This window comes from Rhinatrema bivittatum, chromosome 3 (assembly GCF_901001135.1).
Source record: "Rhinatrema bivittatum chromosome 3, aRhiBiv1.1, whole genome shotgun sequence".
Taxonomy (NCBI): domain Eukaryota; kingdom Metazoa; phylum Chordata; class Amphibia; order Gymnophiona; family Rhinatrematidae; genus Rhinatrema; species Rhinatrema bivittatum.
In genome coordinates, this window is record NC_042617.1 from 481070590 (window position 1) to 481358947 (window position 288358).

Below are 288358 nucleotides of genomic sequence, written 5' to 3' on the forward strand. Positions count from 1 at the left end.
TTTCATCTTTCTTTCCTCACCCACACACACACATCTGAGACTTGGCCTAGCATTATTAGGGCCATTTTCAAATAGCCTGCCTAGCAGTAAAGTCTGCATGTGCATTGTACATGCAGATTTACCAAGGATTTTCACAGTGAACTTACGCATGTACAGTTTGCTTTGAAAATACTTGGGTAACTGGCCAGGTACGTACGCACATTCACTTGCATAAAGTTACACCTCCTTTTCAGAGGGCATAACTTATGTATGCACACTTATGTGCATACATCTTAAAATCAAAAAGTATGCAGCTACGCCCTCTGGATCAGCTCTCCTCTGTGCACATAAAATTACTCAGGAAACCAGATTACACGTGTACTTTTCCCACGCACTGTACCTGGGCCATTTTTTTAGAATAGTCATTGACCTGCATAAAGCCGAGTTTTATGCAGGTCAATGGCTTTAAAAATAACCCCTCTAGTCATAAGGGGCTTGATCCATGCTGGGAGAAGAGAAGGTAAGAGAACCTACCCCCATGTCTTGCGATATGACAACGGTACAACAATTGCCTGCTTAGCTCTTGCTTGATGTAGTGAATGGGTTCTGAATTATGAGAGATGTTGTGTTTATAGGAGAGCCCGGTATATATATTTTCAGACATGCCACCTTGCCTTCTCCCTCAGGTTTTATTCTGAAAGACCGAATGCACATTTTTTTATTGACTGGAGCGGACCAAAACCTTCCATTTAAGTGTTCTGATGTCATCAATAAGAACACCAAGTTGCCTTAAACAGCCTTATCTTGCATTGCTCTTCTTATTGAATCTGTTATTTTAATTGGTCTTTAATGCTTTTCACCTTCTGATGAGAGCTGGGGAGGGGAGGGCTCAGAGCGCAGGGGAAACGGTGTGATACTTCTGTTGGGGTTGGTAGGGAGGGTGCTCTCTCTAGAGCTCTGATTTCTCTTTCCCTCTGACACCTATCCTTGGAAATGCATGACAACATCTTCACTGAACTGCAGTCATTTAGAGCGTCCAGATCAAAGCTTATCAAAGTGCGTACACCTCAGGCCCACTGTGAGAGAGAGAGAGCCATGAAGTCAGTACTGAAATCTGCAGCCTCCCTCATTTCACAGGCAGATTACAGCACTCCCTACACTAATAATAATCACCTCTGGGATGAAGCGCCTTCAGATGTAACACTGGAATAACAGGGCAAAAGAGTGCTGTGCAGACCCACGGGAGGGAAGGAGGTTCACAGTTGGCAAGGCAGTAATTTGCTACATCCAGCCCACACACTTCCCGTGAATGTTCTTTTAGGCTCTTTTCTTTTGTGTGTTTTTTTTTTTCCTCTCTTGATATATTTCAAAGTCTTTTCACAATGCGTGGGGAATTTGACATTTTTTTCTTAAAGAGGCAGTAGTGTTCAAATTATTCAGCATTTCAGTCTTCCTTTCTCCCCTGATCTGGGGGCTCCACACTGCTTCTCTGTCCTTGTTTGTGTGTGTGTGTGTGTGTGTGTGTGTGTGTGTGTGTGTGTGTGTTAACAGGATTTTACCTAGGACATAGGAGAGCAATGCAGACCCCCTTCCCAATGGCTTCTCCTGCACTGTGACCCCCTGACAGGGCAAATCTGGCACTGCATCAAAGGGTTCCAACCGAGGCAGACGTCAAAACAAATCTGGACCGTGTAAGCACGGCGCCGGCTGTTCCATGTTTCATGTATATTTACAAATTTCTTCGCCCCGGCACTTGTCGCTAAAAATAAAAAATACATGCAAGTACAAAAAAAATCACACTACTCGTCCTCTGATATCAGAGACGCTATTGCAAGGGCCGTTTTGGATATTTTTGCTGTACTCGCATTTCCTTCACATGTGTTTGGAGCCGTCTTGATTGAAAACCTTTCCTGATGCTGTAAAATTAGTTTTGGGCTTCTGTCCCTCCTGACATAGCCCAAGTGGCGAAACACGGTCCATGTTGGGGAACCGAAATCTACTGTATTTTTTAATAAAAGTTGGAAATGCATGACAACATCTTCACTGAACTTTAGACTTGATCATTTCTACAAGGATCCCAGAACCTTTAGCGCTATACTGTTGACACATGCGGGCCGATTCAGTAAAGTCCGCGGGAGAGCGGGTGTTCATCTGCTCAGCCGGCGCGCGCGATTCTGTATTTAAATTAGGTGGTGCGGTAGAAACAGGCAAAAGGAGGCGCTAGGGACACTAGCGCATCCATAGCGCCTCCTTTTAGCCCGGAGCGGTGGCTGTCAGCGGGTTTGACAGCCGACGCTCAATTTTGCCGGCGTCGGTTCTCGATCCCACTGACAGCCACGGGCTCGGAAACCGGATGCCGGCAAAATTGAGCGCCCGGTTTTTGGCCCGACAGCCGCCGGCCCATTTAAAAAAAATTTTTCTTTTTTTTTTTTACTTTTTTACTCTTCGAGACCTCCGACTTAATATCGCCATGATATTAAGTCAGAGGGTGCACAGAAAAGCAGTTTTTACTGCTTTTCTGTGCACTTTCCCAGTGCATGCAGAAACTAGTGCCTACCTTTGGGTAGGCGCTAATTTCTGAAAGTAAAATGTGCGGCTTGGCTGAACATTTTACTTTCTGTATCGCGCGGGCATACCTAATAGGGCCCTCAACATGCATTTGCATGTTGAGGGCGCTATTAGGTGCCGTGGGTTGGACGCGCGTTTTCCGGCCCTTACTGAATAAGGGGTAAGGGAAAACGCGCGTTCAAGGGCAGGTTGACAGTGCGCTCCGTTGGAGCGCACTGTACTGTATCGGCCTGATGGTTTGTCATCAGTGTGTAAGAACATAAGATACTGCCATGCTGGGTCAGACCAAGGGTCCATCAAACCGCTCATCTTCTCCACCTTATGATTTGCTTTTTACAATAGGCCTAATACCATTTGGGTTCCAAGTGTCTTTTTTGCAGGGATTTCTGTTTGGCAGCACAACACTGCATGTAAATATAATAAGTGATATTTTTTCCTCAGAATCTTAGATACATAGGTTTTGGAACGGGGGTGGAGGACCCACCAGAAGCCGCATTGGTGGCAGATGAGATGACATATTATGTTCTTTCCACCACCGCTGCAGTCCCCTCACTTACCATCTCCGTTCCTGAAGGATTGCAGTTTTGGAGTGCCTTGGGCTGTTTCCTCCTTCTCAGCTGCCAGCACCTGTATGACATCATCAGGCACCGCCTGCTGAGGAGGAAGAGGAGGAGGAAGCAGCCCACGGTAGCAAGGCTGCAATCCTTCAAAAACAGGTCTTGCTAGGGCATCGCAGAGCCTGTTCAGCAGCAGCAAAAGAGGACACTCAGGCTGCCACGGAGCCCATCCTGCGACGGCCACCGCAGCTGAAAATGAGTGCCTTCCTGCCTGCATGCATGACAGAGTGACTGCTTGCATGTGTGTATAAGTGCCTTCCTGCCTGCCTGCCTGCCTGTGTGTGTATGTATGTGTGTGCGTGCCTTCCTGCATGTGCATATGAGAGCGTGCCTGCCTGCATGTGTGTGTGCCAGTCAGTGTGTGTGTCTGTGCCTGCCTCCATGTGAGAAAGCACCAGTATGTGAGTGTGTGAGTGCCTTCCTGCCACCTTTCTTAATACAAGGAATACATATGGACTGTGCTTCTAGGATGGTATTTTTAAACAATATCCACGCCTTTGCACACTTTTTACCTTTGTAGCTGCACCTTTCAATTTTTTAACAATTTTTCTCATTTTATCAAAGTTTCCTGTTTGAAAGTTTAGTGCTACAGCTGTGGATTTACTTACTTCCCCCTTCTAGTCATTAATTCAAATTTGATCATATTATGATCACTATTGCCAGGCGGCCCCACCACTGTTACCTCTGTCACCAAATCCTGCACTCCACTGAGATTTAGATCTAAAATTGCTCCCTTTCTCGTTGGTTCCTAAACCAATTGCTCCATAAAACTGTCATTTATTCCATCCAGGAACTTTATCTCTCTAGCAAGCCCTGATAGTTCACTTACCAGTCAATATTAGGGTACTTGAAATCTCCCATTATTACTGCACTACCATTTTGGTTAGCTTCCCTAATTTCTCATAGAATTTCACTGTCCATCTCACCATCTTGGCCAGGTGGTCGGTAATGTACTACTATCACTATACTCTTCCCCAACACACAAGGGATTTCTACCCATAAAGATTCTATTGTACATTTAGTCTCATGCAGGATCTTTATCCTGTTGGACTCTATTGCATCCTGGACATAAAGCACCACCCCTCCACCAAGATGCTCCTCTCTGTCATTGTGATATAATTTGTACCCTGGTATAGCACTATCCCATTGGTTATCCTCTTTCAACCATGTCTCTGAGATGCCAATTAAGTCTATGTCATCATTCACTGCTATACATTCTAATTCTCCCATCTTACTTCTTAGACTTCTGGCATTAGCATACAAAGTATGTTTTTGTTTGTATTAACATTCTGCCTTTTAGTTGACAGGGATAAACTGGAATCTTTTAACTCAGGTGAGTTTTTAAATATAAGCATTTGGATTACTTTTCCTATTATTGGAACCTCACTGTCGGGATGCCCTAACTCTAATGCTTCATTAATATCCTTCAAAGATACCTCCCTCCAAACCATGTGCTGCTGAGGACTGTCAGCTTTCCCCTTTGATTTAGTTTAAAAGCTGCTCTATCTCCTTCTTAAAGGTTAGTGCCAGCAGCCTGGTTCCAGCCTGGTTAAGGTGGAATCCATCCCTTTGGAAAAGAGTCCCCGTCCCCCCCTTCCCCAAAAGGTTCCCCAGTTCCTAACAAAACTGAATCCCTCTTTCTTGCACCGTCTCATCCACGCATTGAGACTCCGGAGTTCTGCCTATCTCTGGGGACCTGAGCGTGGAACAGGGAGCATTTCAGAGAATGCTACCCTGGAGGTTCTGGATTTAAACTTTCTACCTAAGAGCCTAGCTTCCAGAACATCCCTCCCACATTTTCCTATGTCGTTGGTGCCCACATGTACCATGATAGCCATCTCCTCCCCAGCACTGTTTAAAATCCTATCTAGGTGACGCGTAAGGTCTTCCACCTTCGCACCAGGTAGGCATGTTACCAGGCGATCCTCATGCCCACCAGCCAGCCAGTTGTCTACATTTCTAATCATTGAATCACCAGTTATGATGGCTGACCTAACCCTTCCATCCTGGGAAGTAGCCCTGGGAGACATATCTTCAGTGCAAGAGGATAATGCACCAACTGAGCAGGTCCTTGCTACAGGATCATTTCCTGCTGTACCAGGTTGATGTTCTCTGATCATGAGAACTCCAAGGCAGCACCAGGAGTGCTAGACTGGAGTTGGGACTTGGCTTCGATGTCCCTGAAGGTCTCATCTACATACCTCTCTGTCTGCCTCAGCTCCTCCAGGTCTGCCACTCTAGCCTCCAGAGATCAGACTTATTCTCTGAGAGACAGGAGCTCTTTGCATTGGATGCCCACGTACAATTTCTCACTGGTGAGTAAAAAATCATATGTTACACTCAATGCAGAAGGCTGGGAGGCCTCCTTCTTGCTGCTGGACTGCTGCCTTCATCTTAAATTTGTTCACTTCCTAGTTAAGTTTTAGGATGCTATAGGAGTAGGACTGTGTATAATTAGGGTCCTTTAAATGTATTAGTGTATTCACTATATATCTGGTAGTGACCTACAAGGGAATGATTAAACGCTTGTTAAGCTGTGGGGAATTTCTGAATCTAAGTTAAAAGGCTGATTATTTTATTTAGTTAGTTAGTTAGTTAGTTAGTTTTAGTGTGAAAGTATCACCTGCTTATAAATTAAAGGATGAGCTAGGGAAGGTTTGGGAGGGTTGGGAATACAAACACACAAACTTCTGTTTTTTGCCTGCCTTTCTGACTACCTATTTAATACAAACACACAAACATCTGTTTTTTGCCTGCCTTTCTGACTACCTATTTAATGCAAAACACACAAAACTCCAGGTTTTTGCCTGCCTTTCTGACTACTTATTTAATATAAACACACAAACCTCTGTTTTTTGCCTGCCTTTCTGACTACCTATTTAATACAAACACACAAACTTCTGTTTTTTGCCTGCCTTTCTGACTACCTATTTAATGCAAAACACACAAAACTCCAGGTTTTTGCCTGCCTTTCTGACTACTTATTTAATACAAACACACAAACTTCTGTTTTTGCCTGCCTTTCTGACTACCTGTTTTAATACAAAACACACAAACTCCTGTTTTTTGCCATCCTCTGACTAGTTATTCAGTAAAGACACTCAAACACACTAAATAATATACCCCAATAGTTTTACTTCTTCCCAATACTTTTAAGTTTTAAGAATTTCCCCAAGCAGTACTTACTGATTCTTTTCAGCCATCAGCAAGGTGATCCTCTCCTCTCAGTATTCTCACTGGATTGTATGTGCGTGTCTGTGAGAGTCTGAGTATGTGATTTTGTGTGTGTGTCTGTGAGAGCCTGGGTGGGTATCTTTGAGAGCATGGGGGGGGGGGGTGCTTGTGTGTGTGTTTTTCTGTGAGAGTTTGAGTGGATGTTTTTGTGTGTATATGTCTATGAGAGCCTGGTGGGTGTGTGTGTGTATGTGTGTATAAGAGAAAGTGTTTGTTTGTGTGTGTGTCTGTAAGAATATTGGTGGGTGTTTGTATGTGTGAGAGAGAGTGAGCACAGGTGGGTATTTGTGTCTGTCTGTCCATGAGAGTATTGCTAACTGTTTGTGTGTATCTGTGAGAGTGTGTGTGTGTGTGTATGTGTGTGTGTGTGTGTGAGAGAGAGAGAGAGCATGGGTAGGTGTGTGTGAAAACATGGGTGAGTGGTTGTGTGTGTATGTCCGCAAGAGCATGGAGCTGTGTGTTTGTGCTTCTGTGAGAGCCTGTGTGTGTGAGAGAGAGAGAGAGCATGGGTAGGTGTGTGTGAAAACATGGGTGAGTGGTTGTGTGTGTATGTCCGCAAGAGCATGGAGCTGTGTGTTTGTGCTTCTGTGAGAGCCTGAGTCTGTCTGTCTGTGAGATCCTGCATGTGAATATGTGTATCTGTCTGTGATAGCCTGGGTGGGTATTTGTGTGTGTGTGTGCCTCTGTGATAGCCTGTGTTTGTGTGTGTGTGTGTCTGTGCAAGCCTGTGTTTGTGTGTGTGTGTCTGTGCAAGCCTGGTGTGTGTGTGTGTCTGTGAGAGCCTCGGTGGGTATTTGTGTGTGTGTACTTCTGGGATAGCCTGTGTTTGTGTGTGTGTGTCTGTGCAAGCCTGGTGTATATGTGCTGCCCCACCCCTTAAAGGAAAAATGATTCTCCTCTCCGGTGCCCCCTAGTAGGAACACTGGAGACTAATTTAAGGGGTGGAAAGAAGGGGGGGGGGGGGGGGGGGGACATGGGAACTAAAGGCTGCCCGGAAGAGGGGAGTCCCGATGGCCCCTGATGACATCTGACAGCGATTTAAAAGGCCGTGTGCCTTTGTCATCTCCCCTTTTTGTCCAGTGAAGCATTGTGGTCGGAGTGGACTCCTTGTTTTGATCCTGCGGCAATTCATCAATGCTGAAGTAGTTTTGGGAGCTGTTGGAGCAGTATTTTTTCAAGTGCTCAGCTCCTCGCGGCCATCGGAGGCTTCCAGTTCCAGCGGCTTTCCCTGGAAAAAAAGCAGTGGGAACCGAAAAACTAAGCGCAGCACCATGCAGGCAAGAGCAGGCCAAATCAACCTTACGTGGGCGATACTACACTATAGCACAGCTCCCGACCCGGCTCAGCTTCACAGCCAGATTCAGATTAAAGCACAGTAGCCTGAATACTCCCAAAAAAGCCTGGCACAATGGGAAAGCCTCCGTAATGGGAGCAGAGGCAGCAAACCCATGAGGAGTTAACCACGTGGTGCAAGCCTTTGCTCTGAACCAATTCAGCGGAGCACAAGCATGGCATCCAGGAATCAAACTCACTCCCTGCGGTCGGGCGCATTGTACACCATCACCGCTCGCGGGCAAGACGGGGCTGAATCGTCAGAGGTACAAGGAAAGAAAAAATGCAGACACAAGGCTGAATGACTTTCACCGTCAGCCATGCCAGAAAACAGACCCACCAAAGCCCGTGAATCAACCTAAAGCAGTTGAAGAGGGAAGGGAGGCCCACAGCATTAGGAGGCAGGAGGAAGCAGTGCATCCACAGCTACAGATGGTAATCCGGCTACCCAGGCAGTGAGTGGACAACCGACAATGCGGATATAGAACGGCAAGTTATAACCCGGGTGGTCCAGCGCAGTGGATGGGACCAAGGCAAGGGCAACAGGCATGCACCTATTACAGCATCACCCAGTGACCTACAGAGACACAGTGGGGTCTTGGTGATCTGGTGGGCATTCATCTTTTTCACCACAATGGGCCACAGCAGTGACCACCGACTTTACATCCTGTTTACCAGAGAACTTACCCTTATGTGTCTCATGTATGAGGGATATGGGCTGGACCCTCTCAATGGCACCAGGGAAGTATGGCGCAAGGTGCAGAGCCAGAAACCAGGAGGGGAGTAGGCAAATCAAACGGAGAGACAACCGGTCTTGCAGGATTGACCAACCGCAATTGTGACATTCATCACAATATCAGTGTTAGAATCCAGCCACCTTCCCAGACTCCTTGGCAGTGGATATTCAAAATGTGGCAGGGAGCCACCATTGGACGCTCTGATGTGTGTGATACTAGAACCTGGCAAAGAGACACTTAGGGCTTATGTGCGCATCGGTGCACATGAATCAGTGCACATTGGCGGGAGAGTCAGGTACCCACCCCAATGATGATGTCACACGCTCAAAATTACTTAGCTTGTCTGGACTTGGATTTGTTGCCTCAGCAAGGTCTCCTGGTTATTGCTTCTCCTAGTTCCAGTCATAAGAACTTGCCATACTGGGTCAGACCAAGGGTGTTAGGGAGCACTAGGAGAGCGGTCCCATTTGCGAGGAGATTGTGTGCCCTTGGACCTCGGCACAACCCCAGAGGACTCCAAGGCAGAACTGAGGCTGGTGAGACATGTCCGAGCCTGGGCTGAGATCAGGAAGTCAGGTCCCTGCCGACCTGCACAGCCTGAGTGAGGCCAACCACACAAGGTTGGTCTCTGAGTGGTCCTCCGACTACTCCAAGCCCTTTTGGACCTGCCACTGGGAAAGGCAAAGGCAGCAGGCCGGACAGGAGACAAGGGCGGACGAAGGCTCTGGAACATGAAGACTCAAGACAAGGAACTTGGAGATGTGAAGACACAGACGAGAAACTTGGGATGTGAAGACTCAGATGAGAAGCTTGAGCACGACGACTCAGACAAGAAGATTGAGCACGAAGATTCAGGATCAAGGTTCAGGAACAAAGTCTAGTACTGGGTTGAGGCTGCAACGCAGCGCACCCTACACGGCCCACCACAGGGCGGACCCACAGGACTGGTCGCGGCCACGCTTGAGTGCAAGGCAGACTCCAGACGAATACGTGGAAGTTGAAGCCGGAACATGACAAAGATTCAGTAGAAGCCTGTACCAAGGCGCACCCTATACAGCCGCCGATGGCTGGTCACAGACCACGCTGAAATGGCACAGGTTCAATCGGAGTCTTAGGCATGGACAGAGCGCCACAAGAACATCCGAGGGCAGAGATGAGATTCAGGATAGGGGACCAAGACGAGACTTGGCTTCAGGCATGAGACACGGGACCAAGGCGAGACTTGGCTTCAGGCAAGGATGACCCTCCAGAGGCTTGCGCTGTGAACAAGAAGACAGGCCCATGCCACGAGGTGACAAGACATGACATGGCACGCCAGAAGAGGTAGCAATGAGGAACCAAGGGTCCAGGAAGCAGAAGCGGAGACGAGGCATCAGGAAGGAATATCAGGGACATCATACAACATCAAGAAGACCACGGAACATCAGGAGAAGATAAGGGATATCCAGAAGAGACCAGGAACATAGAACAGCGATGAGGGATCCCACAAACAACAGGAAATGTCAGCAGGAGCGAAGACGAGAAGACCTTGAAAGGACTAACCCCTTGCGAAGGCAACAAAGGACTGGAAGCTGGGCCCTTATGAAGGGCTGAAGATCAGGAGACACCCTGGGAGGAGTCTAGGTGGGGCCCGGGACATATCCGGCCGCAGGCCCTTTAAATCTGTGAAGGAGGCACAGGCCGCGCCTTAGGAGACAGGAAGCAGAAAACCGTGCACGACCATGGCCAGCGGCGTCCTGCCACTGAGCAGTGCAGGAAGAAACTGGGCCTCCACTCAGGCCCCTATGATAGCGGCGGTGTCCAGGCCACTGAGAGTCATCTGGGGGTGGCCCCCACCACATAGGCAAGGCTGGGGACTGCGGCCTCTGGGCCACGAAGCAAAGCTGGCGTCAGCGGTGGCTCCGGCTGCATTAAGGCCCCGAAGTCCGCGGCTCCCTGCCGCTGTGAAGAGAGGAAACAACAGCGGCCTCCGGGCCATGAAGGTAAGCACCTGCTCGCGGCTAGACCCGCGAGCAGGAGCACAACAAAGGGTTCATCAAGCCCAGCATCCTGTTTCCAACAATGGCCAAACCATGCTACAAGAACCTGGCAAGTACCCAAACACTAAGAAGATCCCATGCTACTGATGCCAGTAGTAGCAGAGGCCATTCCCTAAGTCAACTTGATTAATAACAGTTAACGGACTTCTCCTCCAAGAACTTATCCAAACCTTTTTTAAACACAGCTACACTAACTGCACTAACCACAACCTCTGGCAACAAATTCCAGAGCTTAATTGTGCGATGAGTGAAAAAGAATTTTCTCCGCTTAGGCTTCTGTCTTGCTCAAGTCCTCCAACCTGGTTCCATCTTCACAGCCTTCAGCTTTGATTCAGTCTTCGCCTGTGGCTCCGCCATAGTCTTCAGCTCTGCTTCAGCCCTCAGCCTTGTCTTGAGCCATCAGCCTTGTCCTTGCCTGGCTTCAACTGTAAGCCTGGTCTTTATATAGACTTTTGGACTCATTCATAGACTGGCCCATGCCAATACTTATTCACTTGCCATTGGCGTGGTTCTCAGGACTCTACCTACAAGGCTGCATCATGGCAAAAGTGGCTCACACATATACAGTTCCTTACAAGTGGATAAGAGCCCAGAACCTCGACTGGTGAGTATGGCAGGGAAGCGAGAGGTTGAGGCCAAGCCTCAGAGGGAAAATTCAGGAGCGCAAGCTGAGATAAGAAAAAGAGAAAGAAGAGAAGAAAGAGGTTAGGCTCTAGCTCCCCTAGCTCTTCTGATACTTCAGACTCTGAGAGCACCTCTGATTCCAGACTGGTCAAACTATCCAGTGAAGCAGCACGAGGACCACAGGCATTATCCCTATTGTAATTATGGAAAAGTGTCCCACAAACCATGTGTAAAAAGATTAAAAAGTGCACGTACATTGATTTATTAAGATTATTGGAAGGAAGAAGGAAGAGAAACGATAGGAGGAAGGACAAGAAGTACAATCGGCTACCTGGAGCTAAAAAAAACTATACCCAGGAGCATCATTAACTGGACAAGAGCCTTCATGAGGATGATGAGCATCATTGGACAGGCCCCATGTTGAGTTATGCCAACACCATTTTGTAAGCCTATAAGGAGTATGAGGATTGGGTTTGATTTAACTACGATGAGCACTTTTGGAACAAAATGGAAGAAAACAGATTCATGTCCTGGGGCACTCAAGATGTAGGTCTCTGACTAAAGCAGATGACAAACAAGGCTAACGATGCTGGAGTGTGGGCTGAACCGTACATAAACACACTATTTCGCCAGCGAATCCCTGTCAACACCACATGTTGGAGATACAATAAGTCTTCCTGCAGTTTTCAGGAATGCAAGTTTCACCATGCCTGTTCCATGTGTTCCGATTCACATCCAGAGAACAAATGTGCCAGGAAGTTCAGTGCAGGGAGTATTGCAAAAACAAGATGAGTCAACCCTGTTCAGCAAGGCCGTGACAATGCCTGGGAGCAAGAAAAATCTTCAGCGGTTTCTGGAATAGGTTTATCATACCTTTCAGGGAGATATCAACAGCCTGGAAGCACGTAATGCACATTCAGCAGTGCGATACCAAGATATAGTAGAGCAGAAGATCGACAAGGAGCTTGAATTGGGCAGGAAGGCCAGTCCATCCTGGGAACCACTTTTTGATAAGATGATGTTGTCACCACTAACAGTGATGCCAAAAAAGGAGCCAGGAAAATTCAGTCTCATCCAGAACCTCTCTTACCTGAAGGGCACTTCTGTAAATGACTATATACCGGCCGAGGATTGCACAGTTCAATATGCTTCTTTCGATAGTGCCATCGCCCTGCTAAGAGAATGCAGTCAGAGCATCCTGATGGCAAAGACTGATATCAATTTGGCTTTCTGATTGCTGCTTATTCATCCAGACATCTTCCCATTGTTGTGTTTCAAGTTTTGGGGCCAGTACTATTTTGATAAATGTATGCTGATGGGCTATTCAGTATCGTGTTCTTGTTTCGAGTTATTCAGCTCAGAACAGAGAACTGGTATCGACAACATTATTCATGATCTAAACAATTTCTTATTCGCGGGGCTGGCAGAGTCAAAAACATGCACCAGATTATTACATGCATTTCACGAGTTGGCGAAGGAATTTGGAGTACCATTGGCACATGAGAAAACCAAAGGACCAGTTACTGTAATTTGTTTCTTGGGGAGTGAGCTTGTCTCAGTTAAGATGGGATCAAGACTGCTTGAGGACAAATTGCTTACACTGAAATCAATGTTCCAGATTGCATCAAGGGCCAAGAAACTAAAGTTGAAGGACATGCAGTCTCTCATAGGTAACTTGAACTTTGCATGTAGGGTTACACCTATGGGAAGAGTTTTTCTCTGGAGATTGGCAGTGTGTTGTGCTTCGACTCCTGAGGAAGGGAGGAGTTAGCAATCTGTATGATCTACTCCTCAAGAAGGGAGGAGTTAGCAATCTGTAATGAATCTGCTCCTGTAGAAGGAGGAGTAGCAATCTGATATGCTCAGCTCCTGTAGAGGGAGTAGTAAACAATCTGTTAGGGTTTAGACTGCGGAGTAGCAATCTGTCATGAATCTGTTGCTGAAGACTCCTGATGGAGAGGGAGTAGCAATCTGTTACCAGCAGAGTGCTTGGAGAGGACACTCAGCTGTAGAGGAATGTAGATTTAAAGTTCTTGTAAATCTCTTGTAAATCCTTGTAAATTTTTGTCTTCATACCCAGTTATCAATCTCCATAACTTGTAAATCTCTTGTAATTACTTGTAAATTAGAGATGTGAATCGTTTTCCATATCGTCTTAACGATAGAAATCGTGTGGCAGGGCAAGAAAATCGTGTTAGGCACGATTTTTTAGTTAAAAAATCGTTAAAAATCGTTTTTTCCGATTAGTGCGCACTAACTCGAGTTAGTGCGCACTAACTGGGAGTTAGTGCGCACTAACTGAAAATGATACAATTTGACACTTTTCAGGTCAGTTAAGGTCAGTTTAGGAATGAATATGTATTCCTATTGGCTGCCCTCTTATTTATTCATGTTACCAAGCTTCCCACTGACAGTATATGGGGGATGGGAAATGGAAACAGTTGGTAGCTTGACAAAACAAGTAATGTGATCAGTCAATGTGACTAGAACTTGTGCCCTAACCCTGATACCAGGGGTATTGTGATCTTCCTGCACACAGTGCCCTATCCCTATTAATACCAGGAGTGTTGTGATCTTCCTGCACACAGTGCCCTAACCCTGGCACCAGGGGTGTTGTGATCTTCCTGCACACAGTGCCCTATCCCTATTAATACCAGGAGTGTTGTGATCTTCCTGCACACAGTGCCCTATCCCTATTAATACCAGGAGTGTTGTGATCTTCCTGCACACAGTGCCCTATCCCTATTAATACCAGGAGTGTTGTGACCTTCCTGCACACAGTGCCCTAACCCTGGCACCAGGGGTGTTGTGATCTTCCTGCACACAGTGCCCTATCCCTATTAATACCAGGAGAGTTGTGATCTTCCTGCACACAGTGCCCTAACCCTGGCACCAGGGGTGTTGTGATCTTCCTGCGCACAGTGCCCTATCCCTATTAATACCAGGAGTGTTGTGATCTTCCTGCACACAGTGCCCTAACCCTGGCACCAGGGGTGTTGTGATCTTCCTGCACACAGTGCCCTATCCCTATTAATTCCAGGAGTGTTGTGATCTTCCTGCACACAGTGCCCTAACCCTGGCACCAGGGTTGTTGTGATCTTCCTGCACACAGTGCCCTATCCCTATTAATACCAGGAGTGTTGTGATCTTCCTGCACACAGTGCCCTAACCCTGGCACCAGGGGTGTTGTGATCTTCCTGCACACAGTGCCCTATCCCTATTAATACCAGGAGTGTTGTGATCTTCCTGCACACAGTGCCCTAACCCTGGCACCAGGGGTGTTGTGATCTTCCTGCACACAGTGCCCTATCCCTATTAATACCAGGAGTGTTGTGATCTTCCTGCACACAGTGCCCTAACCCTGACACCAGGGGTGTTGTGATCTTCCTGCACACAGTGCCCTATCCCTATTAATACCAGGAGTGTTGTGATCTTCCTGCACACAGTGCCCTATCCCTAATACCAGGGGTGTTGTGATCTTCCTGCACACAGTGCCCTATTCCTGATACCGGGGGTGTTGGGATCTTCTTGCACACATCCCGGTATCAGGGATAGGGCACTGCATGCAGGAAGATCACAACACTCCTGGTATCAGGAATAGGGCACTGTGTGCAGGAAGATCACAACACCCCTGGTATTAGGGATAGGGCACTGCGTGCAGGAAGATCACAACACTCCTGGTATTAATAGGGATAGGGCACTGCATGCAGGAAGATCACAACACCCCTGGTATCAGGGATAGGGCACTGTGTGCAGGAAGATCACAATACCCCGGAGGAGTGAGGGTCAGGCAGCTCCCCCCTGTCTGTGAAGCCAGCCTCTCACTAGTAATGCAGGGAGGGAGCTGTCTCAGACTTCACCATCCTCCCCCCCCCCCCTCACCCACACACCATTCACTAGCTGGGACATGGGGGAAGTCAGGAGTGAGGGTCAGACAGCTCCCCACTGTCTGTGAAGCCAGCCTCTCACTAGTAATGCAGGGAGGGAGCTGTCTCAGACTCCACCATCCTCCCCCCCCCCCCTCACCCACACACCATTCACTAGCTGGGACATGGGGGAAGTCAGGAGTGAGGGTCAGGCAGCTCCCCCCTGTCTGTGAAGCCAGCCTCTCACTAGTAATGCAGGGAGGGAGCTGTCTCAGTCTTCACCATCCTCCCCCCCCCCCCCTCACCCACACACCATTCACTAGCTGGGACATGGGGGAAGTCAGGAGTGAGGGTCAGGCAGCTCCCCCCTGTCTGTGAAGCCAGCCTCTCACTAGTAATGCAGGGAGGGAGCTGTCTCAGACTTCACCATCCTCCCCCCCCCCCCCTCACCCACACACCATTCACTAGCTGGGACATGGAGGAAGTCAGGAGTGAGGGTCAGGCAGCTCCCCCCTGTCTGTGAAGCCAGCCTCTCACTAGTAATGCAGGGAGGGAGCTGTCTCAGACTTCACCATCCTCCCCCCCACCCACACACCATTCACTAGCTGGGACATGGGGGAAGTCAGGAGTGAGGGTCAGGCAGCTCCCCCCTGTCTGTGAAGCCAGCCTCTCACTAGTAATGCAGGGAGGGAGCTGTCTCAGACTTCACCATCCCCCCCCCCCCTCACCCACACACCATTCACTAGCTGGGACATGGGGGAAGTCAGGAGTGAGGGTCAGGCAGCTCCCCCCTGTCTGTGAAGCCAGCCTCTCACTAGTAATGCAGGGAGGGAGCTGTCTCAGACTGGTATCAGGGATAGGGCACTGAGTGCAGGAAGATCACAACACCCCTGGTATCAGGAATAGGGCACAGGTTCTAGTCATATTGACTGATCACATTACTTTTTTTGTCAACTACCAACAGTTTTCATTTCCCATCCCCCCAACCATCACCTCAGTTGGAACCTTGGTAACATCAATAGATAAGAGGGCAGCCAGCCAATAGGAATACATATTCATTCCTAACTGACCTTTACTGACCTGGATAGTGTCAATAATTTGTATCATTTTCTGTTAGTGTTCCTGAGTTTCCATTTCCATTTCCCATCCCCCCAACCATCACCTCAGTGGGAACCTGGTTAACATCAATAGATAAGAGGGCAGCCAGCCAATAGGAACACATATTCATTCCTAACTGACCTTTACTGACCTGAAAAGTGTCAATTTGTATCATTTTCAGTTAGTGCGCACTAACACGATTTAACGATTTTTAACGATAAATCGTTAGAATTTCTATTGTATCGTGTTCTATAACGATTTAAGACGATATTAAAATTATCGGACGATAATTTTAATCGTTAAAAAACGATTCACATCCCTGTTGTAAATTCTTGCCTTCATACCTAGTTATCAATCTCTATTATTGTTTCCTGTTGATACGTTTTGATATGTGTTCTCTGTGAAGCTTCTTGCTATTTTTAGTTAAATGTAAACCGAGATGATGCTCCCAATGTATCTCGGTATATAAAAATGCTTAAATAAATAAATTAAATAAATAGATAGGTGGATCCTTGGACCAATGGCAGATGACTGTGCCCCCAGGAGGATATTCTGAGAGGGACCACTGGCTAGGCTTGAGTATGAAGACAGACACAGATAATTCTTTTATTAGACAGGTTAGTAGAAACACCAGAGGTGGCAGTAGTGAGCTGATATGCCCAGCAGGGCTGAAGTCCCTCAGGTACTGGGACAGCGATCCCAGGGTTACTGAGCTGTAGAGAAACTATAGATAGTGAGTAGACAGGGTATGCTGTGTTCATAGCCAGAACTAGATGACGAAATTCACATAAGGTCTTTAGGAAGCTCAGTAGCTGGAAAGGGTTAGGCCCTCGAGGAGCGAGTACCTGTTTCCAGGGAATGCGCCGAGAGTGCGATGGTAACTCACAAATATCTGTATCTGCAATAGCTTCCAGGCAGTAGAGAATCTTCAGAGTGTTCAGGAACATGGGCTATCGAGGAGCGAGTACCGGTTCCTATTGGCAATCTGAAATAAAGAAAAGAGAGCGAGGCCCCCGAGGAGCAGGTACCCCTGGTAAGTCCGAGGAGGCACAGTAGCTTGGGAGTAAAGCCAAAGCAATCCCCCTTTGCTAACTCGATTAGTTTAGCGAATACTGAGACCTTTTATATTGGAAGCGGATGATGTCATCTCAGGGAGACACCCCCGAGGTTCGCACCCTTGCTGGTACATCAATCGGAGTGCGCGTGCGCACCCTACGTCATCAGGAACATGGCGGATCTGTAGCTTCGAGCCGGTCCGGGGACGCCGGAGGGAGACGGCAAGAAGACGCCGCGGCTGCTAACCGTCCATCAGACCTGGAGGGAGTCGCCACAGAGGTAAAGATGGTGGAGTGAGGGCGTTGAGCAGCGACAGGCGCAACAGTACCCCCCTTCAAAGGGTGATCTCCTCTTCGGGTACCAGGCTTAGGTTTCAAAGGATGCGCGAGGTGAAACTGATGAAGCATCTCTTTGTCCAAGATTTTGGTCTGAGGCTCCCAAGTGATCAAATCGGGGCCGAAGCTTTCCCAAATCAGAAGGTATTCAAAAGTCTTGCCTCTGTTGGGAACATCCAAAATCTCTTTGATCTTGATTTTCCAAGTCGTCTTCTGCATTGATGACGGTAGGTTCTTGAGATTTGGAAGAATCTTTCAGAGTGTTATTGATGATATTGGCAGCAATGGGTAGAGCTGCTGTGGACGACACTGAGGAATTTAGTGGAAGTGGTGATGTTGAAGAATGTCCAAAATCCACTTCTAAAGATGACTCTCCAGTAGAAGATGCTGGATGAGAGATGGTAGTATTTAGCAGCAATAGCTAACTGCTATAGACGCCACTGAGACTTCAATGGAAGTGGCGATATTGGGGTACGTCCAACCCCACTTCCAAAGGTAACTCTTCAGTAAAGTAACTGGATGCGGTGTTGAATTCAGCAGCAATAGCTTAGCTGCTATGATGTCACTGAACCTTCAGTGGAAGTGGCAATGTTGGGGAAATTCCAAACCCAATTCTAAGGGTAACTTCTTCAGAAATGTAACTGGATGTTGAATTCAGCAGCAATAGCTTAGCTGCTATGGACGTCACAGAACTTCAACAGAAGTGGCAATGTTGGGGTACGTCCAAAACCCACTTCTGGATAACTCTTCCGTAGAATTGCTGGAAGAGAGATGGTGGCAGCACTAGCAAATCAAACAGGCTGGTAGCTAGAGATATCTTCTTCGGATCTAATTGTGCTGTAGTACTTCAGACACGACTTCCAAGTGAAACAATCGTAGCAGATATCTCTAAGTTATAGTCCGTGAAGACGGTAAAGATGTAGAGCATCAACTAGCCATGGCGAACATAGCAACCGCTATGAATATCAGCAGCCAGGAGTAAAATCTTCTGTGGACGTCATTAAGATCCTCAAGAGAAGTGGCGATGTAAAGGAATGTCCAAAGCCCACTTCAAGTTGTGATGCAATAATGGATCGTCTAATTTGATGAAAGGACTCCTCAGGTCTTCTACAAGTCATCTGAGAATAAGGTTGCCTCCTGCCCCTGAGTCCACCAGGGCAGGGGTTCGAACCGTGGCTAGTTCAGAGGTCACAGAGACTGAACGAGAGAGCGGAGGAGATAATGCAGTATGGCCCAAGAACAGTCCTCCCGCGGGACTTAGGCCCGTCCGTTTCCCAGACGAATGGGGCATGTAGAGACATCATGGCCAGGCTGACCACAGTACATGCATAGGCCGCGTTTCTTCCAAAATCTTCTCTCCTTTGAGGTCAAGTGACCATGACCAAGTTGCATCGGTTCATCTGTATCAAAAGCAGGAATTGCTGGACCCATCCGAGGTGCAGGGGTACTGGCCTGTTTCAACCCAGTTAACACCTTAGGCTAGAGTTCCTTCACCTTGTCTCGGAACTGACAATCAATCCGAGTAGCTAAGGCTATCAATTCTTCCAGCAAGTCAGGTGTCTGGCGAGCGGCCAGCTAGTCTTTCAAGCGGGTATCCAGGCCTCTGCAGAAGAGAGTCTTGAGACAACTGGAGTCCCAGCGAAGTTCAGCTGCAAGAATCTTGAATTCTATGGCAAATTCAGTCCACTAAAGCAAACCCGGCAACAGACATACGAGCAGGGTCATCAAAAACGGATATAAACAAGTCCAAAAATCCTTCTATGTCCTGCAAAATTAGGGTCCTTGCGTTCCTACAAGGTAGATGCCCAAGTCAAGGCTTTCCCATCCAAGTATGACAGGATGTAAATGGTCTTAGAGAGGCTTGTGGGAAACAATGAAGCTGTAAGGTGAAATGCAAACTGCACTGGTTCAAAAAACCCTGAGCCTTCTGGAGTTCTCTGGAGAAACGAATAGGAACAGCCAGTGGAACAGCAGTCTTTAAAGTTACCTCCTGTAACTGACCTTCTTGGGTAGAAGCTGTGCCTTGTATCTTCTGTGTGTGAAGCTGATGGAATGCTGCAGTATGTTTCTCCAAGGTTTCTTGCTGTTCTGAGATGCGTTGGGCCAGGCCCGGTATAGCCTGCAAGGTGGAGAGGTGTGCCGGGTCCATGGGGTTACTGACAACCCATACCTTAAGCTGGATTCCCAGGAGTATTACTTCTCCAATTTTAAAGCTGGATCCACTGGAGCTAGCAATCTTGTTGTGCTTCGACTCCTGAGGAAGGGAGGAGTTAGCAATCTTGTTGTGCTTCATCTCCTGAGGGAGGAGGAGTTAGCAATCTGTTAGGTTTTGGCTCCTGTGGAGGGAGGAGTTAGCAAACTGTATGATCTACTCCTCAAGAAGGGAGGAGTTAGCAATCTGTAATGAATCTGCTCCTGTAGAAGGAGGAGTAGCAATCTGATATGCTCAGCTCCTGTAGAGGGAGTAGTAAACAATCTGTTAGGGTTTAGACTGCGGAGTAGCAATCTGTCATGAATCTGTTGCTAAAGACTCCTGATGGAGAGGGAGTAGCAATCTGTTACCAGCGGTGTGCTTGGAGAGGACACTCAGCTGTAGAGGAATGTAGATAGGTGGATCCTTGGACCGATGGTAGATGACTGTGCCCCCAGGAGGATATCCTGAGAGGGACCACCGGCTAGGCTTGAGTACGGAGACAGACACAGATAATTCTTTTATTAGACAAGTTAGTAAAACAACCAGAGGTGGCAGTAGTGAGCTGATATGCCTGGCAGGGCTGAAGTCCCTCAGGTACTGGAAAGAGATCCCAGGGTTGCTGAGCTGTAGAGAAACTATAGATAGCGAGTACACAGGGTATGCTGTGTTCATAGCCAGAACTAGATGACGAAACTCACATAAAGTCTTCAGGAAGCTCAATAGCTGGAAAGGGTTAGGCCCTCAAGGAGCGAGTACCTGGTTCCAGGGAAAGCTCCGAGAGCGCGATGGTAACTCACAAATGTCTGTATCTGCAATAGCTTCCAGGCAGAAGAGAATCTTCAGAGTGTTCAGGAACATGGGCCCTCGAGGAGTGAGTACCGGTTCCTATTGGCAATCTGAAATAAAGAAAAGAGAGTGAGGTCCCTGAGGAGCGGGTATCCCTGGTAAGTCCGAGGAGGCAGAGTAGCTTGGGAGTAAAGCCGAAGCAATCCCCCTTTGCTAACTCGATTCGTTTAGCGAATACTGAGACCTTTTATATTGGAAGCGGATGACGTCATCTCAGGGAGACGCCCCCGAGGTTCGCACCCTTTCTGGTACATCAATCGGAGTGCGCGCGTGCGCCCTACGTCATCAGGAACATGGCGGATCCGTAGCGTTGAGCCGGTCTGGGGACGCCGAAGAGAGACAGCAAGAAGACGCCGCAGCTGCTAACCGTCCATCAGACCCGGAGGGAGTCGCCACAGAGGTAAAGAGGGCGGAGTGAGGGTGTCGAGCAGTGACGGACGCAACACAGTGGCAATGGCAGATACAAACAGACCACATTACTTCATCAGGTAACGAGGTCCATCAAGAACAATCTGGCCATTTGGACATCATTCATTGAAGAATTCAATGGCATTGCCATGTGGCAGGAGCCTCCAATCTCTTGCAGGGATTTGGATATATACTCTGATGTCTCGGGGGAAGGTGATTTGGGCTGTATTGTCAGGGCTCCTTGTCTGCTGCACCCCAGCTGATCACATGGATTGAAGCGGCTTAACCCGCAAAATCACATTTTTGGAACTATTTCCCATAATGGTCACTCTGGTGATATAAGAAGACAGGTTATGAAACAAGCAGTTAATCTTCTGGTGCGATAATCGTGTCATTGTGGACGTAATTAATAGACAGTCTGTCAGGTATGCCGGATAGTTAGATCTATTCAGACAAATTGCATTGTCAGGCTTAAGATGTAATGCTACAATACGGACTTGCTTCGTGCTAGGTATTAACAATAAAACATAGAAATGATGGCAGAAAAGGGGGACAATAAGTAAATCTGCAGCTCTAACACTAAACTTTCAAAAGGGAAACTTTAATAAAATGAGGAAAATAGTTAGAAAAAAACTGAAAGGTGCAGCTGCAAAGGTTAAAAGTGTTCAACAGGCATGGACATTGTTTAAAAATACAATCCTAGAGGCGCAGTCCATATGTATTCCACACATTAAGAAAGGTGGAAGGAAGGCAAAACGATTACCGTCATGGTTAAAAGGTGAGGTGAAGGAGGCTATTTTAGCCAAAAAAAACATCCTTCAAAAATTGGAAGAAGGATCCATCTGAAGAAAATAGGATAAAACATAAGCATTGCCAAGTTAAGTGTAAAACATTGATAAGACAGGCGAAGAGAGAATTTAAAATGAAGTTGGCCATAGAGGCAAAAATTCATAATAAAAACTTTTTTAAATATATCTGAAGCAAGAAACCTCTGAGGGAGTCGGTTGGACCATTAGATGACCGAGGGAATAAAGGGGCTCTTAGGAAAGATAAGGCCATTGCAGAAAGACTAAATTAATTCTTTGCTTCCGTGTATACTAATGAGGATGTTGGGGAGATACCAGTTCCTGAGATGGTTTTCAGGGGTGATGAGTCAGATGAACTGAACGAAATCACAGTGAACCTGGAAGATGTAGTAGGCCAGATTGACAAACTAAAGAGTGGCAAATCACCTGGACCGATGGTATGCATCCTAGAGTACTCAAGGAACTAAAAAAAGAAATTTCTGATCTATTAGTTAAAATTTGTAACCTATCATTAAAATCATCCATTGTACCTGAAGACTGGAGGGTGGCCAATGTAACCCCAATATTTAAAAAAAGGCACTAGGGGCGATCCAGGTAACTATAGACCAGTGAGCCTGACTTCAGTGCCGGGAAAAATAGTGGAAACTATTCTCAAGATCAAAATCGAAGAGTATATAGAAAGACATGATTTAATGGAAAACAGTCAACACGGATTTACCCAAGGGAAGTCTTGCCTAACAAATCTGCTTCATTTTTTTTGAAGGGGTTAATAAACAAGTGGATAAAGGTGAACCGGTAGATGTAGTGTATTTGGATTTTCAGAAGGCGTTTGACAAAGTCCCTCATAAGAGGCTTCTACGAAAACTAAAAAGTCATGGGATAGCAGCCGATTTCCTTTCGTGGATAACAAACTGGTTAAAAGACAGGAATCAGAGAGTAGGATTAAATGGTCAATTTTCTCAGTGGAAAAGGGTAAACAGTGGAGTTCCTCAGGGATCTGTACTTGGACCAGTGCTTTTCAATATATATATAAATGATCTGGAAAGGAATATGACGAGTGAGATTATCAAATTTGCGGATGATACAAAATTATTCAGAGTAGTTAAATCACAAGCGGATTGTGATACATTACAGGAGGACCTTGCAAGACTGAAAGATTGGGCATCCAAATGGCAGATGAAATTTAATATGGACAAAGTGCAAGGTGTTGCATATAGGGAAAAATAACCCATGCTGTAGTTACACGATGTTCCATATTAGGAACTACCACCCAGGAAAAAGGTCTAGGCATCATAGTGGATAATACTTTAAAATCGTCAGCTCAGTGTGCTGCAGCAATCAAAAAAGCAAACAGAATGTTAGGAATTATTAGGAAGGGAATGATTAATAAAACGGAAAATGTCATAATGCCTCTATATCGCTCCATGGTGAGACCGCACCTTGAATACTGTGTACAATTCTGGTCGCCGCATGTCAAAAAAGATATAGTGCGATGGAGAAGGTATAGAAAAGGGCAACCAAAATGATAAAGGGAATGGAACAGCTCCCCTATGAGGAAAGGCTGAAGAGGTTAGGGCTATTCAGCTTGGAGAAGAGATATGATAGAGGTCTTTAAGATCATGAGAGGTCTTGAACGAGTAGATGTGACTCGGTTATTTACACTTTTGAATAATAGAAGGACTAGGGGGCATTCCATGAAGTTAGTAAGTAGCACATTTAAGACTAATCGGAGAAAATTATTTTTCTCTCAACGCACAATAAAGCTCTGGAATTTGTTGCCAGAGGATGTGGTTACTGCAGTTAGTGTAGCTGAGTTCAAAAAATGTTTGGATAAGTTCTTGGAGAAGTCCATTAACTGCTATTAATCAAGTTTACTTAGGGAATAGCCACTGCTATTAATTGGATCAGTAGCATGGGATCTTCTTATTGTTTGGGTAATTGCCAGGTTCTTGTGGCCTGGTTTGGCCTCTGTTGGAAACAGGATGCTGGGCTTGATGGACCCTTGGTCTGACCCAGCATGGCAATTTCTTATGTTCTTATGATACATCACGCTGCGCTGCGCTGGCAGGAACACCGGCAGGCAAACAGGCACTACTGCGAGGCAGGGCCGGAACAAAGGCGGGGACGGGTCCTAATGCGAAGGGGCGGGATGGACTCTCTTCCTGGGTAACATCAAGCTAGGTTGAGAGAAAATTGCACAAATCTCATCTTTGAGTGAGTATCCTCACTACGAAGGTCATCAAATCTTCACAAGAGAGCACTGTTCTGTTCGTATGTCTCACTTCAAATGTCAAAGTGGCCCCTAATCCCTACACTAATACCTAAACCTCACCTCGACTGACTAGGTGAGCCTCCCATAGAGATAGAAATACCTATCTAGTGTGAGAGCATTACGGCCTGGTGTGTTCTCTCTCTCTCTCTCTCTCTCTCTCTCACCCTCCCCCTCTCTCTCCCCTTTAGAATAGGTGTGGCCACCAGTGCAGTGTAAGCAGGGCTCCACATGGAGAGAATCAGAAGTGAAAGACTGTAGCAGTCAATTCTTATGTAACATTACATTTAGCTAGTATGCCTGATCTTCTTGATTGATCTCCTTTTTTAGTTGTGTCCTTTGGGGGAAGGAGGTTGTGGATCATGGGACATTCCGTCCTGCATTGGGCAATGCGGAGGGTGAGAGATTGCCCATATCGGCCTCACTTAAGCCTGGCTCCTTATGGGGTTCACATTTTTTGGTTTGGCATGCGATGGGGTCAACTGTTACCTTTGTTGTATCGATGAAAAGAAGCGGTTGCAGCTTCGGAAGCTTTAATAATGTTGCACTTGCCAGCCATGGATTCCAGCGGCTGGCTTCCCTTACCCAACGCTGCTCTGCAGCGGGATTGGACCCGAGTTCCTTGGCAATGGCGAGAAGCCGCTGTTGATGTGCAGTGCTGCCTTCAGCCACAGTCTGCAACCCCGATTCGAGCCCCATCGACACTGCTGGCCCTTCTCCGTGGCTCGGACACCGCCAAGCTGCTCCAGCGAAGGACCTCCCTCTAGGCACGCACGCCTTCCTCTGCCTCTTAAAGATCCTATGGCGGAAAAGGCTGCCGGCTCTCTCAGATGACATCATCCCTGGGAGAGTATATAAGGCTGGATCCTGCTTCCAGCCTTTGCCTTGGCAACAGGTCTCCTCTCTTCCTGCGATCTGCGTGTTGCTCCTGAGTTCCTGAGTTCCTTCTTCATTCCTGCTCTTTTCATTGCTTCTGCTTGTCTTTGGCTTTGACTTCAGACTGAACTTCACGAGCTATGCTGCCTGCCACAACCCTTGCTGGATACCGACTACGAGCTACACTGCCTGCCTGTCTTCTGGACTTCCATCTTCGCAGAGGCCCCACATAAGTCCAGCCGGCCCTGGCACCTGAGGGCTCAACCTGAGGGGAACATGGGCTGGTAATGGTGAAGCTTGTCTTCTGCCTCGCCTACCGAAAGTGGGGACCTGTGGGGCTCCTCTCCACAGGTGGCGTCAACTCCCCCTCAGTCCAAGGGTCCACCAACAGAACAAATAATCCACCTTGGGAGTAATGACTTGGGGGACATTAACTGCAGGCAACTGGTACAAGTGATAAGGAAAGATCTTGCGGAATTGGCTGCCATATTCAGTAGTACTCGTATGCTAAGGTCAGATATTATCATGCGCAAAAAATGGAGTGACTTGAAACTTTGGAAGTGGAGCTGCAAGAAAGTGAACTGTCAGATCGGGAGATGGATCCACAAGCTGGGGAGAAGACAAATTTTGCATGATTGGGCTAACAACTTGTGCAAGGGGTTTTACAGGCAGGATCAAATTCACCTATCCGACATAGGGTATGACCTGTTCAACAGTGCAGTACAGGAGGCCTTGGAAGGTGCATTACATATCCCAGAGGCAATTTAAGGATAGATAGTTAGGGGTGTGGAGTAGGCACAAGGCAAGTATAACACTGCCTCATGCCTGATGCGGGGTACCTGAGCCAGTGTGCATTTTATCGTGAATTTGTGGTTGTTACACTGATCTTCATAGTCAGTGGTAGACAAAATAACGGTTGTAAGGCCTCAATTCAGGTTGGGCCTTCACGGCCGGTAGTGCAACAATAAGATTTAAGCCAGTTTGGATTTTTGTATGTAAATTCCGAAAAAGAAGTGAGTGTTATTAACAATGGAATGCCTCCTTATCCACCCTTACATGCACACTTTTGCTCTCTTCTCTCACCGCCCTCCCACCCTATCCTCTTGTTCTTGCCTCTAACTACCTCCCTCTATGCACACTCTCTTGCTTTCTCTTCTCTCTGTTCTCCCCCCCATGCACACACTCTCTTGCTCCCTCCTTAGTATCCACATAGGCTGGATTGGGAGATGGGGAGGCAGCTATTCTCTTTTTGGATCCGTGAGCCATCTGCATCACAATTGGGGCCTAGTGGTGTTATGGCGCCCCTTGTGGTGTGATGGCCAGGGCAGGCACCCCTTTTACAACCCTCCCCCCAGTCCCAGCTCCAGCCTGAGCAGTTCTTCGCAGGACCCTCCAAATAGTCATGGAGTTAAACCTGAGTGTATATCAGAGGTAGTGCTAAGGGTTTACAGGTGAGGTAAGTGGTGCTTCTGTCTATTCAAAATTCAGCTGCCGAGGTAAATAGTAGGGATGTACATTTGGGAGAAATGCAGGGGCTACAGCCTATGCCCAAGTGTGACACTGGGATCTCAGCCTCAGCCCAAGCCCAATGCTGGGGCTTAGGCCAAGAACCAAGCAAAGGCCCAGTCCCTAAAAATTTTGCCGGGGCTGGGAAACTTCCTGGTCCCCATTTACCTTAATCATCAGGAATTCGATGTTGTGGCCCAAGTGCAGGCCTAGGCTAAGGCCCCGATGCCAGAGTCCGGTCTGGAGGCCAGGTCCTGATGGTAAGCCTCAACCCTGACCCAGGCCCAATGCCAGGACCTGGCCCAGAGACCAGCTCCCCATCACCTGGGCCTCAGCGTAGGGCCAAGGCTTGGGGTCTGGTCCAGAGGCTGGGCCCTCAGCATGGACCCAGGCCCAACACCAGGACCTCAGCCTCAGCCCATACCCAGAGGCCAGAGCCAAGGCCTCCTTTGCGCCGCCCTCTTCTTTTTTTCTGTCTTCTTTAAAATGATGGCCTCCACTGGAGACACGCTGGAGTTAATTAACTTTGGCACTTCCATCTTCTGCAGAGGGCACCATTTTAGTGTACTGTGGTTCATTTAAACTGCCGTACAAGAACATAGCGCCATCTGCTGAAGAAGGAGAGGCCGGAGTTAATTAACTCCAGCGTGTCCCCAGTGAAGTCTTTCACTATAAAGAAGAAAGAAGAGAACGACTTGTATGGGGCCTTGGTTCCAGCCTCTGGGCCGAGGCTCGAGCATTGGAACCTGGCCTCTGGACCAGACCTCTGCATTGGGCCTGGACCCGGACTTTGGCCTAGACTGCTGCCCAGTCATCCGGATCCGGCCTCTGGACCAGACTGGTGTCAGTACTAGGTCTGGGCAGAGGCCCCAGTATTGGAACCCAGACTCTGGGCCGGGCCCTGGCTTTGGGCCTGGGCCCAGGCAGACGCCCCAGTTTCGGAACCTCAGGCCGGGCCTTGGCTTTGGGCCTGGGACCAGGCTGAGGCCCCAGTGTCGGAACTTGGCCTCTGGATCAGGCTCTGGCTTTCATCCTAGACCCTGGTGTTGGACTAGGTCTTAAAGCCTGGCCTTTGCGCCTTTGCGTACAGCCTTGACCGAGGTCGCAGCGACCTACTGTGGGCTAGGCTTACGCAAGGCCGAAGCTTCAGCCTGGGCCTTGGCTAGTCAGCTTTTTCTCTCATTGGGGGAAGTGGGGGCCAGAGAGGATCCTGGCCCCAGCATTTTTCTGGGTGAAAGGGATGGGTGGTGGGGATGGGCGGCCTTGGGAGGCCCCGTTTCTTTATTTTAATGAGTTTTTAGGATATTTTTTAAATGTTTATTTTGTTTTGTAAACTAACAAAAATGAAGTAAACATTAAAAGAAACCAAATTTGTGAAATATATCACCCCAATAATGAAATAAAAAAACGAAACAAATGTTTTACCCCTGTGCACCCCTAGTAAATAGGGAACAGTTATTTGCCCTTTCCAATAGTACTAGGACTAGGGGACACTCCATGAAGTTAATGGTAGCACTTTTATGTTTAAACGTTTTTATTAATTTTTCCAACAACAAGTAATACAACACTGAGGTGAGTGGTACTCTGAACCCCCTCAGAAATAAATGCCAACACTATACAACCCCAAAGATACCCCTTCCACTCTTCCCTCCCCCCCACCCTTTTTATTATTATTAGTGAAGTTCACAAGTGAGTATCAATTCACTTAGTCAATAAAGTACTTCCTTGCACTGGCCATAACATAAGATGAACAGGTCAATCATTGATGATAAGGCTGCGTACTCGGTGAGGGAGAGACTGTAAGTAGGGTTGCCACACCTTAAGAAATAGCCGCCGATGTTTTAGGGATGTCCTGGACGCCATACATTCAGGGCCGGCGGAACCACTAGGCGAGCTAGGCCTGTGCCTAGGGTGCCGAGACTTAGGGGGCGCCGCGGCAGGCAGCAGAATTTTGAAAGGGCAAAAAGTGCCCTTTCAAAATTCTGCCAGCCTTCGACTCGCCTAGATGGCGACCAAGTGTTGAGATTTAGGGGGCGCCGCGGCAGGCAGCCAGCTCCCGACTCGCCCTGCCACCCCGCCAGTGTCACCCTCCCGACACCCCCCTAGTGGTCCAGCGGAGGTCCCGGGAGCGATCTGCCGCTCCCGGAGCTTCCGCTGCCACTAAGCAAAATGGCGCCGGTGACCTTTAGCCCCTACCATGTGACAGGGGCTGAAGGCCACCGGCGCCATTTTGCTTAGTGGCAGATCGCTCCCGGGCCCTCCGCTGGACCACCAGGGGGGGCGTCGGGAGGGTGGCACTGGGGGGGAGGCAGGGAGAGTCGGGGGCTGGCTGCCTGCCACGGTGCCCCTTAAGTCTTGGCGGCTGGTCTCCGGCTGCACCGATCTTCCTTTCTTCGGCCACGTGATCAGCTAGACCGGCTGCACCGATCTTCTTTGTGTGTGTGTGTGTGGGTGTGTGTGTGAAAGGAATGGTGCTTCTGTGTGTGTGTGTATGTGATGTGATGTATATGTAAGAAAGGAATGGAGCTTCTGTGTGTGTGTGTGTTTGTGTGTGTGTGTGTGTGTGTGTGTATGTGATGTGATGTGATGTGATGTATATGTAAGAAAGGAATGGAGCTTCTGTGTGTGTGTGTATGTGATGTGTATGTGAGAAAGGAATCTGCCAGTTTAAAAAAATGAAGTGTGATAATACATATACCTCAACTTTTGTGCTGATTTTGTTGAAAAGTTGGATGAAAGATGAAATTACTAAATTTTAAGAATCCCTCTGCTGGAAAATAAAATTTAACAAAGTGGGTAGAGACAAATACTAAAGTGGGTAGAGACAAATACTAAAGTAAAAAAAGAAAAATTAAAGTATTTAAAATGTTCATCTCAGCAAAATCACAAATTTAAGATACTGATGCCAGGTGGGGTTTGGGGTTTGTTTTTTTTAAGCATAATTTAAGCATGAAGACTAGAATAGTTCCAATCTGAAACAGTTTTGCTTTTTTTTTTTTTTTTTAAGCCTTTAGAAAATGTATATTTTTAAATGACTAAGACTGGAGTCTTCCCATTTAAAAGGGAAGCTGACTAAGGATGTCTTTCTTTTCCATATCTCCCACATGAATAATCATACGACTGATAGTTTGAAGAAACACACTTGCTTTATTGCCTGAAAGCATAAAACAAGAGAAGGTGTAGGTGGCTGTCCCTTGGGAGGACAGAACCTGAAGGAAGGGTGTCATTTCGCCTTCTGATAGGAATGTGGTTTTCTTATTTAATGGTTGGGAGCATCACTTTCACTTTTAGTAAAAGTGAAAAATGCTGTAAGTCTGAAAGCAAGGTGCTTCTGTGAGTGTAATGTGTATGTGAGACAGGGAGAGTGCTTCTGTATGTGTGTGGTGTATATGTGAGTCAGGGAGGGTGCTTGTGTGTGTCAGTGTGTGTGTGCGAGAGAGATGGAGCATGTTTTTGGCTGGCTTGTGGCTGTGAGAGAGGGCATGTGTGTGATTGAGCCTGTTTGTAAGTGAGATAGAACGTGTGTGATTGAGAGCTTGTGTGTAAGTGAAATAGAGAGAGCATGTGTGTGATTGAAAGCCTGTGTGTTAGTAAGAGAGAGCGAGAGCATTGTGTGATTGAGAGAGACTGGCCAGAGAGGTGACTGGTATGTGTGTGTATGTGTGAGAGAGAGAGAGAGAGAGACTGGTTGGGGAGATGAGTGATGTGTGAGAGACAGAAACTGGTCCTGAGGGTGTGACTCGTGTGTGTGTGTGTGTGTGTGTGTGTGAGAAAGAGAGATAGAAGAGACTGGTTGTGGTCCCTAAGGAAGAGGACTGTGAGGACAGCTTCAGCAGCTACTGCTGCTTCTGGTATGGCCTGCAAGGGAAAGGAGTAGGAGAACTGCTGGAGAGGGTAAGTAAAGGTGGCTTTTTTAAGTTCATTTTTCTTGATTGACTACCATTTTAATTATTGGGTAGTATGTGATGTGTCTGCTGTTTGAAATATTTTATTGGTGTTTGGTAAAGCTTTCAAATTTTACATTAATCTTTAATTATTGGATATTCTATTCATCAGCTGTTTTGAAATTATCTTATTTGTATGGTTTTATAATTATGATTAATGATTTATATATCTTTATATTATTGATTTGTTTCACAAGGAATGGCGAAATTTTTGTTTTTTCATTGTTCCACTGTATAGAGTCTGGCGTGATGCGTTTTACAGTTCAGTTTTTGTCTGCACATTTCTGTTTATACTTTATGTGGCTTTATTCTGTATTTGGTGAGGGTCTGTCTCTGCTCTGTATGTGTGACCATGATGAGAGATTCTGCTTGCATATAGTGTCTGTATAGGGATCATTAGCAATCAGGTTTGTTTTGTTTCCTCAGTAGGTGGTGTATTGGTATTCTAGGACCCAGTGTAATATTTACCCTTGCTTTTTCAAAGGTAGGGTTATTGTTGTTTGAGTCCTTGGTGTTATTACCGTTATGTTACGATGGGATTGCAGTATAGATTTTGAGTGTCTTTTTTGCGGGGTTTTGTGTTAGTTCACAATGTGCCTGGCAGTGGAAGGTGTTTGTGCTGCTGTTACTGTGAGGTGACACCAGAATTTGAAAATATCTTTTAGTATGATGAGCTATAAGGGAATCATCCAAGCTCCATTGTTTGGGGGAATTTCAGTGGATGCAGAGAGTTACAGAACTGGAGGTGCAGGATTTGTATTGACATTCTGTCCCTTCCTATATATTCCTGACTTCACTCTCATAGCCCTATAGAATTAGTTGAATGAGGCTTTCAAATAATTTTATAGTGTGAAACTGGCCAGCTTTTTAAAATTACCCAGAAGAGCCTTTGGACTTTTTTATTAACACTTTTTTTATAACCAATTTGAAAGCACGATCCATGCTATAGAGGTGGGTGTGATGAAGAAATGTCATTTTGGCTCCCCCCCCCCCCCCCCAAATTCTTCTGTCTAGCGACACCACTGATTTTCTATGACCTTAAGCATTAGTACAAGAAGGATTACGGGGGGGGGGGGGGGGAGGGATGCTGGAGAGGCACACAAATACATTGGCCCCTGGGTGCTGGAGACCCTTGGTGCACCACTGGGTGCAAGTCATATGGGGCCGCAAGCGGTGGCAAAGAGGAGTGGAGATTTGGCGGGCCGCGAGCAGTGCCCAACCTGCTTGTGACTGGAAAACCACACAGTCAGCGGGCGTGATCGAGAATGAAGTAGGAATCAGGGCCGAGACTGGGGGGTGGCGGCGCAACGGGGGGCACAAGGGAGAAGGCTCGCCTAGGGCGCCAAATCCCCTTGCACCGGCCCTGCTTATTACCACTTCCTAATCTCCCTTTCCAATCCCTCTTGCAGCGCGTTATTGAACAAATCCATCCCTACTTCTGAAAGATGGATCCCGTCCCCGCAGAACATTCCGGCCTCTAACTCCCAAGACCATGAGTGTCTTACCCAGAAACCCCCTTCCCATCCCATCCACTTTCCCATTTGTCTATTTAATGTTTTGACCCCCGAGTTCCAAATAACTTCGTCCTTGTTCCTTAACCGGACTATGATGTCCGACCACCCAACCCGCACCTGAGGCCACCTAATCATAACCTGTGCCAAATCCTTCTTGATACAGGTGAGAAGAGCTCGGCACGTTTTTAAACCGATATCATTGCCCCCCCCAGATGGATGAGCCCCACATTTCGATTCTCTCCTGAAGGAATGACAGCAGATCGTCCCACTGCATGCCCCTCCAACTGAACCATGCCAGCTGCCATCCCATCCGTTCCAGCTCCAAATTCTCCCCGTAAGGGCGTTTTTAAAGCATGTCTTTGGGCTCTGTGGATAAATGAATGGCCCACGATCCAGGCACATCCGGTCCCATGTTTTCTCCCCATAATCTCTGAAAACAGAAAGCACACCAGTTAGTACATTTCATCCTGATTGCACTCCCCCCCCCCCCCGTCTCCTTTCCCTCCCCCGACTTTGATGCCCTAATTGTCCCCGTTTTCAGCCCTGATGTATTCCTGAAACGCCTTGGATTTCCACCTGCCTACACTTTGAATCCCTGCTGCTGGTAAACCGGCTTCCGCCGCTGATGTCGCCATTCCAATCCGAAAGGAATGCGAACTATATAGGTGCGCATCCCTACCTTCCTCCATGACTACTTGTCGCAGCACCTGTGCAAACTGATATCTTGTCAACGCTGATCCATCTGCATGTACCAAAAAAGACCCAGCTACTGCGGGTCGTATCTGCAAGTAGTGCAGAGCATTTCTTACAGGGCATGTTAATACACTTTCCGCCGGTAACATTTTGATAAAGGCGCCTTTTCCTTCTTAATCCGTCTTGGACTTGGGCAGAAACAATGTCATCGCCTCTAGCCACACACGTACGCAGTGCACCACGATTCCCTTTTCTTTAGTACTATTCCTAGATTTGGCGACCAACTCACTGATACGCATAGCCCTGAAGAAAGCCCACGAAAACGCCACTTGAAATAACGCCACTTCGAACCCTGACCAGCATACTCGTACCAACTGCATAGAAAGGTTTGTCAGGTCCTCATATCGGATAGGTAACCTTTTGTCCTTGTGTGGTCCTAAACCTTTTTTCCAACTGCCTAGTACCCGTCTCAGCCTAAAACTACTTGAAGGGTTTCCCCCAACATTTTAACTCTTGGAAAAATGCAAAACCGGCCAATTGCGCTCTGACAGTTGACACTGAGTATCCGGCGTGTTTTGCCCACAACACAAAGGAACCAAAAATTCATCTGGAATGTGCCCCCCATTCCACCCCCATTGCTATAAATAATCCGTCACTGCCGCGCTTCCTTTTAGATAAGCCATCCACGTATTAGGGGGCTACAGAGCTCTGAATCAATGCCCACTCCTCTTCATCGTTTGTCTCCCGTAAATATCCGGCATCGTTCCTGCGCCTTGTATTCCTCCAACCTTGCATAAAAAGGAAATCATCAGCCTCTTTATTCCTAACTACACTATGCTATCCTATTGTCCACCCTCACTCCCTCCCGCATACCCCTTATGATATTCTTTCTCCTGTTATGTTATGTTCTTTTTTTTTTTTTTTAACATTAAACTACCCCCAGGAGTACTGCTGCCTTACCATTCTCCTCTTCCATACTCCAAACTCTTTTCTTATAAGCCTTCCCTAGCCCTGACCCGGTCCTACCAACTTATTGTAAAAAACCCCACTGCGGCACCCCCTATTTTACGTATCCTTGTTCCGCCCCCACGCACCCGTCCTGTACCACCCGAATCCCCTCCCTGCCCTGGCAGACCCCCCATCCCCGCACTACCTGATCCGCCATTCTGCTCTCTGCAGCTTACCGCCCACGAACTATCCAACGTTTTTTGCTCCTTTTAATGGCACTTTGGCATTAACCTGGGTGCATTTAGAACCGAGGTGCGCAGCATTGCATGTCGAGCAAGCATGTCTAAACTTGCACTCGGGAAATAGGCATGTGGCTGTTAAATCTCCAGCACATGTCATTATTTACCCCTGCACTTTTTTATTCCCTATTTCCCTGGATGCCCCCCGTCCCCTTGTCTGCCCATGTGCTGCCGCCCGCACCCCCCGTTCCTCCCACGAACCCCCCCCCCCCCCCCCCAGCTCCTGCTCCTGCTTTTCCTTGCCTCGCGCTTTTGTTGATCATCTGCATCAACCATAAATTAATGTCTTGCGTACCCTAGGACATGAACCTGTTACCCGCCATCTTCTCCCTGAACCTCTCATCATAGTTGAGCCAAGCCCAACCTTCATCATCTTTGAAAGCCCCGAGTATACTGTCTCCGTACGCCAAGAGCGCCCCGTGTTGTCCCGGCTGGTAATGCCCCACAACACTGGCTAGGTGTAAAAAACCACGCATCCAGTTTAGGATGTTCTTGGTAACCTTTGTCCCTGTCTCTCTCTCACTCCTCTTCTTGTTTCCCTTCCGCCTCCTTCTCTTGCTTCCCCTCCTGCCCTCCAATAATTGGAAAATGTCATCATATCTTCGCCTCTTGATTCTGCTGCGCAATTTACTAGGTACACTTTCCCACAACTCTGTCAAAGAAGCTAGCGCGGGGTGACCCGTGTCCTGACTCGGCCCTAACTCACTGTTTCTCACCGCCCTGCCCCTGTCACTGGAGTCCGTGGAAGACTCCGTCGAAGAACTGCTATCCATGAATGAGCTAGACAGAGTAGCCCTGCTTCTTTTGGTCCTTTTCTTCTGCTCTTTTGGGGTGGTACTCTCCCTCACATTACCTGCTTCCTGGCTGGTTAGCCTGCTCATTGCAGCTCCTCTGCCTCCTCCGTCCCGAACACCCCTCTCACTGCGTCTCCCGTTCTGGGACGTGCTCCCTCCACGCTTCACTCCTTGAAGTACCGGGACAATTCTGCTCCCCTTTGCCTGAAATGACAACAAGGCTGGCCGCAGTAGCCATCCCGTATTCCCTGGACAGTTCAGCTCCACTTCGCGTACTAGCGTCAGCCCGACTACTCTCATAATCACCTGAAGCCTTGCCCTCTGCTCCGAACACTGGCACCTCCAGCCTCGGTCAAGCAGGTAGTTGGCTCTCCCACCCTGACCCAAAGACCATGCGGGCCAGCCCCCGAAACCCTGCTCCCCGACCTTGTAGGCAGATGATAGCCCTTCTGCCCCATGGCTTTTGCACCTCATGTCTCCTCTCCCTGATCTTTCCCCAGACCGCCTCTCGCACTCACCGCACGCCGGAATGCTCACCTCTCCTGCAGGATCTCTTCCGCTGCTCAGAAGCATGCCTGCGCCACGAGGACCTCGGTTCTGCCCCCATCTTTCTGCACTGCGCTCTGGGGCTCTCCTGCCCTGAGCCGTCCTCGACGCACGCTGCTTGTGCTGGGTCCCTCTCCGTCCTGTTCATCTGGTTCCCTGTCACCCCATCCACCTTCTGACTTCCTCTCCTCTCAGAGCCGCCATTGTGTTCCGTTTCGACAATGGCCCCTCGACCGGCGCCTCTCATACTCGCACGCGGGCCACCTCCGGTTCCTTGCTACCCTCTCCTGCGCTGGGCCCTCCCCTCGCCGTGTCCGGCCTGCGCAGTGTGTCCAGGTCCGATCCGGATGCATGGATTGACAAGTCAAGTGGGAAAACTGACTCTTCGCTTGCCTCCCCCGGCCCCGCGTCTCTTGAATCCCTGGGCTCCACTTCTGGGACGCTTTCGCCCGAGCTGGCGGCATGCCTTGAATCCAGCATCGCTGCAGGGTCGGTGAGGGGGGGGGGGGTACCAGCCCTCGTCGCCGGCGGTCTGGAGAATCTCGCCGCTACTGCACCACGACGCCCCCGTTTCTTTATAGTCCCCCCACTTACTCCCATCCTACCTCCTCTCTCTCCGCTTCGCTGCATCTTGTTTAAATTCTGACTATGTCGCTGAAAGGAACAGTGGGACAGAAATTCGCACGCTCCCTTCCTGCCGCGCCGCCTTTGAGCTCTGCTGGCCGCCTACCCTCGCGTCACGGGCTTGGGCCAATCAGGGTGTAGGGATTCGAATTGCACTGGCAACCACCTGAATTCTTTTTTCCCCTCCCCCCCGGTTCTCCTATCCTCTTTCCCACCTATCTCCCTGCCCCCTCCCCCTTCCCTTTTCCTGCCAGATCCCGCACCCCCATCTTGTGTGCTTTCCCCCATGTTATGGCCGTGGCTCGGGATGAACCCTCGCCACTTGTCTTTTGAGGCTGATATTAGATGTGTAAAAAGTGAAAATACCTTTTGGGTGGGATCATTTTGCAAGTTTGGTTTTGTTTTTTTTTATCTGAATTTGTATGGATGGGTGATTGAATGGTTGTGGATGCATGATTGTGTGATAGTTTTTGTGGGCCCTTGAGTATGATTTTTATATTTTGTATATTTAAAATGTATTTTGTTAATATGGCAATTTAAGTGGCCAAAATGTGTATGAGTATATATATATTTAAAATACTTTTATTATAACCTTCAAAAAATATATTTGATGCATTTCTTATGAATTGTATCATTCATTTCCTGTTCTTGGGAGATGATATGATTATTTATGTGTATGGAGACCTCATTGTTTTTTTCTATGTACTGTAGAGAGACACATAAGAGAGAGTCCCTGCTCCATAGACTCAAGACATACATAAGAGGCTGGGAATCTTAGATACTAGGATTTAAGATGTAAAACAGTCTCAAAAATGTATTTTGTTGGGATGGATTTTAATATGGCCAGAGAACGAGTATGATACACCAACTCAGGAAGTCTCTTTTATAATATCTGAAGCAAAATCAACCGCTCTTCCAACAGGAAGCACAGATTCTAAAATATGTATCTAGCAAAAGCTATAATGCCTGTCACTTTCAAGAACTACTAAATAGGGCCACGTGCATATATTTCATTCCTCTCCACTATGGAGCAGGTCTCCTTGCCACACATGACATCAACGATTAAGTGGTTAATCAACAGAAAGTAGTCAGCTGATAAACGCCGGGGTCTTCATTTGCAGCAGGGACACTTTCGGAATCTCTGACGTCAGACACTCCCCTGGCAGCAGAAGCTCGGAGGTGGCTGATGCCTCACGCACGCCCCGCCAGTGCCAGGGGAGGAGCCATGACCGTTGCCGCCCTGCCCTTCCCCGAAGGGGATTGGCTGGCGTTGGCTCCCGTCCTCTGCCATTGGGCGAGGGGGGGGGGTCCTGGAGTCGGTGGTTGGGAAAAGCTTTCGGTGTGGAGGTCGACAAGGAAGAAGAGGAAGCGGAGCCAGAGCTAGGGAAGAGCCGAAGGGAACCAGGCAGCTGCAGCACCCAGTATGGGAGTGGAGATTGAGACCATATGTCCCGGAGACGGTACGGGTTGGGGAGGGGGAAGAAGATGATGGTCCTAGTGCCGCTTTTCCAGCCTTTATCTTTGCGTTTGGCTCGGCGCTGCTAGTCAGGGCTGGGCGTATGCTTTTATTATAATTGTAATGGCAATCGCAGACCTCTGCATCGATTCCAGCGGCAAATTAAGGAGAGGGACGGGCAGAGCGGTGAAAGGACCTTAAAACGGGATCTTTTGGTGGGAGAGGGAGCCGAAGGAAGTGTTTTTTAATCGGCGAATGCTAGGCAGGGAAGGACGCTTTAACTTCTGCACAAACGGAGCCTAGGATTGCGGAATCGGATTTAATTCAGCGTGATTCACATAATATGTGTGATCGATTGTTTGTTATGGTCTATGTATCCTTTGTGAGATCCATTTTAGAACTATATTGCGTGGTTGTATACATTATGCCTGCTCTGGGTGTAGTCATGTATGTATGGAATTCTTTTCTCATTCGTGAGCGTATTTTGCAAAAATATTCCACTAAAATCAGAACATGTGATTTAAGCAAAACTGAGGCTACTGTTATGAATAACTTCGGTAGCAGGGTATTTGGAGTCAGTATTAAGGGATGTACGCTTCCGTCTTTCTTAAAGAAGAATGAATTTCACCCGATTTTTTTTATTTTAAGGGCAAACTGGGGACAGCCACACGCAGTGTTTTGTCACGTTTGTAACTGTTTCTGCATAGCTTTCGGCTATTACTTTTGCTGAAACTCAAGAAACCGGCTGGAAGTAGAAAGCGTAAATAAAGCCAACAAACTCTCACGGCTTCCCTTTTGCTATTTCATCGTTGGTGGGGAGAAATAAGGGTTGGAAGCCTATAGCCTGGGGAAACCTCCTGTGACTCGCATCGTGGACTTGTGTTCTCGTCGTCCTGGGCCCAGCAGACCCAGCTTAGGAAAGAGCAGAAATTCAGGGCTGTAAGTCAATCGAGCACAACTTTTCAGTTTTCTCAAAAAATCTACAAATATATAAATATACATGAGAGAGAGGTCTTTGGAGACGATGGCCACGTGATTTAGGATTAAGAGCTGCCACTCAGCTAAGGAAGCAGGACACAATGGGGGCGTGGAAGGCAAGGTAGGCAGGGGCCAGGGGAGGGGGTGTGGGGGCAGGTAGAAAAGGGAGAGCCAGCGTGGGCGGCCCTCTCTTTTCGGCCAGGCCCAGAGCAGCTTCATCAGCAGGGCTTCGTCTTCCCTTGTGCAGCATTGAAAACATAGTAGCGTTTTGCAGTTCAGGTGGCTGAGTAAGTTTAAGGTTCTGTTCTGGCCAGGCCCATGCTGGGGCTCTGCATTTGCAGCATTTAGAAACAATTGTAGCGTTTTGCAGTTCATGCAAGGAGGAAGCTTAAGAGGCGGAAGCTTAAGACTCAGGAGGGGAGGGGGGAGTTCGGCAGAAGCAAAATTGAATACATTTCAGGAGCTTAGGCAGCACTTCAGCGGTTAATGTTCCTGCCAGGCATGGCAGGGCTGGGAGCAACCGGTACAGCATTTCAGCTTTTTCCTTTTGTGTTAGTCTTTCCTGAATCAGCCCTGGAAAAACAGGGCACTCCCCTTTCTTTCTACTAGGCACAGCATGGGGTGCAGCCAGTCCACTAGCACAGCCGGCAGAATTTTTCCCTTTAGTTTCACTTTTGAAATCAGGTAGCCAGGCATGGTGTTCTTTCCTCCTTACTTCCACTTTAGCTGGAGCTTACAGCTTGCTGGTGTGAACCGAGCTGAACAGTTAAGCAAAGGTATTTAATTCTATATCCTTAAAGGGCCAGTGTTCCTGTATTTATTATACGTTTAATTGTACTGTTGCTTATATTTAAGGGCCAGCGGCCCTCAAATCTATGTGTTTAACTTTTATTGCATCTAAAGTATTTGTTTATAGGACCAGCGGCCCCATGGTAATTGTCTTTTCTGCTTATTATTATTTATGGCATCAAAAAGGCTGGTAGCCTGCCATACTATAGGGCCAGAGGCCCTGGTGTAATGTTAAATTCACCACAGTTCTAATTAATTTATTGCACCTAGAAGATATAGACTTTATATATATATATATATATATATATATATATATATATATATATATATATATATATATAATCTGGTAATTAAAGACTAGTGGCAATATATGTCCACCATTCAGCCAGTTTATGTTAAATCCAGGTAACTTTAAATTGCTGTTGCCCCTTGCAAAGGGCCATATGTACTTAAATTTATTTCAGCTAGAAGTGTTTTGTTATAGGGCCAGCGGCCCCATGGTAATGTCCCCTGTTACATTATTAATTAGTATTTAGGGTGGCTAAAAAGGCTAGTGGCCTGTTTATTCTTTTAAGGCCAAGGGCCCTGGTGTAATGGGTATTTGCATACTTAGATATGGGTTTGGCATTTCAAGGATTAGCAATACATAGGTATATATGTTTAAAGGTATTATTAAATAGCCATCTCATATCACGCATATAGCATATACAGATTCCCCTCCCCTGTTGTATGAGGTATCATTTACATTATAATTACTAGGGTCCTAAAAGAACAAAGGCCACAGCGGTGCAGTACACATTATCAGGTCGATACAGTAAGGTCGAGGTAGAAACAGTGAGGTAGTGTCAGGCGCACCCTTCCTCCCCGCACGCACAGTTCTCTTCACTAACTCCCCGATACTCTCCTCTAATCGCATGCAAATGCATGCCGCGGCTTTAAAGCGGTAGGGAAGGGTTATGCCCGCGTAACCCATTTTACTGTATAGGCGCTTAATACAGCGCCTATACAGTAACCTGGGTGCGCTGGTACCTGTCATTTCAAATGACATTTGAAATGACAGGCACCAGGAAGTGTAAAAATCAAAATTTTTAAATACCTGTCGGAGGGCCGCGTGGGTCCAGGCGGCCGGCGGGATCCGGGGGGCCGGTGGTCGCGTGTTAAATCTAGGCCGCGGGCGGGTGGGCGCCTGTTCCGGGCGGCGGGGGGGGGGGGGGGTGGGTGGACGTGCGTTAGTTTCAGACGGCCGCGTGGGTCCAGGCGGCCGGCGGCGGCGGGAGCCGGGTGGTCGCGTGTTAAATCTAGGCCGCGGGCGGGTGGGTGCCTGTTCCAGGCGGCGGCGGCAGTGGCGGCGGGGGGACACGCGTTAGTTCGAGACGGCCGGCGGGCGGCGGGTGGTCGCGTGTTAAATCTAGGCCGCGGGCGGGTGGGCGCCTGTTCCAGGCGGCGGCGGCAGCGGCGGCGGGGGGACACGCGTTAGTTCGAGACGGCCGGCGAGCGGTCGCGTGTTAAATCTAGGCCGGGTCCGCACAGGCGCGCATTCATTCACTGCCGGTGGGGGCTGCCGGAGGCGTGACGTCACGGCATGTGACTGCCTTGAGCGCCGAATCGCAGGGGTCGCACAGGCGCGCATTCATTCATCCAGGCGGAGGAGCCGGTGGCGAAAGCAGCCGGCTCCTCCGCCTGGATGAATGAATTCATTCACTGCCGGTGGGGGCTGCCTCTCCGGCAGCCCCCACCGGCAGTGAATGAATGCGCGCCTGTGCGGACCCGGCCTAGATTTAACACGCGACCACCCGCCGCCCGCCGGCCGTCTCGAACTAACGCGTGTCCCCCCGCCGCCGCTGCCGCCTGGAACAGGCGCCCACCCGCCCGCGGCCTAGATTTAACACGCGACCACCCGGCTCCCGCCGCCGCCGGCCGCTTGGACCCACGCGGCCCTCCGACAGGTATTTAAAAATTTTTATTTTTTCTTCTGACAGGTTTTATGTGTCCCACATCATTACATTTTCTCGATCATCTCTGTATCGCTTTTTTTTTTAATTGTTTTATTGTTTTTGAGTATCTTAAGCGGTGTCGATGGATTTGTTACTAGACTCACAGTCCTAACTCCTACTAGGGGGAGGCGGTAAACTAACACGTTACGGCCGCGGCAAAACAGTGCGTTACTAATGAGAGAACCTGAGTGCCCGTTACGGTATCGGAGGGGAATAGCTAATTCCTTCATTATACAGCTAATTCGTTCATTTACATGCCGGGTGCGGGAAGGGTTATGCGTCTGTTTTAAGAAGCGCTACGGACGCGCAAAACTGGAGACTGTATCGCTGGTTTGCCTTACGCGTCCAAATTGTGCGCAGCGAGCTCGTTACAGACGAGAAATCTTCAACTGAACTTTACTGTATTGAGCTGTATGTGTTTAAAGGGCCAGCGGCCTGTTTTCAATGCATGTCTTTGTATGTTGGGGTGGCAGTACTTGGCAGCAGCCATTTTGGGGAGCAGCAAAGGACAAAGGCCACAGTGGTGCAGTGCAGATTGTGTTTAAAGGGCTAGCAGCCTGTTTGTAGTGCATGTCTTTGTATCCTGGGGGGCAGTACATGGCAGCAGCCATTTTGGGGGGGGGGGGGGCAGTACATGGCAGCAGCCATTTTTTTTGGGGGGGGCAGTACATGGCAGCAGCCATTATGCCGGTGATCACCTGGAACACAGGGCGGCAGCCAGGTTGGGGAGCAGGGTTTGACGGCTGCCATTGAGGATACAAACAGCAGAGGTTTAAAAAAAAAAAAAAAGTTTTATCAATTAATTGTAACTTTGCAATGCAGTAATTGTCAGTCGGGGATGGTGTCTACAAGTCAGCAGTCAGCAGCGGCAGAAGGGTCCTCGGCACATCAACAGGCCCTCCTCGGGGTAGCAGGCTCAAAAGGTTCGGCGGTGAGAAAGATCGAGGTTAAGAACAGGATCATCAAGCCAAAAACGAGCAAGCAGACCGCAGGGCAGTGCAGGCACAAAAAGCAGGGGGCATCCAATACTGCAGCATCAGCTGTAAGTGACATGGATCAGTGGCTGTTAGAAATTAAAGAGCATGCAGCTGCGCATGGAATGGAGTGGGTAAGGCAGCGCATGGTGGGGTCTCCCCCTTCATTGTCTCACGGACGGGGCAAAGGTGCTTCGTCAGGAGAGCCAGAGTGCTCACCAGGAGACGAACTAGTGCAGGATATAACAGTACTCTCCTCAGCTCCGCAGGGTCGGTGGTCAGCGTTACGCAAGAGGAGTGCCAAATCACAGCAGCTAGGGGCATTAGCGGACAAGGAAAGGCATCCTGTGGGCCCCAGAAAAGCTATTAATTGGCCCTGATGCGTCACTGGGGCTTCCATGACGGTCTTAGGTTGAGGGGGAGCTTCGCCGGCCCCCGACCCATTGGCTACAGGTTCCACGGCTCCTAGCACAGAGGCTACTTCATATGGGGGAGGAGGAATAGCCTAGTGGTTAGAGCAGTGGACTATGAACCAGGAGACCAGGGTTCAAGTCCTGCTGTCCGCTCCTTGTGACCGTGGGCAAGTCACTTTACCCTCCATTGCCTCAGGTACAAAACTTAGATTGTAAGCCCTCTGGGGATAGGGAAATACCTACAGTACCTGAATGTAAACCGGTGTGATATCTCAATTAAGATCGAATGTTGGTATATAAAAATAATAAATAAATGACAGGGGACAAGGTAAGCCTTCAAATTGTGATACTTTATAGTCGTCTGATTGCAGTGATACCGATAGGGTGTTAGCCGAGTCACTTTGCTTTTGTTCTGTTCCTCATAAGAGGGAAGAATGCGAGGCAAAGAGGTTCGGCAGCGGTAGTCTGGGGTTCTCATCCTGTGAATGAGCATGAGAGTAGTGGGCAAGTGGTTACTGAGGCAGAAAGGATCCCTACTACTCAGGCTACCCCTTGCCTGTCAGCCCCACCCTAGACTCCGGTGCTGCAATCAACAGTTACCAGTTTGCCAGCCTTAGTTCACACTCCTCAGTCACCAGTAGACATCAATCCTTCCCTTAGCCCCCGCCAGTTTGGCTTATCAAAATCCAGCGCCACAAGTAGCGAGCAATGTTTTATGTGGGGTCACATCCTTAGCCCACAGTGTGCCAGCATCAATTAAAGAAAAAATATGGAAGCGGGATTATATTGATATATTTTTCGCTCCTTATTACTGATATGGAAGTTGAGCCAGAGAAAGGGGGATCAAGTGAGGTGAAAGAAAAGAGACCCAAAGTGGCCAAGAACATTCAGAATTGGATCAGGGCTTTCCACATTTTCATGACCGGGATTGTGGAACGCGAGCCTGAACATTCCCCTTTCCTCATAAGATACATGGGACACCATCATGATAGCGCAGAGGTGGGGGAGGTTGGACTTGGCTGAGCTACGACATTTGTTTTCGGAAAAACATGGCCCAAAACCCCGCCGATTCTCTTGGCAGCACAGATTGATTGACCTTCTGCAGAAAAATAAGTCCGCTCCTCAATAAATGCTAAAGCACAGATTCTAAAATATGTATCTAGCAAAAGCTATAATGCCTGTCACTTTCAAGAACTACTAAATAGGGCCACGTGCATATATTTCATTCCTCTCCACTATGGAGCAGGTCTCCTTGCCACACATGACATCAACGATTAAGTGGTTAATCAACAGAAAGTAGTCAGCTGATAAACGCCGGGGTCTTCATTTGCAGCAGGGACACTTTCGGAATCTCTGACGTCAGACACTCCCCTGGCAGCAGAAGCTCGGAGGTGGCTGATGCCTCACGCACGCCCCGCCAGTGCCAGGGGAGGAGCCATGACCGTTGCCGCCCCGCCCTTCCCCGAAGGGGATTGGCTGGCGTTGGCTCCCGTCCTCTGCCATTGGGCGAGGGGGGGGGGTCCTGGAGTCGGTGGTTGGGTTGCCGCTGGCGAAAAGCTTTCGGTGTGGAGGTCGACAGGGAAGAAGAGGAAGCGGAGCCAGAGCTAGGGAAGAGCCGAAGGGAACCAGGCAGCTGCAGCACCCACCATGGGAGTGGAGATTGAGACCATATGTCCCGGAGACGGTACGGGTTGGGGAGGGGGAAGAAGATGATGGTCCTAGTGCCGCTTTTCCAGCCTTTTTCTTTGTGTTTGGCTCGGCGCTGCTAGTCAGGGCTGGGCGTATGCTTTTATTATAATTGTAATGGCAATCGCAGACCTCTGCATCGATTCCAGCGGCAAATTAAGGAAAGGGACGGGCGGAGCGGTGAAAGGACCTTAAAACGGGATCTTTTGGTGGGAGAGGGAGCCGAAGGAAGTGTTTTTTAATCGGCGAATGCTAGGCAGGGAAGGACGCTTTAACTTCTGCACAAACGGAGCCTAGGATTGCGGAATCGGATTTAATTCAGCGTGATCCACATATTATGTGTGATCGATTGTTTGTTATGGTCTATGTATCCTTTGTGAGATCCATTTTAGAACTATATTGCGTGGTTGTATACATTATGCCTGCTCTGGGTGTAGTCATGTATGTATGGAATTCTTTTCTCATTCGTGAGCGTATTTTGCAAAAATATTCCACTAAAATCAGAATTAACATAGGATTTAAGCAAAACTGAGGCTACTGTTATGAATAACTTCGGTAGCAGGGTATTTGGAGTCAGTATTAAGGGATGTACGCTTCAGTCTTTCATAAAGAAGAATGAATTTCACCCGATTTTTTTTATTTTAAGGGCAAACTGGGGACAGCCACACGCAGTGTTTTGTCATGTTTGTAACTGTTTCTGCATAGCTTTCGGCTATTACTTTGCTGAAACTCAAGAAACCGGCTGGAAGTAGAAAGCGTAAATAAAGCCAACAAACTCTCACGGCTTCCCTTTTGCTATTTCATCGTTGGTGGGGAGAAATAAGGGTTGGAAGCCTATAGCCTGGGGAAACCTCCTGTGACTCGTATCGTGGACTTGTGCTCTCGCCGTCCTGGGCCCAGCAGACCCAGCTTAGGAAAGAGCAGAAATTCAGGGCTGTAAGTCAATCGAGCACAACTTTTCAGTTTTCTCAAAAAATCTACAAATATATAAATATACATGAGAGAGAGGTCTTTGGAGACGATGGCCACGTGATTTAGGATTAAGCCAGACAGCCTGAGGAAAACAGGAAGGGTTGATGTTTTGGGGAATGCTGATTCTTCAGTCTGTCGTATTAAAATGAAACATCTGTTTTATAAAGGGACTCTTGTTTTTAATATTCCAAATCGTTCCTTCCCCCTACTTCCAGTGAATCTGAATGAAAAAAAAATCATTTTAAAATTTTATTTAGTTTTTACGAAACTGCTCCACCAAATCCTAATCCACGAAATAGAGCTCTGGCATGCTGCGCTTTGATCCTTGAGTCTGAGTTAGGGAGGGCTGTTGACCCCACCGTGACCTGGCTGAGATTCCCTGTCGGAATATCGCAGCTCAGTCTGACCTGGCTGGGGGCCATCTTTCATTTTTCCTGGTTGAGATTTTTGGGGGGAGAGGGACTGTGTTCTTGTTTTTCTGTGACTTTTTTTTTTTTTTAAGCACATCCCCTTTGTGCTGTGTGTACCGGCTCCTCTTTCCCCCAGGTGGAGGAGGGTGATCGCAAACCCCTTCTTCGGCTTCCCCGTGCCCGATCCAGAGGAGCAATTGGCACCAATCGCTTGGATTGTATTCGATCGGAAAAGGCGTCCTTATGGTGACTCTGAATCGTGCTGACTTAGGGTCCCACTCCCTCATTGGTCCTTCCTCGAACAAAGCCGATTCAGAAAGTCACTCTTTTGTGCTGTCGGTTGTATAACATTTTTTGTTTCGATATCTGAGCGCCGGAGCTCATCTTCGAGAACATTTTGCACACAGTTTTTACTTTTTATGAATCGTATTTCTTATGCATAGCAAAAATTACGTCCACTACTGACGGCCTTTTGAAATGAACTAGTTTTGATTTTAGACTAGATTGGAGAGCATTACAATTTATTCAGTAGGTACAGCGTTTCTAAGCATATCCTTAAAGGGTAAGCTAGTCCAGCCTCAGACTACTGCTGGTTTGTCAGAGCTTCCTGTCTCCTGCATATATACTGTATAAAATGGTTTCTGCAGCTCTTCCCTGGTTTTATCTTCCCAGTATGATCTTAAATAAAAATAATAAAAACATTTGCACTATAGTAGTCCTAAATCAAAGAAACAAAGCAAATTTTCTGTTTGCCCCCTCTTTGTAACAGGACTTGAACTGGTGGGGGGAGGGGGGAGGAGTCAATTTGATTCTCTATTTCTAAATTTGGAATGGCTTCTGAAACTAGAGTTTAGAAATGTTTTTGAATACTTTTGTGTATTTAAGTGACAGTCATTCCAAGAAAATATTAATTTAAAGATCCATTTGGAAGCCATGCTTTCATTTGCATGCTTTTCTGTACTTAAAAAAACAAAACTCTGCATGGGAGCATCAAGAAGTCATACAGCAACTTGAAAGCAAGGAAATAAAGATGATTGAACAAGTTAATACCAAGGGATACCTTTTTATTGGACTAACTTGATACATTTTTGACTAGCTTTTGGGAGCCTCCCTGAGTAACAAGAAATATGCACTAAACTTCAACACACATTTTCCTGGGTGCTAAAAATAACAGGTAGCTCTTGATGCAGAAAGAAACTTGTATATTAATGCATCAGGAGTGTGGTTTTTTTTGTTTTTTTTTGTTAAACCACTTGGTAACTTGAAAATGTGCACAGAAAGATATGCTTAGTATGTGCATAAAACTATGATTTACACTTTATAAAGTACAGTTTTTATGTGCGGAGAACATGCTTGGTGCATAGTCATGTTTATGTTCAGAAATCCCGAGTACAGGACCCCCCTGCACCATGAAATCCAGATTCAGCCCCATAGACTACCAATAGCCTGGGAAACTTTACTCCACCTCTGACCAGGAGTTAAATTTCCAGAAAATGTGTTAAACCCACCCACTTCTCTGCACCGGGGAGTAATAACTGATATCTTGATTAACATGGGATTTGCTTAGGAATGCTAAGTTGTGTGCAGTTTTTGTTTTGTGTGTGTTAAATTCCTTTTTAAATTGGGAGTAAAAGTTGTGTGCCTTATTGTATTGGCCTGTCAAAAAATGCCATTGTTAGAAAATACCAATGAATCATGAAATGCATTTCAATAAGTTTTTTGAAAGGGGGGGGGGGGGACGACTGCCCGATGTTTTAGGTGATTGGAAGGTGACAGGCTGTGGAAATTTATGGCTCATTGTGAGTTAGGAACCGTGGTCTCTGAGTCCTTGTCAGTTCCAAAGTGTCTGATCATTTCAGTTTTCAAAAGTCTTACATTCTTGGATTGTTCTGAATTTATATTTTAGCATCCTGCTCATAAAGTCATTGATACAGTGATCTGGTCCTACAAGAACTTGAGAAATTTGGTGTTTGTGTGACTGTAAACCAGAAAGTCCAAAATTCTTTAATTAGGATGCTACTTCTGGAGATAGAGCACTATAGGGCAGGGCTTCCCAAACCTGGCCTGGAGAGCCCACAACCAGTCAATATGCAGGATATCCGCAATGAATATCATGAAATAATTTGCATATCATGGAGACTCAGTACATGCAACTTTCTCATGCATATTCATTGTGGATATCCTGAAAACCCGACTGGCTGTGAAATCCCCAGGACAGGTTTGGGAAGCTGAGGATTGGTGCATGCGGTCCCGTGGGTCTTATTGAATGGAACATTTTTCCATAGGCATAGAATGAGGAAAACCCCTTTCTAAATGTGATTCTGTGTCTAGACTTTAACTGAAATTGGGACGGGGGAGGGGTTTGGCCCAGTAGTTCCTCCTTTCTTCTGACTTCCTCAGAACCAGAGTTGGGATCTGGCTGCAGCTCCATGAGGAGCAGCAGAAATGGGCTGCAAACCAGGGAGCAAGGGTTCAAATCCTGCTGACACTCCTTGTGACCTTGGGCAAGTCATTGCCTCAGGTGCCAACAGGGCCTTATTTACTAAGCATTTTTCCCATTGACACAGAATGGGAGAAAAGCCTTTAGTAAATGAGGCCCTTTGATTGTGAGATGTCTGGAGAAAGGGAAATAGTTACAGTACTTTAAATATTAGGGATGTGCATTTGTGCATCCATTCGTTTGATTCATTTTGAGGCTAAGTGCGTATATAACAAATGGATATACAAAATGCATGGCGTGCCCTCTTATGCGCACATTATTTGTTTTGTAAGTCCATTCGTTAGATAAGCGCTTAGCCATGAAACAAATTAAATAAACAAATTTGAAGCTTTTTTTATTCAGACGTAAGTTTACCCATCACAAATGAAATGATGCATGAATGCTTATTGAATATAGTCCACTTTTAAGTGGCTGACTGGTCCCAAAATGCAGGATATAAATCAAAAAACATTTTTTATTTAGTTTTGTAGCTGTCGAGTGGTGGTTTCTGTATTTTGATAGAACCTCATGTTCACTGTTTCTAGTCTGATCATTGCAGCAAAGGTCCTGAGGCTGTGAACTATGCGTGAGGGATCCTTTGGAACCTGCGTCATGGGTTCTAAGTCTGGCCACCAAACGTCGCCCTTGACAGTGACTGTGGCTTCCGTCACCCCAGACCTATGAATGCTGCCTATGCAGTATCTACAGCTGACCTGGTGGCGCATGTAGTAAGCCCTGACTAAGACTGTGTGCTGAAATTCACACAGTTTAATGCGGGCAATAAAAAAAAAAAAAAAAAAATTAAACTCCCAATGTAGTAAGTAAAATGGCATGCTAATGAATCAGGAGTTAAAAATGCACCAACACAGAACTGCTCACAAACCTGAGTTTAATAAAAATGTGCTCAGCACACAATTTATATTTGGTTTTGAGTTTGTAAAATATTTATGCACACAGAACATTTTTTTTTTTAAAGAACATAAAAGGACATGCCAAGGGTCGTCCAAGCCCAGAATTCTGTTTCCAACAGTGGCCATTTAAGTTGCATGTTTTCTGCCCAGAAATCCTGACTCTAGGTCCTGGCACTAGAACTTCTGCTTCTGTTCATAGACTGACACTAGTGCTGGAAACTTTACTCCACCTCTGACCAGGAATAAAATTTCCAATGACAGTGTTCAGCATCGCCACTGAGTCCTAAAAGTGGTTTTTAAGGTTACATTAACTTAGTGCGTTTTGTTTGTTTTGTTTTTAAACAGGAAGAACATTTCCAAAAAAGGGTCAGACTTGCGTGGTACACTACACAGGTAAGGGGGGCAGGGACTGTGTTTTTGTGTAATGCTCTCATCTTTATTTTTCGTGTTCACTTGGTAAGCTTATTATGGCCCATACGTACACTGTTTCTGGAAGCTTTCTGTGACGTTTGTAATCCCCTGTATTGTACATCAGCTCTTGTGGGACCTTATGCTTATTTTATGCCACCTTAGCTAAAAGCAAAACAGCAATCAGTCAGCCAGAATATTCTGGACTTAAATCAGTTAACCATTAACCTTTTTCCATGAGGCTGCTAAATGGGAAATGACCATAGGCTTTCCTGCTTTATTCTTTGCTGGTCGTGTTTGGCAGTTGAGCTTTAGCAGTAAGATGTGGTTTAAAAAAAAAAAAAAAGGCAGATAGGGGGGAAATGTTTAATCCATTAACTCTTCTCTTTGCATACTCCTAGATTTTTTTTTTTTCTTGGCTATGAGGAGTTTGATTATTTGCTTATAGCAGTCATTTAAACACAAGGGAAAGCATGTTTGCTGAACCTAAATGGTGTTTTCCGTAGATTGCAGGATGAATTAAACATTGCCTGTGAGTGATGTTATCAGGCAGCACTGAACTAACTTGTCTCTCCAAGCTGGGGAGCTCTGCTGAGCATGTGCGGGATTCCTGCCTGGGTATTATCTGTCGAACCTAATCACTTGGTAACAGAGCTAATCTAGCTGTGTAGGAGACTCTCCAGAGAGGTGGATGATATTCCATGGCTAATTCATCCTGCTGTCTATAGAAAAGGCTGTTTATGGTAGCAAACAATGCTTTTTCTGTTGATAAGCAGGTTGAATTAACAATTACATGTGGGGAGTCCCAAGCTGAGGGTTGCAGCAGAGCAATTATTTAGTAAGCAACCCAGATTCTAGTGTGGAGAGTAGCCTACAAGAGGAACAGTTTTTAACTTATTGTTGGTTCTTGATGTATAATTGAGACAGTAATGGGATGTGAAGTTGAGGACCGATGACCACGTTGCAGCTTTGCAGATATTTTAACTTTGTACCTCTCAGAGGTGGCAATAGAGGAAACCATGGCTCATATTTGATGAGCTTTAACAGTCTGTCGTTAAAGTCCAGGCAATGTATAACTGTGATGAATGCACTTTGCTACCTAATTGTGAAAAGTTCTCTTTGTAACCACTACTCCTGCAAGACAGGATCATAGACAAAGAGCTGGTTTGAGATAGAGAACATCATTTGTAGTATGTTAAGGCCCATTTGTATTCTAGAGTAGGAAGGAGTTTCTCACTGTCATGTATATGGGGTCTTGGGTAGAAAGTACCGGTAGGTAGTACAACAGATTGATAAAGAGAAGCCAAGACTACTTTTGGCAGAAACTAGAGGTGAGTTTGGAGGACTACCAGTTGTGATAGAATTGTAGATATGGAGAGAAGTGGATGACAGCTTGAAGTTCACTAACTCTTCTCACCGAGGTGATGGCAACATGGAAAAGCGTTTTCCAAGTCAAGAACCTAAAAGGAATAGTTTCCAGTGGCTCAAAAGGAGACTTCATCAGTTGAGAGAGAAGTATGTTGAGGTCCTACAGAACAGGGGCATTTTGAACTGAGGATTTCACATGCCAGAGACTTTTCATAAAGTGGGATATGAGTGGGTGTGTGGAGATAGGCTTGTTATCTGGTAAGAAGTGGTATGCTGCAGTTGCACTCGGATCGACTCTTGAGGAAGCCACGAGTCCAGAATGAGAGATGAAGTATTACAGTAGTTGAGAAGGCTCATAGGAAAAAGGATCAGAAGTGTGCTTCTGGCACCAGATGGAGAACCTTTTCTATTTGGAGATATATTTTTTTTCTGTCAAAGGTTTCCTTGATACCAGTATGTCTTCATTTTGTGATAACTGAAGGTTCACGATCACTGCATTCAACATTATGCTGTGAGGCTGAAAGCAAGCAATTGAGATGGAAGAGGGTTTTGTCATCTTATGTTAGGAGAGCAGGGTCCAACACCAGTGGTATGGGAGGACTGCTGACTAGTCTCATGAGATACGCATACCAGACTTGCTTGGGCCTTGCTGGTACTATGAGTCTGACAGACACAGTCCCAAAGAAGTTTTTGTACTGTTTTGGAAATGAGAGGTATTGATAGAAAAGCGTACATGAGTCTTTGGCCCCAATCTAGAAGGAAAGTGTCCTGTGCGATCTTGCGTTCGCTTGGAAGAATAGAGCAAAATTGATTTAATTTTCTGTGTTGCTGTGATACAAAGAGGTTCATGGTTGGTAGACCCCATAAATCGAACAGCTCATTCTCTACTAATTGCTGTGGAGACCACGCGTGAAGTCAAAATACTCTGCTTACATGATCTGCTAAAATGTTTGAGATTCCTGGCAGATACGTTGCTTGTAGAGTTGCATGATAGTATTCAGCCCACTTCCAGATCTTTAGGGCTTCTTGGTAGAGAATCTCGTTCCTCCCTTTTTGTTGACCTAGAACCTTTCAACTTGATCTGTCTGAATTGGTATGCTGCTGTCTTGGAAGAGATGAGTGAATGTGATGAGGGCATGCCATATCACTCATATCTCCAGTAGATTGGTCACCTTAGTAATCCTGTTTTCGGATCAAATTCCCTGGGTATGGAGGAGTCTTGTGTGTGTGTGTCTGCCCTAAGGGCGAATTGGTGTGGAGGGGTGAACCATCTTGTAGAACATAGTAATAAACACTAGTGCAATTTTCTTGTCATTGATGGTGTGATGTGCGCTACTGAAGAGAGGAGTTGAGTAAGCTGATCCCATTGGGAAGCGTGTCAACGGTACAACGTGGATGATCTGATATGACTAGTAGTTTCCCTGCTGTGGATTGAAAAGCAGCGTGCGAATGAATGCATAGTTGATTGGTTGCTGGGCGGAAAAGCCCTTTGATGTGAGGAGTCTATAGTTGCCCCATGAGCTGTAGTTTTTGAATGGGTGTCAGAGGATTTCTTGAAGTTGGTGAGGAAGTGGAGAACAGCTTCTTGAGAATTTGCTGGTATCAACAAGTTGTCCACGTGTTCCCTGTCGACGAAGGTGTGCTGTCACTACAGCAAATCATTTCTTGAAGACTCATGGAGCAGAAGAGAGGCCAAACAGAAGGACTTTGTTTTTGTAATGGGACAAATTTACTTGGAACCATAGGTAATGCCAATGGGCTGGGTGAATTGGAATAGAAGTATGGGCGTCCTTGAGATCCAAGGCACACATATTGAATGATCGTGTTGGGAGTTCATTTTGAATTTCTCTCAAAGGATATGCATGTTGAGAGGCCTCAAGTCTGGGATTGGATGCAATCCCCCCCCCCCCCCCCCCCCCGGTTTATATATTTATCTATTAGCATAGGGAAGTATTTGGAGTAGAAACCCTGCTATTGTGAAGCAGGGAGGTTCTCCTCTGCCTGTTGGTTGAGAAGAGATTGTACTTTCTCAAAGATCTGTGATAGCTGCAAGGGATCTGGTTGGTGTATGTGTGGAATCAGGAGAAATGCAACTGGTATCCATATTGTATAGTGCTGACAACCCAAGAGTCCTGGATGATGTGACGCCAGTTGATGAAATGTTGACTTTGTCCTGCTACAGGAAGGGCAGGGTGCAGATTGGTCGATAGGGTTAAAACCTGAGCCCTGTTTTACGTTGGGTTGTGATGACAGCTTTCCTGCTGTCTGCGCCTGATTGGAAGCTGCTGCAGATGCTGTTGCGGACGAGGTGGAAACCAGTATTGTTGAAAAGGCTGGAATGGCCATCTATGAAAGTAGGGGTAGTAAAGATGCCGTAACTGAGCAGGCTGTTTTGGGGCCAGTGATAGTTTGAACTGCTGTATTTTGATCTTCTATATGCTAGACAATTTCTCAGAGATTATCTCCAAAGAGGTAGTCTCTCAGGCAAGGGAGGTTTGCTAATTTCTCATGGATGTCCTCTTGGATGGAATTGCCTCACAGCCAAGCCATATGTCTGGCTACAATGAAGGTTACAGAGCCTTCCGCAGCAGAATCGAAGGATTTGTACCCTGAACAGAGAAGGTGGCACACTGCTTCTTCTATGTCTCAGAAAGGCTGTGTTGAACCATATTTGGTTCAAAAAAGGTAAATGCTGTTTAAGCTTTTGCAGATATTCATGAATATATTGCATCATATAAAACTGCTGGATGGCAATGGAAGCAGAGAGCATTGCAGGCTGGAATGTCCTTTTTGCTGAAGTTGTCAAGTAGTTTGATAATTGCCCAGTGGGGAATTGAAGTAAATATCATCTTCATAGCTGATACCACACCAGTCCATTGTTATGGAATGTGGACTACCCCAAAACCCAGAGATAATTGGACTCAGAATTTGAGGTCTAGTTTTCTAGATGTCGGAGGACACGAGATGGGCATTTCTCATAACTTCATGAGCAGTGCCTTTTTAGAATATCATGAACCAGTAAGGCCATCTTTTCAGCCAGTGTGTCCAGGATCTTGAGCAGACCAAGAATTTCTGTTCATGGGTCTTAACCCTGGGTTTTCAGGTCCACAAGGATAATCACAAACTGCTTTTCAAATTTGGAATAGATCAGGTCCTCTAGAGAGAGAGAGTTTGGTATTCCAGTGGATTTGTCTTCCAATCTTGAGATCTGATTCACTGAGCCAGGATGAGGATGCCACTGAGGAGGAAGAATGGGACAATGGGCATGTCTCTGAGGTTCCAGAGGAGCGGCCTTCCTTGTGACCTCTGAATGAGTAGATACTAGTGAAAAGTGAATGTGTTGGTGAGGAACCTCTGACTTGGGGTTCTGATGAAATCACCCCTAAAATAATTCCATATTTTGTAAACCGTTATGATGGCTCTCCTGAATAACTGTATATAAAACTCTACAAATAAATAAAAGTAAGTCTGAGATTCTGGTCTCAGGAACTGCTGATGCTGTGGTGGACAAGAGAGCTAGAGAGTTCTTTATCTCTTGCGAGAGAGACAGATGGAAATTCTTCACTATTCCCAAAACCTGCTGGTAGGATTGCTGTGTCCTCAGGCCTGGGGTTGGAGGAGAGACATCTTCTGAAACCAAAACTTGTTCCTAGTATGCAATAAGCAGTTTATTGGAGGAGAGTAGTATGGTAGCTGGGATCAGATCTCTCATCTGTAAGTGGAGATCTTCCAATACCGATCTTGGAGGGGTTAGTCTCCAAACTAATGGCATTAAAGGCAGTTTGATCCGTTCTCTGCCGATCTTGGATGAGCTGAAAAATGCTGATTTGGAAGACTTCTTGGATCCCAGGATGGAGTTGATGTCCCTTGCTGATACAGATGGGGATCTTGTGGGGGCTGTATGCTCAAGGACTGTCCAAGTACCTCATGGAACAAGATGTGCGTCTAATGCATCATGGCCTGCATCTGGTGTACTGGCTCACAATATGGAGAAGAGAGTGCAATATCAGAAGGGTCCATATGTGTCAAATGCACCAGGGCGACTTGCATAGTGTATCAGAGGCATCATAGGTTACATCAGTGTGGAAGGCATTGTGCAAGTCAGTGCGTCTTACATCGTGTTTCAGTGCACCATGGCTAAGGATCACTGGTGCATTGATGGCTTTTCTTGCATTGGTGCACAGTGTTTTGGATTGTTGGACCACACCATGTTTAGAAAATGTTGATGCAGATCTGTGGTGCTTCAATGCACCTTGCTATGTTGGCGGTGCATTGAGGGATGTTTCATTAGTGCTGATATCCATGTCCTTCGATGCTTGTGTTTCTTTGGTGTATGGAGTGCTGGCTCGAGAGAGTGGTGCCACTTGTGCATCAGTGATTGTCAGGCAGAATAAATCAACCTGTGGCTTTGGCCTCTGCAGACAGGAAAGTTTTTGAGCAGCTCTGACTCATGGGCTTTCCCAAGGAGACAGATGAGACTGCACTGTGGGAGGAAGATTGGCTGCTACTCTTTTCAGACTTACGCAGCTCTTCCAAACACAGGGCCCTGGATTGTTGTAAGCACAGGGACATAGTCTACAGGCTGCACAGTTCTTCTAGACATGATCCCGTCCCAAACTTACAGGCCGATACAGTACAGCGCGCTCCGGACATGCGTTTTCCCTTACCCCTTATTCAGTAAGGGGAGGAAAACACGCGTCCAACCCGCGGCACCTAATAGCGCCCTCAACATGTAAATGCATGTTGATGGCCCTATTAGGTATGCCCGCGCGATACAGTAAGTAAAGTGTGCAGCCAAGCCACACATTTTACTTTAAGAAATTAGTGCCTACCCAAAGGTAGGCACTAGTTTCTGCTGGCACCAGGAAAGAGCACAGAAAAGCAGTAAAAACTGCTTTTCTGTGCACCCTCCGACTTAATATCATGGCGATATTATTATTAAGTCTGAGGTCCCGAAGTGTAAAGAAAAGTTTAAAAAAAAAAAATTTAAAATGGGCCAGCGGCTGTCGGGCCGAAAACCGGACACTCAATTTTGTCAGCGTCCGGTTTCCGAGCCCGTGGCTGTCAGCTGGCTCGAGAACCGACACTGGCAAAATTGTGAAACCCACTGACAGCCGCTGCTCCGGGCTAAAAGGAAGCACTAGGGATGCGCTAGTGTCCCTAGTGCCTCCTTTTGCCTGTTTCTACCGCACCACCTAATTTGCATACTGAATCGCACGCACCGGCAGAGCGGGCGTTCGTCCGCTCTCCTGCGGACTTTACTGAATCGGCCTGAATGGTAGCAAAATTTGTCTGAGGGACACTATTTTACCACATAGGTAACTTTTGAAACCTCTTTTTCTCATGACCCACCATTATGAAGAACTCTGAAAGCTCAGGGATTTTTTTTGTTTTCTTCTAGCACTTAAAAATGCTGTTTGTGTGGCTGCAGAACCAGCTATAAGAGGTGGAAGGAGTTTTCTGATTGAAAAAAATGTGGTGTAAATAGAAAAATAGAGGAAAGACGAAGTAGATATTTGTGCTTTAGCTTAGACAAAAAAAATGACTGAAAAGGCTCACAAGGCAATGCCCCCTATGGGAATTCCCACACAAGCTTAGTAGAGCTCAGCCTGCCTCTTGACAGAAAACTAAGGTTCTATAGGGCTAATTTATATTGCTGCAGTACTTTGATCATAATCAATAAAGCAGTTTGGTCAGAATTCACCAGCAATGGGCTCGTCGGAATCACATTTCTCTGGCACAATTACAGCTGTTCTGCTTGAACTAAATGTTTCTTGCCAGTTTGATTTATGGCGGGCAAGTAGTATAACTTGTCCTTGTCACAAATTAAAATTTAGATGTTTGAATTTCAGAGTTGCCAAATTCCAAGAGGGAGATTTTAGGCTGGTCCTGAATATGACAACCCCTTCCTGATAAATTCTGGTACCTACAACCCCAATTTCAGTGAGTAGAATCGGGAACAACCAATATCAGTATGCACTGGGATGTAAGTTCAAAACAAGGACTCGACAAAAAAAAATCTCCCTCCTGGAACTGGAAAACTTGGTAACTCTTGAATTTTAAAAGCTTTGGGGGTAATTTTCAAAAGGAGTTACATGCGTAAATGTAGCTACTATTGTAGCAATTTTCAAAAGCCATTTACTCAAGTAAAGTGCACTTATGTGAATAAATCCTATAGACAAGTCAATGGCATATATTGTAGCAATTTTCAAAAACCCACTTACTCAAGTAAAGTGAATTTACTCCAGTAAACCTGGTTTTTACTCGAGTAAATGCTTTTTAAAATCAGGCCCTTTGAGTTTTTAGATTGTAAACATTCCAAACATAGGCCTGGATTTAAGAATAGGTACTGTAGGCAGTTACTTGGGTGCCAAATATTCAGACCAAAAGGGAGTGCAGCTGCTCTAGCAGTCCACTTCAAAGGTGTGCTGCTGTGGCACTCTAGCACTTTGAGGGGTGATGGATCCATCTCTAGGGTCTCCCACCTCCTGCTCTCCAACCCTGCGTATAGGCACAAAGTTCATAAATCCTTCCCTGTCCAAACACAAAATGTGATGGGTAGGGGCAGTCCTGCTGCAGTAGATATTTCTGTAGACCGGAACTTAGAAGGCATGACAGACTGCGAGTTGGTTACTTTAATGCCCCTCTCGCTTCCTGGTGATGTTTGGAGCATGCAGGCTGGGCAGACCACCCTTTATTAGCCACAAGGGATTCTGGGATGTTCATGTGCCTTAATGTGGTCTGTAAAAGCTAATCTTGCTAAAACTCTACAAGCTGTGGCTGCTTTTGTACCTCTGCTCAGTTTTGATGCCAGTTACTTTCTGGCTCTGGGGCTGGAAGTATAGGAGTAGATGACATCGAGCTAGATCAGACACTCTAAAAGTCTCTCGGCTCTTAATTTTTTTTATAGAAGTTGAGAGTGAAGGCAGATTGCATAGGGTCGATCATTCGGTGCTAGAATGTCAAAAGGAGTTGGTACAATTTTTTGAGACATGGACACATCTGGCATTTTTTTCATTTTGGGACATATATCCAACTCCCTAGAAGTGGGGTGTCCCCTTTTTTTTTTTTTTTTTTTTTTTTTTAAATTTTCTTTGTAGCATGTGTGTGGATGGGATATCTGCTAGCTTGTAGAACACTAGCTTTTTTCACACTGCATGACAGAGGTTTACAAAAAAAAATTTTTTTTATCTTTCTGAGCTCTTTTTTTTGTAAATACCCAGAGGAGTTTGGGATTTGAAACTTGCTGTGTCCCTTCTGTAGGCTACGTTATTTCTGCTTGTGGTTTGCATAAGCCTTTGAGGGAAACATTACTTAGGCAATTGAAGGAATTGTGGGAGGAGGAGAGATGGAGAAGGCATCCATGTATTTCTGTGGAGAGATTGACAGAAATATTAGGTTTTGTTTTGGGGTTTTTTTTTTGGCTCTGATAAGGAGATGACGCTTTGAGTAAGGTGTGTACCTGCTGTTTTCTCCAGCATTGCTGTAGGATATTTATCCCATGATAGGGACATGTACTTTATTGGAGAAGTGGGTTTGTTTTTTTTTCCTTTGAGATTGTGAGGGGTAATGGAATTTGGTGTGAGTAAAATGGGCAGTTTGTATTGGGGGATGATAAAACATTAGTGGAAGGGAGCTGGGTAAACATTTTAATGTACAAAGTGTGTCCCGTTGTGTGCTCATTTTTATACCATTTTTAAAAAATGGATGGACTTGTTAGGTAATTGAGAGCTGAAAACAAGAGGATTATGAGTTTGTTTGGCCTGGGGAAATGGTGTGCAGACTGTGACTTCTGTAAATTGGAAAAAAATAATAAAGTATAATGGCTCAAAAGTTGTACAGGCTCCACCTTAGACAAGGTGGCTAAAATTGGCTGTCATGTTCTTTTAAATTGGGAACCCTCTCTGCAAAATGCCGCCCCCCCCCCCCCCCCCCATCAAAGTTTGTGACTTGTCTATAGGGCCTGGATGTATTTAAATAGGAGATATTGTGAAACTCATGTTTTGCAAGATCTTTGGTTTCCATAACAGACGTAAATTCCCTTCTGAATCCTGTGTGTAGCAGCTGCCTTCTGGAGCTATTAGGGGAGTGTGCTAGGTGTGTGTTAAAGCTGGACAATTGATATTTGGCAAGTTGTCAAAAACAGGACTATGTTTATCAGTGTGTGCTGTTGGTAAATAGACCCTGCTGAGATTAATGGGGTCTTCTACTGGAAGCCGTGTGCCAATGTGTATCAGCATATGTTAATGTGCCCCATCGCAAGGCTGTTACACGTTAAAGTTCACAATAGCCACGCAAATTAGGGAATCAAACTGGACACAGGATTATAGTTTCAAAACAGTGGCTGAGTTTATTCTTAACATTTTCAGGGAGAAACATTGGTTCAGTTCTCTTCTAATTCATACACACAATTTACCTTTTTTCACACTTCTTATAGACAAGCGCCTCATAGAGATTCCAGTACAAATATGGCTATCTCTATTCATCAGATCCCCTTTGTATCACTGAAAAGTAACCAAGTTGTTGACATGTGGTGAAAAATATCTACATTAAACAATAATGTCTCTCACACAGGCAAAGGTCACGGACAGGAGTTGCTTTCCACTACCTTTACAAACACCTCTTTTGGTCAGGGACTGGACTGCTTCTTCACAGGTCAAATTTATTAAAGTGGTCATAAATCACATCAGCAGTCCTATTGTAGACCAGTCACAAACTGTATGACTGGGAGTTTGATAACAGGGAAGCAAGACTATCGGCTCGCCTCAGCTTTCCCCCCATCCATACAAAAACACAGTACACATTTTTATGACATAAAATACGGTTTATTGCAGACAGAACCCGAGCCCACAATTTAAAATAAATCAATATAAACATCCCCCCTTCCCCCGTTGTCCAACGTCCCTTACCACCTCATCCCAATGGTAAGGATAATCCAGCTCCCCCTTAAACTCTTACCCCACTGCGTCCCAGTGTGAGGGTAAGAGCTCAGCCTGAGCATTAGCCCCCCCCCCCCCAGCTCATTGGCCATCTCATGTAGCAGCCCTAAAACTACATGAGATTCTTCCACACACCCCCCCCCCCCACCCCATTACGGCCTCCTATATTTCTTTAATCAACTTTTCAAACCCTTCCTTCCTGCACGGCATTATTAAACAAATCGTTGCCTATCTCGGAAAGATGCACCCCATCCCTCCAGAAAAAACCCTCCAATACTTCCCACGACCATTCGTGTCTAACCCAAAAGCCTCCCTGATGAAGCATCCACTTCCCTAACTGCCGATGCTTCATTTTTTTTTTACCCCTTTTTTCCCACACTGGCGCTTGCCGATGTCTAAATCAGGCAATTGTCTGACCAACCGACTTGAGTATTTGGCATCCTATTCATTATGTAGGCCAAATCTTTTCTCATTTGTGCCAACAAATCTCGGCACGAAATGTTTCCAATCTCATTGCTGCCCCCCCCCCCCCCCCAATGTACTAACAGAATATGTGGGACTCCCCAACCATTAACAAGGCCCTGCATGAATGAAACCAACTCAACCCATTTCATTCCCCTCTTGCTAAACCATTGAAGTGTCCAATTCTGTTTCTCCATGGTCAAATTCTCCCCGTATGGTCTCCTCTCAGCCCCCTCATGAGCCCAATGGATGAAGGAATGGCCCACAACCCTGGCACACTCCTGACATTCAAGGACCCCCCCCCCATGAGCCCAATGGATGAAGGAATGGCCCACAACCCTGGCACACTCCTGACCTTCGAGGACCCCCCTCAGCTTTGCAAAAGAAAATTTAAACAATTGCTAACATTCAACAGCCCCTCTCCTTCCCCCCCCCCCCCCTGTCATCATTTCCTGACATAAGAAGTGAATGCCTGCGATTTCCAGCACCCAATGGATTGAATCGCATGCTCCGGCATCCCTAACCCTGCAGCCGTGCTAGCTGCTCAATACGGAACGAATGCAAAGTATAATACTTTGCATCCCAACCCAGCCCTGTTACCGCCAATTTCAAAACCTTTATGAACTGGAAACCGGTCCAAGGCATTCCGTCCTCATGAACCAAGAACAAGCCTGACACAGCCAGCCTCGCACGCACATAAGCTTGCGTAGTTCTTACGGGGCAAACTAACTCGTCCCTGGCTTGCACTAATGTTAACCACTGCCCTCTATCCATTTGATCGACCTTGGATCTGTGTATGCAAATGGTAACCTCCCTTTCATAAACCCACATGCATTTCGCTAATACAGCTCCCAGAGCATTCGTCTTCGAACTAGCTACCAACTCGCTAATTCTCATTGCTCCAAAGAAAGCCAGAGCAAACGCCGCTCTAAACAATAATAGTTCATATCTCGGCAAGATTCTGGGCTATCAACAACAGATCAGCATAACAATTGGGCCGCCTTTTGTCCATCACCAAAGCCCAGTCTCTCCACCATCCTCGTAACACTCTTTGAACGAGGAAACTAAGTATGGGATTTCCCCAACCCCGTAATATTTGAAAAAATGCAAAACCAGCCAACTGTGCCCGCACAAACACTAACGAATAACCCTGTAACCTGGCCCACATGACAAATTGCGCAAATGTTATAGTCGCTAGTGGGCCCTCTATTCCACCTGAGCGTCAGTAAAAAAAAAAAAAAAAGGCCACCACCACCCTGCCCGCTAAATAAGATGACCAGGTGGTCAGAGCCAAGGATGTCCGGATTAAGTTCCACATGTCCCGCTGCCACAGATGCACCAGGAATGGCTTTCCTGTTTCGTTCACTTGTGGTGCCAACGCCCGGAAGACAGTCCACTTGAAACGAGAGAGCACAAGCAATCAGATTTGATTACCCGGTACGTGCTTAGCCGACGCAGTAATATTCCAACGCAAGCAAAGGAATACTAATTTCTGCAGCAGTCGACACTCGGATGCATTTAGCAGCTTGCCTATTAATAACTTGCACTACCCCCAGATTATCACACCAAAATACAACTTTTTTATTACTTAACCTTTCCCCCCCCCATATAACCAACACCACTATGATCGGGAACAACTCTAAAACGTGATATTCCTTGTGAGACCCATCTCCTCCCATGCCACCAGCCATTGCTCAGCACACCACTGCCCTTGAAAATAAACCCCAAAACCAGAAGCCCCAGCTGCATCCGAATATAACTCAAGCTCCCGGTTCAACGCCACCACTCCTTCCTGCATCATACATACACCGTTAAAGGACTGTTAAAAAGAACAAAAACAAAAACCCACTCCCAGCTCGTCCTTCGCGTTCCGGGTAACTCAAAGTGATGTCCGGCTTTTACGTTGACTGTCATCGCAGATAATCTGATGAAAGCCCGGCCCATCGGAATAACCCAACATGCAAAATTAAGGGAACCGATTAGGGATTGCATCTGCCTCAGTCACTTTAGTCGCCATACGCACTAACTGGACCAACTCCCTTAACTTCTCCACTTTATCTAATGGCAACCGCGCCACCATACGTACCGAATCTAATTCTGTGCCTAAAAATGTGAGTGAGGTAGCCGGCCCTTCAGTTTTGTCCTGTGCAATAGGACCCCCAAGATCACTTGCCACTTGCAAAAAACCGTCTGAGCCCGACAGACTGTCGACTGACTAGGTCCCACATACAAAAAATCATCCAGATAATGCAACATGCTGTCGCAACCAGTATACCACTGTCGCCCACTGGATAAACGTACTGAACACTTCCAAAAAAACACACATGATACTGCATAGCCCATTGGCAAACTTCAGTCCACAAAATGACCCTCAAAGAAAAATCCCAAAAAATGAAAACTCCCCAGATGAATGGTAACAACTGAAATGCAGATTCTATATCTGCTTTGGCCATTAAAGCCCCTTGTCCTGCACCCTGCACTAAGGCCGCCGCCTCATCAAATGAAGTGTAACGCACTGAACATGCCCATCGAGGGATAAAATCATTAACCAACGCCCCGGTCGGATATGACAAATTTAAAATCTGTCAAAACTTGCCTAGGGCTTTTTTAGGTATCACTGCTAACTGGGATAAATGCATGCAAGCAAAAGGCGGCTCAACAAATGGACCAGCAACTCGCCCCGCTTGCATTTTAGCCAATAATTTTTCCTTCGCAATGTTCTCAAGATGCGATGCAGACCTCTCATTCCTTGCCCTACCACTGCAACCTGGACCCTCATAAGGAATACGGAAACCTCATTTAAAACCATCATACAAGAAAGCAGCTAACTGAACATCTGGATAATACCTCAACCGCTTTTTTAGCTTGAACAAAACAATGGGGGAATCTGCCTTTTGTTGTAACACCTCAAGGTTTACCTCCTTTGTGAGAGACAGACCCAAGACCTTGGGTACATTTCGTGGCTGGGTGCGCTCCCCCACAAGTGGCACAGGCGTGCCTGAACTTACACTCGGGGGGGAAAAAGGCTGGTGAGCTTATTAAACCTCCAACATACATCTGCTCCCCCTGCGGTTGGCTTACTCCCCACCTCAAACTTCCTAACCAGCCTGAGTGATCGAAAGGAACCTCCTTGACCGCTGCCTGTCCCCGGGTTACTAATGCCTCCGTTACCGCTCCCTTTCATTCCAACACCTTTGCCACTCTGGCGCCCCCCCCCCCCTTATTTGTCATCTGTGTTAACCACAAATGAATATCCTGGGTACCCCATGCCATAAAACGGTTGCCTGCCATTTTATCACGAAATTTCTCATCATAGTTGAGCCACGCCCAACCTTCATAATCTTTAAAAGCTCCCAAAATGCGGTCCACATAAGACAGCAAAGCGCCATACTGCGTTGGGTCATTATGTCCCACCACGCTGGCTAAGCGCAGAAAACCCCTCACCCAATTCACTGTTTTTGGAAATCTTGGGCCCTTTGCTACTCCTTTTACCCTTCTTTTTGGCCCGTTTCTTATCCTTCTTCCCACCTCGTCTGCTCTCTAGCAATTTGAAAATGTTCACATATTTACATTTCCGTATGCGCCTGGCTAGGTGCTTAGGAACCTCCTCCCATAGCTTGGTCAAGGAAGCCTAAGCTGGATGCCTCATATCTTGCCTAGGACCCTCAGCTAAAACTGTTCCTAACACTGGGCCCGACCCCCTAGATATTGAGGACGAAGACTATGAGGAACTAGATCTAGGCTTTCTTTTCTTTTTTTCCCAGAGCTGGACCGCTAGGTTCGGACTCGCTGCTTCATTTTTTTTACCTGCTTCCGGACACCGTGCTGCGTTACTTGATGCCTCCATGCTCTGCACCTCCACCGCTGACCCTCCCAGCACTGCATCCTCCTCCTCTGGCACAAACGCCGTGTCCTTCCAGGCTTCCTACTGCGATGTCCGCGGGAGCACTGCCTCTGCTGGATCTGGAATGGAAAAAACACCGCTCCCTATCCCACCCCTAGCCACCAAGCCGGGCTGGGCGTTTTCCTCCTTTACTAACCGGCTGCTGGTCCCGATGCCGCTCACCCTGAATGCACTGATAGCCACTGACTCCCCACCCTAACTCAAAGGCTGCCACCTCTGACTACCCCATGGGATGGCAAATAGGCCGCCCGCATGGCTCTGATGCCCTCAAAAAAACGCTAACATATCCGCAAAGCGTTCTACTACATCACTCCCGCACACCCCATATTGCACTGTGACGTCGGTACCATAGGTTACCTCCCTCCTTGGAGCAGCATCGGGAACGCTGCCGCACCCTTCCCCTTCCCCTGCCAGCCTGACATGTGTCCTCTGAGAGGGATTTGAGCCATAACCAGCCTACCCCACCTGCTTGCCCTTGGATAAACCACGGCACCTGGGAGCACTGGGAGGAACAGGATGGGCAGCTTGGCCTGGCAGTAAATTGCTGCACTGAAGGAGGGGGTGATCCAGGTAACTATAGACCAGTGAGCCTGACTTCAGTGCTGGGAAAATAGTGGAAACTATTCTCAAGATCAAAATCGTAGAGCACAATAAAGCTCTGGAATTTATTGGCAGAGGATGTGGTTACTGACCCAGCATGGCAATTTCTTATGTTCTTATGATACATCACGCTGCGCTGGCAGGAACACCGGCAGGCAAACAGGCGCCACTGGGAGGCAGGGCTGGAGCAAAGGTGGGGACGGGTCCTAATGCGATGGGGGCGGGACAGCCTGATCGAGGGACAGGAATCAGGGCTGCCTGGGGAGGAGCACCTCTGACCCTAGCACACTTCATGTTAACCACCGGGGAAAAACCGCCATGAAAAGCTGCAAAACGCAAACAAAGGCAGACGCAAAAAAAGCAGTTTCAGCCCTGCTCTCACCTAACTCACCGACTGACTACCCTCACCGTCTAGTTTCGCGCTCAACTACCGAACTGACCAATCGCGAGGCAACAATTCAAAATGTTGCCATCGGTTAGCTCCCCGCACTTTTCCCTTGTTATCCGTGGCGGCGCGAGATATGCCCATGCTACCTTCACTTAAGCAGAACTCCTGGCCTACTCGCAAGCAATCACAGAAATGTATACTCTGGCTCAGTAGATATCCAACTTTGGATGCAATTCAGATGGGGATCCTAGAAGGGAAGATGGCGGTCGTGTGAGGTGTGGTATCTGAGGAGTTTCTTTCCTCCACAGAGCAAACCTGCTGTGAGAAGCAGAACAGAATTCAGCCTTTAACAGGAAAAATGTGACAGTTGGAACATCCATTTTCAAAGATGTGGGGAGTGGGATTAAACCTTTTTTTTTTTCTCCATAGCCACAGAGCTAAATATATATAAATCCCTTCACATAATTTTTTTTTTATGTGAAGGGATTTTTATGTATGTATAATTGCATTCTTTTTCTTGTTTAACCCTTTTGAGAACAATTGTATTTCCCTCTATGTCAAGGAAGATGCTTCTAGAGTCATAGGTGTGATGTTGCTTGCGGGGGGTGCTACAGTAGCCTGCAAGGAGCCACAGTTATTCCCCTTAACTTGCTGGGCAGACTCGATGGACCATTTTGGTCTTTATCTGCCATCATTTCCTATTAGACTGATATATAGTGATAAGTAACTGTCTTTCTTGGGAAGGCAGAAAATAGCTGTGCTAATCACTTTTTCCTTTTGAAAGAAAGGGCATTGCCCATGTTCATAAAAGATTCATTGTAAGAGAGCTTGCAAGAGGAATGTTTTGGAGATTCAACGATATCCAGAATATGTTTCCATGCAAGCAAGGCAAACAAAGGGAAGTCACTGTCTCTCTATGTAAGGCTTTCAGAGGCTGGAACGCCTTATGAATTACAGGCCTGATGTTCAGGTCTACTGATTTCTAGCCTGCCAGAAAGAGGACTGAAATAAGACTGACCTTATTCCAAGAAAACGGAGGGCTTTAACTAGATGCTATCGTAGCATGTCTTCAGCGGATTCTTTGTTCACCTTCTTCCTGCAACATTCTGTTTGGTTTTTCCTTGCTAGAAGTGTTGAAAGTTTCCTTTATGTAGTGTTTTCTTTTTGAAAAACCTGTGTGGTGTTCCTGTTATGTATATATTGAATTACAGAGGGAGGAGAAAAATGTTCCTGTATTTGTAGCATCTTTTAAAAATTGCATTGGGCCTGGGACATTCTGTGTATGGTGGGATGAAGTGTATCACACAGCACCAAGCATAAGAGCATACTTTTTTTTTTTTTTTTTAAACATAGGAACAGTCATGGGTTGTTATAGGAGAACTGAAGGGCTGGGTTTGTCAACACACAAGGAGTCAGAAGGGAAAAGTTCATAGTAGTGACCTACCCTAGTCTTTTTTTTTTTTTAAAGAGCACATGATAGGAAAAAAGTTGGGCCATACCCTTGAAACAGTTGATGATGGGAGTTGGTGTGAGAGAGCTGGAACATAGCACTGAAGGATTGCCTATGGCGAAGGTGGTACATGGATATCATCTTGATATTGCCCATGGATTTAACCTTTGTGGCAGTACAGACTAGTGATGACATTAATTGAAATTGCTTTCCAGTCATCTGACTTAAAACTAAGAAGATCTAAGTTAGCAAAACAGAATTGTGGCCTTTGATCAGTCTTTTGTATACTTCTGCCAAACTCTGGCATTTAAAAGATTCTCAAGAAGGCTTATAGCATTCACTATTCAGGTGCAATAAGTCCCTTCCCCCAAAGAGCTTATGTAAGTACTTAGGCAGCAGGTACCCGAGGCAACAAGATAAACTGACTTGTCCACTGTCAGAAGGAGAGTCACTGGTATTTGAACCCTGACTTCCTTGGTTCTCTGCCCATTTTCTAACTACTAGGTCATGTCTTTTCTTAATCCTTAAGGAGTATTAATCTGCTGCAGCATTAATGTAGCACTGGATCAATGCCACAGTTCCAGTTCTGACAGCACCCCTGTGTGACATCACTGTGTAAAAGTTCATTAGTCCTGGAATTTGGCGGAGCGGGTTGGCGTCTGAATCCCTGGCAGTCTGCCAAATTTTGAGAAAAATCAGTTAAATAATTTTTGAAGCTGGATGCTAGGAAAAAGCTTTGATTGATTGTTTTTTAAATATTTTAGCTTCTTCTAGCTCTTGCTCAAAAATGGCCAGGAATTTGAAATCAGAATTTCACATCCATGCCTTTTTAGTATATTTCAGCTTGTTTGGGGGTTTTCTAATTTTTTAGATTTTTTTTTAAATTTTGTCTGTAAAAGGTTGGTGGTGCACTGCACCCCCCCCTTTTTTTTTTTTTTTTTTCCCGCTTAAGTCACCAGAGGCTCATTATTAACCTTGTTAAAGAGGAAACGCCACGCAGAAGAGTGTGGTGAAATCAAGAGGTTTACCTATCTCAGATAACACAGCAGGTGCAGTGCAGTACGGCAGCAATATACAGCCCCCACCTGCTCTGTGCAGATTTCCTCTCTCTCCCAACACTCCCTCCCTTGTTTTTTCCTCCTTCCTCTTTGGGCTTTCAGCAGTCATTGGCACTATATCCACTCATGGGGTGTTCCTGTTTACGTGATGACTAGGATTCCCACCCCACCTCGGAGGGATGTGAACACTACCTCTTCAGCATCCCCCAGCTGGCCAAAGGAGCAGAAGACCTCACCCAGGAACCAAAGCCAGCTCCTCTGCATGTCAGGCCAGCCCACATTCTCACTCTCCTTCCTATTCAATTTGGCATCTTCATAATTGCACAGTCTATGCATTGTGAACATCATGCTGTTGCTATGGATTGTCAAGTTTCTATAGATGTATGGGCATAAAAATGAATGTACAAAACATCTATGTCAATGTCTGTATTGATCATGTGCAAAGATATACCATACTGCTATGTAAATTGTCTCCAATAATGCGACAGTATTGAGCTGGACATTTTAATATTGGTTTTATGTTCATAAGGCTGGATTACCGAGGGAGCAGACACAGAAATTCTTAGTGCCTGCAGACTTAATTGCATGTTATCAGATCTCACTATGGACATAGATCTGAATGCCAGTTTAACTCTGGAAGGCCACAGAATTTGCTGGTCCTTCGCCCTTACCCTTGAATTCTTCCAGAGGGGCCCAACTAGAATGCAGACTCTCAGTGGTCATTAATGTTGCTGGTTCAGTATAATGGTGTGACATTGTAAGGCCATGGAGATGCAGAGCAGTAATAAAATCTGCTAACTGGAAATCTAGAGAGACCAGATAGACACAGGAATAGGAAAGGTGTAGGGAGGGAGTTACAGGAAGACAAGACAGTAATTTCTGGAATCCTCTGGTAAATTGCATTAATAAATGGGAAACACTTCTACAGTAACCTTCTATATTTCATGTCTTTGAAGTGCCGAAAAGCAGAATATAAAAATATCTAAATTTAAAATCTATTTGCGGGTTGTGGTCATAGAAAGTCATTTGTGGTATAGTAAATGTGCCAGACTCTGCTGCATTATAGTTGCCAAACCTTGAGTTTCTGGGCTTTTGTTCGTTTTATGTTGACAGGATTTTGTAAGTGCATTTTTGTTCCATTATTGAGCTTTTTCAGCTGACTCAATTTTGTTGGCATAGATTTCTAGCTGAAGTTAAGTTCAGGGTTAGGGTTTGAAAACGAACAATGAAGGATAATAGACAGCTGGACCTCTTCCAGGCCAAAAATTCTCATAACAGGGATACTGACCTAGAGAACAAAGTCTCATGTCTTTAATTCAGTGTACAAATAAAAACAATAATAAAGGTAATTGCCAGGAGACACTGGGTTATAGTTTTCAGGCTCTTTGAAATATCCCAATACCTTCGCAGATGGATTGTGATCTTAAATTATTGGTTTGAGAACTCCCTGGACATAATACTGAAGTCTGTCTTAAATGGTAGCTGAATATTTTCTTACAAAATCCTTCATTTTCTGATGGTGTTTTATGTTTTTGTTTTTTTTTTTAATTTAATTCCTTGGCCACAATGTTAATAGTCTGTGAAGGGGCTTTATGGCTGTGTAGTTTTAGTTGCCTTTTCAACTATTTCAAACTAGCTCTTTCAAACTGAATTTGGAGACAGAGGACATTTAATGCAATCGGGAAAACAATCCTTTTTGAAGCAAAGACAAATATATATGGACATTAATCTTTTGAAGCTAAGCGCAGGGCTACTCACATATAATTCATTATAGGATTTTAAAATGATGCTTTGTACCAATCTTTGTCTAATGCAGAAGGTGGCAAATCAAGTTATGATAAAGAAATAGGTCGTTCTAACCCAGCCCAGGTCAACCTTGACTCCATCATTAGCAGCTATCCCAGCCATTCGGTGTTGCTCTCCATGCACGTAAATGCTGAAAGTTATTGCCATAGTCCCGAGCGATCTCCCACCCTCTCTTCCTGCCCAGGTTCAGATTTCTCTTAAAGCTTTCTTCTGAAATATCCACAACACAATAGCAAGCGCAGGAACTGTCCCATTCAGTTTCTTCTAACAAAGCAAAATTCCAGCCCCCAGCAAAATGCCTGCTTGGACACCATCGCTCTCACCATTTTGTCAATACAATGGACAACAACTCGCCCCTTCTTTTAGGTCTTGAACCCCCTCCCCAGAGTTTTATGCAGGCCCAGAGAGACCGGTTTATGAGGCAGATAAAAGGCCACTTTTAAAGATGCACCTTTCCTGGGTTTGAGAGAGTGCTTCACAGATGTTTCAGTGGGACTTGCGGATCAAGCAGTGATGTCCGGAAACAAAAGGGGATTGAATGAATTACAGGCTCACCTTTTAAATGCATTTACTTCGCTGTCAGGCACATGTTGCTGCTTATGGCAAATATTTAGAAAGCTCTGTGGCATGCTTTTGATTCTTTGGTGATTGTGGTGCATTTTACATAAATTAGCGTTTATCTTTATTAAATATGCAACGAATAGGCTATTTTTTATAGAAAATTCTTCACTTTAATCCCTTTTTATTTAAAAAAAAAAAATTGCCTAGGTAATGTTTTGTGTTCTCATTCTTTTTGCCCTTTCTTGCTCCTCCATCTCACTACTGTCAGATGATCTCCATGTCTGTCCTAGCAACAAAGATCTCACTGAAGACCTAGGCAGGATTTCATCTTTAGCTACGCCTCCTTCTCCTCATTCTACCTCCAGTCTCCTTTTTCACTTCCCATCCTGTATTCACTCTCCTCCTTCCAGGTGTGTTTTCTCTCCTTCCTTCCACTCACCATGGGTGCCTGAACCTTGCACTCTTGCGCTCCATTTCCAAAAGGTGTCTACTCCCTTTTTTTTTTTTTTCACCATGTCGTGTCCCAGCGTCCTTCTGTGCTCCTGGAAGTACAATCACAGTGGTGGGGGAAAACTGTGTGCGGGTTCAGAAGGGGGAGGCATTGCAGGGTTGAACAGGAGGGAAGGCGAGGTAAGCTTGGAATGGTAAGGGAAAGAAGCTTGTGAGAGTGGAGAGGCAATGCCGTGCAGCCGGTGTGGGAGGAGGCAGGAGTGGCCAATTCTGCCTGAAAGGTAGATTCTGTAGCAATTACTGAGGGGAGGGGGGGGGGGGGGTTGCAGAATTGCGGCAAGTTGGAGACCCTGATTGTACCTTTCCTGTAGGTAATCGAAGAACTTCCGGTTCTATTGCTGTCAAAAGTCTAATCTTTTTTTTTTTTTTTTTTTTTTAATCATAAAAATCTTAAACATATCTCTAAACCTAAACATTTAATTTCTCTTTCCTTAACGCACATGATTTCACTAAACTCAAAACTCTGGTTTCTAATGGCTCTATCTTTTCCTAAGGGACCCGAAAAGGAAACTTGAGCTTAATTAATTTGTCCTCCCATGGACTATCTGTTACTGAAACATAAGTTGTCTGCATGCTAGCTGTCTGCATTCCTTTTGTAAATGCTGTTCATAGTGCAACCATTGGCTCACATGTATTTCTGTTGGGGATTACCATATAGAATCCTTTTAGTTTACAGAAGGGCTAAGCCTGTTATTTACAAGAAGACACTTCTTTTATGCCATATTTCTCATGTCAGTCTTCATGTCATTACTCGGCGCTTGTTTCATGCAAGCTACCCCTTCTGATTATCATATGGCAGCTTCTTCATTCTGTCAGGTCTGGAGCTGTTCCAGCCCTCTCACCACTCATCCTTTGTCTTGGGCTAAGTTCATGTTCACGCCATCAGGTTAATATCTTCTGTTAAGAGATGGAGGATTTTGAAAAAAGCCCAAAAATGTGAGTTGTCTCAGAACATCAGCTCTCCAGAACTGGTTTAGATTTGGTCTGCTTCTTGTCAGGCATTATCCAGGGCACGCAAGCCATACTAACTTGCACGATTCCTCTCTTAGCATTTTTCTACTTTGTTCAGACATACAAAATGGATGCATCGAAGCTTAAGAAAGCAGGGAGAATGTAGTTTTATTATATGCAGTGGTCTCTTCAGATGTACTGTATACAGCTGAATCTCCCAGGCCTTTATTGAAACACCTTGTTTAGCAGGTGACATCCCAGACATTTCACTGACAATTGCTCTTCTTGTCACTAGCTCTGTTGTCCACATTATCCTCCATTTTGGGTCTCTGCCAGACCTTAACAGAGTGAATGCCTTCCCTCTCTCTGTGCTGTTTGTTTTAGTGACTCTGTTCTCTGCTTCATTATTTACCTTTCTATTCCTGCTCTTCCTGTGTTCTGGAATATCTTTCCCCTGTAGTTGTACACTCACCCTGGTATCAAAGAAGGTTCGGGTCTAGTGGTTCTGCTTCTTTCTGTAAGTGCATCACCTTGGTGCCATCTCCTGTAGCCTTGTTGTCTGTGTGGCTGTTGCATAGATTTGGCTCATCTCACCTTGACACCTGCTATATGAAATTTGGGGAGATTTCACAGTCTGTTTGGCCTCTGCTTGCAGATTAGAATACATTTTTCAGCTTTCCCTATTGGAGAAACAGTTTATCCTCTTTCCAGTTTTTTACTTCTCTTCCTGTGCTATTTTATACCATCCCTTCAGGTCCATAATTCCAGTATTTAATATATGCAACAGGAATATAAAGTGTGCTGTTTACATTTTTATTTTTTATTTATTTATTATTTTTATTATACCGAGTTTCATGATAGGAATCACATCAACCCGGTTTACAATTAACAATGTGAGTAAAGGCAGAGAGTAACAAAGTAAAGAACATTTCCCAATACAACAACAAATATAGTATGAAACTTAACAAATATTATAACAATATTTTGGATGTGAGAAAGTTACAAAAAAACATGGACAAATAACTTGGATATGAAAGGGGAGGAATTGTAGAATGACTATTAGCATTTTAACCAGCTGTATCAATTAATAAATATGTATAATATTATAAAATATAAAATATAGATGTAGATGTGTGTAATTCGTGTGGTAGATGTAGATGTAGATGTGTGTAATTACATGAATGTGTGTAATTCGTCTTAGGCAGTTATGCTGGGGTATTTAAAAGGCAAACAATTTTTGTGGGTATAGGGGATGCATAATTTTAGTTGGCTTAGTTATTATCTCTTCAATTCTGCAACAGTGCTGTACACATGTATGGGCACCATTAGGCCGATAGCGCTAAGCAGCAACTGAAGGAGTGCATCCATTTTTTAAATTTATTTTTTTAATAAAAAGGTGTCAAGTGTCCAGAAAATTAGATGTCTCACACCTGGGCGTCCCAATGATAGGTGCCACAATAAAGTGTACAGCAATGCTCAACTTGTGCGCACAGGTAAACGTGCGACCACTAAAGGCGCCGCTTAACTTAGACGCACAAAACGAGGCCCAACTAAGCATCCAAAACTGGACGCACTCCCTGATTTGACAATCCTGTAGAGGGCAGCCTAAGGAAAGCGTGCAAATGCCTCAGAGCATTACCTAGCCTAAAGAGGCTGCTCAACCGCCAGGCTGCCCATGTCCCTCGACCTCCCACACATATATACACACACATACAGAGACAGATAAGGAGTGGTGTGTGTGTTTAGTTTTTTTTTTTTGTGTGTGTAGGGATTCCTCCTTTCCCCGGTCTCCGTGCTCAGCGTGCCATTCCACCATTCATCCCGCTGTGTGGGAGGTCGAGGGACATGGGCAGCCTGGCAGTTGAGCAGCCTCTTTAGGCTAGGTAATGCTCTGAGGCATTTGCATGTTTTCTTTAGGTTGCCCTCTACAGGATTATCAAATCGGTGAGTGCATCTAGCTGTGCATCCAGTTTTGGACACTTAGTTGGGCCTTGTTTTGTGAGCCTTTAGTGGCCGCACGCTTACCTGTGCGCACAAGTTGAGCATTGCTATGCACTTTATTGCAGCACCTATCATTGAGACGCCCAGGTGTGAGACATCTAATTTTCTGGACACTTAGGTTAGACACCTTTTTATTTAAAAAAAAAAAAAAAAAAAAAAAAAAAAAAAAAAATTTAAATGGATGCACTCCTTCAGTTGCTGCTTAGCGCACTGTCGGCCTAATGGTGCCTATACCTAAGAAACCCAAGTGCCTTTCTCTTTGTGCTGCTTGTCATATTCAGGCATCTCAGCCTGGAGTGCCTGCTAACTTATGCCAGCGCTGTTTGGAAGCTCAGGGAGAACCATCTTCCTCTGATTTCACTAAACCAGGTACTTCCCAGCCAGATGTAGGCCTGGGAAAAGATGTCAAGTGGGGTGCCTGATTTTGGAATTCCCTAACTGGTGGTTCAGCAGGGGAAGGCAGTTCTTTAAGTACGCCTTAGGTACCTCCTGGTTTTGATATGGATACTTCCACTTTTTCATGGGTAGCATTTTTTTTCCAGGGATTGCAATCCTTTCTTCAGGCACAGTACGCAGCCTTGCCAGTGCTCCCAGGGCAGATTAGCAGGTTGCTTGGATTTACTGTTAAGGACTGGAGTACACCTCAATTGGCAGTGGCACTGCCCAATAGGGATCCAGATGGCACAGATGATCCTGATTCTCTAGAGGATGGTGAAATTCCTCCAGGATTAGAACCGTATAGGACTATGCTATGGTTCTTTCAGAGATAAGTTCCTAGAGGTTAAATCCATAAACTGCTATTACAGTAATTAATAAGCAATCGTAGCTTGTGATCTAATGTTTGGGTACTTTTCAGGTACATGTGACTTGGATTGGCCACGGTTGGAAACAGGATACTGGGCTTGATGGACCCTTGGTCTGACCCAGTATGGCATATCTTATATTCTTAGCGATGAACTGCCAGCTTTGATTTCCCAGACCTTGACTATGCTTGGAGTTCCTGGGGCAGATTTCATGCCTAAGCCAAAGAAAAATCCATTTTGGATTCCTTGTGTAAAGCCTCTTGATTTCTTTCCATGTTTATGGAGGCCATTCAAGAATTGATTGATCTTGAGTGGGGCGCCCCAGAGGCTAATTTCAAAGGGGGTCTGATTTGGAAGGCCCATACCCTCTAGATCCAGTAGTAAGAGTATTTACGTTTTCCGAAGGTTGAACATATGTGTGCTGTCTCCGAGCGGACCACTATTCCTGTGGAAGGAGGAGCGGCCTTGAAGGATGTTCAAGATAGGATTGAGACTATCCTTAAGCAAGCATTTGAAGCAGTGGTAATGACGTTGCAGATTGCATCTTGTTTTCTGATGGTTTGCTCTTGTTTACTTCTCTGTCCGGAGATCGATGACTCTGGGGTGAATTCCAGGGGAGTTATGGAGCTAGCGGCTGCCACCTTGGCAGGTGCAGGCTGTGATTTGGTTCACACCACAGCCAGAGGGGTGGCTTCGGTAATAGTCGCCAGGCATCAGTTATGGCTGAGATATTTGGTCCGCCAAGGCTAGCCTCGTGAAATTTGCCTTTTAAAGGCTTGCTCTTGTTTGGGAGCGAGTTGGAAAAACTGGCCAGTAAGTGGGACGACTCACCGGTTCCTCAGTTGTTGTTGGAGGATAAGAAGCAGATGCCACCTTCTTAGCATGAGAGGTTGAGCTAGGGGGGGGGTCCAAGTGTTTTCAACTCTATAGAGGAGTGACCTTTCAGACTACTCTGCCTTTTGGTAGGTCTCAGTCTTTTTGTCCCAGACAGCCCAGAAGGGGCGCAGGTAGTGGAACTTTCTGAGCCTCCAAATGAAAATATGCTGTCCCACCTCCAGGAACAAGAGAGAGGGGGACGGCTCTCTTTCAGAAGTAGGTCGAGATCACATCGGATCAGTGGGTCCTGGAGGTGATAAGCGCTGGAGTTTCGCAGTGTTCCTCAGAATGTGTTCGTGTTCTCTTCTTGCCACTCCCTGCAGAAGAAGCAGGCAGTGGAGGATACATTGCAAGGCTCCTCAGTCTGATGGCTCTGATTCCGGTACCCATGTCTCGAGAGAGTACGGGGCGATAAATTTTCATTGTGCCCAAGAAAGAGGGATCCTTTCATCCCATCCTGGATCTGAAAGGTGTCGACTGCCATCTGCAGGCGAAGCATTTTTCACATGGAGACCTTGCTCCTGCTGATAATGGCCACGCAGTCGAGGGAATTTCTGACCTCTTTTGGACCTGTCTGAGGTCTGTCTTCACATTCCCATCTGACTAGAGCGTCTATGCTTTCTGCGGTTCGCAGTTCTGGGACGCCATTATTAATTTTGGGCACTCTCTTTTCATCTGGCTATACCTCCCAGGACCTTTTCCAAGATGATAGTGGTAGTTGCGGCAGCATTGCGGATGAGATCCTAGTACCACCTGTATTTGGACGACTGGCTGATTCGAGCCAAGTCACTGGAAGAGAGCCACCTGGTGACCTGCAAGGTGATCTCCCTGTTGCATGAGCTCGACTGGGTGGTGAACCTGGCTAAGAACACTCTTCAGTCTGTTTAGTCATTGGAATTCCTCAGGGTTCGGTTTGACACGAAGCAGGGCGAGGTTTTCCTGCTGGTAGCTCATATTCAGAAGTTGATGGCATAGCTACGTCTGAACACTCTGCACCTGACTGTATGGTTTTACCTGCAGCTACTTGGTTTAATGGCGGCAACCCTGGAAGTAGTACCATGGGCGAGAGCGCATATGCGTCCTCTTCAGTGCTCCCTGTTGTCTCGATGGAACCTGCAGTCTCTGCACTACTCGAATTGGCTCCACCTGCTGATGGAGGTCTCCTCCCGACTGCAGTGGTGGCTGTAGCCAGATCATCTAAGGATGACAGTTGTGAGCCTCCATGGTTGGGGAACTCACTGTCAGGAGCTGACAGCGCAAGGGTGCTGTGATGTAGAAGAGTCTCTCTGGAACATTAATCGTTTGGAATTCAGGGCGCTTCAGCTGGCATGTTCCGGCACACAGGGATCTGTTGCAGCAGGGTCCTGTTCTTCTCGAAGATCAGATTCGATTTTGTCTTGCGGTATTGCCCTTGAAAGGGCTCGCTTGCTGAAATGTGGATACTCTGCAGCAGTGATTTCCACCTTGCTAAGAGCTAGAAAGTTCTGCACTTCCTCTGCCTGTGTGCAGGTCTGGTGAGTGTTTTGAGGCCTGGTGTGAGGATCGCGATACTCTTCCTTGTTCGGTCAAGATCCTGCTAATTTTGGAATTTTTGCAGGATAGCTTGAATAAAGGCTCGATCCTTAACTGTTTAAAGACAGCGATTCTCAACCGGTGTGTCGCGTGCTACTCGCAGCCGGCAGGGGCAGAAATAAAGACTTGCGTTGCTAGCCGCCGCTGGAGAGCAGGCTAGCGGGCCAAAGACTAGCTGTTTAGCTGGGGGCCTGTGTGTGAGAGAGGAATGGTGCTTCGTGTATGTGAGACAGGGAAGGTGCTCCTGTGTCAGTGTATGTGAGAGAGATGGAGCATGTTTTTGGCTGGCTGTGAGAGGGGGCATTTGTGTGATTGAGAGAGACTAGTCAGAGAGGTGATTGGTGTGTGTGTATGAGAGAGAGACTGGTTGGGGAGATGATTGGTGTGTGAGACAGAAACTGGTCCTGGGTGTGTGTGTGTGTGTGTGTGTGTGTGTAGACTGGTTGTGGTCCCTAAGGAAGAGGACTGTGAGGACAGCTTCAGCAGCTACTGCTGCTTCTGGTGTGGCCTGTAAGGGAAAGGAGCAGGAGAACTGCTGGAGAGGGTTTGTAAAGGTGGCTTTTTAAGTTCATTTTTATTGATTGACTACCATTTTATTTATTGGGTAGTACGTGATGTCTGCTGTTTTGAAATATTTTATTGTTTGAAGAAGTTTTAATAATTTTTAAGAGTTTTTAATTGTTAGATGTTCTGTTCAGCTGTTTTGAAAGATTTTTTTCATATAGTTTTACAATTTATTTCTGTGTGGGAATTTATAACAGCTTGGCTTTTTCTGTTTTCTTAATGGGAGGTGTATTGGTGTTTAGGGCCTGGTTTAATATTTAATATTTGTAGTGTTGCCTTTTTATAGGTAGGGTTGTTCCATTTGAGTGCATGCCATAATGCAGATGTAACTTTGTACAGATTAGATTCTGTGCATTATTGCAGATCCTGGGACTGTTAGGTGCTATATTTCTCTTTTCCATTTCTCCAGGTTTGCTCTGCATGCAGAGTGGCTTGTTTTGGTTTTTCATTCCAGTTTGTCTTCATATTTGTAATTTGTGGTCTTTCTGTACTTGGTGAAGGTCGATCTTGTGTGTATGACTAAGGTGAAATATTTAACTAGCACTTAGGCACATGAAATACCTAATTTTATTTGTTGTGTTTTCTCAATTGGACATGCATTGGTGGTGAACTGCTGTCTTTTTATAAGTAGGGCTATTGCGCCTGGTGGTAGAGGGAGTTTGTGTTACTATTATTGAGATAACACCAGAATATCTTTTTTTGTATGGTGAGTTCTTCTAGTTCTGCTTTATACCCATTACTGAGGGGTGGGGTTAGCCCTGTGACTGTCATGTGTTCAGTGTGTCTCGCATGTGAGGACCATCTGTCAGGTGTGTCCTGACAGAAAAAAGGTTGAGAACCACTGCCTTAAAGGTACAAGTAGCAGCTCTCGCCTGTTTCAGAGGTCAGGTGAATGGTGAATCCTTGTCGGCTCATCCTGATATGGCCCATTTCCTGAAAGGAGTGAAACATCTTTTTGCGGTTTCTGGTGCCCTTATGGAGTCTTTAATTTGGTATTTGATTCCTTATCGGGCCCTGTGTTTAGACCGATGTGTAACCTGACCTTGTGGTTACTGACCTTAAAAACTGTGTTCCTTGTGGCAGTTTGTTCTGCGCGTAGGGTTTCTGAACTGCAGGCTGTCTTGCCGGGAGCCATTTCTCTGGGTGACTCCAGGGGCAGTACAGCTATGTACTGTTCCTTTTCTACAGAATGTGGTCACTGACTTTCTCTTGAATCAGGCCATCTCTGGACAGAGAGAAATGTATTGTCTGTCGCGATCCTTGGATGTCAAGAAACATACTATCGGGTATCTGGAAATTGCTAAGCCTTTACGGAAGATGGATTGCCGGCATTGCGGGCTACCATAGCTTGCTGGATTAAGGAGGTAGTCACGGCTGCATACGTTGATGCTGGGAAACAGTTACCTAGTCAGATCAGGGCTCATTCCACTAGGGCTCAGGCAGTATCATGGACGGAAGTGAAATTGTCTCCCGTCGAAGTTTGTTTGCCAAGCTGCAATGTGGTCCTCATTACACACTTTTTTCCCAGGTATTATCATCTGGATGTGCAAGCCCAGGAGGACACAGCCTTTGCACGTGCAGTTTTGAGTGGACCATGGGCAGGCATCCCTCTTTTTCTGGATCCATCTGTCTGGACGCTAAGAAATGAGAAATTACTACATTCCTAAAGAAAAGGAAATTATCAGGTAAGTAGTAATTTCTCATTTTTCACTCGAATGTCGATTTTATTTCCCTTCCCAGCCAGGGCAAGCACCTCTTTCTGAGAGTATGCATGTGAAGCTCTGGGGGCATGAAGTTTTGAGCAAGCATTTTCAGCTTCTTGCTCGGAGCACTTTTCCTCCCGCCCGATAGAGGGTGGACATCACACAAGTGACTCTATGTAGTGAGAGAAGGTTAATGAGGCTTTTGTATAGGGAAACAAAGCATTTCAAATATTCCACATCTTGCTGGGGGCCGGGTACAGTTGCCTTCATTATATACTCGTGTGTGTGTGTGTGTGTGTGTGTGTGTGTAGTTTGCCTCTTTGGCCACCCAGACGGGCCCTGTTCTATGAGTGAATTGCAGGAATTTATACTTCCAGCATCGAAATGGGCGAGTAGAGCTTTTTTTTTTTTTTTGTCATTTCACCTGGATATTTCTAATGTCCTCTGTGCTGGTCTCCGTGTCTCTATCCTAAAATGTCAAAATACCATCAGGTGACCCTTTTAGCAATGAGGTGTCCCAGTCTTAAGTCTGTCGGCACTGCTTTCTTGCCCATTCTGTACCGTTCTTCCACTCATCCATTTTTCTCTTCTTCCCCCCTCGCTGTTCTGCATTCTCATTCATTGCCCTTTTCTTAAAATCTTATTTGAAAATATTGTAAATTATATACCAAAGAGGAAAGCAAACCCATGTTTTCAGCCACCACACACACACACACACACACACACACAGTAGCCAGAGATCAGCGAGCTAGTCAGAAAGAAGTGTTAGCAACGCAGCACGTGACAAGACCTAAAATATTTTATAGCAGAGAAAAAAAGCTTAAAACTGTTTTCGAAACATTCTTAAATCATTTTGAGTGTTATTCAGGAAGACTGTAAGCTTTTCCGTTTCCATCTCTTGCCAAAAACTCCTGAATCAGTCAGAGATCAATGGAAAAGCCAGTGGGTGCCAGTTTCTGATAATGGCCAGCCTTCCTGAAACTTAACAAATGGTCAATAAATCTGGCAGTTGGAGCGGGAGCAGCAGACAAGAATTCATACCTAAAATAACTCCAGCATCTGGGATTACTATTTCAGTAACTGCCATGATAAAACTTCAAGCTATGGAACAGAGAGGTCTAATCCAAAAATTGTCAGTGAGAAGTGAGCCCCAAACATCCACAACCCCTCCGATAAGATTACTTCTACTTTTGTGACTGCAAACTGATTTCTCGGGGGTAAAATAGTACAGCAGCATTATTTTTTATATTGAGGGTCACTAAGAGGAGCAGAAGAAGGGCTTGCATGTTCTTTTCTGCAGTGCTGAATAGAAACCCAGTCTTCTTAAATAGAGAAGGGTGGAACAGCTTGGCCCAGTGCCTCATATGATAAATCTGGCAGCTTTGTGCTCCTAAGAAGGGACATGTGAAGGGTAGCAGTAATACCTTGATAATTTTAAGACAAGTGAACAAGACTGTTTCTATTGGAGAACCCTTGTGAAGGAAGCTCTGGGTTTTTCTGGTACACTGGAATGACCTAATCTGCAGGTAGTCACAAAGGACAGTCACAATGATTTTATTTGAGCCATTTGATATTTCTATGTGATACACACATTTTTAAATGCTTGTATGCATGAATGAAGAACATAATTATTTTAACATATGTAATTACATTAAATCTGCAATCTCTTAAGTGTTTAGCCTACTTCAAGTATGAAGGATTTTTCTCAAGCACTTTTAAGGGATTTCAAATTTAATCTAACTCTGTAGCCAGACAGACATTTTTATCAAAAACATCTAGGCTTTCTACCAAATGAGAGATCTCCTACCTCTACCTAGGAAATAAAAAGCAAAATTTCAGGGTAGAGGGCTCTGAGGTGTTCCTGAGTTTGCCACAGAAACATTGAATTAAGGGCAGTCAAAGGTTTTATTATCCATGCAAATAACAAAGAAGAGAGAGGGCCTGCCCTGCCTTGCCTGGGTAAGTGACAGAGAGAAAACTCGAGGGAACCTTTGTATTTGGTGTAAAAGCTTGGCGAGATCTGTAAGCTGCCTGCAACCAGCATAAGACATTTCCAAACCTGAAATTATGGCGCAGCTTTAAATATAAAAGGCTATTCATCTGTATCAAAGACTACCTTCATATTGTGGAATAGAATAAAATATTTCCCAGGTCAGGCCACAGGCAGTCATGATCTGTGTCGTCCTGTAAACATTATCTGCATGGATGATCTCTGCATACCATATGAAACGTTACCTTCTCCTTCATATCCTTTAGAACAGCGGCGTTGGACTCCTTGCAGTATCAGGCCAGATTGTCAGAATTGTACTTCAAGGTGTCTTTGAAGTGCCTGAAAAGTGGAATATAAATCAAATTTAGATGTTTGTGTGGCTTATATAATTTAACCTCATCTTTATGTATTTTATAGTATCTGTGTTCTAGGTGGTCTTTAGTGTTAGCAAATTGGGGAAAAGTTGCATATTTTCATAAATTTTATAGTATATGTTAATATTTATTAATTTATGTATGTGAGTTGAGTCCCTTGAAGCAGGAGTTTGTGATGGGTGGGGTGTTTTGGGTTGTTTTTTTTTTGTTTGTGGGCTACACTTTTGTTCTTTATTTTGTTTTTGTGTAATCGATTTTTTTTTTCCCCATATGTATTAAATTGGATTGACTCTGAATTAAGTGTTACACACGTCTTTATTAAAATCATCTTTTATGTAGAAAACTCCACTCTCATTTGCTCAGCATTATGTGGTTCGTTGGCCTCCTCTTTTGTTCTCTATTAACTGTTCCAAAACAACATAGGAAATATCAGCCAAAAAGATCAATTTAGTCCACCCAGTCTGCCCATTTGGACCCGCTTACTAGGGATGTGCAGAGGGATGCCATACGTTGGATTCGGATTTGTCAGGGAGCAGATATGTTGCATTCAGCCGTATGGCGCCCTGATGCGTTAATACGGCGATTTCTATTTGTGTCCCAGCTAAAATGAACTACAACCCCCCACCTCCTGACCCCTCAAGACTTACCATAGGCGCCGATAGCCTTTGACCTACTATGTCACAGGGGCTACCGGTGCCATTGGTTAGCCCCTGTCGCATGGCCATCGGCGCCATCTTGTGCTCCTACCATGTGACAGGGGCTGACCAATGGCACCGGTAGCCCCTGTGACATAGTATGGGCAAAGGCTATCTGCACCATTTTGATTACTGGCAGCCGATGGCCCGAGGGCAGGAGATCGCTCCGGGACCCCCGTTGGACCCCCAGGGACTTTTGGCCAGCTTGGGAGGGCCTCCTGACCCCCTCAAGACTTGCCAAAAGTCCAGCGGGGGTCCGGGAGCGACCTCCTGCACTCCGGCTGTCGGATGCCAGTACTCAAAATGGTGCTGATTGGTCGGTCCCTGTGACATAGTGAGGGCAATTTGTTTCAAAGATAGCAAAGAGGAGGTGTAAACTGTCATTCAGTTACTTATGAATAGAAAAAAAATTGAAATTTTATCATCTCAGAAGGTTGAACCAGTAACTCCTGTTTCAACCCATTCAATTGATTGGTAAGAGCCAGAATGTTCCTATCCAGTTCCCACTTATAAGTAATAACATAACTAATTATATCCCCCTGAAGAACCACCTTTGCGATTTACCATAACAAGATGGGCTCTTCTGTATGCTAGGCATTATGTCATTCAAATTCTTGCCAGCATGAGCAAATATTCTGTAAAAGCTTTGTCTTGCATAAGCCAGGGAGGTATTTTCCAGTTAGAAAAATCTCCTCCAGTATTCGGCCCCCTAAAAACACAGGAAACCGGGCAGTGGTCCAAGGCAAACCTGGATTCAATCTCTGCCCCACTCAACTGAGAAAATAAAGATTCGGAGATTAACACATAATCGAGCCTAGATTTAGAATCACTGGCACATGCGTTATGAGTAATATCTTTAGCAGATGGATGTAACGCTCTCGAGCTATCAATAAGTCACAAGGTATTGCACAAAAAAGGAAAACCTTTAGAATTTGCCAGTATGCAACCCCCTTCCCATGGCCTGTCTGTTCAAATATGGATCTGCCACGCACTTAAAATCCTCCAGAGGACTACAGGAGCTCTCTCCATGGCAAGAATATGGGAGACAATCTCTGTGAAAAATGCATGGTCATTACTGATTGGGGGCCGTACATTGACCCCATGATCAATGGTTTTACAAATAGTCCCCGCAGAATAACATAGCGGCCATTAGGATCAATGAGTGAGGATTGCAATTGAAAGGAAACGAGTTTATGAATCAAAATGGCCACACCCCTACTAGGGGAAGTACCCAAAGCAGCAAAAACCCGATTAATACCCCACTTTTTAAGTTTGATGCTCCGAGGGAGACGTGGGTTTCCTGCAAAAACATCACTGTACCCCCAAAGTCTGAGGTGAGAGAGTACCTTCTCTGTTTTCACTGGGGTGCCCAACCCCCCAACATTCCATGTAATAAATTTAACTGAACTACCCATCGGCGCCATGGACAAACTATATAGTGCTCCTCCCAGAAATAAGCTGAGAAGAGCCCACCACATTATCTTTCTGAACCCAGAGATTCCCCTGCGAAAGGGACATCCCAACGTGAAAGAAGGTATGGAAGTTGTATCCATGTTTCTATGACAAATGTAGCCCTTCCCCCACCTCCCACAAATCTACCTGTTCATTACCCCAAAATCTAAGCATCTTAATACTCTCTTCTGCCAGAGAGTACGAGGATCATTGATGCATTTAGATGCCTTCCCTCTAATTACTCCAAAAAAAAAAAAGACTGAGGGAAATGACAGCTACCCCCAAGCAATCCCCCACATACGTAATGTAAAATAAGGAACAACATAAAAGGCAGTTCAAGCCCCAATAACCTCTGTAAAACAGAAAACATAGGTTGCACAACAGCAATAATTGCATATATAGAGAGCTGCAAAAAAACAAATACTTCAATGAAAACACAATCCATGAGCCTGCAATGTGACCAAAGAAAGCATCCTAGCAGACGCTACAGTAAGCCAGGTCGAATGTTAAAAGCAAAACTGATTTCTCCGGCACATCAGCGAGCTGAGCCAGATCCGATGCGCAGGTCTTGACTTCCAGTGATGCCGCTACAACTGAAAAGTTATACTCTGTGAGTCCATCTTTAGAAAAGTAAAACAAACAGGCTGCATCAAACCGAGGCAGTAATCTCCAGTGGCACTCAAAGAGATGAGTCATTCAAAGGCACAGTGGAGCAAAATCAGGGAATAGGCGCTCCTGTCGCTGATTGCGGCAATGAGGTCAAAAAGTCTTGAGCTGCTTGGATAGACTCACACCAGCAGATTCCTTGCACAGTCCAAAGTTTTTAGTTTAGCAGGATAGATCAAAGCAAATTGCAGCTGCTGCCTCACGAGAGTAGCACAAATCGGCCTGAATTCTCTGTGCATGGCTGAGACCCTCGCCAAGAAGTCTTCAAAATCAGGATGCAATGGCCGTGCATATAAAGCCTGCAAGAAGCAGGCTTTATATGCACAAAGTTCTTTGCGAGGACTATTCTTGGTCTTGCCTTAACCTCTGAGATTGGGCCCACGCGATGCACGTACTCTGTGGAGAGCTGTGCCCGGAGATGTTAAGCTTCAAAGATCCCAGTAAGTGAGATCTCGAATCTTCAAGTTTTGTGTAATAGATGAGACTAGGGGGAGATGGGACATTAACACAGAGTCCCACTCTCCTGAGCTCTCCCTACTGCTGGGATCACCACTTTCTTAGCAGCAGAAAGACAGAATCCACAGAAGTGAGAGCAAGGGGCAGGATTTGCTGCTGTAGGCCCTGCCCCCACCTTAGGCTGACTGGAGGGAGAGGAGAAGAGAAATGGAATTTTCCCCCTATATAGCAGCAGTTCTTCAGTTGGTAAGGCAGGGAGAGGAATATCCTGTGTACAACCCCCCACACCGAACTCCAAACCCACTTGTCCTGCAACCCCAGGGCAAACTAGAATATGTATTCCCCCCCCCCCCCCCCCACACACACACATCATGGACTGCAGTAGGTATAGAGTTGGACCCCCTGGTGAGTATGGCAGGGGGTACAGAGCCAGAATCCTTGGCTGGTGGTTTTCTTTGGGTTTGGGCCCCTGCTGTGAGATACTGCTGCCATATTGGGAAGAGCTGGCCTGAACCTCCACCTTTGGCTAGTGTCGAGTAGTCTGTGATCTGGTACTGGTGCCATTCATGCACGGGTGCCCCGTAGTGGCCCGCCTCATCTTTGCATCGGGGCCCTGCTGTGCCTGAACAAGATGCACAGCCCTGAAGAGCCATGCTTGCGTGGCGAATGTATGCTGCCACCACCTGAAGATGGTGATCAATCTGTGCCTGCCACACCCAGCCAGGTGACCTTTATGGTTGTGTGGCAGCGCTGTGAGTAGGATTAGCAGCTAGTCTGCAGCGTCACCCTTGACACCTACTTGAGCCACTACAGATTAGTATTTGTGTGTGGCACTGCACAGCCGCCACTGGAGAATTGCACCCTGGCTCCTGCCTCTCCCCCCCCCCCCCCCCATTAATCTGGTCCTATTCTGCACATTTCCTAGCAAAAAAAATTGGCTTTTTGCCTTCAGAGCACTAATTGGCTATAATACACACTAACAGGCCGATACAGTACAGTGCGCTCCAGCGGATTGGACGCGCATTTTGGACGTGCTAGCTTTACCCCTTATTCAGTAATAGCGCGTCCAAAACGTGCTATTACCCCTTACTGAATAAGGGGGAAAGTGCACAGAAAAGCAGTAAAAACAGCTTTTCTATGCACCCTCTGACTTTTACTAATAGTGGGTGAGTCTCCCCTCTCGTCCTGGCTTTTCACTAAAGCATACACCCAACCTCCCCTCCCTCCCTTCTGTGTTACCCTACCACCCTTCCTATCTTTCCTCCCCCCCTTCTCCTCTCCTTCTCCCCCTCCCTGCACAATTGTTAAATTATGTTATTCCCTATAATTGTACATATTGTATATACCTGCAAACTTTGCCTACAATAATTTATTAACCTAACTTTTTTCTTCTGTCACTTTCCCCCCTCCTTGTTTCCTCTTTTACCCTTTTGTAAATATGTTATTTTAATTTTAGTTTAAATCTTTATTTCCCCTACCTTTCCTTTACTCTCTAGTTATAATGTTTCAATATGTTTCAATTGTATAATGTTAAACATGTTCGATGTAAAGCGCCACCACAGGCACTAGTTTCATTTTACGCTGTGAACCGATGTGATATCATTGATGAATGTCGGTATATAAAACTTTTAAATAAATAAAATAAATAAAATAAAATAAATAAATAATATCATGGCGATATTAAGTCGGAGGTCCCGAAAGTTTGAAAAAACAATTTTTGAAATAGGCCTGCGGGTTGAAAACCGGACGCTCAAATTTTGCCGGTTTCTGAACCCGTGGCTGTCAGCAGGCTCGAGAACAGACGCCGGCAACATTGAGCGTTGGCTGTCAAACCCGCTGACAGCCGCCACTCCTGTCCGAAAAGAGGCGCAATTTTTACTGTATTGACCCGTAAGGCAGAAAGGAGGATCTTTGTGGGCCTCCACAGGATTAGGCTTGGAAAGTGGGACCCCCAGAATTGTGGGGTCTGCAGGAGTAGCCCTTGTATCACTGCGGGAGGACAGGAGATCCTCCTCCTAACCTTTCAGGTTGCTAGTTGAGTCATCTCAAGTGGGCAGTGACCAAACCTTAGCATCCGAAAGCAAGTTGGTGTTGTACATGAAATAACTGGATGTTTTCTGGTTTGACTTACCATTGCCCTGCCCTTGTTGGTAGTGGCATTTGAGGATTAGAAGTGAAAGGACGTGAGAACCGAACTATCTTTTTGCCTTTCTAGGCAGTGTCTCCATAAAACTTTGAAGTGTATTGGCAGGGCACTTATGAGAAGCTTGCCCCTTTGACTGCCTCTTCTGTACCCTACTTATTCTTTGGAAGAAGGTAGGATGTTTGGTTTCTGATGCAGTCGTGTATGTGGTTTTTTTTTTTTTTTTTGCACTAACTTTCCAAAGAAAGGAGGATAGAGTGCTGAGCTAAGGAGCGTGGCATGGTTCTGTAGGTCATGTTGGCGTGAGGATTTAGATGCATGCCATGAGCTTCTATAACCACAGTCCTTCCACAATGACTGGGCTCCCCTCCAGCTTTAAAATCTGCAGTATAGTTGTGGCTTAGTTGTGTGGCTTAAATCATACTTGTTGAATATTCACTCCAGCTCTCTTGCTCATTCCTGAATGGGAAAATGGAGCTGTGCTTAAAGCTTTGCCCAATGTGTCTAACTTTTAGTTTGAAGAATAGACAGGGCTGTCGCAGGCTATGCTCGTTCCTGTTGAACCTAAAGCAGCCACAACACTGACATAAATCAGTGTGACTTAGATTAAAGCAGGCTACCATGTCAATGAAATAATTGCTGAAAGAAATAGGTCTGAAGAGTGGAGGATTTGAGCCCAAGGATAATCCAAAGTAAATGGTTCATAAGTGCCACTCCAGCCCAGGAGGCCAGAAAGTAAGCAGGCCTTTCTCCATTCTGGCCGGGTGGTGGTGGGAATTATGTCTGATGCGTAAGCTGACTGTCCAGCAAGAGGTTGGCATAGGGAACCAACTGCATGCCTCCAGGATGCACTAGTGTTTGTTTGTAGGGGTAATAGTTTCATTCATTTTTTCAACTTGAAAATCACCTTTATGTTCCATGCTAGCCAAGCAATAGTTGTTCAGAGTGGATCACAGAGTTCATGTCTATAAAATAAACAACGTAAGCAAAAAACATAGACAGGATTAAAAATGAACCATAAACTTGTTTAAACAGGTGTGCCTTTAAAATTCTTCTAAATAATTCCCGCCCCTTTGTTTTCAGATAAGGAATTTTATAACCGCAGAAAACTTATTTCAAGTCGTTTGCTACTTAAAAGCTTTAAAATAGGGCACAACTAATAAATTCTGATCTGAAGAGTGCAGTGCTTTTGGTGCAACAGCATAAGGGGCCAACAATGAATTTAAACCTTTAGGGACCTCTTTTACAAGACCTTATAGACTAAGGACAAGATCTTAAATTCTGTACACTGATCGACTGGTAACCAATGTAACTTCTGAAAGAGAGAACACGATAATCCTTATCTTGTAGCTGTCAGGATTCTTGCAGCAATATTTTGTACTAAATCAAGTGCTTGCTAACTTTTTTTTTTTGTTTTAATATATATATTAAGGTAGCCCAATCTATAGGGAATTACAATAATCCAATTTGCTTAGAATCAGTCATTTGAGATTGTAGTTGTAAATTTTGAATCTAGAATTTATTTCCAGATCACTGCCATATTACATGGATTTAGTTCTCACAGAAAGTGACAGACTGATGCTGAAGTCCTTCAGTGGGGGCAGGAGCAGTGTAAGCTTCCTCCCACTGGCCTTGTGGGGAATCACAATACTACTCTGGAGAGAGATTGTTTCCCTGCACATGGCGTCTATGGCACCTCTGCCGAGACTGTCGTCAGTAGTGTCCAGATCATGTCAAATTGCAGTGGTGCTTTTCACAAAGTGGACACTTACCCTTGGGAACTAGAGTGAGGTCACCAATTTATTACACGAAGACACTTTGGAGAAAAAAAAAAATCTGTGATGCCCCAAACCAGGATTAAAGGTGGTGATCCAGAGGCATATCCCCTTATGCCATTCATTCCCCTGTGTAGCTAGTTTAGTGTCTGTGCCTCTTTAGTCACTGGCACCTTTACTGGCAGCAGAGAAACAGTGAGACAGCCCTCTTCCTTTCCTGCTACAGTGCTGTAGACCCCACTTGTGTATTGTGTTGTGAACGGTTTTGTTATGCTCTACTGTATATGGTGACTAATCCGCTGAGATTGCTAGATCAATGGAATAGAAATTGTGGAAATAAATAAACTTGATCTCTGGCTTTCCTCTCACGTCTTTGGAACCTGGGATTCTCTGAAGTCCGTATTCAGTAAGCCAGCCAGTGACAAAGTTGTCCAGATATCATTGACCAAATATTAAGTGGGTAAATCTCCCGCCGAATATACTTACATAGAAATGACAGCAGAAAAGGACCAATTGGCCCATTCAGTCTGCCCAGCAAGCTCCCACACTTATTTTCCCATACTTATCTGTTTGACCACCAAGTTCAGGGCCCTTGTTAGTAACTGTTTGATTCAAATTTCCTGCCACCCCCTGCTGTTCATGCAGAGAGTAATGCTGGAGTTGCATCAAAGGTGAGCATAAGGTTTAATGGTTAAGGTTAGTAACAGCCGCATCAAGCAAGTTACCCCGAATCTTGTTTACCCAGACTGCACAGATCAATGCCTTGTTGGATGTTGTCTGAATGTAAATCCTCTTTTCCACATTTCCCCCTGCCGTTGAAGCAGAGAGCAACGCTGTATATGCATTCAAAGTGATGTATCAGGCTTAATTGGTTTAGGGTAGTAACTGCCGTAATAAGCAAGCTACCCCCATGCTTATTTGTTGACCCATACTGTTGTAGTTCAGTCCTTGGTGGTTGTTGTCTGAATGCAAATCCTCTTTTCCACATTTCCCCTTGCCTTTGAAGCAGAGAGCAATGTTGGAGTTGCATTAACCTTGTGAAGGCTTTTTGAGTAAGGGTAGTAATCACCAGGTAGTAGCCTCCATTCCAGCAAGCCCACCCCCACGGCTCTTCTCTTCATTCCCATCCTCTAGCCTTTATGGATCCACCGTGTTTATCCCTTGCCCCTACATAGCTAAAGTTATTCAGATAAAAACATTGCAGCTGGCTGGCTTACTGAATATTAGTTTAAAACCACAAATTACAAAAGCTGCAGAGCCACCTCCCAATCCACAAAATATAAATTTCCATAGTGGCCCAAAACAGCCCCCCCCCCCCCCCCACACTCATTTTCAGAAAAAAAATTGATGTAACTGCCGAGCCACTCCTCACTCCCTCCTTTCCCCCAAATCCACTTCTCCACCCTCAGCTCCAGTCCCCAAAAGTGCCAGGGTAAGCCAAGGGGAAAAGGAGAAGTTTTTGTCCTCTTCCCGCTAGCTTTAGTATTAAATGCCGGTACAACTGAGAACTGTACTGGCATTTAATATTCATGTATTCACTTCTTTGACGTCTGATTGGGCCAGCTTCATTGGCAGCTTCTGAACAGGGATTGGTCCTTTCTGGTATAAAAAAAAAAAAGGTTTCCTTGGATTCTGCCTCCAGTTGTACAATCCTTTGCTTTAGTAGAGTTGCCATTAACTTAGCCTCCACCAAGATGGGGCTGTGCAGCCGGCAGTTTTAAACCAAGCTGTTGCTTCGGGCCAGCTGAGCCTGAAAAGGCATGAGCCATATCGAAATAAAATAGTTCTCAAGATGCGGTGCCAGAACTACTGCAGAGTCTGATTTGTGGTTTTACAGTGTCTGGTAACTATCCTTTGGTATGTAAAAAATCAAACCCATCACATGACCTTGAAAGGTCACCCAGCATCTGATACCAAAAAAAAGAGTAATTGTCATATCAGATATGACAATTACACTTTTTTTTTTTTTTTTTAAATAATGTTGATACAGCTTCTCAGAAGCAATAGAACAGTGTAATTGGTTCCCCAATTTGAAAGCTCTATCAAAGTCATTTTCTGAATTTTTATCATTTTATATCTGGTTTGTCATCTTAGATTTTGTTCAGTATTATTATGTTAGGTATTGTGTTTTTTTTTTCTCTCAAAGATTTTATTTTAAATCTGAGGCATGGTACATTTTCGGATGGACAAGAATGGCAGTACACCTCTGCTAATGTAAATGCAATAGAACATGGGGTATCTTAAATTGGTATCTATCCTACTTCAGAAAAACTACAAGCTGAAACTTAACAACCGTATCAGCTCTCAAGATGCTTCAGGTGCCCTTGGTAAATTAGGTTATTACAAAGAAATGCTCGGATGTGAAAAGCATAAATTATGAATATTGTATTAGAGCATGTTTCATACTATTCATGACTTTCTGTTCCTTAAACTTTAAATATTATGCCTAGGTATGTCTTGGCATATTTGCAAATGTAAGAATATTGTTTTGTTTCTTATTTAAAGGACTGATTCATACCTCTGTTTTTACATGAACATGGATAGGAAAGAAGTGCCCTCATCAAATTAGTGCCACACAAACCTGTTCTGGGAAGGGGAATATTCACCTATTATAACCCCAGCTCTGCCTCTAAAGATCTAAGCCAGATTTGTCCCACAAAAATCCTGGTGCAGGCTCTCTTGAGTATAACGTCTCCAAATGCATTTGTTTTCTGCACACCATCGGGCCGATACAGTAAAGCGCGGTTGCGTGGTTTTTAACCCACTTTAGATGCACGTTTTGAGCGCGTAAGACAGGACGCGCGATTCAGTATCTGCTTTTACGCGTCCTTGGCGCATGCCGGAAAAGTCGCGTATCCATTTGCGCCTGCCGCATGTATGTGGTATGTTAATTATCTGATTAGCTATTCTCCCCAGTACAATAACACGCGCCCAAATTATCGCGTCTTTAATCAGCTTATTTACCGCCTACCCTGGCGTTTAGTGTGGTGTTCAGTCAGCTTCGGACCTGACCGCGTCATGGACAACATGTATATATTGGCTTTGGCGATCTTTTTCATTCGGTTGAGAAGCAGAATAAGAAATGCTCGGCAAGCGAATTCTAGAAGGCAGATTGGAGAGTCCAACAGGAGAGCCCAGCAGCAAGGGAGAACCCAGCCAACAGGAGAACCCTTCAGCAAGACCGGAGGAGGTATGTGTTCAACGGTACTATCCATCTCTGGGCATCTTTGTCTCCGGGGTCCAGCGGAGACATGAACGCCTCTATGGACGCCGGAGAGATGGGAGCTGTGTCAGGCCTTCCTCTGGCGTCTACTAGGCATCCTGAGGCTCGGGGGGGGGGGGAAGTCCGGAAAGGCAGCAGAGCCTTTCAGTCATGGACGTCCGGAAAGAGGCAGGAACGTCCATGAGCAGAAGCCCCGACCTTGGATGTCCGGGTGGGCGCTCAAGGCAGCGGCCATGGACGTTGGAAGGCAGCGTTCCAGTCTCTTTCCGACCGTCCATGCTCGGAGGCCCCGACCTTCACAGACGCCCGGACATCCTTGCACGTCCTTAAGCACCCGGACATGGAAGGTAGGGGGTGGCCTCCGATCAAGGACGTCCGGATGCTCAGGGTAGCAGCCCCGGTGTCCATGCGGGGTCTGTAGAAAAGAACCATCCATTTACCTGCTGGAATGACATTTGAAATGACAGGTATGGTGCCAGCACACCCTGGATACTGTATAGGCACTGTATACCGCTCTATACAGTAAAATGGATTGCGAATGCCTACCGCTTCATAGGTGCGCTTTTGACGCTCCTTTGCCTCTGCTTGGATTTGCGTCTAATGTGCATGCGTCAAAACGCGCGGGCGCCCGGCACAGCCGCACTCTTTTTTTTTTTTTTTTTACGCGTCAGTACTGTATCGGCCTGCAAGTGAGTGAATAACTTCACTCATAAATGGGGAATGTTGGGGGATCAGCACAATCACTCAAATTTACTGCTACTGCTCTTCTAAATACTTGCATTGTGTCAGAGAGAGAGTTTCCTTCTGGCGTTAACAGGGTTGAATATCTAGAGGCAACATCTAGGTGCACCTGGAAGTTTCATTGGGCTAATAAGGTACAACTGGGACTCTGTATAGGGCTCAAGAAATTGTAAGGTAAGTTGAAAGTTTCAGCGGTAATTGCCTGTTTACACCTTATACAGGGGCCAATGCAATAAGCTGTGCAGAAAAACGTGCGACCAGACTGGACGTCCATTTTTTAATGTGCGCATGGCCATGTCTCCTTGGCGCCCGAAGCAGGATGGTAATGAGGTGCTGCGCTAAAAAGGATGTGCTAAGGATCAATTGTCTGTAGTGCATCCTTGACATCAGGTGCCCAGGAGACATGGCTGTGGACACAGCCATGGGTTAGGAAAACGGAAGCTAGTAAACTGAGCATCATTTTCCTAAGCTGGCCACCATAAAGACTCCCCCCCCCACCCATGTTGCTGCTTTCTGTAGTTCCTCCTACTTAGTATAGCGACAGTACTAAAAGTAGGAGTAACCACAGGAAACAGGATTTTTTTTTTGTCCTTTTTAGTGAGCCCCTTGATGCGTTGCAAGACTAAATGCCAGCTCCAGGGCTGGCATTAAATTTGCTGTGTTAAAAAGTACGCGTTGAGTGCCTGGCAATTTTTTGCATCAGGAGTAATAGCTAATATCAGATGTAAATGCCATGTAGATGAGGCTAAGTCCTATTAGCTACATGGGAGTTTGGATGTGGTTTTTTTGTACCGCTATTCCCCTTATTGTATCAAGAGTTAGTCTAGCACATCCAAAACACGTGTCCAGTCGCTGGTTAAACTGTATGCTAGCCTGAGCACACAATTCTGCATTGGCCCCTCAAAGTGCCCAGTTAATGAAGGCTTTTCTGATAGGTGTAAAATAGAGAGGAAGAAACCTTTCAGTCTGGCCCCAGGCAATTGCTTTTGTGACAAGTAAACACAGTTGAACAGAACTGGTTATGTGTTAAGGGCTGCGAATGCATTTAGAAGCAATGTGCATGCAACCTGCCCATCCGAGGAGGAAAGGAGGCAAACGTTAACCTCAGCAGCTTAATTGGAGATACGCATGTGGAGTCGCTGTCACTCCATAAAACCCTTTAGGTTGTTGGCATCATGAGGAAACTGATTAATCAAACACAAAGGAAGACTATGGGTTTCCAGTGGAGGCTTATTGTAGAGTGGGTAATAACCCCTTTATTCTGCGTCTCTGTTTCTTGTGGTTGAATGTGACAGATGTGCGCTCTGTATCGAACTATTTTTGAAAATGTGCCTTTCAGAGTTCGGCTACAGTATCTTGAAACATTTTCACTACATACAGATTTTATTTATTTATTTTTTAACTCTTTAGTCAGGTTTTCTATATGTACACAAACTGTTTTCTGAATACTTGATTTTTGGATGCCCTATTTTAACTTGGCTGTGCAGTTCTTGTGTGCCCTCCAAAAGATTTGCTGGGTTTCACTTTTTTTTTTTTTTTTTTTCCCTCCCAAAACATCTTTAGAATTATGTGGCTCTCCAGTTCAGTTCATGGACTAAATTTTTAACTTTGTTTTCCCTGTACGTACCGGATCAGTCTAGACTCCTGGGTTATGCCTCTGCACCAGCAAGTGGAAACAGAGCAAAACTTGACAGGCTCTGCCATATATATTGGGGTGCCACCCACAGCCTGTCAGTATTTCTCTGTTTCCAGCAGGTGGTATGGGTGCATAGCTCAGAGCCTGGATATAAAAAAAAAAAAGGAACTTCTGTTTTTTTTTCTTCAGCGAAGAACTGTCTGTGCTCCCAGAGGATTGCTAGGCTCTGAGAGGGCCATCCCCCCTGGTCGAGCAGATCGCTGGGGCTAGGGGTTGAGGACCCCACAGATCCAAGTCCAGCAGGGGTGATACCGGGGAGCCCGGCTCACTCACCCAGCCGGACCGATCCAGCACTCGTCAGGGGACAGCGACGGCGATGTAAAAAAAAAAAAAAAGGTATTTTATTTCTTGACTCCGGATCACCGTGCGGCAATTTTTTTTTTTTTTTTCACCCGTCCTCCCCCCCCCCCCTCCCATACAGAGCGCGCATTTCTTCGGCTTCTCGACTGTTTTAGCAGGGGCAGGCATGCCACGAGGCACGGCCTGCGGGTCTGGGAGCGCGTGCCTCTCCCGGGATGGGCTTTGTTCTGCCTGCATCCCGGGAGGCAAGGGACCATCGGGGGTGGTTCAGGGGGTGTTAGTATGGCGTTCGTCACTGGAGATCGCGGTGGGCACGCGATCCTCGCCGGTCCTCAAGCCATGCAGGAGGAGCGCGGGGAAACCCCGCCATCTTGTCTCCAGCCCCCATTGTCACTGATTCGGCCGCGGAGGGGGCCAAGGACCTCCCCGCCCTCTCTCCACAGCAGGCAACTTCTAGGCTGGTTTCCCCTTCAGTGGTCGCGGGGAGGGGGAAGGGGCCGGATACAGACTCTGATTTGGGGAGCTCCTGCGCCTCATTTTCTTCGGGGTTCATCCTCGCCATCCATAGGGCTTTTAAAGCACGCCCACATGTGGAGGACATCACAGGACCTACCAAGGCTAAGCACCCCCTGCGGGCCTTTCCACTCAGGGAAGATGCGGAGTCTTCAGACGCTTTGGAGGACCCTGAGGATCAGGAGGATCCCTCCCCGCCCCCGAGGGGGGCAGAGGGAGATGGCAATCCTGCGCAGGGATGACGAGGCAAGGCCAGAACTCTGAGGGGGACGACCCGAGGGTGATACGCCTCTTCCGTCGCGATGAGTTGGGCCCCCTTATTCCTGCCATTTTGGGGGAATTGGGGATAGCGGCACCCCCCGAGGCGTCTCGGATCGGTTCCATGGATCCAGTGTTGGGCCTGAGTGGTCCCCCCCCACAACCTTCCCCTTTCATTTTTCCTCGACGGACCTACTCTTTCGAGAGTGGGATACTCCGGATCTGGGTCTGAAGGTTACCAAGGCCATGGATAAGCTTTATCCCTTGCCGGAGGAAGCACTGGAGGTTCTAAGAGCACCGAAGGTGGACGCAGCGGTTGTGGCAGTGAAAAAGCGGACGACCATTCCAGTCACAGGTACCATGGCGCTGAAGGACCTTCAGGATCGGAAGTCGGAAATCCAGTTGAAGATTTTCGAAGTCTCTGCGCTGGGGGCCCGGGCAGCGATCTGCAGTAACTTCGCCTTGCGGGCCAGCCTGCGTTGGGTCCAACAGCTTCTGGCCAATGAGGGCCTCTCTGAGGAGGAAGCCAAACAGGGTGGTCGCCTATAGTGCGAACGCTCTGCATGACCTCCCCCGAACTTCGGCTCATTCTATGGTGTCCGCGGTCTCGGCCAGACATCTTTTGTGGTTAAGGAACTGGTCTGTGGACAGGGCCTCCAAGTCTCATCTGGGTTCCCTTCCCTTTAAGGGCAAGCTGCTCTTTGGTAAGGAACTGGATGACATGATCCAGCTACTGGGTGAGAATAAAGGGTACCGTCTGCCAGAGGACAAGTCTAGGTCTAAGGGATCCTTTTCATCTCGTTCCAGGTTTCGGAGCAGTCGTAAATCTCGGTCCTCTCGGCTCTCTACCCCTTCTTCCTCCTTTTGTTCGGGAGGCGTTAGGCAGTAGTCTCAGTCCTTTCGAGGAAGACTGTTCGGTAGACCTGCTTCCACCTCTTCGGCCCCCAGCGGTAAGTCGACTCAATGATGGCCTGCTGGTCCATTCCTCGGTCCCGAAGGTAGGGGGCAGGCTGTCCTTCTTTTACGAGGTTTGGACCACAATCACAACAGACCAGTGGGTACTGTCCGTGATAAGAGACTGTTACGCCTTAGATTTTGCTTGCCTTCCCCACCTGAGATTTTTTCCCTCCCAGTGTGGCTGCACAGTCGAGTGGGAAGTGGTTCATCAGACGTTGGTCCAGTTATCAGAGCTGGGGGCTATTGTCCCAGTTCCCGCCTTGGAGCAACGAAGAGGACACTACTCAATATACTTCTTCATTCCAAAGAAAGAAGGCTCTTTCCGGCCCATTCTCGATCTGAAGGAGGTCAATCGTTGTCTCTGGAATCCATGCTTCCACATGGAGACCCTGAGATCTGTGATTGCGTCGGTACGACCGGGAGAGTTTCTGGCTTCGCTGGATCTCACGGAAGCATATCTGCACATCGGGATCCGGAGGGAGCATCAGAAGTATCTCCATTTCTTCGTGCTGGGGAAACACTATCAGTTCCCAGCATTACCGTTTGGGCTCACGACAGCGCCCAGAACTTTCACCAAGATAATGGTGGTGGTGGCGGCCCAACTGCGCCGGGAGGGACTGTTAGTCCATCCGTACCTGGACGATTGGACTAACTGAGGTTTGCACTAACCTCTGAGTGCAAAGTCAGAGGAGTTGTGCTGGTCGGCGATTCGGCGAGTCCTACAACTGTTGCACTCCCTCGGCTGGGTAGTCAATACGACCAAAAGTCACCTCCAACCTTCAGTCACTGGGGATTTTTGGGAGCATTCTTCGACAAGCGACAAGGCAAGGATTTCCTCTCAGTGGACCGCTGTCGCAAGTTACGAGGGCAGGTTATGGCCCTTCTGAAGGTGCAGCCACCGACCGTATGGGACTACCTTCAGTTGATTGGGTCCATGGCCTCTACGCTGGAATTGGTTCCATGGGCTTTTGCGCACATGCGTCCCTTGCAGTCGGCGTTACTTTCCCGCTGGAGTCCTGTCTCCGAGCAGTTCCAGCTTCCATTACCTCTGACGGCCGTGGCACGTTCCAGTCTGAGTTGGTGGTTACAACCGGACAATCTTCTATAGGGGGTCTCGATTGTGGCTCCGGAATGGACAGTGGTCACCACAGACGCGAGCCTCTCCAGCTGGGGGGGCTGTATGCTTACGACAGTCGGTGCAGGGTCGCTGGTCCCCGACCGAGTCACGCTGGTCGATCAATTATTTGGAGACCAGGGCGGTGTGTCTGGCTTTACGGGTGTTTCAACCCCTGGTCCAGGGGAAATCGATCAGAGTTCTGTCCGACAATGTGACCACCGTGGCCTATATCAATCGGCAGGGGGGGACTCGGAGTCTCCCGGTAGCCTTAGAAGCCCGGCTCCTAATACAGTGGGCGGAGAGGAACCTCCTCCGCATCGCTGCTTCTCATATCACAGGGGTAGACAACATTCATGCAGATTTTCTGAGTCGTCATCAACTGGACCAAGGAGAGTGGGAACTGGCGGACGACGCCTATCAGCTCATCTGCGACAGGTGGGGACAGCAGGCCATGGATCTGATGGCGACCTTTCAGAATGCCAAGGCGCTCCGCTTCTTCGCTCGGTGCAGGGAACCAGGAGCGGAGGGGGTGGACGCCCTGGTGCTGCCTTGGCAGACGTCAATTATACTATGTTTTCCCTCCATGGCCTCTTATAGGCAAGGCCCTTCGTTGCATAGAGGGTCATCCCATGGAGGTCATTCTGGTGGCACCAGAGTGGCCTCGGAGGCCGTGGTTCATGGATCTAGTCAACCTATCATTGGAAGCGCCACTCCGGCTCCCGGCGTTACTGAATATTCTTCATCAGGGCCTCGTCTGTTTCGATCAGGTAGATCGCTTTTATCTAACTGCATGGCTTGAGAGGCGCTGTCTGAAAGGCAAAGGTTATTCAGATGGGGTGGTGGCCACCCTCTTGCAGTCTCGCAAGGTTTCGACTTTGCTATCATATATGCGTGTGTGGAAAGTTTTTGAGTCATGGTGTGTGTCTCGGGCGATCTGGCCTACTCGGGCGACTATTCCCGATATCTTGGCTTTCTTCCAGGAAGGCTTGGCTAAGGAGCTATCTTGTAGCTCTCTGCGAGTACAGGTGGCAGCCCTTGGGTCCTTGTGTGGTTCGGTGGATGGGGGGCCGTTGGCATCTCACCCTGATCTGGTCCGTTTCCTGAAGGAGGCAACACATCTGCGTCTACCGGTTACTGTACCTTGTCCTTCCTGGAACTTAAATTTGGTTCTCAAGGCATTATGTTTGCCCCCATTCGAACCCCTGAAGGGAGCCACTCTGAAGGATCTGACTTTGCAAGTCAATATTTTGGTGGCAATCACCTCGGCTAGGAGAGTCTCTGAGCTTCAGGCCCTATCCTGTAGGGAACCCTTCTTGCGGATCTCTGAGTCGGGTGTTAGTCTCCGGACTGTCCCCTCGTTCCTTCCCAAGGTAGTATCCGCTTTTCATCTGAATCAGTCGGTGGAACTTCCAGCTTTTGTCCATCTCAGAGGTTCGGGTAAACCCTCCAAGGAATTGAAGTTGGATGTGCGTAGGGTCCTCTTGCGCTATCTTGAGGTCACTAATGGTTTCAGAGTCTCACATCACTTTTTGTACTTTGGAAGGGCCCCAATAAGGGCAATATGGCGTCTAAGACAACCATAATCACGCTGGTTGAAGGAATCTATCAATTTTGAGTACCTCCTGAATGGTCGACCCCCCTTCCTTTGGGGCTGAGAAGCGCATTCCACGCGTTCGCAGGCAGCTTCCTGGGTGGAGTGCCATCAGATCTCCCCGGTAGAGATCTGTAGGGTAGCCACCTGGAAATCGTTGCACATGTTCGCACGCCATTATCGTCTGGACGTACTGGGCTCCAGGGAGGGTAACTTCAGAGCAGGCGTGTTGAGAGCGGGCCTCTCCGTTTCCCACCCCAAGAAGTGAGCTCTGGCACATCCCAGGAGTCTGGACTGATCCGATATGTACAGGGAAAAGAAAATTAGGTCTTACCTTCAATAATTTTCATTCCTGTAGTACCAAGGATCAGTCCAGAGTCCCACTCTGTACTGCAGTAAGTTTTCGGAGAGACCGCTGTCCTGGTGTTTTTGGGCAACCTCTTTTTTGGTTGCTATTACCACGATTGTTAAATCTGTTCCCTTTCGTTTGACTGGGTCAGGTCCTTGTTGGGCGAAGTGACCTGAGTGTTTCCCGGTTGATCTTCATGTATATAGTTAGTTTATATAGGGGAATTCTCCTGCTTTGACATTTCGTAATACTGACAGGCTGTGGGTGGCACCCCAATATATATGGCAGAGCCTGTCAAGGTTTGCTCTGTTTCCACCTGCTGGTGCGGAGGCATAACCCAGGAATCTGGACTGATCCTTGATGGTACAGGAACGAAAATTATCGAAGGTAAGACCTAATTTTCTTTTAGCCTTGTTTGTTTTAATCTATTCTATAGTTATTGTTGTATTTATCAATCATTTGCTTTCTGATTTTAGATGTAACCCTCTAATTTATGCTATTATTGTGCTTTGTACATTCTTGTAAACCGATGTGATAACGAACGTCGGTATAGAAAAGCAAATAAATAAATGGACATGTTTTGATATCTAGGTGTTAGACAATATCTGAAAAATATTTGAAAAAAAATTTCTCCTGTATTTTTCATGTCACAGAACTTAATTTGTGGCATTTTCTCATACTGCCAAGAAAAAAATTAGTTGAGCTGGCTCTGATATTCAGCTCTACTCTGTAGACTCTTACTCTTTATTTTTTTCACTCTCTCTAAGTTTCATAGAATAGAGGTCATTTATGATAAAATTGTATACTGGCAAGGCCAGGTCACAAGGTCAACACACACATGGCAAAGATCTAAGAACAGAAAGCAGCTGTGCAACTTAATTTTGTAGCTGTGTATATCACTAACATTTTGGCTCCATTTTGATGATATTGAAACTTCCTGACTTTGACCCAGTTCCTGAGTTCTGCATATTCCACAGTTTTTTTTTTTGTGATGGTTGGTCATTTTCACCTGGCAATTTCCTTTTCCACCTCATTTGGAGCCAGCCTCTGGGCTACAGTACTATGAGGTTTTCTCCTATTTTATCGCCAGCCTTCCTTCTGCCTCTCTCCCACAACCCCCTTTCAATCAGCCTAGCCATTGCAGTGATTGTCCTTAACCAAAGCAACAGACGATGACTCCCACTAGAATCCAATACACATTCGCTGTAAGTGCAGTCAGTAAGGTGTTCCTGTTGAGCGATGACCGAGAGACTCTCTACTTGCAGAGCATTCGCAATACAGTCTGGGGGGGGGGCAGGTGTTGAAGATGGGCCAGCAAATTGAACTTGGTCTTCTGTATAGCAACGCATTGCACTGCCACTGAGCCACCAGTCTAGCCCTTATTCTTAAAGTCCCAGAGCACTTTCTGGCCACATCTATGGAATATGTTTCAGTGGTGGTATCCATATTTAATTGCAAGACGATGATCTATGATTATAACCCACATGCTGATTGAGACATCAGTCATTAATTTCATTAATGCAGTCCTTTTGCACGTTTATGATGGTCTTTAAAAAAAAATAAATTTTGCTACTTAGTTTGCATTTTCATGTATGCGTTGGTATAAAACAAAAATGGTCTTTATTGTACCTTCTTAGTATAGCGTAAAATCACTTTATAGAAGTGCAGGTCTAGTCCTTGTTTCAGCTACAGCCTGGGGAGATACCCGCTTCCCTGGCCCGATCTTTACGCAGTATTTTCTGTAGCTCTTATTATCTCTTTAGTCTTTTTTTGATTTCATTTATTTAAAAATATTAAGCATCTCCCTGGCCACTCGAAGCAGTGTGTAAAAGATAAAATTATAATACGTAAAACCAGACAAACAATACAAGGAGCCAATCTTTCTCTTTCACCCTTTACCAGCTTTTTGTCTTGCTCTATGCTACTTCTTTGTCACCTGTTTGACTCTGACCCTATATCTGTTTTCTGCAGGTTTTTGTCCCAATATTTTATTTTATTATATTTTTGGAATAAAAATATATACAATTTTCATCTTGTTTAAGGGTTTCCTTCCTTGAGGTTAACTGTTTAGCTGTCCATACTTTCTTCATACTCCCATTTCTCACAACCCTTTTAACATCCTTCATCGCCTTCTTTTATCGCTTCTTCTGACCTCTTGACTCCTCTGCAACCCTCCAATCCCTCTTTTTCACAAGATCCTTCAGTCTGCATCTTCTCCCTCCAGTTCTCCTCTGCTTTTTTTCTTTCCACTGGTGATATGCCAACCCCATTAAAACAAGCTTCTGTTCACCCTGTGTTAAAGAAAATAAACCCATCTGCTGACCCCGTGATCTTATCTTATTACCGTTCCATTTCATCTCTTCTTTTCCTATCCAAAGTGGTTGAGAATGCAGTCCTAAAACAACTTGTCAGATTTTTTTTTTTGGCTAAACATTCAGTTCTAGATTAACACCAATTCAGTTTCTGCAAACACAGTTGGACATGGCTTTGACTCAAGAACAAGCTATGAATTGATTTTGCTAGACATTGCTGATACTTTTGACACTCTAAACCATGATATCTTACTTTCCTGTCTGTTAGAGATTGAAATTATTGGGACGATAATATCTTGGTTTAAATCCTACCTATACGGTCATACTCTACTCAAATCAGAATTGCCGCAGAGGTTTCCTCTAGGCGCCCGATTAAGGCAGGTATACCCTAGAGCTCTGCCTTGTCAGCAACTTTGTATAATATCTTCCTTATTCTTTTATGTAAGTTATTAGTTGGGTTTGGCAGAAACTATAGAATTTTCGCCAATAACATTCAAGATTTCTTTCCGACGTTGTAGACCAAGATGACAACTTTCTCAGTTTGCTTCAATTTGTATGCCACTAAACGCTGGCTACACCATAACAAGCTTGCCCTCAACAGGATAAAAAACAAAGGTTATTTTTTCATTTCATCTCAGACATTCCCTCTGTTTTCACATTCACAGAGTGTCATTTTCAAACAGTGTGACATCTAGGTGTGAAAGCTGACCCAACCCTATCTGTGCTCCCCATATAAAATTGATCTTGCATGCAGCATTTGCCACATTATGTTTATTACATCATCTGAAGCCTCTTCTAGACTCCAGTGATTTTTTTTTTTTTTATTTATACAGTTTTGCAGTCCTTAGTCCTTACAGGTTGTGGTTAACTCCTTGAAAGCATTTCAAATTGTGCAGAATGTTGCTGCCCATATATTAACAGAATCAAACATAAGGGATCATCTCATTCCAGTGCTCCATTCCCTTCACTGGCTCCCTCTACAATGGTGTGTGAAATTACAAAATGGCGATGATTATTCACAAATTACTGACTACTGCCATTTCTCCCTGGATTATTTCTGTTCTCTAGATCCACATGTCTGCTCTAGTTTTGCAGTCTTCTAATCAGGGCTTTTTAGACCCTTTTTTCCCTGCGGGTTACTCACTTAACAGAAACATGGGAGCGATATTCTCAGTTACTGGGCCTGTACTCTGGAATTCTTTACCCACCTGTCTACATACAACAGTCACTTCGGCTTTGAAAAAGGTGTTAAAAGCTTGCCTATTCAAGAAGTCCTTTGAATTGCTTGATTTGAGGAATTAGCTTTTAGCTGCTCCTGAGATGCAGGGTTAATTTTGCTGATTAATTTATCTAAGTTATGTGCAGTGTACTTGTTAGCCTTTTTTTCCCAGAACATAAAGACTGTATCTATTTAAAATACTTATAACCTTCCGTGCCCCCAAAGTTTGTGGTGGGGTACAGAATCGCATATACAAAATATATATCTCCCATCTACAGTTTCTCTTTCCCTTTACATTTTCAAAGTCTGTCAGCATCTCTGAACCCCTTCCTGTTAATAGTTCCAGCCTCCACCCTCTCCTTGTAATCAGGTCCTGACAAAATGGCTCCTTCATGGCTTCTCTTCTCTGCTGGCCTGCAGGTCAGTAGAACCAACCCAGAGGATGGGTCCTGGCTTGACCCTACGTGCCATGCCAATGATGTCATCCAGTTTCATATCAGCCTGTAGCTTGCAGTAGAGTAGGTGGGAATTGCACACACTCCAATTTTGATTGAGCATGTGGATTTCTCCATGCCTGTTCTCCCTCATACTGGGAAGCAGCCTACTTCTTATATGCTTTTTCTGTGTAATGATCTCACTCTTTGCATGTGCATCCTGTTAGCACACGCAGTAATCGTGTGACCACCCAGGGAAAGAATAACCAAAACATGAATGTAGTGAAGCTTTTCATTACAGAATCTTCAAACCTAGGTAATAAGTCGAGCCCTTTGTAAGGGGCTAGTACTGGCTACAATGAAATGTAGCACAGATGGCAGTAATCCCTGGACCCTTAAAACAAAATTTTAAAAAATATGCAGTGAAAAAAAGTATTAAATCACCCCAAACTTTATTACACATTATATATTTGGTTCATTTTGTAGATTCTGTAGTAGGTGGTTTTTTTTGTTCTCAAAATATTGTACAAGAAGCATTGTCTTGTAAAGGAAGAAAAGAGCAAGATACAGAAGAAAAACAAAACATTCAAACAGCCACATTTAGCTAAATATTTAAGAAAAAAGGTATTTAACTCCAAGTCTTCAACAAAAATCAAGTAAAATGACATGAAAGTGTCAAATTTAACTAAGTCTGAAACATCAACACGTCCTAATGCAAGTCAGATTTGTATTAACAAGATCTTACATGATATACCCAGATCAAATCAAATTCAGGTACCTGGGTTTATATGAGGACTGCAATCAACCAACCCTGGTTTTTTACCATTCAGCAAACACCCCCCCCCCCCTCCAAAAAAAACCCCAAAACCCAATTGTTCAAGGTCTACAAATATATAATATATTCCTTGATATTTTAAAGGTAATTGCAGGAAAAATCCAGTAACTGGGGAGCAGACCATCTGAAACCCACTTCCAGAAATGTTCTAGACCATTGTTGTGTGAGTGTGCAAACATCCAGCAAAATTCTCACTTGAAATCCTCCAGAAAGGCCAATCTTATGTAAAAAACATTTTGAGATTTCAAGCCCTATTGAGATGTAAAACGTAGATAAATCACTGTAACCCTGGATAATTCCTCATCCTATGATGACTCAAGGAATTAGGTCTGGTCCAAATTCTGTATTGAAAGTTGAGCATCCCCCCTTCTAATCACTGAGAGAACACATTTTGCTAATGGTGAATATACCTTTTTAGTTATGTTTCTATAATACTTCATAAAGATACGTCCTTTAAGATAAAAAGGAGAGCCATGTTATTCCTTAGGGGAAAATTAATGAAACTTGAGTTATTTTTCCTCGCGGAATTCTCCAGAATTTCTAGTTTCCTGTGAGCATTGATAATTCTGCCTTGGTTAAAGATAATTAACAATTTGCTGAGAAGCAGCTTGCCTCTGCAAAATATCCATAAACATAGACCTCTCCTTCAGTTTAGATCATTCAAATGAACTTTGGTCTCCAAATCCTTAAAAGAAATATTAAGAAAAGTAATACAACCCGAGATCGTCTTCTTAGGTGAGTTATTGCAGATCTCCTCTAAGGTAATCACTGGTGGTCTAGTTAAGAAACTCTTCCATTCCTGCATTCTTCTCTCAACTCTCAAAACTATAGACAAAACCTGGTCTCCATGATGTACCTTCTCAAATTCTAGCTCCAGGGATCCAAAGGTGCTGAACTCCAGCAAAGAACTTCAGCCCTCAGCTGCATTCGGACAGACACTGTGACGTCTTAGTGGCATATAAGACCTCCTGACAAAGAATTCTTCTTCTGACCAAGGCCCCAACAGCAACTTCACCACACAGAATCGAGCACTGCTTGTCTGCGCCATAATACATAGCATGGGAGAGACCCACTTTCTGGGACTTCAAGGATATTTGAACGGTCACCCCGAAACTTGATATTTCTTGCACCACCTGATGCAATGAGGGAAATTTGTATTTAGGATTTTGTTGTCTTCCATTTTAATAAGCACTAGAGCACCCATATCCATTTGAAGTGTGCTAGGAAGCTACAATACACACACACCGATGCAGTATTGTTAATTGAGTGTCTGTTTTCCTAACCTGACTGCCATGATGAGGAACTACAGAAAAGCATTTTCCGCTTTTCTGTAAACTTTTGGGCTCCTCAATTAACGCCTGCTCCAGGGCAGGTATTTAATTTTTGTGAGTAAAAATGTGCATGTTGGGCGCACCTTTTTTTTTTTTTGCATTGGGGGGTAATAGTTAAGTCTTGTCACAATGAATTTACATGTGATTGAGCGCTATTAGCTATGTGGTCAGTTGGACGCGTGATTTGGATGTGCTAATCCTCATTTTGCGTCGGGGTTATGGACGTGCATCCAGTCGATTGTTGAGCTGTGTGCTGCAGCCAGCACACGGTATTGCATTGGCCTAACAGAAAAGACAAGCTAGGAAAAGGAGAGAGCGAGCATAAGATGTTGAAGTTAAGAGACTGCAAAAGGCTGTGGTTGAATTTCATGAGTTTTCACACCTCTGTGGGCTCCTGCTCTGACAAAATGTGGTCTGAGACCACTTGAGGAGTCACCATCTTCTCACTTTTCTTCCTCAGACTGGTTGCTGTTTGTCACGTCCCTCTGTTCAGCCTGTAGTCATGAAAATAAAGGTCGTACCTTTTTGTTTTGTGGGATTAAATGCATTTGCAGTTAGTGTTTTTAAGAGTTATGCACCTTTCATCAGATCAGCACAAAATGTACATCAATGAGCCCAACACTGAATAAGCATCACACTGAGTATAGGGAAAGACAAGCGCCAATTTAAAGAGGCAGAAGCACACAGTAGGGGCATTACTTACTGTTTGAGGTCCCTTTGCTTACAAAAAAAATGAGTTTCCTCTTGCACCCCCTGACACGTACTGAGCATTTGGTATGATAGGACACCAAACACACAAGTAGGGGTAGGGGGGGGAGTAATGACACAGACATGGTGATCAAATTTAGCTTATTTTTTTGCCTTGACTCCTAAAAATTTGGACTGACATCTTAAGTCTTTGGGGAAAAGTGTTGCACCTTTGGTTGTACATGTAACTTGCCTAGTATTTCTGCCAAGGATTGCCATTACCAACCAACACTGGGGAGGGAGAGGGTGGAATGGAAATGTAAGATGTGACACTTCCATCAGATTAACGAGCAAGAGAAAATAGTGTGTGAATTGTAGAAAGCAGCGCACTAAAAAAAAAATATTAAATGCTTTTAATCCTTCTAAGCAAGGTAAAATTGCACTTTGACACTGTAGCAGACGTTTAAAGCCTGTGTTGGATTTGAGGGGATAAGGAATAGGGATTTGTCCTTTTTTTGTTCTGCTCTATAAACAGGTCAGCAAATGTTTGGTTCATATTAATCCTGATGTTTCCAAGAAATTATATATATTATATAATTTCTAGTGTGAGTGAGATTTTATTTGTGATTCTGCACACTCAGTGACTTTTCTTTTTTTTCTGTTGTTGATTGATAGAAAGAAGTAAAGCTTTTCAGTTTCTCCTTTCATTATTTCAGGCACACTTGAGCACAAAGGATGTTTCCAGGAAAAGCAAAGACAGTTCTCAAGAAAAAAACAAATGTTCTGAGTAATTCTGTTGCTACTGACCCCACCAATAGACCAGACCTTTCCGATGAGTGTTTCTGTAGTTCAAGGAACTTTGTTTTTCCTTTGTCTTCTCAGGGGCAGGTTTTATTCATTCTTTTTTTTTTTTTCCAACTCTTTTGAGAGCCATGGTTATGAGTCCTCTCTATACTCCTATGCAATAACTATTTATGATACAGTAAACAAGGATACTTGATATTTTTTGCACTTTGTATTTTACATTGGATTAATTATGTTTCTGAATCAGTGTTGGCTTACATCCAGTCACTAGTAAATATTGTTTTAGGAAAAGGCGTAACTGAAGAGGCTAGATGGTCGGATGATGGCTGAGCCAAGCCCAGACACCTCCCAAGCCTAGCTTGGGAGGTGTCTGGGCACATAACTGTAAACAGTGGAATGGGCCAGGAACAAAGTTAGACCAGCAGAGGACATATCGCAGGAGTCTGTTATATCAGTAAGGCTGTCTCTCTCTTGCTCTCCTTTATAGACTATCTCCCATCAGGGCATGCCCTGTGCTGAACCAGTTGCACCTTCCGAGAGCACATCTGTTACCTGGCAACCAGAGGGTAAATATTTCCTGGCCTTTCCCTGCCCCTGTATTTCCTCTGGCTCCTCTAGATTTCTGGCCTCTGCCTTCTAGGGTTGCTAGTTCAGGCCACATCAGTTCTGACAGTATATCCTCCTTTCCTACAGGGGCCATAGTGTCTGCTTTATCCTGATGTTCTTGGTCCAAGTAGGTATATTTGTTCTGAACTGGCTCCCAATTGCATTCTTTTGGATTATACCTCTTCCAGTCTACTACAAAATGCAGTAACTCTTGGTTGTACCTTGAGTTCAGAATCTGTTTGACAATTTTTATTATCCCTTAACCATTGCTGATTGTAGAAGAAGTGTCAGTCTTGGAATGGTTTCTCCCTGTATGGTTTTAACAGGGATAAGTGAAAACTGTGAATACAGAGGCTTTCTGACCCTTAAGGTCACGGTATTTACCTGTTTCTAGATAACAAAAGGATCCACAACTCTGTTCAAATGTTGTTGTTAGTGTCATTTTGTCTGTCTGTCTGATTTGTTGAGACCCATGCTCTATCCTCCAAATGCAAATTGAGAAGAGGGGCTTCAATCAATGTGTATCTGTGCACCTTTTGACATTCTTTGGCTCTTTCCAGTGTTTGGATTTCAGCCTGCACCCCTTGCAGATTCTCAGTTCACTGCCATGCTCATCCTCATCTCTGTAATGGAACCTTGTATTTCCAGGCACATGTGAGGTCCATGAATACACTGAGGGTAAATCTGTCATAGTGGATGTTTTTAGTTCTACTCCCCCCTTCTTCCAAGACAACCAGATTGGAATTGTCATGTGGGAGTTCCCAGAAGCATGTTATCAGAAGACATCTATACATGTCCTGCACTCCTCCCATCTACTTGAGTCGGGACTACTATCCATTTCCTCCCTTGGGTGCTGTGGCAAGTTCCTAGTCTATTGGGACAGCTGACTTGGTGGTGTCTCACGAGTCAGTAGTAAAGGCCGAGGCTACCTAAACTGCATTTTTCCTCTGACAGCCGACACCTCATGTCATCAATAAACTTGTGCTCATCCAGCCTTCATTGCCTACTGAAGGGCAATGCTTTTCTCTCCAGACCCAAGGTGGTCCTACTGCTGCTTCTGGTTCTAGTCTGTCAAGTGTCTTGTCTTATATGCATATGAATATTCCTTTTGTAAACCGTTGTGATCTTTCGGAATGACGATATATAAAATGTATAAATAAATAGAGGGGAGCGAAAAGGGAAGAGATGTTGATGCCATAGGGTAGGGAGAAAGGGAAGAGAATGTGAGGATATCAGAAGTGGTGGGGTGGTAGAGGGACAGGAAGAGAAAGTGATGTCAAGGGTGGTAGAGAGAAGATGAGGATTGCAGTGGAGTGAAGGAAGAGGGGAAAAGATGGTGATGTGGGGAAGAGGGAAGGTGATGATGCGGGGGGGGGGGGGGTGTGGAGAATGAAGGGGAAGGTGATGCCAGGGGTTGGGGGAGGGAAGGAAGAAAAGAGAATGATGCTAGAGGAGTTAGGGGATAGGGAAGGTGCTGGTGTGCCATGATGAAGTGAGCCCAATGCCAGGTGTACCACGACAAAAAAAAGTAGAGAACCTCTGCGGTAGAGAACCTCTGCAGAGCTGGAGCAAGGTTCCAGAGGGCGTATGCCAGGAGTCTGCTCTCTTTATACACTTTCCCCAGTTAAGGCACGCCTATGCTGAACCTGTGGGACTTTCCCAGGGCATATCTACCTGGCAACCAGAAGGTAAATATCCCCTGGCCTTTACCTTCCTCTTTCTCCTGTGGCTCCCCTGCAGCCTCTGCCTTCTAGGGTTACCAATTCAAGCCCCATTGATCCTGACAACCTGAGCTCAAGGCACCTTACTCGAGCTGAAACTTCGGCTTTGTGCTGCCCATCTCCACCCTAACTTAAACTTTTAGACCATTGGCCACCTCTCACCTGACCCGGAGATTTTGGTAATTTAACTGAACATTCATGATGACCTTCCTAGAAAAATCCTTAACGCATAGATATCAGGCAATTTTATAAAGCCATTTACCTTGATAAAAGGGCTCTTTAGAAATTGCCCACACTAAAAGCACTTAAATTTATGCTTCTTATTTCATAGCGCACGAACTTTTGAGGTGCATATCGAAGAGGTAATCCCAGGGGATACAGTAATGCCACAGTTTTGTGTGTTTAAAAACTACAAATTTTATTTTCAAGGGAAAAAGCAGATGTAGGTACTTTTTTTTTTCTTTTTTTTTTTTTCCAGGGCAGTTTCCAAAGGCGGAGTATGTTCATACTTTCCATTTGAGAACTGGTGCAAAGGACACATGGACCGTGTGCCAAAATTTAGTTTTGAAAATTTACAACATACTTTACTTGAAGTTGGCCATAGAGGCAAAAACTCATAATAAAAACTTTTTAAAATATATCCGAAGCAAGAAACCTGTGAGGGAGAGTCGGTTGGACCATTAGATGACAAAGGGGCTCTTAAGGAAGATAAGGCCATTTCAGAAAGACTAAATGAATTCTTTGCTTCTGTGTTTACTAATGAGGATGTTGAGGAGGTACCAGTTCCGGAGATGGTTTTCAGGGGTGATGAGTCAGATGAACTGAACAAAATCACTGTGAACTTGGAAGATGTAGTAGGCCAGATTGACAAACTAAAGAGTAGCAAATCACCTGGACTGGATGGTATGCATCCTAGGGTACTGAAGGAAATAAAAAATGAAATTTCTGATCTATTACCGTATTTTTCGCTCCATAAGACGCACCTGACCATAAGACGCACCTAGGATTCAGAGGGGGAAAATTAAAAAAAAAAAAATTGTGCTAAACCGGCTCTGCGTCTGGGCGTCTTATGGAGCAAATTAGGGGAGTGCATAGCTTTTTTTTTTTTTCCTCCCCATTTTGTTTTCGGGTCTGGGGAGGGCCATTTCGGTCCACTCCCCAGATCAGAAAACTTTTTTCTCTGGGAACCCCTCCCCCCCCCCCAAAAAACCCCCCATCCCACACTTTAAATTAACAACCCCCACCCTCCTGACTCCCCCAAGACCTGCCGACTTAATTTACCGCAACCCCCCACCCTCCTGACCCCCCCCCCAAGACCTGCCAAACGTCCCTGGTGGTCCAGCGGGGGTCCAGGAGCGGTCCGGGAACGATCTCCTGGGCGTGGGCCGTCGGCTGCCAGTAATCAAAATGGCGCCGACGGCCCTTTGCCCTTACTATGTCACTGAGACCGACCAATAGCAGCGGTCGGTCCCAGTGACATAGTGAGGGCAAAGGGCCGTCGGCGCCATTTTGATTACTGGCAGCCGACGGCCCACGCCCAGGAGATCGTTCCCGGACCGTTCCTGGACCCCCGCTGGACCACCAGGGACGTTTGGCAGGTCTTGGGGGGGTCAGGAGGGGGGGGTTGTTAGATTTTTGTTTGTGTTTTTTTATATTCGCTCCATAAGACGCACATACATTTTCCCCCCACTTTTGGGGGAAAAAAAGTGCGTCTTATGGAGCGAAAAATACGGTAGTTAAAATTTGTAACCTATCATTATAATAATCTATTGTACCTGAAGACTGGAAGGTGGCCAGTGTAACCCCAATATTTAAAAAAGGCTCCAGGGGCGATCTGGGTAACTATAGGCCAGTGAGCCTGACTTCAGTGCCGGGAAAAATAGTAGAAACTATTCTCAAGATCAAAATCGTAGAGCATATAGAAAGACATGATTTAATGGGACACAGTCAACATGGATTTACCCAAGGGGAAGTCTTGCCTAACAAATCTGCTTCATTTTTTTTGAAGGGTTTAATAAACATGTGGATAAAGGTGAACCGGTAGATGTAGTGTATTTGGATTTTCAGAAGGCGTTTGACGAAGTCCCTCATGAGAGGCTTCTAAGACAACTAAAAAGTCATGGGATAGGAGGCGATGTCCTTTCGTGGATTACAAACTGGTTAAAAGACAGGAAACTAGAGAGCTGGATTAAATGGTCAATTTTCTCAGTGGAAAAGGGTAAACAGTGGAGTGCCTCAGGGATCTGTACTTGGACCAGTGCTTTTCAATATATATATAAATGATCTGGAAAGGAATACGATGAGTGAGGTTATCAAATTTGCGGATAATACAAAATTATTCAGAGTAGTTAAATCACAAGCAGACTGTAATACATTACAGGAGGACCTTGCAAGACTGGAAGATTGGGCATCCAAATGGCAGATGAAATTTAATGTGAACAAGTGCAAGGTGTTGCATATAGGGAAAAATAATCCTTGCTGTAGTTACACGATGTTAGGTTCCATATTAGGAGCTACCACCCAGGAAAAAGATCTAGGCATCATAGTGGATAATACTTTAAAATCGTCGGCTCAGTGTGCTGCAGCAGTCAAAAAAGCAAACAATGTTAAGAATTATTAGGAAGGGAATGGCTAATAAAACGGAAAATGTTATAATGCCTCTATATCTCTCCATGGTGAGACCGCACCTGGAATACTGTGTTCAATTCTGGTCGCTGCATCTCAAAAAAGATATAGTTGCAATGGAGAAGGTACAGAGAAGGGCAACCAAAATGATAAAGGGGATGATACAGCTCCCCTATGAGGAAAGGCTGAAGAGGTTAGGGCTGTTCAGCTTGGAGAAGAGACGGCTGAGGGGGGATATGATAGAGGTCTTTAAGATCATGAGAGGTCTTGAACGAGTAGATGTGACTTGGTTATTTACACTTTCGAATCATAGAAGGACTAGAGGGCATTCCATGAAGTTAGCAAGTAGCACATTTAAGACTAATCGGAGAAAATTCTTTTTCACTCAACGCACAATAAAGCTCTGGAATTTGTTGCCAGATGATGGGGTTAGTGCAGTTAATGTAGCTGGGTTCAAAAAAGGTTTGGATAAGTTCTTGGAGAAGTCCATTAACTGCTATTAATCAAATTTACTTAGGGAATAGCCACTGCTATTAATTGCATCAGTGGCATGGGATCTTTTAGTGTTTGGGTAATTGCCAGGTTCTTGTGGCCTAGTTTGGCCTCTGTTGGAAACAGGATGCTGGGCTTGATGGACCCTTGGTCTGACCCAGCACGGCAATTTCTTATGTTCTTAAATATTGGACTTTGTTTATATGTTTCAGAAATGATGTTGCCTTCTCTTAATGTGTCATCTGCGAGTTTTGGATTAGCTTTCAAAAAAAATAACTCAAATACATGAATATGTTGTACAAATTAAAAGAAATCCATACTGTGGTGACTGAAGGGGTAGTCTTGAAATGGTTGGGTGGTGTGAATAAGTGGCTTGAACTAGGATGTTCTTTATTCCCCATACCAAAAAAAAACTCATTCTTTTGTCACCTCAGCAACAGTAACACAAATTGCTTCCATTACCAGGCAGGTTGTGAAGTGTAAAAATCATTCAACATATATAGCAAACCTTTCATACCCAAAAACAGCACTGGCTGGAGACTGGGCAGTAGTCGTCAGGGCAGATCCCTGTATTCTGATGCATAGCAAATCCCCTGATGCTGCCCCTAAAATTGTTGCGCCCTCAGCAATCACCTAACATGTAATGGATGAATTAGCCCTGTACATACACTTTTTGTGTGTTTGGTTTTTTTTTTTTTAACTTGTCTTAGAGGACAATTTAAGGGCCTGATTTACTAAGGTTTTTCTCTCATCCTCTTTCTCTGGGGAAAATGCTTAGTAAATGAGGCAATGGAAAGTGAAGCGACTTGCCCAAGGAGTGGGATTTGAACCCTGGTTTCCCTGGCTCTTAGCCCACTGTTCTAATCACAAGGCCAGGCCTCCACATTACAAATACAGTGGAAATTTCCCAAGATGAATGTGACCTGATCAGACTTCTGCCACCCATTACTACTGCCTACATTGTTGCTTTTCACAAAAGGTGCATTTTTTTTTCAAGAAGTTGCAACACTGGTTTAGTCTTTTGCTGGTAATTTGCTGTAAATAATCCTCTTTGTACCTCCATGTGCTCCTGAAATTATCCAGTTTTCTTTTAAGTGTGTCTGGTAACAGTCATATTGCATATTTTGTGGAGTAGGGCACCCAGTAAATACCATAAAGAGATACATGGCCTTGTTGGGTCCTGAACTCCATAATCTGTAATACCCAATCATAGCAGTAAAATGTAATTACATTTTTTTTCATTTCATAACTTTGAATTGCCCTCATGGCCTTTCCATATTAACCCACATGCACACCCATAGACTACAATATCTTCAGACACAGTCTGCCGCCTTAGTCACTTTCTTTCCAGAGGAAAGATTTAATAGCTATAATCTTTTTTCTTTTCATAGTGTGTGTTGGATGTAAGTGAACCTTCTTTGTGAAAGTTCAAACTAAATTGAGAATTATGAAATAATTTGTGAGGTGGTAAAATGTAGTTTGAGAGCCTTTTGTTGTGTTTAAAATGGTTACTGTTGAAATCTGTATGGAAGCTCATGGTAGAAAATCATATGGATTTTTCATGCAAATCTTGGAAATCCTGTGGAATTTTTTTTCCCCCTCTCCCAAATGCGATGCAGGCTGAAATCCACCTGGATAACCAGCAGTGCCAGGAGGCAGAAATGCCCTCTTGACCAGTGTTTTTTCACTATCCAGGCTTATCAGGCTAGCTCTCTAGCAATGTGGACGTCTGGTGATGTCCTATGCCTGTATTCCGCTCCCTGCCAAAACACGTGACTTCAGAGGCGCCCAGATGGTGTTCAGAGGCATTCCGGAAAGAAATACGGAAAGGAGACCCATGTCCAAGCTTCAAGTTAATAATATAAGAGGAACCACTTTTTAAAAATTTCGTTCGTCTTTTTTCTTCTAAATGGGGATAGCTTTTGAGCAGTCTGCCGACAAGTCTTTCCTCTTTACTCATACTACATTATTATCAAACTTGATATACTGCATGTAAAAAATTATCTGTGGCTTACAGTAGAAGACAACCATAAAATTTAAACAAATTATCCAAGTAATTTAACTATCAAGGGGTTTACAGTAGAAAATAAACATGAAATAAATTATTCAAGCACGTTCACAATAAAAGCTAGATAAACATAAAATCAAAATCTCATTTAAATAAACAATAAGCCAAAATCCACACATTTATATCTGCTACATAAATCAGCCTTCAGGACTTCTCTACATTCCCTCAATACCCTTGAATGTATTGAGGAAACTTAAGAGAAGTCCTGAAGGCTGATTTATGTAGCAGGGTATTGAGGGAATACAGAGAAGTCCTTTTCAATGCTGCTTTAGAGTTAGGAGGAGTACATGTAATAAGGGTTCCTCACCTTACTGGTAGGAAGGCACTGCTGGTTTTAAATTAACCACGTCCAGCAAGAGCACTAAATCTCCAGCCCCTCCGCTAATGGAGCCACTTTGGATTTCTAATTTTCCGAACAGGTGCTACTTTCCACAGCTAAATTTAGCAGATGGAGTGCTGTGGCACCACTAAGCGGCAGGTATTGCTCGGGAGCATTTCAGGGTAACTGTGGAAGACAGCACAATAATTTATGCTTTGCAACCTGAAGAGAGATTAGTGCAGTATTGGGTTTCAGATACCCAGCCACATTGAGTAGTGCTCTATATGTCATAAGCAATTGACTGATTTAAAGCAGCAGTACTAGTGGGGAAAAAAGCTTTGCTTAAGTTCCTTGTTAGTTTCAACCAACATAATCAATCAGGTTTGCCATCTGCCAGTTTAATTTTTTTCACTCCTTAGGAGACATTTTCACTACTCTTCCTGTTTAGTCACTCCCAGCACCATGAATATAAGTAAATTAGGGTCCTGCTGGGCCTGACCTCCTTGGATACACATACAGGCAGTGTACTAATACACAACACACAAGAATGCAGTGTGAACAATTTCAGAGAGAAAGATGGTGTGATTTGTAATTTAAAATAAACACTTATTAAATCCAAAACAGTAATACCGTAAAAATGAGAAATGAACATCATTAGGACACAACAGGAGATAAAGCGGTGAGGTGTAAAGAGAACCTAAGCAAAAAAAAAAAAAAAAAAGGCAACTTGACATTTTGAACATTTTGATTAAGAGGTTACAGCCCATCTTTGCATACTTCTCCCAGCTGCCTCGATGGTTATCGCAAGAAGTCACTACAACCCACCTCTCACCTGAGCTGCTCCCACCTCGTGTTCCTCTACCAGCTGGCTAAGTACTGGGGAAGTTGCAGGCCTCTCTTTATTTCCTATGGCTCCATTACATTTTCTCTTTCTGATGTTAATCCTTCCCAGTCTTATTCTCTGCTGCAAACTACTACTAACACCAAGTTCACCTTTCCCATTCTTTCTCATCTACCATTCTGTCATTTGTATGGTCCACTGCTCTTGAACTTCAAAGTTTTCTTCCTCTCATCCGGCCATCTCCACTCTCCCTGATAGCATCTCATCCTTGTTTATGTCATCACACATCTACTGCTCTTCTATGTACTCTCCTTTTCCTCCTACTCTCAACCGGGAATATCAATCCCAATCCTGGCCTTCCAAGACAACTTTCACCCCATTGGTTCATTTCAGACCATTACCCCTCCAAACTTATTATTCCCTTCTCCCTCTTCTCTTCCTTTCTCATGCTTCCTGTGGAATGCCCACTCTATTTCCAAGAAGCTTGCCTAGATTCATGACCTCTTTCTCTCTCATACTCTTCATCTTCTGGATTTCTTCTGAGGCTCTTCAGCAGTTACTGCTCTATCATGGAGGGTTTTTTTTTTCTTCTGTACTCCTGACACAGTAGGCTGCAGTGATGGTGTTGGACTGCTGCTCTCCCCCTCCTGTAGGTTTCAACCATATCTTCCACCTCAATCCCACTCTTTTCCTTTAAGTCTCACTCCATCTGCCTATTCACCCAATATCTCTCCAAGCAGCTATTACTTATCGACTCCTTTAAATCCCCCCTCCTCCTTTCTCAATGACTTTGATTCCTGGCTTTCCCTCTTTCTTGACCCATCTTCACTTTCCCTTATTCTTGGCTATTTTAACCTTCATGTTGATGGCCTCCTGATTTTTACACCTCAAAACTCCTTTCCTTAACCATCTCATTTGATCTTTAGCTCTGATCTACCATCCCTACTCACAGGCATGGCCACTGCCTTGACCTAGTCCTTTCCTCCAACTGCTGTCTCTCATTTCTACATCTCAGTTCTTCCTCTCTCAGATCATCTGATAACTTTCACACTAAACCACCCTCCACTTCAGCCTCATCCAGTCACCACCAGCACCTTCAGGAATCCCCAAGCTGTTGAACCTTGTAATCCTCTCTACTTCTGTTTCATCCTCCACTACATTGTTTGATAGTTGTTTGAAGCAGTTTGTTTTTACAGCACTGTGCTGTCCTCTGTTTTTAGACACACTCACCCCTCCTCTTACCCATTCTATAAGGCACAGCAAACCCCTGGAATTTGCTTCCTGCATTCCTGTGCCTGCTCTGCAGAACATCTTTGGCTAAAATCCCTTGCAGGCTTCTTAAATTTCAAATTCATGTTAACCTTCTTCCAGTCTGGTATTGCACTTACCAAGCAAGACTACTACATCCATCTGACAAACTCTGTTACACCCAACCTGCACTGTCTTTTGCTGCTCTCAAACTTCCTTCTTCTCCCTCTTCACTTTGCTCTCTGCCTAGACTCAGTCCAACTAGTTTCATGACAAGATTCACAATAGTCTTGTGTTCTCAACCAGGTCACCTCTACCTCCCTTTCTCCCACTTCTTTTCTCTACCCTTCCCCCTGGCCTCTGTCACACTCTCCTTTTCTGAGTTGCAGTGAGGGACACTGTCCATCTTCTTTTCTTCCACTTATTCCTTTGACCACTCCTACCCTGTTCTTCAGCTGTTTCTCCATTGTATTCATCCCTTCCATCTGTCATATCCTCAACTTATCAATTTCTACTGCTACTTTTCCTGCTTCCTTCAAACATGCTGTGATCACACCACTCTACAAAGCCCTCACTGTCCTGCCAACTATCATTCCTTCTCCCTTTTGTTTCAAGACTACTTGAACATGCTGTTCACTGCTGCGGTCTTGACTTTTCATCTCAAGCAAGGGCAACAGGGCACCTTGGTTAGGAGGGCCAAGTAAACACCTGTTCCTTTCCTTCAAGTGCCTTGTCGTGTGGAGCAGAATGTTGGTAGCACCTTGGTCCTGGTGGCCCACTCCATTCCGCTGCCTATGATCTTGAGCCATTCTTCATATCACGCCTGTCTGGGTTTCACCAATGACCTGTTTTTTGCTAAAACCAAAGGCCTTTACTCCATCCTTCTCTTTGACTTATCTGCTGCTTTTGACACTGTTGATCGCCACCTACACATTGATACTCTGTCCTATCTTGGTTTTCTTATCTCTTCCATCACACTTTTAGTGTTTTTCTCTGGCGGATCCTCTTCTACTGCCATCCCATTATTAATTAGTGTGCCTCAGGGTTCTGTACTAGGCCCTTTTCTCTTTACATACTAATTCCTTTGGTACTCTGGTCTCTCATGGCTTTCACTACCATCTTTATGTTGATGGCCAGGTGTACCTCTTTACCATAAAATCAACATGGCCAAGACAAAGTTCCTTATCTTCCCCCCCTCCCCACCCAAGGCCACTTCCCTTCTTCCTCTTTTTTTTTATTTCTGTGGATGAGCCTGTAACCTTTAGTGTCATCTTTGACTCCTCTCTGTCCTGCTCTACACATGTCCAAAAAACTGCTAAAATGTTCCATTTCTTTCTCTCTAACACCACCAACATTTCCTTCCTTCCTTCCTTCCTTCCTTCCTTCCTTCCTGAACACACTGTCAGATATCTCTCTCTCTCTCTCTCTCTCTCCTCTATTGCCAATTTGTGACTCTATGCTTTCCACCTGGCTGCACCATATGCTTGGAATAGGCTTTCTGAGCAGGTGTGCCATACTCCCTCTTGTTTTATTTAAATCCCATCTAATAACTCCCCCTTTTTAAATCGTAACCCCTGCCTGTCCTGCTTAAGGCCGCATTAATTTTAACCATTTTCTTAAGTGAAATTCTCAGTCTCTTGCTCTGTATGTTTATCTTGATTAGATTGTAAGCTCTAATGAGTAGGGATATACAGTTATGCTCAGAAGTTTACATACCCCTGGCAGAATTTGATGTGTAGCATTTTAAGAAAACATTAGTGATCAGACAAAACACATCTGTCATCTTTAATGTGTTTCAAATTAAGCTATTATGCATCATAGAATAGCCCAATCATTAAACCATAGCAATAAAAGAAATAATAAAGTGGTCCTGTTGAAGTTTGCATACCCTTAGTTCTTAATATTGTATATTGTCCCCTTTTTGCATCAATAACGGCTTGCAGTCTTTTCTGATAGTTGTAAATGAAGCCTTTTATTTTCTCATGTGATAAAGCTGCCCATTTCTCTTGGCAAAAAGCTTCCAGATCTTGTAAAATCTTTGGTTGTCTAGCATGAACTGCATGTTTGAGTTTTCCCCCAAAGTGGCTTAGTGATGATGAAATCAGGAGACTGTGATAGCCACTCCAGAACCTTCATTTTCTTCTGCTGCAGCCACTGAAGGATCGACTGGGCCTTATGTTTCAGATGATTGTCATGTAAAGTCCAAGTGTGTGCCTCATGTGCAGCTTCCTGGCTAATGAATGCAAATTCTCCAGTATTTTCTGATAAGATGCATTCATCCTGCCATCAATTTTGACTAAATTCCCTGTGCTGCTGTAGCCTCCCCCCCAAAAACAGAGATCTACCTCCATGCTTTACGGTAGGGATGGTTATGCTTCTCTTCATAGGCCTTGTTGAGTACTCTCCAAAGATAGCACGTGTGGTTGTGACCCAAAAGTTCAATTTTGGTCTCATCATTCCAAATTATTTTGTTGCAGAAGTTTTGAGGCTTCTCTAGGTGCTGTTTTGTGTATTGTAAGTGAACTGTTTTGTGGCGTTGGTGCAGCAATAGCTTTTTTTTTTTTTTTTCCTAGCAACTCTACCATGCAGCCCATTTTTGTTGAAGTATCTCCTTATTGTGCATGCTGAAACACCCACACCACTTTGTTTCAGAGGAAGCCTGTATTTCAGTAGAAGTTGCTTGTGGGTTTTCCTTTGCATCCTAACAAATTTTCCTAGCAGTTGTCTGAAATCTTTCTTAGTCTGGCTTGGTATTAACCAAACCCATAATTTTTCACTTCTTGATCAGTTTGAACATTCCTGATTTGGCATTTTCAAATCTTTTGGATTTTTTTTAAATATCCTTTTCCTGATATATGAAGTTGAACTACTTTTGCTCACAGACCCTTTGGCAGTTCTTTTGCTTTCCCCATGCTTCAGTAACCACCACTAATTTTTGTTTTAGGCTATTTTGGGTCAGTCATCACATTTTATCCTCCCCAGAGGCCAAGATTATGAGGAAACCCTTTAGGGAGAAAACCCACTAAAATATTAAGATCCTCACATAATGATTGCAGCATTGTGGATTGTAAGAGAGATGCTATGATCCATTTAGGATATTGGGAGAAAATGAAGACATTCAAATCATACAGAGAAGTGACAACTCGGGTCACATTAACTTTGTTGTTCCCGAAATTGCCATGTTTCTAAGTGTCTGACTTTTCCATCACACACAGTTGCCCTGTGTGTTTAAAAAAAAAAAAAGTTTTGCTGTAATTATCTCAAGGTCTAACTACAAACACAAGCTCCATTCCCTTTTGCAAGATAAAGCAAATGGGAAGCTCGATAATAGCTAAGGAAATTTAGAGTTTCAAATAGCTAACTAAAGCACACCCAAAAGCTATAGATTTAAATATTTATTTCAATGGCATAAGGGCTGCCTTGACTGCTCTAGCAGAGAGGTTACACGGAGAGTCTTTTAAAACAGAGACGAGAAAAGATTACAGACTTACATATGCAACAAGGTGAATCCTGAAATTGAAGGTGCTGAAAAAAAAGAATACACTGACGGTTTCCAACCACTGGGCAGAACTACACCCAACAATTTATAGGCACCAAAAATACAGGCCTACAAACGCTTACCCAGTTAGGGGAAAAATTCATGCATTTTTTTTTTTCCCTTCCAACACTCTTCTTTTTTTTATTTGCTTCGCTTCATTGCTTACACAAGTCTGTAATTATTTCTCATCTATATTTTAGAAGCCTCTCCATGTAATGTCTCTGCACTAAAAACTGTTGATGCAGCTGCTAGTTTCACTGAAATTAATATTTTAATCCATTGCCTGCCCAGGCTACCCCAAGGCCTGCCGTAGTCTGTGTCTCTGCACCGTCATTTATAGGCACACTGAAGGGAGTTGGCAAATCTCGAACAGCAATGCAGGAATACCCAACTCAGAAATGTGTATGTGTGTGTGTGTATATATATCTGTATGACATGCATTGTGTCTGGGTAGCTATGTGTTTTTGTTTTTTAAAGTTTACCCTGAAAGCACTGGTTACCTTCATTTGCTTAAACTATGTAGCAATATAGGTCTGCACATTACTACTATTAAATTAGTCCAAAAGAAAAAAAAAATCCCATCACCTGCAACAGTTTGTAAATGTAAAAGAAGCTATCTTATGTTCTTATCTTCCTTGTCCCGTGTAACAAGGCTCTCTTTCACTGCTGCTACTCTTAGGGATATAAAGCATACAATGAACAAAACAGTTCCCCGAACAATAGGGTGGCATTCATAAAACTTTGGCCCCCTGCTGCCTTCTAATCTAGCTGTAAACTCATCAGCTGCTATTTATAATTCACACAGCGGGAGTGGCAGAACAAGAGGTCATGAGAGACATACCTGAGAACTTTTTATGTTTTGATCACCTGAAGTTTATCCAGCAAGCAGGGAAGGGGAATAAAGGGGTGTTGTCTGTTGCCATGTGTTCAATATAAGAGCAAGTATTTTCCTAGCAGAACAAATGAAATCCAGCAGGTAGGAGCCATCAGTACCATAGGGGGGCCACCAGCCCTGTACATCTTACTTTTTGTGGATCTCTTCATGCTTCCTTTAGCTTACCTTATCAGTCACACCTACCAGCAGATAAGGAGAAACTAGCACCTTCAAGTTGATTTCTTCCCTTATCATGCCTTGCAGCTTCTCCCTCCTTGGCACAGAATTAATGGACTTTGAGAAAGCTACGGGCTTGCCAGACATCCAGAATCAGGTCTCTTAACCTGGATATTGTTAGATCCAGCACGTTTCTAGGTCTGTCTGCGCCCCCCTCATTCCCTCTTTCACACTTTCCACCATCTCATGGCCCCCTCGCGCTCTCTCATTCCCTTTCTTAGTCTTCTGCCCACTCCTTCTAGGCTGATACACAGACCTGCATTGTGCACTTTTCTTATGGCGCTTTGTGTAGAGCCAGCACAGCAATATGTACTGTAGATTTGTATCTTATTATTCTTAAGGCTGTCCAGACCAACAGCTGAGAACTCTCCCAGGAACAAAGTTCTAGACCTAGTAAACTCCAAAGCAAACCCAGAGAGTTGCCAGGTATGAAGACATGGGGCTTAGGAGTAAGAGAAGAATGGATTTCTTTGTTTAAAAAGCAAAAGGGCATTGATACATGGAAACAACTTCCTAATGGAAGTGGTGGGCAACACTGGTACAGGAATTCAAGAAAGTCAAGGATAAGCAGGGATTATCCATAGTGATGGTGAAACGATGGTTGAGTTGGATCAATTAGGGTCTGCAGCAGGAAAGAAAAACAAAAATAAATATATTGTATTGGGACGGTAGAGAAAACGGGCATTTTGTCATCTTTACTACTACCCAACATTTTTATAGTACTGCTCGATGTTCAGAGCACTGTACAATAACATATCTCTTACAGTTGTGATCATAACTCTACATACCCCTGGCAGAATTTTGTAAGATGTGTAGCGTTTTAAGAAAATGAGTGATCAGACAAAATACGTCTGTTATTTTTAATGTGTTTCGAACTAAACTATTCATCACAGAAGAGTATAATCCTTAAACAAACCATAGCAATAGAGGAAATAAAATGGTCCTCTTGAATGTTGGGCTGATAATATACACTCAATTTGACACCCACAGGTTGAGATGGCAATGAAGGGTAGGTATCGACACCTGTGCCTTGTTTGATTATAATTAGTGCCTGTGTATAAATAGTTAATAAATGTCTTAGAATTGTGCATTTCATCCAGGGCTGCACAGACTTTGAAGACCATCTTCCACACAGAGAGATTACACAAAATAATTTACTTGATTAAAACCTTATTTATACTAGGCCTGATATTTAGCTCCGTTTTTAGCTGGATAAGTTTGGTTGTAGCTAGCTAAATGACTCTGCTTCCATATCTCGCTACAGTCAATAGTTGCCACTTAGCCTGCTACCTTCTTTTCATCCAGCTAAAAAGTTAGCCAGGTAGGTGAGGGGCAGGATGGGGCATTCTGGAGTGGAGTCATTTGTCTGGCTAGCTAGGTCTGATAGAACTGCTATTTTGTTACACCACTGAATATCTTGGCCAAGTTAGCTGGATAGTGGCTTGTTTATGGGGCCCACGGAGCATTGCAGTCAAGGTATGCATTAAACATTTTTTAATATAGCCTTGTGGAAATAATGGGCAATTATGTAACCGCCCACTTTCCTGCATAAGAAATTAAGAAATTGCCATGCTGGGTCAGACCAAGGGTCCATCAAGCCCAGCATCCTGTTTCCAACAGAGGCCAAACCAGGCCACAAGAACCTGGCAATTACCCAAACACTAAGAAGATCCCATACTACTGATGCAATAGCAGTGGCTATTCCCTAAGTAAACTTGATTAATAGCAGTTAATGGACTTCTCCTCCAAGAACTTATCCAAACCTTTTTTGAACCCAGCTACACTAATTGCACTAACCACATCCTCTGGCAACAAATTCCAGAGCTTTAATGTGCGTTGAGTGAAAAAGAAATTTCTCCAATTAGTCTTAAATGTGCTGCTTGCTAACTTCATGGAATGCCCCCTAGTCCTTTTGTTATTCGAAAGTGTAAATAAGTCACATCTACTCATTCAAGACCTCTCATGATCTTAAAGATCTCTATCATATCCCCCCTCACCCGTCTCTTCTCCAAGATGAATAGCCCTAACCTCTTCAGCCTTTCCTCATAAGGGAGCTGTTCCATCCCCTTTATCATTTTGGTTGCCCTTCTCGGTACCTTCTCAATCGCAACTATATCTTTTTTGAGATGCGGCGACCAGAATTATACACAGTATTCAAGGTGCGGTCTCACCATGGAGCGATTATAGAGGCATTATGACCATTTCTGTTTTATTAACCATTCCCTTCCTAATAATTCCTAACATTCTGTTTGCTTTTTTGACTGCTGCAGCACACTGAGCCGACAATTTTAAAGTATTATCCACTATGATGCCTAGATCTTTTTCCTGGGTGGTAGCTCCTAATATGGAACCTAACATCGTGTGACTACAGCAAGGGTTATTTTTCCCTATATGCAACACCTTACACTTGTCCACATTAAATTTTATCTGCCATTTGGATGCCCAATCTTCCAGTCTTGCAAGGTCCTCCTGTAATGTATCACAATTCGCTTGTGACATAGCCTCCTATCTCATGACTTTTTAGTTTTCGTAGAAGCCTCTCATGAGGGACTTTGTCAAACGCCTTTCTAAATACACTACATCTACCGGTTCACCTTTATCCACATTTTTATTAACACCTTAAAAAAAAAAAAAAAAAATGAAGCAGATTTGTTAGGCAAGACTTCCCTTGGGTAAATCTATGTTGACTGACTGTGTTCCATTAAACCATGTCTTTCTATATGCTCTACGATCTTGAGAGTAGTTTCCACTATTTTTCCTGGCACTGAAGTCAGGCTCACTGGTCTATAGTTACCCTGATCGCTCCTGGAGCCTTTTTTAAATATTGGGGTTACATTGGCCACCCTCCAGTCTTCAGGTACAATGGATGATTTTAATGATAAGTTACAAATTTTAACTAATAGATCAGAAATGTCATTTTTTAGTTCCTTCAGTACCCTAGGATGCATACCATCCAGTCCAAGTGATGTGCTACTCTTTAGTTTATCAATCTGGCCTACTACATCTTCCAGGTTCACAGTGATTTCGTTCAGTCCGTCTGACTCATCACCCCTGAAAACCATCTCCGGAACTGGTATCTCCCAACATCCCCATTAGTAAACACTGAAGCAAAGAATTCATTTAGTCTTTCTGCAATGGCCTTATCTTCCCTAAGAGCCCCTTTAACCCCTCGGTCATCTAATGGTGCAACCGACTCCCTCACAGGTTTCTTGCTTCAGATATATTTTAAAAAGTTTTTATTATGAGTTTTTGCCTCTATTGCCAACTTCATTTCAAATTCTCTCTTCGCCTTTCTTATCAATGTTTTACACTTAACTTGACAATGCTTATGTTTTATCCTATTTTCTTCAGATGGATCCTTCTTCCAATTTTTGAAGGATTTTTTTTGGCTAAAATAGCCTTTTTCACCTCGCCTTTTAACCATGACTGTAATCGTTTTGCCTTCTTTCCACCTTTCTTAATGTGTGGAATACATATGGACTGCGCCTCTAGGATTGTATTTTTAAACAATGTCCAAACCTGTTGAACACTTTTCACCTTTTGCAGCTGCACCTTTCAGTTTTTTTCTATTTTCCTCATTTTATCAAAGTTTCCCTTTTGAAAGTTTAGTGTTAGAGCTGCAGATTTACTTATTGTCCCCCCTTCCAGTTATTAGTTTAAATTTGATCATGTTATGATCACTATTGCCAAGTGGCCCCACCACCGTTACCTCTCACCAAATACTGCGTTCCACTAAGCATTAAATCTAAAATAGCTCCCTCTTGTTGGTTCCTGAACCAATTGCTCCATGAAGCAATCATTTATTACATCCAGGAACTTTGCTCTAGCAAGTTCTGATGTAACATTTACCCAGTCAATATTGGGGTAATTGAAATCTCCCATTATTATTGCACTACCAAATTGGTTTGCTTCCCTGATTTCTCATAGCATTTCTTCATCTGTGTGACCATTTTGTCCAGGTGGACGGTAGTATACTCCTATCACTATACTCTTACCCAACACACATGGGATTTCTACCCATATAGATTCTACTGAGCATTTAGTTTCTTGTATGATCTTTATCCTGTTGGACTCTATACCCTCCTGGACATAAAGTGCCACACCCCCTCCAAGTTGATCCTCCCTATCATTGCGATATAATTTGTACCTTGATATAGCACTGTCTGAATAGTTATCCTCCTTCCACCAAGTCTCTGTGATGCCAATTATGTCAATATCATCATTTGCTGCTATACACTCTAACTCTCCCATCTGAGGAGGAGGATCTAGGATCAGAAGAGGCAAGAATGAGCCACTTCCCCAAACACTGATCCTCTCACTCAATTTCCACACTCCCTTCAGTCCCCTCATTCACATCTCACACCCCTCCAGTCTATTCATTCACACAGCAAAACACCTCTGATCCACTCGCTCATCCATCCCCCTTATCTGATGATTGACTCCCTCTCCTCACAAACCCTGAGGTCCCCTATTCCTTCTACCCATAGTCCTCTCTCCCTTCCTCATCTCAAATGTCACTCTCGTTTCCCACATTCCAAGGGCAAATACACACATGCACACCCTCTGCCCATCCTTTTTTCTTCTGCTCATTTCAGACCCCGCTTCCCTTGCCTCACTTAAACTACCCCCCCCCCCCCCGGCCTCTCAGCTGCGCTTTCAGTGGTGTGGAGAGGTGGCCTAGCGGTTAGAGTAGCAGGTTGCAAACCAGGGAAGCCGGAGTTCAAATCCCGCTGCTGACCTTCGGCAGGTCACCTCACTGGCCATTGCATCAGGTATAGATTTGGATTGTGAGCCCTCCGGGAACAGGAAAATTACCTTCAGCACCTGAATGTAATCCGCTTTGAAGTTTCTGAAAGGCAGAATATGAATCAAATCCCATTCCTTGGTCCAGTTACTTCTGCCCCCAAACCCCCGCCCCCCCCCCCACACACACTCGCACAAAAAAAACCCCCAAAAACCCACCATCCTCCAGCTTCTTTCACAGCCCAAATAAAAGAAATCAATCTTCTGCTTCAGTTTTCCTTCAAGATTCCCCTCCAAGATTCCCCTCCATCTCCCACAGATCGGGTGGCAGGAGGAGGAAGAGCAGCCAGCAGCAGCACGTCAGCTGCATCGTCTTACTCTGCTGGCCAGGCCAACTTCTGCTTTGAACCATGAGCCTGCATTTCCTCACAGTTCAAAGCAGCAGTTGGGCCCCTGGCAGCAGGAGAAGAAGACACGGCCCGATTATGCAGTAGTTGCTCTGCTCCTCATGCTGCCATCTGCCGGGGGGGGGGGGGGGGAGGAGGGAGAGAGTTAAGCATGCCACTCCACTGCTTTTGTCTCCTGCTTGGCCCCTGATCTCCTGCAGCAATTCCGTAAGAAGGGCTGGGATTTTGCAGCCCGTGGGGGGGGGGGGGGCCCTCTGGCAGTCACACATAGCTCTTTGAATATAAAAAAAAAAAATTCAGATAGTTGAACTATTTTGTTCAAGCCATATTGAAGATGAAACAAGTGATTAGAAGAAATGAATTTTGAGAAACTTGTGTTTATTCTCTAATAGAGAGGCGAAGGCCATTGGGAAAAGTTACTTCCTCCCTCTCAAGCTGATGCAGTGATCTGTGCATTAAGAAGATGTGTGCTGGTTTTCAGTGCAGTTTTTTAATGCACGGATTAAATTCTTTTTTTTCTAATTCCCGATGCAGTAATCTAATGCTATGCGAACGCATTAGGGGTTAAAAAAAAAAACCCCACACTTTTTAACTTGGAAAGATGGGGGGAGGGGGGGGTTATCACACTGACCAGCGCCTGATAAGAATGCTCTCATCTGGTTTCCTTATCTGGCTAAGTGGCAGCAGCCAACTCTGGCAGTTAGCCTGATAAATCCTATCTCATTTTTTGCCTGTTTTTGAGTATTTTTAAGGGTTTTCAGTGCCAGCGCAGCAGCGCTGGAAAATGTAACTCCTGGTTCAGAGATGGAGTTTTTCCACTGCTAAGAAAATCCAGGTTAGGCCAGTGCACTATACTGCATCAGGGACTACTACTTAATAGCTTCATTTGCATGGAATTTTTGCACGTACATTTTGTGAGCATAAAATTCCTTACTTCATTGGCAGTAAGGTTCATGCTCACAAAATGTACCTCTGAATGAAGATTAAGCTGTGCGTTTAGCTGAACACATGTTTCTACTTCAGCCTGTCTGCTTGCATTGGCACTTTCTAGCCTACGCATGGAATAGGATGACTCTGTGGTGTCTTGTTTTACAGGAAAGATGAACAGCTAAGATTAGGATATGGTCCTCTTCTTACCAGTCACATTCCAGTCTCTGATTCCTGGAGACTCATTTTTGGATGGCGGGATTGTATGGAGACAAAAATATGCACAAAAGTAAAATTGTCACACATTCCATTTGTGTTGCAGAAATCCTGTAAAATATTGGTGGTTTGGGTGTGGGCAGAGAGCTCCCTGTTAGGAATTTCCCAGAGTTAATTTTGTTGGCATGCCTTATTGCCCACAAAGAATCTGTGTCTGACAGCATGCAGAGTAGTGTGAAGCTGCTCAGCATGACCCATGCCAGTGCATGAGGCTGTCACTTCCTGAAGAATCCTCTTGAGACTTGTCCCATTTCAGTGGCGATTACTACTACTAGCGAGAGGGTTGCTATTGAGGTTCAAAGGGATTGACTCTCTGCAAAAGGCAAGATTTGTCATAAAGAAAAATAGCCTTTCTCTGAGCAAGCCACCATATTGGCCCATTTCTCTTTTTTTTTTTTTTTTTTTTCCTAACATCTCTTTGGCTGTTGCCAGATTCTTGGCTGCAGAACTGATGAAAATGCTTAGCTATAATTAGGAGAATGTTTGTTTGTCCTTGGCTGGCCCAGTGGCAAGCGCTGCACGTTGCTGTGCGGAAAACTCAGGTCAGATCACTGGACCAGGTCTTCCACGCCATGGGCCGGCTCAGACGGAATTCTGCAGAAGCAATGTTCACAGCCCCTAGGAAGAGGTTGGCCCAGTCGTCATGCAACAGAAGCGCCTAGTAGCGGGACCTGAGGCCCATAATTGTAAGGGTTCTGGAGGGAGGCGAGGGCTGTAGCCCCTGGCGAAGGACGATTTGCGGGAACACTGGGCTGTGAGGGAGATACAAAACAAAGGGACGTTATAAATGAAGGCTCATGGCCATCACTGTGCTCTAGTAGATGTTTATTCTGATTGAGCTGGAAGCCCAGAGAAGCAGGAGAAAACTGCCATGTGAAGAAAACAAACTGTTGGCCTAGGTGAACCTTGTATATGGACATGGTTCTGAGGAACAGCAATTGGAAACAGCATTGTTCATTAAGGGGAAATAGTTTTAAAAGGGAAAATTGGCAAAACGGGGAAAATTTAGAGGCGAGACCCTAGCAGATAAGAAAATCAGGGTTCTAAAGTTATGTTTGGCTAATTTTTAAATGAACCCTCTTTTTGGGATCCTCCCTTCAAGTCAAGGGATACACCTTTGGGCAATGCTGGGGTCCTGATGAGCCTGATGCAATTTCGGAAGGCCTTCTGGAAGGTGGGGAGCAGCCTGATCCCAGGCCCAAAGGGATCAGTAGCACATTCACTGAAATGTCCTTACACAAGAAAAAGCTATTTTAATTACCACTTTTGCCATAGCAAAATTTTCTGTGTTAGAGGATAGAAAACCAAGTTTGCTTCCTATAAACAGTGTTTTCTGTAGAGAGGAGAATGAAGTAACCATTACATGTGGGTGACATCATCTGGTGGCACTGAACAGATTCGTCTCTCTTAGCCCGCAGAGCTTTGAGCTCTACTGAACATATGTGAGAGTTCTCACGCAGACGTTGCCTCGTGGGCCTCCTTACTCGATAAGAGCTAATTAAAGCTAGGTATTGGACTCCAAGGGCTGGCCAATTCATCAAACAGTGACGGTATCAGGTGGGATTGGTAGAGTTAGGGGACAGGTGGAGGGCTGGCACCACATATCTCAACAGTGGGGGGGGGGGGGGGGAATGGGAAGGTGGGCCACCCAATTTTTCTTTCTTTACTATGTTAGCAAAAAGATTTGGGGGATTACATAGTAAATGTGGCAGAAAAAGACCAAATAGGTCATCTAGTCTGTATAGCAAGCTTATTAAGGTAGTAACTGCCGCTCCGAGTAGGTTACCCCCAAGCCTTATGTTAAGGGTAGTAATCTTAATAATCAAAACCAAGCAACTGTCAAACCCATAACAAAAATTACAGCTAGCAACATTTTACAGGGTGAGCAGCCGCCTTGATAATTCATACAATAATGTGCCACTTAACTGGATAAATAGTTAAAGAGCACTGTCAAAACTAAAAAAAAACTAAAAAAAACCCCTAAAAAACCCAGTTGCCGGATTCCCTCTCTCTCCCCTCCCCCCCCTTCAATGAATTTTTTTTTTTAAACCCTAACTGGTTATTTTCAAATATCTGGGATCCATACAGCAGTGTGCTGTGAGTCTCAAGGGACGAGGAGAGGTTTACAGGTTTATTCAGTCAGTGCGAGAAGCTGTGCTTCACATTTGGGGGAAAAAGGAATTACGCCAACCTATTTGGAGAGGAGGGGGGGGGGGGTTTCTGGATTTTGGTGGCAGAAGTGCTGTCCAACAGGATTTCCAGGTGGCAGAGGGTGGCCTTAAAGGTTTAGGCTTTCCTTCATGATAGCGGGAGAGCTTGCCCCAGTGAAGGAAAGGAATCCTGACCGATTGCTGTATTTTGGATGTACAAATGGAGACTACAGATTCTTCATCAAGTAAATGCACTGTCTGATCACTTCCATTGAAGTTTTGTTAGGGCAAAGACTTTAATCTGAAACACATCTCTGAGCGTGGGGAGTATTTTTCTGGGTTCATCACTGCACCCTATGGCCTCAAACTGAAGCCTTCCTCTGCTTGGGACTGGACCATACCCAGTGCCCTGCTTTTATAGGGGCCAATGTAATAAGACCCGCGGCATAACAGGCATTAGTTATGAGCATGGGTTTTGACCACCGCGCACGGCTGAAGATGCTTCCGCAGGATGTAAAAAAAATAAATTATGCAAATGATTTGCACGCAGAAATCCACGCACATACGGAGAAATGCGCGTACCTAAGTGGGGTAAGAGCCTATGTAATAGGTCGCATCCGCGATCAAAACCCACGTCGATAATCCATGCATAAAAGCGAGTGAGCGAAGGGGTCTCCCTATTAAGTGAAAGTGTGACCCTGGAAAGTATTTTTATATTTCCAATAACTGTGCTGCAGAAAACATGGCAAATATTTTCATGGATGCTAATTCACACTGGCAAGGCAGTGAGATTGGTGCCCAACTGAGCACCAATCTGGATACTCAGGTGCCGACATAGGCACTCAGCCGGGAGTGAATATGGACGCTCTGATGCCCAGAATGGAGCCTAGCAAATGTTGCCACTTAGGTACTGAGCTAGTCGCTTACTTGGTCGCGAATCTATACGATCGGCCACCCAGAAAAGCACCTAGGGAAGCGCCTACCTAAGCTGGCTGCTCCGATGCAGAGAAAAGCGCCTAGCGATGCTGGTCTCTCGGCCGCCCAGAAAAGTGCCTAGCTAAGCTGCCCACTCGGACGCCGAGATAGAGACTCGGTTGGTTTTCAGGACGCTCGGATGCCAACATAGGCCTCCCAAGTCAGCGCTGACGCTTAACTCGTTCCCTATCGTGGCGGTAAAAAACCCACATTAGCGTGGTTTTCTGCATTGCTTATGATTAGCTAATCGCCTCCTTTGCATGCCGTTAGCATGCATTCACGCAAAAAAACCCCATGGGTCTGTAAGCATGTTCACATGTGCTTTTTTTTTTTTCCCCGCGCACAAAACCCTTATTACATCACCGTATAGGGCTCTGCACGGGAAAATGTGCATACAGGCGTGCAGAAAACCGCGGCAGCTTTGGCACACCTTATTACATCGGCCTCATAGTGAGGACACAGCAGGAGTGGGGGGAGTGGTGCCCCAATTAAAAAAACAAAACAAAACAAAAAACCTACATCTTGCCAGACCTTTTTTAGTTGTACATATCCAAGCCGACTAACATGGCAACCACACTGTTTTACTCCAGAGGTAAATCAGAATGTCATAAGTAAAGGGACATGCTAGATTTCACAGCATCCAAGTCGCCAGCAATCAACGCTACAGGGGCTGGAACTGGTGGGAACAGAGCAACTTGAGTCTCTCCCATTGCTCTATAACTTTATAATCTGTGCATGACCTGTACGTTGAAAACCCAAACGGCGTAAACCGCCTTTTCTGGGAGTGAGGTAAGTGTGTAGGACTGTGTCGTCAGCTGGGGTGACTACGGCTGATTCTGGAGGAGCGCTGCAGTTAACGTCACTGCTAGGAGAAGGGGTCACTAAATCGCCTAGCTGTCATCCTGAGCAGAGGTCTTTTTGGGAAGACACTGATTCAAGGAGCTGTTGTAGCAGATGTACAAGTCAGTGGAGTACATCCATACATGAAGTGGGATGGAGAAGCCCGTGGGAAAAGAGGAGAGCAGGTGTATGTTTGTTTGTTTTTTTAATTTGCTTTCCCACTCTGCGGTAAGATTGCACAAAACTGGATCAGCATGAACTGATGCTGTGCCACGAGGATTATACAATTTGATTTATATTCCGCCTTTTAGGCCCGTCAGAGCAGATTACATTAAGTTACTGTAAGTATTTCCCTGTCCCCGTTGGGATCACAGTCTGTCTGTACCTGAGGCAATGGAGCCTGACGTGGCTTGCCCAAGGTTGCAAGGAGTGGCAGTGGGATGTGACACTTGGTTCATGCTCGCTGCTCTAACTGCTAGGCTACTGCTCCACTCTGCTCTAACCATAACTCCATGATAGTGCAAGGTATCTGAAGCAGTACTTGCTGAGAAGGACATAAAGTTTGGGTTGATACATGCAGGTTCGAGACACCTTTAGCATCTTTAATTTTGCCATACTTTTGGGATCCAGTGCAGCTCCTGTGGACTATGTGCCACATGGTCCCTGATTTCTGCTCCAACCAGGACCCTGGCCTGCCATATTCTGAAAGAGCTGCAAATGTTTCAGTGGGCCCTGTGACAGTCCCTGGTAGAGAGCGTTTCAGTAAGTTAATCTACTTGTAACCAAAGCATTCTTAGGCACGTATGGACATAACCGCCTAATTTTCCACATACAGTTGAAAGTTTGTGTTTTGGGGGTTTTTTTAACCACTGAGGAAATAGTTGGCTCCAATTGTAAGTTTCTTATCTGTAACAGAATCTCTAAACTATGTATCACTTTTTGCGGAAACACCTACTCCATCCACTATGAGATGACTAATGCACTTTCCACAGCATTTCAGACTTCTTTGGGTTTATTTTAAACATAACAATCTTCATCATGCTGCTTCTGCAATTCGGAAGTTAGTATGGCTGGAGACACCACCAGTTAAACATATAGATGAATGTTGCAGCCAGATACTGTCATTACTGAGTGATTTATAGACGTTGAACCCTGTGGAACTGCATATGCCAGGCTCAGACCCTCGGTAACTGCACTACCTCAGTGCACGCAGATTGTTCTATTAGACTCTAATATTCTCAGCCGACATAACACAATAAATACCCTCCCTGCCAACATATCTTTTTCTCCTAAGCTAATGGTGGGTGATGAAATAGCAGAATCTAAGTTGCACTTAATTCTGTATCTTCTATAGTCCAAATGTATTTAATAACCTCTAACAGTGCTGCGCAGGAGGCAGGATAGTATATGCGGGGGCGAAAAGGATTTTCTCAGTTACTTGCTATAACTTTTGAGTTCTGTATTTTTACATGAAATCCTCATTCCTCTCCTGCACAGACAAGAAAGTAAAATGTATTCTTTCTGCAGGTTTTGAATTATCCCATGGAGGATAAGAATTGCATCATCAGCTGAGGTACCTGGAAATATTGTAGCTGCATGGCAGCAATAGATGTGTGTGCTCACTCTTAGAGAATTGACAGTGTGCTATAGTTTCTTCTTCCTCGCTGTGGAATTAATCCCTGAAGTACCAAAGAATAGTAGGGGACATTCCCTGTGAATAGTACTGGGGGAATTCTGTGCTACTGCAGAGAGCAGAATTTGTGCAGAATTCCCCTCCGGCACAGCTGCATAGATTTTGTGCAGAAGTTTGCAGGCCCCGGCTTGCCGTGAGCAGAGGCCAATCCCGCTTGTGGCAAAGATGAAGCAGGCCCCAGTGCACCATGAATGGAGGTCGTCCTGCTTGCGTCGAAGATTGATTTATTTATTTATAACTTTTCTATACCGAAGTTCAAATAACAGAGTAATGGAAGCAGGCCTAGACGTGCCACCAGCAGAGGCAGTTCCGCTCGCAGCAAAGATGGAGCAGGCCCTGGTGTCAATGAGTCTGTGTCTGACTGTGAGTCTGGGGGGTGAGGGAGAGAGCATGGGTGTGGGGGCCAGAGAGAGGGAGCCTGTGTGAGGAGATTGTGAAGGAGTGTGTATATGTGTGATGGATTGGTTGTGTGTGTGAGAAAAAGGGATTGTATGTATGTGTGAGGGTGCTTGTTTGTAAGAGTGAGAGCCTGTAGGGAGGGAGGAACCCTATGTGTAGGGGGGGTGAGCGAGAGAGGGAGTCAGTGTGCAGGGGAGTGTGGAAGACATAGGTAGCTTGTATGAGGTTGTATGAGCGAGAGAGGGAGCCTGTATGGGGGGGAGGGGGTGTGCAAGAGAGGGATCCTATGAGGGTGTGTGGGCAAGAGAGAGGGAGCCTGTATAAGGGATGTGTGTGAGAGAGGGAGGGACAGAGGGAGCCTCTGTGAAGGACAATACTGAGAAAGGAGACAAACTCTGGGAGGGGAGAGATGCTGGCAGGTGGAGGAGTTGGAGCTTGAGAGGGCAAAGTGAAAAGAGACTTGCCAGGGGAGTAGGGAGAGTGGAAGAAGACCACCTTATAGTGAACTTCTATGGAAATTCTGCTCAAAATATTTAAAACTCTGCATCTTTAAGTAATAACTTTTTTTGTATATTTTAAATTACTTAAACTGTCATGTATATTATTTTGACCACTCTAAAGTATGCAGAATTTTGCAGAATTTAAAAACTTTTTTACGCAGAATTCCCCAGCGAGTACCTGTGAACTAAGACATCTAGGGGCAGATGCAATAAAGTTGCGTAGAAAGCAGGCACTGAACAGTCAGCATCTGCTCTCTTAACGCACGCATGGCGCCCCTAAGGGGGGTGCCATGCAATATTAAAATTAGGGGGTCGAGTTAGCAAGGAGGTGCTAGGGTCGCTTGCATCCTTGCTAACACGAACCCAATCAGTTTTGTGAGTGCCATACACCAGTCATGAAAACAGATGCCGAAAAACTTGGCGTTGGTTTTCGTGACTACCGTTCGCTGCTGAAAACAAATGCCAAGTTTATCGGCGTCTGTTTTTCTGGCTGTCTGCCGGTACGGTAAACTGATGCCAATTCTGCATCTGTTTTTGTGATACGTCAGACTGTCAGGTTTGGGGTTTTTTTGTTTGTGTTTTTTTAACTTTTATTTTTCATCATTTTTCGTTCTGGCAGGCGTTAATAGATGACAGTTAAATGTGTGTCCGCATTTTTTTTTTTTTTTTGCATCGGGAGTGAATGCCTAAGAGCCTCATTCACTTGCATGTGAACAGTGCTATTAGATTCACTCCGCGTTGGACAAGTGTTGAATATGCACTAATCCCCTTATTGCATTAGGGGATTGATTAGCGCCTATTCTACCCGCATCGGACTGCAGGTTAACAGTGCGCTCGGCTCAGCACACTGTATTGCATCTGCCCTCTATTGCATAATCTGTTTTTCAATTGAGACAGAATTGCTGTCACTGGTACAGCCAGAGCAGACAGGAAGCAGGTATTGCATGGAAAGTGTTCCACCTATTTTGACACTCAATGCATAGCTCTTGTGTAGTGAAGTAACAGTGTTGTACAAATGTAATCTGAAAGTTACAAGGGTGGGGCCCTCGCTCTCATTTGTAAGAGGCACAAGTGTGTGCATGCATGAAAGAGAAGAGAGAATGCTTTGGTACGTAAACACTTGCTTTCACTGTTGTACAACATTGAAAGGTGTGATCGACAAATTGCATTTGTCATTAAACTCTGAAAGAGACTCATTACAACTAATCTTGATCCATCATGACAAAAAAACACTGCTCACTAAAATCAATATATACACCTTTTTTCCTGAAGCTGAATTCTTCCACCACCCTAACCTTTCCTTTTCCTTTTCTGGATTCTCCATAATTCTTGCATTTCCTGACCACCCCTCCAGTACTTTTCATAGTTACTTCTCTCTATTGCTCTGTTTGTGCTCCTTTTTCTAGTGTCTGATTACATTCCCTTACAGATGATTCACTTTGAAAATAGTATGATAGAATTTAGTGCTTTAAAATGTTAAGCGAAGAAACACACAGGATAAATGCAATCTTTTTTTCCCTTTCCACAGCCCTAGAGGTCCCTGGCAGGATCTCGCCCCTACGAAGTGCTGTTGCATTACTAAGGCTTCCAAGCTACTGACTGGTCTTGAGCCCCACTGTCCTACTTAGTCACGAAACTGACTAAACATGTCTAATACTACTGGAAACCTGCTATCCAGAATTATAATATCGTATAAATGGAGATCCTTGTGCAGTCAGAAACTAAGAAATTAGCATACGGAAGTTGCAGTTAATACCCCATAACTTCTTGTTCTGCTGTGAAATTCTGGGGATTAACCATTGATAGGTGGTTATCCCTTCACACTATGGAAGTAGCTTTTAGCGGTGGTTGTAGGTAATGTCCTAGGAGAAATGCTTTTCCATTGGTACCACTTAAATGGGTACTTAACACACTTATGTTGCCAAGCAGGATGGCAGTCCTCATACATGGGTGACGACATCTGATGGAACCTGGCACAGAAAACTTATGTCAAAGTTTCTAGAATTTTTGCCTGAGCCTGAATGAGCATGTTCACACATACAGTATACCACGTGTCCATGCTGGGTCCCCTCGGTCTGTTCTTTTCCAAGGAGCCTTGAGTCTCACAGACGGATGAGTCTCAATTTTCTGTCTTTATCAAAAGTCTCTCTTCAATTTTACTTCTTGTGGTCGATGCAGAGTCCCCTCTGTTCTCCTGTTAGCAGCCTAGATAAGTTTTTTTTGATGTTTGTGGATAAGTGTATTTTTGTTGTCTAGCCCCAAGACAGCAGTGCACTGAATGCCCACTGGCCTTCGATGGCTGCCACCATCGATTTTTGAGCTTATGTCCTTTTTTATTTTATGACATGTACACTTTGGGGTTTCAGCAGTGCCCCAGGTATATGATGATCATGTCTATCACTGACCCCCATGATAGCTGCATCCTCTGCTTTCGGGCCTTGCACATTGTCCGGGGTTGCAGCAAGTGCGTTAAGTTGACTCCAAAAGGTCGGAAGATCTGGCTTGACCAGATGGATCGCCTATTTGGGCCCTAGGAGACCAAATCATTCGAGGCATCTGCATCGAGGGACTTCTGAGCCATTCAGATGGACACAGAACTATTAAGATCGGCAGGTCCATTTGGTTCCATCAAAGTCATCCGCTACCAAGGTCACTGGAGACAGATCATCGTCTGATTCCTCCTGAATGAAGAGATCGGGATTTTTGCTCTCGATATCTGCATCGGGAAAGGATCAATCCAAGCATCAAGAGAACCCAAAGAAGCACCTGCATCTGTCGCCATCTATATACGGTGCTGGGCACAGGGATGTACTAGCTTATGCTGTGATGCCCCTGAAGCAACCTCCATGGCGAAGAGAGCCGATCATCCATCCAGGTGTACGCCACGGTCTCCACCGGTCCTGATGACTGCCACTGATCCTCCTCTGTTACAAAGAGGATCTGGTCACTCCTCTTGGGTTCCAGCCTGTCTTGGCATCTGAGATTTTTGAGCAAGAACTGGAGAGGTGCGTGCAGCTGGCTGTAGAAGAGGCAATGTTGAAGCACTGGCATCGTGGCACTGATGGCACAGACACTGGCACAGTCATTCCTTGAGCCACTGTTGGAATCCCTGAACATGCTCATCTGTGTGTTACTGAACCCCGTTCCCGGCTCCTTGGAGGAGGAAGTTCCCCTGGTGTTGAGGAAGTCACTAGAGCCTGGCTAAAATGGCCGGTTGAACCAGTGCCTGCACCACTGGCAGGGGGCAGCGGAGGAGAAGGCACTTATGACCCCTGCCAGTGGTGCAGGCACCACTGGCAGGGGGTGTGATTCCTCCAGTGTTTGATCGTCTCTCCTTAGAACCTTCTCTGCCAGATAATTGAAAGAATCTCTACTGGAGGGCCTCTCCTTCTCAGGTTTTGTCTGGATTCCCATTTCAGTTGCAGATTGAAGAGGATACCAGGCACAAAATGCTAGATATACTCCAGTATGTAGAGTCTCCCAATGAGATCGTGGCAGTCCCAGTGTATGAGATCCTTTTGGAGTTACTGATGAGGATGTGGGAACACCCCCCTCACAGTGCCTCCTGTTAACAAGAAAGTGGATGTGGTTTTTCTTGTCCAAAAGGCTCTCTGATTCAACAAGCTGTGCCACCAGTCTGTGGTCATCAAATCCACTTTCAGAAAGGTCAAGTGTGCTCTGATCCATTCTTCGACGCCTTCGATGGGAATCGGCACCCACAGACTCGCATGGCTGCGGCCCTCTGATCTCTGACTGAAGGTGCAGGAGCGACTCGCTGACGAACAATCTTTCAGAGAGAATCTCTTTGGAGATGAGGTGAAGGATGCCGTGGCCTAGATCCTGAACTATCATGCAGCTCTCCACTGTACTCAGGATCCGTCCTCAGCCAGCAGACCATCAAGGTTTAGGCCCAGGAAGTCCTTCTGTTAGAAGAGGTACTACCCTCTGCTCCCTCACTTCCATCAACACCAGGCCCCTCATAGCCATCCCAGGAAACAGAGGCCCCCGAAGCCCCAGTTGGCACCTCAGTCAAGTCCCAGGATGGGGTTCCTACCATGCATATGCCTCTGTCTTCGATTTGGATTTTCTATCGCTGCAGCCATATCCAAGATGCCTGAACTGAAAATTATGGTCAACTCTTCATCTGCAGTGCAAGATCAAGTAACTACTACAGATGCTGCAAAACGCAGCGGCTAGGATCCTTACTAACACACGTCGTAAGGACCACATCACACCAATACTAAAAATCCTACACTGGCTACCCATCCACTATAGAATTCGCTTCAAGACTCTTACCATCATTCACAAATCCGTCTACCAGCAATCCTCACTCCAACTGTCCATCCCTCTCGAACTCCATACTTCTGCAAGGCCGATTAGATCCGCATACAAAGGCTCTCTCCAGGCCCCCCCCAAACAAATTTGCGGTTCATAAATCCATCCATAAACTAGCACTATCCACAGCGGGACCTCTCCACTGGAACTCACTACCCCCACATCTACGCCAGGAACAATGTCATCTCAGCTTCAGAAAGAAACTGAAAACCTGGCTGTTAGCTCAAACATACCGCTGAAGGAACATTCGACCAACCAGTACCGACCCTCTCACTGGTCCCTGCCCTTGCCCCTCCCCCCATTTACCTCCTCTGATCCGTCACCCACAGAATTTTATGCTATAAACTGCTTAGGACAATTCTACCTGTCAAAAATTCAGATACTCTATATGTAATCAATTGTTCGCTGACTATTTTGTTACATGGCTCTCCAATTGTACTCGTCTGATCTTCTAAAGCCCATGTTTATGCTCCCTGTTTTTTGTAACTTTGCCTTCTATATCATTGTTAATTGGTTTTTCCCCCTAGTTTTATTGTAAACCGGTACGATAAGACTTGGTCTTGAGCATCGGCATATTAAAAGAATTTAAATAAATAAATACTATACGTCAGCGTTTAATGATGGACATGCATGAGCTTCCCCATGAATTAAATGGGTAGGGAACAATAGTGGGGTTAGCCAACGACGGGTAAGATTCCTTCACCTAAGGCTAGCTTAGGCTGTAAGGGACAACCTAAGACAGGCACTCATGGCCCAGCCCATATGTGAAGGGTTCCTAGGTGTAACCCTTCAAGAGGGGGATGTGTAGGTATGCACTGTCTTTCTGGCACTTCTTTGTGCTGTATACCAGTGTTAGACACAGAATGCAGAGGACCCAGACTACGTGCTGGAATGCAGCCAGCCAACACCCCAGACCCATTAGCTGATTGGTCTAATACATTCTCAAATGAAATGCACTGCACTTATCTAAGAATAACACTTTGAATGTACTCTGGTCAGTATGAAAGGTATAAAAGATTATCCACATTACTGGAACTTTGGGGTGGCTGGGTGATTGTACAGTTGTATGGACCTGTCGCCCCCCAGAACAAACTATTTCCTCGTGCTTTGTTCTGTTCCTTGTCCCTATCCCTTTGTCTCTGTCTTTCCCTAATAAAGTCTCAAGTTACCTATTGCAGCTGTACTTTCTTTAGAATAAACAGTAGGTATCATAACCAAGTCATCTGTACCTGGAGCAATGAACCTACCATTCAGGGGAAGGCTTTTTTTGTTTTTTGGCAAACTGGTGGCCCAGAGTTGAATTTCCATTACATAGGTTCTCATTTTTATTACATTACTCTCTTGATCCTTTGATATGACTGAGAGGATCCTGCATGGTTGTGTGGTATATTGCATGCATGAGCATGCTTAGTCAAAGTTCTAGAAACTTTGGCATAAGTTTTCTGTCCGGTTTTCATCAGATGTCACCCATGTGTGAGGATTGACACCCTGCTGTCCTCTGAGAACACCTGTTACAGGTGTTCTTTGTAACGTCTTGTTTCTGTTAATATTGTTCGATGTAAGCTGGCATGATGTTCCTACAAATGGCGGTAGATAAAAAAAAAACCTTAAATATATATAAATAAATATATATTTAATATCAACTTTTTTTTTGTTTTTAAGATTCTTTATGAATGTTTAAAGCACTTGCTGGAACATCCTTTACATCCAAGCACCTCTGGCGTAGCAACTTACACCAAGTCTAGAACATCCTGCACTCCTGAGACTTTTCTATAGGTCCTGCAGCCAGGACTTCTTGTGGTTCTGGCTGATGACATCACGTCCTGATCAGGCATAAAAGGAAGCTTTCTGCAACCAGCCAGCGCCTCAACAGGTTGTCCGGTGTTCTCAATTGGTGCTAGGTTGCTACTCTTTCTGCTTTTGTCAGCTTCTCCTTGCCATGTTCTTGCTTTACTTTGCCTTGCCCTGCCTTGTATCTCCTTCTTACCTTGTTCTCTTGCCTTGCTTTCCAGTCAGCCTTTCCTCACTCTTCTCCTTTTGCTAACTTGGACTGCCCTTTTACTCTGCTTGATCTGTCAGCCCTGACCGTAGCCTGCTCCTCGACTCTGCTCGACCTCCGCCTGCCTGGGCCTCTAATTGTGTCTTAATCCTGACCTCAGCAAGGCAGCTGCCACCTGTTTTAGCTAAGTCTGGGCTTGCCCTGGCTTGATTGCACTAATCTAACAAGGGTCCTTGGGGCTCGCTCCCCGGAAGCTGACAGCTGGGGTGGTGGGGCACATCACAGGACTTATACAGGGGAAGGAGCTTTGACAATGTGTTCTGGACCTTAGAACCTGCTGAAAAGGTGGGTGAGAGAGGCGATGGAACAGTGTTGAATATAATGTTATGGTCCCCAAAGTTAGAAAGGTGTCTTCCAGCTGGTGTTTTTGTTTTGGGCAACTGTAAGAAAATTTCCTGAGGATGAAGGAGTTGAGGTGGGGAGAGGGAGAGAGAGAGGAGGAAAAGACACAACATGATCAAGAATAAAAAGTAAAGTGTTTGTTTCAGCTTTATTGAGTTTAACTGAAGCAAGCTGATCAAAGAATACATGTTCTTTGGCACAAGCTATTCTTCTTTAAAATATGTATATGTACAATAGCATTCTATTTTTCAGCTGTTTTCTTTTTTTTCCCTGTTTTAAAATGAATTGACAAAGCCCTTGATCTTGACAATAGTAACCAAAAGCAGTTTGTTCCTAAGACACTGTGGATTAATAATGCAGAAAAGTGAGCAAGCCTACATGTTCTACTTTGCATGGAAAGCTTGTTCCATTGTGCACACTGTACCTCTTACCGGGGGCTCTGGGCACAGTAATGCCACAGTTAGCTTTGCATAATTGTGTGCGAAGAGTTGGCTGAGTAGTAAAATGGAATAACAAGTGTTTGCCTCTTGTGGGTGTTAAGAGGACTGCTTAATTGGATTTTGCCAGTTTCTTTAGAACAGTCAGCCCACACACGCAGTCTAATTCGGTACCTATCGTAGAAACTGAGGAGGAAAAAAACATTTTAAGATGATAACCTATAGGGGACAAATTTATATCCCATATGTAATAGGGTGCCCGTAAATTAACATAAATACCTGGGGAGGATTGAAGCTTTCTGCTGCCATGGGTCCCGCAGGTGAGCAGCAGTGGACCATGAGGAGGGAGCTGGGTCTGCTGTCCAGAGAGGGAAGCAGAGGAGGAGGGGCGCTGCTGAGGCCAGCCCCTTCCTGCGTACTACTGCTGATGCCGTTCGTTCCCTCCTTCACCCGCAACAGAGCAGCCACATTAGAGACATGTCAGGGCCTTTGGGAAGCTCCAAGGTGCCGACGATCCCAAGCGTCACTGTGGCCGCTGCCTGTGAAGGACTTCAAAGGGGCATGGGATAAATACTGTGGATCCATAAAGTCTAAAGGAGGTGAATAACGAGAAGAGGCATGGGGGTAGTTTGTGGGAATTACGGCTACTACCTGGTGATTAATACCCTTATTCAATAAACATACTCACTGTCAATGCAGCTCCAGCATTGCTCTATGCTTCAACGGCAAGAGGAAATGTGGGGGGGAAAAAAGGATTTGCATTCACAAAAAAACCAGGGAGTAGCTTGCTTGTTGCGGCGGTTACTACCCCAAACCAAATAAGTCTGATACTTCACCTTCAGTGCATATCCAGCATAGCTCTCTGCTTCAACGGCAGGGGGGGAAAGAGGTAAAGAGGATTTTTATTCAGGCAACAACCAACAAGGAATGAATTACATAGTCTGGGTAAACAAATAATGATGGGAGTAGCTTGCTTGTTACAGCGGTTACTACCCTAAATCAGTTAAGCCTGATACTTCACTGGGAATACATATCCAGCGCAACGCACTGCTTCAACGGCAGGAGGAATAAAGAAAAGAGGAATTATATTCAGACAACAACTAACAAGGACTGAATGGCACAGGCTGGGTAAACAAACAAGCATGGGAGTAATTTGCTTATTGCAGCAGTTGCTACCCCTGACCAATTGAGCTGGATGCTTCGCTTGGATGCAGCTCCAGCGTTGCTCTCTACATCGATGGCAGGGTTGGAGGGAAACTGGAACCAGGGGGTTGCTGATGGGGGCCAAGAGTAACAGATAAGTATGAGAAAAAAAAATAAAATAAATGTGAAAGCTTGCTGGGCAGACTGGATGGTCCATTGGTCGTCTTCTGCCGTCATTTCTATGTTTTTCTATGTTTCTGCTCTCTAACCGCCAGGACCTGCGATTGGATGAGTGCCCGATATCTGCTCTGCCACAGTTTAATTGAAAAAGGAGAAATGGGATCAGGGTCTTGAGAGAGCCCTAACGCCATAAGGATGGCAAGGCCCACGGACGTCGTCGATGATGTCAGCGGGATACTCTCAATCGGGGATGGCTCCAAAAATAGAAAAAGATCCTAAATTGGAAGGAAACAAAGGTGGTGTCTAAGGGGACCCTGGCCACCTGACTTACACCAACTCCCCCATGATGGAACCACTGTTAAAATATGACGTTTGCCACATTGTAAGGCCTGCATGTTAAGCAGTTTAAAGCTTATTAAAACTCCTAGAAACCAGGGAATTTTGACACACAGTCAGAGTTCTAACATTGGCACAGTTGTAGAAAAATGAAGTACCGGTAATGAGAGAAAAATATTAAGGGCTTTATAAGGGCTCTGGAATACTTTAAATGTTCAAAATGATATATAAAAAAGTGGATAGTACAAGAAAATATTTTAACAATGGCAAAAATATTTCTAAAGTTAGCAAGAGAGAAAATAATTTTTTTAATGCAGTGGTAGACTCTGTCCAACCCTAAAATTAATGGACCGGCCGAAGCATCCCAGAAAAACTAGGACTACCATGGCGAGCTTGAAAATTTCAAAACAGTGTCCGGAGGTCACATGGAAACAGCTTCTCTAGCAACCAGTGAGCAGGTCGGCATAGCAGCATTATAATAGACCTGTGGGACGAAGCCTTGGTCAGTGGCATCAAATGGCACTTGGCTGAAAACTGTCACTAGGATGGTCGGGCTAAGTTGAGAGGAAAAGATAAAAAATGGGACCTCAAGGAACTGTGAATGAAGGCTGATTAGTTATATTGCCCAGTAGAAGCTGGCTTCCATTAATCTGGAAGCTCAAAAAAGGAACAGAAGAAAATGCTGGCTTTAGAGTGATAGACAGAAGTGTATAACTATGCAGGAACCTATTTCACTTTCCTTGTTATATACTCTGAATATTTAACTTTATGGTTCCCTCTGGCAGATGTCTTATGTAAGGAGTATAGCAGGTGAGGCCCCATAGCAGAATAGCGTGTGAGCTCCTCTGGTGTCAGTTCAGTTTGTTGTGGAAGTGCTGGTCCATCAAGAATAGTACTAGCAGGAGATGTCTGCTGTGCATGCAGATACAAGCGTGCATAAACTGTGTACATGCAAGGGTACATAGCATTCTGTGACTGAAATATGTATAACCTCTGGGCCCTAGTCTTTGATTTTGTTGCCTTAAAAATCCTGGACGTGTGAATTGCGAATACCCATATCGGCAGCGTTTTGTGTGGTAACTATTAAAAAACATAGCTAGAGAGCCAAAAGGGGCTGCTGGCTGGGAAGCTCAAACAAAAAATAACAATTCATGATGCAAAAATTATTTGCAGGTGACCATTGCTACTACTTATTTCTGTAGCGCGATTAGATGTCTGCACCGTTGTGCATTACACATAACAGACTGTTCCTTCTCTGTGGAGCTTACAATATAGGCAAGACACATAGGCAAGAGGAGGTTTCAGGCAATTTATTAGTGACCATGATTAAAATGGAGGATTAATATTTCTAGGCCAGGGTATAAAAATGCAAAAAGATGAATTTTCAGGCAGGATTAGTGTGTGACCAGAGAGGGTCCACGACGGACTGACTCAGGAAGGTTGTTCAACCATTACTGTCCAAAAATGTATACCTGGTTGGCATAATTCATTATTTGCATATTTTTTATTTAGATTTTTATATTCTGCTTTTCGGCACTTCAAAGTGTACGTCAAAACAGATTGCATTCAGGTATTTTCCCTATCCCCACAGCTTTCAATCTAATTTTGTACCTGAGGCAACAGAGGGTAAAGTGACTTGCCCAAGGTCACAAAGAGCAACAGTGGGATTTGAACCCTTGTTTCCCTGGGTCGTAGCCCACTGCTCTAACCACTAGGTGGCTACTCCACATTCTTGGAATCTCAGAATGAAGTCTACTTTTCCATTCCTTTGAATAGAAAAGTGCAAAAAAGAAGAGAGCTGATCAGGCTTTGTGTTGGAAGCTGAGGCTTCTGGTGTCTAGATGCTCATGCATTTGCCAGTTGCACTAGAATTTGTAACACAGAAAAATAGACTATTGATCTGCCAGCATTAATTATGCTACTATGACAAGGCCCATCTGGTCTACCGCAGAGACTAATCTCCTCCAGTTTTAGTAACCTCCCCCACTTCCCTCACTCCAGCAGACTTCCAGTTGCATTCTCTCTTCCGCCACCGGGTAACTCTAGTATCTCTGATCCCCCTACCCTAATGCTATCGCTGCTGAGAGCATCAGGGTTTGGCTACACTGAATATAAGGCAGTGAGTGTAGGGACTGAGCCAGTTCTATGCTCATAGGCAACGCACCTAAATCCACCCCCTCCTGGCTTCTGTGCAAGGGCGATGGGCTGACTCAGTATCTGCACTCGCTGCCTTCTGTTTTGAGAGTGGCTGCAACCCTGTTTGCAACAGCATTAGCGTTAGGGAGAAGATTGGAAGTTGTTAGGGTAGAGGATGAATGAAACTGGAGGTCCAGGCAAGGACTGTGGATTGGTGGTCCTGGGGAAGGCAGGAACTTTGTCTGTGGAGCTTTGCTGTCCCAGGGGCTGCAATCCTGGTAGGCCTGTTCATAAACAGCCCCACTTCACTCCCTGCAGCTATGAGCCTTTGACTGCCTCGTGGACTCTTTAACTTCTGATACTGTGATTGCCTTTTTCGTTGTTACTAGGAGACTCTTTCCATGCATCCACCATTTACAGGCCGCTGCAGTATCATTGCAAAAAAAAAAAGTGTGTCCAAACGGTGCGCAAATCCATCTCTCCTGGGCTCTCGATGCACTAGGCAAATGAGCTGCCTCGCTAAAAGGGATGTGCCATGGGTAATTTGTGTCCCTAGTGCTCTGGATCGGGGGCCCAGGAGACGTGGCTGTGTGACTACAACAGCCTGGCCAGAGCTCCCTCCCCACCCCCAGCAGGGCTGTTTCAGATTTGATCCTTTCACTGACATGTGGCAATGTGAAGGAGTGAATAAATTAATAAGTGCCCGATACTTACCATCGGCAGGGTTCCCATTGGACCAGACCCTGGGGATGCTGTTTTCTGGGGTTTCCCCTATGAATAACCACAGAAAACAGGTCTTTTTTGTTGTTGTTGTTGTTGAGCCCTTGAGCGAGGCATGATTCTGCTTTCTGTGGTTCCTGCTACTTAGTATTGTGACTGTACTAATAGGATCAATCACAGAAAGCAGGATATTTTGTCTTTTCGATGAGTCCTTGAGCGTGGCATGCTTTAACACCAGCTCCTGGGCAGGCATTAAATTTGCTGTATTAAAATGGGTGCCTTGGCCGCACTGCAATTTTTGGCATTACGGGATAATAGCTAATAGCCTCGTCTACATGGAATTTGCATGTGATGAATGCTATTGGCTATTCGCTTGATTGAACACGTGCTTTGGATGCGCTGATCTCCCGTATTGCATCGGGGGTTATTTTAGTGCATCCAAAACGGGAGTCCAATAGCGTGTTAACGGGTGTGCTAGCCTATATTGCATTGGCCCCTTGATGTGAAGAAATATTTACCGTACTTGTGAGTCTGTCTCCTTGTAGCCTTCTTTAGGACCTGCTTTAGAACCTTCTTTTCACTGCCACAACTGGTACTACTGAAAGGGGTTTACAAGCAGTTGAATCTTTTTGGTTAAGGGAGAACAAGTTGCATTTGAATCTTTCTGTACTGGATGTCATCTGGATTGGGTGGGCTTCTTCACCTGATGATGCTAGCTTACAATCTTAGGATGAGTGCCTCCCCACTTTTCAAGTCTGAGGGACTTGGGGTTTCTTTCTGATTCACAACTTTCCTTAAAGCCACAGGTAAATGCAGTCTTGATCTGTACTTTTTTAAGCTTAAATTGATTAGACTGTCCAAATATATTTTGGATAAGCGTGCTTTCCAGGCACTCGTCCAGTCTTTAATTTTGACTATGGTGGATTACTTGAAGTCACTTTATGAGAGGCTACCAAAATAGCAGCCAGCATGTCTAAGGGCACCCTGCATCTTTAAAGGATCATGCTGCTCCTAAAACTGAAACAGCTGGTTGCCTATGGCACAGAGAATTGATTTTAAACTGTTCATGTTTGTATTTTAGAAGTCTCGCAGAAGATGTTCCAACGTTTGGAATATGCTTCACTTGGAGGCTGCGATCTGCTGAAGATTCCCTCCTTTAGGGCGATCCTTCTTCAGCTCGCACACCATTAAGCGTCTTCAGTGGACCAGCTTGCACCTCTGCACCATGGGGCATTGAGTACAAGCTGTTTTGTAAGAAGCTGAAGGGCCATCTTTCGTTTGACGTTCTGATGAGCTTTGCTGTACAACATTTTATTCAGAAGGATTTCGATGTCTCCTGCTTTCTTTTGATGATATGATCTACTGTGCCTAATTGTATATGGATGTCTTGGTTTGTCTCCTGCTTATGTATGCTTTGCATGGAATCTGCTTAGAATGGAAGTTTTATTTATATAAACAGAATGAAATAATTTTAAACTAATAAAGTGCCTGGCTCTTGTGCATGAAAGGCTTTTGGTTCATCTCAGGAGGCAACCAGAGTCTTGCGTTCACCCTTGCCATTCACTTCTGGAAGCCCAGGTTTATGTCTTACGTGGGTAACCACTCGCCAATGAAACAAGTATGATTTCAGCACAGTGTGTACATTCCTTCCACACAGCAAACCACCTTACTATGTGACAGTTCTCATAGAGACTCCATATTGTCTTCCTCATTTTCTCCATAGAGCCCAGCCCTGGAAAGAATGATGGATTGTTTCTGTGTGTATCATTCAACAGTAAAAACAAAAGGAGAGAAGCTATTGATTTTATGCTGCGTAGGTGTTACTTTTCCCAAAGAAATCTTAGATTTTTTTTTTCCCATTTGAAAGAACTAAGCACTCAATTTTCAGCAGATAGTAATGGGGAAATATTTCCCCCATATGTTCTTTTCCTTCTATTGAATTTAGTGTTTGAAAGTTCTAGTTTGTCAGCCCCGGAATATCAATTTATTCAGAGGAAGCAGCAGTGTGAGCAGTGACAGTGCTGAGTTCCTTCTGTCGTCTTTCCAGTCTCCTATCCCTTTCTGGTGGGACCACCTGAGGGCGACGAGAGGTTAATTCAGTTTCTCTGCCCATTTAATCTCAGGCACCTCTAGGCTTTCTAGTAGAAGATCTGAGTGATGGTTGTTTAAGTATTGTGGACCCCTCTCCTTCTCATCACTCCCTTAGATGATCTAGATTTATCACATGCTTTCTTAAAGTACTGGGGGTTTTTTTCTCCACCACCTCCACTGGGAGGCCATTCTCTGCATCTACCACTCTCTTTGTAGAGAAATACTTACTAAAACTGCTCCCGAGTCTATCCTGTTCACCCTCATCCCAAGACCAACCCCTCATTCTAGATCCTCTTTCCATTGGAAAAGGCTTGCCTCCTGGGTATGGAAACGTTTGAAATATTTAAATATCTATCCTATCACCACTGTCTTGTCTTTCCTCTAGGGCAGGGGTGGGCAATTCCAGTCCTCGAGGGCCACAAACCTGTTGAGGTTTTAGGATATCCTAATGAATATGCATGACAGATTTGCATACAACTGAGGCAGAATGCATGCAAATCTCTCTCATGCATATTCATTAGGGATATCCTGAAAACCAGACTGGTTTGTGGCCCTCGAGGACCGGAATTGCCCACCCCTGCTCTAGGGTGAACATTCCAAAGCATATGGGGACGGACAAAGATCTAAATATTTTGCTAGGTCAAAACCTTGCCATTGACAGCTGATGAATGCACTTAGAAATCTAAACATGTATAAAAGATATCAAAATCTCATTTCATAGGGTTTCTGATGCAGACCCTACACCATTTGGTAGCCCTTCTCTAGACTGCCTTGGTTCTATCTGTATCCTTCTGGAAATAAGGCCTCCAGAATTGGACACAATACTCCAGGTGAGATTTCATTAATGAGCTGTATTTACATCTTCTTTTCTACTACTTATACCACCCCGCCTATGCATGCACCCTGTTGTACTGCTTCCTTACCTTGAAATCATTAGATATAATTACTCTGAGGTATTGGGGCCTCAACCCTTATGTACCACTCTTAGACTCTTTGCACCCAAAATGCAAAACTCTGCTAGGTTTGGTTTTTTTGTTTGTTGTTTTTTGTATGAAACTTAGCTGCTAAGTAGGCGACTGCTCTTAAAGCTTTCTTAAATCTATGATTATAGTTTAATAAATCAAACCAAGTTGACCTGTTACTTCAAGCTATGGGGAATCAGGAATTTATATAAACAAGCCTTTACATAAATTCCTGATTCCCTATAGCTAAAGCCTCTGATTCGCCGCCACAAATATTTCCTAGAATCTTAGGTCACGCCAAATAACTGGCATTATTTCGAGTTACCTATGCTCTTTCATCTTCTTCCCCCAGTTCTTCACCCCCATTTTATTGTAACTTTTACTTCTTTACTATGTTACTGTTTTTAAGGTTATTGTACCCCTGTTTCCTGTAAACAGACATGATATGACACTGTCATGAATGCCGGTATAAAAAAAGCACCAAATAAACCCAATGATGTTTTGGGTTGATTCTATATAATATAGTAGATGACAGCAGATAAAGACCCAACTGGTCCATCCAGTCTGCCTAGCAAGTTTAGTGTTGTAACTGCTGTTCCATGCAGAAATGTTACACCAGAAGTTAACCAGTTTTCTTCATTTTCACCAGAAGTTACATGTTACCAGGTTTCTTCATTTCCCTTCTGAATTCTGAATAGTTAAATTTTCATGCTGTATAAATATAGTCTGATGACCTCATCTGAACACATTATCAATAAATTGAGCTGTATATAAATGTTTACATAAAGGCTACTGTTTTGGGCAACCTTGACTGATTAATGCTAAGAAAGAGACCCTACATTCACAACTTTAAAACATTAGAATATAAGACTTGCCATACTGGGTATAGGAGCTGCCTTCCTCCTGGAGAACCAGACCTGGTCTGATTATCCCCCACCTGGATTTCAGCTCTTATTCCCTAGTCTGGTTATGCTGTCTGAGCTGCATCTGCCCCACAGGATCCCGCCCATAGAGTATACTCTCCTTAAGACATTTAAGGTGGACCAGATTTCTAGCCTGGTCCTGCCAGGTTAATATAGGAACACTAGGGGCATTGCTTTACATACCCCTCCCCTCAGCTTAGACCCATCGGGCCAAGCGTCCCTGTTCCGTCCTGGATCCCATGCAGGAGAGTGCAAGACCTTCCAGTTCCCTTTCTCTGGCTTCCCACCAGCTATGCTTTGGGAACGGGGACCTTGTGTGCATATCCCCAGTCCTTTGGCTCCGGGTTTGAATTCCACCCTGCTAGAGCTTTATGGATTGACTGGGGAACCACCAGTGCTTTTTCCTCTAACCAGCTGTGCCTGCATCCTGGCATCTGGTATCACTGATGTAGAGTCCCTCCTTGACTCCTCTGTTGCTGGAATCTCTACAATGCCATCCTCTGGGCTCTCCGTGGACTCTTCCTCCAGATTCTCCCAGCACCTCTCTGCGCTCTATAGTTTCCACCTCTGTATCCTTTGGCCACTCACCTATGCTAGTTGCCAGCTCCTTTGCAGTCTTACTCGCCGGGGTCTCCACAGCACCATCCTCTGGGCTCTCCATGGCATCGCTTGCTTGCCTTGCCGTGCCCTCTCTCTCTCTGGGCTTTTCACGGGACTTTTCTCTGGACTCCCGGTAGTGTTTGGGCACCCTACAGGGTCTGCTCGGGACCTCCAATAGTGCCAATTTCAAACTTCTCAAAACTGTCGCCTCCTTGGCAGTCTGTGTTGCCCTCACCAAGGTTCTTCACTACCCCCTTCTCAGGGCTTCTCATGGGATCAATCTTTGGACTCCTGGTAGTGTTTGGGCACCCTACAGAGTCTTCTTAAAGACCACCTTTAGTGCCATCCTCTGGCCAATCTGTGTTGCAGCCCACTGGCCACTCTGTAGTGTATCTTGGGCATTCTGTGCCACCACTTTTTGACAAGGCCACAAGGCTCCACTCTGAATAGAAGTTGACCATGGCCCAGTGTATTTCCTTGTTCCATTTTTCCTCAGCCCAGGCCTGCTGACTCCTTGCAAGATTCTCTTTTAACCTATCTCCCTTCTAGAGATTCTGGATTAGGGTTTGCCAACTTCCTTCAGTCATGCTGTGACTGCTGCATGCCGGTGCTGCAGTAGCCTGGCTGCTCCACTCCATATTTTCTTGTGGCTGCACAAGTTCCTTACAGAGTGGATTGCTTGCTGGAATAGGGCCCCACCCTGTTTCCATTTATCACATTCAATGCCCACTCTGGCAGCTTTTCCAGGGCCACACCTTGTTTAGAACAGCCCTGCTGCACCAGTGTTCCTGCCTCTCTTTTCTTTTTTCAAGGTAAACGTGTGTTAAAAAAAAAAGCCTGCATATCCAGCAATAACTAAATCACTTTTATCCCTATCTACCTTCAGCCAGGTTTCTCCCTTTAGCCAGTACAAACCTACCACTTCCTGGCTGTCCCTACAACCAGGCCCACTCAGTTTTCTCTCTACCTGAAACTTTTAAACTTTGAGGGTTTTTTTCTTCAGTGCAGCTTCTGAGCCACACCCTTTCACAAGCTACCATGCTCTGTTCACTCCTGTACTCTGTACTTTGTTTTAGAGCCACAGACTCCCTGTGTTCTGTACTACATTTAGAACCACAGGTCCTCTTCATATCTCTATACTCCCAACAGACACTTTCTTGGAGGCTGGGGGTTTTTTTTCTGTGCATAGCTTTTGAAAAAATTCCGTGCATGCCACCATATGGGAACAAGCAGTGATTCCCACAGGCCTGGAGGCAGAAATTAAGTCAGACTCCAGCCTTTCTTAAAACCTAATCTTTATTCACAGCTTCGTTCATATACACAACAGTAAACTGCCTTCACCTTCAGACAGTGCACTCTCTCTACTCAGTTTATACTGCTTCGTCTCAGCTCAGTATTTGGACAGTATTACGTACAGGAGCTGCCTTCCTCCCAGAGATCTGGGCCTGGTCTGGTTATCCCCATTTGGATCCCAGCTCTTATGGCCCAGTCTCTGGTTACGCCCTCTGAGCCCCACCTGCCCTGCAGGATCCCGCCCCTAGAGTATACTCTCCTTAAGGCATTTTAAGGTGGACCAGGTGTCTAGCCTGGTTCTGCACAGGTAAATAGGGGAACACTAGGGCACTGCCTCACAGCCTCCTTGAACTTTCCATCTGCTGTAGAGTTGGAAACTATTTCCATTTTGAGTGTGAAACGTATGGACACAAGCTCATATGAGAGAGGATTAAATGGGGCCTGTACTCTATCGCATTTACTTTGTAAGCTTTATTGTAGTGTAGTGATATGGTTAATGTAGATCTTGTTAATCACACTAACCAGTTTTATTTTGACAAAGCATATATTGTTGGCCATTTTTTAGAGCACTAGCTTGAGCTAGCAAACTGGGTCATGGAATGTAATGAGTGTTCCCCCAGAGAGTATTAAAAAAAAAAAAAATGTATTCAAGAACATTTTTATCCTTTTGCTAAGCACTTCCTTTTCCTAGGATTTTGTTTTCTTTTCACTACACTCACATTGCCCCAGAGGGCCCCGAGCTGACAAAAACTTCAGAGAACTGGCACATTTGGGGGGGTGGGGGGAACATTCTGGGAACTGTCATTCACTGACAACTTAGAAGCTTTTCAGCAGCTGAAAAGAATGCCTCGGCTTCTTTCTGAGGTCAGTCACCAGCTATTGAATATTCAGTGCTGCTTTTTATATGGCATATTGTGACAAATCTGAAGGCACTTAACAGGCACTGTACAACCGAGCTCAGCTGGTTAGCCTCTGAGGTGTGGTCTTGGATTTATATAGCTACACAGTTGGTTAGGTTGAAAGGAGACCAGAGGTCCTTCCAAGTTCAACTATCTTGTGATTGCCTAACAGCTTTCATTATCCATGTGGCAACCCAGAGGAAGATGGAGAAAATACCAATGCATCTGTAGCCAATTCTGCACTAGCAGTAAAAGGAAAAATTTTCAACCCCAAGATATAATATTAAATTCCATAGATCAGCATGTTCTCTCAACTATTAACTGTATGATCATGTCCATGGCTCTAACATTTTGTCCAGTTTACATAGAGATGATTGCAAAAAAGGACCAAATGGTCCATCCAGTCTGCCCAGCAAGCTTATGGTAGCATGTGCCGCGCTATACAGGACACCCCCCCCCCCCCCATTCTTGGTTTCCCAGACTGTCAAAGTCAGGGCCCTTGTTGGTAGTTGTCTGAGTCCACTTCCCCGTTAACTCTTGCTGTTGAAACAGAAAGCAATGTTAAAACTGCATCAAAAGTATGAGGCTTATTGTTTAAGGGTAGTAACAGCCTCATCAGCAAATTACCGCCTTGCTTGTTTTCCCAGACCGTAAAATTCAATGTCCTTGTTGGTTGCTGTCTGAATCTAATTCCCCTTTTTCTGTGTTTTGTTTTGTTTTTTTAACTGATTTCGTTACTTTGTCTTCCTACTTCCTGTATTGCTTGGGGGTGACATTCCAGTTTCACTTGCTACCTCAGGCCACCCCCATGTCCTAGTTTAAATGCCTGGTAATGTACGATCTGAATCTTTCACCTAGCAACCTCTTTCTTGCCACAGACAAATGTAGACCATCCTTATGACCTTACCATATAATTGTTTATTGCTCCATACACGGCCCCATCCTCCAATGTATCCAAAACCATTTTCCTTACACCAGGTTTTGAGCCAGACATTTGAAATTTTCTATAAGGTGTAACATTTCCTTTCCCTTTCCATGAACTGGTAGTACTTCTGAAAAGGCAATAGTTTTTTGGCAAGTGTCTAATCTTCTCCCCTAGATTTTGGAAATCTTCCTGTACCTTGTGGACCCAGTTTACAGTGAAGTCATTAGTTCCCAGATGGATGGTAACCTTAGCAGCTTCTTACTTACTTTCTTCTATAATTTCACTGACCACCTGGTTTGCATTTCTATTAGTTGAGCATCTTGGAATGCATTTAACCATTGTGTCCCCATCAATTGAGTTCCCAAATTGGTTCCTCCGACAGTCTCCCAAAAGAAGCAACTTTCTTTTATGACACATTTGACCATGTTGGAGAGTTTGTGGGTGCATTGGGTGACTCCTTCCCTTTCAGATATCACTTCATATTCTGTTGCTTCTTCATTTTTTCAAAGCAGAAAAAAGCATTATGTAAGGGTAACAGTTGAGAGAGTGGGTGTCTCCATCACAGGCCTTACTCTATCTGCCAGAGCTGAACAGCTCCTGCAAATAGCAGCCCTTTGTTCTATGAATTACAAACAGTTATTTCAATGCACTAGCCAGGAGTTTAAAAACACTAGCTAGATTAAATAGATAGAGATATCAAAACATTCAAGAGGAAATATAGGAGAAAAGAGAACAATGTCAGCAAGAAATCAGTCTCTTATGGCTAGCAAATTAAAAATTAAACTTCTCTGGTCGCAAGCACAGGTATGTGTGTCTCTGGAGAGGCACCTGAACAATGCTAAATTACTTCTTAATCTCAACCCCTGCAGAGCCTTGTGAGTCACCAGTCCCAAAGGCTAATACTTTTTTTGTTTTTTGTTTTTTCCTTAAAACTTTTAACACCAGTTATTTCAACGCACTAGCCAACTTTATGGAAGCTATGTGCCCTTCCTTTCCATTTCACCTCTTTTCATCTGTTCCTCAGTGCAAGGCATGTTCCCTGTCCCCAGGTATTCAGCTCAACTTCTGTGAATCTTAGGGCACTTTTGTTTCAAAAGTATTAAAATAATCTCCCACTGTGCTTAAGTTGAAGTAGAACCAGTAGGATCCTAATGTTGTTCTATTTTAACTTTCTTTACCCCTTGATCATGTCTTAAACCTTGAGTCAAATGTATCAGAACAATTCGATTGATAGATGTCAATGCCTATTTTATGAAAACTACCTCTATTACTACTTATTAATTATAACTATGAATGTTACTTTTGTAAACCGTTGTGATCTTTTACATGAAATGATGATGGTATATAAAATGTCAAAATAAGTAAATAGTTCTTCTCAAGGGGTTTTGTTTTTAAGGCATGGGCTGCTATACTGGGATCTAGAATTGGAAATCCCTCCCCTAATCAGCAAACATATAACCATGGCTAGGATTTATTGGATCTCGATTGCAGGTCATAATAAATAGAATATGGTAAATCAGGGGACTGAGAGGCCTCTGATCATATTGGATCCTGCTATTTATTCTGGGTTCTTATTGTGGTTTGACCACACCTGCTGGCTAGGGTTTGAAAATCCCATAGCTACACAGTTGGGCCTACTTCAGGCAGGTGGTTCTGTTTTGTTTGCTTGGAGATGGGGAGCATTTTGAATCTCTTTGCACTTTCAGCCTTGGTTGCATTTTGAGACTTTATAACTACTTTTGAGAGAGCAAAAAAAAGGCTATCAAGCCCTTGCATTTAGTGGAGCAGGAAACTGAGACCGGGCACTGTAGATGATATGGAGACACTTAGTGACTGCACCTAATACAGTAGAGCACCTTATATCCAAAGTTCCTTTATCGGGGGGTGGGATTGTGGTCTTCGGCCTATGATTTGATCTGGCAAAACTTTCGGTATCCAAAAATTGATTGGATTTGTATGTCCTGTTCACATGGAAGAACTCCCATTATTCAAAAATCTAATCAGATAATGACTGTTATCAGAAACTCCCAGTGTCCAGAAAATCAGTAATCCAGAGCAAACCTGATTGTATTTCCTGGTACTCTCCTGTTCTGAGGTACAGGGATGGGCAATTCCTGTCCTCGAGGGCCACAAACCAGTCAAGTTTTCAGGATATCCCAAATGAATATGCTTGAAATTAATTTGCATACAACTGAGGCAGAGTGCATGCAAATCTCTCTCATGCATATTCATTAGGGATATCCTGAAAACCCGACTTGTTTGCAGCCCTCGAGGACCAGAATTGCCCATCTCTGCTATAGTGTTCTTGTCAGAACTATATTGCATGCTAACAAGAACATATTTTTTGGCCCCGTGTAACTGCTCTGGAAAGATGCAAGCAGCATATGGTGAATAACATTTGTACCTTCTCAGTTCACGTTTCACATACAGAGTCTTTCATGCTTTTAAGCAGCTCTCAGTCTTTTCATTTCTGGTGGGCGTATAGTGACTCAAAATTATGACTTAGACTAGAGTTTTGAAACTGAGGCTAAGCAGCATCTTTTATGTAGTAAGTATGCTTCATGTTGTCTTTATCTTCATATATCCATTTAAAGATTTTAAATGTTTAAAACTTGTTTGCATGTTTTTCAAAAAGCATGCTTGAAAACAGAACACCCTTTTGCTATCTGGTTTGATTTTATTTTTGGGTCTCCAGCTGCTTTTTTGATTGAATGAATGCCCTTCCCCATTGTATTCATTGGTAAAACTCAACAGGAAATTTACCACCATTCTACTTTTTCTTGGCTTTCTCAGTCAGTACTATCGAACTGATGGACTGCAAGCTTGCTTCTTGTTGATTTTATTATGAAAGCTAAACAAAGCACAGTGTAAAAACAGGGCTGCTTTTACCATTAAATTTCATGAGGAAGAAATGTTTTCTGTCTCTAGTGAATAGTATGTAGGCCACTTAGGAAGAGCTGTCGCCAGTGTGTTGTAAGGTCATTATCTTTGTCGCATGGTTTCAGTGAGATTTTCCATGGTACATGGTTACTCCAAGAACCTCCTCTGCCATAACCTATCACCATAATCACAGTTCCTTATCCATGCCAGACCAGTCCAGACAAGTGGGATTATGTCCTCCAGCCATGAAGGCAGAGACAAAAACTCAAAGCTGACTTCACTCCCCCCTATACAGATCTGGTGTTCCCCTCAGCTCTTCAGCATTTGTCTGTACCTCAGCAGATGTTTGGACTGGTGCTGTTCGTGTTCTTATGAAAACCCACCCAGTTTTGCTTGCATTTACCCTTGGTTGGTTCAGCAGAAGGAGCTGCGGACTGGGCTGTTAGGGCAAAAGTCCAGATTTCCCTGGCAGAGCAGGCTCCCAGGACAACATGTTAGACAAGGGATTCTGTTTCCCTGGTAGAGCAGGAGCTGAGAGAAAAGGAACACTGCAGGTAAGTCTCGGGGATGCAATTAGTTAGCTTGTACCTATAGAGCAGTAAGAACTGTAGGTTATGTAAAGATCAGACCTCAATTGGAAAACCAGTGGATCAGGTGGGCTCATTAATGCAAGCAAAACTGGGTGGGTTTTCATAAGAACACGACTGTTCATACTGGGTCAGACCAAAGGTCCATCAAGCCCAGTATCCTGTATTCAACTGTGACCAATCCTGGCAGGATCCCAGGATTCCATGCTGCTTATCCCAGTGATTTCCCCAAGTCCACCTTAATTGTTTATGGACTTCCCCTCCAGAAACTTGGCCAAACCTTTTTTTTTTAAACACAGCTGCACTAATAGCTTTTACCACATCTTCTGGCAACAAATTCTGGAGCTAATTATACATTTGAGTAAAAAAAAAAAAAAAAAAAAGCTCAGTTTTAGATGCATCACTTAGTAACTTTGTGTCCCCTAGTCTTTGTACTCTTTGAAAGAGTAAACAACCAATTAACGTTTTCTTGTTCCATTCCACTCATTTTAGAGATCTTTATCATATTTCCGGTCAGTCGTCTCTTCTCAGAGCTGAATAGTCCTAACCTCTTTAGCCTTTCCTCATTGGGGAATCTTTCCATCTCCTTTATCATTTTGGCCTTCCTTCTCTGCACCTTTTCTAATTCTACTATATCTTTCTTGATATGTGGTGATCAGAACTGAAAAGAATATTCAAGGTGAGGTAGCACCATGGAGCACTACAGATGCAGTATGATAGTCCTTGTTTCATTCTCCATTCCTTTTCTAATAATCCCTAGCATTCTATTTGCTTTCTTGGCGGTGGCTCCTGCACACTGAGCAGAAGATTTCAACATATTTTCATTGACTCCTAGATCCTTTTCCTCAGTGGCGACTCCTAATATGGAACATTGCATTGTGCGGCGATAATTTGGATTACTCTTCCCTAAGTGCATCACTTTGCATCTGTCCACATTAAATTTCATTTGCCTTTTGCCTGTCCAGTCTCCAAGATTTGCAAGGTCCTCTTGCAATTTCTCACAATCCTCTTCTGATTTAACAACTTTGAATAATTTTGATGTCGTCAGCAAACTTGAGCACCTTGCTCATTGTCCGCTTTTTCCAGGTCATTTATAAATATATTAAAATGCAGTGGTCCTAAAACAGATCCCTGGGGCACGCCACTATTCAGCTTTCTCCATTGGGAAAATTTACCATTTAGCCCTACTTTGTTTTCTATCTTTTGTTTAACCAGTTCGGAATCCACAATAGGAACTGTCCCCTATCCCTTGACTTTTTAATTTTCTAAGCGGTCACTCATGACTTCCCCAATTCAAAGTCCTGGCCCCTGTCAGGGTGGGCAGTACTGTAGCATACACAGGGGCGGATTGGCCTGACGGGGCTTTGGGCCAGTCAGGCCAGTCACGTGGTTGCAGGACTAACTGGTGTAGGTTTCCCGTCAGCTGGGCCACATAGCGGCAGAAAGGGGGCCACCATCAGGTGGGCTGCGAATTCAGAAAATAGAAGGCTGCTGTCTGTGGGGGCCGCACGGCCGAAAAGAAGAGGCCCTGTCAATTGGGCCACGCCATGGAAAATATGCTGTTGCTGGGAGCTGCGCCACTTAAGAGACTCTTGCAGGTACCTGTAGGGCTGCATGACCGGAAGATGCTTTTGTGCTCACGAGTTGTGTGGCAAGGAGGCTGTTGTGTTAATGGGGCCACCTGGCCAAAGAAAGAAGGCTGATCCTACCTGAACCTTGTATGTTCCTTGGGGGGGGGGGGGGGGGGGAGAGAGAGAGAGTGTGTGTGTGAGTAAATGGAATGTAAGACAGCATGTGTTTGTGTGTGTGAGAGACGTTGCACAGGCCCAAGGAGCAGGCTTCTGTTATTGGTTTGTTCCAGGGAGAGAGAGAGCAAGTGTTTGTGTGTGAGAGAGCATATATATGTGAGATGGAGCATTTTTGTGTGTGCAAATAGCATGTAAGAGAGCATGTGGGTGAGAAGCTGTGCAGGCCTGAGGAAGCCTCTGTATGTTCTGGTGAGAGAATGTGTGCGCGTATGTGTGAGAGACCATGAGAGCATATGTGAGAGAGAGAGAGCATATGTATGTGTATATATATATATGAGAGAGAGAACTTATGAGGGTGTGTGAGTAAGCAAGTGTGAGTGTTGGAGAATATGGATATGTGAGAGAGAGGAGAAAGTTGTACCACTCCCTCCCCAAACTAACCCATGACGATCTCAGGGTAACTAGAAATCAAAAGTTCCCAGGTATGGAGAGCAGGGTTTGTTTTTTTTAAATCTGTATTAGTTTTAATAATTGGGTGTTATTTGATGTCTTCTGTGTTTAAATTTTATTTATTTATTTGGTTTATATTCTGCTTTTAATGGTATCCGGGAATAATTTTAAAAAATTGATTATTGGGTATTCTTTTCATTAGCTGTTTTGAAATATTCCTTTTTATGAAATGGCTTTACTATTATGATTTATATATCTTGATTTTATTGTTTAATGAGGAATAGTGATGTTTCTGTTTGTTCCATTTTTGCACTGCATACAGTCTCTTTTGTTACTGTTTCCAATTCAGTTTTTGCCTGCATGTTTCTAGTTATACTTTGTCTCTCTCAGTTTTGTTGAGGGTCTGTCTGTTCTGCATGTGTGAGGTATTTTGCTAGCATGTAGTTTCTGTGTAGGGATCTGTAACAACTTGCCTTGTTCTGTTTTCATAATATCAGGTGTATTGGTGTTTTAGGGCCTGATGTAATTAATATTTGAAGGGTTGTCACTGTTTGAGTGCTGACAGTTACTGCTGTTTTCGTATGGGAAGTTTACTTTAAAGCTTTCTGAGGGCCAGCATGCTTTATAATAGTCCCACTACCATAGACTGCAGGTATATATATATATTTTTTTTTGGCAGAGTTTTCCGGTTGGTACCATAGCAGTGCATGTAACTCACATTTAAGCAATATTTTTACCTTAAAACACTGAATACTCTTTTTCATGTAAAATCTATTATAAATGCATATTTTTTTTAAATGTATTTGTGGGAAGGATAGGATCAGGAGTGTGTGCAAGGCTGTAAGGTTCACTCACTTATGATACCTAATACCCTTGCACCAGCCTTGGCTCCACAAGAGAAAGCAGGGTTCTATCTGGAGCTGTGCCATTTTGGGTTAGTGGCTCTCTGCAGTCTCGTTCAGAGCTTAATTTTCCTTTTTTTTTTTTTTAATATAAGCCCAGGGATAGGGGTCACTTCTGGTCTGCTCTCCCCTGGATTCGGTAGGCAGAGCAGAGCCTGGGGAACCATAAAAGCAGCAGACTGTGTAGTCTGCATTCAGTGGGAATTCACTAGAGTGGTGGGAGGGTTGCAGAGAAGTGGAAGCAAGCTATGGGCACAGGAAGGAAGGGGGTAAGCCAGAAGGAAGTGTCTATACAGCGTTGGGGAGGCTTCTGCCTGAGGTGACTGTACGGAGCTCTGAGAGAAGCAGCTGGCTCTGGAACCAGCGAGTCTCTTAGAGAATGGGCTTGGGAAAGGGAGGGGGCTGCTGAAGAATGGGGAAGGGCTGGCAGCAAGCAAGAACTTTACACCATGATGTAGAGGTGCTGGAGTGGGGACAGCAGCATGTCAGAGAGAGTGTGTGTGTGTCTGTGTCAGAGTGAGACACGCCCACACCCATACACACTTTCAGGTCGATACAGTAAAGTGTGCTCCGTCGGAGCGCACTGTCAGCCTGCTCTGGACGCGTGTTTTCCCTTACCCCTTATTCAGTAAGGGGAGGAAAACACGCGGCCCACCCGCGGCACCTAATAGGGCCATCAACATGCAAATGCATGTTGATGGTCCTATTAGGTATGCGCGCGGGATCCAGTAAGTAAAATGTGCAGCCAAGCCGCACATTTTACTCTAAGAAATTAGCGCCGACCCAAAGGTCGGCGCTAATTTCTTCCGGCGCCAGGAAAGTGCACAGAAAAGCAGTAAAAACTGCTTTTCTGTGCACCCTCAGACTTAATATCATGGCGATATTAAGTCGGAGGTCCCCAAAAGTAAAAAAAAAAGTAAAAAAAAAAAAAATTTGAATTCGGCCCGCGGCTGTCGGGCCGAAAACCGGACGCTCAATTTTGCCGGCGTCCGGTTTCCGAGCCCTGGCTGTCAGCGGGCTCGAGAACAGACGCCGGCAAAATTGAGCGTCGGCTGTCAAACCCGCTGACAGCCACCGCTCCTGACAAAAAGGAGGCGCTAGGGACGCGCTAGTGTCCCTAGCGCCTCCTTTTCCCCGTTTTTCCCGCGTCACCTCATTTAAATACTGAATCGCCCGCACCGGCGAAGGGCTGGTGCGCGCGCCGGGACAGCTCTTTTTACCTTGTTTGTATATTTCATATGAAACCTATATTTATTTGTAAATCACTTTGATTTTTGGCAAGAAAGCAGATTTAAGAAAATTCAGTAAACTAAACTATTTTGCCTGTTGGCCCTGTGATCCAGTTTCAGGTAATCTTTTTTTTTAATTATTTATTGCATTTTAAGAGTTTTACAAGCATCCACTTGTGGCAATTTCTTAAGGGCAGAAAAGAAAAATTTGAGGATAAATGTGATAATTACAATAATTGTAATTTCTAAATATCGTTTACTGTACTTAATAAAATAAAGGAAAAACAGAGCTTAGGAAAGGCGGAGCATAAATCAATTAGGTAATATAAATACTAATTAAACATAATGACAGCCTAAACAGATCCAACACTTATTTCCTACTTATCACTCAAACATTGGGTCTAACTAGGAGAGTTATGAGAATCCAGGAAAGACCTAAGCTGTAGAGGTTCCATAAACACATAATTATGATCCTGATAAAAAAAAATATACAACACTTACAGGGAAAACGCAACTTAAACCTTGCTCCCATCTGTAGCACTCCCCCCCCCCCCCCCCCCCCCCATATTTAGAAATAATTTCCTTCCCAGTTGAGTTTATCCAAATCTGGATAGCACCATATTTTATAACCAAAAAAATAAAGCTTGGTTATTTCTAAAATATTGTTTAAAGATGTTAGTTTTGTCCATTAGAAATGCAAAGGTGACTAACAATGGTCTCCGTTACGCTATGACCATCTCTTGAGAGGATTCAAGTAAAGTTGACAAATCAGGCAATGTCTGTTCTTCAAGATTTTCTCGATTTGCTTCATTCTGATAAAGGTAATATGCCTTAGTTACCACAGGCTTTATTTCTTCCGGTATCTTCAGCATTTGTGAAACATAGAGCTTAAACAGTTCTAATGGGGCAATATTCCTCAATACAGGAAAATTTAGGAATCTTAACTTATGGGCTCTCATAACTTTCAGTTTTTTCCAATCTTCTGTTCATTTCATGTTCACTCTGAATAATCGTAGTCTGGAAAACTGACATGGAAAAAGTACAAACTTCCATTCTTTCCATTTTTTGATTCTGTTGAGCTATTTCATAGGCATTTTGATTAACTTGGATTTTTAACGGCTATTACTTCTTTAGTAAGTCCCAGTATAGCTTTGTCAAGGGATTGACGCACTCCCCATAATTGTGGAAAGAGATTTCCACTGTAGGCTGTATTATAAATTTTAACTTGGGAGATTCCTGATCCTCATTTCCACCTCCTCCACCCAATGCTGCCCCAGCGCCGTTATCCAGGCCAGCCAAATCAAGCCTCGTGGCAAAGTCCAGTCCCTCTCCTCCATTCCCCTCCTCCCTCCGGGACTGTACATACCAGCGTGGAGCAGCAGACGAAAGTCCTTCAGTTGTACTCTGCCAAGCCGCTCCTGCCCCGTCCTGAGTTTCCTCCAGCAGGGTGGCGGCTTCCAACAGCCTCCGTATATCATCCCGGCCTGGAGGTGCTGGCCGGGGCTTAAAGATCCGGGCCAGCACCTCCAGGGGCTTAAAGATTTCAGTCAGAGAGGATGGCTCTTGCTCCATGGCCTGCCCCTCAGCGACCAAGTCACCCGGCGTTAGTGAAGAAACTTCCTATATGGGGCTGAGATATCTACACCCTGTACCCGTGGTTTTCTTTTAGTATGAAGCATGTTTGAAGTCCAATAAAGCAGGAAATCAGCTTCAGGTAATTAGAGGGGTTCAGTAAGTCGCTGCACATGTTTCTGGAATGGTCACAGCTGAGAGAGATTACTTTGGCGTTGCAGACTGCAGCAAGCAAACCAGGCCAATTAGATTCAGAACAATCAAACTGCAGCTCTGATGACCTAATGTGAACAAAGATCTTAGTTTCTACCTTTTTATAGGACATAAGTAATAGGTAACTGGCATCATAATGATTTGCTTGCATGACCCAAACCTCAAAAAGGAAAGTATTCATGGTTTTTGGCAGCTTAACAGCCTTTTCACGGCTGCTTTATGCCAAAAGGGACAAAAAAGGATGTGTGATTATAAAGAGGCTTGCAAAAGTATTTCTCCCCCTCCCCCCCCAAACCACTAAAAAGCCAGCAGATTTGCGTAGATTACAAATGACACTTGCACAGACTGTTCTAGACCAGTGGTTCTCAACCTTTTTTTGGCCGGGACACACCTGACAAATGGTTCTCAAATGCGTGACACACTGAACATGTGACCGTCACGGGGCTAAATGTAAATATACATTCTGCATCCTCAGGAACCCCCTCGACCCCCAACAATGGTTGCAGAGTAGAACTTAGGGCATTACCCGTGGAACTCACCAGACAAAAAAGATATTCTGGTTCTGATGACAACTCAGTAAAAGCAAAACAAACTCCCTTTACTGGCAGGCACAATACACCTCCTTATGAAAAGACAGTAATTTATCACTAATGCATATCCTCCTTACTGTAAACCATTGTGATGGTATTTAACTTCAATGACGGTATAGAAAAGTTTTTAAATAAAATAAAAAATAAATCCTATTGAGAAAACACAACAAATTTATTTATTTAAAAACTTTTCTATACCGTCGTTGAAGTTAAATACCATCACAACGGTTTACAGTAAGGCACATAAATTAGTTAAGTGTATTGAATCATATAATCTAAACAGGTGCCATGAAGGTTCGGTTACATAATTTTGTGATAAATACTATTTGGTGAATGTGATAAATCTTGTCCTTTTATACCTGCAGCATATTTAATAACAAGTATAATTTTAAAACTGAATCTTTCTTTTAGTAGTGAGATAAAATAAAAATATGCACATATTGGGTTAGGTGCTGTGCGTGGATGTTCTACTGCCCGCTCCCTACTCCTTTCCGTTTTCTATTCTCCTTCTCTTTGTGATAAGCTTGTTTAAAGAACCAGGTACATGCTAGTAATACCTCACCTCAGCAACGCACACAGAACTGACCTTCACCAAGTTCAGAAAGACCACAAATTATAAATATGGAGACAAAACTAGAATGGAAAACCAAAAAGCCACTATGCATGCAGTGCTAACCTGGAGAAATGAGAAGAGAAATATAGCACCTAACATAGTCCCAGGATCTGCAATAATGCACACAAACTAACCCGCACAAAGTTACACCTGTGTTATGGAACACTCTCAAACGGTAACAACCCTATCTATGAAAAGGCAACACTACAAATATTAAACCAAGCCCTAAACACCAATATACCTCCTATTAGGAAAACAGAATAAGCCAAGATGCTATAGATCCTACACAGAAATAATTGTAAAACTATACTAATAAATGTTACAAAACAGCTGATGAACAGAATAACATCCAACAATTAAATAATTAAAACTCATTAAAAAAAAGTTTGATATTTGAACAATTTTTAATTATTTCTAAACTGCAGACACATCACATAATACCCAATAATTAAAATGGCATTCTATCACACCCCACACAAAGCTGCCATTCAGGCACTCATTCTACCACACACAGCTGCCATTCACATACACCACAAGCAAGTTTCCTCTCTCACGTGGAGCCTCTTCTCATTGTTTGGCCCAATAAGCCTGACCTCCACTCTTCAGCCGCCGCCGACCTGGCCTCTGGCAACACACAGCGTCTCTCCGCTTTTCAGGCCTCGCAGGGTCTCTTCGCTCTTCAGCCGCTACCGGCCTGGCCTCCGGTGGCAGCACGCAGCATTACTCTGCTGTTAATTGCATCAGCCCACCGGGGAATGATCGATCCCCTGATAGACCTTTCCACTCCTGAGGAGAAGGGAAGCACAACTGGGGCAAGGGGGCACCGCAACAAACCTGCCGGTGCTTGGTGACACACCGGTTGAGAATCGCTGCTCTATGGAGCTATTGTTGCAGCAGGTGTCCTCTAAGCATATTGGAGCTCCTTTCTCCCACCTTCTTTGCTAAGAAAGTGATCAAGGGAACTGACACTCTCCTCTTCTGCATTAAGAAGGCTATCTAGAAGGTCTGGTAAGATCAAATGAAGCTGGTACTACTGAAAATGAGTGCAGCCTGTTTTTATAAAAGAAAAAAAAAGACGTTCCCATCCAGTATTTATGCTCCCACATGGAAGAATTTTCTTCAAAGTGGGACACGAGAATCAGATAAATGGGAGTTACCTTAGCTGTTAAGACCATAACTAGTGGAGGAAAGCAAAATGTTAAAAGATCCCATGTCAGAATGAAAGAGGCTCTGTGTTCCTTATTTTCTTCCCAGGCTGATTTGTTCAGTGGCTTGGGATTTCAAATATTCCTGTATTGGGTCTTGTGTCAATCGGTGAAGGCCATGGTGAACTTGAGGCTTCCAACATAAGAACCAGATGGATTTACAGTTTTCAAGGTGCGATCTCACCATGGAGCGATACAAAGGCATTAGGACATCCTCCGTTTTATTTGCCATTCCCTTCCTAATAATTCCTAACATTGTTTGTTTGCTTTCTTGATCACCACAGCACACTGAGCCGACTATTTCAATATATTATCCACTATGACGGCTAGATCTCTTTCCTGGGTGGCAACTCTTAAGATAGGACCTAACATATCGCAAGGGTTAGTTTTACCTATATGCATCACTTTGCATTGGTCGATGTTAAATTTCATTTGCCATTTGAAAGCCCAATTTCCAGTTTCTTAAGGTCCTCTTTCAATTCATCACAATCCGCTTGAGATTTAATGACACTACATAATTTTGTGTCATCCACAAATTTGATCACCTCACTCGTCGTACCCCTTTCCAGATCGTTTATAAATATATTTAAAAGCACCATCCAAGTACAGATCCCTGTTTTACCTTTTTCCACTGTGAAAATTGACCATTTAATAGAGATGTGAATCGGAACTGAAATCCGAACCGATTCTGGTTCAGATTCACATCTATAGAGATGTGAATCGGAACTGAAATCCGAACCGATTCTGGTTCCGATTCACATCTCTACCATTTAATCCTACTCTGTTTCCTGTCAATTAACCAGCTTGCAATTCACAAAAGCACATCACCTCCTATCCCATGACTTTTTAGTTTTCTTAGAAGCCTCTTATGTGGGATTTTGTCGAATATCTTCTGAAAATCCAAATACATCACATCTACCAGTTCACCTTTGTCCACATGATTATTCACCCCTTTAAAAAAAATGTAGATTTGTGAGGCAATATTTCCCTTGGGCAAATCCATATTGGCTGTGTCCCATCAAACCATTTCTATCTAAATGTTTTGTGATTTTATTTTTTTATAACAGTTTCCACAATTTTTCCCGGCACTGAAGTCTGGCTCACTGGTCTATAGTTTCCTGGATCACCCCTGGATTTGTTTTTAAATATAGGGGTTGCATTGGCCATCTTCCAATCTTCAGGTACATCAGATGATTTTAATGATAGGTTATAAATTAATAGAAATAGATCTGAAATTTCCTTTTTTTATTTAGTTCTTTCAGAACCCTGGGGTGTATACCATCCAGTCCAGGTGATTTACTATTTTTCAGTTTGTCAATTAGGCCTACCACATCTTCCAGGTTCACCGTGATGTGGTTCAGTTGATCTGAATCATCACCTTGCTGGTATGGGTGGATATTTAGATTATTGCAGAAGTTCATGGATAGAGACATGGGAAGGGGAGTCTGTGCTAGGTGTGACCTGAGTGGGGTATCTTGTATGTTCACCTGTCTGAGATTTATTTATTTATAAGCTTTTATATACCGAAGTATTGGCGGAGGCCTTCACTCCGGTTTACGTTTTTAACAACGCTATACATTGAATTCAGCGGAACAACTTTAACAGAATTACAATTATAATGAATATATACAGAAGATTTAGGGGAGCTACATAAACATGAATTAGCAAAAGATCTTGGGAACAATAATAATAACAGTAATTAACTGATACATTAGCAAGTGATAAGGATGTTAAGATGATCACGTAGTGTGTTGATTGGCGGGGTACTGGGTTGGAGGATATTCTAGGGGGGAAGAAAAAGTGGTTGGGTATGGGAGGGGGGTTAATGGATGGGGGGGGGGATTGTGGTAGGGAGGGCGGGTGGAAAAGTAGGGATGCAGGGGGTTGTCATTTTAGTTGGTTTAGCCTATCCCGTCTTTATATGCTTGCTTGAAAAGCCATGTTTTGAGCAGTTTTTTTGAACAGTTTGGTGGTGTTTTGAAGTCTGAGACTGGAAGGAAGAGTGTTCCAGAGGTGAGGTCCGGCTATCGAAAAGGATCTTTTTCTAGTGGTAGTTAACTTGGCTGTAGTGACTGGTGGGATTTCTAGTCGTGCTTTTTTGGCTGATCTTGTGGATGAGGAAGACAGCAAAAACTGTCCTGGATGCAGAGAGAGATTTTACAAGGTCACACTATACAGTTGGCAGCTGGGATCTATCCTTAACAGTAGTATGGCAGGAATAACTGAGCCAGCGGGTGGTTTTCTGAAGTCTCATTCTATGTTAATCTTAAAGTAGGCAATCATTGAGTTGAGGTTGCTGTGCCATTGATCCTGTATGTGGCCAGTTTCTCCCCGTTTGTTCCCACGGTGGCAGAATATCTTTCTTTAATCTTTGCTTCATGTCTGTTTGCTAAGCAGAGGAGATTCAAGGGAGTAGAAGACTCCTAGTTGTACAGCATGGGATTTGGCTTGTTTGCAGCATTTAAAGCAAACATTCCAGCAACATCTTCATAGTGTTTACATACACATCCGTAGGGTGCTATGCAGGCAGGGATGATCTATAGATATGAAAAGAGATCCTGGTTTACTTGGTGGTCTAGTGGAGTCCTGGATCCCCCAAGACGAAGATGGGAAAACAATGGATAGAAATAATATCCTATGTAAAATTGTTCTCAGTTTAAATAAATGAAGGTTTCAGAGAATATACAAGGGAGTCCTCAGATAGTGATCCCCCCCCCCCCCCTTTTACATGCCATGAGGAAAATGTTAGTCACGGAGAAAAGTTGGCCCTTTGGTTTGTCTAAAACCATTTAAGAAGAAGGTTCATAGAACAGTCAAGTTCTGGTCATGTGTGCACCTTCCTCTTTGTTGTTTAACTGTGAATTGTGTTCTATCTGCATTTACAAATATAGCTGCAGATGAAAAGGGGAAGCTTAAAATAACCAGTCTTAATTAACTATCGAGGAGCTATTGACTGCAGTATGGGGTTTCTAGCATGCTACACGATGAGCTTGGAAAGGAAGACATGGGGGTTAAATTAGCCAAGGACCGAGAATGAGCCAACCCTGGATTAAAACCTTAATTAATGGCTGCTTATTCAGGTTAGTCACAGAGCAGTCAGCTGGCACCATTGCTTAGAACTGCACATAGTGGGTTTTTTGGTGTTTTTTTTAACCCTTGGTGGGATGGTGGCTCTCCTAGTTCTGCCTTTGTGTTATAATCAGAGCCCCCTAATTTCTAGCAGCAGCTTGAGGGACGGCTTCTGTAGCTAGAGTAAGAAACTTCTGTGGTACAATTTTTTTTTCTAAAATCTGTGGCAATTATGCAGTACATTTGACATGCAATTTACATTACTTAAAATGCATAGAAATATATGTCCCTAAAATACAGAAGTATATATTCCAGCCTTTTGTGGGTCTAGATAACTTCTTTATTTTTTCCGTTTAGGTTGTCCATTTCAGTTCTTCTGCCTCTGGTTTTCTTTTTTTTTTTTGTCTCTCTCCTCCTCCTCTTACTCCATCCCTCCCAGAAAGTGCTTCCTCTCACCTCCCCACAACCCTGAACCAGACCTTTTTCTTCTACCCTCAGCAGTCTCCCAATATCTCTTCTTTGCTCCTCCCCAGTTCTTTCCTCCCACTTCTGCCTTGTGTGCTCCCAGCCCCCTCTCTAGCAATCTCTGCAGCTGTCTTGCACCCTACTCCCAGCACTGCCTACTTCTGCTAACGGGCCAATACAGTAAACCGAGCGGCCCGCTCTTCCAGCACGCGCACAGGCCACTCTCCTGTGCGTGCGATTCAGAAAGTCAATTTATTTAAATTAGGGCCCGTGGTGAAAAGAGGCATTAGGGACACTAGTGCGTCCCTAGCACCTCTTTTTTTTGACGGAAGCGGTGGCTGTCAGCGAGTTTGACAGCTGACGCTCAATTTTGCTGGCGTCTGTTCTCAAACCCGCTGACAGCCACGGGTTCGGAAACCGCACGCCGGCAAAATTGAGCATCCAGTTTTCAACCCATGAGCTGCGGGCCCATTTTAAATTTTTTATTTATTTTTTTAAACTTTGGGGGCCTCCGACTTAATATCGCCATGATATTAAGTCGCAGGTTGCACAGAAAAGCAGTTTTTACTGCTTTTCTGTGCACTTCCCTGGCGCCGGCAGAAATTAGCGCCTACCTTTGGGTAGGCGCTAATTTCTTAAAGTAAAATGTGCGGCTTGGCTGCACATTTTACTTACGGTATCGCGTGGGAATGACTAATAGGGCCATCAACATGCATTTGCATGTTGCGAGTGCTATTAGTCGCGGCGGGGGGGTTGGTAAAGCTAGCGCGTCAAACGTGCGTCCAAATGCCAGTTAACAGTGCGCTCCACCGGAGCGCGCTGTACTGTATCGGCCTGTTAGAGTCATGCAAGAACCTACAGCTGGAGGGAGGTGGCAGGCAAGGAAGAAGAGACAGGCCTAGGTGCAGTGAGCAGTACCAGCAACAAGAAGGGAGGAAGGAAGATGAGGGCTGAAGCAAACCCAGGTCATGGGAGTCCTAATGATGGCCTGGCCTGAAAATCTCCTGCAATTCTGGGGAATGGGGGGCAAATCCTGCAGTACATTCCTTGGTCCCGAAATAGAATATGAATAACTCCCCTGTAACCAGTCTTTGTTTGCAGAGTTATAATTTATGAATGTCACTTTGTAAACTGTTGTGATCTATGCATGGAACGGCAGTGTATAAAATGTCTAAATTAATAAATTTAAGAAAACTGGGGGCCTTGATTATAATGTTACTGTACTGAAGACTTTCCATTTAGAATAAAAACTTCAGAAAATGTATGGGTTTGGACCACAACATTAAGTTAAAAAAAAAAAAAAAAGTTTCCCCTTTTGTTTAAATTGAAGGGCTTTTTATTTATGTGTATTTATTTTTTTATTTTTTTACTTATTGTTGGGTTAGGAATTTTATTTCTTGTTACTGCAATAATGGGAAAAACATAAAACAGACCTGGGCTTCCTTGCACAAGCCACACTGACATAGATATTCATGAATACAATGTTTTTATTTGCTAAGATTTAAGCAAGCACAGATGGCCAACACTTCTGCCGTTCCTCACATATGTGCATTTAAGGTGGCCAGAAGCCCTGCTTTTATGCTTAAGCAAGAACAGGATGCACAAATTGCCCTGTTTTATAATCTGACTAGGCTGGGATAAAGAGATTCAGCTCAGTTTCATACATGACATACGTGAGCAGATCTAGGATTTTAAAGGGGGTGGTGCATCATCCCCTTACTCTTTCACCTACCCCCTCACCTCCGCGCCCCCCCCCCCCCCCCATGCGCACACTGCTCTTTCCTCCTGCCCCATCAGGTTTCTTGCCACACACCCCTCCCATTTCTCTGACTTGCCCTCCCATCTTAAGTTCCTTTATCTTTTTCATCCCCTTTTTTTTTGTAAGGTTTTTCTCCTCGGTAAGGTCCCCTTCGTCTCCCCCTGCCCTTAGATTCTGCTCTTCTTCTTCTCAGCCTCCTCCATCGCCCTCCTCTCTCTGGTACACAGGGGCATGGTGAGTGTTTGCTCCCTGTCCCCTCCGCTACTCTTTCCCCATTGTAATTGGGAAGCAAAGGGGGGGGAGGGCAGGTGAAGAAACTACAGAGACTGGGAGTCCACGCTACCAGGGAACAGGGGAAGTGGGCAAAGGTTGACACTTTAAATGTGGTAACATTTGGTACAGCTTTTAACATGGGAGTGACCTGTATTCTGATAATGTCAGATGCATCCCCCTATGTACCTGTCTGTCACTTCTGGGCCCTTGTGTTTTTGAGTCTGACTTAATCTTGGATATAATTATTTGCTATTTCAGCATGAAGAGACTCCCAACCACCCCCCCCCCCCCCCCCCGGCCCGCTTTTCTTTTTCACACAACGCACAATTAAACTCTGGAATTTGTTGCCAGAGGATGTGGTTAGTGCAGTTAGTGTAGCTGGGTTTAAAAAAGGTTTGGATAAGTTCTTGGAGAAGTTGACTTAGAAAATAGCCACTGCTATTACTGGCATCAGTAGAATGGGATGATCTTGGTGTTTGGGTACCTGTAGCCTGGATTGGCTTCTGTTGAAAACAGGATGCTGGGCTTGATGGACCCTTGGTCTGACCCAGTATGGCATGTTCTTAGGTTTTCCCCATGCAAAGGAGTCTAGGTCTGTTATTTTTGTACTGTTTGGGTATCATGGTATTTCTTCAGACCCAAGCACCTAACTCCTTGACTGTTATGAAGTTTTGGTACTTGCCGAAGTGCTGTCTACCTCCTGCCCATACACAGTGTGCCGCCGCACTTATGGTCCCTCTGCCTGCTGTTACATTAAAAGTAATATGCATTTTCATTTTCGGTACAGGTATTACTGTTGTATATTGCTTGGATTGTATTATTGTACCGTTATAATTCCTCTGCTTTAATAAAATTGTTTACAAACAAAAATAAAAGTAGCGATTCAGTCTTAAAGTAGTAGTACTCTTGACACATTCATTAGTTTAAAAAGGGCAGCAAAAATAACCTAAAGCATCAGTCTTCCCTTTGTGAACTATTACTGTTTGTATTTCATGGGGGGGTGGGGGCCGCAAAATATGCACTTTTTTTTTTTTAAACTCACACACACACGTCTACAGCCTTGCCACCTTACATCACACACTAACAAGTGGCCACGGTAGAAGGCTCAGAAAGACAAAAAGGAGGAAGGAGCCAGGAATAAGCACAGTAGATGGAGACAGGAAACAGACGGGCTGATATTTTGAGGAGAGGAAGTGATACAATGCTGCTGCTCCGCGAAGAATAAACAGGAGCCCTTTCAGCACTAGGTCTGGCTCTTAGTGAGCACCCCTCATCCCTCACACATACACATTTAATGTTGAGCTTGGAACTGAGTCTGTCTCTCTGTATTACTTTGACAGGAATGCTGCAGAACGGAAAGAAGTTTGATTCGTCTCGAGACAGGAATAAGTCTTTCAGGTTCAAGATTGGCAAGCAAGAAGTCATTAAAGGCTGGGATGAAGGAGTTGCCCAGGTATGGCACGCTGCTGCTGACTGGCAGGCAGGCAGGCAGGCAGAGGCCTGTGGACTGCATGAGGCCAACCCCCACTGCAAAGCCCAACACGCACTGCCTCAGAATGGCTCATCTTCCCTACTGTGATGAGAGAGAGGGAAGTTCCTTACCTCTGGGGGCTGGACTTAAACCAGATGGAAAGAGTCAAAACGCCGCACCTCCATGTCCCTGAAATGAAATCCCTTAGCCAATAAAATGTAACGAAACGTATTACCTAATATACCTCAATTCGAGTAAATCTCAGTGGTGTACAATTAAAATTTACATTTAAATCCATACAATATATATTTATAATTTTGTATTATAAAATAAACCATAAAAATACAGCAACTAAATATAAAATCCCACATAAAATATATAAACAAAACAAAACCCTCAAAAGCCTAATGATGAGCTGCTTTTTTCCATTAAAAGCTTGGCTAAACAACCACATATTTTAACCCTTTACAAAATTCCTGAAGATTAATCTCTAGACATAGTTCCAGAGAAATAGTATTCCAAAAAAAGGGGAGATGGATTCCTAAAAGCAGATTGACGGATACCCTCCAATCTTAATTTAAAAGATGACAAAATGTCCAACAGCTTGAGCTGAGATGAATGTAAATCCTGGTTGGATTATATGTAATTAATATATGAGCCAAATAACCAGGACAACCACTATGTAAATATTTAAACATAGTCAATAAAAAATACATTTGATCCTGAATGCTACTGGCAACCAGTGCAGTTTCTCCTGGATTGGAGTGACATGGTCAAATTTTTCAGCATTATATAACAGCTTGGCTGCTGTTATGTTGTAGTAACTGGATTCTTTTTATAGATGCAAGGCAAAGAAAGTGCTTTTCAGGAAAAATGTGCATGCCATTAAAGGAAAAATGTGCATGCCAATAAAATCTAGTTAAAAAAAAAAATAGCACAGTGATCTGCTAGAAATATTTTGCAATAAGAGAAAGTGGCTCATGCATGTTTGCCAACGAGGTTTTTTATTTAGAGCTCTATCAAGTTCAGGAATCATGTGGGCTGTCTAAAAACAGACAAGAAGACACTGGGGCTCTTTATCCATTGGCATGCAGCACATCCCAAAGGCTTGGAATAGCCAACAAAAATTGCGTTTGTTTCCTATTGGCATGCCAGTCTGTCAGGGAGCCAGCACTGTCCTCCTGCGACCTGCAACTCCTCGGAATTAAATGGGGGCAGTGTGCTCACGGGTTCAAGTAGTGGACAAATCCTGTGATCCCTGCCCACAACTGTACAAGCACTGAGCACACACGGTGAAAGGAATAAAATGGGCCATTGCTCCCTGCCCCATTCATTCTCATTTTAAAGAGAAACGACCTGCATGCGAAAGGGAGAAGTCTGTCTCTCTCTCTTTAAGGGAAAAAAAAAAATCTTTGTCCAAAAATATACTTGGCTCAATAAAACACGTTAACTGGACTTTTTCAGAATGCAGTGGAAGAACATTACCCCTCAAAAGTGGCAGCGTGCCCTGCAGGGCACAGTAATCTTTCTGACGTGGTGCACTGTGCTGTACCGTATAGACTCGTGTATAAGTTGGAAAATTGTACCCCAAAATCGGTCCTTAAAATTGCAGTCTTATCAATGCGTCAATCCACCTAATGCCGGTACCGTAATTCAAGATGGATGAGTGAATCGTTCGTATGCTCTTCCTCCCGATTCCTTAACTCGCCCGCTACTGTGAGGACGACTGCACTTGCCAGGCATGTCTTACCCCCCGCTCCCCCCAAATCAGGGTCTGATTGGCGCATTTAGAACCATATGGTTCAAAGCATAACACTGGGACCCCGCAGGGGAGGCGGGAGGACATGCCTAAGCAAGTTTGTCATCCTCCTAGCAGCAGCAAGTGTTCGAGTTAAGGGATCCGGAGGAATTTTGGGGAGAGAAGCTGTCCTTCTGTTACACTGGGACACCGTGGGGGAGGAGGAAGGATGTTTCTGAGCAAATGCAAGTGCCGTCATAGTTCAGATAGCAGCAGATGAGTTAAGGAATCGGGAGGGGAAGGATTCAAACAGGAGGGGCAGCCATGGAGGAGGAAGGGAAGGATTCTGACAGCAGGGGGCAGCCATTAGAACAATGACATCTTACCCTAAGAAAAATAGATCATCTTACAGGGTATTCCTGAAACTGAAGGTTATAGAAAGTGCAAAGGAGGCCAATAATTGTGTAGCTGCAAGAGAATTTGACATTAGTGAAAAACTCATCAGATTGGAGAAGAAAAAATGGAAAAAAAGCTGCTAGAAATGCCAAAGTCAAAGAAAGCCTTACATTTCAAAATTGCGCCTTTTGAAGGAATGGAAAAGGATTTGAATGACTGGGTAATAGAATGGCTACATTGTAACTCGCTTGAGCATTAGGATTTGTGCCCTTCAAATGGCAAAAGAAGAAAAATATTCAGTGACCGAAGATCTGAAAGAATTCACAGCATTGTCTGGTTGGTATTCGCGGTTCGTGAACTGATATGGATTGTGCCTTCGGTGCACAAAGATTTCACAGAAGCTGCCTAAAGGGCTTGATGAAAAGATCTGTTCGTTCCATGAATTCATTATTCGGCAGAGAATAAAGAATCATTCAGATATGAATAACATTGATAATATGGATGAAACGCCGATGACATTTGATATGCCTGGTTGGTGAGAAGACCATACTTGTAAAAACAACTGGTCGTGAAAAGAGCCATTTCACGGTGGTCCTGTCTCTTGCCTGGCGATGGCATAAAATTGTGTCTGGTGGTAATATTCAAGAGGAAAACAATGCTAAAGAATCTAAAATGAGGAGGGAACGAAATGGTGGCTGTGCGACGTGAGGGGTAGGCAACCAGGCGCGGGGCTAAGAAAACGACCGTCACTATTGATGCGGGATATGTTCCACGCACACATAGCAGAGGATGTGAAGGACGATGCAATGAAAATGGTGATCACATCAGCATTCCAGGATGCTGATGTGATCTGGCATCCATGCTCCAGCTGTTAGATATCTGTCTCAACAAGCCTTTCAAGGACCAATTGCAGCATTTGTGGCAACAATGAATGTGTTCTGCTCAAGCAAAGTTAACAAAGGGAGAAAACCTGACAAAATCATATATTTGATTTGATCGCAAAATGGATAAAGATGCCTGGGAGTCAGTTCCACCAGAAATGGTCAAGAAGTCATTCTAAAATGCGACATTAGCAATGCTATGGATGGATCAGAAGATGTCTCCGTCTATTAAAAAAAATAAAAAATAAAATAGACTAATCAGCATCGGATGATGATTCAACAGATGGAGACAGTGAAGACAACATTTTACACTGATGGCATCACCAAAGAACAGTTCCATGATTTGTTCGGACATTCAGACGACAAAGAATCAGACTTGGAAGGATTTGAATAAGAGAAGTATTCAAACCACAGGGACAGCCGTGGGGGAGGGAGGCAGGATTCATACAGCAGGGACATTTTCTTAAGTTGTTAAACAATGTTTCTTATGAGATACTTTTATTCCGCTTTTAGAAAATAACTTAAGAAAATCACTTTTATTTATCGGTTTGTTTCTTAGTTTGATTTCACCATTTCATAAGTCCCCTGGGTTTTAACCTCGACTTATACATGAGTGACAGATAAATCTTGCTTTTGGGGCCCAAAATATACCCTCGACTTATGCATGAGATAGACTTAAACACTTGTGTATATGGTAATTTTTTCGCTCTCTGCCTCCAGTCCATATATATTGTACATTTTCTGTCTCTTCCTACATACTACTCACAGATTATAAAAGACTATGGACTGGAGGCAGAGAGCGAAAATATATATATAGAGAGAGAGAGCGCGATGTCTGACTGTTCTGTTACTGTTTCACAAAAATGAGGCAAGTTTTTTTGGGCTGGTTTTTTCTTCACCTCCCCAGTTGCCAGTGTCACTTCCAATTTCCCAGTACTAGCGAGTCAAATCTTGTTACTGTGGATAAGCATTCATCCCCAGAGCCACAGAACATACTTTTCCCAATCCCATCCCCCATCATAGGCAGTACAGGGGGCAGACTGACAGTGATCTGGGCCCCCGGGCAGTAAGTGTCATTGGCCCCTAACCACCCAACTGAGGATAGGGGACAGTGCTGTGGGCCTTCGGGCACTGCCACCCTATTGCGCGAGGAGTCGGTCCATCCCTGGGGCACGACGAGAACATGGCACTTGTGAACACTGCAGCTCCTTCTCCTATGCCAGCAGGCTTGTCTTCTCTAAACAGGTAGCTGTGGGAAAGGGGAAAAGCTGCTGGCTTCACAAGCAAATGCGGTGTGTCTCCGTGCTCAGGGTGAGCCCCTGCCTACTGGAACTGCTGCCTCTCCAGGTCCCACCACAGGCTTGGTCTCTTATTCCCCTTCCAAGAGCGCTGAAGGAGAAAGAAATGAGGATGCGGGAGCTTAAGGGGCAAGAGGAGAGAAGACCCTGAAAGGTGGTAGGGAGGGGAAAGCGAAACCATGAAAGGAATGGGAGGAGAGACTGGGAACGGGAAAGGGAGAAGAAGGTGGGGAAATAGAGGAGAGGATGGATGGAGAGAGGAAGGTTGGAAGGGGGGTAGGGAACAGAAGGGAAATAAAACTAAATGGGGGTAGTTAGGAAGAAGAATGATTGAAAGATTTGAGGTAGAAGCAGAGGAATTAGAGGTGTGATAAGAGGATGAAAGTGGTGAGAAACTGGAGGGCTAGAAAGGGTGAGGTGTTCTCCCACATCATCCTCAAGCCCCAGCTAATGGGATGAAGGGAGAGGGGGAACAAAAGACCTGGAGGAAGGGGGTGAAACCCAGGATGTGGAGAGGAGAAGAAAGGGAGACAAGAAGGGAAGAAAGATCAAGGAGCAAGAGAAACATGGAGGTGGCTTGGGAAAGAGATGACAGTAAAAGGACAAAAATGCTATCTTTTTAGGGAAAAACAGAGGAGGCAAGGGGGGAGAGGTCTGATTGGGTGAAGTTAGAAGAATGGCTACACAATTTTGCTTCACTGCTGTTACACCATTCTTATGTCAGCGAGTGCAGTGCAAAGAAATTTTGACATGAAATATTCCCTGTAGATAGCGAGAGGTTTTTAGAAGCAGTCTGCCATTGTTTGAATGAACTCTGCAGTATTTTGCTGGCTCAGTTGGGATTCCCCTGTGACTTGGGGGACTGGAAAAGGGCTGCTGTGCCATGCAGCATTAGAAGTGGCAATTGCTTTAAAAAAAAAAAAAAAAAAAGCGAGAAGCAGATCTCGCCTATTCAGTGCCACCTCCAGCTGCTGGAACTGCTTTCATTGACGTGCAAACCGCACACCGATTTAGAAAGGGGATCGGTTGTAATCTTTTTACGTGTCCTGCCTCCCCCTTTTCCACTCACCCTGGCACGGCCGGCGAGTTCACAGGAATAGCGAGCCAAGGCTGCATGTTTTTAGTTTGAAAGAAGAAAAAAAAAACCCACTTTAAATCAACACACATGCCTGTGACTCAAGGAGCAAGAGAACATTATTGACCTGTTCTGTTCCTCTGAAGCGCTAGATCAATTCCATGGCGCGATTACCTTGGATCTGTGTGGGTTCTGGATATGCCACAATCAGTCGCTCTTGAGAGATCTGGCTTGCTTATTCTGGAAATGGTTAGGCCTACTACAGCACAATTGCCAGGGCGGACTGAGGTAGTGACGTGCACTGCTGGGAGACAAACGGTCAGCAGCAGCTATTCTGGGAATCTGTTCCAGCTGCACTGCATTGCATTGTCTTACAGAGGGCAAAAAAAAAGTACAGTCATGGTGTGCCTTGCCAATTCATGTCTAGTACTACCACAGATCTTTCTGGAATACCTATCAAAAGCAGATATAAAACAGTAGGGGGTTGGGATGGGGTAGGGTGGATTTGAAACAGGCTTCATCTATATCTTCAATTTCCGCCTCTAGTCAAAAACAGGAGGTTGCCATATAATATGAAAAGAAAATCTGTGAAAGTGATGTACAAGCCTAGGAATTTGGATAAAACTAAATCCATCTCTTCTTGTCTGTTTTCTGTTTTCTTCTCTTCACTGCCACTGCTCCAGATGAGTTTGGGACAGAGAGTGAAGCTGACCTGTACACCCGACATGGCGTATGGGCCCACAGGCCACCCAGGGGTCATACCTCCCAACGCGACCCTCATCTTTGATGTGGAGCTGCTCAGGATAGAGTAAACCCAAGCGGGGGTGGACAGGGAGGGAGCCCGGCGCTCCACGATCATCCATCTCCGTTCCTTAAACTCCAGAATAAACCTAAACAATTTACCCTTCCTGGCTGCTGCTTTTGTGCTAAAAATGCCCTCCGTTGGGGGAGGGTGGGTTTTTGGTTTGTTTTTGTGTTTCTTACAAAGCTTTTTGGTTTTCTCTATTTTTTTTGTTTTGCATTGGAAGAAAATTTTATCTTGATTGAAACACCGTTTGCAAGTTGTACATTTTTATTTAATTTGCATGGGGATGACCTACACACACACACACGCAATCTTAAAAGTTTCCTTCTCAAAAACCACTGCCTTACTTGTACACACAAACCAAGAAAAGGGTGCTCACGATTAATCTGTGCAGCTTGCACATGAATGGGCATTAACAAAACCGAGTTACCTGCGCTGCTGCTGCTGCTTTCCCCGCCAGACGCTCTCCTGCTTGTCGCTGTTTTAAACAAATGTCTTGTATGGAAATAATATATGAAAAATAAAAAGCTCACTACTTCACAGTTCTCTAGCTCCTGGTCTTCTTGTAATCGATGTGATTTTGTTACTTTTTTTTTTTTCATTTTCTCCCCCTTGTATAGCATAACCTGGCTTTCCCATCACCAGTTCTTGGTACCTTCAAACTTACCAAGAACGATCACCTGAAAAGAGAATGAGAAGTGCGCTGCGGGATGGTGGTTGTATCCTTCGCCATCCTGGTGTTTGCTTAGCTACTCGAAGGCATCGCTAACATCTGCATTCTAGGGGTAGGGATGACACGGAGCCGGATTGTCTCGGGCTTAGCCACACGAGAAAAGAAAGATGGAAAGTTTGTCTATCAGCGCCTCCTTTTAATGACCACTAAGTTCTATAATTTGTACTTACAGCAACTGTGCTGCCTACATGCTCCGAGCCAACATGAAGCCTGCCTTTGTTCCTCTATTTCTTTCATATTAATGACATGTTTTGAACCAGGGGGTCTCTGTTTAATTTCATGTTCTTTTGGGCATAAAAAGTGTGCATCATGTAGTACCAGGGCTGGTGCTTCCATTAGGCAAACAAGGCAGTCGCCTAGAGTGGCAAAGGTTTGGGGGTGGCAAAGTCCAGCTAGCAGGACACCCAGAGGGGTTCTGTGCCAGAGCCAATACTGCCAAAGAAGGGAGTGCTGTGCTGTGGTTGCTGCTGCCGGTCAGAGGGAGCACTCTGCGGGAGCTGCTATCAGTAGATAAGTTGGAGGAGGAGGAGGAGTGACTGCAGCTTTGCCTAGGTCACCAAAATACTCTAGCACCGGCCCTGTGTAGTACAAGCAGTGGGCACAGCTCTGTGTCTAGAAATCTCCTCCTCAAGCTCATTCTTCAGAATTTGGAGATGGTATTCGAATGGTTTCCCGGCAGGGGGGGGCATTCTCATCCAGAACGGTAAAAGTTGTTAGGGAAACAGCATGCACTTACTACAGTGGTAATGCAACAAAAAAAATGGAAGGAAGAGAAACTGCTAGAACTGTATTTTGTTGAGATTGTCCGCCAGCCATGTGTAACCCGGAAGACTTGCAACGTCTCAGGACAGTTGCGCTAAAAGGTTTCACGTAACATTTCAGCAAGCATGGAAGGGGAGAGACATTTAAATTCCTGTTAATGTTGGTTTAACCATATTTGATTACTGACCATAATCAGAATATACATCGTAGCAAGGTATGGTAAGAATTTTACAATATAATAAATGATATATGGTGTATGGCCATTTGGAACAAGTGTTTTTTTCCTCCTTGTTTACATTACTTCTGTTGAACTGCAAAAATCCTGCACAAGAGTGAGAGAGCAAAGCGCATCTGTTCCCGTGGCCTTACGCTGATGTATAGCGGCGATGGCGTCACTAATAATCCAAAGCTTTCTCGCTGATATCTGGTTCTATGTTGAGTAGTCTCAGTGAGACTGCAGCCTTACATTGCTGTTGCCTGCAGTCTTCGATAGATCTTACTTGTGTATGAAGAGACCACATTATTTTATTATTTTTATCCCCCAAACTCACCTGCACAAAAGAGTCCATTTTCAGGCTTAGACGGAAATGGAGCTAATATCAAAATCCTGCAGGAGTCCCAATGGGAAAGGTTCAGGTGCGTTAGAAATTCGTAGGTCTCCCGTGCAGTTTTCTGTCTCTTGGCATTTTATGGTATGTACATACCTGATCACTGAAACCGAAGAAGCACCTGCAGAACATAAATGATTTAAGTATAACCTACAAACGTGAATAGAAATTTCAGTCCTTTCTTAGCAGCCCTTTCCTTGAGGCTTCAGAGCTTCCGAATGAGGAGATGGCAGGGACCAGAAGATTGCACTGTACAGGCGTGGCCTGATGAGGGCTTTGTATGTCTGCACCCTACAAGAAGGATCCTGGCACTGAGCCTCCTGATCAACTTCCAGATTCTTTTCTTGGTTTGTTTTGGCAAGCAGCAGCCTATTCGGTATATAAAGTGCTTGTATTTGTATTTTCTTTTGGGTTTCTCACCATGAACTTGATCACCTTACACCATCTCTGCCCCGTTCCTTGGGTAAGTCAGGAGCCAAGACCGCGTTGGACCTCCAGCTTTGGGGAGGTATATTTACGCAATACCGTTTTCAAGTGGGGATCTCCGGTAGCCAGAAGGGAGTGGTCATTAAGGAAACTGCATTTTTAGAACGGAGTGGTTTTGATCAAAGGAATGTAGGGTTGGCCAGCTGAAGTTCAGTGCTTAGATCTGATAACACAGCAATGGTAGGTGCAATTAACAGCTATCCAGCCAGCTGTTAGTGACTAATTTTCTCCATGAAGAGGTGTTGGTAGTACTCCAGTAGAAATAATAAGGGCAAAACACATACCAGGAGTGCGTAACAAAACTGCTGGTGCCTGATTTTGTTTTAAGTAGATTATTTTCAGGACCCTGACCCCTAAAGCCACAGAATGCAGGATAACCTTTTCCATGGAGCTGATGGGACCTTGAGAAAAAGAAGTAAAACATCGTAGAATACACGGAGAGCTTGCGGAGCTGATTGCGGTTGTCTGGAGTGTTCAAAGGCAAAAAATGGTTCCGTCAGTCTGTACCAAGCAAGGCTTCGTAATTCACATCCGCAAGAGCGAGATATCAGTAAATGCGGAGAAAGGTTCATTAGCTGGTACAGTTGTTCTAGCAAAACTGCACAACACCAATGACCCTACAAAATCTTTCATTATTAAGAATGTATCGTAAGGTTGGAGTAGGGAGGCTGGCTTTTGCAGGTTGCATTTTTGCCCAATACTAACCTTGCATAACAGTAAGGCTATATCAGGCTTATGAGGCAACATTATTCAGAGTGGTGGTGTGTTTTGTTTGTGTTTTTGCAAGACTGTATTTGAGTGAACCAGTGGCCCCATCAGAAGGACACCTAGGCTTGGGGGCTTACAGGAGGGGAGTAACAGAGAAAGGTCTGGGTTAGGATAGGAGGTTAAAAGTGAACCAAGAAAGAAAAGGAGTATGGGTAACTTTGTGAGCTGTGGGGGCTGGGTTTAAGTATTCTGTAGCAAATATTAGGACCTTCATGAGAGAGGAAGGAAATGGTTGTGTTTCTCAGCTCCATGAATTTATCAAATGAGTTTACATGAGTTTACAAATTTATCATGAGGTATTCTACCTGCACCTTCGCATACCCCAATGTATATCTTAATCTCTCGTTCCCCTCTTATTTTTCCTCCTCCAAGTTATACATCCTTGTTATAATGTAACTTTACTGTTTGGTTGGTTATAGTTCCTAATTGTTTGATGTAAACTGAGCTGATTTGATTTGTATCAAGAAATTCGGTATAGAAAAGCCTTTAATAAATAAATAAATAAAATGAAGATGGAGAAGTTTTAACAAGGTTTCAGTTTACAGCTGTTCTTAATTATTAGAATGCCCTTTTTTTTTTTTTTTAATGTCTTAACTCAAAAGTATTTGATACGCATGCCTTTTGAATTGGGGGTGCCTCATTTGCTTCATCTATAGGAGTGTCTGAATGCGGGTTAAAAAGGATTGGGAGGTGGGGCTGAGACTCGAGTGCCATGTTAAGCAGTAAACAATATGGGGCAGGTGACCTTATGGGTCAGTAAGGGGTAACAAAAGGAGAGTGAGGAAGTGTGGCGATGGGGAGCTAGGATGGAGTAGTAAAGAATACCAATGTGTGTGGTAGGTAAAAGACTGGTATTTGTATCATTCCCTAAGCTGCCACAGTAGTATGGGCAGACGGTCATTCATTTGTCTTTTGGGGATAGAAGAGGGTTAGAGAGGCAGCAGCAGGGTGGAGTCAGAATTATGTGGATAGGAATCATGGAACTGGAATCCTGGAACTGGAATGGGACCGGTTCTTGGTAGTATCTACCACAATGGACATTTCATCCTATTAGCATCTGGTTTTCCCAAGCAAAGTGCACTTTTTCTGGTTGTGGGTCGTTTGACATGATTTTATAAGAATAGTTGTTTAGGTGAGGTGTGTGAGGATGAAAGAGCTGTAGAGTGTGTATGAGTAGGGTTTTATTATAAGGGTCATATATATCGGGGTATGAATAGAAAAGGTTTTAATACTATGTGAACTGGACTATTACTGTTGTAATAAAAGATATTGTGACTTTAATAAATATTAAATAAGGTTTAGGTTTCTGTGAGATTGTTTTAGACCAGAGCTTTCCAAACTTTTCATGTTGGTGACACTTTTTAGACAAACATAATTTCGGGACACAGTAATTCATCTACTAGCAAACCAGAGGTTAAAGGTTAAATGAACGAAATGTATTTTGACAATTTATGTATGTTTCCTTAAATATATACATAATAAAATGTTTCACAACACAACCTATCTTGTGAAAACCTTTCATTTATATTAAATATATATAATATTCCAAGATTAATGTTATTGTTATAATTTATGAGTAACAATAATAAAACAAAGTTATTGTGTTATTCAATTTACCTCTTTAATGAGATATATGAGCTTGATGGGATGGACACAGCTTTTGAATATTTGGTGGTGTTAAAAAAAAAAAAAAAAAAAAAAAATCCAAAAGGTCTTCTGTGTAATTTTAAAAAGCTGGCCAGTTTCACACTATAAAATTATTTGATAGCTTCATTCAACTAATTCTATATGGCTATGAGAGTGAAGTCTGGAATTTATAGGAAGGGACAGAATGTCAATATAAATCCTGCACCTCCAGTTCTGTAACTCTGTGCATCCACTGAAATTCCCCCAAACAATGGAACTTGGATGTTTCCCTTACAGCTCATCATACTAAAAGATATTTTCAAATTCTGGTGTCACCTCACAGTAACAGCAGCACAAACACATTCCACTGCCAGGCACATTGTGAACTAACACAAAACCCCGCAAAAAAGACACTCAAAATCTATACTGCAATCCCATCGTAACATAACAGTAATAACACCAAGGACTCAAACAACAATAACCCTATCTGTGAATAAGCACGGGTAAATATTACACTGGGTCCTAGAATACCAATACACAACCTACTGAGGAAACAAAACAAACCAGATTGCTATAGATCCCTATGCTAGCAGAATCTCTCATCATGGTCACACACACAGAGCAGAGACAGACCCTCACCAAATACAGACTACAAAATAAAGGCGCACAAATTAGACAAAAACTGAAATGGAAACACCAAGAAGCCAGACTCTGTGTATTAACAATGGAAAAACAGAACCACCATTCCTCATAAAACAAATAAAATCAAGAAACATAAAGCATCAGTTATAATAGTAAAACCATACTAATAAAAGAATATTTTAAAACTACTAATAAATAGAATTTCTATTAATTAAAATCATATACATTTTTTACAATTTCCCAAACACCAAGAAAATATTTCAAAACAGCACATTTATCAAATAACACCCAATAATTAAAACTAATAAGGATTTTAAAAAGCCCCTGCTGTCCATACGTTGGAACTCTTGATTTCCAGTCACCCTGATATTGTCAAGGATTAGGAGGTTATTCTCTCTCTCACACACATACTCACATGTCCATTCTCTCTCACACATACACTGTCACATACATACACATTCATGCTCTTATATCCACCATAACCTCTCACTTTCACAAACACTGACACACTCTCAGGCTCTAAGACACTCTCTTCCCCTCCACACACACCCCCACACAAACTCTTACTCCCCTGGATTTTCTCATACACACTCATGCTCTCACTCTCTCTGGCTCCCTCACATACACACACACACATACCCAGGCAAGTTCCCAATCATTCTCATACAAACACACACACCCAGGCAAGCTCCCAGTTATTCTCACACACTGAAACTGACCCCCAGGCAGGCTCCCATTCATTTTCACACCACTCCCTCACCATCCCCCAGGGATGCACACATTCATTCTCACACAGACCCCCAGGCAGGCACCAATTCATTCTCACACACACACAGACCCCCAGGCAGGCACCAATTCATTCTCACACACACACAGACCCCCAGGCAAGCACCAATTCATTCACACACACACACAGACCCCCAGGCAAGCACCAATTCATTCACACACACACACACATACACCACACACAGGCAGGCACCTCTTCTCACACATACAAACCCCAGGAAGACACCCATACATTCTCATACACAGATACACCCTCAGGCAGGCACCCATGCATTCACACACATACACCCCCAGGCAGACTCCCATTCATACACATGCACACTAAAGGCAGACCCCCTCTCTTTCTTTTGCCAGCAACCTCGGAGCCTCTGTTGCCACTGTCACTGATGCCGCATGGCTACTGGGGTGGTGCTGATTGCTGCTATTGGCACTGAAGCCCATTCTGCTGCCTCCTCTTTGCAGGCCCCGTGGGTTTCCACTTCCTCCATGTTGATCTCGTACATTGTGAGATCCACATAGAGAAAGTGCTACTCTTGCACATTACCAAAGTTTACATGTGCCAATCAGTAAAAAGTAATTTTTTTTTTTTTTTTTTTTAACCTTTGCTGTCTGATCTTAGTTTTCTAATCGGTTGGTCCCAGGCTTTTTTGTTCCACCTCCCCTTTATTATTTTTTTGCCAATTCCTTTCATATTGTCTTTTTTTTTCTATTTCTTTTCTCTCCATCTATCTTCTTCCCTCAAACATACAGTCAGGTTTTCATTCTCACATGCTTTCTCTCTCTCTCTCACACACACACACACACAGGCTCTCACTGTCACATGCTCTCTCTCATACAATCATTCATACACAGTCTCTCTTGCTGTCTTGCTCACTGGCACATGCTGTCTCTCACACACACACAGGCTCTCACATGCTGTCTCTGCAAACATTCAGGTCCTCACTCCCTCACACAATCTCTCAACTCATCTCATACATGCACACAATCTCTCAACTCATCTCATACACACACTCTATGGGCCCCTCAGCTTCTCTCTTACCTCTGGGCCTCCTCTTCACGGGTCGCTGCAGGATGGGCTCGGCAGCGGCGGCCCTGATCTTCTCGGGCCGATCCGCGGCAGCGGCGGCCCTGCTACCGGGCCGCCTCCTCTTCTCAGCTGGCAGCAACAACGCTGCTCCTCCTTTCCTGCCCGTGGGGCTCCTTCAACATGTTTCTTCTGGGGCCGCATGGGCAGGAAGGAGGAAGAGCACCTGCACGTTTAGATGTCACCTTTTTCTTCGGGCCGTGGTGACATGAGTTCCACCACGGCCTTGCCTTGCCAGGTCCCAGCACTGGCATGGGGGCCGCTGCTGGGGCTAGTTCAATGCCCCGCAGGGCTCAGAGCACTGCACTCTGTACCTTGCGGTCCAACTCCTTATGGAAATCCGGTGAAGCTAGGACTGATGGAGGAAGATGAGTCGTCACTGGAGCCTCCTTTGAGCCCCAAGGAGGCTCTGTGCCCGGCCCCAATATCGGTGGGGAATGCCTAGGGCTCCTGGGTCTGTCAGAGGATGAGGCCTCCTCACCATGGGGTTGCTTCGCTGGCGGCATGGCAACTGGCGGTACCACATCGGTTCTGGAACCATCTGCCGATGGTGACCAATGATGGTGCTTGCGGGATTTCTCACGATACTCAGCCCAGTCTTTCCCCAGCACTGAGGAAATGTTGACACCGGAGATAGCCTATCACCAGTCCCTCATTCCCTGGACAAGCCTGAAGGGGCTGTGGATAAGGACAGTGTATCAAGCGGTTCATCTCGCCCACTAGGCATCAGGCTCCGATGCCGGAATGGGTGGAGCAGACTTTTTGGAACCAAAGAGCTCCTCCATCTTATCGAGCCAGGCATGACGGTCCTTGGGGGTCATCTGATTGCACAGCTGACGCCCTCGGAATTTGTGTGATGCCCCTTGGCAGAGGATACAAACTCGTGTAGATCAGTAATCAATATGGTCTGTGGGCACTGGGGCCACCGCCGCAAAACAGACAATGCCATGAAAAACAGCTGCCGAGTGGTTGATGGCCAGCAGCCTCTGAGGAGTGACATGCTGGAAATCGACTGCAACAAAGGTAAAAATAAACCTGCCTTGCCATTGGAGGGACACTGACTGGAGAAGGGGGACCCGATGTTGAAAAACTGGAAACATTGAAGAAAATAAGAAATCAGTACAAGAGCAGAGCTCCAACATGCGAGGCAACTAACACCACAGGAAAAAAAAGGGAGTGAAGGTGGACCCCTATGGACCCGCGTATAGTGGCATGCTGGGCCTGCTCTGTGTGCCAGTCAAAGTTCTAGAAACTTTGACAAAAGTTTTCTGTGCCGGGCTCCATTTGATGATGTCACCCATCTGTGAGGACTATCATCCTGCTTGTCCTAGGAGAATATGTGCTCCTATGTCATTTTGTCCAAGGGAACCAGGTAAGGAGAAGGATAGGTCCATATATTTTAAATAGTGTCCGTTGTCACAAGAGCTGCAGCATGGATTCACTGTGTCCCTTTTCCACTCCCCGGAGCCCCTTCACTTGCATCTAGTAGTGGAGCCTCATTGAGGAGAGGGGGAACTCTGGCGGTTGGATCGCTCTCCTACATACCTCTCTCTGATTTTGCAGTTTCCTGCCCCAGAACTTTGCACTTGCTGTTCCATTCCCCCTCGCCCCTAGAGATGTCTTTTAATATGCTAATGTCTAAAGGCAGAAGCAGATTGTGAGGGTAGGGTTACCCTCAGAGATCAGAACTTGGCTCAATATTCACTCCCCTATTTTCTGGAGTGGCTTCAGTGCACAAGCTTAAGGTAAGTGGGAGACTGCTCTATTTCAGCCAGATATTTGATGCCTTCAAAAGGTGAAGCCCTAGCTAGCTGCCTATGTCAAAATCCAGGCCTGCCCACTCCACCCATGTCAATGTATCTGTGAACTTCCCAGGAGCAGCAGCAGTTTTCTTAGCAGTTTTGCTGTTCTGTCCCACAGTCTACTCCTGACTGTTTTTTTCTTTACTGCCAGATGAATGTGGTGCTTAGCCACCTCTTCTTTCACTGTAAATAAATGTTAGAGGAAATAAATCTTAGAGGGACCACAAGGTATTGAGAAGCAATCTGTGATCTGGCTTCAAATGTCTCTGAGCGCAGACTTGGCTTCCATAATTTAGGCCTGTCTGGAATCTGAGTAGCAGTGCAGGCCCCATGGAGACTGCTGCCTCGGGGTAGCCGGATGCAGATGCTCCATCCTGTGGAATACAATCACTGCTTGCTGGGAAGAACAAGTGTCATAAAACTGGTTGCAGCAGCAACCAGACTTCCTACTACAGGAACTGGAATCAAAAGATTGACCAAAGCACCCCTGTGCGGAAGAACAAGTTGATAACGGGAAAAAAGTTGAAGGTTAAAGTTCCACTTTGTGACTGGAAATCCATGCTAGTAAACAGAGTATATTTTGTCTTTCCCTACTGTATAAAGTAGTGTTTGTGTCATGTTAGAAATCTGACAGCAGAAACAGAGGGAAAGTGTGCCCTGGGTGTGGTTACTGTAGCACAACACCATGATAGTTTGAAACCATTGATCCTTTTCCTAAAGAGAAACTGTTCCATCTATCAGTAAAGGTGGCACTGCCCTTCCAGCATGCCTTCATCCCGAGTCTGTGACTCTCTTCCCGAGGCCATTACCCTTAGCAATAGCACAATTATTCTATTAAATCTGTGAAACTTCATCTGATGATTTTTTTTAGACAAAATGTGAAGCGTTCTGCTCCTGGGCCCGAAGCAGTAAGCAGATCAGAAGCTTTAGCAGACAAGGCCAAGTTTAAAAAGAGTGAGAGAAACATTTGTATTTATACCAGGTAAACTTGGGCTTTTACCAATGGTAGAAGGTCAGATTGTTGCAGGCACGAGCTGTAGGTGCACAAAAAAGATACAAGAGGGCACAATAAATAAAATAATCCTATAAAAAATACTTTTAGGAGGTAAATGCCCCTGTGCTATTCTCACATCCTGGTACTGTGATGGGGATGGGGGGGGAGAGATTTCCTAAGACTGAGTAGAAACCTTTCCCTTCCTCCTCCTTGGTCACACTATCTCATGCAGAAGTTTCCAGAAGTCTGTTTATAACACAGCCCTCTGGGTATGAAGTAGAGGTCTATGATGGGCCTTATGGGCTAAGTGTGTAATACTTGCTTCTGTTTATAAATGACCCCTTTTGGTAATGACCCCTTTTGGTAATTAGTCACTTGTAGAACATTTGGTGAAATTGATTTACATGTGCAGAGCTTCAACACATTTAAGACTAATTGGAGAAAATTCTTTTTCACTCAACGCACAATAAAGCTCTGGAATTTGTTGCCAGAGAAGGTAGTTAGTGTAGCTGGGTTCAAGAAAGGTTTGGATAAGTTCTTGGAGGAGAAGTCCATTAATGGCTATTAATCAATTATACTTAGGGAATAGCCACTGCTATTAATTGCATCAGTAGCATGGGTTCTTCTTAGTGTTTGAGTAATTGCCAGGTTCTTGTGGCCTGGTTTTTGGCCTCTGTTGGAAACAGGATGCTGGGCTTGATGGACCCTTGGTCTGTCCCAGTATGGCAATTTCTTATGTTCAAATAGAATATGTTTGGGTCTGCAGCACAGCTTTTGTTGATGGAAATAATCCCTTAAGATGAAGTTGATTATAAACCCTGCCCTCCTTCCATCTCCCCCACTGAAGCTACTGTAACCCCAATCTGGGAGCAATGTCACACTCCAGTCGGGTCATAAACTTATTTATAGTTCTTTGGGACAGGGATACCTGATTAGCTCTTCTCGCAGACTTCTTGTCCAGGGTGTGGATTTTTTCTATGGGGAGAAAGAGTTCATTTTCAAGGCCCTTAAGATGAAGTTGATTATAAACCCTGCCCTCCTTCCATCTCCCCCACTGAAGCTACTGTAACCCCAATCTGGGAGCAATGTCACACTCCAGTCGGGTCATAAACTTATTTATAGTTCTTTGGGACAGGGATACCTGATTAGCTCTTCTCGCAGACTTCTTGACCAGGGTGTGGATTCTTTCTATGGGGAGAAAGAGTTCATTTTCAAGGCCCAAGTGCATGGGGTGACTTCCTCTCTTTGAGTTGTCCCTGGCAGAGAGGACTCACTTCCTTTGTTTCTTGGTCCGAGTCACCGTGTGCTCAAATAACCACACTGGATCCACTTTGTTTGTGTCCAAAATTAAATTCTTTAGTGTCCCAAGGCTGAGGATATTAGCACAATAACTTAAAACTGCAGCACCACATAATTCTCTTGTTTTCTTCTCTTACAGTCTTTCCTCGATCTGTGCAGGACTCGCACACTAGGGCCAGGGAACAATCCACCTTCCAGGACTTGGCTAAATGGAGTTCCCAGGAGTTCCTTCAACGGGTCAAAAATCCCTTCCAGTCTGGCAAGAATAATAAATAGTCTATGGCACAGAGAGTAAATCTGTCTCTCCACAGGGTGAAAACAGTGGCTGGGTTTCCCTTACAGTTAGCAGATCTTCTGGATATCTTTGGTTCTTATACAGTCTCTTTATTCTTTCTTTCTGAATCCATGATGGGAGGGATCCCTTTGAAGCAAGCAGCTCTCCTTGCTTCAAACAGGAAGGAAGGGCTGATCTTGAACTCAAGTCTTTTTCCTTCAAGAGAAATTAACACCTGAGTTCCTCCTTGCGGCAGGTCACTGACACCCCTGTTCTCAGTGAGGGTATGGAGGACAGGTCTTCCCTTACCTGCACAACCCTAAACACAAGAGTTCCCCGTGCCCTGGACACAGGTGGTGTACAGGCTCTCACAAGGCTCCTATCACCTAAAGTCTTAAACCCACAAAGAAAATCCTGATCAGCAAGGTAGTGGACTGGGTAAGGAAAACCCACCCAAACGTGGTCAGTATTCCCAGTTAGGGTTTGGCTGGCTCCTCCGAGTGGGCCTGAAAAAACAACTCAAGCAAAACTCACTGCCTCCTAATTTTCTGCACACCTTAAGCGACTGCCTCCTACGCTCTCTGTAGAGCGCTGCTATATAGACTCAGGGGAACAGCCATCCCAGACCCCTCAAAGGGAGGAGCTGCATTTGAATGGATACTCCCCCCACTCACTAACCTATACTCTTACTAACAGGCCAATACAGAATGGTGCGCTCGGCCGAGTGCACCGTTAGCCCCCGTCTGGAAGCGCGTTCTTGACACACTATTATTACCCCTTATACAGTAAGGGGTAGTAATAGCGTGAGGAAAACGTGTGTCCAACCCCTCAAAAACTAATAGCGCCCGCAACATGCAAATGCATGTTGATGGCCCTATTAGTTATTCCCGCGCGATACAGAAAGTAAAATGTGCAGCCAAGCCGCACATTTCGTTAATTTCAGCCGGCACCAGGAAAGTGCACAGAAAAGCAGAAAAAACTGAATATCATAGCAATATTAAGTTGGAGGCCCCAAAAATAAAAAATTTTTTTTAAAAATCATAAAAAAATTTAAAAATCAGCCCACGGCTCGCCGATTGGAAGACGGACGCTCAATTTTGCCAACGTCTGTTTTCCGAACCCGTGGCTGTCAGCGGGTTCGACAACAGACGCCGGTAAAATTAAGCGTCAGCTATCAAACCCGCTGACAGCCACTGCTTCTACCAATAAGGAGACGCTAGAGACATGCTAGTGTCCCTAGCGCCTCCTTATTACCGTGGGCCCTCATTTGAATACAAAATCGCATGCCCAGGAGAGTGGGCGCTCGCCTCGGAGCACCGGCTCTCCCGCGCATTTTATTGTATCGGCCCGTATGTAAACTATGCATTCACACAGGCCTTACTGGTAACAGCCACAGGGATCTGTTTAACTACTGTCTATATCCTGCATGTAAATATAATTAACACCATCCATGGATGCAACGCTGCACTACTTATAAAGTTCCTGCTTTGAACTGTATGATTAGTTATTGTCTTCCTTTGACAACTTCCTGTCAGCTGTAAACCCTTCAAGCTTATTATGAAGATTGCCACAGTTCCTATCACACAGACAAACCCCCCTTCACACACGCACACACACACACCTCCCTTATTTACACTACTGAAAAAGGAACCACTAATGTTCCCTAGCCCTGGATACTGCTGTTGCTGTGAGCAGAGCGGGGAGTGTCAGTGCTCGCCACTGAAGATCAAAAAGGCACTTGCCAACCACCAAGAAGTAGGGAGTGGCTTGGCCTGACAGACTAAGATTGCAGAATTGATGTGGAATTTCCAGGCGTTAAAAGGTGTACCTACAGGACACTGCTGCAAGCACCCCTGAATAAAACTCCTATGAAAGTCTTAAAACTATTCACCATTCAAAATTCTTTTTTTTTTTTTGTCAAAATCATTTTTATTAACGGGAACATCCCTGTACATATACATCACTCCCCAAAGGAGATCGCCAATATCAATCAAGAACAACTGTACAAAAATCCAAATACACAGAGCTGAAATACGTCCCTCATCAATTATTGCTACAAGCATGTCACCTTTTTCCATTTTCTATACTACGTTTCCCCTAGTTGCGGGGCCACTGTGGCCCTAGTATCAGACATACTACATTCACACCTAACATTCAATTTCTTTAACCTCCCCTTCCCCCCCTGTCAAAGGTCCACACAGTGCTTTATCCATGTCATGCAACCAGTTAGGTATCATCCGTGTCCAGCTGGTTGCTAATCACATCTTACAATAACCAGTCCAGAGATTCACTAGTGTTCCGGCAGATGGTTGTAAGCTAAGCAAGATGGGGCAACATATTTACTGCCATTTAGTAGTATAGCCAGTTGCCAATAACTGAATCTGCAGCTCCTGCGGTATAAGGGCAAAACAGTTAGCCCAATAGGCATAATATTGCGTGTCAAGAGAATGGGTTGACGTAAGAGCCGCCAGTCGTTCCATTGCAAAGCTGAGATAAGTTGATTATACCAGGCCCGTTGTGTAGGTTGTATGGTAGGCTCAATCCATAGAGTTAAAATTGTTCTGCACGCAAGTAAAACTGCGGTATGCCCAAATCTGCCAGCCGCAACATTATATGGAGTCATATGGCCTCGTATGCTGGACAGAAATATCCTGCCCGACCGCAAGATGGCAACAGTTAAACATTGTGCAATGAATGCAAAAACTCCGTCCCAGAACCCCCAGAGGGTGGAGCAGGAAAATAATCTGTGAGCTAGTGTACCAAGATCGCCTCCACACTTGATACCCAGCGCCGAAGGCAGGCGTCCCATACGGTAGTGGCGAACATCATCGCAGATGACATGGTGCAAGATTCTGAATTGAAGTTCGCGCAGAGTGAGATCCGGTAAGGACCTTTGCATGTTCCCAAAACAATGACGCATGTAATCAGGAGTGACTTCTTCTCCCCAGGCCTCAGTCCAATATCTGGCTAAAGAGTGGAGGTGGCAGGGCTCACGATACTCCTTGCCCAAGCCACTCCATCCTCTAATAGTATTCTTGAGTAACGCAATGCCAAAGAAGCGCTGGGCGAAGGCCGACTCCTGTCGAAAAGTCTCCACTGTCCATGGAATTGATTGAAGGTAATGGCGCACCTGCAGATAGGCAAAGAAGTGCTTCCTTGGAATCTGGTAGTCCCAGAAGTGAAAAATAAATGGTAAATCACGTTGGAACCAGTCATTGTAGACAGAATAACTGTCCAAGCCCGGCAGAAATTTCTTGTTGCCCAGGAGTGGCAAGAGCAACGACGAGAGCCCACTCAGGCCCCCCTGATGTCTGAACCACCGCCATGCCCGTCGGCAGGGCTATATGAGTGCTTTAGGAATGTCCAATGTGCAATAGGAAGCGGCATCAGCCTGTACCAAGTATACCAGGGACCACTCATACTTATGAGTAATCCTCCTTCACAGTACTGATAGCACTCTAATATCCATTCCCCCAGAAACCTAAGTTGACATGCTGCGTTATACAGACTGAAATCAGGAAGACCTAAACCCCCAGTCTCCCGGGATTGCATCAGCACCTGAGACCGTAGCCAAGCTTTCTTCCCCGCCCAAAGAAATTTCTGAAAGGAGTGCTGGAGCCACAAAATGTCCGAGCGAAGAATCCAGCAGGGGAGCATGTGTAATTTGTAAAGTAATTTCGGCACTATTGCCATCTTTAGTAGTGGACTGCGCCCAGATAAGGACAACGGCAGAGACTGCCAAGCTACCAGTTGAGCCCCCAAATCTGATAAAGTTGCTTTAATATTGAGAGTGTATAGCTCTGTTAAATTTCTAGGGATCCAGACCCATAAATATTTAATGTTCGCCTGAGCCCACAAAAAGGGGAACCCGTCTGACCAATCTTGGGAAGTAGGGGGGGGTCGAGCCGTCTGACCAATCTTGGGAAGTAGGGGGGGTTGAGCACTAGAGCTTCTGATTTAGTATAATTGATAGTCAATCCGGCAATTGTTTTAAATCGAGAGAAATGTTGGACGATAATGGGAACACTCTGTTTGAGTTTACCGACAAATAGTAAGATATCGTCCGCAAACAGTGCCAATTTTAACTGATAGCGGCCGATACAGAGTCCAGAAAAATCCTTGTCTAAGCGAAGCTTGATAGCCAGAGGCTCCAATGCCAATACAAACAGAAGGGGGAAAGGGGGCAACCCTGCCTTACCCCACAGTGCAACAGGAACGGCTCCGACAAAGCACCATTAATAAGGAGCCGAGCGCTGGGAGTATGATACAAGGCGGCCAGCCATGTTATAAAATTGCCTTTGATGCCATATTGGCGTAAGCTTCAAAAGAGATAGTCCCATGAGAGGGAATCGAAGGCCTTTTCGGCGTCTAGACTCAGTATAAGTGCATCCGTCTGGTGATGAAAACTAAGGGCAGCAATCAGCCGGCGAATGTTCTGCACCCCCTGTCTACCTTTCATAAAACCAGTTTGGTCTGGGTGAATCAGCTGAGGGAGAATCGTGTTCAACCGGGCCGCCAAGACAGCAGCAAAAATTTTTAGGTCACTATTAATGAGGGAGATGGGGTGATATGAACCCACCTCATGGGGGTCCTTTCCGGGCTTAGGGAGGAGCAAAATAGTGGACCCATTTTCAAGTTCATTAACAGATTGACCCTGGACCGAGCTATTATAATAGGGGGTCAGTACCAGCAATAACGGGAATTTCAAAATCTTATAAAATTCAGGTCCCAATCCGTCTGGTCCCGCTGCCTTCCCGAGCTTCAACGTATGTATGACAGCATGGATCTCGCTATCTTTAATAGGGGCATTCAGCATATCCAATTGTGCCGCCGCTAATTTAGGCCAGGGAAGATTATGAAAAAACCCCGTGGCAACCTCGAGATCACAAGGCTTAATTATGTACACCCTATAAAAGCCCCTATAATAATCCAAAAATTGGGCCGTGATATCAGCGGTACTAGTATGGTGAGCCCCCCCCCCCGGTTATCCCGTATACTAGTAATAAGGGACTTAGGACCCCTTGCCCTAACCAGATTAGCCAGAAGTTTACTCGGCCTAGTCCCAAGTTTATACAACTGCAAATTGTAGTATCTAAGAGACTTAGAGGCCCTTTGAAAAAGAAGTGTATTTAAGATTTCACGGATTTGGTCAGCCTCCCGCTTGCTAGCAGCAGACAATGCCTGCATATGTTTCAGTTGTGCCTGTTTTAAAGTTGCAGTGAGATGGAGAATATCTGCATTGTGTTTCCTATTTTGGGTTGCCACATACGCTATCACCATACCCCGCATTACTGCCTTTCCCGCCTTCCAAAGAACTCCAGGTTTAATTTCAGGTTGTGTGTTAGTCTGCACATAATCTGCCCAGTGCTCTTGCAGATATTTGTGAAAACCCTTGTCAAGCATAAGACCCGGAGGCATGCGCCAGGAAAAAGGTGGTTTTGAGGGCGCCCCTAGGGCAATACAGACCGACACTGGTGCACGGTCAGAAAGTGCTATGGTTCCAATGGTAGCTGCAGACAACCCTTGGAAACAAAAAAACGGAAAGCAAAAAATAATCTAATCTGGAATGAGAGTGATGGGGGTGTGAAAAAAAAAGTGTAATCCTGTTCTCCAGGATGTAAGGCCCTCCAAATATCTGTAAGACTCAGTTCTTGACATAGGAAATTAGCACCCTGCCGATGGTCATTATGCTCAAGTGGTCTGGGGGGCTTGCAATCTTCCTGCTTATTCAACACTATATTAAAGTCCCCCCCCCACCCCTAATATCAGGGCGCAGGTTGAAAGCTCGGCTAGGATCCCTGTCAAGCGCATAAAGAACTCAGGCGAGTATACATTCGGAGCGTACACATTGCAGAGAGCCAGTTGCTGTTGATGGCACTGTCCCTGGACAATTACATACCTACCCTCTTCATCACGCCACACCTTCTCCACCTAGAAGGGCACGTGTTTGTTGATTAGAATAGCCACCCCCCCCCCCCCCCCTTTTTCTAGAGGTATAGGAGGAAGAGAAACATTGCCCCTCCCATTCCCTCTGCAACTTGACATGTTCAGTAGCAGTTAAATGAATTTCCTGAAGGAAAACTATCTGGGATCCCAACCTCTTGAAGGCTTGCAACAGTTTTTTTCCGTTTGATAGGGGAGTGCATCCCATCCACATTCAAGGATGTGAATTTCTCTGTAGTCATTGTGAAAGATTAGGGACAACTTAGTGTCCCTCGCCCATGGAGCAGCAATCTATAGCTTGGGACACCCGTGGCTCCCCAGCCTAAACCACCGGGATCAAACAATGTAATCACTATAGCCATAGTGATCAGCATCAGTACCAGCGCCAGACCACTGTCCGCAATGTGTAGTATCCTTTGACCTGCACTCTCCCCTCCATGATTCCCCCCCCCAAAACCCCTCACAAACACACCACACACACATCCAAACACTCCAATGATACATAGCTAACAGCTCGAAGAGGCATGGGCCGCTGGCACTCCCCGCTCGCAGGGTATGCCCACGACCCCCTCCCCCCTCCCTCCTACAGTAAATCATCCCCAACATAGCTGATGCTCTAGTGGTGTTAACAGGTAAACATATAAGCAAGTTCAAAGCAGGAACATTACGTAAAAGTATTGAGAGATGAGACATCCCTAACCAGCTGTTTGGTTCGGATAAATATAGGGTAGTACCCATCTATAACAGGGCCTAAACAGGCTCAGGACTCCCATTCTCCCCCAGATAGGTAGTATAACATGATAAAAACAGAAAAACAGGTCACCCAGATATGCATGGGTAGTGAACTGTTACCCTCAGTGGCGTAACAAGATGATCCCGCCTTCAACTGGCAGTGAGAGAAAACTGAAACCACAGGCCGAGGTACTGGGCTTCCCCGGCTGATATGCTGCAGGCAGCAAAGCAGTCAAGTATTGTTCTCCGGAGGAAGCCTCGCCAGGAAAGTGGATGCTTCTGCTTTCGTGGAGAAGAACATTGTTTTGTTCGCATGGTGGACACGCAACTTAGCAGGATATAAGAGGGCAAAAGCAATACCGCGTTTATGGAGCTCCGTACACGTTGGGGCCCTGGCTTTGCGCTGAGTGGCCACTGCCGCCGAGAAGTCATTAAAGATGTGTATACGACTGCCCATATATTCCACAGCTGCTTGCTTCTTAAACTCCCACATCAATCTGACTTTGTGGAGTCAGTTAAGGATTCTGGCCATGGCCGACCCCCGCTACTCAGAGTTGTCCCATTCAATGAGCCCTTTCGCAGCGCAACTGCCCCACCATATCCATCAGCACCCAGTGATTTGGGAGCCACTCCTCCAGAAATGTGTACAACTCACTGTCTAGTACCGACTCAGGCATACCCACAATTTTGAGATTGTTGTGACGGTTCCTGTTTTCTTGATCCTCCATGCGTTCTAGGAGCGTGGTGTGTTGGTCTGATAATAGCTACACCTGCCTCTCAGCTGCCACGAGGCGATCGTCCTGGTCCCCCACGCGCTGCTCTACACCATCTAGGCGCTTCGCCTGGCCTTCCACCGCCTCTTTAATGCTATCCATGGCCGCCTGTAATTTAATTAGGCGCTCATCCAGGGCCGCCGAGACCCTGGAAGATATCTGGAGCAGCGCGTCCTCAGAAACTGACGCCAGCTGCCGCGGGCAGTCGGCCCCGGTCACCATTTTGGAAGTGTGGCTGCGGCGCTCCGTGATGATTTTGGGGCGGCGGTGTCGCATACCCTACCTCCAGCCACCAAAATTCGCCAGGGATGCGGCTATCTGAAGCGGCACCTTCCGGGGTCACCGCCAGAGGTGAGCAGGGGAACCAAAAATAAGATTTGCAGGCGATGTTAAGGGATTTAGGGAGCGGGGATCGCGGAGCTGTCTACTCAGGCTTCCACTTGAGGTGACGTCATCCCCGGAAGTCCCAAAATTCATTTTTAATCAGCTTCTAATTTATTTCAGATATTTCAAAAGAAGTAAGGCATGCACAAACTTCTGTGAAGAACACGGTGGGAATTTTGCACACAAGTGCTATATTTAAAAATTGTGCAAAGGTTCCACTGTGGATGTTTTGCACTCAGTTGTGCTTGCATAGTTTCTCCTTTCTGGAAGTTGCAGGAAGCCAAAAGTTTGGGGAGAAAACGACATGCCATTTCAAAATATTGCAAACACACTAAGGGGCGGATTTTAAAAGGCCTGCGCGCCGGCGCGCCTATTTTGCATAGGCTGCCGGCGCGCGTAAGTCCCGGGGCTTTCGAAAAAGGGCGGGAGGGGCATGCCCGGGGGCATTCCCGAAATGACGCGGCATTTCGGGGGCGTGCCGCGGTGTTTCAGCGGCGGGCCCGGGGGCATGGCGGGGCCCGGGGGCGGGCCCGGGGGCGTGGTCAAGGCCTCCAGACCAGCCCCCGGGACCGGAGAATGCAGTGGGGCTGCCGGCCGGCAGGCGTAATTTTGCCAACAAAGGTAAGGGGGGGTTTAGATAGGGCCGGGGGGGGGGGGGGTAGGGAGGGGAAGGTAGGGGGAAGGCGAAGGAAAGTTCCCTCCGAGGCTGCTTCGAAATCGGAGCGGCCTCGGAGGGAACAGGCAGCGCGCGCTGGGCTCAGCGCGCGCAGGTTGCACAAATGTGCGCCCCCTTGTGCGCCGACTCTGGATTTTATAAGATACGCGCGGCTACGCGCGTATCTTATAAAATCCAGCGTACTTTTGTTTGCGTCTGGTGCGCGAACAAAACTACGCAGTCGCGTATTTTTTAAAGATCTACCCCTAAATGAGTGCCTTTGTGTACTTTGTATTTTGTTGTGTTTGTGTTTGGTTAAACCTTTAATCCAGCCATAATATAATTCCTGCTCCCACTCTCCACCCAGGTCTGAACTGGAGTTACCTAAGGAGACCTCTGGTGCCTTGAAAGTTTTCACGTTCACATTCTTAACACAGCTGCACAACCACAGGTGTCAGATTATCAAGAAGGCAGAATCCAGACTCCCCTGCCTCCACTGCTGATTTTATTTCTGGATCTTGTCATGTCCTGAAATATTTTATTAATTTGCATTTATATGCTCCCTCTATGCAAACTTCTTGCAGACCTTGGAAACACATTCTTCCTGTATGCTGATGACATACAGTTCTACATTCCATTCTCCAAATCTCTTGAATGCACAATTCAACTCTGTCAACCCATGGTCAAGCAATTCTGCAGGAGCTAAAACATCTAAAACTGACATTAAATCCTAAAAAAAATGAAATTATCTGGTTAAGAAGAAACTCCCCGATCATTAAACCACCAGCTCTTGACCTTAGTAATTTTAAAATTATGCCCTCTGACCAAGTACGGGATCTAGGCATACAACTGGATGAGAGCCTCACGATGAAGAAACACATCAATAAGCTAATCACATCTGGCTAAAAGTTAAGGATTCTACAACATCTGAAGCCTTTGCTAACTTTTGAAGACTTCTGGACTCTTTTGCTAACCTTAATTTTCTCAAACCTAGACTATTGCAACTCCCTATTTCTAGGGCTGCCTGAGTACCTCTTAAAACCATTACAAATATTGCAAAATGCCTCTGCAAGACTTTTACTAGGAGCCAAAAATTCAATTACATTTCTCCAGCACTAATCTCATTTCACTGGTTACCAGTTCACTTCTGTATCCAATTTAAAGTTCTAACTTTAATGTTTGACATCATTCACTAAAATAACACTGATATGAGTGGCATATCATTACAACCTTACAATCCCCAACGATCATTAAGATCCCAAAATAAGCGTGTGCTTCGTATGTCCCCAACGTACGAAGCACACACCTGACACAGGTAAGAGATCGTCCCTTTTCCACTGCTGGACCAAATCTGTGGAACTCCCTACCTGGAAGGCTACGACTGATCCCAGACAAAAAAAAATTTGAAAAGGAGCTAAAAACATGGCTCTTCAAAAACACATACAACCTAACCTAACTCAATTAGAAGAAAGGAGCCTCTAAATTAACACTTAATGAACTAAACAATTACATTCTCAAATAATTCTCACTCAGATACACTCAACCTAAAGTGAAGAATGATTATTTATGCATTCTCTACATCATGAACTATGACTTTTTACTCACCATGTCATCTACTATTCCTCTTTCAAGTATTGACGGAGTCATGAATGTATTGATCTGACCCTAGGAATGTAGAGACCCATATTATGAATGTCTCCTCAAACTATCGAATAGCCATGATCTATGAATGTCTCTTGTGAACCGTTTTGATCTTTATTAGGAATGATGGTATAAAAAATGCTTAAAAAAATAAAAACTAAATAAATATTAACATTTAATGGAATAAAAGAGCCTTTTGTTATAGTCATGGACCCCACCTCACCCCGATTAAGGGGCTGATGCCATACGAGCGCATAGAAAACAGGCACCTAGCCACCTTTCCTGGGCACGCGATTCAATATGTTAATGAGGTGCTGTGTTAAAAAGGACATGCTAGGGATCAATTGTGCATCCCTAGCGCATCCTTGTCATCGGACGCCAAGAAGACGTGGCTGTGCACGGGTTAGGAAAACATTCGCTTGTAAATCGAGTGTCCGTTTTCCTAACATGATCACCGTCAAAGACCTTTTTGTTTTTTGTTGTTTTTTTTTCCTGATGCTGCTTTCTGTGGTTCCTCTTCAGTATTTTCTGGGGGGGGAGGAGAGAGAGAGAGGGGGGGGGGGGGGAGAGAGAGAGAACCTAGCCGTAATGCTCCAACACTAGATAGGTATTTATATCTCTATGGGAGGCCCACCTAGTAACTCAAGGTGAGGTTTAGGTATTAGTGTAGGGGTTAGGGGCCACTTTGACATTCAAAGTGAGACGTATGAACAGAACAGTGCTCTCTTGTGAAGATTTGATGACCTTCGGAGTGAGGAAACTCACTCAAAGATGAGATTTGTGCAACGTTCTCTCAACCTAGCTTGATGTTACCCAGGCAGAGAGTCCATCAAGCTAGGTTGAGAGAACGTTGCACAAATCTCATCTTTGAGTGAGTTTCCTCACTCCGAGGGTCATCAAATCTTCACAAGAGAGCACTGTTCTGATCGTACGTCTCACTTTGAATGTCAAAGTGGCCCCTATCCCCTGAAAAAGGTGTAGCTAAAATCGGCGTTAAAGCCGTGCGATAGGGCTTCGCAAAATGGTAAACCTACTCCCGCCCCTATCTCTTCCTCTTTTTCGGATTTGCATCACACCATGCGTTATAGTGCTTTCGCATGCGTTAAGGGCTTATCTTTCGCATGCAATAAGCCCTTAACGCATGCGAAAACATCTTATAGCATTTTGATAAATGACCCTATAAGTTAGGTGCCTAGTTCTGAAAATCAGGGCTAGGCTCCTATCTTTTTTCCCCCTCCTAACTCCACCCCCATAACCACCCACTTTTTAGGATCTTAAATTTTGAAATTCAGCCCTAGTAAATTTTCAAAAGGGGCTAATTTAGGAGCATAACTACAAACATTAGGATCCTAAACTTGGCCCCAGTATTTCTTTTCCTGTCAGCTTCTTCCTATTCCTTTGGGCTTACTACTCTATCACAATCAGCATTTACAGGGGCTGCAGCACCATTAGCCTTCATTTACAAGTACGTACAGTTATTCTCTTCGGGGTTTTTTTTGGTTTTTTTTATTTAACTATTTCCCCTTCTCAACCATGAAGCCCAGGCAATGCAGCCGCAGTCCTTGGATGCGGGTCTGAGACTGGAACCCAGTATTGAGTCTGGCCAGCAGGTGTCACTGTTGTGCAATGTCTGAGAGGGACCGTGAACACTGTGGCTGCAGCATCCTCAGCTCCGACTTTCTTGGGAGCAGAAGTCGGACTTAGAAACCCCAACCTAGGTCTCCTGCATGCCAGCATACAGCACTGCCACAGTATGTGTAAGCGACTCATAACAGTACAAAAAAAAATGTAGATTGTCGTGACCCAAGGTACAGGATAATTTCTTACTGCTTTGAAAAAAATGTAGCATAAAAGAATTATCCAGCAAATGCTGCTAGAATAAGTAGGATAGCTCTTTTTTTTTTTTTTTTGTACTCTTGGATTGCCTGCTCCCTCTTATCTGACCTTCTTGGGGTGAGGGAGGGGGCAACTGTAGTACCTAGGTATGACAAAACAAACCCTAAATCCGTCACTGGAGAGTTCCAGTCTTTGCTTGTAAGCGACAACCTCTGGCTGGCATGCGTTAGGTGCATACTTGGGCTGTGCATCTCACCCAGAGGGCTATGAGGATTGGGCTAGATGGGAGGGATGGGATTGGGGGTATTAAAAGGTCCTGTTGCCTCAAATTTAGACACCCACTACCCCCCCCCCCCCCAAAAAAAAAAACAAAAAACCACGCACCCACTATCGTATGTCATTAATGTCCATGAGTAGCAAGTGGGCAGGTCCTAGTTAGGCTGGAAAAGCCAAGAGCTAGGAGGAGGCTGCTGACAGCCGGGGTCTGTGCTTCTGTTCCCTACCTCAAACGTTTTGCCCGTTCACATGAAGGAAAACGTTGTGTACGGTGGGGTAAACTAGAGACAAAAGGTTGTTCATAGGAAGAAGCTCCTTCCCAAGAAGAGTGTAACAGACATCCATGACGAGGACCATCTTTTCACAGTAGTGCACATTTAGGTGACTTTTAAGAGTTACACATGGAAGTGTAGCATAAGAGTGTAGCAATTTTAAAAAGCCATTTATGCTGTCGCAGCACACTGAGCCAATGATTTCCTATGGATATTGTAGCAATTTTCAAAAGCCCATTTAACATGAGCATTTACATGTGTAAAACCCAATTTTAAGCGTGTAAATGCTTTTGAAAATCAGGCCCATTGTGTCTCTCTTTTTTTTCCATACGTAAGTATTGGGGGGTAATTTTTTAAAAGGTTTTATACACATGAATGGCATTGGCAAAGTGTGTGTGTGTGTGTGTTTGTGTGTGTGTGTGTGCATAAAAGCATGTGCAAAAGTGATTTCCGAGCACTATAAAGAGGCGGGCTGGGAGTGGGGAATGGGCAGAATTGGGGCAGGAACAAGATTTATGCACATACTTTTGGATTTTCAAAAGTAATGTGCATCAATCTGTGTGCACAGGTACACTTGCTCCCGAGCAAACGTGATGTTGTGCCTGTCTGTCATCTGCGCTGGGTTCTGTGCACACCCGTGATCTTTCAAAGCCAATTTATGCCCACAGATTTGCTTTGAAAGTGTGGGCTATTTGAACATTATCCTCTTTATGAGTATTGCTTTTGTTTATCTCTTACAAGGTGTAGATAAACAGAATTTTTTCAGTTCAATATTGAATTTTTATTATTATTATTATTATTATTATTATTATTATTATTTTTAATGTTTACTAGCATCCTGGCTCTTGAATTCAGAATTTTATTGGTGGAACATAGTGTCAGTCATGATCAATCCAAACTTCCATGGACCCTTGCAGCGTTCCACCTTTGCTCTCCAGCTAGGGTCACGCTTGCTTCAGCCAGCACTGATTTCCTAGCAGAGACATTACTCTGGTGCAGAGCAGCACAAAGGCAAAAGCATCAACTTTCCATCCTATAATTTTTATATTTCGCGGTCTCTGCTCCGTCCTGGGCTTCAGCTCCTTGCCTGAAAAGATGAGCAGGTGTAGAACCAGTTACCACCGAATATTCCATGCCTTGGATTTTACACCATAGCACATCTAGTCCTCGAGCCACAAACCGGCCTGGTTCTCAGGATATTCACAATGAATATGCATGAGAGAGATTTGCCTCCACTATGCAAATCGTGCTCATGCATATTCATTGTGGATATCCTGAAAAATCTGGCCTGTTTGTGGCTCTCGAGGACCAAAGCTGGCCACTCCTGCCATAACATTTAAAAGTTAGCTGCCTCTAACTCAGACAAGAATCAGCTGATAACCTTCCATTTCCTACTGCCACCATTATGCTCCACTGATTTCAAAGGAGTTGTGACAGTCTGCATATCGTGGGTCACCTGCTGAGTACGTCGCAAGCTTCCTACAGTGGCCATTGGTTTCCCTGGGCATTTATGATCCCAGAGCTGCAAATTAACTTTCTGGAAGTAGAATTTAGGCCAGTCTTGGATTTTTGGAAACCATTCTGATATCTTTTTGTACCTGCTTTTCGATTTTTGTTCTTATGTTCACCCCCGCCCCAATGTAAGCAAAATATGCAAATTAACGTGATTCTCAGATCAAACATCTGCAGATAACCTTGTGAATATTTGTTGTGGATAGCCTAGTGAAAACTAGATCTTTTGCAGGACCAGAGGGGAGAAGTATACTGATGTAATGCTGATTTCAGATGTAAGAAGCAAATATCCCAATGCCCGGGGAATATAAGTCCACAAAATGGGGACAATCCAAAAGCCCCTTCCAGAAAACAAATCACTTGACAGCACTGATTTCAGCAGCACTACAAGTGGGCTATGGTGCTGTTAGTGTGAGCTTGTACTAACACATTCAAAACCAAGAGCTAGTAGGAATCTAAAACAGGAGTTTATTTAGTAAATAAGGTAGGGGTGGGCAACTCTGGTCCTGGAGAGCCACAAACCAGTCATGTTTTCAGGATGTCCCTAATGAATATGTATAGAAGGGATTTGCATGCACACTGCCTCAGTTGGATACAAATCGCTCCCATACAGATCCTCCAGCACTAGAATTACCCACCCCCTGATATAAGGCTTTTCAATTTGTTACAGCTTGAGCAGGGAGTGAGCACAGTCTCCTCAGAGAAAGATCAATTAAAGAACAGTAGCTGAACAAACCCCCCCCCCCGCGCATTAGAAAGGAGAGGCAACAACCATCATCATTTTCCCTAACTTCAATCCCCTAAAACAGAAAAGTGCCACCTGGTGGCCCCACAATAACTTGCACACAGTAGGTTTTAACTTAAGCTGTAGTATTTCTCAACACCAGTTTTCTGGCATCTTTTAAGCGTCACCTTTAGATAGTGTAGTTGCCACATTAGAGCCCTTGAATACGTAGAAACAAATGCCAACAAAAATAATAATAGGTGATAGATTTTTATTGTACTAACTACCAGACACAGTTCTGCTATCTTTCTGTCAACCTTCACACCACTCTGCAACTCATCGCTTCTTCTTACCTACACCCACACCCTCCCCCCTTCACACCACCATTGTAATGTAATCTGTAATTCATCTGTATATTGAGGTGAGCCTTCCAAGATGCCAATTTATTTGCAAGAAGACAACAAAATCCATAGCCATAGGCTCCATAATGGACAAAAATATAGCATCAGTAGCACAATACGACAGTAAAAACTCCTTATTAAATGAACAAAGGTTTAAAAAACCAGCGCTACTTCTGCTCACAATAAATACAGACACACAGTGCCCAGGGAAACCAATGGCCACTGTAGGAAGCTTGCGACGTACTCAGCAGGTGACCCACGATATGGCAGACTGTGCTTTATTTTTGGGGAAAAAAGTGCTGGTACTTACATACAGGGTCCCTCCTTGGGTGTGGGATGGGAAGGGCCTCATTCCTGTGCCACTGGCTGCAGAATCTATGCAATTACAGCATTGCAAATATTGCACCAAACCTAGTGCAGGGGTGGGCAATTAATTTTCCCATGGGGCCGCATGAGAAATTGGGATGGTTTTAGAGGGCCGGACTAATATAATTAACTCAGTTCTCAATAGCCCTACTTATGAAAAGACAGCAGTTTACCACCAATGTATGTCCTCTGAGAAAACACAACAAATAAGACCGATACAAACGCTTACATGCTAGCAAAATATCTCATCTCGGTAACAGACACAGAACCGACCTAACATACTCCCAGGATCTGTAGTAATGCATATAAACTAATCCGCACACAGTTACACCTGTATTATGGAATACACTCAAACAGGAGCAACCCTATCTATGAAAAGGCAACACTACAAATATTAAATCAGGTCCTAAAAACCAATACACCTCTTATTAGGAAAACAGAACTAGCAAGCACTATAGATCCCCACACAGAAATAATTGTAAAACTATACTAATAAGCAGAATAAATGTTTCAAAACAGCTATGAACAGAATAACATCCAACAATTAAAAACTCATAAAAACTATTAAACATTCTCCAAACAACAATAACATATTTCAAAAAAGCAGACATCACACAATTAAAATGGCAGTCAAGAAAAATAAACTTAAAGCCACCTTTACTTACCCCCTCCAGCAGCTCTCCTACTCCCCTTCCCTGCAGGCTGTGGCACACACCAGAAGCAGCAGTAGAAGCTAAGCTCTATACTTATGGTCCTCTTCCTTAGTGCCCATGTCTCTCACACACACACATGCCCCCATGACCAGTTTCTGTCTCTCACACACCAATCATCTCCCAAACAGTCTTTGGCATACACACACCAGTCACCTTCCTGAACAGTTTCTCTCATGCCATACACACACACACACACACACACACAGGCTTCCCACTCCCGTGTTCTACTTACATATATGGGCTTCTCACTCTCATAATCACTTTCTCTGTCTCTCTCTCTCTCTCACACACACACACCCACACACTCACTCACCAGTCTCTCACTCCCATGCTTGTTCTCTCCACATGCACAGGCTTCTCATTCCCATAATCACTTTCTTTCTCTCTCTCACACACACACACACACACACTTACCAGTCTCTCACTCCCATGTTCTCTTTCAGATATACAGGCTTCTCCCTCCCATGATGTGTCTCACACACACCCAGGTTTCTCACTCCCATGCTCACTCTTCACATGCACAGGCTTCTCATTCCCATAATCACTTTATTTCTCTCTCTCTCTCACACACACACACACACACCAGTCACCTGATCTCACTCATGCATACACACACACACACAGGCTTCCCACTCCCAAGTTCTCTTTCAGATATACAGGCTTCTCCCTCCCATGCTGTCTCACACACACCCAGGTTTCTCAGTCTCATGCTCACTCTCGTCACATGCACAGGCTTCTCATTCCCATAATCACTTTCTCTCACATTCACACACACCAGTCTTTTTCTCTCACACACACCGTCACCTTACCAAGCAGTCTCTCTCTCTCTCATGCATGCACACTCACCCAGGTTTCTCACTCCCACAACACCAGGCTTCTTACGCTCATGCTTTCCCAAATACCCAGACTTCTCACTTCCATGCTTTTTCTCTTACACACACACACACACATCAGTCACCTCCCTGACTAATGTCTCACACTCTCACATACACATCAGTCATCTCCCTGAGCAATCACTTTCATTGTCTCTCACATACACACACAGATCAGCTCTCTGACCAGTCAATCACACACAGGCTGGCTGGCTGGCTGGCTGGCTGGCTGCTTCTCTCTCTTTCTCTCTCCCCCCCCCCCCCCCCGAGCACAAATGGGAGCTGCAGCAGCCCCTGCAGGCCAAAAAAAGAAGAATCCCATCGGCCGCGGGAGGCTCATGCTGCTGACTCCTTTCTCGATTACTGGCTGCTTCAATTGCTCGGGGACCGACGCTGCAGCAGACGCGGCACGGCTCTTTCTCCTTCCCGCGCACCGCTCCGTGTATCACTTCCTGTTCCGGGTCACGGGAGGGGGGGGGGGTGCAGGCGCGGGAAGAAGAAAAGGCCAGCCGCGGGTACCACAGCTTCTTCTAACACCGCTGCCGTTCCCACTGGGCTTGAACGTGCTGACAGCCCAGCGGCAACAGCAGCGGGAGAGACCGGGAGCGCGCGCCACAGACCGGCAAAAAACTCCCACGGCCCGGTCCCGGTCTGCGGACCGGTGGTTGGGGACCCCTGAGATAAAAGACCACGAAAGGCGGAACTGTGACATATGTAGGAAAGAAACTCGAGCGAAGGCACGCTGCCCGATTGGCCGGTGCTGGGCAAGGCTTGCCCAGCACTGGCCAATCGGACAGCGTGCCTTCGCTCGAGTCACTCCCTCCCCCCCACCGGACGCTATAAAAAAAAACAGTTCATTCTCCGCTCCCTCGCTCCCCGATTGGCCAGCCAATCGGGGAGCGAGGGCGCGGAGAATGAACTGCTGCCTTCCCTCTGCAAGGGAAGGCAGCGTGCCTCATTCTCCATCTGCTCTCAGCAGTGGGCGGGCCGGTCACAGACCGTAGGCGGGCCGGATTCAGCCCGCGGGCCGCCCCTTGCCCAGGTCTGCTCTAGTGGGAAAACAGAACAAGCCAGACTGCTACAGATCACTACACAGAAGCTACAATACCTCACCTTAATCACACAGACAAACATAGATAGACCTTCACCATATATGTTAACCTATGTTTCATTGTTAAACTGTTAACCTATGTTTCATTGTTAAACTGTTCCTACGCATGTTTTAATGTTACAATGTAAAAATGGCACGACTTCCGTCATGCTATTATCCTGTTACAATGTGAACCGATGTGATGTACCCCAACGAATGTCGGTATATAAAAGCAAATAAATAAATAAAAATAAATAAATATATATATAGAATAAGGAACCACAAATTAGAAATATGCAAACAAAAACTGAACTGGAAACCTCAAGAAGGCAGACTCTGCATACAACACAACACTAGAGAAATAGAAACAGAAATGCATTTTCTTCTGTACAATAGCAAGGTATCAGAGAAGCTGCATATTCCCATTACCATAGCTGATACATTCAAATCACTAAATCAAATGGAAAAGGCTTGTTTTTCCTGCCTTTGTTGTCTGGATATTTTGAATCCTAATGTAATACTCTCCTCTCAGTGGCGGATCAATGATCACTTGGACCTGGTGCAAGTTTACATTTAAGAACATAAGAAATTGCCATGCTGGGTCAGACCAAGGGTCCATCAAGCCTAGCATCCTGCTTCCAACAAAGACCAAACCAGGCCACAAGAACCTGGCAAGTACCCAAACACCAAGAAGATCCCATGCTACTGATGCAATTAATAGTAGTGGCTATTCCCTAAGTAAACTTGATTAATAGCAGTTAATGAACTTCTCCAAGAACTTATCCAAACCTTTTTTAAACCCAGCTACACTAACTTCACTAACCACATCCTCTGGCAACGAATTCCAGAGCTTAATTGTGCATTGAGTGAAAGAATTTTCTCCGATTAGTCTTAAATGTGCTACTTACTAACTTCATGGAATGCCCCCTAGTCCTTCTATTATCCGAAAGTGTAAATAACAGATTCACATCTACTTGTTCAAGACCTCTCATGATCTTAAAGACCTCTATCATATCCCCCCCTCAGCCGTCTCTTCTCCAAGCTGAACAGCCCTAACATCTTTAGTTTTTCCTCATAGGGGAGCTGTTCCATCCCCTTTATCATTTTGGTCGCCCTTCTCTGTACCTTCTCCATCGCAACTATATCTTTTTTGAGATGCGGCAACCAGAATTGTACACAGTATTCAAGATGCAGTCTCACCATGGAGCGATACAGAGGCATTATGACATTTTCCGTTTTATTAACCATTCCATTTTATCCCCCTTCTCTTTCAACACACAGATTCACAATGCCCACTCCGCCCCCCCACACACACACACACACACAGACACTTTCCAGTGTGCTCATGTCAAACTCCCCCCAACAAACTCCCCTCCATGACCAGTGATCCAGGATTCTCAACCCAACTCACTTCTCCACCACCCACTTCTTTCACCTCACACTCCTCGTCTCCCATAGCTTTCACCCCAAAATCCCCCTACTCAGTGCTCTACGTTACCCACCTGCCCATTTTTCTTGCCCCTTGCCCAGTACTCTCATCCCATACTCTCCATCCCATTCACTGCTCTTATTCTCCCCCTCCCCATAGCTCTACCACTACTCTCACCCTACACACACACACACACACGGCCTTGCCAAGAGCTCCCACCCTACACATTCCCACACGCCTCAAGGCTTTCATCTCTCTCTTCCTGCCCAATGCTTTCACCTTTCTCATTCACTCACCACTCCCCAGAGCCCTCCTGTCTTCTCTCCCATGTGCTCTCATCCTTTTTTGCCACTGTGCTTTTACCACACTTTCCCCCACCCCCAACCAGTGCACTATTTTCTCTGACCTCCAACCAGCATTCTCCTCTCTTCTCTCTAAGTACTCTCACTCTTCTCCCTCTCATGGTTTTACTCTTTCCCCAAGTGCACTCCTTCCTCTCTGTGTTTGCACCCCCATCTCCACCCAGTGCTCCCAGACTCAACCACACATTCTCTCTCCAATATAGTGCTCTCCCCTTGCTCTTGCCTTCTGCAGACAAATGCCAGGAAGAAGCCCTACCTAGCAGGAAACTTCTGCAACTGATTGGCTCTCATAAACACTATGAGCCAATCAGTTGTAGGAGGTGGAGCAACAACACAGCAGACCTTCTCTGCCTCCCTCTGCCCACCAGAGTGACAGAAAACATGAGAAGAGACAGAGAGGGAGGGAGTCTGATTGCACAGGTCTAACCTAGACAACTTATCTGGCTAAGTATCAATATCACTACTTAGCTGGCTAAGTATCAATATCACTACTTAGCTGGCTAAGCAGCACCGCCCCGACCTGCCCACTGCCCACCCACAAAGTTGTTTGCCTAATAGATAAAGACATCCCTCTATCTAGTGGCTGCTGAATATCTGCTCATGTTCAGCAGCTGCCAGATAGACAGATAAGTGACTTATCCGGCTATCTATTAGGCAGACAACTTTGTGGGCAGATCGGGGCAGCACTACATAGCCAGATAACTTATCCAGCTAAGTAGTGATATTGATACTTAACCAGCTAAGTTGTCCAGCTAAGTTAGCCCCACTCAATAGCAAGTCTAAACTTAGACGGATATACTGTAACTTATCTGGTTATGTTGTAATATATATACGTGGATACTCACCGGCATAGCTGTGCCGCTGAATATCCTTGTAACTTAGCCAGCCAGGATTTGAATATTGACCTCAGTGTATCTAGAGATGGGCTTTTATTATCCTGGCACCAGCCTCTGTGAGTTCAATAATTACAAAATCAGGGGGTAGATTGTGGACTGTTCCTGACTCTCAACAAGGGCTGTATTCTGTCACACTGGACAGGGAAAAACATAAAAATCCCTCACTTCCCCTCTGTAATGATCTGACTGAACCTCTATAGCAAACTCTTCAACCTTCTCTTCTATAGGCATGCAAACTCAAACTTCAAACCCCAAACACTCTGTTAACTGTTAACTTTTATTCTTCTGGGGTTACCAGCAGACAAGTCACAATAATAAAAATCTCCAAAAAAGATGAATTGCATCATTTCATAGCAGACATAAGCAGCACATCAACAATAAATACTCTTTTACATTTCCTCTTCCTGTAGCATAGTATTCAGATCTTAATTTGGTTCTCAAATAATCTAAGTATCTTAAGTCAGTCTTCCAATAAAATCTCATTAGTATTCACATCCCTTCTCAAAATTAATTTCAGCAGTACTTCTCAGGATATCTTTAGCAATTCCCACAAAGTAGTTGTAGTCCATAGGTCTCTCTAGGTGCCACATAGCAGTCCTAGAAGCTAGTGATGACACTCTTGCTTCCATGATGTCATGGCCCTGTGACGCTGGGTGCACCAGTAGACTGATCAGGAATTGATGCTGACAAGTCTCTCTTAACTCGAGTCCAAAACAAAAGACACTCTCTCTCACTCTGAGCACAAGCTTATATTGAACATAGGCTGTGTTCCTCTAAAGGTCCTCTCTCACATCTTTACTTAAAAAAGCAACTAAGAACCATACCACTCTCTTCTGTAATAGAAAAATCACAACATAACCAAAATTAGAAGTTAAATTAACATTAGATTAATGCAAAAAGATGTAGTGAAATAGGACCAAAATTAGCCCCCCCCCCCCCATATAAAGCTAAAAAAAGAGGAGCATCCTTCTACTCCCGACATATACACAAATCAAGTTTTTAAAAAATCCTTCATTGCTGTTTCTTTTTTTTTTTTTTTTTCATTAGAAGGCTGAGAGTCTCTGTGTTGTTGATTTTATAATTTACTTGCTTAGCATGCACAGTAATTACTACCATCTACCGATGAGGCTGCCAGTGTGAGCTGATACACAGTAGTATAACTACTTTGTAGGTACATTATTGCTGGAAAACAAACCTCTATGACTTTCTGGAAATTTCAGCTGAGCGAGTATGCAGTGAGTGAAGCTCATTGCTCCCCTCCCTCTGATATTATATTCCATGCCCAAGGCTTCAGTAGAGCTCATCAAGGTGTTCCTCTTAGTATTCTGTCTCCATTTATTTTTTTCACCCTGCAGATTGAAATAATTATTTTTTCACATGCACAGAAGTCTCTGAGAGCAAGGCCTGTAGAATCTTCAAGAGAGAAAGGGAATACTTAATCAAAGGCAAAAGCAAAGAAATCAGGATATCAGCTATCTTGGGGGTTTACTGAAAAGATGTTTTATTAATTTCCTTCATCTTAAGGAGCGCATCTTGGTGCAAAGAAACCCCAAACAATCTCAACACCCTGAGGAAAGTACAAGGGATTGTTATTTCTTGACAGAGGAAAACTAATATTTGCATATGAAAAAAGAAAAGTGCTTCAAGCTTCAGCAGTTTATTAAATTACTTGCTGACATGCTGGCAGCTCAGAAATGACAGCTGGCTTTCAGGAATTATGGTGCAGTACAGAGGAACTGAGTAAGGCTGTATACGGTACTAAGGGACACCTGCCACAGAGTGTGTGACTGAGAGCCCACAACCAACTGCTTCCTTCAAAGGATACTCGGTGAGAGATATATCCCCTCAATGCATCAAAATATGCAATGTGAGGCTTCCCATTGCTTTCCCCCTCCATGAGTTTCCACTTTTGTATACACAAAGCAGAGTATAGTTGTAGCAGTAGTGATAGTGCTGTGGTCTGTGAGATTCTTGTAACCAAAGAAAATAGCTGCTATCAGAGAGAAATGAAGACACAACTGATTTGCTGGATTCCTGAATGGTTTATCAGATGCAGTGAGCTTATAGTGTTACGGTTATCCCAGACGTAGTCTCAGGAGTCAGTACAGAAAATAAAGACCAAAGGTTAAATGCAAGATGAAAGTGCAAATCAGATATAACTTGTAGCATGCACTTTGAATTGCAACTAATTTGAATATACAAATGCGTTATAAAAATAATGGATAATTTACAAACTGCAGTTTTCTATCTGTTGGAAATCAAAAGCAGACAAATTTTTCCATGCAGACTGCAAAGGGTTAAATACTACCTTTGCAATTTATCAGCCCTAGAGGGGAGTGAGTTGCCTAGCAACCTGGAACATGTTAATCACGTCTTGCGTACCTGACCTATAACCTAAACAACCTATAACCCTTTTCTTGGTGCTTTATTCCTTTTAGCTCTCTCCAGTGTAACTCTCCTTTTATGTTCTTGTTTTATCTTAAGCTCTGTAGTAAAGTTTTTTTCCCATTGATAGCAGGGCTGAATTAGCCATGCTGTCATGAGAACTGTCCATCAGGGCCCGGGAGGCGGAGCTTCCAAAGTAGAGTTCAGAGCTTTGCTCTTTGCAGCTGTGTGTGCCTTCCCGCGCAGAAAAACAGAATCTCCTCAGTCTGTTTTTTACGCGCGCAGGAACACGCGCGGAGCTTCTTCTCCTCAGAAGTTTGTCGAAAATACTGGTGACAATGTCCAAAAAATCAGACCCGAGGCCGTCGGGATTCAAACCCTGCAAGTTTGGGAAGATCATGTCCATCACAGATGGACATGATCGCTGTTATCGATGCTTGGGGGTCATATCATGAGCAGGCCACATGCGAGCACTGTGGCTGCATGTCTACCAGAGCCCAGCGGCAGCGGGCTCAGAAGATTCACGATCTTAAAATAGCCTCAGGAGGCTCTTGTGCCCCACTGTCGGAGGCCCAATCGTCTCCAGGGCCCTCTAAGGAGCAGGCCCCGAAGGTAAGGAGGGCTGCGTCAGTCGAGCCACTGACCTCCAGGACTGGAGGACATAGCAGGCTTAAGGAGACCCAGAGTACTCGACATCCCCAGGGCTCAAAGCCTAAAGCTCACTGGGATAGATTAGAATCCGTGCGTCGATCACCCCCGGGCTCTTCAACACATGGTGATCGGCATCGAACTCTGACCGCATCGAAGCATCAACCACGTGCGTCGACGCCGATGCAAACGAAACTGATATCGACGCATGACATCGAGGCCAAAGCACCAGAAGCCGATGCAGGATGCGCAGAGGACAAAGCTGAAACCGATGCATATGGTGCCGGAATCGACGCCCGATGCATGAGTGGCACAAACTCGGGACCCACTGGCGCACCCCCCCCCCCCCCCACGGGACTTCTCCCACTTGACACAGATGCCGAGCAAATCGAAGCACCTGAAGCGAAAACACTCGTCTACTAACCTCAGGGACAAAACAAACCAGGTAGTTTGGATTTTCAGAAGGCATTTGACAAAGTCCCTCATGAGAGGCTTCTAAGAAAACTAAAAAGTCATGGGATAGGAGGTGATGTCCTTTCATGGATTACAAGCTGGTTAAAAGACAAGAAACAGAGATTAGGATTAAATGGTCAATTTTCTCAATGGAAAAGGGTAAAAGGTGGAGTGCCTCAGGGATCTGTACTTGGACCGGTGCTTGTCAATATATATATTGTTATGGTTATGAGGTGTTGGAGTGGATTCTTGGGTACTGCGGCGATGGCCACTCCCATGGGGAGAAGCCCGTGAGGAACCGCAGTACTAGGCTAGACTCTATACACGCAGACACAGAGAAGTTGTATTTATTGTATAGCTCGATGTAATGCCCGAGGAGCGGGCAGCAGTGAAGGCAACCCAGTGAAGTAGTCCAGGGGTCCTCAGCAGAGGAGACCAGTCTCACCCTCAAGTAGGTGATAGCACAGCATAGCAGGGATAGGTCCTGGATGTTATCACAGAGCGCTGAAGCTGAGACAGACTGAAAGGGTTGGTACTCACTGAAGCAGGAAGCTGTATTGTTGAAGGTCCCGGCAGGCAGAAGTCGAGCAGTGGCAGGCACCAGATTAGGGAGAGCAGGCCCTCGAGGAGCGAATACCTGGTATCCCAAGATAGGTACCTGAAATAGAGCAGAAGGGCCCCCGAGGAGCGGCTACCCAGGTTAGTGAAAAGTTACCCCGAAGGGCAGAGAGAGCTACCTGCAGCAGCTGGGAAGCGGCAGAGCAGCTTAGATTGGAGGCAATCCAATCCTTGCTAACTCAGGGATAGATTTTAGAAATGTACGCCTGCGCGTACTTTTGTTCGCACACCAACGCAAACAAAAGTATGCCGGATTTTATAAGATACGTGCATAGCCGCGTGTATCTTATAAAATCCGGGGTTGGCGCATGCAAGAGGGTGTACATTTTTGCACCTTGCGTGCTCTGAGCCCTGCGATTTTGGAGCGGCCTCGGAGGGAATTTTCCTTCAGCCTCGGAGGAAATTTTCCTTCGGCCTCCCCCCACCTTCCCCTCCCTTCCCCTACCTAACCCACTCCCCCAGCCCTATCTACACCCCCCCCCCCCCCCACACCTTTATCGTGAAAGTTACGCCTGCACTGATTGGCCGCCGCCACGCGATTCCCCGGCCCGGGAGCGATTACGGAGGCCTCGGCCACGCCCCCAAAACACCCCCAGGCCAGCACCACACCCCGACAAGCCCCCCGGATCGCCCCAAATGTCATGCTGCCCCCCCCCCCGAAACGCCCCCGTCACGCCCCCCCTAGCAAAGCCCCGGGACTTACGCGCATCCTGGGGCTTGCGCGTGCCGCCGAGACTATGCAAGATAGGCTCGGCACGCGCAGGGGGGTTTTGAAAGAGTTACGCGCATAACTTATGCGCATATCCCTTTTAAAATCTACACCTCAGTTTGTTAGCAAACGAAGGGCAGGCTAAATACCAGGATATGATGGCATCACTCGGAGGGGACATCCCCGAGGTTCCCGCCAACAGAGTCCAAACCAGGCCACAAGAACCTGGCAAGAACCCAAACACCAAGAAGATCCCATGCTACTGATGCCAGTAATAGAGGCCATTCCCTAAGACAACTTGATTAATAGTAGTTAAGGGACTTCTCCTCCAAGAACTTATCCAAACCTTTTTTAAACCCAGCTACACTAACCACATCCTCTGGCAACAAATTCCAGAGCTTAACTGTGCGTTGAGTGAAAAAGAATTTTCTCAGATTAGTCTTAAATGTGCTACTTGCTAACTTCATGGAGTGCCCTCTAGTCCTTCTATTATCTGAAAGTGTAAATAACTGATTCACATCTACTCATTCAAGACCTCTCATGATTTTAAAGACCTCTATCATACCACCCCTACAGCAGCACCAATTTTATATTGTACAATATTTATATAAATGCTTACAAGGCATGAAAGACATGCTCCCTGTGGCTGACCGTTCTCCAGCGGCCATTATTCAACCGGTCCAAGATATGAAAGAGGGCATCCGACACCTCCTTCTCACAGTGTACAAGGCATTCGAGTCCTTGTCACGTGCTTCAGCATCAGCCATAGCGGCTAGAAGAATGGCTTGGCTCCGTGCAAGCGCAATATGCAAAGATGCACACGACAAGTTAGCAAACTTGCCATGCAAGGGAGATAATCTATTTGGGGATCGATTCCAAGAGATGGTGTCCAATTTGAAAGAGAAATCTGTAGCGGTACAGTTGTTGATTCATCCATCTACATACTCCACATAACGATGTTATCTTGCTCCCATCCGTAGGCAGCAGTTTCAACGTAGACCGTTCCGGCAGTATCCGGCGTATCAGCCCCCACCTACAATCCACCTCAGCATCGTCAACATCAGCCGCTGCAACAGAGGAGAGGTCGGCCTAGGACTCGACGTACCCAGAGCCAGCAACCTCAAGCTTCGGCCAAGACACCTCCATCTTTTTAATTGTGCATCCACCACCACTAGAGCTGACTCCACCGGGCAGAATAACATCACGCTTCTTAGAGTGGGCAGCCATAACAGATCATTGGGTTCTGGAAATTGTTTAACAAGGATACCAACTTCAATTTTCAACCAGACCTAGTCTCCCTCATCTACCGACCAGGGAATCCAAAGGTCATCAGCCTCAACTTGCGGGGGAAATAACATCCCTTCAACAACAACGGTCAATTCAATTTGTTCCACAGCATGCCTGCAACCAGGGGTTCTATTTTCCATATTTCCTAATTCCCAAGAAGTCAGGTGGCCACCGACCAATTCTGGATCTCCGCGAGTTGAAAAAATACCTAATCAAAGAGAAATTCAAGATGGTATCATTAAAGACCATCCTACCACTTCTTCAACCCAACGACTGGATGTGATCGATAGATCTGAAGGATGCATATACCCATATACCTATCAACCACTCTTCGTGACATTACCTGTCCTTCCAATTCCAGGACAGACACTATCAATAAAAAGTCCTTCCATTTGGCCTATCAATGGCCCCCAGAGTCTTTACGAAGTGCATGGCAGTGGTGGTGATGCATCTGCGACAACAGGGCATACGAATATTTCCATACCTTGACGATTGGCTTCTCATAGCTTCGGATCCCGAGATGCTCAACAACCAGCTTCGCCAAATGATCCACTGCTTGGATCGCTTGGAAATGGTAATCATCAGAAATCCACTCTAAACCCAACTCAAATTATCCAATTCATAGGAGCTCATTTGGACACCACAAAAACCAGAGCCTTCCTGCCACTAGAAAGGAAACTGGAGATGCAGCGCCTCTTGCGTTCTCTCAAACTGATGCAGCATCCTTCAGCACGTCAACTACTCACAGTGCTGGGTCACATGGCTGCAGCCATTCACACCGTACCCAACACCAGGTTACATATGCGTCATCTTCAGTGGGGGTTGAAGAGACAGTGGAAATAACACTCACAACCCTTAACAAAAAGAGTCGTTCTAACTCCAGACATCAGAAGAGAGATACATTGGTGGCTCCAGGGAATGACACTAACCAAATGTGCCTTATTCAGTACTACCCTGCACAACACAGTACTTACTACCGATGCTTCTCGCAAAGGCTGGGGAGTGCATTTAGACCACCTTCAGACACAAGGTCAATGGTCCTCACAGGAATAGAATTTACAGATTAATCTGCTAGAACTCAGGGCAATATGGAATGCGTTACAGACTTTCCTTCCTCAACTTCAAGGTTGTCAAGTCATGGTATATACAGACAATCAGGGAGGCAATGTTCTACATAAACAAGCAAGGCAGGTCAAGTTCATGGTCCCTATGCAAGGAAATGCTGCAGTTTTTGGATCATGCGAATCATCACTCCATACACCTTCAGGTGACCTATCTGCCAGGAGCCATCAATATTCATGCGGACAGGTTAAGCCACATATTCTACCCCCCACGAATGGTCACTGAACCAACAAGTGACTCTAGGCATATTCGCCAAGTGGGGCATGCCAACAATGGACCTCTTTGCCACAGAAGAAAATGTAAAGGTTCCTCGTTTCTGCTCGGGTGTGGATCAGCCATCGATGGGGTGCACAGGACGCCTTCCTAATTCCTTGGATGGAACCCCTTATGTATGCCTTTCCTCCAATACCTCTCATCACGAAGGCTATACAGAAATGCAGATGAGACGCAGCCTAACTGATATTAATAGCGCCGGCTTAGCCCAGACAGCCATGGTACACCTATCTTCTACATCTATCAGTCGAAGACCCAATCACATTGCCGAATCGAGCAGACCTCTTGTCACAGGAGGATGGAACTCTCCTTCACCCAATGCACTCCTCCCTCCACTTAACAGCGTGGAGGTTGAGTGGTCCTCCTAATGGAACAAGGCATCTCAGTTATGGCACAGGAAATAATTGTCGAATCCAGGAAACCATCTATAAGGCGAAATTTCGGTTTTAAATGGAAGCGATCTCTACCTGGTGCTCATCCAAGGGCCTACATCCCTTGGATTGCACACCGGAATTCTTACTAGATTACTTGCACACATTATATACAGCAGGTCTTGCGATGTCTTCAATCAAAGTCCACCTCAGCGCCATAGCGGCGTATCATAGACCACATGGCGGTCAACCCATATCAGTCCACCCAATGGTATCTCGTTTTCTCAGAGGCCTTACCCACTTGAGGTCACCAATCTCCAAGCCTCCGGTGCCGTGGAATCTCAACCTGGTCTTAGAACAACTCATGCTACCACCTTTCGAACCTATAGACTCAGCCCATATCAAGTACCTTACATGGAAGGTAGTCTTTCTAGTAGCAGTAACGTCAGCACGCAGAGTCAGTGAACTCCAAGCTTTAGTAGATTATAGTCCTTACCTACAATTCTAGCATCACAAAGCTGTGCTTTGAACTCATCCATCTTTCCTTCCGAAGGAAGTGTCCCAGTTCCACTTAAATCAATCAACAGAACTGCCAACATTTTTTCCCAAACCTCATCGGAATGACAGGGAAAAATTGTTACACACGTTGGACTATAAAAGAGCGTTAGCCTACTACAAGAAAAGGACACAGTCGGAGTCACGAATGTTGCAGTTGTTCGTATCATTCAACCCGAACGCACCAGGTCTTCCTGTAGCTAAGCGAACCATCTCTAGCTGGATTGCACAATGCATTCAATTCTGCCACCAGAAACAGAAGTTAACCCTGTCTTCTCATACAAACGCACATCAGTGCAAGCAGTTGTGGCCTCAATGACACATCTACGACATGTGCAGCCCATTGACATATGCAAGGCAGCAACATGGTCATCCTTACACACTTTTACATCCCACTACTGCTTAGATCAGCAGACAGCTGATAACGCCAGACTGGGACGAGCCGTTCTACAATCTGTATCGACAGAGTTACATACTCTACTAGCCACCACGATTAAATCACACATAACAAAAAAGGACTCAAACAATACAGCGTGATCGGGAGCTTAGGACTCCCATGACAGCATGGCTAATTCAGCCCTGCTATCAACGGGAAAAAGCAAGTTTGCTTACCGTAAATGGTGTTTCTGTAGATACCAGGATGAATTAGCCATGCTGACCCACCCACCTCCCTGGATAGTCAGAGTACCGGACTTTATTCATACACTGCTTACTTAAAGACTCAGGAGATTCTGTTCTTCTGTGCAGGAAGCCATGCGCATGTTACGCTTGGGCTCCGGTCAGGAGGCGTGAACACCACCCAGCAGGGTGGCTCCAGGTGGAGAGAGACAGGAAGCTAAAAACAGTGTCTGGTTCCAGGCTGGGTCAAGGCAGGCAGCAATAAGCAGTGTCTAGTTCAGGCTGGGTCAGAGCAGGCGGCAAGGAGCAGAGTCTAAGTTCAGGCTGGGTCAGGGCAGGCGGCAATGAGCAGAGTCTAAGTTCAGGCTGGGTCAGGGCAGGCGGCAATGAGCAGAGTCTAAGTTCAGGCTGGGTCAGGGCACAGTAAGCAGGGCAAGGCAGGTCAGAAGGCCCGTAGGCCACACACACACAGAAGGCCCGTAGGCCACACACCATAAGCGGAGCAAGGCAGGTCAGAAGGCCCGTAGGCCACACATACACAGAAGGCCCGTAGGCCACACACCATAAGCGGGGCAAGGCAGGTCAGAAGGCCCGTAGGCTCCACACACACAGACAGAAGGCCCGTAGGCCACACACCATAAGCAGAGCAGGGCAGGTCAGAAGGCCCGTAGGCCACACACACACAGAAGGCCCGTAGGCCACACACCATAAGCGGGGCAAGGCAGGTCAGAAGGCCCGTAGGCTCCACACACACAGACAGAAGGCCCGTAGGCCACACACCATAAGCAGAGCAGGGCAGGTCAGAAGGCCCGTAGGCCACACACACACAGAAGGCCCGTAGGCCACACACCGTAAGCAGAGCAAGCAGGTCAGAAGGCCCGTAGGCCAGGTGAGAACAACGAGGAAGGAGGCCCGAAGGCCGCGCAAGGCAAGGAAAGGCCCGAAGGCCGCGCAGGGCAAGGCAAGGAAAGGCCCGAAGGCCGCGCAAGGCAAGGAAAGGCCCGAAGGCCGCGCAAGGCTAGAGCAGGGAGCCCAGGTGAGCTCGATGCCGAAGCACCGAGGCAACTGTCAGGCAGGGTTATAAGGACACACCCAGAGCACAGAGTGGACAGATAAGATGGACTGGGCCTGTCCGGAAAGCCAGCACTAGAGGGACCCCTGGTGGTGAGGCGGTTGCACTGCAGCCAAAACTGTAACAGCGCAGCCGCGCAAAGCTCTGAACTCTACTTTGGAAGTTCCGCCTCCTGGGCCCTGATGGACAGTTCCCATGACAGCATGGCTAATTCATCCTGCTATATATGGAAACACCATTTACAATAAGAAAACTTGCTTAGTTACAACTTCCAACTCAAGATTTCCTCCGATTTCTTCAAAATGAAACCCTGCTGCTCACACTACCATCCTCTGAAAATACTGAAAACTATTTTAAAATCTTCCAAAGGGATGAATTCTCAGGAAAGCATTCCAGCAATGGCTAATAAGGGCTTGCACGCATCAAAGCTAACACAACTACAACACAGTTTTCCTTCCTTGTATAACATAAGCCAAATTTAAGCAATGAGACCGTCAGGGGCAATGGGGATCAAACCTGCAATGCTACTATTCAAGGCCACAGGATCTTGCAGGGGAGCCACAGGGACTATGACTCACCAAGAGCCTTGCAGAAAATACTAAGCCAAGTAAAACTAGGGAGTCCCACCTCTGGAGGCTTCCTATTGGACCAGCATTAGGTGTATCCCAAGTAATGGGATAATTCAGAAGAACTGATATAAATCATGGTGAAGCTGGAAGATGTAATAAGACAGATTGACAAACTAAAGAGTACAAATTACCCAGACCAGAGTATTGAAAGGAGCTCTAGCCTGACACACCTGTGTTGGTCAGACAGGCAGCACACAGAGTTTGTTTTGTGGTATCCTGTTGCCTGGCCATGCTTCTGTGATTCACAGTCGTTGGATACTTTCCTGGTTCCTGCCCCAGTTCTCATCCTTGGCTATATACTTACATCCTATTCCAGTCCTGGTCTTCAGTTCGTTCCTGCTTCCACCTAGGAAGTCCTGGCAGCCACATGCACCCACGGGCTCTAAGTTTGGGAACAGCAGTTGCTTCAGGCAGAAGACAGCAGCTCTGGACCACCCAACCTCTCCAGGGACTATTGAGAGGAGTTTTAGCTGCAGTTGAAGAGGATAGATAAGTATTGCTTGCTGGGTAATATTGGGACTTAAAAGATTTGGGAGAGGTGAAATTGTGGGGTAAATTAACTTCTAGTATACAGTATGTGCTTTGATTAAAAGCTAGGAAAGTTTGATAATTTATTTTAGGGTGTGTGTGTGTGCCCGTGCCTTACTTGAAAGAAGACTAGGGGAGGCAATTAGTTTTTCTTAGTATCTGTGTATGTGCCTTGCTCTGAAAAGATTTATCTAGAAAAAGGGAGTGACCTAGCCCTTATCAATTAGATTAATTGTCCCCTTGCAGGTCATTGCCAAATTAACATTAAATACATCACATCACAAGGTCTCATTTTACACATTCCACTCCCACAGCAACCCAAATTAACTAGGACCTCAACAGTATTAAGATGCTGACAGCAGTCCAGCAGTGTGTGTGTGTGTGGGGGGGGGGGGGGCTTCCAGTCTTTTGCACCGAGTGCCACATGTATCTACCAGTTTGCCAGAGGTTGTACATGTGCAACTGATGCAAAGAGATCCTGACTTCATGAGTCCAATCTCTGGAGGCTAGAGTGGCAGACCTGGAGGAGATGAGGCAGACAGAGAGGTATATAGACCTTCAGGGACATAGTAGCCAAGTCCCAACTCCACTCTAGCTGCCCTGGTGCTGCCTTGGAGAAGGAAGGTCTCCTGGTCAGAAATCATCAACTTGACCAAAAGGAAATGATCTTCTAGCAAGAACCTGCTTTCCAAGTGATGCATTGTCCTCTTGCACCGAGGATGTGTCTCCCAGGGCTACTGCCTAGGAGGGAAGGGTTAGGTTGGCCATCATAATTGGTGATTTGATTATTAGGAATGTAGACAGCTGGGTGGCTGGTGGGCATGAGGATCGCCTGGTATCATGCCTACCTGGTGTGAAGGTAGCAGACCTCACGCGTCATCTAGATAGGATTTTATACAGTGCTGGAGAGGAGATGGCTGTCATGGTACATGTGGGCACCAACGACATAGGAAAATGTGGGAGGGAAATTCTGGAGGTCAAATTTAGGCTCTTAAGTAGAAAACTGAAATCCAGAACCTCCAAGGTAGCATTCTTTGAAATGCTCCCTATTCCACGCACAGGTCCCCAGAGGCAGGTGGCGCTCTGGAGTCTCACTGCATGGATGAGATGATGTTACAAGGAAGAGGGATTCAGTTTTGAAAGGAACTGGGGAACCTTTTAAGGAAGGGGGAGACTTTTCTTGAAGGGACAGGCTCCATCTTAACCAAGGTGGAATCAGGCTGCTGGCAATAACCTTTGAAAAGGAGATAGAGCAGCTTTTAAATTAGAAAAAGGGGAAAGCTAACAGTTGCTCAGCAATGCATGATTCAGAGGGAGTTAAGAGTTATTGCATTCCAACAGAGAGGTTCCAATAAAAGGAAAAGTAGTCCATGTGCCTATCAGTAAAGAATCACCTGAGCTAAAAAATTCCAAATTATCCCTGTCAACTTAAAAGCAGAATGTTAATACAAACAAAAATCATGTTTTGAAATGTTTGGATGCCAATGACAGAAGTCTAAGAAGTAAGATGGGAGAATTAGAATGTATAGCAGTGAATGATGAGATAGACTTAATTGGCATCTCAGAGACATGATGGAAGGAAGATAACCAATGGGACAGTGCTATACCAGGGTATAAATTATATCGCAATATTAGGGAGAAGCAACTTGGGTGGGGTGCTTTATGTCCGAGATGGCATAGAGTCCAAAAGGATAAAGATCCTACAAGAGACTAAATATTTTTGGGTAGAAATCCCTTTTGTATTGGGAAAGAGTATCGTGTCAGGAGTATCTACCATCCACCTGGCTAAAATGATGGGACAGATGAATCGCTAAGAGAAATAAGGGAAGCTAACCAAATTGCTAGTGCATTCATAATGGGAAATTTCAATTACCCCAATATTGATTAGGTAAACGTAATATCAGGATATGCTAGCTAGAGAGAGATACAATTCCTGGATAGAATAAATGACAGTTTTATGGAGCAATTGGTTCAGGAACTGATGAGAGAGGGAGCTATTTTAGATCTAATTCTCAGTGGAGCGCAGGATGTGCTGAGAGAGGTAACGATGGTGGGGTTGCTTGGCAGTAGTGATCATAACATGATCAAATTTGAATTAATGACTGGAAGGGAAACAATAAGTAAACCCACGATTCTAGCACTAACTTTCAAAAGGAAAACTTTGATAAAATGAGAAAAATAGCTAAAAAAAACCTGAAAGGTGCTGCTACAAATGTTAAGAATGTACAACAGACATGGACATTGTTAAATACCATCTTTGAAGCACAGTCCAGATATATTCCATACATTAAGAAAGGTGTAAAGAAGGCCAAATGATTGCTGGCATGGTTAAAAGGGGAGGTGAAAGAGACTATTAGCCAAAATAACTTCTTTTAAAAATTGGAAAAACATTTTTTTTGAGAAAAATAACCATAGTACATGAAAGTAATCCGCTTTGAAGTGGCTAAAAGACAGAATATAAATAATATGTGCATAGTGAAAATAGGAAAACCCATAAGCATTGGCAAGCTAGATGTAAAACATTGATAAGGCAGGCTTAAAAGAGAATTTGAAGAGAAGTTGGCCATAGAGGAAAAAAAATCATAATAAAAACTATTACAAATATATCCAAAGCAGAAAGCCTGTGAGGGAGTCGGTTGGATTGTTAAATAATAAAGGGGTTAAAAGGGCACATAGAGAAGATAAAATCATCATGGAAAGATTGAATGAATTCTTTACTTTGGTGTTTATTGAAGAGGTACCTGTGCCAGATTCTGTATTCACAGGTGATAATTCAGAAGAACTGATATAAATCATGGTGAAGCTGGAAGATGTAATAAGACAGACTGACAAACTAAAGAGTACAAATTGCCCAGACCAGATGGTATACACCTCAGAGTTCTGAAAAGACTAAAACATAAAATTGCAGATCTGTTACTGGTAATTTGTAAACTATCATGGGATCGTCTGTCATACCTGAAGTGGAGGGAGGCCAATGTGACCCCAATCTTTAAAAAAGGCTCCAGGGGTGATCCTGGAAATTATAAACTTGTGAGTCTGACTTCAGTGCAAGAAAAAATCCTGGAAATTATTCTAAAGAACAAAATTGCAGAACATATAGACAGATATGGTTTAATGGGACACAGCTAGCATGGATTTACACAAGGGAAATCTTGCCTCAACAATCTGCTACTTTTTTTTGAAGGAATTGTTAAACATGTGGATAATGGTGAACTTGTGGATATAGTGTATTTGAATTTTCAGAAGGATTTGGCAAAGTACCCCATGAGAGACTCCTGAGAAAATTAAAAAGTCATGGAACAGGAGGCGATGTCCTATTGTGGATTGCAAACTGGTTAAAAGATAGAAAACAGAGAGTAAGACTAAATAGTTTTCTCAGTGGAGAAAGGTAAACAGTGGAGTGCCTCAGGGATCTGTACTTCGACTGGTGCTTTTTAATATATTTATTAATGATCTGGAAAAGGGAATGATGAGTGGGGTGATCAAATTTGCAGACTATGCAAAATTATTCTGAATTGTTAAATCGTAAGTAGATTGTGAAAAATTGCAGGAGGACCTTGCAAGACTGGAATACTGGGCATTTAAATGGCAGGTGAAATTTAATGTGGACACATGCAAAGCGATGCACATGGGGAAAAGTAACCCATACTGTAGTTACACGATATTAGTTTTCATCTGCCCTAGAAAAGGACCTGGGCGTCAGTGGACAATACTTTGAAATCCTCAGCTCAGTGTGTGATGGCGGTCAAAACAACATACAGAATATTAGGCATTAATAGGAAGGAATGGAGGTCAAAACGGCAAATTCATAATTCCTCTGTATTGCTTCTTGGTAAGGTCACACCTGGAGTATTGTGTACAATTCTGGGCGCCGCATCTCAAAAAAGATATATTTGCATTGAAAAAGCTACAGAAATGGGCAACCAAAATGATAAAAGGGATGGAACAGCTCCCCTATGAGGAAAGGTTAAAGTGGTTATGGCTGTTCAGCTTGGAGAAGGAAGGGCTGAGTGGAAATGTGACAGAGGTCTATATAATCATGAGTGAAATGGAACGTGTAAATGTAAATTTGTTATTTACTATTTCAAAAAATACAAAGATTATTTGATAGTCCATGAAGTTAGTAAGTAGTGCATTCAAGACTAATTGCAAAATATTCTTTCACACTTAGGTGTAGATTTTAAAAGGTGCGCACTCCCCAGCGTGCACAAATGTACGCCCAATTTTATAACATGCGCATGCAGCTGTGCGCATGTTATAAAATCAGGGGTCGGGGCACGCAAGGGGGTGCACACTAGTGCACCTTGTGCCTGCTGAGCCCTCGGGGAGACCAGCTGGCTTTCCCCGTTCCCTCCCCCCCACCTTCCCCTACCTGTCCCACCCCCAGCCCGAAACACCCCCCCCCCAATACCTTTATCTGACGTTACGCCTGCCAGCCGACTGCCAGCGCGCAATCCCCCGGCACAGTGACTGTGCGGAGGCCTCTGGCCTCGCCCCGGACCACCCCGCCTCTTTTTTTTAAGTCCTGGGACTTACACGCATCCCAGGGCTTTATGCCCGCCACCAGGCCTTTTTAAAATAGGCCCGGCGCGTGTAAATTCTTTAAAATTTGCCAATTAATGCACAACTAAAGCTCTAGAATGGATGCGGGTAAAGTAGTTTGCATAGCTGGGGTTAAAAAAAAATGATTTGGACAAGTTCCTGGGGGAGAAGTCCATAAACTGTTGTTAACCAAGTAGACTTAAGGAATAACCACTACTTATCACTGTACAATAGTAGCATGGGATCTATTTACTGTTTGCGATCTTGCCAGGTACTTATGACCTGGATTGGGCACTGTTGGAAACAGGATACTGAGCTTGATGGACACTCGGTTTGACCCAGTATGGCATTTTCTTATGTTCTTATTTTTTAAAGATACATCCCTGCTTAGACATTGTACCTATTATCTGTTTCCAGTGGATCAGGCTGTGACAGAGACAGAGAACAGAGATGCAGTTAATAACATTGCATTCTACAATTCCTGGAAAACGCAGGGAGTTACATACCGTCCAGCAGCAGTTAGTTTGATTACAACTTCTAGGAAAGGAACTGGCATTTGCGGAAGTTTTTCTAGCTTCTGTTTCTCAATACACAGTCCTTTCTCTGGGGTTGGTGTAAGGAGACCTGTAGAGAAACAGGCACTAATTGTCTGTGCAGATTTTTTTTTCACTATGCGTGGCAAATGCTGGCACTTCTGCGGGATGTAAAAAAAAAAATTATGCAAATGATTTGCACTCACAAATCCACGCACAAAAGAAGAAACCTGTATACATACATGCAGTAATGCCCTGTATAATAAGCTGCTGCATCCGCACCCAAAATCTGCACATCCAGAAATAATTGCAAGCGCATCTTGCTTCGACAGCTGTCTCCCTTTTTATAAGTGAAATTATTGATCCTGGCCTATGAAGACATTTTTCTAATTAATGGGCGACAATTCACACCACATGGCAGCGATGATGCCGGGTCTTTGCAAGAGCAGGAAAAGCAGTACCTGCCGTATTGACCGCATCGGTATATGTGGGGAAGTGCAGTGCCGGCTGTATAAGGGCGAGCGGGAAAATGTAGCCCGTTTCATTAGTTGTGTACAGTGGCATGATCTTCAAAGAGTTGCAATTGCTGTACACATATGACCATAATCACAGGACACAACCCCGGTTCAGTCTAAAAAGCAGATCCTTTTATTAGCCTAGTGTGGATGTAGTTTGGAGTTTGTGGGAGTAGGAGGTGTCCAGAGGCTAGCAGCAGGTTAGGAGCTTATTATTATGAGTGCTGAGTGCTATGTTTTTTTTGTGCTGTTTACTCATTGCTGAATCCCCGTCTCCTCATCTCGTCTGTAATTGGAGCTTGGCAGTGCATTGCTTCGTTATCATCTGGGTTTTTGTTCTCTAGGCAGGAAAGAAATGGAGTGGGAGTTTGTGACTGCTCTGAGAACGCAGTGTGACAGAAGCTGGGTGTCTGAGGGCGAGGACGCGCATGACAAGTGGGCGAGTGGGGACAGAATGGATAGAAGGAGTGTGGCGTCTGACTCTGGTGAGTGTAGTCAGGGAGGGGAGATGGGACAGAAGAGGGGTGCGCGAGAGTATGAGGGTGCAGCTGGGGGGGGGGGGAGCGGAGAGAAAAGAAAGAGGGTGGCAGAGATAGCACAAAGAGAGGGGGAGGGGGAGATGGGAGAGGGTGCAGTAGTCAGGGAGGTAGGGAGCCATAGCAGGCTAGTCCCAGTAAGCAGGAGCAGAAAAAGCAGCAGAGGGAGGCACGCTTTACAGAGGAACAAAGTGTCTGCTTACCAGGATGATGTATAAGTACAATACATTGTTTGCACAGAAGATTTTCACAATGTTAAAGAGAAGGATATGGGAGAGTATTTCCAAAGATGGCAGCAACCTGTTGGTGGCAAACAGGTCAGTTGAACAATTAAAGCACTGGTGGAGTGACAGCAGATTGGCTGTGAAAGCTAAGGTGGCCCAGATAGAAAGGTTCAAGCACCAGACGGGGAAGGGGTTGCAACCGTGCGATGTACAGCTAACAGAGGTAGAGGACCTGGTAAGGGCCACTCTGCAAAGGAATTTCATCACAGGGGTCCATACAGGAGGGACCGACACTGAGGCTGCAGACAGAGGCTGTGGGCATAGTGTAGAGGCGGAGGAGCCTGCTGCAGAGGTTCATGTGGTAGAGGAGACAGGAGCAGAGGCAGAAAAATTCAACAAATGCAGCAGAAGAGTTGCAGGATGCCTCACTAATGCTGTCCAGTGAGCCCGGGGATTCCTTGTAAGAGGAGAACGATAATGTTGAACTCAGTCTGACATGGGTGGAGACATCACCCAAATCTGGGGGTGGCGGGTCCCCCTGCCGTCGACAAGGCCTCTGTTGGCCATGAGGAGGGGCAAAATCTGGAAACCCCATGCGCCTCCATGGATGCCTTTGCGGAGCACCTGGCGGCAGAACTCAATCCCTAGGCAAGAGCAGATACAGGGCACTGTGACAACAGGATGGAGGGCCGTCCAGTCATAAATTAAGCAGATGCACAAAGAATTAAGAAAGATACAAAGGCAGCCTAGAAAGTAAGAAACAAAATTACATGAAAGCATCAGTGCTGCAACCCAGGACCTATGTGCAGCGATTAGACAGCTGAATACTACTTTGCTGGCCCAGCTCTCCATTAATGGCCCCCCAGTTGGCACTGTCACTTAACTCATGCCCTGACCATAGCATGGCACTAAAAAAACCCGCATTAACCCGCACTGGCATTTTTACTTGCTAGTGCGGTCCTTGCATTGCCTGTGAATAAATAATTTCATCCTTGTATGTTATTTACATCTACTCGCACAAAATCAGTCGCAGGTTTGTACATGCATATTTTCCACTCCAAAACCCTTATTACATAAGGAACCTGCGCACATAACCACGCATAACATGCGCACACAAACTTGCGGCAGCTTTAGTGCTGCTTATTACATCAGCCCCTCTGTCTCTGCTTTCAGATCCAATACAGTAGGCACATATAACTGGAAATGGTCTTTCTCCTCTCCTCTTTTCCTCAGTCTCTTTTGACAAAGGACTTGCTCAGCCCCTGCAAAGGTGAGTTAGTTATATATAGGGATGTGAATTGGGCTTCTGACGATTGAAAATATCGTACGATATTTTCAAAATCGTCAGAAATCAGGGGCTCCCCGAAACCGATAGGAAAACCCCACGAAATTGTTCATGGGGGTTATCTTATCGTTTTGGGGGAGGGCGGGAAAAACGGCACACAAAAATAACCCCTAAACCCACCCCAACCCTTTAAAACTAATCCCTTAGCTTCCCCCACCCTCCCGACCCCCCCAAAAAACTTTTTACAGGTACCTGGTGGTCCAGTGGGGGTCTTGGGAGCGATCTCCCGCTATCAGGCCGTCGGCTGCCACTAATAAAAATGGCGCCGATGGCCTTTGCCCTTGTGAGAGTGCAAGCTTCTGTGTGTGTGTGAGAGCATGAGAATGAGCTTGTGTGTGGGAGATCATGTGAGTGCAAGCTTGTGTGTGTGTGTGTATGAGACAGCTTGTAAGGTGGGGGGGGAGGGAGAAAGGGAAGAAGATGGGAGAAGAATGAAGAAACAAAGAGAAGAGAGACCCTGATTAAGGAATTAGAAGACCAACAAAGGGAAGGTGGAAAAGAGACCGGGATCAACTGATTGGAAAAATACAACCAGACAACAAAGGTAAAAAAAAATAAATAGTTTTTAGCAATTGATATGCCTTCTTTGGGAAAGTGAATTATTATATTTTTTTGTATTTTTCTCTCTTTCTTTAAAGTTCCACTGTTCAGTCTAGTTTCTTAGGCTATTTTGGTTTTGTCTACGCCTGTTTCTAATTTGTAGTCCCTTATTTCTGTATTAGGTTAGGGCCTTAGCCAGGTATTCTATTGGCTGATTATAGTTTGGTATGCAAGCTTCGATCATTGATTTACATTAGACATGTTAAATATTATAGTTATGTGCTTATATTGTGTTTTATTCTACTGTAACTATGTTTTATTGTACACCACCTCATTAAATAAATATGTACGCTAATTGGTTTTCTAATTACATAATGGGTCATAGTTTTCCTATAATCTGAATTGTTCCCCACCAATGTGGTAATCTACCATCAGCATCTGTATTCCTCCATCACATAAACTAGCATGGTTTCAAGCATTCATGCCAATCTGACTCCATTCCCACTGGCGATTACAGTGCTGTCCTGGTTTTTATAACTGCCATCCATCTCTCATCCTTGCAGTGCTCATTTTCCATAGCAAAGCAGGGTTACCAGGACAAGAGCACATTGAGCTAGGAATTCAGCGAAACAAGAGGAGTATATAAGCTTCAGTGCAATTTGTGCTAAGTTGGCAAGAATGTAAAAAGATCACTTCCATATCTGACATCACAGGTTTAAAACATTAACTCACACAATTCTCAACCAAAAACATGCAGTTCTAGAATGATGGACCTTTGTTGCAAAACCTCATGGACACTATATTTTGTTTGTCCTTTATAAGATATCATAAGCTACTGCGACTCCAATAAAACAAAAAGCCAAATAATTTACTAAAACAATGGTGTTTACGGTAGTCACTGAGCTTTTCTGCTCCTTCTTGGCTTCCTTCCAGCTGGATAAAGTCACCTGTGACTTCTGGTAGGGAGCAGGCACACAATATGGGAGGAGGGGGGACGTTCCCTGAGGGCAGAAGGGAGGAAGCACAGGATCAAAGGAGGATGGTATTAAGGGGAGGGGGCAGGACATGGGCAGGTCAGGTTTATGAGGAAGGTAGAATGGAGGAATAGGAAGGGCTGGGAGAGGGGGAGGTGGAGCTGGGTCAAATGGAGGAGGCAGGAGCTTAGAAGCCCCTTTCTTTCCCCAGTTCTGAGGCTCAGCAAAGCCTCACCCCTTTTTAGCAGACTATACATGTAGGTCAGTGTGGGCAGGATGACCAGCCTATAAATGTCATCCTTTGCCAATGTGGCATGGCAGTGGCCCCTGCTGGGGCAGGACTAATGCCTGCAATAAAAATATTGCAGCCCACCAGTTAAACAGGGAGCAGGATTGGGGACTTGGGAGTGCTGACAAGCCCCTCAGCTGAAGAGACTTCATTGGTCAGGGGTAGATTTATGTATTGAATAAATATGAATGCTACTGTCAACAGCTCAGTTGGTGGCTACGTAGTGCCAGTTACCTTGGAATGCTAGTATGACTATGCGTAAGATGTACTGGTTAGGCCTGTACTTACAATGGTTTGGTTGTAGTACAACTGTTAATGATGTTTAAGCTATTTGCTGCAGCCATGTTTGTTTACAAACTTTTCTGTACAGAATTCTGTTTTTTGATGTTTTCCTGGAAGGTCCAACTGCAGAGCAGATGCAGGTTAATGGTGTTTTGGATGGTCTGGGAGATGGCATGGCAGTCATAGGGATTGGAAGGGAAAGTCCCCTAACCCTGCCCATCTTGAGGTTATGACTCCTTGCCTACGTCTTGTATGACATATCTAATATTGCACTGTACTGCCATTTGCTCAGGTCACGAGGCCTGTTCTGGTACACTTAAGATATTATTCCTTAGCTTCCCAAGAGCAAGGGCAACAGGTTGAAAGCTTTAGTCACACCAGGACCCCCTTTCTCAATTGCAACTGATGCAGGGGGAAAAAAATCTCCATACCTTCCCCAGTCCAGGATGGGAAAAGCTAGGGCTGCTGTAGCTCACAGTCCTCTCCCCATTTCTCAGGGCATGTGGACCTGGTAACTTCAGCTCTCAAGTTCTTTAGTTTGAGTTAGAAAAGGCTAGAGAGTGGAAGAGATGGCTTTTCACTATAGAGGGGGGTGTGTGTGTATATATATATATAAATAAGCAATGTCTATGGATTATTATGAAAAATATGTCCACAATAGTTGGGTTTAGTAGACAGTTCTTAGAATATTCCACCCACCTGCCTGTTTTCTTTCTTTGGCCCTAACCCAGTCTCAATTGGAATTATGCAGGCTCCAGCAACCACTACGTGAAGCCTGTCCTGCAGCAGAGAGTGCTTACCCTACCACAACTGATTAGGGCAGGAACGAGAAGACCCTTTCCTTGGGATGCTACAATGCATGGCTTCTTCCAGGCATGTTTTCTTCCTCTGGCAAGCAACAGTGCCTGCCATCAAAAGCTCTTGTGGTCAATGATTGGTTCAGGCTGCTGGCACAGTGGTTCCCATCCTGCTGCTTAAGGTCCATTGAGCTGGACATCTAGCTTTATCTTTTTCAGTTTGATATCCCATCAGCCTCACCAGAGGTTGCAATACAAAAATATACAGTAGTAACAGCAATAGAATGTATCTATAATGTAAAATAGCCATGAACTGTGTACCAGCAAACCCAAGACCTTTAGTATTTAGTAATCTAGGCCACACTAGAGAGAACTGAAGGATCCAGCCAAGGACATGGCAAATGTTACCTGCTCTGTCAGCTTGGGAAGGGTCAGGCCAAAAGCTGTATATTCATTAGGGATATCCTGAAAACCTGACTGCCCCGGGGGGGGGGGGGGGGGGGGGGGGGGATGGGGGGGTCCCATTTCTGGTTTGAGCACCTCTGCTCAAGGGAATCTGGACTATGCAACAATATATGTCCAGGGCCAAGACAGCTGCTAAAACTGCTCTACAGTAAACCCATATTTCAGATTCTAAAAACAGGCAAGGAGGAACAACCTTCCATCAGTCTTACAAGAACCAACAACTCTTACAATAAAATATTAACTTGCTTAGAGAAGTGTGTGTATCTCAGTCACTTTATTTGGTCTCTTATCCACAAGAAGTCTTCAGGCCATAACAAGGAGTGGGGAAGGCCAATGAGTCATTGACAAGGATTTTTTTTTCCACATCCTAGAATATTCACAGCTGCAAACTCTACCTCCTACAACCTAGGCTCCATTAGGTGTGGGTGGATTTCTCCTTCCAGAAGAGAAAACAACTGAATCTTGTTAGTCATGAAATGTTACATGTTTCTTGTGCTGTGCATGCTGCAATAAGACACTAACATTAAGGTAAACTGCAAAAGTTGTTGGGTTTGTTTTGTTTTTTTTTTTTAACAATGAAAACTTAACCAAAAAGCATTAGGTGCTCATGAAAGTCTCTGGGTGCTACAGCCCCCAGAGGGACTTGTGTATGGAATTAGCACCTGTCTTCAGTTCTTATATACACTGCATGGCAGCTGCTAGCAGGCAGCAATGTTTTCCATGTTGATATCGCCCTATGTCCAGCTCGCAGAAAAAGAGAAAGCACGGCCAATCAGTTAAGCAGTACAAGCACAGAGCGGGGGACACAGCTTGCTGGACACTCCCTGGCTACAGAAGTTGAAATCTGTAGCCCCATGTACATCTGCTTACTCAGTGAGTAAAAAAGTATTCTATGGTCTAGAGCAGGGGTACTCAAACAGGCCCCCCCCCCCCCCAACCAGCTGTGTTTTCAGGATATCCCTACTGCATATGCATGAGAAATATTTGCATAGAGAGGAGGTAGTACATGCAAATAAATCTCATGCATATTCAGTAGGGATATCCTGTAAACCTGACTGGCTGGGGGGTCCCAGGGGACAGGTTTGCGCATCCCTGCTCAAGGGAATCTGGACTACTGTAACATTGCCCAATCATTTCCAATTCTGTTTTTAAAGATTGTGTAGAGGGTTTTTTCACCTTCTGTCTGTGAAAATGAGGCCCCTTTACAGTCTTTGGGAGTATGAGAAGCATCTCATACCACCGCAGCCATTGCCAGATTATGCTCCAGCTTGTTATAACAACTGTCATAACAAGAGGCCACAATCCTGGTTTCTAGCCATTGCTCACATCTTACTCCCTAACTGGACAAGGAATGGTGACAAGCAGAAAAAAAAAAAAAAAGGCAGCCCAGCCTCTAACGCCTGTACTGACTAAAGAGTTAGATTTATACACACTCTAACCACCAGCTACATAAAAAAAACCCAACAACCTATACAGGGAACATAAACTGGATGTTTAAATTTTACATTTAGAAATGTTGTTACTGGCAGATTGGGTGGTTTATTTAATTTCCTATCTGTGTCTGGCCCAACTGAGTGTCAAACAAATCAAAATTATCTGTGTGCCAAACAATAGCTCAGGCTTACAACCACTGTAAAGCAAGCCACATTCTAACCATTAATGGTAAAGCTGAAGGTCACCTTCACTAGACATCCTCAGAGGGCAATGGGTAGCATCACAAACCCTCGCCAGCCCCAAGTTAGCACTCAGAACCAGCAGCTTTGTTACGGAGACTAGCTGCTCTCTGCCTTAATCTAAGCAAGCAGTGACAGACAAGGTAATTGAGAGAGAGAGATAATTTTTGCTCTCTGTTGCACTGTTCTGCTATTATTGCTGGAAGAAGAACTGAATGCATGTAGATGCCACATCCACAAACAAGTTCAAAACACTATGGGGCCGAGCGCACTGTATAACCTGCAGTTAGACACGGGTTGTATAGGTGTTAGGTAATGCCCTTATGCAGAAAGGGGATTAGCGCCTCCACAATGTGCATCCAACACAGAATGAAACTAAAAGCACTCATCACATGCAAATGCACGTGAATGAGGCTATTAGCTATTCACTCTGCATGCAAAAAAAGTGTGTCTAAGATGCACATTTTTTGCGCTCAGAAATTAACACCTGCTCTGAGCAGGCGTTGATTGCTAAGTGCCCCTAAAAGTAGTACAGAAAAGCAGAAAAAAAGAAAGACATTAAATAGGAGGAAGAAATCTTTCAAAAAATAAAAAAAAGTGCAGGCAGTCGGGTGCAGGAAAAGGATGCTCAATTAACAAGCATCCGTTTCCTGAACCCCTGCCTGTCTGTCGTTTAGGAAAATTGATGCTGATCAATTCGGTGTCTGTTTTTTTCCTAACCGGCAGACGGCCGACACACACAGGCTCCCATTATCAAGCAGGCGCTAGGGGCACACAAGCAACCCTAGTGCCTTCTTGATAACGTGACCCCTAACCTTAAATATTGCAAGGCACCCCTGGGGGCGCATTAGGAAAGCAGGCGCTGACTGTCAGCACCCGCTTTCAGTGCCCAATTATTGCATCGGCCCCTATGCTTATGCTGCACAGGGTGGATATTCAGAGGATTCTACCCTACTTGCTACACAGCTTTTCCACTTATGTTACTGGTGAAGAGATATGCGTTGTATTTTCCACAGGACAATCTTACTTCTGATATTGAGCAGAAGAAGAGGGGATTCCAGTTTCATGTTTTGAGACTACTCCACAATTACAAGTTTATTAAAATGCTCCTGCTCCATTGCTCATGTTCCTTTAAAGCGCTTCTCTCTTCCACCCATCCATCACTTGTATGGCCCCAGTCACACCCTCCACATTCCCTGCTACAGTTAGGAGCCAAGTCCTACCATGCTCCCAGTAGCTGGAGCAGAATGCCCCTCCATTCAATGCTGCTCACCAGATGTCATGAGACACACACACACACACACTGAAGGCCAAGGAACAGGATTTTAAGTTTTCTACTTAATTATCTACTGCTGTCTGCATAGATACCTCAATTCAAAGTCCCTACCCTAGACAGCAAGGATACAGGAGTTGCTCAAGGTCAGGGTGGCCAACTCTGTTCAAGAGCCACAAACAGGCCAGGTAGATTTGCATGCGCTGCCTCCACTAATGAAAATCTATCTCCCTGTGGATAGCCTGAAAACCTGGTCTGTTTGTGGCTCTCAAGGACCGAAGTTGGCCACCCCTGTTCAAGGTCATACAAAGTGCTGGATAGGGAAAGGAAATTCGGGGCTTCAGAGTCTCATTTCTGTGCACAGCCCACTGCAATGCCTGGCCAGGTCACACTCAGCAAATCTGACACCCTGTGCTAGTGGATAGCTCTGGAAACCGAAAACTGCATTGACAAGCCAGCTCCTCCATACCTGCACCTTTACTGCTTCAACATGAATGGAAATTACGGTCTTGCAGCTGGACAGACCACCGCATGTAATGTACACCCGGCACAGCAGTGGCAACACAATCTTCCACAATGGGTAGCTACAAACCATATCTTCTTGGAAAGGTTTTCAACCAAATCTACATTTCCCATACCCCTCCCCCAAAATAAAAATCCCAACTAAAAATCCCGGGATAGAATTTAACATAGGAATGAGTCTGTGAACAAAAAAAGCTCACTGAAAAGCAGACACCAAAAAAATGACACGTTAGAAACTCATTTGGGTGGGTCTGTGTTGATGCCATATTTTTCCTTGAGAAGTTTGAGCTGCTCTTCTTTCTTCTTTGTATCCATCTTCTGGAATGCCTGTAAGAAAGCGAAAACTGTAAGACTGGGGAAGGCTGACTTTTACACCACTAAATCTCACCTACTGACCCAACCGTACCATAATCAAAGCCTTCCGTTTCCTGTGGCAAATTTTTAAAAATTCTACAACAAATATTCCATAACTTTTCCTAAAGAGTCACATCTCTCACTATACAAAAAGTAAATTTTTTAGTGAAATCATTTCACATTGTTTTTAAACAAATATACAAATACAACACTTACCAAGTACAAAAAACAACTTTTTATCAAGACATAAGTTACAAACTTAACTGTGAAATGTCACTTATTCTGAATTGAAATAGTGCAACCATCCCCTTTTATATTTTCTTGAGAAAGTCCTTGGTGTCTTTCAGAGTATATGAGCTTAGGTATACTAAAAATATCCTCGGCATCAGCAGTTTGTCATGCTGTTCATTATCCATAACGATATGTGCACATACATTAATAGATTGTCTATCAGACATTGGAATTAGAGATATGGCTCTCAATTGGTTCAAATCGTTCCTTAAGAACAGACAATATAAGGTCAAGGTCAACAAGGAGGAATCTTAACCAGTCACCTGCAACTTGGGAGTCCCACAAGGATCTTCACTCTCACCAACCTTATTCAATATTTACCTCCTCCCACTATGCCAACTCCTTCTCAACTTAAATCTCATCCACTACTTATACGCAGACGATGTCCAGATACTGATCCCAATTACTGAATCTCTCCAAAAAACTCTGGACTTCTGGAATATATGCCAACAAGCCATCAACAACTTACTCACAAGCCTAAATCTTATCCTTAATCAAAACAAAACAGAATACCTACTCATTTCTCAAGATGGAACCTACACACTTCCCAATACCAACCTCTCCACTCAACTAACATTGTCCCCACAAGTCAGAAATCTTGGAGTTATACTTGATAACCAAATGGATTACAGAGCTCTCATCAATAATATTGTAAAGGATGGATTCTTCAAACTACAAGTCTTAAAAAGACTTAGACCACTCCTCCATTTTCAAGATTTCCGATTGGTTCTACAAGCAATCATCTCACGAAAATAGATTACTGCAACTCTCTTCTACTGGGCCTCCCCGCAAACGCCATAAAACCATTACAGATGTTGCAAAACGCTTCGGCAAGGATCCTAACCAAGACCAACAAAAGAGACCACATCTCTCCCATCTTAAAAAGCCTTCACTGGCTGCCCGTCAAATTCAGAATACTTTTCAAAGTGCTCTCATCAATACACAAAGCACTACATAACTTAGCCCCACTCGAGCTCAAAATCCCTCTCCAACTCCACACCTCTACCAGACCAGTGAGACAAGCCTACAGAAACAACCTCCAGGTTCCACCGATGAAATCAGCGTTAAGTAAAAGAGCATTCTCCACAGCTGGTCCCAAACTCTGGAACACTTACTACTCCGTTCATGGAGTCTCTTCGCCTTGAACCCTCTTTACCCAACTTCAAAAAAGGCATCAAAACCTGGCTGTTCTTACAAGCATACCCTGTTTCCAATCAGACCTAAACCCCCCCTACTGCCGCCTCCCTATCTCCCTCCACCTGCTAATCCGTTGATGCCTCGTATGGAAATGTTAATTTTGTAAATTTGTAAATATTTTTTCAGTTGTTAACTCAGTTCCTATTTTTTCTCTCTCTCTTTACACTTTACTACCTTTTTTCCTTCCCGCAACTTCTGCGCTTGCTGTCACCTGGCCCCCATCCTCTCCTTTTTCCAATCCTGCTCCCCTTCCCCCTCCCTGTTATTTGTAATTTCTTCTTCACGCATTTTCAATGTTGATTGTAAACCGGCATGATATGTCCTATGAATGTCGGTATATTTTAAAAGCATTTAAATAAATAAATAAACACTCTCCCGCCAGAACTCAAATCAGTGCAATGCCCCATTATTTTCAAAAAAAGACTTAAGACTTGGCTCTTCAACCAAGCTTTTCCATAACATCAACCTGCCGAATTATCCCTGCCAAGGACCCCTTTATTTTATTTCTTAAACAACCTACAAGAGAACTATACAGGTCAGCTCCAGAACTTCTTTGAACTCCCCAAAGAATTCCCCAAAGAATTTTTCAAACCAACTTCAACTCCTTGGCAGTCCAAAATTCAATACCCAGCTCTATGCCTATGATTTACTACCTCTGCCTACATTAGGCTCCGTATCATGTACTTTTATGTTATTAACCCCATATATTTATTTCCAAGTTATTCTACCTGTTCTTTGTAAGACATTTACTTGTCACTGTTATTGTTCAGAATGTAAACCGAATTGATCAGTAATTCTGTTATTGGAAAGTCGGTATAGAAAAGTTCTAAATAAATAAATATATTGGGAACAGATGGTAACAGATAGAATGGGGTTGAATTTGCACAAGTTTGAAAATTATCAGCAGTAATCTCAGACATCAAGGCTATGAATTGAAATTAATGCCCCCCTCTGCCAGCTGTGGGACACCAGCAGATACAAAGACTTAATGTGTCTTTTAGAAGTCTGTAGCTGGTTTATGATTGGTCACGTATGAAAGTACACTGGTCATATCACCTTGTGCTCAGTTGTACATAAAGGCAAACTTACTACTCCGTTCATGGAGTTGTCGTTCCTCATAAAATCTGGAGACGACCCCCCACTGATTCTGACCAGCTTCATGTGTGCTGGCTGTCTGGTCTCTCTTCATCTGATAAGCAGCATGCTGTTAGTTTGGTAGAGCTTCGGCAGTCACTCTCCACTCTACCTTAGATTCTCTGGTTTCTATGAAATCTTGCTATATCAGAAGCCAAAAAAGCATGTCCATGGTTTTTGGTCAAATTGTGAACCATTAAAAAAAAAAAAAAAAAACCTCTTTCAATGGACAGAATGCCTTTACCGAAAGAATAAGTCAGAAGCTGATCTTTTTGTCTATCGAGTTAGATTGGCCAGTGGTAGAGAAAGCAGAATTGCTTACCTGTAACAGGTGTTCTCCAAGGACAGCAGGATGTCAGTCCTCACACATGGGTGACATCATCAGATGGAGCCTGATACGCAAAACTTATGTCAAAGTTTCTAGAACTTTGATTAGGCACACTTAGTATGCCCAGCATGCCCTATACCACGCATCCACACAGGGTGTCCCTCTTCAGTCTTGCAACATAGAATTACGATTAAAAAAAAAAAATAGGAGAAACCCAACTCTGCGGGGTGGCAGGCGGATTTAGTGAGGTCTAACATTCTGCTGTGCTCGAAGAACACCTGTTACAGATAAGCAACTCTGCTTTCTCTGAGGACAAGCAGGATGGTAGTTCTCACACATGGACGAATCCCTAGCTACAGACTGCTTCCCAACACAAAAAGGAGACCAGCAGACACCTAACCAGGTGCCAATGGGCACACCACTACCAGTGCTGTTTGTAACAGAGGGGAAGACAGCCTGAACCCAGACAACGGGCCCTAGGTTAGGAGAGTTGAGTTCTACACCTCAAAACAAGTTCCAGACTGGCCGAACCTATCCAGACAGTAATGTGATGTGAATGGGTGGAGAGAACTCCATGTCGCAGCCTTGCAGATCTCCTCCACTGGAACTGTTTGCAAGTGGGCCACCAACGCTGCTATGGCTCCAACAGAATGAGCCTAGACATGACTCCAGGATGCAGTCCCGCCTGGGCACAACAGAAGGAGATGCAGTCTGCTAGCCCACTGGATAGTATCTGTTTGGCAATGGCAATGCCTAACCTATTCTTATCAAAACAAACAAGTTTGGTGGACTGTCTATAGGCTTCTGTCCACTCCAGACAGAAGGCTAAGGCTTTCTTGCAGTGCTTGTTCGCCTTGGTGTGAATGGGACCTGGGAAAGAAAACTGATTTCTATCTTAATCAGTCTGTCGTCCTGCCAGTCATCACCTTAGGCAGGAACTTAGGGTGCATAGCAAGACTGCCTTGTCATGATAAAAACTTAGTATATGGTGGTTAAGTCACTAAGGCCCGGAGATCACTGACCCTGTGCACTGAAGTGACTGCCACCAAAAATAAGACTTTGCCAGTCAGGTACTTCAGGTTACAGGAGCAAAGCGGCTCATAAGGAGCTTTCATCAGCTGAGCTAATACCACATTGAGGTCCCAAGTCAAAGCAGAAGGCCATGGGGTGGGGGGGGGGGCGCTTCAACTGAGGTAGGCCCTGCAAGAAACATATCACTATAGGCTGTACAGAGGTGAGCGTACCATCTATACCATGGTGGTAGGTGCCAATTGCCCTAAGATGAACTCTAACGGAGTTGGATTTTAAGCCAGCCTCCGACAGGTGTAAAAGGTAATAAAGCAGTTTTTGCATGGGGCAGAAAAACAGATCTAGGTCCTTCTGCTCACACCACACAGAAAACCTCCTCCACTTCAGTCCATAGGACTTTCTAGTGGAAGGCTTTCTAGAAGCCACCAGGACCCAAGACACATCATCTGAAAGATCAAGCGGTTGCAGGATTAAGCTCAACATCCAGGCTGTGAGCGACAAAGCCTGGAAACTGGGATGCTGCAGTCTGCCCTGATCTTGCGTGACGAGATCTAGCAAAGTTCCAAGACCAATCGGTTTCCAGATGAACAACTCCCGCAGGAGTGGAAACCAGACCGGTCTCGGCTAATGAGAGGCTATGAGGATCATAGCCCCTCTGTTCCTAGCGAAGCTTCAAGAGTGTCTTCGCCACTAGGGGAATCAGAGGATGTGTGTACAGAAGGCCCTTGCCTCAATGATGGGCAAGAACGTCAGAGGCTGATTTTCCATCTGACCTGTACAGGGAGGAGAACAGAGGCACCTTCCTGTTGCAGAGGGACGCAAACAAATCTATGTCCAGGCTTCCCCAGAGACGGAAAATCTGATTTGCTACCCCCTAGCCCACAACCACTTACGGGGTCTAAAGGCTTGACTCAGCCTGTCCGCTACCATGATCTCCGTCCCAGCCAAGTACATGACCCTGAGCACCATCCCATGGGTCAAGGCCCACGTCCAGATCTGGACCGCTTCCCGACACAGAAGGTACAACTTGTGCCTTCCTGTTTGTTGACATACCACATGGCTACTTGGTCTGGATCAGGACAACTTTGTTGGACAGCCGATCTCTGAAAGCCTACAGCATGTACCTGATCGCCCTGAGCTCCAGGAAGTTGATTTGACAAGAACATTCCTGAGCGGATTACAGACTGGGTGCTCAGCCCATCTACATGGAGCTCGTCACATAGGTAGATGCATCTGTGGTTAGCACAATTTGAGTAGGAAGACTCTGAAAGAAGATCCCCTGTTCCAGATCGGAAAGTACCTACCACCAGGACAAGTCCCTGAGAGAGAGAGTGACTTGGATGCCATCCTGGAGGCTCTGATTGGCTTGGCGCCACTGTGACCTCAGGGTCCACTGGGCTCTTTGCATGTGCAAGTGTGCTAAGGGAGTGACATGGACGCTTGCAGCCATGTTGCCCAACAGCCTCAACACGTACCAGGCCGACACCTGCTGGCTCTGTTGAACCTCTGCCACAATGGTCGCCAAAGCGATGGCTCTCTGGTGAGGCAGAAAAGCTTTGGCCTGAGCCTTGTCTAGCAGGGCTCCTATGAAGTCCAATCGAGTTGATGGGCTGAGATGGACTTTGGGTAGTTGAGGACTACCCTAGGGACTCCAACACCCGAATGATCAAGCGCAGGGACTTGACAGCCCCTGCCTGAGACATGCTCTTGACCAGCCAATCATCCAGATATGGGAAGACATGCACTCCCAGTCTGCGGAGGTGCACCACCACCATGGCCAGGCATTTTGCGAAGGCTCGTGAGGCAGACGTGAACCTGAATGGCAACACTTGCTACTGGTGTTGCTGGTTTCCCACCATGAATCGGATATACTTCCTGTGACTGGGGAAGATCTTGATATAGGTGTATGCATAATTTAGGTTAAGGGAGCAGAGCCCGTCCCCTTTTTGCAAAAGGGGGATCAAAGTGCCCAGGGAAACAATCTTGAACTTTTTTTTTTTTTTTTTAGAAACTTGTTCAAAGTCCTCAGGTCTAGGATGGGTTGGAGTCCTCCTGTTCTCTTTGGAATCAGGAAATACCTGGAGTAGAATCCCAACCCTCTTTGCCCTGCTGGTACGGACTTGACTGCTCTGACTTTTAAGAGGAATAAGAGCTCTTTTGAAAAGTACCTCCTGAGGGCAATTTGGCAGGACACCCAATAGATTCAATTGGTATCCCGGATGGACGATGGACAGAACCCACTGGGCCACTGGTTTGCAAAGAACTGCAGCCTGGAGGATCCATCGTCCTGAGTATGGGCGACTGGCTTATGCTTCCTGCGGCCCAGTCAAAATCCCATCTTTGGGTTTGACTGAGGAGGTGGCTGGGGCTTGGGGGCTCTCTGCTACCTAGGACGGCAGCAAGAGCTCCGATGTTGATGGGAGTGAGGAGGCTGAGGATAGTACTTTCTTTGGTGAAAGACTTCCTTGGCCCTGGATAGACAGCCTCCTAGAAGAGGAGGACTGGTACAAAAGTTCTGGTGGAGGGTTTCGTGATGGGCCCTGAGTTGGGCCACAGCATCTCTCACCCTATTTCCTAAGAGATTCTCTCCTGTACACGGCACATCAGCGAGTGTACATGGCCCACAGCCATGCCATTCTGCAGGCACCAATTCCCACTGCAGAGACTCTCGATGTTATTTCAAAAACGTTGTAGGTCACACAGACCTAGTGTTTCCCCACACTCCAGACCCTTGTGCACCAACACGAGGGTGCCTTGCTGCTGTTGAGGCAGCTGCTCAGCCACCTCCTGCACCTGCTTCCAGATGTCCTGCGAGTATTGGTTCATGTAGAGCTGGTAGGCAGCCATGCAGGCAATAAGCATGGCGTCCTGGAACACCTTCCTCCCAAAAGCATCCATTGCTCTGTGGTCCTTCCCTGGGGGTGCTGAGGAATGGATCCAAGAGCGCTTGGCCCTCTTGAGAGCGGGTTTGACCACCAACTGGTAAGGCAGTTGATGCTTATCGAATCCAGTACCCTTCTGAACAAGGTAAACCCTGTCCGCCTTCTTAACAGGAGGCACTGTGAGGGGGTGTTCCCAAATCCTCAGCAGCAACTCCTTCCCCACAATCTTCTTAGGTGGCTCCACGAACTGGAGGATCTCAAGCATTTTGTGCCTGGCATCCTTCTCTGTCAAAAGCTGGAATGGGATGGCCTCTGCTATCACCCTCACGAACCCTGCAAAGGTTAAGTCCTCAGGCAGAGACTTTTCACTCATCTGGAGAAGAAGGGTCTCAAAGGAGACCATCCGAGTCCTTGGAGTAGGACTCCATCTGATCATCCCCCCAAGGGTTCATAGGGACCCTCATCCTCACTGTATGCCACAGGGGATGGGGCCCTAGGTGCTCGGCCTATGTCCAGAGTTGCAAGAACCAGTAGAACTGGACAGGGGATTACAGCCTTTGGCACTTCTGCTGGCCCTGGTGGAGCTTCCTACTCAAAGGAACCACTGCATTGGTAGGGGGAGGCCTCGGTGCCGTCCTGGAAACAGACACCAGCTGGGTTGGTAACGCACATTGAGCTTCTCCAGTTGGTACGAGGAAGCGAGTCACTAGCTCCAGTGCAGTCAGTGCCACAAGACCAAAGCCCTACTGCGCCCACTCCACCACCATCTGGACTTGGCATGCCAGCTCCTCCTCTAACATTGCCAATGCCAACAGAGACTGGGAGGAAGGAGGGGTGGCCAGATATTGCTCGGACCTGCGAGAAAGATAGGTGAATGACACCAGGACCAGTGGAGAGAGTCACAGACCCCGGGTATCAATGGAGGATGGGCGCTCCTCACCACGGGGGTCGCTTTGGGGGCATTGCAGCAAAAGCCGGTGCATCCCCACACATCTATGGGGACTGGTGCAGGTGCTTCTTAGGCTTCCCCTGATGCTCGGTCCAGTTCTTTCCTGACGCTGAGGTCAAAGATGATGAACTCAGCATCTTCAGCCCAGAGGAGAGTGACTATTTATTCTGTGTCCTATTGTTCTTTTAAGATGCTGATTTGATTTTATGTAATAGATTGTGTATTTTTGGCATGTTTTGTTGTAAGCTGCTGAGAATTGTAGATCAGCAGAATATAAATAATTTTAATAAATAAAGGTACAAGAATCTTTCCATAATGATGAAATTCTACTAAAGGGCCATAATCCAAGAATTATATCAAATAGTCTTTGGTTTGATTTCAGAGATATTTGAAGAATCAAACATTCTGACTGCTTTCTCTGTCCACTCCACCTTCCCCTCTTGCTCCTTCTAGATAGGGTGTGGGTGTGGGTAGGGTTTCTGGATTAGGGAGCAGAGTGCCTCATCTCCTCTGCTCCAGCCTCAACCTTAAACCAAACCCCACTCCTGTTCCCAGCAGGCTGCTTGCCAGGGAAGAGGCTGAGCAAGAAGCAGAGCGAAAAAGCATCAAGAATGAAGGCAGGCACCCTGTAGCTTTCTTCAGGCAGGGGAGCTTCAGGTTTGCCGACTGTAATTATGCAGCAGACTAATTATGAAGATTTCTTCTGTGGCTGCAGAATCATGAGACCCTCTGGGTACTGACTGTAATACATTGCACTTTATTGGACCAAATATGAAACATGGTGTGGGTGGGGGGAGAGCATGGTTCGTGGAAATATTTGTTTACAGACTGAGTCTTATATTCGCAGCCGAAAAGGGAAGGAGGTACTGTTTTTTTCTTCAAGTCTGCTGTTGGCTTCACCAAGAAACTTTTATTATACCAGCCTAAACATAAGAGGGTTAAAGTTCAGGCCAATATGATGATAACGAAAAGTGGTGTGCTTGGCCAATATTTGAAAGCTGGTTTATTTCTGGTTGACATCAACCAGCTACTAGCCTTAAAGTACCTGTTGCTTATTACCACATGGACAATAGCCTCCCTTACTACCAAGCTTTGAAATAATCTAAAGAGTTACCAAGACTAACGAGGCTGTTTCCCAAATATCCTGTGCCTCATTGGACAGTACACAGCCACCACGAGATTGAGATCTGATGAATTTTCAGAGCTATCTGAATGAGAATAATATGTTGCTGTATTATCTCTGAATATTTAAATCTGATGAATAAGTCAATGTGATACCATTTCTTCTTTAGATAGGTTGTATAGCACAAAATATTTTGATCTGAAAAACTTCCCCGTCTATCATCTCCACCGGCCTGAACACCTAAAAGGCGACCAAACAGAATGTTGTACACCTGACAGCTATTCTATAATTGTTCTTTTTTTGTTTCATAAGTAAATGGGAACAGAGGACAATCTCATCCTCTTTTCGGATTCTTATTTCTGAGCTTTGGCATTTTTCAAAGGCAATGGCACTACAAAATCTTGCAAACAGTTTCAGCCAACTAAAAAAAAAAAAAAAAAAAAAAAAAAAAAAAAAAAAAAAGTATCCAGCTAATGCAGTCCAATACTTGAATATGCAACACCTATAGTCTGACAAACGTTTGTTCAAATTAAGAACCATTACTCAAATGTGATGAAGACACATATCAGCTGCAAGCTGAGATTTTATTCACTGTTAAAGCCTGAATCATCCAATCTAAATGTCAGACTTGGCTTTGCCAGAAAATAAACTAACATGGGCAGGGCTGGCGCGTCCATTAGGCGAACTTCAGCGGTCGCCTAGGGCGCCAAGCAGTAGGGGGCGCCAAAGAGCAGCCATGTGGTGCCACAAGCGGGGCCTATCCCGCTCGTGAGAAAACAGAAATAGAGACTGTGTGCTTCTCAGGGTCATGAGCAGCGTGCTGCTCGCAGCCCTGAAGAGCACACAGTGTCGCGCCCCCCTCACCTGTTTCGGCACCGACTGTTTCTATTTCTCTTTGCCACGAGCGGGATAAGCCCTGCTTGCAGCACCACGTGGCTGCTCTTCGGCGCCCTGAGAAGCACACAGTCGGTGCTGGAACAAGTAGGGGGGAGCGGCGGCAGCGCAAGGGTCGCCTAGAGCGCCCAATACCCTTGACCCGGTCCTGAACACGAGTCTGAATCCAACCCTCTTTCTTTAAATGACTCCTAGATTTACCCAGTGACAGTGAGAGCAGCTGATCCTGGAAGGAAGAATGGAATTAAGTGAGGCCAGAATGGCAGTTCTGAGAACATTAGGAGTATACTTGCCCTGTTCGCATTGTAGTACAAGACCACCAGGTATCTGTTGCATACGTTGAAGCCTGACAAGTGATCACATGCATTCTTGGCATCAAAGATGTCTTCATACACCACATATGCTGTGCCTCTAGTCTCAGGGGTATTTCCACTGCAAAAGAAAACTGTTGTTACACCTCTTGTATAAAGAGAGCAATGTAATTTTTTTTTTTTCAAATATCTTATTATTTTCAAGATAACGAAGACGTAAAGGAAGCAACCAAAAAAACAAGAGGGAAACATTACAATGATGTGGAAGAAATATAGTAGCTCAAATCCAAGAGGGTGATTTAATGTAGTATAAGATCTAAGAAAAATACATTAGTTACTGCCACACTAAGGTAGAGAAAGACTGAAAATAGTCATCTAAAGAATTCCACACCATACCCCAAGGAGGCCAAACGATGAAACTTAATAGCGAATGCCTTTTCGTATTTATAATTCATAGATATCGTATTCCACCAATAATGCTCACTGAAAAAATCACTATTCTTCCAGAATGAAAAAAAAAAAAAACAAGCTTAATGGTAACTTACTAGGAAAAAAACCCAAACTTCCTATGTGGACCAGAAACATGAGAAGTTACATAGAATTGTTCTATGTAGCGCTCCTAAGCGAATCTTGTTGTTAAAATGTAAACCGGTGTGATATGTATCCATACAGGAACATCGGTATAGAAAAATTAAAAATAAATAAGAAAAGACCGCTGCTCGTAATATAGATATATGATAAGAGCGTGGACACTAATTGTAAAGTTTGAGAAATTTTTCCCCCAAATTGTTGGATTATAGGGCATCGAAACATGTGAGATAATATAGCATTGGAAGACTGACAGGACCAACAGCAAGGAGAAGAATGTAAGCCATCCCTATACAATTTCCAAGGCATCCACACCGCTCTATGTGCAACGAAAAAAAAAGATTGTGTCAAACTGGAAGATAGCAAGACACGCAACGAAGAATTCCAGAAATATCACCATTCAACATCGGCTGAGCAATCAGAATCAATGAGCCACAAATTCTGTAGACTCAAAGAAGGAAATTTTGTCTCTTTAATAGCTTTGTAGAGTCTAGAGGCCAAATGACCCAGAGGTCCAAAATCTCAATACAGAATATTTAGCGTGGGATCAGCAGACAAAACAAAAATTTGGAGACATCAGAACTCAAACAAGCCCAGAATTGCAGCCAAGAATAGAATTGAGACTTGGGCAGAGAATAATTAGTCACCAAATCCGCAAAGGATATCAAATTTATGGTCTTTTAAAAGAGGACAAAAACCAGATTCTGCATGTTTCCCACTTGATCCAATTTAAGAAGTTACCATCTATTTTAATAAGAGAATGACACCACGGGGAAACCAATTTAGAATAATTCCATTTAGGAGAAAAGATTTTAGTAGTTGGTCAAACTCAGAAAATGCTCTGTAGGTAGAACTCAAAATGAGATTCATCTTAAAGGATTGAGAGAGAGTCATCCCCAGGAGAGCTCTAAAAGGGAAAGGGTCAATTAACCATTGCTCTATGTTAACCCATCAAGGACTGGTTAAGTGTAAGGAATCAAACATCCAATTATAGCCCTGTTGTAGAATATAGGCCTGACGGTAACTGTAAAAAAAATCTGGAAAGTTCACACCACCATTACTCTTATCAGTTTTCAATTTGGAGGCTATTCTGGGAGGTCTAAATTGCCATAAAAAATTGAACATTCAATCCACTTGCTTATAAGAATCGCTAGAAAATTGGAAACATGGCGAACACAAGATTTATTCTGGGAGCTGGTATTATTTTGATGGTTATCTAGCTTTCCTCACCATCAGGCCGATACAGTAAAAATCACGGGAGAGCGGGTGAGCGCCTGCTCTCCCAGCACGCACACAGGCCACTCTCCTGTGCGCACGATTCAGTAAATAAAAATATTCAAATTAGGACCCGTGGTAAAAAAAAAAGAGGTGCTAGGGACACTAGCGTGTCCCTAGCGCCTCTTTTTTGACAGGAGCGGCGGCTGTCAGTGGGTTTGACAGCCGATGCTCAATTTTGCTGGTGTCTGTTCTCAAACCTGCTGACAGCCACGGGTTCGGAAACCAGACGCCGGCAAAATTGAGCGTCCGGTTTTCAACCCGCGGGCCGATTTAAATTTTTTTTTTTATTTAAAATTATTTTTAACTTTTGGGACCTCAGACTTAATATCGTCATGATATTAAGTCGGAGGGTGCACAGAAAAGCAGTTTTTACTGCTTTTCTGTGCACTTTCCCGGCACCGAGAGAAATTAACACCTACCTTTGGGTAGGCGCTAATTTCTGAAAGTAAAATGTGCGGCTTGGCTGCACATTTTACTTACTGAATCGCACGGTAATAACTAATAAGGCCATCAACATGCATTTGCATGTTGTGGGCACTATTAGTTTCGGGGGGGGGGGGGGGGGGGGGGAGGGGTTGGACGCACGTTTGACGCGCTATTACCCCTTACTGAATAAGGGGTAAAGCTAGCGCGTCGAAAACGCGCATCCAAACGCAGGTTAACAGTGCGCTCCACCGGAGCGCACTGTACTGTATTGGCCTGCATATCAGATACAAGGGGGACCCATAGGAACAGTGAGTCACAAAGCATCTGCAATATGGATGTTTTGCAATGGGTAATGGTCTGTTGCAGGATCTAAAACAAAAAACTAAGGGGTAGATTTTAAAAGCCCTGTGCGCGTAAATCCTGCCGGCGTGCGCAAAGCCCCGGGACGCGCGCAAGTCCAGGGGCTTTGTAAAAGGGGCGGGAGGGGGGTCCCGAGTTCCCCGGCACTGCGGCCTGTGCCGGGGGATGCTGAGGCGGCACATGCAAGCAGGCGTAATTTGCACAACAAAGGTGGTGGGGGGGGGGGATTAGATAGGGGAAGGGAGGGGAAGGTGGGGGGCACGGAGGCAGGCTGCGCGGCTCGGCGCGTGCAGGCTGCCGATTTTGCGCAGCCTTGCGCGCGCCGACCCTGGATTTTATGAGATACACGCGGCTACGCGTGTATCTTATAAAATCTGGCATACTTTTGTTGGCGCCGGTTAGGCGTACTTTTTAAAGATCTACCTCTAAGTACTTAAGACCATCTTTCAATCTTTAAAAAAGGATATGAGACAATATTCACATGACTGTCCAGTAAATTCAATGGCAATAACTCCATTTTATGCCAGTTCATCCGATTGCCAGGGAAAAAGGAATGAGTTGAGATAAGAGACAAGAGATGTGGAAGTGTATCTTTGGGGTTCTGAATATACAATAATACATCATCTGCATAAACAGATAACCTATACATTTCCATGCCTACCTCCATTCCCATAATACCTGAATTTTGCCGAATGGCCAGGAATAGAGGCTTCAGAGCTAAGTTGAATAAAAAAGGAGAGAGGGGACAACGTTGTCTGGTGTCTTTATGTAATTCAAATCCAGAAGAAAGTCTGTTAACATAGATACAAACTAACAGATGGTTATTAAGAGAGTCCGATACCAGCCAAAAAATAAAAAAACGGACTGAACCCAAACCATTGCACTGTAGCAGAGAGGTAATCCCACGCCACACTACTGAATGCTCTCTCAGCATCCAGGGAGAGAGCAATCATAGGCGAGGAATCCTATTTAGCTAGTTCAATTATGTGAATAAATGTAGAGAATTATTGGAAATAAGCCGGTCTTTAATAAAACCAGATTAGTCTTGATGTATCAATTCCCCCATAGTATCTACCAATCGGGAGGCAAAGATTTTTGCAAACAAACAATTTATAATCAGTGTGCAATAGGGAAATTGGTCTATAATTTGAGACTAGCTGAGGGTCTCTCCCTGGATTTGGTAACACCACTATACAGGCTTCTGAGAATAAAGAATCAGGTACGGAAGATGACACATTGGAAAAACAAACATGTAGCCTAGGAACAAGAATTTTCTGAAAAGCCTTGTAAAAGTCCAGAGAATCCATCAGATCCAGGTGCTTTCCCCTTTGTTCAATGCAGTGATGGCTGAGGAGATCTCATCCATTTTGTAGGGTCCATCCAACCTATTCAGCTGATCAATACTAAGAACTGGATGTTGCACCTTTGAAAGAAATTAATAAAAGAAACTGAATTGTTTGATTCAGACATGTAGAGAGAATAGTAAAATTTTTTAAACTCCCCCAACATTTCTGAATCAGACATTAACAATCTTCCCCCATTGGCAGAAATCGCATTCACAAATTTCCTAGCTCTTTTCTTTTTTAGATAATTCACCAAAATATGACCACACATTGTTTTCAGCATAATATCGAGACTTTTGAGAGAAAAGAGATTTCCCAGCTTGTACACTCAATAACTTCTTGCAAGGAGATTGAATTTTCAGGGGTTGGGTGGGAAATGTGCAATCCTAAATGTTTAACTGAAATGGAAGCGGAATAATTCAGATTTTTGCTTCTTTCGCAAAGCCAACTTATAACTAATATCTTCCCAAATAATGGCTTTAAATGCCGCCCACACCGTAGGGATGTAAACATCAGAGATGTTATTATGCAGAAAATACTCCTCTCTTTTCCTGAAGAAAAGCACAAAAGCAGGATCCTATAAAAGGCTAGAATTAAACCTCCACAAATGATGTACTTTTGCCAGAGGGTCAATAATAATGACACTGCAGCATGATCAGAAATCAAAATAGGCTGAATAGAAACAGAGTTAATGCTAGGTACCAAGCCCCCAGAGATTAAAAAAATAATCTATTCTAGAATACGATGAACAAGGGAAAGAAAAAAAAAGTGTGTAATCTTTTGTAGTAGGGAGCATTAATCTCCAAGGATTAGCTAGGCCCAGAGAGTCTATAAAATGGTTGATTGAAATCTCCCACTATGATGAGATTGGTAGAATCTTCCTCCAACTGCGAAGCCACATTTTGAAAGAAAATAGGATCATTTAAATTTGGAGCATATAAATTAAAGTTAACTTTTCAGTCCCAAGAGCTACCCATGCAGAAACCCATCTCCCATCAGCATCTGCCATGTGATTCAAAACTTGAATCCCAAATAAAATGGCTACTTCCTGTTTCTTTTTAACAGTTGGACTAAAAAGAACCTCTCCCACCAAATCTTGCTTCAACTTCATGGATTCTAATGAGGAAATGCGTTTCTTGTATCATGGCCACATCTACTTTCAGCGATTTCAAATAGGTTAATAAATTCTTGCGCTTAATAGCGTGTGAAAAACAATTAACATTTAGGGAAACCACCAGGATATCAGATATAGAAGCCACATGTGGCAAACACAAGTATACTATGTGTTTGCCACATGACCAAGCAGCAACTATGCATGAAAACACTCCCAAGGAAACAAAAATGAAGTTCAAGACCTTCAATGTAAAAAAAATTTAAAAATTAAGGAAGCACTGCAAAAAAAATAACACTGATCAAAAGCCACAACCGTGGGTACAGGTCATGACTGAACAACTTGGGCCTCAGGGCAGAAAAACAGCCAGCCAAGATCCAACTTTTAAATTATATAACAATCGCCCAAAGGGTTGGGTCTACATAACAGCAAGCTAAGCAAAAGTTGTGAGTATCACCATCAAAAGCCAAACATATTGTATTTATTAGGTATATATAAAAATAGCCAAATCAGCAGCAACTGGACTCTTATGCTTCAGAGCCATTAGCCAGAATCACAGGAATTCAGAGTCACAAATGAGAAAGTCAAGTAATCAATTCTTGTGCAGATTCCAGCGACACTAGAAATTTGTTCAGCTCTTCGGGTGACTCAAACAATTGCGTTTTATTATGGGATGTAACCCAAATACGGGCCAGATAAAACAGCCCTTATCACGCTCCCAAGAGCCTGCAAACATGATCGATAAGACAGGAAGGCATTTCGCTTCGCCGCAGTGATTTTAGTGACATTAGGTACAAAAAGCACCAACTGTCCTTTGAAAGTGACCGCACGAGCTGCAGCAAAGATTTCGAGTACCAACTAGGATAGTGAGAATTCTTGAGCGGTCTCAAAGGGGTCCGGTGAGCACACTCTTTTTCAAGCGGTAAGGAAACATGATATGAAGACATTCCGGAAACATTTTAGTTAGGTAGGAATTCTGGAACACCTAGAATTCGCACATTATTTTAGTAATTGTGATTGGATGGAGTTGCACCATCTTGCGCATCGCCTGGGAGAGAGAGAGAGGCCATGACCAAAATTAGTGACGCAGTTTTGGATTCTACCTCTTCCAGACACATCTGAAATAACGAAATTTGCTATGAAATCGAAGAAACCTGTGTGTGAATCAGCGGGGTATTTTCCATATTTATTTTAATTGCTTAAGCTCTCCTAATACCATAGATTTGGCTGATGCAGCCTTCTCCGGGTTTGCAGGATCCTGCTTAGATTTCTTAGTTCCAGCTACCACAGCAAAGGCAGCCTCCATCGTTTCAGATTTGGTGCCCATCATGCTGAGCAAAATGAAGGTAAAAGAGAAGAAAAAAAAAGAGTCAGAAAAGCAGACAATGTGACTTGATTCTAAAAATATCTTGGAGAGCAAGTGGATCAGGCAGCCATCTTGTAGGTGCACAATAGTGCCCCCTCCCCCCAAAAGCAATGTAATTATAATATTGCAATATGAGGGTGAAAACCAGCAGACACAGCATCCATCAAATGCTGTAATGAGGAGTGGGAGGAATTGAGAAAATAGAAACATGATGGCAAAAAGGACCATATGGCCTATTTCGTTTGACCATCCACAGCTACTCATTTCTACGATCTCTACCACTCCTTCAGAGATCTCCTGTGCTTGTCCCATACTTTCCAGTACTCAGATGCTGTTCTCGTCTCCACCATCTCCACTGGGAGGCTGTTCCAGGCATCCACCACCCTCTGTTAAGAAATATTTCCCAAGATTACTGCTGAGTATACTTTGTTTCACTCTCATCTCATTAGCCCTCATTCCACAGTCTCCTTTCCATTGAAAGAGGCCCAACTCCTGTGTACTGTTCCCTCTAAGCCAGAGCTTTCCAAACTTTTCATGTTGGTGACACTTTTTAGACAAACATAATTTCAGGACACAGTAATTAGTCTACAAGCAAACCGGAGGTTAAAGGTTAAATGAACGAAATGTATTTCGACAATTTATGTATGTTTCCTTAAATATATACATAATAAAATGTTTCACGACACAACATATCTTGTGAAAACCTTTCATTTATATTAAAAATATATAATATTCCAAGATTAATGTTATTGTTATAATTTATGAGTAACAATAATAAAACAAAGTTATTGTGTTATTCAATTTACCTCTTTAATGAGATATATGAGCTTGATGGGATGAACACAGCTTTTGAATATTTGGTGTTAATAAAAAAGTCCAAAGGGTCTTCTGCATAATTTTAAAAAGCTGGCCAGTTTCACACTATATAATTATTTGATAGCCTCATTCAACTAATTCTATATGGCTATGAGAGTGAAATCTGGAATTTATAGGAAGGGACAGAATGTCAATATAAATCCTGCACCTCCAGTTCTGTAACTCTGTGCATCCACTGAAATTCCCCCAAACAATGGAGCTTGGATGTTTCCCTTACAGCTCATCATACTAAAAGATATTTTCAAATGCTGGTGTCACCTCACAGTAACAGCAGCACAAACACCTTCCACTGCCAGGCACATTGTGAACTAAAATAAAACCCCGCAAAAAAGACACTCAAAATCTATACTGCAATCCCATTGTAACATAACAGTAATAACACCAAGGACTCAAACAACAATAACCCTACCTGTGAAAAAGCATGGGTAAATATTACACTGGGTCCTAGAATACCAATACACCACCTACTGAGGAAACAAAACAAACCCGATTGCTATAGATCCCTATGCTAGCAGAATCTCTCATCATGGTCACACACACAGAGCAGAGACAGACCCTCACCAAATACAGAATACAAAATAAAGGGGCACAAATTAGACAAAAACTGAAATGGAAACTCCAAGAAGCCAGACTCTGTGTATTAACAATGGAAAAACAGAACCACTATTCCTCATAAAACAAACAAAATCAAGAAACATAAAGCATCAGTTATAATAGTAAAACCATACTAATAAAAGAATATTTTAAAACTACTGATAAATAGAATTTCTATTAATTAAAATCATATACATTTTTTACAATTTCCCAGAGGTTATCCTCTCTCACACAGACTCACATGTCCATTCTCTCTCACACATACACTGTCACATACATACACATTCATGCTCTTATACCCACCATAACCTCTCGCTCTCACAGACACTGGCACACTCTCAGGCTCTAAGACACTCTCTCCCCCTCCACACACACCCCACACACAAACTCTTACTCCCCTGGATTTTCTCATACACACTCTCTCTGGCTCCCTTCCATACACACAAACACACACACCCAGGCAAGTTCCCAATCATTCTCACACAAACACACACACCCAGGCAAGCTCCCAGTCATTCTCACACACTAAAACTGACCCCCAGGCAGGCTCCCATTCATTTTCACACCACTCCCTCACCATCCCCCAGGCAGGCACCCATCCATCCATTCACACACACCCCCAGGCATGCACCCATTCATACACATGCACACACTAAAGGCAGACCCCCTCTCTTTCTTTTGCCAGCAACCTCGGAGCCTCTCTCATTCCTCTGCTGCCACTGATGCCGCATGGCTATTGGGGAGGCGCTGATTGCTGCTATTGGCACTGAAGCCCATTCTGCTGCCTCCTCTGTGCAGGCCCCGTGGGTTTCCAGTTCCTCCATGTTGATCTCGTACATTGTGAAATCCGCATAGAGAAAGTGCTACTCTTGACATTAACAAAGATTACATGTGCCAATCAGTAAAAAGTAATTTATTTCTTTTTTTTTTTTTTACCTTTGCTGTCTGATCTTAGTTTTCTAATCGGTTGGTCCCAGGCTTTTTTGTTCCACCTCCCCTTTCTTATTTTTTGCCAATTCATTTCATATTGTCTTTTTTTCTATTTCTTTTCTCTCCATCTATCTTCTTCCCTCAAACATACAGTCAGGTTCTCACTCTCACATGCTCTCTCTCTCATACAATCATTCATACACAGTCTCTCTCTTGCACATGCTGTCTGACACACACCCAGGCTCTCTCTCACTCCCACATGCTGTCTTGCTCATGCACAGGCTCTCACTGTCACATGCTGTCTCTCTCTCACACACACAGGCTCTCACATGCTGTCTCTGCAAACATTGAGATCCTCACTCCCACACCCAATCTCTCAACTCACACAGGCACCCAATCTCTCAACTCAGCTCAGCTCATACAGGCACCCAATCTCTCAACTCAGCTAATACACGCACCCAATCTCTCAACTCAGCTCACACACGCACTCTACGGGCCCTCAGCCTCTCTCTTACCTCTGGGCCTCCTCTTCACGGGTCGCTGCAGGATCGGCTCTGCAGCGGCCCTGATCTTCTCGGGCCGATCCGATCCGCGGTGGGGGCCCTGCTACCGGGCCTCTTCTGCATGCGGCTGCTTCATCTCCTTCCTGCCCGTGCGTCTCCGGCAACATTTTTCTTCCGGGGCCACGTGGGCAGGAAGGAGGCGGAGCACCTGCACGTTTAGACGTGCCCTTTTTGTTCGGGCCGTGGTGACGTGAACTCACCACGGCCTTACCAATCTTCCGGCTGCAACGATTCTTCACTGCTCAGCCGCCAGTGGGATGAGCTCCACCGGCGGCCGCATTGGCTCCCACTTGCCGGTGTGTCACGTGCACCGGGCTTGCGCGACACACCGGCACACCTCAGGTGACACACCAAAGTGTTGCGACACACACTTTGGAAAGCTCTGCACACAGGTTGTGAGCCCTACACACACACACACGGCAAAGCATAGCGTGCAAAAGAAATCCTAATATTTGCATCATACTAACTAGTAGTGCACCAATTTGCTTATTAAAAAACTGCATAAATTTTTTTATTTTATAAGCAGAGTTCTAATTTGTAGTCTTTCAAAAATTGTAAAGGCTCCTGTGCACTTATTCCTTGGGGGGTATTTAAATGACATCTCTCTCCTTTCCTTTAGGGTATACATGTTTAGATCTTTAAGTCTCTCTCCTTAATGTTATAAGAACCAGAAACAAAGATGCATATTTTCTGTTGCAAGAAACAAGTTCTGCACCATAGGAAAATAACATTCTTATTTTGCTGTGCCTCATGAGAAGGGGGATCCTCTAAGGCTCAGGGCAATAGCATACAGGGCAAATAAATTGGCAGAGTAGCAGTTCCAGTACAGCAGATAATGCTTGGGCACTTCAGGGGGAGATTTCAGTTTTGCTTCCTTTTTTTCTCCTCTTTAGAGCCTCATGGAATATTTTTATTGCTAAGGGAAATGAGGAACGTTCTGGCAGCTCTGCTATCTGACCTTTTCAGCACTTCTTTAGAGTCAGGAGTGATTCCAAAGGACTCGAGACAGGCAGAGATGGTTCCTCTTCTTAAAAGTGGAAGCAAGGAAGAATCTGAGAAATTACAGGCCGTTTAATGTGATCTCAGTAATGAGTAAATTAATAGAAGTGCAGTTTCTAGTATCCAAGGAAATGTGGTTCTACTAGAGATAGGTTTTGTCAAACGAATTTAATTTTTTTGACTGGGTGGCTAGGGTGTTGCTTCAGGAGAAAGCACTAGATACACTGTTCTTGGAAATCAGCAAGGCCTTTGACACGGTTCTGCATAGGTGACTTATAAACAAAATATCCAAGGTACAGCCCCTAAAGAACCACAGTGGTAAATGGTCATGCAGAGGAACAGAAAATGTTGCTGGGATTTTAAAATAAATAAATAAATCAATAAATCAATAAATCAATAAATAGAAACCCTGCCATATCCCATGTAACTTAAATTATATTATTGAAGAGATATTAAACATTTAAAGTTTCTAAGGTGTTTCCATTCTGATGCTTATGAATCTACAGAATTCAGGCAGTGCCCTGCTGAGCTCTCTCAGAAGCCATTTTAGGCATTGCACCAATACACAGAGCATGAACAGCTGAAGACTGGCAAGTACATTTTTAGTAACAGGATGTACTACACTTCTTATTCAAACATGTCAAAATTTAAAAAAATGAAGTAGGACAAAAAAATGACTTAGAAAAAAAAAAAAAAAAAAAGATCAAAGAGGGAGCAGCAAAGCCAAGGAAGAGGCTATTGGATGGTCTGCAGAACCCAGCTAGTGCTGCTGCTTTACACAAAACAGTCCAGATCATCTCAGCAACCAGTTCTTAAACTCCCTCAGAATTACTACCCTACAGGATGTTTCCTTAAGGGGTCATCCTGCAACTGGTTCCTGGAATTTTGGAGTCAGTTCATGTGCCTAACAAAGGCAGTGCCCTTACTCCCAATGCGTTCTGCGCTGCCTCACTTTTCCACCTTCCCATGCACACAAGGCTGGCTTCTCAGTATGGGCCGGTTTCTGTTCTCTCACATAAGCATTCACTGTGCATACATAGAGGAGGGCCAGAGGAACAGGAGATGGAGAGGGGATGAAGGAGATGACAGGAGGAGAGGGAAAGGGATGAGGGGAGGAAAAGAAAGGGGAGAAAGATGGGTAAGATTCAGGATCAGGAGATGAGGACAGATTCCACTTCTCACTCACACATATCCATAACCCTTCTAATTCCCTCATTCACTCTAACCCTTCCCTCCCTCTCAGATCTTCTCTCTTATTTTACACACACTTATTCACCATGTCCCTTTGTTCTCCTCACTCGCACCTCATTAAACCCCTTCCCCACTCCAGGCTTTTATTTATTTTAGCCTTTTAAATACAGTTATTCCAAAAGTAGATCACAAACGATTTACAAAGATAGCATTGAATTACAATGTAGAAAGATAATTGTCAAACTGCAACAATATAAAAGTAGGAATAAGATATAAAATTAAGGAAGTTATTAACTACAACAATGGAAAATAATAATTCATGGAATTATTAATGTAGGAGATTTAAAAATAATTCGAATTAAAGAAAATCATTGCGAGATCAGATTTTACACGGCTTTGTTAGAGAACAGCAGCTGGGTGACGGAGCACCATGCTTTGAACCACAGGGGATGCACGATTCAAAGCACAACTCTCTGGTCCTGGGCTGCACAGGAAGAGAGGAAGCATCGCCACTACTTTGCTCTGACTTAGCCAACACTGGTGCAGGGGAGAATATACTGGGCCATCATCGCTTACACCTGACCCGTGATCTCCCTCGGCGATTCCGCAGCATCACAGGATACCAAGGACCCAGATCATAAGTTTATTTTAATTCAGTCAGCCAAGCTAATCCCTTGTCACAAAGCAGGTCTATTTCATTTATGTTGCCATCAAACTGGCAACAAGGGCAGAAATGAAGGAAAAATGCCACTTACACTCGGATTTGTCGAATGGGTCCATATTTGCCAAAGATGTCATACATTTCTTCGCCTGTAATCTTGTAGGGCAAGTTTCTGATGTACAGAATCCGATTTACTTCAGGTGGTAAGCGAATCTTTAAAAAAAAACAAAAAAACCCACGAAACATTTCACATCAGAATCTCCAGAACCGAGGCGTCAAACGCCCATGCAGCTTGCAAGCGGCTGGTACAGCTTGCCCAGGTTATGTCATTTATTAGCCATTAACAGCCTTTCAGAACCTCATCCTGTACTACCGACATTTTCAGGGAAAACTGATCAGCTTGAGAACACATATGTCAGGCTGGATTCAACTTCTGTTGAAGCACTTGCTACGTCGGATGCAGTGATGTCAGCAAGCCCTCCCCAATCTGAGAAACGCATCACGTTACCATGTCATTCACTGCTGCCTGCATCAATAAAGAGCTACCTCCCAGGCAAACCAGTTCATAACATGGCACTCTGAATTAAGCTGAAGGGTATTTTAACCCAACAGAACAAAACACTGCCTTCTACGACATCTATTAGTCCTGGGGGAATTCCGCGCTAATGCGCAGCATTTGTGCAGATTGCCAAATTCTGCACAGAAAATGGCAGGGGAGACCCCGGTATGCTGCGAACGGAGCACGCGAAGATGATGGCCCCCCATGTGCCGCAGGACGCGCTCCGCTCGCGGCGAAGATGAAGGCCCCCGTGCGCTGCGAAGAGTGTGCACCATTTGCAGCGAAGATGAAGGCCCCCTAGTGCCACGAGACGTGCTCTACTCATGGCGAAGATGAAGGTGTGTGTGTGTGTGTGATGTGAGAGAGCATGGGAGGTGAGAGAGCGGGGGGGGGGGGGGGGGGGGGAGGGGGGGGGAATCCTTGAGTGTGGGTGCCAGAAAGAGGGAGCCTATTTGAGGAGATTGTGAAGCAGTGTGTGTGAAAGATTGGGAGCTCATGTGTATGAAAAAGGGATTGTGTGTATGTGAGGGTGCTAGCCTGTGTGAAGGGATTGTGTATGTGCGAGACATGAGCCTGTGTGAAGGGGTGCATGAGAGAGAGACATAGGTCGCCTGTGTGAGGATGTTTGTGTGAGAGAAAGGGAGCTTGTGTGGGTGTATATGCAAGAGAGAAGGACCCTGTATGAGGGGATGTGTGTGTGTGCGAGAGAGTGAGGGAGCCTGTATGAGGGTGTGTGTATGTGCACTAGTGAGAGGGAGCATGTGTGTGAGAGAGGGAGGGACAGTGGGAGCCTGTGTGAGGGGCAGTACTGAGAACGGGGTCAAACTCTGGGAGTGGTGATAGAGTGGAAGGGGTTGAGCCTAGAGGTGGAGGGGAGAGATACTGGCATGTGGAGGAGTTGGGGCCTGAGAGGGCAAAGTGGCCAGGGGAGTAGGGAGAGCGAGTGGAAGGGACACTCTTACAGCGAATTTCTAGGGAAATTCTGCATCTCTAAGTAATAACTTTTCTGTATTAATTTAAAATGTAATTACTTAAAGACTGTCATGTAAATTGTGTTATTTTGACCAAATGTAAAGTTTGCAGAATTAAAATGTTTTTTTTGCGCAGAATTCCCACAGAATAAACTATGGGGTTTTAGTTGATTTGTATAAGAAAAGGCAGCATTTATAACAGAGAATCACTCCAGATCTAGCATGCTGGTAAGGCAAGATTTCCCTTGTGTAAATCCATGCTAGCAGTGTCCCATTAAACCATGTCTTTCTATATGCTCTGTGACCCTGTTCTTTAGAATAGTTTTCACGATATTTCTTGGCTCTTAAGTCAGACTGACAGGTCTATAGTTTCCTGGCCCACTCCTGGAGGCCTTTTTAAAGAAAGATCGGGGTTACATTGGCCACCCTCCAATCTTCGGGTACAATGAATAATTTTAAATGACAGATTACAAGTTACTAGTAATAGATCAGCAATTTCATTTTTGAATTCTAAAAGACCCTGGGGTGAATACCATCTGGTTTGGGCAATTTGCTACTCTTTAGTTTATTAATCTGCCTTATTAAAGAATTCAAATAACATAACAGAGATTTTTCTTTACTATCTTGAGGATATTTCAGTATTGAATCCCCCACCACCAAGATTGTAGTCTTCGGTACAACTGCTTATACCAGGGAATCAACTTTCAGTAAAAAGAATAGGCAATGCATAAAACATCTCCATTATATAGTAACACAGTAATGACAGCAGAAAAGTACCAAATGCTCCATCCATTCTGTCCAGCAAATTTATCATGGTAATATCTACCGTGCCGTGCAGGTCACCCCAGGTTTCCCTTAAGGGTACTCCATGTAGTTACCTCCCAATCCTTATGAAAAGGGTAGTAATACTTACAATCAAAAAACAAGCAACTGTCAAACCCATAAAAATGACTGCTAGCAATGTTTTTACTGGGTGAGGAACCTTCCAGAAAATTCCAGTAATGCTGACATGCTCTGTTTTTCGAATTGGCCATAGAAGCAGTCCTGTGCTTTTACCCTTATGTCTGCATATCAGTACCCCCAGATTCGCAATACTGAAACCAGGGAATGCCACTCAGCAGTAATCATAGCCTGGATAGCTAGGGGGGGGGGTGTGTGTGTTGGGGGGGGGGGCTCACAATGGCTTCTTAATTCTTGCTAGGACAGAATCCCCCCAGAGTCTGCTTCTTTCTCCTGTTCCTCCACCACTCAGAGACTGAGAAACCTTTGCTAGGAGAGCAGCCAGCTCTTTCTTCCAAAAAAAAAAAAAAAAAATCTTGCTGCCGAATCTTCCCCTGCGGATGGCTCTTTCAAGGATTCCAAGCCCTTTTCTATACCTAGACGACCGCTGCAGGCAGTAAGTGATGCTACGGACACAACTGGGGACAGACCCTGGCCCAGTTCCATCCTGGGCCTCTTTAACAGTATGTCTCGTCCCTTGTGGGGTGGAGAGGAATGAAAAATATCACCTCCCCCCCCCCACCAACTCCTTCCCCTCTCGATTGCTCTTCATTTGACAATATGCTTTGTGGAAACCATAAATTATGCAGAAAATTCTTGAACTACCACACTAGGAGGCACCGTGGGACAGCACTGGAGTGGCAAGATCAGGCCACGGTGATCCCCTGAGCTTTTAACAGCGTTGGCAGCATGGCTGCCGCTTCCCTGCACTACTCTACTAGTACTGCTTATATCTTTGCTGCTTCAAAGATCTTCCAAATTCTGATATATGCTAGCGTGCTTTTATTAAGGTTAATATCACCAGTCCTGAGTAACCTCTTCTGCTAAACCACTTCCTTTCAAGAGCCGTGCCATAAGAGAGCTGTGCTGACTCCTCCATGATTACTGGCCCCTGGTGCAGGCGGCCCTCCGTCTGAGTAAACTTGGAGCAGCTCTTCCATCTTCAGCCTGAAAATCCATGGACCAAGGGCATCTTGCCAAATTTGGAGCCACTAGTATAATCTGTCCTGTATGATCTGCAATCCTTCATATTTTTCCTACCATTGGCCATAGTGGGAATATGTACAGAAGCGAGTCCCTGGGCCATGCCTGTGTTACTGCATCTATTTCCCTGGATCCCCATTATCTTTTCCTGCTGTAGAAGGTAAGAACATAAGAAGTTGCCACACTGGATCAGACCAAGGGTCCATCACGCTTAGCATCCTGTTTCCAAGTGGCCAACTTGGGAAGAAAGTACCTGGAAAACACTCAAACAGTAAATAAATCCCATGCTACTAATGCCAGAAATAAGCAGTGGCTATTCCCCAAGTCAATTTGATTTATAGTAATTATAGACTTCTCCTCCGAGAGCTTGTCCAAACTTTTTTAAACCCAGCTTCACTAACTGCCTTAACCACATCCTCTGGCAATGAATTCCAGAGCTTAATTGTGCATTGAGTGAAAAAGAACTCTGCTTTGTTTTAAATGTGCTTCTTGCTAACTTCATGGAGTGCCCCCTAGTCTTTGTATTATCTGAAAGAGTAAATAACTAATTCACATTTACCCGTTCTTGTCCTCTCATGATCTTAAAGACCTCCATCATATCCCTATATCAGGCATCTTTCCTACAAGCTGAACAGCCCTAACCTCTTTACCTTTCCTCATAGGCGAGGCATTTCCATCCCCTTCATCATTTTGGTTGCCCTTCTCTGAATCATTTCCAGTGCAACTATATCTTTTTTGAGATAAGGCAACCAGAATTCCACACACTATTCAAGGTGCAGTCTCACCTTGGAGCGATAGAGAAGTACTATGACATAGAAACATAGAAATGATGGCAGAAGACCAAACGGTCCATCCAGTCTGCCCAGCAAGCTTTCACTCCCCCCCCCCCCCATACTTATGTTACTCATGTCCCTTGTAAGTGACTTTGTTTTATTTCCCTTCCACCCCCCGCCATCGATCTATTTCCCTTCCACCCCCCCACCATCGATGTAGTTAGCAGTGCTGGAGCTGCATCTAAGTGAAGTATCTAGCTAATTGTTTAGGGGTAGTAACTGCCGTCATAGCAAGCTACTCCCACGCATGTTTATCCAGCCTGTGCAACTCAGTCCTTGTTGGTTGTTGTCCGAATATAAATCATCTTTTCAACATTCCCCCTGCCATTGAAGCACAGAACTATGCTGGATATCACTGAAAATGAAGTATCAGGCTTATTTGGTTTGGGGTAGTAACCGCTGTATCAAGCAAGCTACTCCCCTGCTTTTTTGTGGATGCAAATCTTTTTTTTTCACATTTCCTCTTGCCGTTGAAGCATAGAGCAATGTTGGAGTCGCATTAACCGTGTGTATGTTTATTGAATAAGGATATTAATCTCCAGGTAGTAGCAGTCATTCCCGCAAGCTGCCCCCATGCCTCTTCACTTCATTCACATCCTCTAGACTTTATGGATCCACCAGTGTTTATCCCACGCCTCTGAAATCCTTCACAGTTTTGATCTTCAACACTTCCTCCGGAAGGGCATTCCAGGCATCCGCCACCCTCTGTGAAGAAATACTTCCCGACATTGGTTCTGAGTCTTCCTCCCTGGAGTTTTAAATCGTGACCCCTGGTTCTGCTGATTTTTTTGCAACGGAAAAGGTTTGTCATTGTCTTTGGATCATTAAAACCTTTCAAGTATCTGAAAGTCTGTATCATATCACCTCTGCTCCTCCTTTCCTCCAGGGTGTACATATTTAGATTCTTCAATCTCCCCTCATAAGTCATTTATGAAGACACGCCACCTTTTTGGTCGCCCTTCTCTCTACCGCCTCCATCCTGTCTCCGTCCCTTCGGAGATACGGTCTCCAGAACTGAACACAGTACTACAGGTGAGGCCTCACCAAGGACCTGTACAAGGGGATAATCACATGCCTTTTCTTACTCGATATTCTTCTCTCTATGCAGCCAAGCATTCTTCTGGCTTTACCTATCGCCTTGTCACATTGTTTCGCCGACTTCAGATCATTAGACACTATCACCCCCCGGTCTCTTCTGCTCCGTGCACATCAGCCCTTATCCCCCCATTGAATACAGTTCTTTTGGATTTCCACACCCCATATGCATGACTCTGCACTTCTTGGAGTTGAATATCAGCTGCCATATCTTCGACCACTCTTCCAGTTTCCTTAAATCCCGTCTCATTCTCTCCACTCCTTCCGGTGTATCCACTCTGTTGCAGATCTTAGTGTCATTTGCAAAAAGACAAGCCTTACCTTCTATCCCATCCGCAATGTCGCTCACAAAGATATTGAACAGGACCGTTCCCAACACAGATCCCTGCGGCACTCCACTCAGAGTCTCCATTTTATTCACCATTCCTTTCCTAATAATTCCTAACATTCTATTTGCATTTTTGATCACTGTAGCACACTGAGCCAATGATTTCAATATATTGCCCACTATCAAGCCTTGATCTTTTTCATGGGTGGTAACTTCTAATATGAAACCTAACATCAGGTAACTATAATGTGGGTTACTTTGCTTAAGTGTTCTTCTGTGTCACCATTAAATTCCATGGGGGGAGGGTGTCCCCATTTGACCACCATTGGTTGAAGGCCACTTTGGGTATCTGACCTTCCTCCAAGTCTAGCATCTGCTTGCACACTGAGAGATACAATTTTATTTGTGGCCAAGATCTTCTGTAAGTGTATCTCTGCCCACCTTATCAGGAACTCCACTTCTTCTGCTACTTGCAAACTCCTTGTTCCTCCTTGTCTATTGATATAGACCACTACTGTGGCATTGCCTAAAAGAATCTGGACAGCTCTGCCTATTGGTTGAAAACCTCATACTGTATATTATGTTTGGAGTAGCCGTTTGGAAACATTTAAAACTGAATTAAACACTATCCTGTGAACTTGGAAGTTTGTGGACTACTTTAAGCTTTCTGCTCTCCCTTTTGTATGTGCTAACTTGTCATTGGCAATTCTCTGTCGTAATCTTGGCTTTGTGGTGACCATCTTGACAACAGGCTCCTCTGCAAAGGATGCATGTAGGCCCTTGCCCAAGGAACCACTTCTATGGCCACTGCCATCGAACCTTAAGAGTTGCAGATACTCAGCGGCCTGTGATACTGCTGCAGCCACTATCCCTCTTACTTCGTCTCGTAGTTTTTTAATCCTCTCATCTGTCATGAAAACTTTTCCTTTTTCTGTATCGAAGTAAGCTCCAAGACAGATAAACCTCTGTGAGGGCTCCAATTGACTCATGTTCCTGTTAACCACCCATCCCAATGTCACCAGCATCTGTATGACTTTGTTTGTCATCTGGTGCCCTTCTTTCCAGGAGTCGGCTCTTACCAGCTAGTCATCAAGATGTTCCCTTAGGTCCTGTCTGCGCAAAGGTGCAGCTACTTCCACAATTATCTTTGTGAAGGTCCTGGGAGCTGTGGCTAATCCAAAGGGCAAGGCCTTCAAGTGATCATTTCTTTTCAGCATTTCATAAGTATAGGTAGTGCTGATGGCACCTTCTGATTGGGATGTGGAGGTACACATCTGATAGGTGAGATACTGCTTTCACTGTCCTCAAAGTCTCCTTAGAGAAGTGTGGAATCCTCAGAGACTGGTTCACCCCTTTCAGATCCACAACTGGGCAAAATGTACCTTTCTTTTTTGGAACTATGAAGTAGACAATCTTTTTCCTTGTCGACGATCCTTTTCTGGGAACAGGCACTATTGCCTGCAGACAAAGTAGCCTGTCTATAGTTGCCTATATCACCTCCTTTTTGTGTAACTTGCATGGAGAGGGGGAGAAAGGTGTCCCTTACTGGTGATTTCAGCATTAAGATATCCCCACTGAATGACTTCTAGGACTCACTGGTCTCTGGTAATGTGGGCCCACTCCCTTTAAAACTGCTGTAAGTGTTCCCCTTCTTGTGGGACCAAGGAGTGGCCCTGCTCACCCATCACTATGGGCCTTTGCTTGTTAAGTAGCTGTTAGCATCCTTATCTCCAGCTCCTGGCCTGCTCTCCCAAAAGGGCTGCAGCCGGCTCAGTGGTCTGGATTTCTGCACACTGAAAGGTCTATCTGGTCTGTATTTGCCTACTGTCTCAAACCGATCTTAACAAGAGCTCCTCGTATGGATAATGTGCTTTTGTCCTCCAGTGCTGCCCAATTCTTCAGCCATAGCAACTGCCTAGCTAACATCATCGCTGCTATCTGCTTGGCTATTGACTTAACCAAATCATACAAAGCATCTTCAATGAAGGCCACCGCAGACTCCAAATATGCCAAGTCCAACCCGCTGGCCTGTCACATTTATAGCTTGGCACCATACTTAGCTTGTTGCATTCAGTTTGCTAGTTCTTGTTACAAATCCCCCACAGATCACTGCTTGGAGAGATAAGCTGGCCACTTCCAATGATCTCTTGAGGGCAGATTCCACTTTCCTAACCCGAAGGCTCAACCAGAATAGTCATCTTCTTTATTGCTACTGCTGCATCTGCCTTAGGAAGTCTAAAGTCACTCCTTGTCCTGCAGCTACACAGGGTACAGTATTTCCATAGCTCTCTTACCTTTACAAAGAGGCATCTGGACGATCCGATTCTGCTCCAAGCATTTCTAGTATGGCTCTGTGCACTGGGAATGCCCTAGATGGTTTCTTAATCCCTATGAGATTAGGATGAACCTTGGGCTGTTCCTCTTCTAACTCTAAAGACTGAGCAACTCTGGCAAATAAGGAACCTAGCTTCTCACCCCTGAAGGAGCTAACGGCTGAGTCTGCTTCCTCTGTCTCCTGTCAGTCTCCTTCCTCATTTTCTGAGGGGGAGCCCTCTTCCTGACAGATTTCCTGTTCCATATGCAGTTTGTATTTTGTCCAGCTGGACCTTGACTGACTTCTGCTCATGTCTTTTTCTGCCTTTTATCTGTTTTAAAAAAAAAAAAAAAAAGCTTTGTGCATGGTCATAATAAACAGAGATAAATTCATCCGACTGCTCCTCCTCTTAGTGCTGCAGCTCCTCCCACAGTTCCCCTAAGAGCAAGTCCATGGCTGCAAAGGAGTGCCTCGATCATCCTGCAGCTGCCTCTGGGTCCAGCAACACCATTCTCGAAGAGCTTCTCTGCTCTCAGAGGGTTGCTCTTGCTGTGCTATCCATCCCCGTGGCTGCACCTTTTACCCTGGGTAGGGAAAGCAGTCAATTGATGGTTGTCTCAGGATGAATCCCCTGCTCAGCCCTGGCTTCTGCTGGGGAAATCAGTCTCTGACAGACTGTTGCCACAGAAGCTTTTTTTCCTCCACCTTCCTGCTGACCCAAACCCACCTACCATCTGCTGGAGGCAGAGAACTACTGATGCCTTCCCTGCTGCACCAAACTATAAAGGGAGGGGTGTCAGACCGACATCAGCTTACTCTATGCCTCCATCTGCTGATAAGAGATAAAACCCACTTGTTTGGAGTTATCCTGTGGGGTAAAATGGCTGTTGAGAGTCAGCACATTGCACAGATCAAAGATCTGGAAAGGGGAACAATGAGTGAGGTGATCAAATTTGCAGATGACACAAAATTATTCCAAGTTGTTAAATCACAAGTGGATTGTGAAAAATTGTAGGACCTTGCAAGACTGAAGACTGGGAATTCAAATAGCAGATGAAATTTAACAGGGACAAGTGCAAAGTGATGCACATGAGGAAAAGTAACCCAGACTGTAGTTACGTTAGGCTCCATATTAAGCGTTACAACCCAGGAAAAGGATCTTGGCATCATAGTTGACAATACTTTGAAATCCTCAGCTCAGTGTGGGGCAGTGGTCATAAAAGCAAATAGAATTTTAGAAATTATTCGGACAAGAATGGAGAATAAAACAGCATATCATAATGCCTCTGTATCACTCCATGGTGAGGCCACACCTGGAGTACATGTGAGCAATTCTGGTGATTGCATCTCAAAAAAGGATGCATTGGAAAAGGTATAGAGAAGGGTGACTAAAATGATAAAGGGATGAAATGGCTCCCCTATGAAGAAAGGATAAAAAGATAAGGTTTGTTCAGCTTGGAGAAAAAATGGCTGAGGGGGGATATGATAAAAGTCTACAAAATCATATGTGGAATAGAACAGGTAAATGTAAATCAGTTATTTACTCTTAAAAAATACAAATACTAGGGAATACTGAGGAAGTAAGTAGTACATTCAAAATAAAACAGAGAAAATTCTTTTTCACTCAATGCACGATTAAGTTCTGGAATTCATAGCTGGGGAATGTAGATAAAGCTGGGTTTAAAAAATAGTTTGGATAAGTTCCATAAACTATTAACCAAGTAGACTTAGGGATTAGCCAATAGCCACTGTTTATCACTATACAATAGCAGCATGGGATTAATTTACTGTTTGGATCTTGCCAGGTATTTGTGATCTGGATTGGCCACTGTTGGAAACAGGATATCTGTCTTGATTAACCTTTGGTCTGACCCAGTATGGCAATTCTTATATTATGTTCTAATGAGATCAAGGGAAAGCATCCAGGGACCAGCACACAGAGGCTTTAGCCATAATTCTTGTATAGCCACTAACATTACTCCTCCATGAAACTAGCAACCAAGAGATTTGAAACAAATCATGGAAAGTATTGTCATTCAGCACACAATCAAGCTATGGAATCTGTTGCCAGAGGACATGGTCAAGGCAACTAATTTAGTGGGGTTAAAAAGAGGACTAGACAAGTTCCTGAAGAAAAAGTCCAACATAGTTATTAGTCAGATAGACTTGGAAAATCCAGCACTTATCCCTGGGAGTGTAATACAAGAAATAGATCAACTATTGGGGATCTGACAGCTACTTGTGACCTAGACTGGCCACTGTCGGTGACAGAAAACTGGGCTCAACGGACTTTGGTCTGACCTAGTAAAACATTTCTTATGTTTTCATGTTCTTAACAGAAACATGGGGGTAAGCTGCTCAGAATGGCAGTTACTACCATAAGAAAATTGCTGGGCAGACTGGCTGGACCATTTGGTCTTTTTCTGCCATCATTACTAAAATTTACTGTGTAAAATCTGTTTATAACATTTAATGAATCAGAAAAGTAGTTGAAGTTACTCAAGCGGAAGAACTTTAAATTCAGCAACTGCTTTTTCTGGCTTGGAACAGTGGGTGTACTTCTTCTTCAGCTGGGCATCAAAAAGTCTTGCAGAGAGCAAGTCTCATGAGAAACAAGCTTCCAAATCCCAGGGAAAATCAGTTTTAAATTAAAGGGCACATTTCCTGATTACGGAGCATATATACTGCCTGGAAAACTTTTAACCAGCTCCATAACCTGTCCCTGCTGCAAATATCTAACCTGTCCCTGCTGCAAATATCCTTCCACCTGCCCAATTCATTCCCAATGCCCGCATCATTCCTTTTTTTATTTTTATTTTTTAATTACCTCCAACAGTACATTAATTCGTTTTATATCAACTATCCTAGACAGTAATTTTGTACTACTGCCCTTTAAAATATAACATTTGTTGCAGCTATATTCATTTTATTGCATTAGTTCTTTTATGTTAATAGTTCTTTCACACCTCCACCTTGTGGCCTGTTGTACCCTTCTTCCGCCGACTCTTCCATGGTATCTTTCTCCCCCCACCCCCGGTAACCAAGCCGTACTCACATTCGCTCTCTTAGCCGCTTGCATCGCCATGTCTGCGGAGCTTTGAGGGTCTGTCCGTGCGAGAAGAAAACACCTAGAGCCGATAACAACTACTACCAAAAACCAGAAGCAAGGGCTGCCCCGCACTCAGGAAGTGACTTCACTGCAGGCAACTACAGAGCGGACGGAGCAACAGGAAGTTACTATAGCTCACATCCGCATGCGCCGAGATACAGACGCACAGATCGGAACAAGACTTCCGCTATAGTTAAAAGGTGTAGCGTCACTACGCAGTCATGTGATACTGGCAGCCACTATCTCCTTCTAATACTCAGGCCCATTCAGTAAAGTCCGCGGAAGAACGGGCGCTCCGAGGTGAGCGCCCGCTCTCCTGACGCGCACTTAAAGGCACCTCTCCTGGGCGCGCAATTCTTTATTTAAATTAGGGCCCGCGCTAATAAGGAGGTGCTAGGGACACTAGCTGTCCCTAGCGTCTCCTTATTGGCGGAAGCGGCGGCTGTCAGCGGGTTTGACAGCCGACGCTTAATTTTACTGGCGTCGGTTGTCGAACCCGCTGACAGCCACGGGTTCGGAAAACGGACTCCGGCAAAGCTGAGCGTCCGTTTTCCAACCCGCGGGCAGATTTTTTTTTTTGGGGCCTCCGACTTAATATTGCAATGATATTAAGTTGGAGAGTTTACAGAAAAGCAGTTTTTTCTGCTTTTCTGTACACTTGCTGGTGCCGTCTGAAATTGAGAGTAAAATGTGCGGCTTGGCTGCACATTTTACTTTCTGTATTGCGGGTGACTAACTAATAGGTTCATCAACATGCATTTGCATGTGATGAGCGCTATTAGTTTCAGGGGGGTTGGCTGCATGTTTTCCACACGCTATTACCCCTTACAGTCAGGCCAATTCAGTAAACTGCGCAGGAGAGCCGGTGCTCCGAGGCGAGCTCCTGCTCTCCCAACGCGCGCCCAGACCACTCTCCTGGGCGCGCGATTCAGTATTCAAATGAGGGCCCACTCTAACAAGGAGGCGCTAGGAATACTAGCGTGGCCCTAATGCCTCCTTATTGGCAGAAGCGGCAGCTGTCAGCGGGTTTGACAGCCAACGTTTAATTTTACCGGCATCGGTTGTCGAACCTGCTAACAGCCATGGGTTCGGAAAACGGACGCCGGCAAAATTGAATGTCCGGGCCGCGGGCAGATTTTTTTTTTTTCTTAAGATTTTTTATTTTTGGAGCCTGCGACTTAATATCACTATGATATTAAGTCGCAGGTGCACAGAAAAGCAGTTTTTTCTGCTTTTCTGTACACTTGCCCGGTGCCGGCCGAAATTAACTCCTGCCTTTGGCCGCACATTTTACTTTCTGTATTTGCAAGTGATGAGCACTATTAGTTTCGGGGGGGGGGGGGGGGTGCAATAATAGCACATCGAAAACGCGTGTCCAAACGGGGGCTAACGGTGCGCTCAGCCTGAGCGCACCATACTGAATTGACCTGAGTATAAGGGGTGATAATAGCGCGTCAAAAACGCGGCCAAATAGGGGCTAAACGGTGCACTTGGCTGAGCGCACCGTTCTGGTCGGCCTGACTGCTGGGAGCTTTCTAGCGTTTACGTCGTGATATCATTGCTTCCGCTTTAGTCGGAGAATTTTCTCTCTTCTGGGCCCATCATGGAGCTGTGTTCTTGCGTCACATGTATTAGAGTGACGCAGTCATGCCTTGAGAACTACTGAGAATATTATTAGCGACGAGCGGGTAATGTATGTGGAGATCAAAATCATGGTCAGCCCTAGATATAACGATCCGCGACACTTGTGTTTTATAAGGCTGACATTCATTCAATATCATAGATTGCATACTTATGATGGGATTTCTCCGTGGATGAGCATACAAAGCGTAGCTCAGTGAAAAATATGCTAATAGTGAATTCTCTTGAAAAAACTTAAATACCTTGAAACAGTACATATATTTTTACACCCTGTAGGGTAGTTGAGAACTATTTTTGGAAAGAGTTTTATTACCACAGATTCAAGTTAATCTTAGCACAGGTGAACTGCATTTAAACAATAATGCTTCATAAAGATATATATATATATATATACATATAGACGACCAAGTAGCTGCCCTACATATTTCTTGAGGTGAGACTCCTTTAGGGTATGCCAAAGATGAAGTCCTCGATCTCAAACTGTGAGGGGTGACTGGCGATTTCAAAGGCTTTGCTGCCTTTGTAAACAACACATGCCTTTATCCAAATTGAGAACTTTGTTTTGTCACTGTTGTACCCTTCTAGCATAGGAGATGAATAACTAATGTCTTTAGTTCTATGTAAATATAAAAGCAATAATCTACAGTCCAAAGAGTATAGCTGCAGCTGACCGATAATTGTCTGTGCTTTCAGGTAGAATGTTGGAAGTTCCAAAACTTGGTTCAAACGAAAAAATGTTACTACCTTTGACTAGAACCTTGGGTTTGTGCGTAAGAAAACTTTATTTGGAAAAAATTGTGTGTAAGGAGGATAAATGACTAGGGCTTGTATCTGACTGATTCTTCTGGCTGATATGATTGCTATTAAAAACAAAAGATTTTCATGTAGTGGCTTAGTAAGAATATCCAGGACCAAATTAAGGTCCCACTGAAATTTTAGTTTGAAAAGTCCCTTCATGAATCTGGCTACTATAGGATGTTGAGAAATCGGTTAGTTATCCACACTTCATGATATGAAGCATTCACACTAAAATGATTCTTTACCAACAAAAGATTTTAGCCCTGAATCCAATAGATGAAAGAGAGATTCCAAAATCAGTGCTACATCTGATTTAAACGGATCTTGATTAAGTTTTGAACACCAAGTGGAAAAACGTATCCATTTGAATTTATATGCTCTTCTAGTAGGCTTTCTAGAAGCCTCTAGCACCTTTCTTACATTTTGTGATAAAATGTCTGTGCTAATCTGTGAGGCACCATCCTGTGAGTGACACAGATCAAAGATCCGGGTGGAGAACTGACCCCAGATTCTGAATCCCTAGATCTGGAATCATTGGTAATCGGAATTTCCTTCCCTTTGCTAGTGTTAACAGAATGGTGTACCATATTTTTCTCTGCCAATCTGGTGCCACAAATATTACTGTGCTTTGTCTTGTTTTATTTTTATCAGCACCCTTGGAATGAAGAGTTTTGATGGGTAGGCATATGGTAACTTGTTGCTTCAGTGTATTGCAAATCCATCGTTCACTACTGCTTTTGGTGTCTGAATTCTGGAGCAGAATTGAGGGATCTTCTTTTTGATCGGAGAAGCGAAAAGATCTAATGCCGGAAAACCCTGCGGGAGAATAAGCGTTGTAGTGTCGTTGCATTCAGTTCCTACTCGTGGCCAATTTACTCAACTGTTCCCTGGGAGATACACGGCTATAAGTGTGATCCTCTTTGATATTGCTGTTCCCCATAACTTGAAAGTTTCTGCACAAAGTTGCTGTGATCCCATTCCTCCTTGTTTGTTTGTATAGAACATACTGACTTGATTGTCGGTCTGAATCTGTAATGTTGTGTTGCTTAACATGGGCAGAAAAGACCTGCGTGCTTTGTGAGCAGCAATGAGTTCCAGTCAGTGTATATGCCGTAGACTTTCTTTTCTACTCCTTAGGACTGGGTACCATTTCCTTTGATGTGAGCTCCCCATCCTATGCATGATGTGTCAGTAGGTGCCCTTTGGAAGGTGGTAGGAAGGGTTTTCCTGCTGCTACGTTTTCCTTTATCATCCACCACTGTAAATCTTTTACGTTCTTCATTATTATTATATTTTGAGACAGTGCAATTTTAGCGACCATTGTGCTAGACCAGTGATGGCTAACCTATGACACGCATGTCAGAGGTGACACGCCGAGACATTTTGCTGACACGCGCAGCGTTTTGTGGACTATCGGGAATTTTTTTTTTTTTTTATCGGCTGCGCAGAGCCTTTTTTTTAATCGGCTGCGCCGACCCTTTAAAACTAGTTTTTTATTATCCCCGCAATGCCCCCGGGCGCAGCGACAGCCAGATCGGCGAGGCCAAGAAAAAGATCGCGTTTAAACGTGCTGATGCTCCACCTCCTTCCTGCCTGTGCGTCCCTGGAAGTAAACGTTGCCGGAGCCACGTGGGCAGGAAGGAGGGGAAGCATCAGCGCGTGCAGAAGTGGAGCAGCACTTGCGTTTACAGGCCGCCGCGAATCTCAAGTCGCAGCAGCCCGAGAAGAAGAAGAGGCCCGGTAGGAGGGCCACCGCAGAGCCCATCCTGCGGCGACCCGCGAAGAGGAGGCCCAGAGGTGAGAGAGAGGCTGAGGGTCTGTAGAGGGTGTGTGTGTGTGTGCGTGTGTATGAGATGAGTTGAGAAATTGTGAGAGTGAGGACCTGAATGTTTGCAGAGACAGCATGTGAGAGCCTGTGTGTGTGTGAGAGAGACAGCATGTGACAGTGAGAGCCTGTGGTTAAGCAAGACAGCATATGACAGTGAGAGCCTGTGTGTGTGTGTGTGAGAGAGAGAAATGCATGTGAGAATGAGAACCTGTGTGTTTGAGGGAAGAAGATGGAGAGAAAAGAAACAGAAAAAAAGACAATATAAAAGGAATTGGCAAAAAAAATAAGAAAGGGAAGGTGGGAAAAAAAGCCTGTGACCAACCAATTAGAAAATGAAGATCAGACAGCAAAGGTAAAAAACAAAATAAATTACTTTTTAGTGATTGGCACATGTAATCTTTGGGAATGTGCAAGAATAGCACTTTCTCTGTGCGGATCTCACAATGTATGAGATCAGCATGGAGAAAGTGGAAGCCCACGGGGCCTGCACAGAGGAGGCAGCAGAATGGGCTTCAGTGTCAGTAGCAGCAATCGGCACCTCCCCAATAGCCATGCGGCAGCAGTGACAGTGGCAGCAGAGGAATGAGAGAGGTTCTGAGGTTGCTGGCAAAAGAGAGGGGGGGTCTGCCTTTAGTGTGTGTATGTGAATGAATGGGACTCTGCATGGGGGTGTATGTGTGTGAATGCATAGGTGCCTGTGTGTGTGTGTGTGTGTGTGAGAGAATGAATTGGTGCCTGCCTGGAGGATGGAGCGGGAGTGGTGTGAGAATGACTGGGAGCCTGCCTGGGTGTGTGTGTTTGTGTGTATGTGAGAGAGCCAGTGAGTGTGAGAGCATGAGTGTGTATGAGAAAATCCAGGGGAGTAAGAGTTTGTGTGGGGTGGGGGGGTGGAGGGGGAGAGAGTGTTTTAATTGAAGATTTAGCCAATGAAATTCAGCAACAAAAAAGTCACTAAGCAGGTGTTGCAGTCTGGGAAGCTGCGGTTCGAGAGTGGACCCTTGAGCCGAACTACCCTGGGTAGAGTGGCTCGGGAGGCGGAGCCACAGGCACAGATCTTCACCCGGGAACCAGGAACCCCCCCAGGAGGAGCCCGTAGGGTCCTGGAGCCTAGGGACTTAGGAGACACACGTAGGACCTTCACCCGGGTACTGGGAACCCCCCAGGAGGAGCCCGTAGGGTCCCAGAACCTTGGGACTTGGGAGTGCTGATAAGCTCTTCACCCGGGCACCGGGACTCCCCAGGAGGAGCCCGTAGGGTCCCAGTCCCTTGGGACTTGTGCACAGTGTCAGTCTCTCTAGGTAGGCCCGGGCAAGGAGTAAGCTCAGAGTCCAGCAGCAAGAGCCAATAGGCCTGGGAGCACAGAGCAAGCGGAAGCAGGGTCAGAGTCAGTAATGTCTTGAATGGGACTTGCAGGGTGCAATATGGGAGCCAGCAGCGAGTAGGCCAGAGCCTGGCAAGAAGTAGCAGGTAACAGAACCCAAGACAATCTGGCAGTAGTTCCAGCCCAGGCCTGCAGAGGGCGCGGTCCGGAGGACAGGAGCGCAGGGGCTGCGGCAGAGAAGCCGTGGACTGAGGCAGGCAGCGGGCGAGTCAGGAACGAGCAGAGGTCGGTGGCTGGCGGCAGGCAGAAGCAGAGTCAGGAACGAGCAGAGGTCGGTGGCTGGCGGCAGGCAGAAGCAGAGTCAGGAACGAGCAGAGGTCGGTGGCTGGCGGCAGGCAGAAGCAGAGTCAGGAACGAGCAGAGGTCGGTGGCTGGCGGCAGGCAGAAGCAGAGTCAGGAACAAGCAGAAGTCGGTAGCTGAAGCAGAACAACGGAAGTGCAACTAAGAACTACACACTGTAGCGACCCTCGTTGCAAGGCAATGAGAGGACTGAGGAACGCCGGTTATATCGGGCTTGGGGCGTGGCGTGGCCAGCTCAGGCGGGGTCAGGCTTCCGGTGAGCGTACGTCCATAACACACGTCCCCGCATGCGCGCGGGGCGGCAGCGAGATGGCCCAGCAATGGCGGACGCCCTGAATCCTCAGCAGAGCCGCGGAGGCGGCGTTCCCGGCCTCGGAGGTGAGCCCTGATCACAGCTAGCAAGGGGGAAGCGGTAGAGACCGCAACAGTACCCCCCCCCCCTTTACGGCCCCTCTTGAGAGGACCGGGTTTTTCAGGATGAGCCTGATGAAACTGACGCAGGAGATCCTTATCCAAGATATTCCGGCTGGGCTCCCAGGTGTTATCCTCGTCACCACATCCTTCCCATGCTAGCAAGTACTCCCATCGGCGATTATGAAATCGAATGTCCAGGACGTCCCTTACCTGGTACGTTGGGTCCTCCTCAACGGTGGTGGTAACAGGATCCGGAGGTTCAGGGTGATACCAGGAAAGAACAACTGGTTTGAGTAAGGAGGCATGGAAGACGTTGTGTACCTTAAACGAAGAGGGTAACCGAAGTCGGTAAGATACCAGTCTAATTCGCTCAGCCACACGGAAGGGACTGCAGAACTTCGGTGCGAATCGCCGTGAAGGTAGGCGAAGGTGCAAGTTTCGGGTGCTGAGCCAGATTTTGTCTCCTGGCTGGAAGACAGGTGCAGGTCGATGGTGGCGATCTGCCGTCCGTTTGGCCCTGGCAGTGGCCTGTAGGATCTGTTTTCGGGTTGCGTGCCACAAGGTCTGGAGTTGCTGGGCTGTAACTTGAGCAGCAGGAGAGGCACTGGGAGCCTCAAGTGGAAGTGGTGGTCGTAGGGGTTTCCCATATACGAGATGGAATGGAGATTTGCCCGTGGCAGCATGCACCTGGTTGTTATAGGCAAATTCAGCCCAGGGTAGAAGCTCGGCCCAGTTATCCTGTCTTTCATTAATGAAGGCCCTTAGGTAAGCTTTAAGGGTCCGGTTCATTCTTTCAGTTTGTCCGTTGCTTTGTGGATGGAATGCCGTAGAAAAGCTAAGCTTCACTTGAAAACACTTGCAGAGAGCTCTCCAGTAGCGAGCCACAAATTGCGAACCTCTGTCGGAAACTATGTCCTGTGGAAGGCCATGAAGCCTGAACACATGTTCCCACTGCAACCATGTGTTCCCACTGGTTGCAGTGGGAACACATGTTGTTCCCACTGCACCAGAATTGGCCCTCCTGTTCACATGGGTGAACAGGAGGGCCAATTCTGGTGCAGTGGGAAGCTTGGGTAGAGGAACCATGTGGACCATCTTGGAAAAACGGTCAACCGTGACCCATACAACCGTGTGTCCTTGAGAGGGAGGCAGATCCACGATAAAGTCCGTGGCTATATGGGTCCACGGTTCGGTCGGGACCGGAAGCGGGTGTAACAGGCCAAAAGGAGAACCAGGGCTGGGCTTCTGGAGAGCGCAGGTGGGGCATGTCCTCCAACCAAGGAATCATGGGCCCATCGTAGTGCTGTCAACCGGTCCCGGCGAGAGAGCGCCGTGCGGTCCTGCGAGACGGTAGTCAGAGCAGAGAGCCGAATCTTGGAGGGGTCCAGTATGAACTGCAGAGAGTCAACCTCCTCTTCGGCACAGGTGGCCCGAGACAGGGCGTCAGCCCGGATGTTCTTAGCCGCCGGACGATATTGCACGATGAAATCAAATCGACTGAAGAACAGGGCCCATCATGCCTGACGGGGGTTCAGTCGCTGAGCCTGAGTCAGAAACTCCAGGTTTTTATGATCCGTGTAAACGGTGGTTGTATGTAAGGAGCCCTCGAGCCACTGCCGCCATTCTTCGAGGGCGAGCTTGATTGCCAGCAGCTCCTTATCCCCTATGGAATAGTTAATCTCTGCGGATGAGAACTTCCGGGAGTAATAAGAGCACGGAACAAGTTGCCCAGAGTCGGAGTGCGAGCTGAGTACAGCTCCTACAGCGATGCTGGACGCATCGACCTCTACGATGAATGGCCGCGCCGGATCTGGGTGGCGGAGACAGACCTCTGAGAGGAAGGCCTCCTTGAGATCAGAGAAGGCCTTGATGTCCGTCTCAGGCCAATGCTTGACATCAGCCCCTTTCCGGGTCAGGGCGGTAAGGGGAGCCACACGGTGAGAGTATCTGGGAATAAAATGTCTGTAAAAGTTCGCAAACCCCAGGAAGCGCTGGAGGGCTTTAAGACCTGAGGGTTGAGGCCATTTGGTAATGGCGGCTACCTTCTCCAGTCCATGCGAAAACCGGTAGCAGATATAATATATCCCAAAAAGGGTAGAGAGTCCGCCTCAAACACACATTTCTCCAGCTTAGCGTATAGGTGATTCTCTCGTAGAGCCTGAAGGACCTGACAGACATGTTGACGGTGGGAGTTCAAATCCTTAGAGTAAATAAGGACGTCGTCCAAATAGACAATCACATGGGAGTGAAGCATCTCTCGGAGGACCTCGTTCATGAGGTGCTGGAAGACGGCGGGGGCGTTACAAAGTCCAAAGGGCATTACGAGATATTCGTAATGCCCATCACGTGTGTTGAACGCCGTCTTCCATTCGTCTCCCGGTCGGATGCGTACGAGGTTATAAGCCCCTCTCAGGTCCAACTTGGTAAAGATGCGGGCACCTTGAAGACGGTCCAGTAGTTCAGGGATGAGTGGCAGCGGGTAGCGGTTCCGCTTAGTAATAGCGTTGAGACCACGGTAGTCAATGCATGGTCGTAGTGACCCATCCTTCTTGCCCACAAAAAAGAATCCCGCTCCTGCCGGGGAGCGGGACGGACGAATGAATCCTTTGGCTAAGTTCTCAGAGATGTATTGAGACATCGCTTTGGTCTCTGGGAGAGAGAGGGGATACACCCGGCTGCGAGGTGGCGTAGAGCCAGGAACCAGATCAATGGGGCAATCGAAGGGCCTATGTTCCAGAAGAATCTCTGCCATCTCTTTGGAAAAGACGTCCTGATATCCTTGATAAGCTTTGGGCACAAGGGGCGTGGAGCAGAGATGCAGAGTGCTGGGGGGCTGAGGAAGCTTCAAGCACCGGTCAAAGCAGGCAGGACCCCAACTAACCAACTGGAAGTCATCCCATTTGATGACGGGTGAGTGTTGGCGTAGCCAGGGCAGTCCCAACACTAAGGGATGCACGGCTCTCTCCAGAACGAGTAGAGAAATCTCCTCAGTGTGAAATAGCCCTGTCTGCAGGGTTACGGGCTTCGTAGAGCAGGAGATATGTCCAGGCAACAAAGTCACTCGTATCGAGGAAATGCGTAAGGGGGGACTCTTACGCTCGGTGGGTAAACCCAATTGGTTCACCAGTTCGGCCACAATGAAGTTCCCCTCGGCCCCTGAATCAATAAAGGCCCGAATCTGGACCTCACCACCGGGGTACTTGAGGGTTACTGGCAGAGTGCAGAGAGGAGCGGATCCGGTAGCGCCTAGGTGTAGCTCCTCGGTATAACCTAGGCACGACCATTTCCCGGACGCTCGGTGCAAGACGACAGGTAGTGTCCTTTACCACCGCAGTATAGGCAGAGGCCTAATGAGCGCCGATGGCTCCTCTCATCTGGAGTAAGTGGTGACCTGCCCAGCTGCATGGGTTCGGAGGTGGAGTTAACCGCTGGAGAACGCCTCTGCTGAGAAGGCCTGCAGGAGACATGTGACTGACTCCTGCAACTAGACCGAGTCTCTCTATCACGCAGTTGGAGCCGGCGGTCGACCTTGCCTGCAATATCCATTAGGTCATTTAACTCCTTAGGAATCTCTTGCCCCGCCAGTTCATCTTTAATCCGGCCAGCCAGACCCTCAAGAAAAATTCCTTTTAAACAGTCATCCTGCCAATCCAGCTCCATAGCCAAGGTCCTGAAGTGGATGATGTACTCAGCCACAGGGCGTGTGCCCTGTCGGAGATGCAGAAGTTCGGAGGCTGCAGTAGACCGTCGCACGGGGTCATCAAACGCCAGACGGAACTGGAGGAGAAACTCCTGGTGGTCCTGTAGCAGAGGGTCTGAACATTCCCACAAGAGTGATGCCCATTCTAGGGCCTTGCCATCCAGTAGAGAAAAAATATAGGCCACTTTACTTGCCTCTGTGGGAAACTGGTGGGGTAACAAGGTGAACCGTATTTGGCATTGGTTCAGGAACCCGCGGCAGGTTTTACTGTCTCCTGCATACCTGCTTGGAGCTGGCAACTGGGTATTGGGTGCGGTACCAGATACAGACGACCTTTGGCGAGTAGAAGCCTCTAGGCGAGAGGCCAGTTGATCCACGGTGGCAGCAAGTGTGTCAGTGCAGAGTTGCTGCTGTTGCAGGCGTTGCGCCATCCCAGGGATCGCCTGCAAGCTGGGGGACTCCGCCGAGTCCATGGCCTTGCAATCTGTTGCAGTCTGGGAAGCTGCGGTTCGAGAGTGGACCCCTGAGCCGAACCACCCTGGGTAGAGTGGCTCGGGAGGCGGAGCCACAGGCACAGATCTTCACCTGGGAACCAGGAACCCCCCAGGAGGAGCCCGTAGGGTCCTGGAGCCTAGGGACTTAGGAGACACACGTAGGACCTTCACCCGGGTACTGGGAACCCCCCAGGAGGAGCCCGTAGGGTCCCAGAACCTTGGGACTTAGGAGTGCTGATAAACTCTTCACCCGGGCACCGGAACCCCCCAGGAGGAGCCCGTAGGGTCCCAGTCCCTTGGGACTTGTGCACAGTGTCAGTCTCTCTAGGTAGGCCCGGGCAAGGAGTAAGCTCAGAGTCCAGCAGCAAGAGCCAATAGGCCTGGGAGCACAGAGCAAGCGGAAGCAGGGTCAGAGTCAGTAATGTCTTGAATGGGACTTGCAGGGTGCAATATGGGAGCCAGCAGCGAGAAGGCCAGACCCTGGCAAGAAGTAGCAGGTAACAGAACCCAAGACAATCTGGCAGTAGTACCAGCCCAGGCCTGCAGAGGGCGTGGTCCGGAGGACAGGAGCGCAGGGGCTGCGGCAGAGAAGCCGTGGACTGAGGCAGGCGGCAGGCAGCGGGCGAGTCAGGAACGAGCAGAGGTTGGTGGCTGGCGGCAGGCAGAAGCAGAGTCAAGAACGAGCAGAGGTCGGTGGCTGGCGGCAGGCAGAAGCAGAGTCAGGAACGAGCAGAGGTCGGTGGCTGGCGGCAGGCAGAAGCAAAGTCAGGAACGAGCAGAGGTCGGTGGCTGGCGGCAGGCAGAAGCAGAGTCAGGAACGAGCAGAGGTCGGTCGCTGGCAGCAGGCAGAAGCAGAGTCAGGAACAAGCAGAAGTCAGAAGCTGAAGCAGAACAACGGAAGTGCAACTAAGAACTACACACTGTAGCGACCCTCGTTGCAAGGCAATGAGAGGACTGAGGAACGCCGGTTATATCGGGCTTGGGGCATGGCGTGGCCAGCTCAGGCGGGGTCAGGCTTCCGGTGAGCGTACGTCCATAACGCGCGTCCCCCGCGTGCGCGCAGGGCGGCAGCGAGATGGCCTAGCAATGGCGGACGCCCTGAATCCTCAGCAGAGCCGCGGAGGCGGCGTTCCCGGCCTCGGAGGTGAGCCCTGATCACAGCTAGCAAGGGGGAAGCGGTAGAGACCGCAACAGCAGGTAAGGTAAAGAATTATTTGTTTTTGCTTTTATTTATTTTATTTTATTTATTTAAAATTTTTATATACCGGCATTCATGATACAATCACATCATGCCGGTTTACATAGAACAGGGGTGTACAAAGAACAAATGAGTAACCTATTAGTGAGGAGGAAGCAGTTACAAATAACAAGGTATTTTATATAATTTTGAAGAATATGATTGATCAGATACACAATATTAGGAAGGAAAAATACCCAGACGCCTCTGCTGTACTGTGGCCTGTCAGAGGAGAATGAACTCTGAGTGTCTTTCTGAGCATGACTTGCAGAATATCCCTGAAGTATAACTACTGGCACCAACAGGAAGAGGCCTATTCAATGGTAACATTTACTTCATAATACACTGAAGCTGGATTTGCATGAAACCAGGATACAAGCTTTTGTCTTACAAATGCCTATCTCAAATGTAAACCGAATTGATCAGTAATTCTGTTATTGGAAAGTCGGTATAGAAAAGTTCTAAATAAATAAATAAATAAATCTCAACGGACAGAAACCAGTTGAAAAGAAGATCCTTTGAGGTTACAGTTTTAATTAAATCCTGGTGCCAAGAAACGGAATTCAGGCCTAAATCCTATTGAAGCCACAGACTTGCGATTTGTTTACACAACAAAGAATATCAAGAGAAGAACAGAAGAACAGAGTACATCAAAGCCAGGGTGATAGAGGAACTTTTATGGTGGAAGGGTGGTTTCAGGAAAGACAAGTAAAGAATATGATTTTTACAAATGAATGAAGGGTGTCCTCACAAGCATTTCCTATACATGATAGATTGTCATGACAACAGCATAATGTATCTTTGTAAATAAGTCTTTGGGCAGTCACGTCATTCATTCTGGAAACTTCGGTAGTGCTGTATTTTGATTATATAAGTCAGGGCATGTCATATAGTCATTGAGATGCTAGTTATTACAGATAGAGGGCATATCGCATCTCACAGGAACCCTTGTCTTTTAAGAAGCCAAATAAATTAAATTTAAAAACCTCTTGCTGATTGGAAGTGTTCTTGTTGCCCTGGTTTTGAGTCCAGAAATTATTGACATTTTGGCACCCCAGATGGGACTTTAATAGCTGTTGTTATTATAATTATTAATTATTAATAAGCTGTAGTGTTATGTTTGGTGGACAAACCTGACGCTAGGTTCTTGAATGGTTAATTTGGCTTTCCGTTCAAAGATAGTGAGTTGCCCACATGATTGGAGGTTATCCCAGAGTATTATGAGTTCAGAGCAGATGTGGAATGAAGTTGGATCCATTTTGTGAGTATGTAAAAAAAAAAAAAAGGAAAAATCTGTAAGTATCAATGTTTTTATTTTATTTGTTGTACAGTGTATATAGATTGTGTGTTACATCGGGTTTAGAATACTTTTTGCACAATGTTCTTTAATATATGTTAGGGAGACAGGACATGAGTTGATGATTTGATTAAAATCCAGATTAAGTTATGCTCTCTTCAGAATGAACGGTTGAAAAAACAGAGGTTTCGGTAGCAACAGGGGTCTTTTGTCCTCAGACCGCATGGTTTCTGGCTAGGTAGCAGTTTCAAGTTACACCTGGGAGAGTACGGGAGAGATTGTTTCACTGCAGTACAGTCGCTTCGAAAGGAAGAAGAGGGAATAGGTTAAATTGGGTAACTTTGAAAGTTATTATTAGTATGATAAAGAGTTTTTAGTTAGTGGATTTTTACCAAAGTCTGGTTGTTTGTTGTGTGTACAGGAAGATGCTAACGGCTTTAATCTTTTACAGCAGGTTACATGTGATTAATTTCTTTCTTTTCCTTCTTTGATTAGCTTTAACAAGGAAGCCTATTTCTTGTCTGTGTGCATCTATTTATATAAGTCAAGATTTTGTGTAAAATGTTTCCTTGTACAAAAGTTTAGTGATTGTAGTTGAACTTAAATCTGGACATTTGTGAACTGCTGGCAGTGTGGTATATAGGGACATTTGAATTAATTGCTGCAGTTCATTAAATAGAGAAAGGAATCTTTCAGTTCTATGCTGTTTTTCTTTTCCCCTCCCTTGCTTGTTACAATGTATCTTATGTTTACAGTAAACATAGAACCATAGCAATGCTGGCAGAAGGAGCACGAGTGGCTTGTCGGTTTATCCAGCTAGTTTCCATACATATTTTCTTACCAGGAATGTAGAGATGCTCATATTGGCATCTACATTTTTAGAATTGTGTTAGTCATGAGGGTTTATTGTGAAGAGATCTTAGCACAGTGTGCGGTGGGTTACATCTAGAAAGCGTGAAACTGTGTTTATTTAAAGCCATTCATAATCAGATTTGATTTATCATTGGAAAGGGCTGTTTTTTCTTTGGTCAGGTGCATAGGCAGAGAGATAGAAAGGAAAACAATCTATAGATATACCAAAAGAGAGCGATGCCATTTTAATGAAATGATCTGTTTAAGTGCTTTGTCACTTAACTAACCTATTCATTGAGTGTAACAGTTGTTTGGCAGGAGAGGAGGTGAACCCCCCCTTAGGAATGTGTTTGAGACGAAAGAAAAAAAACAAACCTGGGAGTGAGTAACTTTTAAAATGGATTTTACAGTTCTGCTGAGGTTTGAGGTTTGAGTATGTTACAGGATGGGGTGCAAAGGTGATAGAAGAGGGACTAATGAATTGATCTGTTTAATGTGAAAACAGAAATTTGTGTTGAAAGTATGGGGAAAGTGAATATTAGGGATGAGAGAGGATGTAATGTTAAAGAGGGAAAAGATTTCTTTTATATGCAGAAGGCTGTGTGGTGAGACATTTGGAATGTTTTGGTAGAAGTAGAGAAATAAAAATGTGGGTCAGTTGCATTTAAATCTTTTATCAGGGGTTTGCTTTTAAACAATTGTGTGCAGATATGAGCTATTTTAAATTAAACACAGGACAGAAACAAATAGAAGGCACTAATATGTATGACCTTTATGTGGCAGTAAGGATGATAGATATTTCTCAGTTTTGATTATATCTCATTAGATGCTAACTGTTAGAAGAAAGGGAATGAATTAGGTGGTTTATTTTGATGGGAGTTTAGGTATTGAATGTAAGATTGTGAGACGGTGAACAGCAGAGAGTTAAGCAGCAATGCCTATTATCTATTTATGTGCCAGTGAGAAAAAAACTTTTGGTTAATGCATATTATTATGTGCCATCCTTTTATTTTGCAGACTTCCAGACTCCTAGCTGATATGTCTGTGCTTTTGGAAATGATTCGTATTTTTATTTAGGGTATTTATAGGATTTGGTAGTAAGAACTTTGTGGAACATATGCACATTGGATGGAAATAAAATGACTTCTAATTAAGTGCAAAGTTGTCTGTTTTAAGTTTCTCTTTTAGAAAGCGAGGTAGGAGTTTACAAGCATAGAAAAAAAAAAAAAGGATTTTAGATTTGTAAAAGGAAGTAGCTCTTATCACAGGGGACAGCGCCTCCTAGAGGTGAACTAACATAGAAAGGAAAGTAGCTTTATGACTGCTTTTTTCTGAATTAAGGTATAACAGTAGTTTGACTTTTAAGGAACCTGTAATGTCATTTTTAATTTTAATTTTAATCATTATATTAACTGTCATATATTAGATTTCTTTTCAGGGTACCGAAGCACAAAGCACATCTGTCTCTGTTCTATGAGAGATGAAGATTAGTTTTTTCCAGTTTGATTCCTTTTCAATTTTTGAATAGATCTATTTTAATTTTCATCCTGAGTTTTTGTTTTCTTTTGTGGATCGATCCAATTCTTTTATATTTTTAAAGTACTTTTTTTCTTTTTGAGCTCAAAAGTTTGTCATGTTGTCTGTTCTATGTTACATGTGTAAAATGAGGAATGAATGAATGAATGCATTATGTAGTCAGTTCTGTGACATATATGTTTGAATGTACAGTCTGAGTATTTATGTTTGTGGTCTGGACCATTGCATGATGTTTTGAAATAATGTGGGGATTATTTGGCAAATTAAATATAGGGAGTACGTGACATAATAGTGTTTTCTTACTACTTAATCGGATTTGTGTACTTTTATTTAGGTTTGACTTCAAACACATGCATCTAATCTAAGGAGTTAAGAGATTCTACTCTGCCATCACTGAATCCTACTAAAAGAACTATATACGCACTGAATGCAGAAATTATTCTTGGTCATAGACGTTCTTACATATTATATGGACTGCAAGGCTTACAATTTATACCTGATTGTTGCTTTTTTCTTTGTTCTGTGGGAATGACTTTATGCAGGATTTAGGTTCTTTCATTCTCTGTCAGCACTTAGGTGTTCAAGTTAAGGATATTATTTGAAGTGATGCTGTTTTTATTAGTTTGTATGTTCCAAGTTAAGTAGTATTTTCCAGTTTTAGACTTTATAATACTTATATGCTGAATCAGCTAAATGCATATGTATTAGGTTTTTCTATCTTTATCTATGGAAGCTGCTTCGATCACATAGAGGGTGATGTGTTTCAGTGTGATTTCAATATGATAATTCAGGGTTCAAGAGGGAGATCTCTTTATATTTCTCTTCCACACCAGCCTAAGTTATAAGCTATTCCTATTCTTTTGTTTTGCAGCTTGCACTTAGGGTAATCACTTTGCTGATCTTTAATATCTCAATATTCTATTTTTTTATTCTAACTTCTTCGCTGAACCCGTCTTTGAATATTTTTGTATTATGACTCTATTTACTAGATTTTACCTAATGACTATTTCACTCTCTTTCACAAAGATTTCTTACTAGTGTAGCCTGTGATGCTTATTATGAGATTGTTCTTCTTGAAAGAAATACATACCTTACATATGAGGAGCTCTGTCATGGGGATCTGCAGTATACTCATCGTTTATTGTTCTTTTCTTCTTATCTTGGCCCTTTTTACTAGAAACCCTATCTGTGACTTAAAATATTCTGTTTATAAGCTAGTTTGTTCCCATTTAGGATTCCAAAGGGGAAGATATAATTTTCCTTATTTCTGTCTTTTATTTGTATTATATTCTTTCCTTTCCCTGTGCGAACACTCACATTGATGGTTTATCAATTCTGCAAAGTACATTATTTTGTTTTAGTTCACATAATATGCTAAAGACTTTCTCATAGTGTCAGCTTTTACTTATTTTTATGATTATTCCCAATTACACTTAGACTTACCATCATTTAAGAAGGGTATTAGCCCCACTTCTCTAGAAGTATCTGAAGACAAAGCAGTATTACTAGCCATCATCTACCTTAATACCTAATACCCCTCGACTGACATTGGTTTAGAAACCTTGCCATCCACAGTTGTATTATCTCTTGGACATATGACTGCCACAAGTGAATTAGGACTGTTCATACAGTGTGGGCTTTCACTGCTACAGGTT

General features: G+C 44.9%; 2 protein-coding genes across 5 annotated transcripts; one reads left to right on the forward strand and one right to left on the reverse strand.

The window, feature by feature from the left end:
• Positions 1-37102: 37102 nt before the first annotated feature.
• On the forward strand, positions 37103-179280 carry FKBP1B (FKBP prolyl isomerase 1B). 3 transcript variants are annotated; one of them, XM_029596018.1, is made up of 4 exons: positions 37103-37212; positions 49160-49207; positions 172412-172524; positions 178614-179280. In XM_029596018.1, the coding sequence occupies exons 1-4, from the start codon at positions 37176-37178 to the stop codon at positions 178740-178742; spliced, it is 327 nt and encodes a 108-aa protein (XP_029451878.1). In that variant the 5' UTR covers positions 37103-37175; the 3' UTR covers positions 178743-179280. The 3 variants fall into 3 exon arrangements, with proteins under 3 accessions (XP_029451878.1, XP_029451880.1, XP_029451877.1); XM_029596020.1 differs by lacking the exon at positions 37103-37212 and adding an exon at positions 38389-38473; XM_029596017.1 differs by lacking the exon at positions 37103-37212 and adding an exon at positions 43885-44040.
• A 54761-nt stretch (positions 179281-234041) lies between these two features.
• Positions 234042-271395, reverse strand: SF3B6 (splicing factor 3b subunit 6). 2 transcript variants are annotated; one of them, XM_029596021.1, is made up of 5 exons: positions 271171-271395; positions 268277-268446; positions 260127-260245; positions 247729-247867; positions 234042-237581 (listed from the first exon to the last, which is right to left on the reverse strand). In XM_029596021.1, exons 2-5 carry the CDS (start codon positions 268334-268336, stop codon positions 237492-237494), a joined length of 408 nt encoding a protein of 135 aa, XP_029451881.1. In that variant the 5' UTR covers positions 268337-268446; positions 271171-271395; the 3' UTR covers positions 234042-237491. The 2 variants fall into 2 exon arrangements, with proteins under 2 accessions (XP_029451881.1, XP_029451882.1); XM_029596022.1 differs by lacking the exon at positions 268277-268446 and having other exon boundaries at positions 271171-271387.
• Between the last annotated feature and the right edge of the window lie 16963 nt (positions 271396-288358).

What these genes read in the sequence shown, in the direction of transcription:
- SF3B6 (XM_029596021.1), bottom strand. Translation starts at nt 268,336, where the DNA reads ATGAGGAAGGAGACTGACAGGAGACAGAGGAAGCAGACTCAGCCGTTA. An exon ending in AGCCGTTAGCTCCTTCAGGG is followed by an intron (nt 260,246 to 268,276) that starts GTGAGAAGCTAG and finishes TTTTTTTTAAAG; the next exon opens with ATTCGCTTACCACCTGAAGT. An exon ending in TGTACTACAATGCGAACAGG is followed by an intron (nt 237,582 to 247,728) that starts GCAAGTATACTC and finishes GCTTTCTTACAG; the next exon opens with GCATTCCAGAAGATGGATAC.
- FKBP1B (XM_029596018.1), top strand. Translation starts at nt 37,176, where the DNA reads ATGGGAGTGGAGATTGAGACCATATGTCCCGGAGACG. An exon ending in TTGCGTGGTACACTACACAG is followed by an intron (nt 49,208 to 172,411) that starts GTAAGGGGGGCA and finishes TTACTTTGACAG; the next exon opens with GAATGCTGCAGAACGGAAAG. An exon ending in GGGATGAAGGAGTTGCCCAG is followed by an intron (nt 172,525 to 178,613) that starts GTATGGCACGCT and finishes CCACTGCTCCAG; the next exon opens with ATGAGTTTGGGACAGAGAGT.